Here is a 288,358-nt window from a genome sequence, read left to right as displayed (position 1 = left end):
GAGAGATATATTAGCTCCAGGCTAAATGAATCCCTGGTACCAGGTTAAGTGACATGGCAGCTGCTCCAGGTCAATTAAGACACCTGGGGCCAATTAAGAACTTTCCAGAAGGCAGGGAGAATGCTAGGTTGATTGGGACACCTGAAGCCAATCAGGGGCTGGCTGAAACTAGTTAAAAGCCCCCCAGTCAGCCAGGTGGGGGTGCATGTCATGAGCTGTGGAAGGAAGTTGTGCTGTTGGAGAGGCTGAGTAGTACACACCATATCAGGCACAAGGAAGGAGGCCCTGAGGTAAGGGTGAAGTGGAGCTTGAGGAAGTGAAGGCTGCTGTGGGGGAAGTAGCCCAGGGAATTGTACATGTCATGTTTCTAAAAGGTCAGCTAGCATAGCTGATACTATTAGGGTCCCTGGGCTGGAGCCTGGAGCAGAGGGCGGGCCTGCCCCCCCACCTTTGCCCCCTTATTAATCACTGAGACTGGGAAACAACAGAGACTGTGCAAGGAAGGATAACTTCTCCTCACCTCCCTTGCTGGCTTATGATGAAAATGGCTCAGTAGACTGTGATCCTTGTTTCTAGAGAAAGAAGGGTTACGTGGAGGGTCACAGTGAGCCTCTGAGGCTAGCGAAATCCGTCAGGAAACGTGGGACCCATGGAGGCAAGGACAGAGCTTTGTCACAATAGGTTGTAGATCCTTAATGATGCATTGGAGAGGTTTTAGTTGGGGGCTGAAGGTGATGGCTAGTGGAGTTCTGTTATTTTCTTTGTTAGGCCTGTCCTGTAGTAGGTAACTTCTGGGTACTCTTCTGGCTCTGTCAATCTGTTTCTTCACTTCAGCAGGTGGGTATTGTAGTTGTAAGAATGCTTGATAGAGATCTTGTAGGTGTTTGTCTCTGCCTGAGGGATTGGAGCAAATGCTGTTGTATCGTAGAGCTTGGCTGTAGACAATGGATCGTGTGATCTGGTCTGGATGAAAGCTGGAGGCATGTAGGTAGGCATAGCGGTCAGTAGGTTTCCAGTATAGAGTGGTGTTTATGTGACCATTGCTTATTAGCACTGTAGTGTCCAGGAAGTGGATCTCTTGTGTGGACTGGTCCACAAAAACCAGTTGGAGAACACTTCAATCTCTTTGGTCACTCGATTACAGACCTAAAAGTGGCAATTCTTCAACAAAAAACCTTCAAAAACAGACTCCAATGAGAGACTGCTGAATTGGAATTAATTTGCAAACTGGATACAATTAACTTAGGCTTGAATAGAGACTGGGAGTAGATGGGTCATCACACAAAGTAAAACTATTTCCACATCCCCCCCCCCAACTGTTCCTCAGACATTCTTGTCAACTGTTGGAAATGGCCCACCTTGATTATCACTAGAAAAGGTTTTTTTTCCCCCTGCTCTCCTGCTGGTAATAGTTCACCTTATCTGATCACTCTCGTTATAGTGTGTATGGTAACACCCATTGTTTCATGTTCTCTGTGTATATAAATCTTCCCATTGTATTTTCCACTGAATGCATCTGATGAAGTGAGCTGTAGCTCAGGAAAGCTTATGCTCAAATAAATGTGTTAGTCTCTAAGGTGCCACAAGTACTCCTTTTCTTTTAACAAGAATTGAGTGTGAAATGCAACAAACTCTTCTCATGTCCTACTTTATACAACCAAACCATATCTCATTATGCTTTCACATTGCAGCTACTAGCACAAGACCTCATTTTTCATCTCCAGAGAGACGACATATTATCTTTACATAAAGAATGACAAAGGAAGTCTATCACTTTAATGACTTGTTGAAAAATAGCTATACATGCCCTTGACTACCCAACGGATGAATTATGCAAGTTGTCTACCAGTTTGAGCATTACTTTTATCTGTGAACTTATTAAAGTGCTCTCTTATCTCCTCCGCTCCAGATTGTTTTTAATTCCACTTCAGTAATATTGCTGAAAAAGTTTGCATGAAGAGAAAGCTTATCAAGGGCTTTTCCAAGACACTATACAGTGTGAGCTTTATTTCCAGTAATGTTCATCCATTTAAGTAAGAAATTAGGTTGCAGCTAATCTGTGGTGTGACCTGCAGTACTCTTGCTGTATCTCCATAGGACTAAATCTTTCCGGGTGAAATCCAGCACTCCACAGAAGGCCAACACAGTGCCTCTGTACCATTTAAATCTCACTTAAAGCCTTACAATTTTGAGGACGAGGGCAGAACACTCAGATTGAACCTCCCCACAGGGGAGAATTTGCCCCTACAGTCCATATTCAGACAAGGTAAGGATTCATCCGATTGTGATCTTGCTAAGTAGTAATTTAAAAGATTTAATTATTCATTTTGTCAGTAATTTTCTGTGCTTCACAACCTCTGTGGTCACAAAAATCCCTTTGTTGTTGTTGTGGCAGCTGTCCTTTTGGCTGCCTAGTGCAGGACTACATCATGTTAAGGGTACAAATACTATAGGAAGGAAATCTCAAGAGACATGCATGTCACGATTCTTCGTAGAAAGCCAGTAGCACAGTAACACTGACAGGAAGACAGCATACAAGAGTAAGGTGGTGACCCTTTGGAACTTTTTCAAGTAACGTGCTATGGAAACATGTGATCACGAGTGGTGATGAACTGGGATGCATGCCCAAAGCAACAGATAGTCAGGATATGACTGGAGTGTCTCAGTACCTCACAGTTCAATGCATCTGTCCTCACCAAACCCCTGTGGTGTACGGAAGTGCCTTATCCCCATCTTGCAGATGGGGAAATGAGGGATAGAGAGACTTGCCAACAGTAGACCCAGATTCAATCCCCTGCTCCACTAGAGGCTTCCTAAGAACCAGTTTAGTCCCCTAACCATTGGAACAACCTTCCTCTCAAGTCTTCTCCGAATAACTAATCATTAGGCATCTCTGTAGGTGAAGAAAGCAGCTGAGCAACAGGTGTAGAGCAGCTCTGCAGACACTGCCATGCTAACAGCTGAAGCAGCAGTTTATGGTCTTTCAGCTCCCACCCCCTCTACATGTGGGAGGACTCAACCAATTGGGGGAGTCACATGGAGGCAGATCCCCAGTGAAGAAGCGGTGACAGAGAAATTGATGACAATGTAAGTCTGACCTATTGACCAGCAACCTTGATTTGAGTACATGCACCCCGTATTTCAATCCATTGGTTTAACCGTGCATCAGGAGTGGAGGTTTGTACACTAGGACGAAGTCAGTGATTGATCCAGATATACCTTGTTTTTATTTGTTTATGATCTACGAGCAGCACACACTCAAAACATTCATAGGCAGTGTATTTAACAGCAAGTAAATATGATTAACTCATCTATACAGCAAGAGTTATGGTTTCCAATACTTGGAATTATTTGTATATATCATGTGATTGAAATGTCCAGTCAAGACTACTCTAGAAAAAGAGTTCAGCTCATGCATTCAGGAAACAAAGCTTAATATGTCAAGCTGCTAAACTCACATTTGCAAATTCATAGTTTATTGCCCACAAATATTCCTTAGTATGTGCTTAAAGATTTGCCATTTCTGCAGATGGACATGGCTGGCAGTAAACTCATTTGCAACAACAATGACATAAACAATGATTTATTTTATTTGCATGTAACTCTTCTGCCAGGTGGAGCCAGCAGCAACCAGGGCCAGGTTCAATATCTAGGGGTTGTTTTTCAACAACAGAACAGGCTCGAGCCCCTGCCGAGTAACCTGGGAAAATTACACACCACCCCTGGGTGGCACTGAGAGGCAATACCTTCCTATTCTCAAGCACAGAGTCTGAGTGTAGAAAAGAAACTTCATGAAAGGAGAGAAGTCACCCGACATTAATTAGGGAAAGTGTTGCAAGCAGGATTCATAAACATAAAACTTTGAACAGGACAGAGTCCGTGGGGCAGAGTCTTCTGCCTCATGTTTTTGAGTTCTACAACCAAAAGTTCCTTTACTGTGCCCCTCTCTGCTCCCTCACCATACCCCACTCACAATGGTTGTCCTTGGCCAGTGAGGACCCAGGGTTCACCTCCCACCCAGAGAAGAAGGCACCTTGCTTGCTCCTCCATCTTCACCACCTGGCTGCCCCCCGCCACCAGCCGATTACTTGCCACTTTTGCTGGCCACCCATCAGTTACCTTCTGCTGCCACCCGCCTCTCTGCTGTGACCTCTGTAGGTCAGTCCCTTAGTGATTTTTAGCTCTCAGCAGGCTGAGAAGCTTAAAACCCTCATCATGAGTGATTTAAGCTCTCTTTGAGTACTTGAAATAACAAAAGACTCTTAATGAAGCCTATTTAGCTCTATCTTTGAGCAGTGGAGAGGAACAGGTTAAACCAGACCAGGGACCCCCAGGGAGAGTCCACACCTCCTAGCTGAGACACATGTTCGCACTCCTCTTCTTTTATGGGGGTCTGGCATTCGAGCCCCTGGCTTAATAAGGTCCTTTCAGCTGAGGGTGGCCCCCTCATTTGGGATAAGTTAAGCGTGGTTCTGCTCCCCTTTATTCATACAATAAAGACAACAATATTAATAATATTTCACTACCCCTACATTCAGTACTAAAGTGATTTGTAACCCAACACCAGCCAAAGTCGATCACTTTGAGCAACAGTGCTCTATCTGCTGGATATCTTGGCAGAGTAGGTATGTCCATGTAAATACAGTTTGCTCCTGAAGTCTCTCCCCCTCCCCAACTAGCTGTCAGAGGAGCATTCATTTAGACCCTGCTTACATCAGCAAGTATTCATGGTGGGGGAGGGAAGAGGTGAATAGGGGTTCCAGGACACTCTTTCAGTTCTGATAAGCTAGCTACTTCAAATTGTGGCTAGTTTGGATAGTGCTTAATTTAGGAGGAAAGGTTCCCTTACGTTTATTGGTATCTGGACAATTGCGGGCATGAACAACATTAGTAGGACAGAGCCTCTGTCAGAAGGTGATCTGTCACTGAGTCTGAGGTGCCAGCTTTCACAGACTAATTAGCACATCTCTTGGACTACTGAAACGACTTAACATGCACAGAGCTCAGTTCCTTATTAATCATAGTGTCCCCCCACCAATGGTTCCAGTAACTACCTACCATTAGAGTCTTACACAAATCTCTTCCATTTAAAGCCTTCAGGCAATCTGAGAGCACGTGTCTTTTAACAGGCTGAAATAGTTTATATCAGAGGGTAAACAGAGGGGAGGAGGGAAGCTGATGTGGGTAAAGGGAGTTGAAACAGGCAAAGACGCTGATGGTGAAAGGAGGTAGCAAGCCCTTGCTCTGCCCTAATGCCCTTCTGCCTCAAGTTGTAGCTCCCCATCCAAACCCGTTAAGTGAATTGATAAAAAAGTTTGCCCAATCACAATAAGCAGAAGCTTTGCTAGAATACAAGTGTACCAAATGAGTTTGGTGGGACAGGCCCCAGTAGCTATCTCCAAATGAGTTTTCCTGTTATTCTGTCTGTTGTAGGCACCCTTAGTACCCACCCCACCCCAAGGAATGCTGTTTATCAGCACAGTGGGTTCTTGAATCATGACAAGTAGGTACCACTTTCATTCTTAAATCTACCACCTCCTCCAGTGTAGAAACACCATGAGGGAAAAGCAAGTTCCCTTATCACTACAGTCTGTTTTTATATTAGGAGTACTTGACTAACACATTTATTTGAGCATAAGCTTTCGTGAGCTATAGCTCACTTCATGGGATGCATTCAGTGGAAAATACAGTGGGGAGATTTATATACATAGAGAACATCAGTGGAAAATACAGTATTTTCCACTGCATGCATCCCATGAAGAGAGCTGTCGCTCACGAAAGCTCATGCTCAAATAAATTGGTTAGTCTCTAAGGTGCCACAAGTCCTCCTTTTCTTTTTGCGAATACCGACTAACATGGCTGCTCCTCTGAAACCTGTTTTTATATTGCAACTTGAATTCAACTCTGGCAGGAGCAGGTGAAACTGCGCCATTACCCCAGGACTGAAGTTGGTCCCATAACTCTTTCCTCACCCAGGCAGTGTTCACTTTATGTAACATATGCTGTAATTCTCCACCAGGGCATGACTGCTGTTTATCCTCCCTGCTGTGGAGTTTTATGGGGCCATTGCTTTGAGCTGTAGCAGTGTAAATCAAACAAGTTTAGCTAGCACAGATCTCAACCGGGAGAGTTCCTTAGGGTAGTTCAACTGATCTTCCAGTCCTTTGTTTTAACCTTCATATTTAATTAAAAGCAATTAGCATTAGTGCAATGTTAATTTTTCACAGATCAGCACTTGTAGCTCATGTAAAATCCACATCCTTGAGAGATGTAGCTAGGCTGAACTAACCCCTGGAGCAGACAGTGCTAAATTGATGGAAGAATTCTTCCATCAAATGAGCTACCACCTCTCAGGGAGTGGATGATCTACACTGACAGGAGAACCCCTCCCACTGGCATAGCTACACTACAATGCTACAGTAGCACAGCTGCAATGCTGTCGTAATGTAAGTGTAAACATACCCTAAGCAATTTCTCAGTTTTTTCCCCCACATCTATCAGACTCAAGATTGCCATTTGAATTATGCTAGTCCAAAATCAAAATTAGGCAAGATTTAATTTTGTACCAGTGGAGGCCTTTCTAGAACAGCAGAGTCTAGTCTCTTGTAACCCTGCAGGCCTGGAAGTAGGAGCTTTATTCCAATGGATGAAAAAGAGATTCCCAAATTCCTAAGGGTACAAGAAACATTTGGTTCTAGTACGGTAACATCCAGAGATTTCTGTATAACTGGCATTTACAAGGCACATGGTTTGCTGTGTATCTATTTGAGATACCCTGCATAACTCATTTTAATTGCTCTGGGGTTAGATTGTTAGAATTCTCCATTGAGCTCCCTGTGCCTGTACAATGTTAGGTGTCAGATTTAGGACTTGATTTTTGCAGACAGCCCATTTCAAAGAGGCCCTGCTAACTCAAATTCAATTACTCTGAACCAGGCAGTGCCCATCACCTGGAGGATGAAATCAGCAAAGGTTTAAAGTAAGGGGGATTAGAAATTTCTAAGATTTATCAGGAAGCCCCATTAAGCTCATTATTTACTGTCAAAGTCTTCAGTCAGCTTGCAGCCCATTCTAATTATAGAGTCACTTAATGCTTTTCTAAAATCCAAGGAATTCAGAACGGGAAATGAAAATGACACAGACCTACAGTAGTGATGAAGGACTTCATCAAGGCTATTTTAAAACTAAGCCTCTGCACCTGAATGCACAAAGAATAGCCAAGATTCCACAGGGAAGGGATAGTTAATCAATGGAGAGCAAGGGCTACAGCAGGGGTAATCTATTTTTTGTCAAGGTCCAAATTCCTTGGTCAAGGTATAATCAAGGTCCAGACTCCAGAGAAAATACAAAAACAACAACAATGACAATAGTAAGTAAATAAAAAGATTTCACGGTCCATTCAAAAGTGTCTGGCAGTACGGATTTGGCCTTTGGTCCCCCTAGTGACTACCCTGGGCTACACTATTGTACTGCAAGAACATTCAATATTGCAACAAGATCAGCAATTCTTCTGTTTGACTCTGGAAGACACCTGACAAGATGTGTTCTCAGGAGGATCCCACATTTGTTAGCTGTTATCAGGAATGTCAATATGACTTATGCCCCAAATACAACATGAGTTTCTGAAGTTTCTAAATTCCCTATCAAGGTCACCAGTGATTTGATTGTCTCAAGGAGATGCAGCAGCTCTCCACCTTTGATAACCAAAGATGGGTGTGGCCTGATGTTTGTTTAGGATGTCAATAGATGATATTTCACCTTTTATGACAGCGGGCAAGCACAGTGCAGTCTCTAGTAGCTATATACTTGCCTTTCCCTTGACTCCCAATATCCAGTACTGAAAAGGCCTTTAGCTGTATCTGTTAGTACTTAATCAGTTAGTTACCATTAGAGACTTGGTAGGATCTTATATAGTACAGATTCATAGAAACAATGATATTGAATCAGACCAACTGTTCATCTAGGCTAGAGTCCTGTCACTAACAAAGACCTGTACAAGATATTTCAGACAAAGGAGCCAGAAGCCTTGCAGTAGAGTTCTATGGAATTCTTTGCCCCTCCTAAGCCCCTATAGCTATGCGACTTAAGTCCCACACATGTAGGTTTACATCCCTTCCAAAACCCCAATTTTTAATATTTACTATAATGGGATATTCTTGTTATTCACAAAGCTAATCCCTTTCTGAATCCTGCTAAGATCTTGCTGTCAAAGATATCTTGTAGCAATAAATTCACCCTGCTAGTTATGTTGTGTGATAAAAAAAAAATCTCATCAGTATTGAATTTACCACCTTTTCAATTTCATTTCATGTCTCCTTATTCTTGCAGTACGAGAAAAGGTCATCAGAAACTCCTATTCACCCTTTCTATCCCTTCATTATTCTATAGGCTTCTATAATGTCTCCTTTTTTCACCTGTCTAAGGTAAATAATCCCACTCTTTGATTAGAGGCATGGAAAAGCTCACAATAAATTCACTGGCTGATCTAAAAAAATCTGTGGAAAAAAATGTTTCATGTCAAACAAATGATCCCCCCTCTCCCCCCGGTTTCTTGCTGAAAAAAAATCATTTCAGGTCAAACAAAGCACTGCATTTGATCCAAAATCAATTTTGGTGGGGGCTGTTTTGTTTTTTAGGGGGTCATTTCAAAAACAACAAGTTGAAACATTTTATTTAGACTCTCAAAAACTTTTTTTTTTTTTTGGCCAAAGCTATTTGCTGAATGCATTAATTGTTTCAGTCAACCAGAAACTGCATAATTTGGCAAAGAAACCATTTCTCCAAAATTTTGCCCAGCTCTACTCTCATTATAGCATTCTTACCATGCTTGTTTGAACTCTGCTGTAACCTTCTGAGACTGGGTGACCAGAGTTTACAAGGACTCCATGCAAGGGTAAGAGGATTGATTTATTTAACAGAATTATAATATTCTCTGCATTATTCTCCATTCCACTCTTTAATGCAGTGGTACTCAAACTAGGGCCGCAGCTTGTTCAGGGAAAGCCACTGGCAGGCCGGGCCGGTTTGTTCACCTGCCGCGTCCCCAGGTTCGGCCAATCGCGGCTCCCACTGGCAGCAGTTTGCCACTCCAGGCCAATGGGGGCTGCGGGAAGCTGTGCTTGCCGCCCTTCCTGCAGACCCCATTCACCTGGAGCAGCGAACAGTGGCCTATGGGAGCCGCGATTGGCTGAACCTGCAGATGCGGCAGGTAAACAAACCAGCCCTGCCCGCCAGGGGCTTTCCCTGGACAAGCGGCGGTCCTACTTTGAGAACCACTGCTTTAATATATCCTAAGGGCTTGTTTACACAGAGAAATTGACCAGAATAGTTATTGCAGAATGAATTGTTCCCGAATAGCTCCCCATATGGGCACACTAGTCTCCTATAATAAGCGATTTTATTCCACAATACTTACTGGACTTTAGAAGTAAATTTAGCAAAACCAAATTAATCATAGAATCACAGAATCAAAGAATATCAGGGTTGGAAGGGACCTCAGGAGGTCATCTAGTCCAACCCTGTCAAGGTTCCTCCCCCACTCTGAACTCTAGGGTACAGATGTGGGGATCTGCATGAAAACCTCCTAAGCTTACTTTCACCAGATTAGGTTAAAACTTCCCCAAGGTACAAATTAATTTTATCCTTTGTCCCTGGATCTCCACTGCCACCACCAAACTCTAATTGGGTTTACTGGGAAATGTAGTTTGGACACGTCTTTCCCCCCAAAATCCTCCCAACCCTTGCACCCCACTTCCTGGGGAAGGTTTGGTAAAAATCCTCACCAATTTGCATAGGTGACCACAGACCCAAACCCTTGGATCTGAGAACAATGAAAAAGCCTTCAGTTTTCTTACAAGAAGACTTTTAATAGAAGTAAAGAAATCACCTCTGTAAAATCAGGATGGTAGATACCTTACAGGGTAATTAGATTCAAAACATAGAGAATCCCTCTAGGCAAAACCTTAAGTTACAAAAAGGACACACAGACAGGAATAGTCATTCTATTCAGCACAGTTCTTTTCTCAGCCATTTAAAGAAATCATAATCTAACACATACCTAGCTAGATTACTTACTAAAGTTCTAAGACTCCATTCCTGGTCTATCCCCGGCAAAAGCAGCATACAGACAGACACAGACCCTTTGTTTCTCTCCCTCCTCCCAGCTTTTGAAAGTATCTTCATTTTGGTCAGGTGCCAGCGAGGTTACCTTTAGCTTCTTAACCCTTTACAGGTGAGAGGATTTTTCCTCTGGCCAGGAGGGATTTTAAGGGGGTTTATCCTTTTATATTTATGACAAACCCCCTGCTCAAAGCAGGACCAATCTCCAACTTAATCATCCCAGCCAGGGCTTTGTCAAGCCTGATCTTAAAAATTCCTAAGGAAGGAGATTCCACCACCTCCCTAGGACGCATTCCAGTGTTTCACCACCCTTCTAGTGAAAAAGTTTTTCCTAGTATCCAACCTAAATCTCCCCCACTGCAACTTGAGACCATTACTCCTTGTTCTGTCGTCAGCTACCACTGAGAACAGCCTAGATCTATCCTCTTTGGAACCCCCTTTCAGGTAGTTGAAAGCAGCTATGAAATCCCACCTCATTCTTCTCTTCCACAGACTAAACAATCCCAGTTCCCTCAGCCTCTCCTCATAACACATGTGTTCCAGTCCCCTAATCATTTTTGTTGCCCTCTGCTGGACTCTTTCCAATTTTTCCACATCCTTCTTGTAGTGTGGGGCCCAAAACTGGACACAGTACTCCAGATGAGGCCTCACCAATGTCGAATAGAGGGGGACGATCACGTCCCTCGATCTGCTGGCAATGCCCCTACTTATACATCCCAAAATGCCATTGGCCTTCTTGGCAACAAGGGCACACTGTTGACTCATATCCAGCTTGTCGTCCACCATAACCGCTAGGTCCTTTTCTGCAGAACTGCTGCCTAGCCATTCGGTCCCTAGTCTGTAGCGGTGCATGGGATTCTTCCATCCTAAGTGCAGGACTCTGTACTTGTCCTTGTTGAACCTCATCAGATTTCTTTTGGCCCAATCCTCCAATTTGTCTAGGTCCCTCTGTATCCTATCCCTACCCTCTAGCATGTCTACCACTCCTCCCAGTTTAGTGTCATCTGCAAACTTGCTGAGGGTGCAATCCACACCATCCTCCAGATCGTTAATGAATATATTGAACAAAACTGGCCCCAGGACCAACCCTTGGGGCACTCCACTTGATACCGGCTGCCAATTAGACATGGAGCCATTGATCACGACCCGTTGAGCCTGACAATCTAGCCAACTTTCTATCCACCTTTATAGTCCATTCATCCAGCCCATACTTCTTTAATTTGCTGGCAAGAATACCGTGGAAGACTGTGTCAAAAGCTTTGCTAAAGTCAAGGAACAACACGTCCACTGCTTTCCCCTCATCCACAGAGCCAGTTATCTCATCATAGAAGGCAATTAGATTAGTCAGGCATGACTTGCCCTTGGTGAATCCATGCTGACTGTTCCTGATCACTTTCCTCTCCTCTAAGTGCTTCAGAATTGATTCCTTGAGGACCTGCTCTATGATTTTTCCAGGGACTGAGGTGAGGCTGACTGGCCTGTAGTTCCCAGGATCCTCCTTCTTCCCTTTTTTAAAGATGGGCACTACATTAGCCTTTTTCCAGTCATCCGGGACTTCCCCGGATCACCATGAGTTTTCAAAGATAAATTAAGGCCACATTTATTCCAGATAGTGCCCTCGCAAGGGCTTAATCCAGTTTAACTAAACTGGTTTGAATTCACACCATTAGTTAATCTGGATTAATTTTCCTGAGCAGACAAGGCCTAATATTCTTGACTCACTGTGTAGCAGTGGTTAAGAAGCAGAGGCCTTCATTGAGCTGCTAACAGTGATTCCCAGGTTTTTTTCCTGTCTTGATATAGGCCATTTAGAGCCCATTGACGTGCATGAGTAATTCAAATTAATCCCTCCTGTGGACATTATATTTGCTCTCACTGAATTCCATCTGTCATCATGTTACCCATTCACCTAGTTTACTGTAAAACTGGATCCTTGGGTATGTCTTGAATGTGGTAAGGCTGAGAAAATATACAATTTTGCTGCATGCAATTTATTTTCCAATTTCAAAAAACATGTTCCTCTTATTAAAAAGGAACTGGTTTGAGAGGGAAGGGGTTTGGTGGAAGAGGATTGATAATTAAACACTTGGACTGTCTGCAGGTTCAGCACTGAGAGTTCTATTCCAAATGCAAGCTGAGAAAGTGGCAGTTAATTTTACCAACGAACAGCAGCTCAGGAATCAACTGTGCAACCCTTACACCTCTAGGTTATGATTTGCCACAAAGTTAGCTCCATTAAAGCTAGAAAGTCTATCTGGGTGAGTAAGTGCTCCTCAACTCCTGCCCCAGACAGGAGTGTGAAAATAACAAAGTTCCCAAAAAAGACAGAAGAACATTCACTAGCCTAAAAAACAAAACAAAAAAAAAAAACAGCTACCAAATTAGAAACCAGGCCCATCTAAAGAGACATAGGAGTTGGTTTAGAAGGCAAGAGTCAATGACTGTGGTATTAAAATTAGAGGTTAGCAAAAGACAACTCCAGTTCAGCCTCAGGTAGCTGCTAGGGAAAAATTCCTTTTGATTTCTTTCATATGAAAAGGATCAAAAAAGCCTTGAATGGTCTTTGCGTATGCATACAGCTTACTACACAAACCAAAACAAAGAGGCCCTCCCACTGAAAGAGGCCCTCCCAGTTTTGTGCAAGCAAAATAAAACCACAGGATCAAAATCATAAAGCTTGGTACCATAGCACTGACAAAGGAAGTCACAGCCTCTCTGGAAGTCAGCTGGGTTGCAGCCATGCAGACACGGATAAACCAGAAATACTGCAATTTCTATAATACTTATACATTTAAAGAGGAGACTCATAACCTGCTGGAACAGCTTCTCCACCCATCAGAACAGCTCCTGCTGTCAAGTTATAAGCAATGCCCTTTCATCATTTCCCCATCAAAGCAGCACATCATACCCTACCTATTTCCAAATTCAGCATAAATCAAGAAGATCGTTTAAATGATCTCTAAAAGTGTGTCTATAGTCCCAGAGGAGAAACCGCAGAAAGCAACCCCAGGTGTAATCAAAGTTAGCTAGCTTGGGACTTACAAGCTATTTCCTCCTGAAGGCCTGAGGTTCCTATTAAAACATTGCCTTGTGGCCCCTTCTCAACAATTAAGCAGGCTCATGTGGAGTGAAGCATGTGCAAACCCCACTGTGGGGGAATTCCCCCAGTTCAAAGAGCCTCTGTGCCCAGCCCAGAGCTGTCATCACCAGTTTTGTTCCTGTTCCTGTTCCAGTTCAGGGGGAGGGCTTGGTGGAGGGTGTGTTGTGGGCAGCACTGCCCTACAGAAGTTCTGTACCTCAGCTGTAGTCTACTGCACGGGTGTGTGCGTCTCACTCTGTCCATCATGTAGTGTAGTCAGTACCTTAGCCCTGGTCTACACGAGGAGTTGAGGTCGAATTTAGCTGCGTTAAATCGATTTAACTCTGCACCCATCCACATGACGAAGCCCTTTTTTTTTACTTAAAGGCTCTTAAAATCGATTTCCTTACTCCATCCCCGACAAGGGTATTAGCGCTGAAATTGGCCTTGCTGGGTCGAATTTGGGGTACTATGGACGCAATTAGAAGGTATTGGCCCCCGGGAACTATCCCAGAGTGCTCCATTGTGACCCCTCTGGACAGCACTCTCAACTCAGATGCACTAGCCAGGTAGACAGGAAAAGGCCAGCTAACTTCTGAATTTCAATTTCCTGTTTGGCCAGCGTGGCAAGCTGCAGGTGACCATGCAGAGCTCATCAGCAGAGGTGACCATGATGGAGTCCCAGAATCGCAAAAGAGCTCCAGCATGGACCGAACGGGAGGTACAGGATCTGATTGCTGTATGGGGAGAGGAATCCGTGCTATCAGAACTCCGTTCCAGTTTTTGAAATGCCAAAACATTTGTCAAAATCTCCTGAGGCATGAAGGACAGAGGCGATAACAGGGACCCAAAGCAGTGCTGCGTGAAACTTAAGGAGCTGAGGCAAGCCTACCAAAAAACCAGAGAGGCGAACGGCTGCTCTGGGTCAGAGCCCAAAACATGCCACTTCTATGATGAGCTGCATGCCATTTTAGGGGGTTCAGCCACCACTACCCCAGCCGTGTTGTTTGACTCCTTCAATGGAGATGGAGGCAACACGGAAGCAGGTTTTGGGGACGAGGAAGATAGCTCACAGTAAGCAAGCGGAGAAACCGGTTTTCCCAACAGCCAGGAACTGTTTCTCACTCTGGACCTGGAGCCAGTACCCCCCGAACCCACCCAAAGCTGCCTCCCGGACAGGTGAGTGTACCTTTTAAAATACTATACATGGTTTAAAAGCAAGCATGTTTAATGATTAATTTGCCCTGGCATTTGTGGCTCTCCTGGATATACTCCCAAAGCCTTTGCAAAAGGTTTCTGAGATTCCATCCACCATGGTAGGACACTTTACCACTCCAGGCCAGTAGCACGTACTCAGGAATCATTGTAGAACAAAGCATTGCAGTGTACGTTTGCTGGCGTTCAAACAACATCCGTTCTTTATCTCTCTGTGTTATCTTCAGGAGAGTGATATCATTCATGGTCACCTGGTTGAAATAGGGTGCTTTTCTTAAGGGGACATTCAGAGGTGCCCATTCCTGCTGGGCTGTTTGCCTGTGGCTGAACAGAAATGTTCCCTGCTGTTAGCCACGAAGAGGGGGGAGGGGCTAGCCACGCGCTGGGAGGAGGCAAAATGCGACCTTGTAACGAAAGCACATGTGCTATGTATGTAATGTTAACAGCAAGGTTTACCAAGAAAGAGTGTACCCATTGTTCTATAAAATGTGTCTTTTTAAATACCACTGTCCCTTTTTTTTCCTCGACCAGCTGCATGTGTTTCAAGGATCACAGGATCTTCTCCTTCCCAGAGGCTAGTGAAGATTATAAGGCAAAAAAACCACACTCGCGATGAAATGTTCTCTGAGCTCATGCTGTCCTCCCACACTGACAGAGCACAGACGAATGCATGGAGGCAGACAATGTCAGAGTACAGGAAAGCACAAAATGACTGGGAGGAGAGGTGGCGGGCTGAAGAGAGGGCTGAAACTGAAAGGTGGCAGCTGCGTGATGAGAGGAGGCAGGATTAAATGCTGAGGCTGCTGGAAGATCAAACTCATATGCTCCAGCGTATGGCTGAGCTGCAGGAAAGACAGCAGGAGCACAGACCGCCGCTACAGCCCCTGTGTAACCAACCGCCCTCCTCCCCAAGTTCCATAGCCTCCTCACCCAGGTGGCCACGAACGCGCTGGGGGGGCCTCCGACCACCCAGCCACTCCACCGCAGAGGATTGCCCAAGCAACAGAAGGCTGGCATTCAATAAGTTTTCAAGTTTTAAACTTTTAAAGTGCTGTGTGGCCTTGTCCTTCCCTCCTCCCCTCTTCCACCACCCCTCCTGGGCTACCTTGGTAGTTATCCCCCTATTTGTGTGATGAATTAATAAAGAATGTATGAATGTGAAGCAACAATGACTTTATTGCCTCTGCAATAAAGGGAGGAGGAGAGGGTGGTTAGCTTCCAGGGAAGGAGAGTGAACCAAGGGGTTGGGGGTTTCATCAAGAAGAAACAAACAGAACTTTCACACCGTAGCCTGGCCAGTCATGAAACTAGTTTTCAAAGCTTCTCTGATGCGTACCGCGCCCTCCTGTGCTCTTCTAACCGCCCTGGTGTCTGGCTGTGTGTAACCAGCAGCCAGGTGATTTGCCTCAACCTCCCACCCCACCATAAACGTCTCCCCCTTACTCTCACAGATATTGTGGAGCACACAGCAAGCAGTAATAACAGTGGGAATATTGATTTCACTGAGGTCTAACCGAGCCAGTAAACTGCACCAGCGCGCCTTTAAACGTCCAAATGCACATTCTACCACCATTCTGCACTTGCTCAGCCTGTAGTTGAACAGCTCCTGACTATTGTCCAGGCTGCCTGTGTACGGCTTCATGAGCCATGGCATTAAGGGGTAGGCTGGTTCCCCAAGGATACATATAGGCATTTCAACATCCCCAATGGTTATTTTCTGGTCTGGGAATAAAGTCCCTTCGTGCAGCTTTTGAAACAGACCAGAGTTCCTGAAGATGTGAGCGTCATGTACCTTTCCCGGCCATCCCATGCTGATGTTGGTGAAACGTCCCTTATGATCCACCAGTGCTTGTAGCACTATTGAAAAGTACCCCTTGCGGTTTATGTACTCGCTGGCTTGGTGCTCCGGTGCCAGGGATAGGGATATGGGTTCCGTCTATAGCCCCACCACAGTTAGGGAATCCCATTGCAGCAAAGCCATCCACTATGACCTGCACATTTCCCAGGGTCACTACCCTTGATAGCAGCAGATCTTTGATTGCGTGGGCTACTTGCATCACAGCAGCCCTCACAGTAGATTTGCCCACTCCAAATTGTTTCCCGACTGACCAGTAGCTGTCTGGCGTTGCAAGCTTCCACAGGGCTATTGCCACTTGCTTGTGAACTGTGAGGGCTGCTCTCATCTTGGTATTCTTGCGCTTCAGGGCAGGGGAAAGCAAGTCACAAAGTTCCATGAAAGTGCCCTTACGCTTGCGAAAGTTTTGCAGCCACTGGGAATCGTTCCAGACCTGCAACACTATGCGGTCCCACCAGTCTGTGCTTGTTTCCCGGGCCCAGAATCGGCGTTCCGCCACATGAGCCTGTCCCATTAGCACCAGGATGCCCATATTGCCAGGGCCCGTGCTTTCAGCGAAGTCTGTGTCCATGTCCTCATCACTCTCATCACTGCACTGATGTCACCTACTTGCCCGGTTTCACTTTGCCAGGTTCTGGTGCTGCATATACTACTGGATAATGCGTGCGGTGTTTAATGTGCTCCTAATTGCCAAAGTGATCTGAGCGGGCTCCATGCTTGCTGTGGTATGGCGTCTGCACAGAAAAAAGACGCGGAACGACTGTCTGCCGTTGCCCTGACGGAGGGAGGGGTGACTGACAACATGGCTTACAGGGTTGGCTTACAGGGAGTTAAAATCAACAAAGGGGGTGGCTTTGTTGGAAACAGAATGGCGCCCTCAAGGATAGAACTCAAAACTGGGTTTAGCGGGCCGTTGATTTCACGGAGGGAGGGAGGGAGGAGAAAATGAATACAAAACAAATCTGGTCTATTTCTTGTTTTGAGCCACTTCATCTATCTTTATACATCTTGCTGGTAGCAGACTGTGCAGTACGACCGCTAGCCATTGTCAACACTTGGGTGCTCGGCAGAAGACGGTGCAGTATGACTACTGGCCATCGTCTTCTGCTAGCTGCAGATTAAAAGACAGTGCACTGCCGGTAGGACTCAATCGCCGTGAGACGAAACAAGGGAAATGACCTGGCTGAGTCACTCCCATGTTTGCCCAGGCGCCCAGATAAAAGAGCACCCAGGACTACGTCGATGACAGCTACCAGTCATACTGCATTGTCTGCTGCCAAAAGGCAATAAACTGCTGCTGTGTAGCAATGTAGTACCATGTCTGTCAGCACCCAGGAGACATATGGTGACGGTGAGCTGAACGGGCTCCATGCTTGCCGTGGTATGGCGTCTGCACAGGTAACTCAAGAAAAAAGGCGCAAAACGATTGTCTGCCCTTGCATTTACGGAGGGAAGGAGGGAACGGGGGCCTGACGATATGTACCCAGAACCACCCGCGGCAATGTTTTAGCCCCATCAGGTGCTGGGATTTCTACCCAGAATTCAAATGGGCAGCAGAGACTGCGGGAACTGTGGGATAGCTACCCACAGTGCAACGCTCCGGAAGTTGACGGTTGCCTCGGTACGGTGGACACACTCCGCCGACTACGTGCACTTAGAGCATTTGTGTGGGGACACACAAAATCGACTGTATAAAAACGCTTTCTACAAAACCGACTTCTATAAATTCGACTGAATTTCGTAGTGTAGACATACCCTTAGTGACCCCTCTCACAAACAGGGTGGTTTCATCTTCTGGCTAAGCCCATATACTCCTCGCCTTCCAGGGCCACAGGAGTCCACAGGAACAAGTCCAGACTGGACTGGGCAGTTCACTTGCATTCTGTTTTCCTGGGTCCTGTAGCAAGAGCAATAGAAGCAAATGAAATGCAGAGTAAATGACCACCACCCCTGGGGTTACAAGCCCTTTCCCTGCATGCTGGTGGTAGAGTCTCAAAGCCAGCCCCCCTTGCTCCCTGATTCCTGAGGGAACCCCAGGAGGTTTTCAGGACTGGATAGGTCCTCTGCTGAGGGACTCAGAAGCCGCTTCTGCTCCTTCAGTGCAGAGACCCCTAACAAGTCTTGCCTTTCCCTTGGTCTCTCAAATCCTTGCTGGAGAGACCCCTCTAGCAGCTCTCTTGCCAGGTCTGCCCCTCACCAGAGAGCACCATTGCCCATCTTACTCCTCCAGGAGTCTGTTGGTTATGAAGACAGAGCCTTTTTTACATTCCTGCACCCTTTCCCACCTTTCATTGCTGTCATCTACAAGTCCCATGGTTCTTCTAGTCCAAAAGAGAGTCAGATCAGGCTGGGCCAGATGCCAAATGCTGTTAACGGACCACACCACAATTTGCTTGAGGGTGTTTTGGAAGAAGAGAACCTCAAGATACCAGAAGCCCATTTCACCCTCTCTTTGGAAGAAGCGGGCATGTTCCTGGGGATCAGAGGGTGAAAAGGACTTCTGCTGCTCTGTTTATTGGGCTGGCCAAGTTACCTTGTTATCAATGCATGATTATTTAATGAGGCTACACAGCTAAGTGAAATTGTTACTTTGTGATTATTGCTGCTCTGTGGACACCTTCAGGACCATAATTTTAATTACTTTTTAGGATGCCTAGAGCTTTGAGTGCTCACTGTTTCAATCTAAAGAAATAAAACACACCAAGCAAATAACTCCTTTAACATATTGCAGGCCACCATGTTCTGAAGTCAGTTGGCCAGTGAGGAAAGGGTCTACATCCTATTGGGCAGGCACTGTGCCCTATGTGATACAATTGGCGGAACATAAGCTGCTTGTCTTCACTTTCAAAGTCCATAACGGTCTACTCCACTGGGACCGAATGCACCCCGTATTCACACCCTAGACACTGTTGTAATAATCTTAGTATAAAATATGTCTTGTGAGGTATCGTTTAAAAATGAATAATTCGCTGCTCAATAACGTCACAGTGAAACATGTGTAACATTATATGTAAAGTTATGAACATACGTTGAAATGATGACTGAAACATGTTTACCAGACAAGTCTGAGGCAGGGGTAAACCTGTTTCTCAAAGACAAAGGACAAGCTGATGCCTCTAGCTAAGTGTCAAAGTTAATGGCCAATTGCCTGTCAAGCAGCCATTCTTTGGCAAGGAAGGAGGTTAGGGATCTGTATTTTAGCAAACAATCTGGAACCTCTTTCACCACAAGTCTCCATGTCTCCATCCTCATAATGGGAAGGAACTTTATCTAGTGGTAACCCTCAAGAAAATGCCTTTAAAGCGTGACTGGACTATAAAGTGAGGGGCAAAACCATCCCCAGGTTCTCTATTTTTTCACCTTCTCTCTCTCCCCAAAGATGACAAAGGAACCAGGCTTTTGACTTTGGGAGTGATCCTGACATGAAAATTTGGTTAGCCCCATTGCTGGGAACATGTGATAAGGATTTTACCTTGAACCAAGTCTAGTTTGTCACGTTTTAGCTACTAGAAAGTATTTCACCTTTATTTCTCTTGTAGCCATTTCTGTCTTTAATGCTGTCACTTAAAACCTCTTCTTGTAGCTAAATACACTTATTTTGTTATTTTTTTAAAATCAAAACTAATCCAGTGTTGTGTTTAAAGTGACCTGTTTGGTAACTCCAGTTAGAAAGCAAAGTGTTGTATATTAACCACTTACAATGGCAACGGACCCCTAATATCTGAGCTGCTCAGGAGAGAGCTGGACAGTGCAGGACACATGTTTTTGGGAAAATTCGGGACTGGGAGTGTGCAGGCAGTAACCAAGGCTGCTAGGAGCCAGAGCATGGCTGGAGTGTTGCTGACTGGCTGCTGGGGTCAGAATTGCTGACCAGGGCTGCAGTTGCACACAGAGACTCTGGATATGACATGCATGCTGTCTGTGAGCAGCCTACTTGGGAGCTACAACAGCAAAGCATTGTGAGGCACCCAAGGCTGCAGGGTGGGTGGTGACCCAGCCCCTCAGTGGTCTAGATTGCACCCCACAATATGACATCCACCCTACAAGTCATCTCTCATTTGCTATTGAGATGTCAACTCCCACACCCGCTTGGCCCATGTCATTAGCTTCCACCACCCTTTTGTTATATTTTCAAATCAGCACCTTTATGTTTTCTGTCATGCGGCCCCACATAGTTGGGAGGAACTTCCCATACCCATCTTCATCCTTCAAACTCTCCCTTGCCCTAAAGCCTGCACAAAAATTGACAACAGTTAGGCTGCTGATATGCTGAAACCACTTTGATATTAGTGGCTCTTTGCTTTCTTGCACACCTTCATCAGTCTACATCCATGCGTTGTCTCTTGTCCTCCATTTCAAGCTCTTTGGGTGGCAGGGACCATCTCTTAGTACTGTGTTTGCGCCTAGCACAATGACATCCCAAGGAGCCCCATGGCAGCTATGAGCACAGTAATTCACTAAGGTGGCATGCATATACCTACAGACAACTCCTTAAGTATAGATATGCAATAGCGAAAAATTATGTTCTTAAGATCTTGGAGGTAAGGCAGATAGCAAGGTGCCTCAGCCCCCTGGATTCCCCTGGGAAGCATCACAGCCAGGACCCCTGGATGATGCAGATTTGTTCCTCAGTGCAGTACTCCTAATCCTGCCTCTTATTTCATCAGGAGGCTCTTTTAGGGTCAGGTTTCCCCATGTGAGCTCAATTACCCATATATATTGTTTTACTTCCACAACACTCTCAAGAGCCAATCGAGAGTTTCACAGCAGTTATTTGGAAAATAGTTTAAATAAACGACTACACGTGATTGGCTTGGGGAGAGTTAGCTCCTGAAGGGGAAATTCTAATGTTTTTGCTCTGAACTAATCACCCAGCTACCCCCCGCTCCTATTACCATTAAAAGCCTAGGGACTGTAATTATACACTTGCACCTTGGAAACAAATTATTCAGCATAAATTACAGTTGACGTTAAGAGAAAAGTTAGAAGCATTAAAATGGAGAACAAAGAGCTAGAGATGCAAAAACATCAACAAAAGATGAAGCGTATCAGACGCCTGAAAAATAATTGGTGGGTTCTCTGGATCACCAAGGCTTGAAGGGAGCACTTAAGGAGGTCATTGATGAGAAGCTGAATGATTTATTTTCACCAGTCTTCACCCTTGAGAACATTGGGAAAATTCCTACCCCAGATGTGATCTTTTCTATTTGCAAAGATGAAGTACTCTCCGAGACAGAGGTGACAGAAGGAAAGTTGCTGGAGCAATAACAATAATATCCAGAGCTTTCAAACTGACAATACAATTTTGTGGAACGGACATTAAAACTCTTGCTACCAGCCTTAATCGAATCTCTATTAAAGATCCAGATGAGTCCAATGTGGGGGCCAATTATCCCAAGTCTGCTACTGCAAGGTTCTTACACATTCCTGCAAAGCAGGTGGTGCTGTCAGAGATGAGACACTGGGAAATGTGGGCCTCCACTCTAATCCAGTCTGGCCTTTTTGCATGATGTATTTACTTGTGTAGTTACTTTTAATACCATCCCTGTAAGCCCTTGGCACTAGAGTGCAGTATGCAAGATTTGTGGGTTTACAGTTTTTTGGAAGTGTCCAGCAGTTACTGGGAGTTAAGTGTTTACCTAAATAGAATCTGTCAGCCAATCAGATTTCTAAATGGATGTCCCTTCAATAAGAGTGTAAGAAGAAATAAATCAGGCTTCAACTAGCCAAAAATATAAAAAATATGTTTTGTGTGTTTTTTTGGCAAGAAAGATTGGCAGCAACACAGGAGCTCTAGAGACTGAGCCAGTCAATGCAAAGATTCAGCAGGGATGGATGGCAGAACTTTGTGTCACTCTTGAGAGAGGGACACAGGGTGCTGGCCAGCAGCTGTGTAGAATTCCCAATTCTGTCAGCCAGCACCTTAAATTCTCACTTTGGCAGGAACGTTTTGAAAGCTTCACTATGGCCCTGTCACACTATATCAAGGCTTCATGCAGGGCCCAAAGTAGTATCATGACTGATGTAGTAAGTCCAGAAGCACTGGAGATGGGGTTCAACTGATACACATGCTCTGTTAAGCATCACATCAGAATACTACTGAATTGGAGAGAGTTGAAATCAGGATTTGAACTTTCCCTAAAGTTCAGGGATAGTAATTGGACCCATTAGGGTTTGTGTTGCATAATTCTGGATTAAATCCCAGTGCTATGGACTTCAGTGGGACTGCGATTTCACCCTTTGGATCCAAATCCACATATGGAGTTTGTATCCAGGGCATTTTTTGTGCTTCTATCAAAGGAGAGTCATCAGTCTCTCAGCTCCAGATCTATTTACTGTTCTAGCTTCAACTGAGATTTTGGGAGCTCAGAGCTAACATGATGTCAAAAAATAACACAGCTCTGCTGCTTCAGTGCAAACCAGTCAATTCAAGTGGGGGGGCCTATGACCACCAAGTTTCACTGTGCCCAAAATTCAGAAGGATGTTGATACACTGGAGAGTGTTCAGAGAAGAGCCACAAGAATGATTAAAGGATAGAAAACCTGCCTTACAGTGATAAGCTAAATGGATTGAGTTCTTTGAGCCTAACAAAGAGAAGGTGAAGGGGTGACTTGATTAGTCTGTAACTGGGTTCTCATAGTGAGAGTCCCTGAACTATGAAAAAAAATGAGTGCACCCCCCACTAGCGGGCTGGGGCTCCCACTGTCTCATTTATCCCCTCTCCCCACCTTCTGTGTGCGCACAGCCCTTCTGCATGAGCCCCAGCCACTCAGGGCTGACAGCCCCAGCTCAGGGTGGGAGGGGGAGGGAAATAGCAGCACACTGCACACACCTCCTTCAACACATTCCTGTGCCTCCCTTGGGAGGTGTGCCCCACAGCTTTAGAAGTGCTAGTCTATAAGCATCTACACGGGGAACAAGTATTTAACACCATTACATTAGGCTTGAATAGAGACTGGGAGTGGATGGGTCATTACACAAAGTAAAACTATTTCTCCATGTTTATTTCCCCCCCCCCCCACAGTTCCTCACACGTTCTTGTAAACTGCTCGAAATGGCCCACCATGATTATCACTACAAAAGGCTTTTTTTTTTCTCCTCTCCTGCTGGTAATAGCTCACCTTACCTGTCACTCTCATTACAGTGTGTATGGTAACAGCCATTGTTTCATGTTCTCTGTGTGTATAAAATCTCCCCACTATAGTTTCCGCTGCATGCATCTGGTGAAGTGAGCTGTAGCTCACGAAAGCTTATGCTCAAATAAATTTGTTAGTCTCTAAGGTGCCACAAGTACTCCTGTTCTTTTTGTGGATACAGACTAACAGCTGCTACTCTGAAACCAAGTATTTAATAGTGGGCTCTTTAATCTAGCAGAGAAAGGTATAACATGATCCAATGGTTGGAAGTTGAAGCGAGACAAATTCAGATGGAAAATCAGAAACATGATGCACGTTTTTAAATGGTGAAAGTATTCAGCCATTGGAACAAGTTACCAAGGGTTGCAATGGATTCTCCATCACTGACCTATTTTAAATCAAAAGTGGATGTTTTTTCTAAAAGATCCGCCCAAGGAATGTTTTTGGGAAGTTCTCTGACCTGTGTAATACAAGAGGTCAGACTAGATGATCACAATGGTCCCCTCTGCCCTTGGAATGTATACACTTACGACTAGGATTGTTGATGGGAGTCCTTCCTGTGCACGAGATTAGTTCTCTCTGTAGGGTACTTCCACTGAAACACTGGAATCATTCCCCCAGTGCATTAACAGCAGGTCAGGAAGAATCACTTGTTTCTTCTTTAGCACCTACCATCAAGAGGTTCACATTAGCAGGCAGTTCCCACTTAAAGGTCACATCCATTTCACACAACTGCAAAATGGGTACCTAATCCACCTGGTTAGGGCTGTTAAAGGCAGTCAGATGTGATGCTGGCCACACCACACCCTTGGTCTACCATTGGCTATGAAACTGACATGTCTTAATCATGTCAGTCGACCCTGTGGGCTGCCCCTTTGCTGCTATATTTAGGGAACTTAATATCAACACAAAGACAAATCCATTTTCCTCCAATGTTAATGCAGGATTGCACTTACTTGAAGGTTGCTGCCTGCATTCTGAATTTCAGTAACTGGGTTAGTTGGGATTGTGTGTCTGGAGAGCTTTTGTTCCCTGGATCATCCTTGATCAGCCTCAATCAGCCTTGTGATCACCCTCCGCTGTGTGATTAACAAGGGGGTAGGGCTCATGTAGGTGAGAAGGCCTTAAAATCCAGAAGCTAAGTGACCAAGGGACCGCAAACAGGAGAGCTTGTAAGAGGGAATCATAATATAACCGCTATGGTTAGGAATGGCCACATCACCAGTGCCAACGCTGCTCCTGTCTCCCTCACCTGCATCTAGACGGACAACTTAACCATGGATGCCTCTACCCAGATCCTGGTGTGGAGTTGCAAAGACTGTGGCCGGCATTTCCCACTCACAGAAAACCAGGCTGGGGGGAACTATCCAGTGTGAGAGGTGCCTGCTGGTGGAATCTCTCAGGAAACAGGTGGGAGAGCTACAGGAGGAGGTGGCTAGGCTAAGGAGCATCCGTGCCCAGAGGAATTCCTTGAGAGTATTCATATGGTGACATCCAAGGCTGAGGAAGCTATCCAGCTAGAGAGGACTGCTGTCACAGGACTAGGGGAGGAGGATATGGCTCTGTCACAGGGAGAACACTGGCTACTGGTTACTTCTGGCAGCAGGTAGTGCTCCACCCCTACTCCAAATCCACCCACTATGGTGATGGAAAACAGATATACTGCCTGGCAACAAGTGATGAGGAATCAACCGCAAAAGGTGAAGGAGGAGAAGCCATGTACCCTCAAGGCTGGGAGGATTGCAGCCACCAATCCTAGGAGGAAACAGAGTCAGAGAAGGCACTTTTTGCCCTCACTACTTCCTCTGCCCCTCTGAGTGGCCCAAGGTCATAAATCGCTTGTCGGGAGCATGCAAGCCCTGGGCTAATATTGCAAGGCCGCCTCTATGATCTGTGCTTACATTTTTAGTGGACTCCAGCCCACTGCCGCCAGATTGATGGTTTTGGGGGCTCTGATCCTGTAAGGACACATCCTTTATAGATACTTGTTCTTTATACCCCTTACATGAAAAAAAATTAATGCCTTCTAGCCTTCGACAGTTAGAAAAGCTATCCATGTCTGTTTTTCCCAAAGTAGGATCCACCTAGTACTGAACTCCACCTAGAAAGTAAAGACAGGGAAAATTATTTGCACTGTGCCTGCCAACACTACAAAGGTATGTCAGTGTAACTACATCGTTCGGGGGTGTGTACCCCTGAATGACACAGTTATACTGACCGAACTCCAGTGTGGATGGCACTATGTCAATGGGAGGGCTTCTCCTGTCGACACAGCTACCGCCTCTCGGGGAGATGGAGTACCTAGATCAACAGGACAAGCTCTCCTGTCCATGCAAGTAGCATCTTCACAAGCGCTGTAGCTGTGCAGCTGCAGTGCTGTGACTGTAGACAAGTCCTGTGTGAGACGCTTTGCCTAAAGACCCACTGTCATAAAGATAAAGGGAAGGGTAAACACCTTTAAAATCCCTCCTGGCCAGAGGAAAAACCCTTTCACCTGTAAAGGGTTAAGCAGCTAGGATAACCTCACTGGCACCTGACCAAAATGACCAATGAGGAGACAAGATACTTTCAAAAGCTGGAGGGAGGGAGAAACAAAGTCTCTCTCTGTCTGTGTGTGTGATGCATTTGCCGGGAACAGAAAGGAATGGAGTCTTAGAACTTAGTAAGTAACCTAGCTAGATATGCATTAGATTCTGTGTGTTTAAATGGCTGAGAAAATAAGCTGTGCTGAATGGAATAGATATTCCTGTTTTTGTGTTTTTTTGTAACTAAAGTTTTGCCTAGAGGGATTCTCTATGTTTTGAATCTGATTACCCTGTAAGGTATTTACCATCCTGATTTTACTGAGGTGATTCTTTTACTTTTTCTTCTATTAAAATTCTTCTTTTAAGAACCCTGATTGCTTTTTCATTGTTCTTAAGATCCAAGGGTTTGGGTCTGTGTTCACCTATGCAAATTGGTTAGGATTTTTATCAAACCTTCCCCAGGAAAGGGGGTATAGGGTTTGGGGAGGATTTTGGGGGGAAAGATGTTTCCAAGTGGGCTCTTTCCTGGATATATATCTGTTAGACGCTTGGTGGTGGCAGCAATAAAGTTCAAGGGAAAAAGGAAAATAGTTTGTACCTTGGGGAAGTTTTAACCCAAGCTGGTAAAAATAAGCTTAGGAGGTTTTCATACAGGTCCCCACATCTGTACCCTAGAGTTCAGAGTGGGGAAGGAACCTTGACACCCACAGATGAGCTAAGGTTAGGAGCTCCACTCTTAGAATAGAAACTAAGATGGCTAAATGAGAGTATTGTTAATCACTTAGGCAATGATCTCAAGTTACTTATGGATAAACCTCTTTCTCCCTCCCAGCCTAGCTAAAAGGAAACCCAAAAGGTTACGAAGTAGGTCAACATCCTACTTTCCTATGCAAGTGGCCCATTGCACACTGAATCAATCAAGAGATGGGTGGGGAAACTGCGAAGTAACCCAACCAGAGCTCAAAAGGGTGAAGTTGGTTCCTTATCCCCAGTTCCTTATTTGGGGTAACCAACTTCAGCCTAGTCTAGAAAGAGCTTGATGGGAGACTCAGAATACTGAAGGTCAAATAGGACAAAGCTGCCTGTTACCCCATAAAGTCCAGTTTACATGTCTTCTCCCCAAATTATAACCAGTATATGTGTTAGCCTTATGAAACCAATATGCCATTGATAATCTTTGTCCCATCGGTAGATCTTTCAACCCAAATTAGAAGCTGCACATTTGTCTGCCCTGTGACTCAGATAGGCTGCCTCTCTATATGTGGATAATGTCTCTTGTTCTTTTGTAAGGCCTAAATGAAGTGAAATGCATATATACTGTCAAAAAATTTATGGAGCATGCCCCTTAGATTTGGAAGATAAGGGATTTTGCTGGTTTTCATTGTGTTCAGGTGGCACAAATTGCTTAAAAATGGGGAAATTCCAAGCATTAATTAGGGATAATACTGAAATACAATCCTTGAAATGAAACCAAAAGCCCCTGATAAGAATAAGCTTGAAGAAGTGTGTTATACACTGACTTCCTCTACTGGATACCATTAGATGCAGCAGAGAAACAGAGCTGAAATCCGAGCACTCAGTTGACAAGCATACAATAGAAGTCAGAGTGTGGCCCCTCTCCAACAAGCCCTGGAATCAAGATATATAAAACTGAGGTCAACATGTGGGACCCCAGAGTTGACTGAACCCATGGAGAAGCTGCAGATTCCAGAAGTGTGAATGACACCCAAACCAGCTGTGTGGAAGAGACTCTTCCACATCCCAGGGTTAACAAGATAAGAAGTGGGGAGATTTCATTTCAAAGATTGTATTTTTCTGTCTGTTCTTTAAAAATTGAAGGTTAGGTTGTTGATTCTACACTCCTTAGTGAGACCTCAAGAAACAATGTTTTACAGCAAAATAACGCTTTGTGCATGCTCTCCTTTATAAGTCCAAACAAATTGGCCTGAGAGAAATTTAAAACAATTTCTTTTGATAAATAATTTGGTATGAAAGGGACAAATTTTAACTAACAGTAGGGATCACACTCAAGTGCCTTTAAGACAGTGCATCCTTGATAAAGCAACAGAAGTGTAATAAACATGTTAGAGATACTAGAGAGTTGCTAACTGATGGTTATAAGTAAATGTAGTAAACCTAGGGAATTTGTATTGTTATGTGGTATAATTGCACTGCCTCAACCCTAGTCTATGACACTTACTTGGGAGACTGTGTTCAGAACTTGCCTAGAACCTAGGGGGGGAGGGATAGCTCAGTGGTTTGAGCACTGGCCTGCTAAACCCAGCGTTGTGAGTTCAATCCTTGAGGGGGCCATTTAGGGATCTGGGGCAAAAATTGGGGATTGGTCCTGCTTTGAGCAGGAGGTTGGACTAGATGACTCCTGAGGTCCCTTCCAACCCTGATATTCTATGATTCTTGGTGGCTTTTACACTTGATCGATGAACTGTGGATTATATACTGGTGTGGTTATGCGTGAATTAATAAATTGTTGATTCATTAACAATAATCAAGTGTCCTGATTTGAGAAATACTGTTCAAGGTAAAAACTGACCTGAAAAGAACCTAGCATTACATTCGTAAGCTAGCACTCTCTGGACTCAATACAAGGGATTATCCTATTAGATTACATTCTAATATTTGCCAATTGGATAAGCATTATTGCCATCTAGTTTGTTAGATTTCAGCTTTAAATCTAACTGGCACCTCAGCCAATTCATAACATTGGGTCTTTCACGCTAACACTCAACACTGCTAGCAGTGGCCACTCCAGCGCACTTACAGCTTGGTTGTTGTCTCCCCTGAAGCAACGAGGGAACCTTTGGGTGCTGACACATGAAGGACCATGCACCAAGCTGCTGGCAGTAGCTGCCCAGGCATCTTGCTGACCAGGCCTGCACTAGCCCAGATCAGAGAGCAAGATATCCTTAAGCGATCAGTAAAACCATTGCCAGTGAAAGGGAATGTGAAGAACAAACTTTACATAAAGAGTGAAGGGGACAAGTTAATCAGATCTCTGGCTTGCTATGAGTGTTGGAAAGGCTGGGTATCTGGGTAGAGCAGGGAAAGCCCTACATTTAATCCTATCCTTCATCTGGAACAAGCCAAGGCTGATCTGAAGCATAAGAATCTGTGTACCCCCTTGGTTTCCCATGGAATGCTCCAGTACAAAACCTAGGCTACAGTATTGCAGTCAGCCCTGCTCAGGTAGACCATGCATGCCTCAGAGCTCAGGCAACTTCAGTGGGACCTATGCAGGTTTAGTTCCTTCCCCCTCATCCCCCCTCAAACACACATGGTTGAAGTATGGTTCTGGTTAGAAGCTCGTGTGGCCTAGCAGATAGAGCATTGGACGGGGGTCAGGAGACCTGGCTTCAGTTCCTGGTTCAGCACTGCTTTGCTGAGTACTTCAGTTTCCCCATCTGCAAAACAGGGATAGTGATAATGATATAGCAGGTCCTCAAGGAATCAATTCTGAAGCACTTAGAGGAGAGGAAAGTGATCAGGAACAGTCAGCATGGATTCACCAAGGGCAAGTCATGCCTGACTAATCTAATTGCCTTCTATGACGAGATAACTGTTTCTGTGGATGAAGGGAAAGCAGTGAATGTGGTGTTCCTTGACTTTACCAAAGCTTTGGACACCGTCTCCCACAGTATTCTTGTCAGCAAGTTAAAGAAGTATGGGCTGGATGAATGCACTATAAGGTGGGTAGAAAATTGGCTAGATTGTCGGGCTCAATGGGTAGTGATCAATGGCTCCATGTCTAGTTGGCAGCCAGTATCAAGCGGAGTGCCCCAAGGGTCGGTCCTGGGGCCGGTTTTGTTCAATATCTTCATTAATGATCTGGAGGATGGTGTGGATTGCACCCTCAGCAAGTTTGCAGATGACACTAAACTGGGAGGACAGGTAGATACGTTGGAGGGTAGGGATAGGATACAGAGGGACCTAGACAAATTGGAGGACTGGGCCAAAAGAAATCTGATGAGGTTCAACAAGGACAAGTGCAGAGTCCTGCACTTAGGATGGAAGAATCCAATGCACCGATACACACTAGGGACCGAATGGCTAGGCAGCAGTTCTGCGGAAAAGGACCTAGGGGTGACAGTGGACAAGAAGCTGGATATGAGTCAACAGTGTGCCCTTGTAGCCAAGAAGGCCAATGGTATTTTGGGATGTATAAGTAGGGGCATTGCCAGCAGATCGAGGGACGTGATCGTTCCCCTCTATTCGACATTGGTGACGCCTCATCTGGAGTACTGTGTCCAGTTTTGGGCCCCATACAACAAGAAGAATGTGGAAAAATTGGAGAGAGTCTAGAGGAGGGCAACAAAAATGATTAGGGGACCGGAACACATGACTTACGAGGAGAGGCTGAGGGAATTGGGATTGTTTAGTCTACAGAAGAGAAGAATGAGGGGGGATTTTATAGCTGCTTTCAACTACCTAAAAGAGGGTTCCAAAGAGGATGGATCTAGACTATTCTCAGTGGTAGCGGATGACAGGACAAGGAGTAATGGTCTCAAGTTGCAGTGGGGGAGATTTAGGTTGGATACTAGGAAAAACATTTTCACTAGGAGGGTGGTGAAACACTGGAATGCGTTACCTAGGGAGGTGGTGGAATCTACTTCCTTAGAAGTGTTTAAGGTCAGGCTTGACAAAGCCCTGGCTGGGATGATTTAATTGGGGATCAGTCCTGCTTTGAGCAGGGGGTTGGACTAGATGACCTCCTGAGGTCCCTTCCAACCCTGATATTCTATGATTCTATGACACTCTTTTGTGAAGCACTTTGAGAACAAAATGCTTGCTAGCTAGCTCTCAGTCATCACAGCCTAATCATGCTCCTACTGAGCTCTATGGCAAGATACCCACTGACTTCTTGTAGGTCTCACTACTTCAACCATGGAATCTACTTCCACTATGTAGCGCAAATCCATCCTAGCTTCTTTGTGCAAGAACTGCACCTCCTAGACAGGAAGCACTTGATAAAGTGCTAGATGGCAGACAAGGAATTCACACTGTACTGGATCTAAACAGCTGCTCCTTCTCCTGTCCTTTGCTCACCGTGCACACCATCCCTGAAAGGCATGCTACCATCTCACATGGATAACTGCTAGTACACTACAGATCTTCCCATTCACCCCATGCGATGTATGATGTCCTAACTTCACTCTTAAATGACAGGATTCCTTACTATCCAATCACATGGGCATTCATGAACGGAAAACTGCAAACTGACCAAGCTAGAAAAATAATAGTATGCATTTGTCATGTGTTTTGCATATAGTGTATATTCAAAACTAAGTTTTGGAAAATAGCAGCTCACACTGAGAACCCTGAATCACCACCAGCCATTTCTGAATATTAAAAAAAGCCACAGTTCAACTGCATTAACTTTGATATTTCACTCAAGGGACCAAATACAGCCCTGGTATACATGTTTAACACTGAAAAATCACGACGCCCCATTTTGTAACATATTAGAGTATTTATATCTTACACACAATAAAATGTATGAAACTGATAGCAGAGGCCATATAGCTTCATTTAGAATCATGGCTTTTGACTGTTATTAAATTTAATTGCTTCCCCTGCAGCTTTAAATCAAGGGCAGATTCTATTAAAAGTAATTACTTTTTCCTGCACCTGGCATGGTGAAGTTACATGATAAAGGTTAATCTATTAAATGTCAGCAGCTACTAAATGAGGTTAGATTTTATTAATAACTGCCTAGTGAAGGTGAGCCTACAATTTATGCATAAAATGTATATGGCACCTGTCACCACAGCCCCTGGGTGCCCTACAGCCTGTTATACAGAGAAGGAATTTTCTCAAGTGATCAGGGTGCAGGAATGCATTAAATAGGCACCAGCCAAAGGGCACTGATTTCCATCTTGTACAGTTGTTTCTTGGTCACCTGACGGTACATGAATCCCTGTGCTCCAATTGTATCCTCCATTACTAGCCAGTCAGCACAGGAACTGGCAGAATCATTTGGGTTATAATGTATGTTTAACTGTACTGTCAGAGTGCAAGTCTTCCCCATCCGACGGGCTCTGTACTCGGAGTCTTTAAGCTCTTTTCTTTTTGGTTGCTTTTCCTCATTCAGTATCTAGCGAAGGGAGGGAGAAGCAGAGGCAACTGTCTCATGATAGAAGAAAGAAGCATATCAAACAGCAGAACGTGAATTTAGGTTTTAAATATTTAATCTCCTATTCCAGTTCCCTTCCCTGTAGGTCAGCAGCCCTTTAGTCCCTGCTTTAACCGTTTTTCTTGTGACAGCCTTGTCAACATAGTGACCATCTCAGCCACCTTCAAATTCAATGCGGAAATACAACGTAAACACCAGGCATGCTCATCTGGAGGCTACATATATTAAACAGCCACACACCTCTAATTGAAGGAAGTTCCACACATGTGCCGTGTATGGAGCAGGATTTTTTTCCCCCCAAAGGGAGGGGAGGAGCTTAAATTACACTAACAGATCAATGTGTTAAGTGCAGGTTAGCCCCTCCATTTCTGTGAGGGGAGGGAGCCTGTATGGGGAAGCCCTGGGCCAAGGGGCACATAAGGTGAAGTGCCAGCTCTGTGGTTTATCCCCCTCCCTTGACCTGACTTTTGTTCTTCTGAAGGCACTGTGAGCTCAGTCAATTGGAAAGGAGCAGAACCAGGGGCAGAGGAGAGCTATCACTTTCCCCTCCCAACTCCCTGCAGAGAGGCCCCATACAAAATAATGCAAATGTTAGCATGCGTCACTGACAGTCCTGCACCCCACAGTAACACTCCTTTCCGTGATGCAGAGCTTTGGGAAGGAGTGTGCTGCTCCGGATGCTGTAGTAAGCCATGCAAAGGTACAGGGCTCGTGCTGGTATCAGGGGATGCCAAGAGGATGGAAAAGATGTGAACAGATCATGCAGTGTTCTTGGCACACAAAACTATTTCATACAGTAGTAAGTGACAATATACTTGTTTAATCAAGGTAAATTCTCGGCCTTCCTGCCCCCACAGAAAATCTTGGGCAGCACTTTTGGGAGAATTCCAGGAAGGACTGTCTGTTTTCTGACACACCCGGTCATCCAAGTTAATCGCATAACCCAGACAAACTGTTGAGTCTAGACAGTGACGATCGTTACCCTCTGAAGTCAGAGCTGTACCATGATTGTGCTGAAATCGTGTAGATCTAGGAGTTGAGAGTTGCAGGGTAAGAAAAGCAAGAGCTGCAAAGTAAAGCCTAAGAGCAGGAAGAGGTTTTTGCATAAAACCAAATGCTCTGCTGAATAATTCACAAGCTATTAGCCGTGTATGAGAACTGGGTGTTGCTTTGGGCATCTTTTGGGACAAAGCCATTCAGCAATTCCTATACCCTCTTAAGATATTAGAGCAGAAGATGTGCACATATGTAATATAGGAAGAGATGATCATCTCCTCCGTGTCAGACAGATGTAGTAAGATCAAAACATGATGCAGACAGGATCCTTGCCACATAGGTATTTGAAAAGCACATAGCACACTTTAGGTGCTCAATAAATTATACAGGGGCAGTCCCTTTAATTGGGCTAATAATGAAAGCGGTGAGCTTTTGAGAATCACACTCTGCACTCATGAGGCTCTGGGAATAGAGCAAGGTAGAATGAGATGCGGCAGAGCTATGCTAATTCAGACCTCATGATTAAATTCATGGATACACCAGATTTAAAGGGGATTGCAGAAAGATAACTGAGTATAGAGTGAGGATTAGAGCTTCTTTCTGGAACGGTGCTGTAATCCAAAAAGAGCTATTAAAAAACCCTCTCATCTACACCCTGTGCTTAGTTCTGTTCAGAGCACCCCTTGATATGGGTTGTTGTTTTTTTGCAGAGGGGGCGGGTGGAGAAAAAAAATCAGAACTAAATACCTTGCTACTCTATATAACTGTTTTTAGGACATGACAAACTAAAATAGTCAAGCTGAATAAAAAAAATCATTTCAACATTGCACAGTAATGACTCCAACATTAAAGTTATCTATCATTTTTCAAGATAAGCTCCCCACCTCCCACCCCTTCTTTAAAAAAAGGAAGATACAGTTCTCATGCATAGTTTGCATCCAGAAGAGAAACTTGAGGTTCATCTTACACACAGACTCAGGATTTGTAATAACATTGACAGTCATATCAAACTATTTTTGCTTAACTCCACATGGAGAGGTTATGGGTGTTTAAGGGATTTAAAATCTCTGCAAAGTGCTTATGAACTCCATCCAAAGTGCTTATGAACTCCATGAGCCAAAAAGCTATTTTTAGAGCACAATCTGCACAGGAGTTTGTATGCTGAAGTCCACAGAGAAATTATGCACTTGAGATATCTGCAGAGGAGAATTTAGTTGCAACATCGCAATTCAAAGTTGGTATGCAGAGAAGCTTATTGTTAAAGTTCTCCACATTCCAACTGTCCTTAGACTATAGGCCAGAAATCCCCATCTATCTATCCATGTTATCAGCATGAGCTGCAGGCCTCCAGTAGCCCCCCTATATTCTGCCCCCAACTCCTGCAGTCACCACAAACAAGCTAGACCAGTCCCCTCTTTTTAATCTTCTCGCCTTCCATGAGCTGCAGATACAGTATCTTGACCTTCAATCTATAAACAGTTGTGAGATTCAGCCTGTCATAAATATAAAGGGAAGAGTAACCACCTTTCTGTATACAGTGCTATAAAATCCCTCCCGGCCAGAGGCAAAGTCCTTTTACCTGTAAAGGGTTAAGAAGCTCGGGTAACCTGGCTGGCACCTGACCCAAAATGACCAATGGGGGGACAAGATACTTTCAAATCTGGAGGGGGGAAAAGGCTTTTGTCTGTCTGTGTGATACCTTTGCCGGGAACAGATCAAGGGTGCAAGCCCTCCAACTCCTGTAAAGATAGTAAGTAATCTAGCTAAAAAATGCATTAGGTTTTCTTTGTTTTGGCTTGTGAAATTCGCTGTGCTGGAGGAAATGTGTATTCCTGTTTTTGTGTCTTTTTGTAACTTAAGGTTTTGCCTAGAGGGATTCGCTATGTTTTGAATCTGACTGCCCATAAGATTATCTTCCATTCTGATCTTACAGAGTTGTTCTCTTATCTTGTTTTGTTCTCCTAATAAAGTTCTGTTTTTTAAGAATCTGATTGGGTTTTTTGGGTGTTAAAAATCCAAGGCTGGTCTGTGCTCATCTTGTTTATTCTCAAGCCTCCCCAGGAAAGGGGGTGTAAGGGCTTGGGGGGGATATTTTGGGGAAATAGGAACTCCAAATGGTCCTTTCCCTGATTGGTTGTTAAATCACTTCGTGGTGGCAGCATTTAACTAATCCAAGGGCAAAAACTTTGTGCCTTGGGGAAGTTTTAACCAAAGCTGGTAGAAATAAGCTTAGGGGGTCTTTCATGCGGGTCCCCACATCTGTACCCTAGAGTTCACAGTGGGGAAGGAACCCTGACACAGCCCTCCCACTGTGCTACAGAGACACTCATCTTACCTTCCAAATTGGCTTGCAGCACAAGGGAAATGATCCAGTGGTTAGGGCAGTGACCTGGGACTTGGAAGCCTGGGGCTCAATTCCCTGCTGTGCCACAAACTTCTTGTGACACCTTGGACAAGCCACCATAAAAAGGTAGTTTGTGTGTCTCAATTCCCATTAGCATTCATGAACTCTGTCACTGAAGCACCTAGCAGCCCCAGTCATGGCCCAGGTCCCCCGTGCGCTAGGGGTGGTATGAACACAGAACAAAGACAGTCCCTGCCCCAAGAAGTCCAAGTGTAAAACAAGAGTCAGCTGCACACAGAGACAGGGGACTACAATGAGGCAGCATGGATCAGCGTGACAGGCTGTGGTCACTTCCCTTGCTCACAGGGTGTTAAGAGGAAGTTACACTGAAGATAGTTAAGAAGTTGCATCCAATGAAGTGAGCTGTAGCTCACGAAAGCTTATGCTCAAATAAATTGGCTAGTCTCTAAGGTGCCACAAGTACTCGTTTTCTTTTTGCGGATACAGACTAACACGGCTGCTACTCTGAAACCTGAAGATGGTGAGGTGTTCACATACTATGCTGATGGAGACCATGTCTCTACCCACAGTAGACAGAGACCCACAGTGAGCTGGAGAACCCAGGCTACCCCAGCCACCATTTACATACAGGTTGGGAACCCTGCTGCACCTCCCAGTCTGGCTACAGAAGCCTGGTCTCCATATACAGGCCAAGCCCTTGATGGCCCACATGCAGAGACTCTAAAATAGCATCCAACTCTAACCTCCTGCCATCGACCCCAGCAGCTCAGAGATGCCAGCTCCTCCCCACAGCTGTTGTCCTCTCACTCCATGACATACCGTCGATATGCAGCTGTATTTCCACCTCCCAGTCCAGCCAGCACAAGTTCAGCTGCTAAGCATGCTAGGCAGCCAGACAAACATGAAGGTCGTCTCGCCCAACTCTTGGGGCTGCTTCTTGCATGCCTGGCTGCTGCTCGTTAACTACCCGTCTCCCCTCCCTCAGAAAACCACACTCATTGCTCAAGTAGTGCTTGTCACTGTTCTTCCCCCATTCTACCTCCAGCTTCCACTTATATGCAACTCCCTTCCCCAACCACAAGTGAACATGGCTCCCAAATATGAGCAGTGATGGGAAATACAGGAGTAGATTGGAAATGTGATATATCTGGGAACAAAAGATTATTTGTAACACATTCTGGGGGACGGGTGTGTCTGTGAGAAGTTTGTCTACGTAATTATCACTTCAGTTTGAAGAAGATGCTGCCTCCCTTGGGCCAAATACAATAAGTAATAAAATGACATGTTCCTACCCGGCTACAATTATCTACAGCCAGCTCCTACTGTAAGGTCAGTGGAAGATTAGATATTCCCAGTCCCTGTAAGAAAAGGCACTTAATTAGTTATTTCTGCAGTTAAGTCAAGCAAGAGCTGGAAAGGTGTTCTATTACTGTCAGCTTATCCACAGGTTCAAAAATAAATTCTTTCCCCTTGCTGGATAGAGTCACTAGAGAAAATGAAATTGGAATGGAAAGCTGGGGAGGCAGACACATTCATTCAGACCAAGGCTGTCTGTCAAGGAAGGTCTGTACCTATTAAGTGTTGCTCAGCTCCTTATGGACAACTCAGAAAAGTGACTAGTCTTATCTGCAGATAGCAAGAGCATTTAGAGTACAGGCAGACAGCAGGTCTTGGGTTGCATATAAAGGTTTGCAAAGGTAAAAACATGCATAGAATTGATAGCGCTCTTACACCCCAGACAATCTTTCACAGCCAAACAAATTGCAGTTGCTTGCATGATGGATCAGTCCTCAGAAACTGTTCTCTAGCAACCTCAGCAACAAAAGAGGTTACATGTGGGGCTTTGGATGAGCAAAACTACACGTAATTACACTGAAGAAAGACTAGTAATTTCTTTTCAGTCCTCTATTGAGTTTAATCAGACATTCAGTAAACATAGGAATCAGTCTTAACAGTTCCAAACTAACTCCAGTATCATTCTGATGTTATTGTTCCTGATATTGACCGGGGTACTTGTCACGCTCAGGACGGGATGTGGAGATAAAGTTTCTAGACACCTTTCATGATTGCTTCTTGGAGCAGCCAGTCCTGGAACCCCCAAGAGGAGAGGCAATTTTTGATTTAGTCCTAAGTGGAGCACAGGTTCTGGTCCAAGAGGTGAATATAGCTGAACCACTTGGTAATGGCGACCATGATATAATAAAAATTTAACATCCTTTTGGGGGGGGAAATACAAAAGAAACACACCACAGTAGCATTTAATGTCAAAAAGGGGAACTACATAAATACGAGGAAGCTAGTTAAATGGAATTTAAAAAAAAAAGCCACCATGCTAAACAGAGTAAAGGGAGCAGTTAGAGGCAAAAAAACATCTTTTGAAAATTGGAAGTCAAATCCTACTGAGGAAAATAGAAAGGAGCATAACTCTGGCAAGTGTAAGTATGTATAATTAGGCAGGCCAAAAAAGAATTTGAACAGCAACTAGCAAAAGACTCAAAAAAGCAGCAAAACATTTTTAAGTAGGTCAGAAGCAGGAAACCTGCCACACAATCAGTGGGGCCACTGGACAATCGAGGTGCTAAAGGATCACTCAAGGAACAGAAGTTCATTGTGAAGAAGCTAAATAAATTCTTTGCACCAGTCTTAATTGCAGAGGATGTGAGGGAGATTCCCACACCTGAGCCATTCTTTAGGTGACAAACCTGAGGAACTGTCCCAGATTGAGGTATAAATAGAGGAGGTTTTTGAATAAACTGTTTAGTTTAACTGTTTAATAAGCCACCAGGCCCACATAGCATTCTCCCAAGAATTCTGAAGAAACTCAAATATGAAATGGTAGAACAGCTAACTGTGGTATGTAACCTATTACTTAAATCAGCTTCTGTACCAGATGACTGGAGGATAGCTAATGTGACACCCATTTTTAAAAAAGGCTCAAGAGGCTATCCTGGCAATTAGACCAGTAGTCTAACTTCAGTATCAAGCAAATTGGATGAAACTATAATAAGGAACAAAATGATCAGACCCATACACGGACAAGATTTGTTGGGGAAGAGTCAACACAGCTCCTGTAAAGGGAAATCATGCCTCACCAGTCTATTAGAACTCTTCGGGGTGGGGTCAAAACAAACATGTAGACAAGGGTGATTCAGTAGATATAGTGTACTTGGACTTTCAGAAAGTTTTTGACAAGGTCTCTCAACAAAGGCTCTTAAGCAAAGTAAGCTGCCATGGAATAAGAAGGAAGGTCCTAACTGGTTAAAGGACAGGAAACAAAAGGTAGGAATAAATGGTCAGTTTTCACAATGAGAGAGGTAAAGAGCCGTGTTCCAGGATCTGTACTAAGACTAGTGCTGTTCAACATATTCATAAATGAGCAGGAAAACAAGGAAGCAGAAATGCTGCTTGTTTACAGCTGTAGCAGACTTTTAAAAGAGAAACTGATGCAACCTTTTCAAATGCATGAACACATGCTTTTGTTTGAGCCCATCTGTAAAACTAGTGTTCTAATAGGGTTTTTTAAATGTACTTCATTGCTTTCTATGGCATTTATCACTATAGCAAGTACCTGCTTTGAATTACAAAAGTTGAAAGCCACAAGTCATGCACTACCCATAAGCGATGGGCTGAAAACCAGAACTAGCACGAGCATAATTGTTACTGGCTAAACAGACCAACAGTTAAGCAAGATAAAGAGCAACAAGGTAGGGTAGTTACAAGGTAGTAACAAAAAGGGTTTCTTCAGGTATGTTAGCAACAAGAAGAAAGTCAAGGAAAGTGTGGGCCCCTTACTGAATGAGGGAGGCAACCTAGTGACAGAGGATGTGGAAAAAGCTAATGTACTCAATGCTTTTTTTGCCTTGGTCTTCACAGACAAGGTCAGCTCCCAGGCTGCTGCACTGGGCAGCACAGCATGGGGAGGAAGTGACCAGCCCTCTGTGAAGAAAGAAGTGGTTTGGAACTATTTAGAAAAGCTGGACGAGCACAAGTCCATGGGGCCGGATGCGCTGCATCCGAGAGTGCTAAAGGAGTTGGCGGATGTGATTGCAGAGCCATTGGCCATTATCTTTGAAAACTCATGGTGATCAGGGGAAGTCTCGGATGACTGGAAAAAGGCTATTGTAGTGCCCATCTTTAAAAAAGGGAAGAAGGAGGATCCTGGGAACTACAGGCCAGTCAGCCTCACCTCAGTCCCTGGAAAAATCATGGAGCAGGTCCTCAAGGAAACCATTCTGAAGCACTTAGAGGAAAGGAAAGTGATCAGGAACAGTCAGCATGGATTCACCAAGGGCAAGTCATGCCTGACTAATCTAATTGCCTTCTATGAAAAGATAACTGGCTCATGCACCGCTACAGACTAGAGACCAAGTGGCTAGGCAGCAGTTCTGCAGAAAAGGACCTAGGGGTTACAGTGGATGAGAAGCTGGATATGAGTCAGCAGTGTGCCCTTGTTGCCAAGAAGGCCAATGGCATTTTGGGATGTATAAGTAGGGGCATTGCCAGCAGATCGAGGGACGTGATCGTTCTCCTCTATTCGACATTGGTGAGGCCTCATCTGGAGTTCTGTGTCCAGTTTCGGGCCCCACACAACAAGAAGGATGTGGAAAAATTGGAAAACGTCCAGCAGAGGGCAACAAAAATGATTAGAGGACTGGAACACATGACTTATGAGGAGAGGCTGAAGGAACTTGGATTGTTTAGTCTGGGGAAGAGAAGAATGAGGGGGGATTTAATAGCTGCTTTCAACTACCTGAAAAGGGGTTCCAAAGAGGATGGATCTAGGCTGTTCTCAGTGGTAGCAGATGACAGAACAAGGAGTAATGGTCTCAAGTTGCAGTGGGGGAGGTTTAGGTTGGCTATTAGGAAAAACTTTTTCACTAGGAGGGTGGTGAAACACTGGAATGCGTTACTTAGGGGGCGGGTGTGGAATCTCCTTCCACAGAAGTTTTTAAGGTCAGGTTTGACAAAGCCCTGGCTGGGATGATTTAGTTGGGAATTGGTCCTGCTTTGAGCAGAGAGTTGGACTAGATGACCTCCTGAAGTCCCTTCCAACCCTTATATTCTATGATTCTAAGGTACAGAGCAGGCCATATCTTTGTAGTTTCTAGCTCACTGCTGCAGTATATTGAAGATTGTGTGTGTAGCCAAAGGCAGCCAATGAAGCAAACATATTGCTTGTTTACGGCTGTAGAAGATTTGTAAAGGAGAAACTGATGTAACTTTTTCAAATGCATGAACGGTGCACTTGAGATTCAAGAATACAGTTTTCTTAGATGTCCACTATCTTTTTGGAAGTTTTACCCTGAATTTCAAACTTGCACTCTCAAAAGAAAGCAAATGTGCACCAAGCTGAACTGGCTAAGTAAACATGTGAGAATGCAGGGACACTTGTGTTTTTACAGTGAATCATACTTAGATTTTAATTGCAATGTTATTGAAAGCTGCCTGAAAGAAAGACTATGGAGGCAATAGCCTAGGGACAGCTTTTCCCACAAGGCACTAAAGTTTTCTGGCACAACTCTTACATGCTTACTATAGTATGATTGCAACTGAAGACTGGAAAAGCAAACAGCTATTGAAGCACCAGTTCTGCAGCACTTAATTAAAGTTACTCTTGCAAGGTGGAAGAAAACAGCTAATATCTGTTTCAGTTAATACCAAGCATAGCCATCGTTTGGAATGCCCACAGGTAAGCTTACATGCCAGAAACTAGAATGCCTTAAGGCTTGGAATCTCTGATCTGCTGTTTATTGCAAACAGCAATTAAATTCTGTGAAAAGAGCTCTGGAGCGCATGGCATCTCATCCCTCTATGGCTGGGTGGAGAAAGTGCAGCCTATGGACAAAGCCATGTTGGAGTTCAGTTCCTCCAGGTTAGTGTGTAATTGCATTAGAAAGCGAGATGCACATGAGCTGATTGCAATTGAGAAAAATGTAGATGAACCCCAGAAGAACAGTAAAATTAATTTATGAGTAGCCTGGAGCAGAAAGCAGAGGTCTAGTAGAATTTTTCATAGAACTGCATTGCATTCTCATTCCCTGATTCTGAGTGCTTTGTATAGCAGTACCATTCCACCTTTGAGTAGGAGTATATAGGACAAAAACTATCTCTGTAATATTACTTTAACATCTTAAACACGTCCACTCATCCTTCAGATAGCGGTTAGGGGAAGTTAAGTGAGACAACAAGCATTGCTTTCACTATTGATTTAGGAAGGCAGCAGCCTCAGTGTTCAGTCCACTTACCCAGCTCAGAAAGTGTCAGGACTTGAGCTTGACTCCATCTCCTCCAGGGTTTTGGAGCTGTTCTCTTGACTAACTGAAGCCTTGCACCTTCCATGGATCAGGGAACCTACATTTGAAGAGAGAAAAGCCTGTGTCAAGATTTATGGTAAACTGATCCTGATGTCTCAGGCTTTAAGAGATGTTCCATTTTAAGGGAATCAAGTGTAAAAAAGCTTCATGCCTCTCAAAGGGAAGAGCAGGTTCCAGGACACTGTTTCATCTCTTGTTTTTAGGAGCACTTTTAGGCTTTTGGAAGGGCTGGTCTGTTAGCCAGCCCAATAAACTCCTCAAGGACTCTGCCAGCCCTTACTCTACCTTGCCGGTCATACCTGGCATGCATCAGTTCCCAACCCCCTATTCGACATTGGTGAGGCCTCATCTGGAGTACTGTGTCCAGTTTTGGGCCCCACACTACAAGAAGGATGTGGATAAATTGGAGAGAGTCCAGCGAAGGGCAACAAAAATGATTAGGGGTCTGGAACACATGACTTATGAGGAGAGGCTGAGGGGGCTGGGATTGTTTAGCCTGCAGAAGAGAAGAATGAGGGGGGATTTGATAGCTGCTTTCAACTACCTGAAAGGGGGTTCCAAAGAGGATGGCTCTAAACTGTTCTCAATGGTAGCAGATGACAGAATGAGGAGTAATGGTCTCAAGTTGCAGTGGGGGAGGTTTAGATTGGCTATTAGGAAAAACTTTTTCACTAAGAGGGTGGTGAAACACTGGAATGCATTACCTAGGGAGGTGGTAGAATTTCCTTCCTTAGAGGTTTTTAAGGTCAGGCTTGACAAAGCCCTGGCTGGGATGATTTAACTGGGAATTGGTCCTGCTTCGAGCAGGGGGTTGGACTAGATGACCTTCTGGGGTCCCTTCCAACCCTGATATTCTATGATTCTGTGATTCTAAGAATGTTCTCCTTCAGCCCCTATCACTGGACACTCAGAAATTACCAACTCCACTGTACACACCAGTCTGTGAGCTCAGCTGAGGATTCACACTTCAATATTTTGCACAGTGATGAACTTATTCTGGGTTTTACTGTTAGTTTATTAATAAAGAATAGAGATTCAAGTGATACTAAGCAAGCAAAACAGAAAATGATTATAATTAATAACACAAGCACATTGTCTCCTGAGTAAAATTTGTTAACAGGCTATACCCTTGTCTAAGGCAATTTCTCACCAAAAGCCTCCTCTCAGCATCACAGTGCAACTGGGCCAAGATCCAGTTTTCATGGATACAGAAAAGTGCTGCTCTTTTTGCTCCCTCAGTGACAGATAACCTCTTCCTATATGTAAGGGGACTGTTGCCCCCTTACTAACATTCAGTGGGGGTGTTTTAGTTGCTAGCTCCCAGTACTAAAAAGGGGAAGGGTCAATGGGAAATCAGGACCCTGAGACTGACAGTCCCCAGGAACAATGGGGAGAGGCCAATGCTCCAGGTCAGCGTTAATGACAGGGTGAGCACGCTAATCAGGGAGTCAGGAGGCCAGGGAGGTCCCGTCCTCTGTGTGAGCTGGATTTGCCTGGGTCAAACAAAGTGGGGCCAAGCTAAGGAGAAAGCGGGGGCCCGAGCTGAGCTGGGGAGCAGAGCTGAGCCAGATCCAGAGGGACCAGAAAAGCAGCCCAGAGAGAGCAGACCCTGTCCTGGGAGCAGAGCTGCAGCCCCAAAGCCAGAGGCACAGCCCATAGAGAGCAGACCTGCCCTGGGAGCAGAGCTGCAGCAACCAGAGCCAGAGGGGCCAGAGAAGCAGCCCAGGAAGCAGGTAAGTGCTGGGAGCAGAGTCACAGAAGCAGCCTGCAGAGCAGACCTGTCCTGGGACCAGAGCTGTAGCAACGAGAACCAGAGGGGCCAGAGAAGCAGCCCAGGGAGCTGGAGGCAGAGCAGCAGCCGTGCTGAGACAGAGTGGGGCTGGAGCTAACAGAGTGGTGGAGTTGGGGCTAGAGCAGTCCAGAGCCGGGTGTCATGAGCAGCTGGGGAGACCGAGGGGGACCCTGGGCAGTGGGCCCAGCACAGGGAGACTCCTCAGCCAGGAGGCTCTGCAGGCCAGACTTGAAGGGGGATTGGTAACCCTGATGGGGGCGAGGGCAACGCTGGGAAGAAGGGCGCTGCCACCTAGAGCCTGCGGCCACCACCAGAGCAAGTGTCCAACCCACAGCATCCCTGCAGCACAGCCAGGGCCTGAGAAGGAGGCCTGGGACTTACAAGGAACAGACTGTGAACTGCCCTGACGTTCCAGAGACACTGTCTGTGACGTTCCCTGCCACAGAGCAGGTTGATGTGTTTCCTTTAACCTTTCCCATTTCCCCTTATTCTTTTTTAAATTAATTGTTTATTAAATAACTTGCATTTGCTTCAAATTGTATGTAATAATCAGTGGGTCAGAGAAGTGCCCAGTGCAGAGAGTACCCCAGAGTGGGGCATCCTAGACCGTGTCCTGGGTGACCACAGCAGGATTGGGGGTCGAGCCCCCCAAGAATCCTGGGCTCAGACTTGTTGGGGTTACGAGAACTCTGCCAGACAGGAGAGTGGAAGGGGAGTCCTCAAGGGCAGGGAGGACACTGGGTAAAGGGAGTGGGAGCGAGGACTCAGCTCCTTTCGCTAGCCCACTTCACCGGGGTAGTGCAGAAGCCAGGAAAGTTCCTCACAATAGCAGGACTATTCCCCGCTTACATATAGTCTCTAGTCAACCTTGGAAACGTCCCCTCTGAAGTACAGCCCCCGACAAAATACCTCTCCCCTGCTGTTTGTTCGTTAGGTGCAGATGCCATGGTGTTCTTCTAACCCTTCCGTTAACTTGCTTTCCCTGTTGACTCAATGTGGAAATAGAATTCCCATTGTGTCCGGCTAACACTGCTCCATTTACAGTCCAGACCTGGGCAGACAGGTCCGTCAACATCCCATTATCCAGGACACATTTGTGCCTGATTTCCAGTATGAACATACATCACACAGTGATCTTGATAACCAGCATGATAGAAATTCTCGTTGGATACCTTAAATGACGTTCTGTGTAGATAAATACCATGACAGTAATGTGTTAGGTATAGTGAGTTGGTCAGTTGCTGTTATGACAGGGATCCCTTTGCCAGTAGGCACTAAGGTGCTCTTAGGTCACCGTACGATATATTTACTATCTTACAAGGCTTTTTTTGAGCAGAGGCTTATGGCCTCGCTGAAAGCGCAAAGGAATTCCAAGCAGAACTGGCCAAAGTACTCTGAAAACTCAACTCACAAGTTCAGTCACTACAACTGTAACATGGCATTGAAAGCAAATGAAAAGCCTCCTAGCTTATGTACCTGAGAAAATTTAAGAATGAAATACACCCTTGTACTCTAACACCAAGCCCCCACAAGTGTCTGTCTGCATCAGCAAGGTACAAGCAGATATGAGGCTGGATCCATCCTAAGAACACAACTGACACCACAGCACTGTCTGCTAGATGACATCCTCAAATGGTCCAGAGTTAGCACTAGAAACCTGGGCAGAGTATTAGAGCCCTCTCTTTCTCAGTTACTGTCTGTGCCAAATACCCAGATGAGTGACATACTTCTGACTGTTATTTAATCTGAGCCCAGGCGTGCTAGTACTTTACACTACTTTACACTAGGAAAGTGATCAGGAACAGCCAGCATGGATTCACCAAGGGAAGGTCATGCCTGACTAATCTAATCGCCTTTTATGATGAGATTACTGGTTCTGTGGATGAAGGGAAAGCAGTGGATGTATTATTTCTTGACTTTAGCAAAGCTTTTGACACGGTCTCCCACAGTATTCTTGTCAGCAAGTTAAGGAAGTATGGGTTGGATGAATGCACTATAAGGTGGGTAGAAAGCTGGCTAGATTGTCGGGCTCAATGGGTAGTGATCAATGGCTCCATGTCTAGTTGGCAGCCGGTATCAAGTGGAGTGCCCCTAGGGTTGGTCCTGGGGCCGGTTTTGTTCAATATCTTCATAAATGATCTGGAGGATGGTGTGGATTGCACTCTCAGCAAATTTGTGGATGATACTAAACTGGGAGGAGTGGTAGATACGCTGGAGGGGAGGGATAGGATACAGAAGGACCTAGACAAATTGGAGGATTGGGCCAAAAGAAATCTGATGAGGTTCAATAAGGATAAGTGCAGGGTCCTGCACTTAGGATGGAAGAATCCAATGCACCGCTACAGACTAGGGACCGAATGGCTAGGCAGCAGTTCTGCGGAAAAGGACCTAGGGGTGACAGTGGACGAGAAGCTGGATATGAGTCAGCAGTGTGCCCTTTTTGCCAAGAAGGCCAATGGCATTTTGGGCTGTATAAGTAGGGGCATAGCGAGCAGATCGAGGGATGTGATCGTTCCCCTCTATTCGACATTGGTGAGGCCTCATCTGGAGTACTGTGTCCAGTTTTGGGCCCCACACTACAAGAAGGATGTGGATAAATTGGAGAGAGTCCAGCGAAGGGCAACAAAAATGATTAGGGGTCTAGAACACATGAGTTATGAGGAGAGGCTGAGGGAGCTGGGATTGTTTAGCCTGCAGAAGAGAAGAATGAGGGGGGATTTGATAGCTGCTTTCAACTACCTGAAAGGGGGTTCCAAAGAGGATGGCTCTAGACTGTTCTCAATGGTAGCAGATGACAGAACGAGGAGTAATGGTCTCAAGTTGCAGTGGGGGAGGTTTAGATTGGCTATTAGGAAAAACTTTTTCACTAAGAGGGTGGTGAAACACTGGAATGCGTTACCTAGGGACGTGGTAGAATCTCCTTCCTTAGAGGTTTTTAAGGTCAGGCTTGACAAAGCCCTGGCTGGGATGATTTAACTGGGAATTGGTCCTGCTTCGAGCAGGGGGTTGGACTAGATGACCTTCTGGGGTCCCTTCCAACCCTGATATTCTATGATTCTATGATTCTATGATACACACTAAATGAGTGTAGTATCATCCCATAGTTAATGGCAAGGTAAGGCTAGAACATCCTCGCCATCTTCAGATGCAGATCTTCTAAGCCACGTGGGGCAGGGTGGAGGCCCCCTCCACAGCCACATAAGCTCCAGCTAACAGAGCTGTTCAGCATTTGTCAAGCTGTGAAGGAAGTTGTGACAGCAAACTTCACATTAGAGTTGGTCAAAAAATGAGAATAGAAGAGAACTAGAGGGTCTCTGCTGGATGTATTATGGGAAAGGGGGCTTTTGCTGAGAAATTTACGGTGGGAGATTGCCTAGACTAGGGGATAAGGAAGTATAGATATACTACATAGAGGAATTCTAGGAGCTAGACAGACACAGTTAGGCCCTGATCCTGCTAACACTTATCCGTGGAGGAACTATGAGTAGGTTGACCAGATAGCAAGTGTGAAAAATCAGGACACCTTTCAGTAGGGTGACCAGCTGTCCCGATTTTATAGGGACAGTCATGATTTTTGGGTCTTTTTCTTATATAGGCTTCTATTACCCCCCACCATGTCCCAATTTTTCATACTTGCTGTCTGGTCACTCTCCTTTTCAGGGGAGTGGCGGGTATATAAGACAAAGCTCCTAAATTTGGGATGATCCCAATAATATCGGGAGGTCTGGTCACCCTATGAGAGTCATGCTAGGCACATGACTATCAAAGACTGTTCCTGTGTGCCAAATTGTACACGTGTGTAAGTATTTGCAGGATTGGGGCCGGCTTTTTCTCATGCAAAACCCAGAAAAGTTTTTCCTCTGGTTCACACCACTGCTGGCTTCTAAGCCATGCAAAGCAGCAGAGTGCATGCTTGTGCACACGCCTTTTCTTCACTGTGTGCTCCAAGTTAACATGCTGAAAGGCTTGCCCCACTTTTAGCCTCCAGACCTTACTGTGTGTGAGATCACAAGTCACTAAAGATAAAGGCTTCATATTGGAGCGCTGCAGATACTGGCAGGGCAGTTGTGCAAAACTCTCTGATACTCCTGAATTTATAATAGCCTAAGAAAAGCAGCTTTGATAAAACAGCAGCTTTGAGTTTTCTACAGCAGCAATAAAATAAGTGAAGGGTCTGGAGTACAGACCCACTGAATGCATGGAAAGCCTGGAGAGATGCGCTTGGGAGTTACGGGGTTAAAACTCTTGACTGACTTTTTTTATTTTTTCACTTAGTATACTAAAAAAAAAATACATTTGGATTTGAAAGAAAATCCAAATGATTTTTTTTCCATTTCGAAAAATGTCAAAATGGGATATTTTAACTTGAATTAAAATCAAACAGGAAGTTTGTCAAAAGAGACCCATACCCAAGAACAGTTTCAGTTTTGACAAAACTGGTGAGTTGAAAGATTTCCAAACAGCAGGACTAACAAAAGCTATTTATAGGCATTATACATAGCCCCACATAATGAATTCATTGTCATGATTTAGTTGGGGATTAGTCCTGCTTTGAGCAGGGGGTTGGACTAGATGACCTCCTGAGGTCCCTTCCAACCCTGATATTCTATGGTTCTATGATAAGCTACACACTGAAAGCAATACACAATCCCCGATATACAAGTGACGCCCCAGCTCCACTGCCACTCTGCTCCCCTGGCCCTTAGAGAGCTCCAGGACATGCTGATTGTATGGTAGCTTAACGATGTGGACAACAGAGTGCGGCTGCATTTGGTGTATGCATGTAGAATGTGCCCCATAATATCTGTACACATTCAACTGCTGTTGCAGTAATTAGAAATTGCATGCAGGAAACTAGCCCTGCATGCTTGCAATAGGCTGAATAAAAACATTTCCACTACATGCAGTGGGGTGCAGTTTTCATGAGAAAATTAAAGCTTCCTTAGACATGTAAATGTTTTTGGAGTAAAAACATATGGGGGGGTGAAGTGTGCTTTCCCTTATCAAATCTCATGGTGATGCACTCTTCCTACATGTTGTCTAAATATGGCGAACACTCAATTGGACTACTATTAACTTAAAAATAAAATATCTTTGAAAGGGCACAGCTAATCTGAAGACTGTGTTGAAGATTAAAAATCCTGTTCTTGCTTGACATATCATGACCCTTCCTCTGCACCAGTGAAAGTCTGAGTCCCCTTTTCTCCTTTTTACTGCTTCATTAACATTCTACTAGTTATCCCAGGAGCCAGAGTTAATGATTTAGAACTGTTAGTCGTTCTCTTACATGTTACTCATTATTATGAGTTTAGACACAAAGCCCCTCACTGTTATGCTCAGTGGCTTATTCACACAGGTGAACATTCCTGCAGCAGTCTATGGGACAATAAATTACTAGTGCCATGGAGCATTCTTGAAGCCCACTCAGTCACTTGGATCACTGAACCTGCCAGCAATGAGAGAACCCTTCCCCCAAAACACTTGTCTTTCTAATAACTGCCTTGACAAGTTTCCCTTGTGACAGCCTTAGATATTCCAAGGCTATAGGTTTTCCTAGTTATCTCAGATATTTCAGTGATCTGACATGCCATAGTTCAAACCCTAGTACTCATAAGAAACACAGCTGAGCTACTGATGTTTTACAGAGCTGAGCGAGAGTAATGCGCTCTTCTTTTATGAATTCTCTTGCTAGTCCATTTCTATAAGAAAGGTCCCTCTTTCACCTTCCTTCTACCATCTCATTTCCCTAAGCCTCCAGCCCTACAATCCAACTTTCCATCTCCAGCCCACCGCCTTCCATCTCTATGTTTTTGTGGTCTTCCCCATCATACCATAGGACACTAGTATCTCAGGGGGCATTCTTTCCCAGATAGACAAAATTCTCTCCAACTTGACAGTTAGATAGAAGTTATTTTGGTGCTAATTAGCTTAGTGCAATGATTTTCAGTCTTTTTCCATTTGCAGACCCCTAAAACTTTAAAATGGACGTGCAGACTGCTTTGGAAATCTTAGACATAGTCCGTGGACCTCTGTGAGTCCATGGACTACAGGTTGAAGACACTAAGCCAGTGGTTTGCGGTTCAGTCTCCACAGGGAACTGATTCACATCACAGATCTTAACTCCTCTGTTTGACTTCAGTATAGTCCAAACTGGTCTCAGTGTACCTCTGCAAATATCAGTATAACTGTCCTATCAACTTCCTCTTATACAGATTGTTTGCATCCTGACCAAGAGGTTGACAATCTCAAAGATGCTCTAGAGAGCTTCTATCACAAGGCAGCTGCCTTTGGGCTACAGATTTCTTATGAAAACACAAAAATCCAGAGTGTCAGTGCAGAAGTTATGATACAAGTCATCTGTGCTTCTGGACAAGCCCTGGCAGTGGTGGATGACTTTATCTATTTAGGCAGCAAACTGTCAAATGGGCACACCCAGTCAGACAGCCTAAGAAGAATTGGTTTAGCAGCCTCAGCTGTGAAGGACCTGCATAGGGTCTAGAGCCAAAAAAGGTGAAATTATATACAAGAATATGGATTTCTCAAGCCTGTGTACTTCCAATCCTCTTATATGGAACTGAAACATGGACACTGCTTAAACAAGACATCAGGAGACTGGAAGCATTTCTTATGCCTTTCCAGCCACAATTACTGGTTTGGCTTTTTTAGGAATAGCGATGTATCATTGATAACTGCCCTTGAGAGGACTGAAGTCATCCTTGGCCACCACCAGCTGGCCCTTTTTGGTCATGCTGCCCATCTAGGAGACAGTCTCCTCACACCGAGCCCTGAAGGTTAGACCTGAGGTCAGGAGGGGACACTATCAGCTGTGAGACTGGCAGTGGTCATACGTTTGCCAACAATTAATCTAGTTGCATCAGATCACTCGTAATGCTGTGGAGCTCTTAGACACCTGGAATAAAGCCATGCACTGTCGACATGGACGCTCAATACTACAGACCTTCACTGTCTATGTGTATTGTTATTGGTCTTGACTGTCCATAGTACTGCTATCTTTCTGTTCTGTGTTTGTACAGTGCCTAGTGTGCTGAGGTCCTCTTGTGAGACTGGAGCTGCAATGATATACATCTACCACCACATTATACTGTTAAAGTTGTAGATTTCCTATTCACATTTCAAAGTCCAGCCCTTGTTTTAGTTGTATTGCTCTCAAAAACCAGATTCTGTGGCTGGCAAAACTGTTTCATAATCTTATGTTAACAGCTCTGTGGGACTGATTCACAGCCCCTGATTCAGGCTCAGAAGTAGCGCAGAGCTTGGGATAGCATGGGGGAGATTTTTAGTATAGCAAACTGTTCCTGAGAATGCAGGATTTGAGCCAGACAACTCATTGACAAAGCCCAGTTTCTGGGCAAGTGGTGGATAGAGCAACAAGGCTGAAGTCACTATATTTCAGCTTATCCATCCAAAAACAACCCCAAAATTCTTATTGACATAACTTATTCAGCCTTCTAAGCCACTGACCCTCTTCTGCCTCTTTCACAGTCTTGTTTTCTCTGTGCTATTTGTGGGTATGAAGAAAGCAAGCTTTATGGTGGCTGTGAGCAAAAGTATTATGTAAGTCTGCAACAAATCAGTGCTACAGTGCTAGGTGTGTGTCATGACTATTTCATTGGGACAGCTGAGGGAGGAGAGAGGAGAGACAGCCACTGCTTTATCCTAGAATTCCCATGGACCTGCACCCACATAAATTGGATTGGAGGATCAGGGCCCCATATTAAGCAGTTCTGAGCAAAGACTGGGTTTACCCCCAGGTCCACACAGTGGATGCCACAATGGAGTCCTGATCCTGACTGGGACCTGTGGTCACTGCCACAGTTCAAGATTAGGTGCCCCTTTGACCCTTCTCAGGGATGTCTACACAGAAAAAAAGGGGGGAGGGGAATTCTTAATATGAGTTGGGTAACTCTGGTTAAAATAGCAGTGAAGATGTGGCAACCAGGCTTAGCGGCATGAATTCAAACCTATGCTCCCCTATAGGCTTTAACTTCAACTGCTAAGCTGGGATGCCATGTCCTCACCAGTATTTTAACCCAAGGTAAGAACACACCTTTTTTGGCATGTAGATCTACCCTCAGGCTCTCATAGAGCAACCGCTCCAGGTGGCACATCTACATCCCTCAGTCCCTGCGTCTGTCCCCTACCAAAGCTCAGAGCTCAGGTTTCTATCTACTTCCAAGGTCTTTCTTTGCCCGTGCCTGGCACCTGATCAAACTGGTTTACATGCCCCACCAGAGGTAACACAGCAGAGTGAGTAATGCTGAGCTGCTGAGGACCTCTTATTGGGGATGCTATCCCTTTCCTGGCTGGAATTATCCCCTTGTGACCATGTAACAAACATAACAGTAAGGCTAACAGATATGAATATTATGTTCTAAGATACTACAGACAACATCTTGCTTTATATCAGCCGGTTAGTTTACACTGCCAACCACCATCGCCCCAGTGGCATGTGCATTCCATTGTAGTACTTTAGCATACATTCATAGGGTTTGCCAGAAGGGACAATCACATCTAGTCTGACCCCCTGCCTTTCACCAGCCACTAGCACCCCCCAGCCTCCTCCACACCAAGGCCGACTCCCAGAGCCAGGCTAGGAGACTAGATTATTCGGTGCCACAGGAAGAAAACAGGAGGGACCAAAGTGCCCCAACGCCCAAGGCACATGCAACGGGAGGGAATTGATAAAGTGAGAGACACCCAGACAGTCCTGGTACATGACTTGCTAATGAAGCAGTAGCCACATCCACTGCCATAGCTATTCATAAACATAAGGCCGGGGGCCCATTCTGAACTCCTTACTAGAACTGGTTGAAAGGTAGTAATTTGTTACATTTATCATACTTCTGAACTTATTTGTTAGAAGCTGGAACGGGATGGATCACTCTGCTCTGTTCTGCTTATTCCTCAAGCAACTGGCATCAGCCACTGCCAGAAGACCGGCTACTGGACTAGATGGATCATGGGTCTCACCCAATATGGCCATTCTTATGAACGCTGAGGAGTTTGGCCAACTGCATTTCCTAACCAGCTCTTAATGAGAGATTTGCCCAAGTGAGGAGTGCAGAAGAGAGCCCATACATAAATGTCTATCTCAGACAATACTGAACTTTTAAAGAACTAGCTTCGAAGTTTCACAGGAGAGTTGGCTCTTGCAGGGCTGGTTGGTTTTGAATATGGGTATTAGAAATTTAGAGACATACTACTGAATTCACAGGCGTCTTTGTTTTGCTCATTCCCACTCCATATTTTATGGCTATTAACCCTAAAACCAAAAAAAGGAGTCTTAAATTCTGTACCACCCTCTGACTTGTGTGAAACTGAAAGAACCTATTCAATACAGTGGCCTCAGGTGAGTGCACGACTTATTTTGATATCAGGTGCCTGGCTATACCTCGCTTTTGTCCTTCCCGCCTAGCAGAGCAATTCAGCCCCCCCCCAGCCAACCCAAGAGTCCTCCCCTTCTAGGGATATTCAAGCACAGTCAAGCCTTCTCCTGACTGTACAGGAAAGCTGCAGATAGTTCTTTACCCCTTGGTGGCAGGGGTGTTTGCACACCCCTTGCCAAACATACAGGGGAATCTGTGCCCTTCCTTTACTACAGGCTCTAGCAAAAGAACCTCCAGCAGAGAACACAGCTATTTAGGCTGACTTGCCTGACTCCTCGGCCTGCCTCTTGACCTTTCCACACCCTTCTTCCTCAGCTTCTCCCCAGAAAGCCCCCTGTAACAGAGCTCCCTCACTGCTAGGTGCCCATGCATGGCAAGGCACAGCATAGCTGCTCTCTCACTGAGCTAACATCCCCTGCCAACAATCACTCCAATGGTTTTTCTTCCAGTGACTTAGCTCTCCAGCCAGGGCACCAAGGACAAATTTGTCCAAACTGAAAGGCCCAAAAATGTCTTTAACACAAACAAAAATCCTTCCCCCTCTCTGAGGTTCTTCCTCAGGGCTGTCTTCAGCTCAGCCTGTAACCCCCTTGCTAATCTTAACTGCTTGTTCACCCCCTTCTCTGGGGCCAGTAGGGAACCCTGTCCTGCCCTCTACTGCATATCTCGCTCTACTCCTTTACTTATGTTGCAGTTTTCCGTAGGCCACTTCCTACCCAGCTTCTCCAGTTCTCCTAAACCTCTTAGCTTGCCTCCCAGCTGGGCTTTATCACAGCTTAAGGGTAGCTCTTATGGAGAATTTGCCTGACTCTCCTCAGGTGAGGCTTATTTTATAATCAGGCTGGTTTAAGTCCAGGCTCTCGAGCCCCTGGGGCAAGCCAGTCCATTGTACTCAGGGATACTGCAACAATTTGTATAGTTGGGGTGCTGAGAGCCATTGAATCAAACTGTAAATCCTGTATATAATGGAAACCACTTCAAGCCAGGGGGTGCAGCAATGCCCCTAGTTCCAGTACCTATGATTATATGCCATCAGGCGTCTATTTCTCCCTCTCGTTTTCCTAAGATTTCCTCAGGCAAATCTCTCATGAGCTCTACTCCTTTCCCCTACTCCACAGGGAGCCTTCCTGCCCCCCAGCCTACTGCTGTCTTTCCCCAGGACTCCCACAACTGGGTAGAAGGGTGCTATTTTTAATAGTCCTGCCCCGTTCCCCAACAGACCTTACCTGGGAGGAAGATCATGCACCGGTGAGCACCTGAGCTAAGTCAAAGCCCTCTTCATGCCCCACTCACTCTGTGATGCCCCTGCACTGTTCTATGCTTTTTATACTCAAGTCTAACTTCTTCCAGACAGCTCTTTAGGTAAGTGTAGATGGGGACTGACATAGACTCTTATTCCTGTTCTGTGCCCAAACGGCCATAAATACCCATCCTACACAACCCAGAAATACACAAGAAATCTGAGCCAGGTACCAAGCACCAGTGTGTCTCAAGGTTACCTGGGTCCTGAAAGCAATTCTGAACATATTTTCTACATGCTAATGAGTCTATTTGTGTGAAACCTGGGCTCATTTTTAGTAGAATCAGTGTCTTGGTAGCATAAGCTCATTAATTATGAATTTTAGTGACTGTTCATTGAAATTTGTTTTGATTGGACAGGGAAATTGGTTGCAAAAGTACTTCCTTTGTATGAAGCTGAGTGGCGAACAGCAGAGAGGCTAACAGAGGGAGTTTGCCTCAGAGTTCGCCCAGGGAGAGCCCACTGAGGCTTACATCTTGCCGGCTTCTCTGAGTAGTTACTACAACTCCTGAGGAAGTTCGTAGAAGGAAGGTAATATGGATGGGGAGTGTTCAGCTGTTGTGACCTGCACTGGATGTGCCATGTTTGTCTTTCTTCCACAGGACAGAAGCGACTTTGTCTGTACAAAGTGCAAGCTGGTCTCCATATTGGAAGAGAAGGTTCAAGGTCGGGAGAAACAAGTATCAACCCTGCGTTGCATAAGAGAAACTGAAGATTTCCTGGACGGACATCAGGTTATGCTTCTATGGGCACAATGTTCTGAAGATTCAGAGCAGGCTGCGCAGTGGGGATAGGAGAACGGTGAAGAAATTTGGCAGCATGTGACCTCCAGAAGAAGAAAGGGGAGCGTCCATGTACCAGCAAAGAAGATACAGGTAAGCAACCATTTTCATGTTCTCTCCATAGGTACTAATGCGGAGAGTGGACTAGATGATACATTTGAGGGAAGGGAACAGAAGGAGACTCTGCCAATTGGAAGGCATGAGATGCAGTGTCCTAGGGATGGGGGTTCCACGACCACCACTCCCAAGGGAAGGAGGCGGGTGGTGGTGGTTGGGGACTCTCTCCTCGGGGACTGAGTCATCAATCTGCTGCCCTGACCGGGAAAACCGAGAAGTCTGCTGCTTGCCAAGAGCTAGGATTCACAATGTGACGGAGAGACTGCCAAGACCTATCAAGCCCTCGGATCACTACCCCTTCCTGCTTCTCCATGTGGGCACCAATGATACTGCTAAGAATGACCCTGAGCAGATCACTGCAGACTACGTGGCTCTGGGAAGAAGGATAAAGGAGTTTGAGGCCCAAGTCATGTTCTCATCCGTCCTCCCCGTGGAAGCAAAAGGCCTGGGTAGAGACCATTGAATTGTGGAAGTCAACGAATGGCGATGCAGGTGGTACTGGAGAGAAGGCTTTGGATTCTTTGACCATGGGATGGTGTTCCAAGAAGGAGGAGTGCTAGGCAGAAACAGGCTCCACCTAACAAAGAGAGGGAAGAGCATCTTCGCAAGCAGGCTGGCTAACCTAGTGAGGAGGGCTTTAAACTAGGTTCATCAGGGGAAGGAGACCAAAGACCTGAGGTAAGTGGGGACGTGGGAGGAAGCACGAGCAGGAGAGCGCGAAAGGGGAGAGCTCCTGCCTCATACTAAGAAAGCAGGACAAACAGCAAGTTATCTCAAGTGCCTATACACAAATGCAAGAAGCCTGGGAAACAAGCAGGGAGAACTGGAAGTCCTGGCACAGTCAGGGAATTATGATGTGATTGGAATAACAGAGACTTGGTGGGATAACTCACATGACTGGAGTACTGTCATGGATGGATATAAACTGTTCAGGAAGGACAGGCAGGGCAGAAAAGGTGGGGGAGTTGCATTGTATGTAAGAGAGCAGAATGACTGCTCAGAGCTCTGGTATGAAACTGCAGAAAAACCTGAGTGTCTCTGGATTAAGTTTAGAAGCGTGAGCAACAAGGGTGATGTCGTGGTGGGAGTCTGCTATAGACCACCGGACTAGGGGGATGAGGTGGACGATGCTTTCTTCCAGCAACTCACGGAAGTTACTAGATTGCAGGCTCTGGTTCTCATAGGAGACTTCAATCACCCTGATATCTGCTGGGAGAGCACAGACAATCCAAGAAGTTTTTGGAAAGTGTAGGGGACAATTTCCTGGTGCAAGTGCTGGAGGAACCAACTAGGGGCAGAGCTCTTCTTGACCTGCTGCTCACAAACTGGGAAAAATTAGTAGGGGAAGCAAAAGTGGATGGGCACCTGGGAGGCAGTGACCATGAGATGGCCGAGTTCAGGATCCTGACACAGGGAAGAAAGGAGAGCAGCAGAATATGGACCCTGGACTTCAGAAAAGCAGACTTTGACTCCCTCAGGGAACTGATGGGCAAGATCCCCTGAGAGAATAACATAAGGGGGGAAAGGAGTCCAGGAGAGCTGGCTGTATTTTAAAGAATCTAAAATTTGCGGATGATACTAAACTGGGAGGAGTGGTAGATATGCTGGAGGGCAGGGATAGGATACAGAGGGACCTAGACAAATTGGAGGATTGGGCCAAAAGAAATCTGATGAGGTTCAATAAGGATAAGTGCAGGGTCCTGCACTTAGGACGGAAGAACCCAATGCACAGCTACAGACTAGGGACCGAATGGCTAGGCAGCAGTTCTGCGGAAAAGAACCTAGGGGTGACAGTGGATGAGAAGCAGGATATGAGTCAGCAGTGTGCCCTTGTTGTCAAGAAGGCCAATGGCATTTTGGGATGTATAAGTAGGGGCATAGCCAGCAGATTGAGGGACATGATCGTTCCCCTCTATTTGACATTGGTGAGGCCTCATCTGGAGTACTGTGTCCAGTTTTGGGCCCCGCACTACAAAAAGGATGTGGATAAATTGGAGAGAGTCCGGCAAAGGGCAACAAAAATGATTAGGGAACTGGAACACATGACTTATGAGGAGAGGCTGAGGGAACTGGGATTGTTTAGTCTGCAGAAGAGAAGAATGAGGGGGGATTTGATAGCTGCTTTCAACTACCTGAGAGGTGGTTCCAGAGAGGATGGTTCTAGACTATTCTCAGTGGTAGAAGAGGACAGGACAAGGAGTAATGGTCTCAAGTTGCAGTGGAGGAGGTTTAGGTTGGCTATTAGGAAAAACTTTTTCACTAGGAGGGTGGTGAAACACTGGAATGCGTTACCTAGGGAGGTGGTGGAATCTTCTTCCACAGGTTTCAGAGTAGCAGCGGTGTTAGTCTGTATTCGCAAAAAGAAAAGGAGTACTTGTGGCACCTTAGAGACTAACCAATTTATTTGAGCATAGGCTTTTGTGAGCTATAGCTCACTTCATCGGATGCTCAAATAAATCGGTTAGTCTCTAAGGTGCCACAAGTACTCCTTTTCTCCTTCCATAGAAGTTTTTAAAGTCAGGCTTGACAAAGCCCTGACTGGGATGATTTAGTTAGGGATTGGTTCTGCTTTGAGCAGGGGGTTGGACTAGATGACTTCCTGAGGTCCCTTCCAACCCTGATATTCTATGATTCTAAAAATAGTGCTCACAAAAATAGATCATTGTTTTTTCATCATTCCTGTTCCAATAGTTATTTTTGTTTGATTCAGAACATTTATGTGGCTGCAACTGTCCTTGAAGTTATTTAATCATCTCATTGGAGAAGTCATTGCAGAGAAAGAACTGAAGGGGGTAATTTGGTAAAATGTGAATACGAAGACCTGGCATTAGCTTCATACTGTTGCACAGTAATTGGAGCATAGATGTACTGTGTACAGACTCTGAGTGCCTCTAGCCCCAGATAATCTGCTTTGGAATTCAAATGTGACCCAATTACAATGGAAACCTTCACCATGAACCTCTGTTTGTCTTGTATGCAGTGTTGTAACCATGCTGGTCACAGGATATTAGAGAGGCAAGGTGGGTACGGTAATATTTTATTGGACCAACTTCTGTCATGGAGAGAGGCAAGCTTTCCAGGTTAAAGCTTGTGTCTCTCACCAGCGGAAGTTGATAACGGGCTGGTGGTGTTTGGGAGCTGACACCCAGCTAAGCACCAGCAAGACTCCCTCACACAGGAGGCAGGGGGACAAGGTGACTCACAGCCACAGGCATTGACTCCATGGGTGCTCTAGCCCTGGAGCACCCACGGAAAAAAGTAGTGGGTATTTAGCACCCACAGCCATCTTCCCTCCTGCCTCCCAGGACTTCCCATTTGCTGGCGGCACTGCTGATCAACTCCTCTCCCTCCCTCCCAGTGCTGCCTTCCTGCTGCGATCAGCTGTTCCGCAGTGTGCAGGAGGTGCTGGGGATGAGGGGGAGGATCGGGGATGGGGGATGCTTAGGGGAGGGGGCAGAACTGGGCGGGAAGAAGCAGGGCAGGTGTGGAGGCTTGAGAGAAGGGGTGGGATGGTGGCAGGGTCTTAAGAGAAGGGGTGAGATGGGAACATGGCTTGGGGAGGAGCAGGGGTGGAAAGAGGGAGGGCGAGGGTGAGGGCTTGGGGGAAGGGGTCGGGTGGGGGCAGGGCATGAGGTGGAGTCGGGGGTTTCAATACCCCCGGGGCCCAGAGGAAGCCGGTGCCTGTGCTCACAGCCCTGGTTACCCTGAGAACCGTCACACATACTGCTGTGTAGGATGAATCTGCTTGGCCATTCCTGGATGCGATTTGGATACTAGATTGAGCTTTTTTCTCCCCACTAAAACACTGAAATAGGACTTCTCTTTCCCTTAGCCATGTTTATAGTAGCAGGAAGAAATGAGAAGCTGTAGTTACTGTCACCACATATCATTCAGCTGAAGTGACCCAGCCCAAAGTCAGGCCTGAGCATTGTACCTTGATGTGCCCACTACAGCCCTCTCCACATCCTGTAGTTTTATTGCTTGCCACCTAGTGCAGAATGCAAGGGTGGAGGTTGCATGAACGTGCGTTCCTTACTCATTGACGAGGGGTTCCGTCTTCTTTTGAGAAGTCTGTTATCTAATGCAACCAGCATCTAGGGGTTCTGGGTGAAGGAAGGCTGCTTTTCTAGTAGTTGGGTGTTTTCCTTTCACAGCCTGCCACCATGAGCTCCCACTTACAAGAAATTTTATTTCTGTTAGGAGAATGAAAGAAGAAATAAGGGCAGGGTCTCCACAAGCACATATATAATGTGCCTGATCCTCCTCGCCCTTTGTTATTGGTGTTACACTGGTGAAATGCCATTCGCTTCAACAGCATTGCTCTTAATTTGCATTAGTGTAAATCAGGGACATCAGGCTTCTGTGTGTTTATCTTCTCTGCTGCCTTGGTGGCTGCCTTGCACACAATAGGCCCACCCCAACAGTAAGCAGAATGACCACAGAGTAGACTTCCCAGGCCAGTCCTGTCTTGAAGGGGACAATTCTTGAACCTGTCTGTGGTCATGGAAGGTTCCACTCTGTGCAGAAACAATGTAGTTCCACTGAATTTCACTGGGGAGTGACTGATTTGAAGGTCCTACACAGGGTGTTTGTAACCCAACTCTCCCTTGTGTCCAGTTCCTAGGGTGTATGTCCATAAACAGATTTGGAGGTAGAGTCAGGGTGAGTAAAAGGAGCAACAGGGATGGTAGATCAACCAATGAACCTGCCTGCATGGAGCAGGATGAAGGGACCACTTCACCCTCAGGGCTTAGTAAAGTTCCTGTATTCCAATCAGCATGTTCTTCTGTGGCTCCTTTTAAAAACAGATTTTAATATGTAATTTGTGAAGGATTTGGGCCCTTTGGGGTGTCACCTGATGTGCTGGGGTGCCACTGAATAAGCCTATTCTGCCAGCCTGGGTCCCCTTTACCTGGCCTTGCTGAATTAGGCTCACAAGCCCCTTCCAGCCAAGCGTACAGGCAGGGCCACACCTAGCTGCACAGAAAGACAGAGATCCACTCTGGAAAGATTCAGCCTTAGGGGCTCTCATAGAATCATAGAATAACAGAGTTGGAAGGGACCTCTGGAGGCCATCTAGTCCAACCCCCTGCCCAGAGCAGGACCAATCCCAACTAAATCATCCCAGCCAGGGCTTTGTCAAGCCTGACCGTAAAAACTTCTAAGGGGTTCCACCACCTCCCTAGGTAACGCATTCCAGTGTTTCACCACCCTCCTAGTGAAAAAGTTTTTCCTAATATCCAACCTAAACCTCCCCCACTGCAACTTGAGACCATTACTCCTTGTCCTGTCATCTGCTATCACTGAGAATAGTCTAGATCCATCCTCTTTGGATCCACCTTTCAGGTAGTTAAAAGCAGCTATCAAATCACCCCTCATTCTTCTCTTCCGTAGACTAAACAATCCCAGTTCCCTCAGCCTCTCCTCATAACTCATGTGTTCCAGTCCCCTAATCATTTTTGTTGCCCTTCGCTGGACTCTCTCCAGTTTCTCCACATCCTTCTTGTAGTGTGGGGCCCAAAACTGGATACAGTACTCCAGCTGAGGCCTCACCAATGTCGAATAGAGGGGAACGATCACGTCCCTCGATCTGCTGGCAATGCCCCTACTTATACAGCCCAAAATGCCATTATCCTTCTTGGCAACAAGGGCACACTGTTGACTCATATCCAGCTTCTCATCCACTGTCACCCCTAGGTCCTTCTCTGCAGAACTGCTGCCTAGCCATTCGGTCCCTAGTCTGCAGCGGTGCAATGGATTTTTTTTCCAATCTTCCAGGAAATCCCCCGATTGCCATGAGTTTTCAAAGATAATGGCCAATGGCTCTGCAATCACATCCACCAATTCCTTTAGCACTCTCGGATGCAACGCATCCGGCCCCATGGACTTGTGCACATTCAGTTTTTTAAATAGTCCCGAACCATTTCTTCCTTCACAGAGGGCTGGCACCTCCTCCCCATGCTGTGCTGCCCAGTGCAGTAGTCTGGGAGCTGACCTTGTTCGTGAAGACAGAGGCAAAAAAAGCATTGAGTACGTTAGCTTTTTCCACATCCTCTGTCACTAGGTTGCCTCCCTCATTTAGTAAGGGGCCCACACTTTCCTTGGCTTTCTTCTTATTGCCAACATACCTGAAGAAACCCTTCTTGTTACTCTTAACATCCCTCGCTAGCTGCAACTCCAGTTGTTATTTAGCCTTCCTGATTCCATTCCTACATGCCTGAGCAATATTTATATACTCTTCCCTGGTCATTTGTCCAATCTTCCACTTCCTGTAAGCTTCTTTTTTGTGTTTAAGATCAGCAAGGATTTCACTGTTAAGCCAAGCTGGTCGCCTGCCATATTTACTATTCTTTCTACACATCGGGATGGTTTGTCCCTGTAACCTCAATAAGGATTCTTTAAAATACAGCCAGCTCTCCTGGACTTCTTTTCCCCTCATGTTATTCTCTCAGGGGATCTTGCCCATCAGTTCCCTGAGGAAGTCAAAGTTTGCTTTTCTGAAGTCCAGGGTCCGTATTCTGCTGCTTTCCTTTCTTCCTTGTGTCAGGATCCTGAACTCGACCACCTCATGGTCACTGCCTCCCAGATTCCCATCCACTTTTGCTTCCCCTACTAATTCTTCCCAGTTTGTGAGCAGCAGGTCAAGAAGAGCTCCACCCCTAGTTGGTTCCTCCAGCACTTGCACCAGGAAATTGTCCCCTACAGTTTCCAAAAACTTCCTGGATTGTCTGTGCACCGCTGTATTGCTCTCCCAGCAGATATCAGGATGATTGAAGTCGCCCATGAGAACCAGGGTGTGCAATCTAGTAGCTTCTGCGACTTGCCAGAAGAAAGGCTTGTCCATCTCATCCCGCTGGTCCGGTGGTCTATAGCAGACTCCCACCACGACATCACCCTTGTTGCTCAGGCTTCTAAACTTAATCCAGAGACACTCAGGTTTTTCTGCAGTTTCATACTTGAGCTCTGAGCAGTCATACTGCTCCCTTACATACAGTGCAACTCCCCCACCTTTTCTGCCCTGCCTGTCCTTCCTGAACAGTTTATACCCATCCATGACAGTACTCCAGTCATGCGAGTTATCTCCCCAACACTCTGTTGCCCACTCCATTTAAGGATTACAAACCCAAAGGTTTTTTTGAAATTTGCCCCCTCCCTCAATGTGGAGGGAGATATGCACAACTTCTCCCCCCCCATTAGATATTACATAAACTGGGTTATATTATAAACAAGCAATAAGTTTATTAACTACAATAGGTGAATTTTAAGTGCATATAAGAGATAGAACAAAGCGGATTAGTGACCAAATAAAGCAAAATACGCAAGCTAAGCTCAATATACTTAAGAAACAGATAACAGAATGTAATTTCTTACTCTAAATGTTATTTTAGGCAGGTTGCAAAGTTCCTATGGTTCAGAGTTCCAGTTATATTGCTTTTCAGACAGGACTCCTGTCTCAGTCTGGACTCCTCCCCCGTCTTTCCTTCAGGTGGCTTTAGCAGTCTTTCTTCTTGGGCAGACTTCCTCTTTGCCTTCCTCCCCACCTTTAAATAGGATTTACATAAGGCTGGAATCCTTTGTTTCCCAAACTTGACATCCCCCCTTCCCTTCCAGTGGAAAGTTACAAGAGTCCCAGGTAATGTTTAGTATCAGGTGACAAGACCACCTGACTCTGAAGTATCACAGCATCCATGAGTTAGTGGCAGTATGGAGCGTCCGGAAGAAGGCCAAGCCTTTTCATAGTCCATTGTCCTTGCTGATGGGTCATCAGCCCTGTCTGGCTTTTCCATTGTTGTACCTGAAATGTTAGCAGTGGGTGTCACCCAAAGTAGCATGGTTGAAATACAGATACATAGTCAATATTCCTAATTTCAGATACAGAAAAGATACAGGCATACACATTGGATAATCACATTCAGTAAATTATAACCCTTCCAATGATATCTTACAAGACTCATCTTGCATAAAGTACATCTCAGTTATGTCATATTCATATCATAAGCATATTTTCATAAAGAATATGGAGTGAAACATCACACAATCAACTTCGAAAATATTAAGAGAACATGAGTTTATTTTTCTTAAAAATTTATTCCAGGTTGAGTTATAATCAGTTCAGAAGCTCCGCCACCAAAAGCGTATCACCCCTAAAAACCACTAAGCAGTACAGCAGTTTTGCTACATGGCTGTTATGGGTCAAGAATCTTTGATGGCACAGAGCACTTCAAAACAGATGTGTAAAAATGGTTCTAAAATTAGCCACACCAGTTCTAGGATCCAGTGAAACATCTCATTACTATTATTTTCCTCTACAGTAGTTCATTACTCTGAGCAGACTTCCCCCACCCTGCTCCAAGTGCAGTCTAGAATTGTAGTGGGTCAAAACTTGCCCCTTTCCTGGAGTTTTGTTTCATGCCTCAAAGAAATTTGAGACAGAGCAAAATCCAGCTCAAGCTATCAGTGTCTTCCAAAAATTGTGGTTCAGCTCAGTACACTGAAGAGGGGGTAGAGCAAACTGTATACTATTGCACATATCCAGAATAAAAATACTGGACTACTCCATCATCTTCAGCTTGTACAGGAAGCATCAGGCAGTAGCTGTAAATATTGTGGATGGGGATAGAGAAGGTAGTTGATACAGGTGCAAGTGGCCAATTCATTCTGCACACGCACAGCTCAATCATCACAGGTATTGCATTGATTGCTGGCATCGAATTGGACACTCCATGTACCTAGGACACAACCCCACACACCTCTTTCCCCAGGGAAGGATCTGGCTTGAGCAATTTTCTCCTAACCCATGGTTTTCCTATAGGAGGGGAAGAGTAGCCCTTAGACTGTGAAACATCAGCACTCTTACTAACATTCTACTTTGGCTCATTGTCACTTCCCTGTCTATTATATAAACAAATAAATGATGTAAAGAACATTAAGGTTGCAAAGTCAAGCACTCAAAAGTTAGGTGATGCCAGAATTAAAGTTGCCCATGTAACCTTTATTCAGCCCCCATGTGCATGTGTTATGATTCAGGGCTAGTAACAATGATAATTAAAGGCAAGATGAACTGGAGGCCTGGGTTTGAATCCCACTTCCAGATTAGCCCTTTTAAAGCCCCAGTTGTATCTATTATTGTTGGCTCTTTGCCCATAATTAATGTACTCTGTGCATTGGTCCCTAAGCCACCACCAGCTTCCAGTCCAGCGATCAGAGTGACAGACAAGATGCTTTGGAAACATGGAATATTCAAAGACTATTCTACTGAGATTTGACAGATGCTATGGACATATGGAATATTCAAAAGCCATTGAATCAATTTTAGAAATGTTGTTTAAGGGCTGGCTAGTGATCATGTTCCTGGCTCAATCGGTGAACTCAACAAGGCTTCCAACAGGAACTAAAATCAAGGGGGTCAGGGGATAGTTAATGCAAATCCCTAATACAAATAACAAGTCTGTGAATTGTCATCCCCTGGGGAATAGTATAATTGGTTTGAGCTGGTTCAAGAAGACTGTAAAACGTAACTGCCCTGACCTGGGCCAGGGTCACTCTCACTCAATTCAAGAACCAGTGAGAAACTATGACCGAGAGAGACAGGCCCTGCAGAATGGGTCTGAATTACTTTAGTCCTATCAGGGTCTCCATGTGGAAGATGGGTGACTGCCCAGTATAAACACTACTTTGCTCTATGAAAACTGGCTGGTCACTGGTTAACCCAGTCATGCTTCTCAGAGAACAGGAGTGCAGGTGCAGAACTAAATTCAGCCCTGCTGAGGCAATCATAGTGAATTGCAGGATGCTGCAGCCTGAGACCCCTGTCTGGAGGGAAAGGATCATGGGATCCTGCTCCAAGAAAAGTGACAGCTGAGCCCTAAGCGGGGTGTCCTCAAGGAGGCCACAAAGAGGTCAGAGGTGCAGTGCATGGTGCTGGCTTATCCCCTGCCCATGAAGGATCCACACCCAGAGTCTCTTTCCAGGCACAGTATAATTTTCCAAATATAGGCCAAACACAGTTCCTCAGCCCATCCTGGGCTAAAGCTCCCAGGGCATATTCCTCTTTGGGCATGGCTTACACTTGCAGATGTAGAGCACTTTGAGTTAAACCTGCCTTCAGAGAGCGCAGTAGGGAAAGCGCTGCAGTCTGTCCACACTGGCAGCTGCAAGCGCACTGGTGTGGCCACATTTGCGGCACTTGCAGCGGCATTGGGAGCAGTGCATTATGGGCAGCTATCCCACAGAGCACCTCTTCCCATTCTGGCGCTATGGCTTGTGGGAAGGGGGCGGGGGGTGCAGGGCATTCTGGGTCCTATCCAAAAGCCCTGTGATGCATCAGTTCTCATCCCAGCAATCCTTGTGCTTCCGTCCACATTTGGCGCCATCTTTCAACGTTTTTTGTACTGCGCGCTGTGTCTTCCCTTTCGGTCTGTGGGAATGGAGTCCAAACTGCTGAGGAGTCTGCTGACGAGTCTCGCCAGCATGTCATGTTTGGCAGTCGAGTTATTCCTTATGATCCAAAGTAACAGCTAGTGCGCCCGGGGCTCCTCTAATGTGCTCTAACTCGCAAATGTAGCCAAGCCCTTTGCCTCTCTCACTCTCTCCTGCTTCTGGGCCTACTGCAGGATTCTTCCTTGCTCTCTCTGCTTGGGTCTTTTACCCCAGCAGCATCTCCCTGCCTCCCCTCCCAGGGGACTCCTGTTTCTCCCTCTCCCTGCTGACTCCAGTAGCTCTCCCCTGCTACTTCTTGTCTCCTCTTAGGCAGCTTTTTATACAAGCACTGAGTGGTGGGATCACCTGATCAATGGGAATAGCCGCACCTGATCAATGAACAGGGCTGGGTACTCCAGGCTTCTGGCCCTTAAAGTTTCAAGGAGCTACCCCAGAAACTGTGATATACTGGGTGGCAGCCTGTGTTGGATCTGTGATGTATTCCAACAGGAGGGGAAGCAAATAGCATAGAAGGGAAAAGCACAGAGAGAGTCTCATAGACTGTTTGGGGGAAAAAACACTAAGAAGACACAAACAGAAGAGATGAGTTATGAGCAGCTGAAGAAGAGTCAGCTGGTGGAACTATGCAGAGAGAGACGCTGACGAAGGCACAGATAGCCAATCTACTAAGAAGTGATAGTCCAGGGCTGCAAGGGGCACCCAGCTCACTGGCAGAGACACCAGTGGTTGAGGGAGATCTTGGAGGCCGCTTCCTAGAGGGAAGGCAGAAAAAGACTGACAGGAGCTATGAGGAAGCTTTAGGATCTGGATCAGAATTCTCCGCCTCCTCAGGATATACAGGTTTGGAGGCATGTCCACAAAAACCTGCAGTGCTTCCCAGGGAGGGCAGCATAAAAAGGCAACCCTGTATGGTGACTCTCATGCATCTATTCCTTGCCCACATAGATCGTATCCCTCGCTGGTGGCTGATCCTTACGATAAGAACTTACTGCTGCTGCCATCCGAGGGGCTCACATGGTAGAAGTATGAGCTTGGGAACTGAATCTGAGGCTTTAAGCTCCTAAAGTGACTAACCACATTTATAGACCCATCTATCTTTCTGCTGTTCGGCTACGAGGAAAGAACATTGTAGAGATACAGCAAATGCATCAGATGATGCTCCCGCCAGGAACACCCTGGGCATCTACTACAACAATAGAAGGGCTTTTCAGTATGTCACTGTTACCCTGACAACCAGGTGAAGCATGCAGTGTTGGTGCAGCTGTGCTGCTCCTAGGATATTATAGAGGCATGAGATGAGTGAGGAAATAGCTTTTATTGGACCAACTTTTGCTGGTCAGAGAGACAAGTTTCTCAGCTTACACAGAGCTCTTCTTCAGGTCTGAAATTGAAGAAATAGACATCAAGTTATTCCTAATAAGGCACTCAGAAACAGCTAGCATGCAAAGATTTAAGGGGGAAGGGGGAAGATAGTAAAGGGATAACTGTGGAGAAGGAGTTGTATAAATCCCAGGGCAAAGCTGGTCTGGCCCCTATTTCTTGGGGATCAGTGGGCAGCCTGTTCTTGTAGCTGCCAGTGCAGACCTGTCTGGTCCAGGTGTCCATCCCTAAGCAGCTGTCCTCTACGTTACCCACTCAGCCAGCCCAGAGTGTTCTTGAGACAATGGGGCTCTCAATACAGCGAATTTAAATAAAGGAATGAATGAGGCACAAGGCTGAGTTCGGAGTCGAGCACAGTGGACAGGGCAGCTATATCAGTGGGGTTTGCGGATTAAAAAGTTCAAATTATATCCTAATTTGAATCCTTCTGTGCTCTTTTTGCTGCAAATAAATAGTTCTAGGAGAGCACAGCAGTGATCTATACTGGTGTAATTCTACATTAGTGTGTGTGATTGGGGGCTGCACATGTAAATTACACTCATTTATTTTCCCTCTCTGCCCTCTTGGAGTGACTTCTTTGCAGAAGAGGTAGCAACAGTCTGTTCTTATTGTCACCAGGGAGAACACAGGAGTAACTCCAATATAAGTGGATTTACACCCATGTAAGTGAGACCAGAGTCAGGCTCTTAAGTGTGAGTCTAAGGGAGTATTGGGGCCCGACTGATCTCAAAATCAGATCATTCTAAAATCCTGGTGCTGTAGCTTATTCCGCTGTCTTCACTGAGGGCTGTGGCTTTGGAATATAGTTTTAAGAAGCTGGAGTGGCTAACTTCTAAGCTATTCATTGAGGTACCTTTTCACCCCAACTTAATAAATCCACATTCTAGAGCACATACACACACAGATAGGGACCTGGGACTAGAACATTTCGGTCCCTTAGTTCCAACACCTGTAGGTTTGTAAGTAGCTGTAAGAAAGAGCTCTTTGAGTTTAATCAGTGCAGCAAGCCAACTTCTGGCCTTCCTGGGAGCCATCCACCACAAGGCTTAGTGTTCACAAATGGAAACAGCCAGGTGCACACCTTAGTGGGCAGGGCTGGGGGTGGTACAGCCACGCCGGAGGAGTTGCCTGGGCTGGGCACGGCTCCTGCGAGAGGTGGCCCGGCATGCTGCTGTTTTTGTCGCTGCGGTTCCTGGTGGAGGCCCTGCAGCTCTGTGGATAGCCACATTGTATTCATGGACATCCACATCCGTGCATTTAGTATTCAGTTGAGGCATGGAGACTTTGTCATGAGCTGGCACCTGACCTGCCAGCATCACACCCCTTATGCCCTTTTACAGTTGGTATCAAGAGGTCTCTGGATCACAGTAACAAATCTGCTGTGGGGTCGCTAGGAAAGCTGAAGCAGGAGGCTCAGAGTTCTATCCTTGGTACTGCTGCAAATACAGACCTCGGGCTTGCCGAGAATCTCCACTAGCTATTAGCAGCGTATGGTCTCCTGCAGTCCCAGTCCATCTAAGAGAAGGCAGTGGTAACACCACCTAATTCTTTACAACAAGTGCTAAAGAGAGCCATCCCACCCTTCTGTCCATGTGTTCAGAGATCAAGGCGCGGCGGGTTATAGATGGGAATAAGTAAAATGCTGAGGGACCCTTTTGTTTCTCTTTTTTTATTCCCTACTTTCCCTGCTCCTGTCTGACTCATTCTGTCCATCTGCCTCTCCCACTAGGGCTTCTCTGAACTTTAGCTTCCAGCATAATAGATTTGTGATGGTACTTTTTTCTTTTTTTTTTTTGCTGACATAGGCCAGTAAAAGCCCCAGTGTAGGTTCAGTTATGCTGGCATAATGGTGCCCTATATTGGGATGGCTTATTTTGGATCCCTCAGTAGTATAAGCACTTTTATAGTGGGGTATAATTGCATCCAAATGAGGGGGATTTTGCCAGCTCTTGAGCTGGCAAAGAATAAGTGCAAGTTAGGCCTGGGTGTCTGTCTCTTCAAAACACAGAATCTTCTTTATCCCTGCTTCTTTCTTGCTTTGGTAATGCCCCATTCTAGCTGATTTGCCTCCCTGCTGCTGATTACTTCTCTGCATTACAAATAGCAAGCAGAGGCTCCATGGTGCTAGTTTCTGTACAGAGAGCCAGACCACACATGGTCCCTGCCCCAAAGAGCCAAGAAGCATACACTCTTAAGTAGGTGTACAACATATAGAGGCCTGGGAAGAGGGAGGCAACTGCACGTACAAAATGTTTCCATAGAGAGATCCATCTATGCCTCTCACCACCCATAGCTCTCCCCAGATCTGGCCCTGCCCCCCTCCCAGGTTCATTTAATCTGCTCCCCACTCACAAGACATACAGGTTCATTACCCCCCCTCCCCCCCACACTGTCCTTCAAGGAGGGAACCTCACCCCACCCCATTTCTGGTTATGTGCAAATAGTGATGTGCAGGGGCTGCCAAGCAGGGCCACACCCCTGATGCCTCAAGGCTCTTTGGTAGGAGGAATTGGCAGCCTACTCCCACTTCCACCCCTACACCCATCTTGCTGCAGTGAAGAGCCTCACAGACCCCCTCCCTGGCTCCAGCATCAGCATTGAGCTCTGCCTGGCTGCTAACCAGCCCCATCAACATGGTTTGTTGGAGGCCAGGACTTGTCAAATACAGTTTTGGTGTCTGCATTTTAAAAAGGATGTTGAAAAAATTGGAGAAGGTACAGAAAGAGCCACAGAAATTATCTGAGGGCTAGAGAAAATGCCTTACAGTGAGCAACTTAGAAAGCTCAAGCTGTTTAGCTAATCAAAAATATGATCAAGGAGTGACTTGATTACAGTGTCACAGTATCTTCCCAAGGGGAAAACCGTGGGGTACTCATGAGCTCTCTCACCTAGAGGAGAGGGGCAGCTGAAAATTAGAAATAAGGCACACATTTTTAACAGTGAGAGTGTGGTTAACCATTGGAACAAACAGCTAAGAGAAGTGGTGGGCTCTCCATCTCCTGATATCCTCAAATCAAGTCTGGGTGGCCTTTTGCCTTAGCCATGTACAAGCTACTGGATTCAATATGGGTGAAATTCTCTGGCCTCTGATCTACAGAGGTCAGACTAGATGATCTAATAGTTCCTCTGGCCTTCATCAATAAAATCCCCTCAAACTGTGCTCCCTCTCCTCTCCCAAGCCTGTCTGCCAGTAGCATGGAGGTAGGGACGACAGAGCACAGTTCCATAGTATGCCTGGTGGTACAACCCCTGTGCTGGCTCCTAGCATCTTGCCCCCTTCCACTCAGCAGAATTATGTTTGTTCCCCTGCAGCGCAGAGCCTCCATAGCTGCAAGGGATAAGGTAGGGTTTGGTTTTTAAGTAACATGGATTTCTAGTTATTACATTAATTTTCTTGTCCTTGTAACTGGTCCCATCCCACAGGGGACAGACTTTGTAACCTGGTGAAATGAAATAGTTTGCAAAGGCTGCTGAGCTACAAGCAACAGCAAGTCCATACTAAAAAGAAAGAGCTACACTACAGGACAACCATCTGTGTTGAGCTTCATATGTGCAGTCTGCCAGGGAGTATAATTAACACTGCCCTGACAGCTCCTCTTCTGTCTGCTGTCATCAGTCTTTTATATGTTGCAAAGTCTGCCAGTGGCACTAAGAACAGATGTCTCTAGCCTGTGCAAACGCTTGCAGGAGACTTCAAGATGATATTTTCACTTTCATACCCTAAGTGCAACAAAGGAAGGACTCTTTGTAAAACCATTTTATAAATTCCCTTCCATGTGTTTTCATAATAAAAAATTCCCACATTGCAGTCCCCTTATACTAAACCAGACCAAGACCTAGGGTATTACTACCCTAATAGCAAATAGCCTACAGATCTAGCAGCGCAGATGCCAACTTGACGCAAAGATCTCTCTGACCTAAGTTGCAGCATTCTCCCATTTCTTTGAGCTAATTTAGATTTGGTTTCAACAGAACTGGTTCTGCAGAAGTTGAAATGGGTCTGACTTAGCTCCTTGGGACTGGGACCTTGTTATATTTTGTTCCTGGAAAGCACCATGCATGCCTATGGCACTCTCTCCCACCTCCGCTGTTCCATACATTACCAGTAGTCTCAGGGACATTGACATGTTACATGGAGTTGCCATTCCAGAAGCATGGCATATGGAAAGCAATATATTTCTTGGACACAGCTTCAGCTACTCAGGAGTTTGCAGTTGAATCATCATTCTTTCGAAATTACATTTGTGAGGGGCAGTTATTCCAGGAATAACAGACGGAGTGGCAAATAGAAAAATGCCTTCCTCACAAAAGTTCCTACTGATAACCCTGTTTTTCTGGGTTATCAGTAGAGGCCTGAGTCTTTCTTCAACAGACTCAGACAATGTTGCAAGGATAAAACAGAGCACACAGATCAGTCCTGAGCCCCAGTAACCCAGCACTTGCTGCTAAGAAGTGTCTGAGTATCCACTCAAATAGCAAGGTGCTGTTTGGTACCACTGTGTTGTATAAAGACTGTTCTCTTCACAAGTACTTTATTTGCACATAACCAGAAATTTTTGTTCATGGACAAGATTATTGGTTCATTATTTCCTATTTGCCATTCCTTTTTCTCCCCCTTCATTTCAGTCATCCAATAAGTAAAGCAGGAACAATACCATGTACCATCCATAGATGCTAAGCATAAGTATTAATGCTTTGCCACCTTTGTGAAGAGACTAGTATAATATCCCCATTTGAAGATGGGTAAACTGAGGCACAAATTAAAATAACTTGCCCAAGATCATACAGCAAGCTAGTGGCACCGCCAGGATTAGAATTCAGCTATCCTCTCCATTTACTTATTTCTATTTTACTATTGGGAATTGCACACCAAAGAGCAGTGAGTTAAGTGAGCTTTACCTTACCAGTATTTGCTGCAGAGCTTCTGCCTATATGTGACAATAGAAATAATGAATAAGCCCTGATGCGAAGCAAAGGCTAAATCCCCTGGACATTTTTTTTGCCAGTCATATTCACACATCACCTATGCATGCCCGCAGAGGTGTCTCCATACCCATACCCCCTGGAACTGTCACAGTCTGAAGGAAGAAATCTAATACAACTGAATATAAATCTGAGTTAAAAGTTTAATGTCTGAAGTTTTAGCATTAGTCTGAGTGTATTTTGTTACCAAGCAAAACAATTAGCTCAAGCGTGTAATTGCTTATTGCTGCCAGTAGTTAATTAGTATCAAATTAGTGATGTGTGTTTAATGTTATGTATAGATCTAATTTCAAGCAGCAAGTCAAAGAACAGCACTAAACACGCTTCTTTGATGTAAGTGGAAAAATGTATATTCCCAATATGGACTTACGAGGTTTCTATTCACTGGCATTTGTTTATTCTCATGCTCAGAGGAAACACTCTGGAAGCAGAGTTTTGGTGCCAAACTGCTCCCCCTATATCTGAGAGCTAGAATTCCCTCGCAGTCTCAGTCTGCTGCACATGGAGACATATCAAGTACCTTCTCTCAGCAGTCCTATAGTGATGCTTGTTAAACCGGGTACCTTTGGGTCCTACCAAGAGTCCTCTCTTCCCTTCTTCCTCTGCGTCTCTCTCCGCAGCCCTGGTACTCCGGACTCAGACTGTGATGGGGGCTATTGTCTAGGGCCACAGAAGGTTGCCCGCCAGACAGCGGGGGATAAAACAAACAAACAGTCTGGAGCCCTGCAGCCTCCTGGCTGGGGTGACCAGTAGCACTTGGGGTGTGGTAGGTAAACCCAGTCCCGCCCTGTCCACTAGGTTCCAACACAGGGTCCTATGAAGCTGGAGAACTTCCCATCAGGGTCTCAGGTATCCGCTTCTCCTAACTCCCCCGGGTCACTTCCCACCACTAAGTTCATCCTGGGCGCCTCCTCAGCTGGCAGTGTCTCAGCTTTCCCGTCAGTCTCTGCAGTCAGCAAGTTGTCCACAGCACGGTCTCGGTCTACTGCCTCTGCCGCCTGAAGCATCGCAGGTACTTCTGCAGGGACCTGCAGAATACGTCCTGCTCCCTCCACTGACCACCCCGCCTGAGCTCGGCTGCCTCCTTTTGTCTGGTTCTTCCACCTGGAGCATGTGCAGCACGGGAAGGTGGGCATGGACTCCTGGGCCAACAGTGATTGGTCTTCCCCCCTTGGCCCAGGGTGTAGTCGGTACGCCCCATCACACTTCCAACAAAGGGCTCTTCTGTTATGAAAAAATATTAGCAATATGTTTGGACTAACCAGTTCAAAACGAAGAATAGGAACTGTAGTAATTTGCTACAGCTGGGGTCAATATCTCCATTTCTTCTAATTGTTTCTGCCTATACACATTGTCTGTCTTCTCTGGCATGAACTTCAGAGAAGAAACCAACGTCCAAACCTTCATCTTTGGGTATGTCACTGAGGCCCAGCTGTCAAAATCCTCCACAAGCTATGGTGGTGATATCAGTATTCTAAAACCAGAGCGTCATATCCTCACTAACCCTCCTTGGAGCCTCAGATATTGAGCAGGAATGGTAACAAAATAGAACTCTGCAGCACAGCACATGAGAACCTTCATTACAGGCAAGTTATCTCTCAGCATAGCCCTTTGGCACCTTGCAGAAAGAGAGACAGACAGTCCAAAGCAACTTCAGCAGTGCTTGTTAGGTACTACAGGTATATCACTAAAACCTCCTGGTGATAAAGGCAACTAACAGACTTAGACATTTCAGCATGGACACCATTTTTTATCCATCATCAGCTGTCAGTTTCTTTATATACCTCATTACTGAATGGAAACTGACTAGGGTCAAGGAAGTTAGCAAAGAATCCTAGATATTGCCAGAATTGTATTGTCACACCTTTCCTAAAAAGGTTGGAAGCAGGCCTGTAACTGAGAGAGACCTCTATTCAAGAAGGTTTTTCCTGAGACACAGACAATTGTCTCTTAAGATGGAGAGGATCAGACCCTGAACCATTCAAGTTGGGTGAGGTAATATGTTTTATTGGATCAACTTCTGTTGGTGAGAGACAAGCTTTCAAACCTCTTCAGGTATGGGAAAGTTACTCCCGGTGTCATGGCAAAATACAAGGTGGAACAGATTGTTTAGCATAAGTAGTTAGCACATATTGTAAGGCACCAGTCAAGGTAGAGTGGCCCATTAACACCTCTGCAGTCATAGGACAACAGAAGTTGGTCCGATAAAAGATCTAACTTCTTCCACCTAGCTTGTTTAATATCCTGGGACCAATACGGCCACAACTGAACTGCATTCATGTATTAATATGTCCAGCCAAGGTGGTGAGAACAGCTACTGCCTGCTGATTTCCTCAACACTGATTGAATTCTGCATTGCTTTAAGATAGTTACCTGCAGAACAGCAGCCTTGTTAAGCAAGTCATAATTAAAGATTTTAGTCTAAAAATATAAACGTCAATGTTTAAATAGTGGCTATAGCTTAATAAGATTGACTCCAACTTTCCTTTCTATCCCACAGAAGAGACTCTATAGATTCATCTTGGATTATTTCAAGAGTTGTCAAAAATGTAGCCTATTTGGAGGTAGCCTGCCTTGCATTCAGCATCTGCAGAATCAGACCTTTCATTTAGAAGTAAATTTCTAATCTCCATGGCGGTAAAGAAAGCAGTATGAGTGTATTCGTGCAGCTGTGTTTCCAAGTCTGCTTTGCTGAAGAGAACATGGGCACAATCTGACCCTTCTGTTGTATGGAATAATAGCGTGCTTGTTTAAAAATTGTAATAAGCTCTACAATTATGACTTGCTGACAGACCTGTCAGTCAGTAATTATTTTAACTCAGAGCATAGTTTAGCTGTGACACATACAATGATCACAGTTAATTTAGCACTAGTTTGTTTTAGGAATGATGAACCGTAAATGGGTTTGTAACTGGAGTTGACAGATCTCTCTGACCCCCACCCGCGAACACTGCTTTCCAAATAAGTCACTTGAGGCATTATGATCTGTTAGACAAAGCCTGACCTGACTCACATTTCTCAGAATAAGAAGAGATACCCTCATATGTGGAAGTTTTGTTGTATCCGTCTCTTCATGGGAACCAGTAGGTCTGTTACACCACCGATTGCACTATTTTACAGAAGTCTTAGCATTTGTTAACACAGTGATAGCCGAGTGTCTTCCCGTACTTAAAAAAGGAAATAACTGACTTTCACTCACTTATTTAAATAGAAACCACTGTCCTAGGCATCTGCTCCTGTATTTTGTAAAAAAACGAGGAGTACTTGTGGCACCTTAGAGACTAACAAATTTATTTGGGCATAAGCTTTCGTGGGCTAAAACCCACTTTATCGGATGCATGCAGTGGAAAATACAGTAGGAAGATATATATATATATATATACACACAGAGAACGTGAAAAAATGGGTGTTGCTATACCAACTGTAACGAGTAATTAATTAAGGTGCGCTATTATCAGCAAGTGGGATCCCACAAGTATTCCTTTTTTTTTTTTTTTTTTTTTTTGTTGATACAGACTAACACGGCTACCACTCTGAAACCTGTATTCTTTGTGTGACCCACTGGGAGTTAGAATCATAGAATCATAGAATCATAGAATATCAGGGTTGGAAGGGACCCCAGAAGGTCATCTAGTCCAACCCCCTGCTCAAAGCAGGACCAATTCCTAGTTAAATCATCCCAGCCAGGGCTTTGTCAAGCCTGACCTTAAAAACCTCTAAGGAAGGAGATTCTACCACCTCCCTAGGTAACGCATTCCAGTGTTTCACCACCCTCTTAGTGAAAAAGTTTTTCCTAATATCCAATCTAAACCTCCCCCACTGCAACTTGAGACCATTACTCCTCGTTCTGTCATCTGCTACCATTGAGAACAGTCTAGAGCCATCCTCTTTGGAACCCCCTTTCAGGTAGTTGAAAGCAGCTATCAAATCCCCCCTCATTCTTCTCTTCTGCAGGCTAAACAATCCCAGCTCCCTCAGCCTCTCCTCATAACTCATGTGTTCCAGTCCCCTAATCATTTTTGTTGCCCTTCGCTGGACTCTCTCCAATTTATCCACATCCTTCTTGAAGTGTGGGGCCCAAAACTGGACACAGTACTCCAGATGAGGCCTCACCAATGTCGAATAGAGGGGAACGATCACGTCCCTCGATCTGCTCGCTATGCCCCTACTTATACATCCCAAAATGCCATTGGCCTTCTTGGCAACAAGGGCACACTGCTGACTCATATCCAGCTTCTCGTCCACTGTCACCCCTAGGTCCTTTTCTGCAGAACTGCTGCCTAGCCATTCGGTCCCTAGTCTGTAGCTGTGCATTGGGTTCTTCCGTCCTAAGTGCAGGACCCTGCACTTATCCTTATTGAACCTCATCAGATTCCTTTTGGCCCAATCTTCCAATTGGTCTAGGTCCTTCTGTATCCTATCCCTCCCCTCCAGCGTATCTACCACTCCTCCCAGTTTAGTATCATCCGCAAATTTGCTGAGAGTGCAATCCACACCATCCTCCAGATCATTTATGAAGATATTGAATAAAACCGGCCCCAGGACCGACCCTTGGGGCACTCCACTTGATACCGGCTGCCAACTAGACATGGAGCCATTGATCACTACCCGTTGAGCCCGACAATTTAGCCAGCTTTCTACCCACCTTATAGTGCATTCATCCAGCCCATACTTCCTTAACTTGCTGACAAGAATACTATGGGAGACCGTGTCAAAAGCTTTGCTAAAGTCAAGAAACAATACATCCACTGCTTTCCCTTCATCCACAGAACCAGTAATCTCATCATAAAAGGCGATTAGATTAGTCAGGCATGACCTTCCCTTGGTGAATCCATGCTGGCTGTTCCTGATCACTTTCCTCTCATGCAAGTGCTTCAGGATTGATTCTTTGAGGACCTGCTCCATGATTTTTCCAGGGACTGAGGTGAGGCTGACTGGCCTGTAGTTCTGGGTGCACAAGTGTTTTAAAAAAATGTTTAAATACGGCAGGTCAGCAAAATAAATATTGAGAACTGAAAAAACCCTTTACCTGTTTCTAGCCAACAACCACCAACCTCCTCTACCTCCGCAAATGAAAAATGCTGTCAGACACTTCACTGCTAAATGATTAAACCAATTAATAGGCATGTTGTGCTACCTTGAAGCTTCATATCCCAACTGGGGGGCCTCCAGAATCAGTTTATATGCAGGGAGACAAGTTTGTATCTGCAGAGGTAGTTCTACTTTGATGCCAATGGGTGGGGATAAACAGGAAATTAATATATATTAGCTACAGGCAGCTTGTGGTTAAGGTTAATGACTCACTTCTAACTAGTATTAGACATGATCATCTGGGTCATCACATGGCTCTTAAATTAATATGCTTTTCCAAACATATGGTTGTTTGCACTGGTTAAGCAAGGTTGCGAAGCCAAGGTTCCAAAAAGGGTCAGATAGGTACAATAATCACTTTTCCTACCTACACAAAACCTCTTCCCCAACAAAATTGTAGCATAATAAGTTGTCAGTTCGCTCAATATGAAGAATTTAAAGACAAGGGGGAAAATAGGGCAGTAACATACATACCAAAGACAGGACACAATCCAATCAATCTCTAACAGTGATTTTCTCAGCTCTCCCCTTGAAGTTGGAGAGCATCCCTGGAGGGCCAGGGATAAGGGGTTGAGGAGGTGCTGTTTCTAAAGCTCTTAACCAGTTGACGAATTCCTAATGCATACTGTGACCTGCCTTTGTACTGTGCACCAACCTGTCTCAGAAAGATGGGTGCTCTTGAGTAAAATGAGTACAGGTTAGCTGCAATCAGCTGGAAATTCTGCGGCAGCTTCAGATTAAGTGTCAAAATCTTGAATTTTATTAACTATGCAAATATTAGTATGATACCCTCTGCCACTTTATTCATTTCAGTGTTCTGTTGCCCTTAATTTTCAGTGCTCTGCAGGAGATTCTATTAATATTAATTGCATCGTATGAATGGATATGGGAAACTGGGCATTTAAGCAGCTGGGGAGAGGACAGTTGTTGTTTTTGGCACCCAGGAAGGCATGTGAGGAAGAGTTTGTTGTTGTACAATAAGCACATTGCCTTTATGTTTCTGCTGAAAGTGATCAGCAGTGAACTAGTTAGCACTGACACTGCAGCTGTCATCATTCAGCTTTAGAGTTAACAGACCCGAGAGGTGAGTGGGATAGTTCACATCAGAGCTATTATTTCAGCCTTTGGAAGACAATGCATCAATTTACATTCACACAGTCTCTCTGTAACCTTAAGAGCTAGAAACAATGTTTTTTTAAAGAAAGATTAAATTCTGGAGAAATGTGTAAATTCTGCGAACGATCCCATATTATCAGTGCATAGGGTATTCTGTGTACACTTACAAACACCGTTTGCTTAAAGAGCTCCAAGAAACAGAATTAAGTAATAGTTCACAGCAATTCTGTAAAAGGTAACACAGTATTATCCATCAGCAACACCTGAATAACCTGAAGTACAGAGTGGATTAGTGACTTGCTGTAGGTCACATAGCATGGCAATGGTAGAATGGAAAAGAATCTGTATGTTTTGACTCTCCTCCTGCCCTATTCAGCTACTAGGGAACAGCTTCTAATGCTGCTCTGTGCTTCTGCATCCAACATTATTCATTTCATTTTGACATCTTTGGCTTCTTCCCCTTTAGAGAAAAGGGGTACTTGTGGCACCTTAGAGACTAACAGATTTATTTGAGCATAAACTTTTGTGAGCTACAGCTGTAGCTCACGAAAGCTTATGCTCAAATAAATTGGTTAGTCTCTAAGGTGCCACAAGTACTCCTTTTCTTTTTGTGAATACAGACTAACACGGCTGCTACTCTGAAACCTTCCCCTTTAGAGTTACAAATGCACTTGAACATCAGAAACGCTTTGGCCTGATCCTATACTCGAAAAGGGCAACAAAAATGATTAGGGGTATGGAAAGGCTTCCATATGAAGAGAGATTAATAAGACTGGGACTTTTCATCTTGGAAAAGAGATGGCTAAGGGGAGATAAGATTGAGGTCTATAAAATCATGACTGGTATAGAGAAAGTAGATAAGGAAGCGTTGTTTACTACTTCTCATAACACAAGACCTAGGGGTCACCAAATAAAATTAATAGTCAACAGGTTTAAAAAAAATAAAAGGAAGTATTTCTTCACACAACGCACAGTCAACCTGTGGAACTCCTTGCCAGAGGATGTTGTGAAGGCCAAGACCAAAACAGAGTTCAAAAAAGAACTAGATAAATTAATGGAGGATAGGTCCATCAAAGGCTATTAGCCAGGATGGGCAGGAATGGTGTCCCTACCCTCTGTTTGCCAGAAGCTGGGAATGAGCGATAGGGGATGGATCAGTTGATGATTACCTGTGCTGTTCATTCCCTCTGGGGCACTGGCACTGGCCACTGCCGGAAGACAGGATACTGGGCTAGATGGACCCTTGGTCTAACCTGGTAGGGCCATTCTTATGTTCTTATGTTGCTTGCTCAGCCACATCTCCCATTGTGGGGAGAATCTTCAGAGCCTAATCCAGACACGGATGCAGGATTCCTACTGGACTGAAACATGACAGCCAGAATGCAAGGGGACAGGAGAGAGACAAGGTCATGGAAGAGGCAATGGCAGCTCCCTTGCCTGCTGCCACATTCCCTGAGATCCCACTTACCACTCCACGGGGGATCTGCAAGAATGGACCTTTGTCACAGCTTTGGGGTGGAACCAAAGAGAGAAGGAGAGAAGATGGAGAGCTAACATTGCTTCACGCAGCATGAAGTCTCACCCCTGGCACTTACTGCAGTCATGTAAGGAGGCATGCACGGACAGCTTTGGGAAAAGACAAGGGAGCCAGCTGTGGCACAGTCTGTCTAGGTGACATGGTCTAAGGGGGACCCATTTAAACTCAGGGAACATTACTTAATAATTGTATAGCACTTTTTGTCCATAGCTGTCCCAGTACTAGAAATCTACAAGGAGGTCTGCCATCAGGAAGTTTCCAGCCTGCTAAGCAGTTATAAGCAGCTGTGTATAGTCACCCACACTTCAGAGTATCACTCCTATGGCTTCCACTAGTTTCTCTTCTGTGCATTGCATCTTTTAATTTTAAAGACCTCTGCTTATCCATTAACCTCCCAGAATGGAGGCCTTCACAGCAGAAGGGATACAGCACACTACACTGTGGTCTATTGGAAACTTCACATTTGGTTTCCTGTTTTTAATTCTCTCCTTTTAAATAATGTAGAAGATTCAGACTTGAAGCCTATGGTTATGATCTTTGTATGGAAAATCTTGACATCTGGATATGAGCCTTTTGACATTCCCCCAAAATGAGCTTTAGCCACTCCTCCTCACCTGTGGTTAACCATAATGTAACATAATTGTATTGCAAGGGTTACAGCTGAAGTCCAATCAAGTATCATTATGTTGTGGTTGTTCATAGAAGACCAATATTGTGGCTCCATTGCCTAGCACTAGCAGCTTGGTTAATTTCAATGGAGTGAGACTGGAAGGGTGGTGTGCAGAAGTGCAGCAGCATGCTTAATGATCTTAGAAGAGCTTCTGAAAAGCGTGGGGATGTCACTGCTTTTATAAGAGGTCAGCCTTATTCATTGTTTACAGTCTTCTTTCATATTTACTAAAATTATCCATGCTGAAGTTGTTTGGCAGCACTTAACTGTGGCGTGACTTGTTTTAAATGCTGCCTAGACTAGGCTTAGAAAATGTCCACACTTGTTCAACCGTTATCCCAGGAGAGAGTCATCTCAAACATATTTGTGCTAAGTTGTTAAATGTGTATGTTCCAGATATCACCAAAGTAGACACTTACAAGTAGTATAATTTTGCCATGTGGAGGGTGGAGTTGGCTTGTGATATTTAGCTACCTTGGACATAATTTGTGTATGCTCCAGACAGGAGACAGTTAAGTCTCAAGGGATTTACTCCATAGGGATGCCATACTGCATCAGATCAGTGATCCAGAAAATCAAGCATCCTATCTCCAACATTGGCTAATACCAGCTCTTTCAGAGGAAGATGCAAGAAATCCCTTCTGGATGAAGCTACAGAATAACCTCCCTTAGTTAGAGGTAAGGGTTCATGTAAACACTCAGAACAAGTTTATCCTCTCAAAGAGGAGAGGATAGAAGTTGATAAAGTATAGGAAGGAATTGGAGAAACAGTCAAATAAAAAGAGTCCCTTTCAGTTACATCACACAAAGGCAGACAATTAAATATTGACCAAATTTTATAAATGTTTGTATACAAGTGCTAGAAGTCTAAATACTAAGATGTGTGAGCTTGAGTGCCTGGTATTAAATGGGGATGTTGATATCATAGGCATCACAGAAACTTGGTGGAAGGATGATAATCAATGGGACACAACAATACCAGAGAACAAAATATATCAGAGTGACAGAATAGGTTGTATTGGTGGGAGAATGGAACTTTATGGGAAAGAGAGCATAGAGTCAAATATAGTAAAAATCTTAAATGAATCAAACTGTACCATAGAATCTCTATGGATAGAAATTCCATGCTTGAATAATAAGAGCAGTAGGAATATACTACTGATCACCTGACCAGGATGGCGATGACTGTGAACTGCTCAGGGACATTGGAGATACTACAAAAATAGAAAAAACTCAATAATGGGGGATCTCAACTATCCCCATATTGACTGGGTACCTGCCACCTCAGAACAGGATGCAGAGATAAAGTTTCTAGACACCGTTTATGACTGCTTCTTTGAGCAGCTGGTCCTGGATCCCACAAGGGGAGAGACAATTCTTGATTTAGTCCTAAGTGGAGCACAGGATCTGGTCCAAGAGGTGAATATAGCTCAACCACTTGGTAATAATGACCATAATATAACTAAAATTTAACATCCTTGTGTGGGGGAAATACCAAGGAAGCCCACCACAGAAGCATTTAACTTCAAAAAGGAGAACGACACAAAAATGATGAAGCTAATTAAATGTAAATTAAAAGGAACAGTCACAAGAGTGAAATGCCTGCAAGCTGCATGGAAACATTTTAAAAACACCATAATAGAGGTTCAAATTAAATGTATACCTCAAATAAAAGATAGTAAGAGGACCATAAAAATGCAGCCATGGCTAAACAGAGTAAAGGAAGCAGTTAGACGCAAAAAGGCATCCTTTACAAATTGGAAGTCAAATCGTACTGGGGGACAGAAAACATTCTGGGAAGTCAAATGTAAAAGTACAATTAGGAAGGCCAAAAAAGAACTTGAAGAGCAACTAGCAAAAGACTCAAACTAATAGCAAAAAAAGTTTTAAGTGTATCAGAAGCCTGCCAAACAATCAGTGGGACCACTGGAAAATCAAGGTGGTAAAGGAGCACTCCAGGAAGACAAGGCCATTGCAGAGAAGCTAAAATGAATTATTTGCCTTGGTCTTCACTGTAAAGGACAAAAAGGAAATTCCCACACCTGAGCCATTCTTTTGAGGTGCCAAATCTGAGGAACTGTCCCAGATAGAGGTGTCAGTAAAGGAGGTTTTGGAACAAATTGATAAATTAAAAACAGTAATAAGTCACCAGGACAAGATAGCATTACCCATGAGTTCTGAAGGAACTCAAATGTGAAATTGCAGAACTACTCACTGTGGTATGTAACCTATCACCAATCTATTAGAATTCTTTAAGTGGGGGTCAACAAACATGTGGACAATGGTGATCCAATGGATATAGGGTACTTGGACTTTCAGAAAGGCTTTGACAAGGTCCCTCACCAAAGGCTCTTATGCAAAGTAAGCTGTCGTGGAATCAGAGGGAAGGTCCTAACTGGTTAAAGGACGGGAAACAAAAGGTAGGAATAAATGGTCAGTTTTCACAATGGAGAGAGGTAAAGGGTGGGGTCCCCCAGGAATCTGTACTGAGACCAGCGCTGTTCAACATATTCATAAATGATCCGGAAAACAACGAAGCAAAAATGTTGCTTGTCTACAGCTGTAGCAGACTTTTATGGATCAATAACTGGTTAAAAGACAGGAAACAAAGGGTAGGAATAAATGGTCAGTTCTCACAATGGAGAAAGGTAAATGGCCATGTTCCCCAAGGATCTGTATTAGCACCAGTGCTGCTCAATATATTCATATGTGATCTGGAACAAGGGTAAACAGTGAGGTGACAAAGTTTGTAGACGGTAATAAATTACTCAAGATAGTTAATTCCAAAGCAGACCGCAAAGAGTTACAAAAGGATCTTACAATGTGATTGGGCAACAAAATGGCAGATGAAATTCAGTGTTGATAAATGCAAAGTAATGCACATTGGAAAAGTAATCCCAACTATATCTACAAAATTAAGGGGGTCTAAATGAGCTGTTACCACTCAAGAAAGATCTTGAAGTAATTGTGGATAAAAAGAAAAGGAGTACTTGTGGCACCTTAGAGACTAACCAATTTATTTGAGCATGAGCTTTCATGAGCTACAGCTCACTTCATCAGATGCATACCGTGGAAACTGCAGCAGACATTATATACACACAGAGATCATGAAACAATACCTCCTCCCAGCCCACTGTCCTGCTGGTAATAGCTTATCTAAAGTGATCATCAAGTACACTCTCACAAATCTTGGGAGACAGGCCAGTCCTTGCCTACAGACAGCCCCGCAACCTGAAGCAAATACTCACCAGCAACCACACAACAAAAACACTAACCCAGGAACCTATCCTTGCAACAAAGCCCGTTGCCAACTGTGCCCACATATCTATTCAGGGGACACCATCACAGGGCCTAATAACATCAGCCACACTATCAGAGGCTCGTTCACCTGCACATCCACCAATGTGATATATGACATCATGTCCCAGCAATGCCCCTCTGCCATTTACATTGGTCAAACTGGACAGTCTCTACGTAAAAGAATAAATGGACACAAATCAGATGTCAAGAATTATAACATTCATAAACCAGTCGGAGAACACTTCAATCTCTCTGATCACGCAATCACAGACATGAAGGTCGCTATCTCAAAACAAAAAAACTTCAAATCCAGACTCCAGCGAGAAACTGCTGAATTGGAATTCATTTGCAAATTGGATACTATTAATTTAGGCTTAAATAGAGACTGGGAGTGGCTAAGTCATTATGCAAGGTAGCCTATTTCCCCTTGTTTTTTCCTACCCCCCCCCCCACAGACGTTCTGGTTAAACTTGGAGAGTGGTCACTTTGGATGAGCTATTACCAGCAGGAGAGTGAGTTTGTGTGTGTATGGGGGTAGGGGGGTGAGAAAACCTGGATTTGTGCTGGAAATGGCCCACCTTGATTATCATGCACATTGTAGGGAGAGTGGTCACTTTGGATGAGCTATTAGAGGGGGGCGCTTTTCTTGACCTGCTGCTCACAAACCAGGTAGAATTAGTGGGGGAAGCAAAAGTGGATGGGAATCTGGGAGGCAGTGACCATGAGTTGGTTGAGTTCAGGATCCTGACGCAGGGAAGAAAGGTAAGCAGCAGGATACGGACCCTGGACTTCAGGAAAGCAGACTTCGACTCCCTCAGGGAACGGATGGCCAGGATCCCCTGGGGGACTAACATGAAGGGGAAAGGAGTCCAGGAGAGCTGGCTGTATTTCAAAGAATCCCTGTTGAGGTTACAGGGACAAACCATCCCAATGAGTCGAAAGAATAGTAAATATGGCAGGTGACCAGCTTGGCTTAATGGTGAAATCCTAGCGGATCTTAAACATAAAAAAGAAGCTTACAAGAAGTGGAAGGTTGGACATATGACCAGGGAAGAGTATAAAAATATTGCTCGGGCATGTAGGAATGATATCAGGAGGGCCAAATCGCACCTGGAGCTGCAGCTAGCCAGAGATGTTAAGAGTAACAAGAAGGGTTTCTTCAGGTATGTTGGCAACAAGAAGAAAGCCAAGGAAAGTGTGGGCCCCTTACTGAATGAAGAAGGCAACCTAGTGACAGAGGATGTGGAAAAAGCTAATGTACTCAATGCTTTTTTTGCCTCTGTTTTCACTAACAAGGTCAGCTCCCAGACTGCTGTCCTGGGCATCACAAAATGGGGAAGAGATGGCCAGCCCTCTGTGGAGATAGAGGTGGTTAGGGACTATTTAGAAAAGCTGGACGTGCACAAGTCCATGGGGCCGGACGAGTTGCATCCGAGAGTGCTGAAGGAATTGGCGGCTGTGATTGCAGAGCCATTGGCCATTATCTTTGAAAACTCGTGGCGAACCGGGGAAGTCCCGGATGACTGGAAAAAGGCTAATGTAGTGCCAAACTTTAAAAAAGGGAAGGAGGAGGATCCTGGGAACTACAGGCCAGTCAGCCTCACCTCAGTCCCCGGAAAAATCATGGAGCAGGTCCTCAAAGAATCAATCCTGAAGCACTTGCATGAGAGGAAAGTGATCAGGAACAGCCAGCATGGATTCACCAAGGGAAGGTCATGCCTGACTACTCTAATTGCCTTTTATGATAAGATTACTGGTTCTGTGGATGAAGGGAAAGCAGTGGATGTATTGTTTCTTGACTTTAGCAAAGCTTTTGACACGGTCTCCCACAGTATTCTTGTCAGCAAGTTAAGGAAGTATGGGCTGGATGAATGCACTATAAGGTGGGTAGAAAGCTGGCTAGATTGTCGGGCTCAACGGGTAGTGATCAATGGCTCCATGTCTAGTTGGCAGCCGGTATCAAGTGGAGTGCCCCAAGAGTCGGTCCTGGGGCCGGTTTTGTTCAATATCTTCATAAATGATCTGGAGGATGGTGTGGATTGCACTCTCAGCAAATTTGCGGATGATACTAAACTGGGAGGAGTGGTAGATACTCTGGAGGGGAGGGATAGGATACAGAAGGACCTAGACAAATTGGAGGATTGGGCCAAAAGAAATCTGATGAGGTTCAATAAGGATAAGTGCAGGGTCCTGCACTTAGGATGGAAGAACCCAGTGCACAGCTACAGACTAGGGACTGAATGGCTAGGCAGCAGTTCTGCGGAAAAGGACCTAGGGGTGACAGTGGACGAGAAGCTGGATATGAGTCAGCAGTGTGCCCTTGTTGCCAAGAAGGCCAATGGCATTTTGGGATGTATAAGTAGGGGCATAGCGAGCAGATCGAGGGACGTGATCATTCCCCTCTATTCGACATTGGTGAGGCCTCATCTGGAGTACTGTGTCCAGTTTTGGGCCCCACACTACAAGAAGGATGTGGATAAATTGGAGAGAGTCCAGCGAAGGGCAACAAAAATGATTAGGGGTCTAGAACACATGAGTTATGAGGAGAGGCTGAGGGAGCTGGGATTGTTTAGCCTGCAGAAGAGAAGAATGAGGCGGGATTTGATAGCTGCTTTCAACTACCTGAAAGGGGGTTCCAAAGAGGATGGCTCTAGACTGTTCTCAATGGTAGCAGATGACAGAACGAGGAGTAATGGTCTCAAGTTGCAGTGGGGGAGGTTTAGATTGGATATTAGGAAAAACTTTTTCACCAAGAGGGTGGTGAAACACTGGAATGCGTTACCTAGGGAGGTGGTAGAATCTCCTTCCTTAGAGGTTTTTAAGGTCAGGCTTGACAAAGCCCTGGCTGGGATGATTTAACTGGGAATTGGTCCTGCTTCGAGCAGGGGGTTGGACTAGATGACCTTCTGGGGTCCCTTCCAACCCTGATATTCTATGATTCTATGATTCTATGATTCTATCACATGCTAGTGGTCCTGGGTAACGAAAGGATTAGGAATATAAGGCTCACTTGCTCTGCTGGCTTACAACAGTCTCTCCAAGTTTTAGCGGGGGCATTAATTCTTGTTCAGCAATGACTACGACCTTTGTAGAGCAACTCCACCTTAGTCGTCATGCTTGTCAAAGAATATGGCTAGATCTTCCAATCGGGATACTAGCTGATTGACATAGGGCTCAGTAAGGAATATTTCCTCTCATGCACCACACAGCACAATGGAACAGTCTTTGTTAGGGGCTAGTAAAGCATTGGGTGTAAGGCACTGCCAGGAGCAGGATATGAGACATGATGGTCTGATAGGTGATCCTAACAAATTGTAAAACATCAACCTGTCTTCATCCTGGATACTTGGACTTTCATCTCTGAAGGCATCTGACTATGGTGTTTGGTTTGGGATTTTCTTTAGCTATTTAGACTTCCAACTGAGTGCTTTTAAGTGATGGATGCCTGGGTGGTGATGCACTGCTTCTTTAATGTTTAATCAGGCACAGATAGTCCAAAAATAACCCACCCTTCATACCATCCTTCCCAGAGAAAAGGCAATGATCAAAGTGGATTAGGTGCTCTCCAGAACATTATAATTATAAGGGTAGAAACAGTAGTGTGAACAGCTGGTGAGTTCTGAAAGGGTCTGGAGTAGCAGATTTGAACTCCCGCGTTCCTCTCCACAAAACACTGTATGAAGCCTCTTCTCAAGCAAAGCATAAATTGCTGGATTTACATATTTGTATTGAGCCGGTGTAGGTATGTGAAAGACAGTGGGTATGTCAGTGGAACCCTTTGAAGCTAGCTATACACCCTGTCTGTCAAGCAGAGCCAAAGGGCAGAAAAGAAGCAGCTGTTGTCTGTTTTCTATTTATCACTTTGGGGACAGGCAGAGATAACACGTTAACAAGTTTAAGCATAAAGGAGGAGAGTAACTGCAGCATTTCAAGAGCTAATCTGCAGGGCAAAGTTGAATAAAGAAAAAAACAATTTTTTTTTGTGTGCATCCTACCAAGTGAGAAGTGCACACAGACAAGGATTTCTGGCTCCATGTGGTTAGTCTGAGATATTAAGAGACTGATCAGAGGAAGTGATGGTGTTTCAGGTTGTTCTCAATGAGGCAATGTTATTGCTGAGAGGAGTGTGGGACTTCACTAAAAAAAAAGTCTTCCTGTGTAAGCTACATGCTGGTTTCCCACTGGGCCCTGCTTGGGTGAATAGCTCAAAGGTAGACTTGCCCTCCACAGAAGAATGTTAATGGAGCTGATCCTGCCAAGTGTTAAGTGTCTCATGAGAAACAGGAAGTTCTCACTTCCCACTGACTCATGCTTGGTGCCTATAGCAGGAATTATGTCCTCATCCTTCAGGGATGCTCAGGAGAAAGCTATGCCCAAGGGGCTGGTGTGTATGTGTACATGACATGTCCTTTCTGCAGGCTATCTTGAGGCATTTTGCTTCTCTGTTTACACACAACATAGAAATGGGCCTACGTTGCAAAATTTACGTCTGGGCTTTAAATATCCCCAAATTCAGGGGTGCTTGGCTTCGGGGTTCCAGTTCATTCACTGATAAAGAAAGGAGCTTTGCAAAACCTAAAGCTACATTAACCCCCTCCCCCCCATCCCAGAGTGGAAACTTTCTCAGGTTACCCGTTGTCTTTATTCCTTTCAAACTATCAGTCTGGGTGGCGGGGGGGACACTAGGTGGAGTGAGGATTTGGGGCTAAGTTTGGGAAGGAGACTGGGAGATGCAGGATCCGCTGCGAGCTGTTTGACTAAGGTGGCGGCTTTTTCTTTGGATTATAACTTCTGGTCTGTTTCTGGAGTGGGGAACTCACTGGAAGAAGATTGCTATCTGCACTGGAGAAGGCAGCTAGCCTCTTCACTGCATCCCATTAGTTGGCATCATGGTGACTATGATGTGGTTATGGAGGATTTACTAGTTGGGGGAATTCTCCAGGTGTGAAAGACTTATCATTAAAGGATTTTTTTTATACCAGTGACCAAAGTGCTCAGCAAGGGCAGGATAACCATAGGAGTGAACAAAAGCCTCAAATCTTTCCATTCACTCTCCCATTTACTCACCATCCTGCCCTCTACTCTGAGTTCTAGTCCAGGGGCCTTATCTCCAGCAGCCAAGGTCTATACTATCCCAAACCTTCCTGCCTCTCCCCTGGACTACTTCCTACTTTGCCTATCCCAGGTTTGCATTCTCCACCCTAGCTACATCCCTATCTCCTGGGTCTGCTGGACAAACCCTTCCTCTTCAGTCCAAAAGCCCTTTCTCTCTGTTATCCCAGGGAGAGTGAGTGCAGCCCTCTGTCTGCTACCATGCCAACAAAGGCCACACTGTTACTACTGTACATTGGGGCCTCTGAAAGAACAAAGGTTCCCCACTCCCAGACTTAAACATGTGGAAGCATCTTGCTACTACTCATGATTAAATTTGTGGACGTTGTTGTGAATGACTGAGCCTAAAGTGCATTGGTGCTCATTGCCAATTCCTGTGTGATGGGTCCTATGTAAAACCAGGACATACTGTTTCATGTTTTGTTTCATACAATGATCAAATGCCTGCTAATTACTAGAGACCCATAGATAATGGTTAGCATGGAGTTTTGCCCAGTTTGTGGATTCTTGCTCTTCCAAGACTTTGAATTAAGCAACTGAAACATCTTATTTCAAGATTCTAGGCTTAGTAAAAACAGCAATAATTAGTCTGGATCACCCCCTTCTACTGGCAGGGTCAGCAGAATGAATTTGTGTGAATAAAATGCAAGATGAAAACATGAAAGGCAGTGAGACAAGGCAGCTCTGAAACTAGGTTAGAGATGAAACAAGCTGTAGGGAAGGCTGAGTGGCCCCCAGGGAATGATTGAAGAAATGAATGATTAATGAAATGGAGTGATTAGTCTATTGCATGAGTGCATTACTGTTCAGATCCCAAAGACAAACTAAAATGAACTGTGGGTAGATGTGAACGCATGGTGCTTGAGACAAGAACTTGGGCAAAACAGCATTTCCCAGGTTACAAGAGATTCCCTAGGACAGCAGAACTTTGCAGTATTGCACCTCTCAGAGTCTTTCCAAACGGGAGAGGCAATGGAACAGTTGCTTGGTGACTGGTCTCTGACATATACTCAGAGCATCACAGCTCTTGGCTCTCCCCATTCATCCTCTTTTTCTGGACTGTCTAATGGTTTTCTGTTTACACCTTGGTGCTGGCTACTAACAATGTGCCCCTGTACTTCCATCCCATCCCATCTCTAAGCTAAGTAGGGTTTTGGTGCATCCATAACTAAATAGGAGATATATGAGAGATTCGTAGTAAGCCATGTTAGTGAGCCCCTGGCTCAGTGCCACTTTTACTTTCTGCTAGATGTCTCTTCACTTCCTGTCCTAAGCTATAGGGAGAGGGTTACCAAAACAGTGGGTGCTGGTAGCTGCATTTGGTAAGTGAGGTGACCCCTTCTAGTTGCCTGGAAGAGGTGTAAGTTGTCAATGTTTAGAGAGTGGCTTGAGGTAACTTGTACTTTAGCATCTTTCTGACTAATGGCCCTAGAGTTAGTTATCAAATGACTATCCCCTAAAGTCTTTTCTCTCTGTTGTGACAAATAATTCTATCGGCTCTGCTTAGACCCAAATCGTAGGTCCTTGTAATAGAGCTAAGCAAAATACAACAGGAGGTAATCCCAAGCAAAGCTGTTTGTTTAAGGTCTTTAAAAAATGGTTCATCTACCAGAAGTGTAAACATATTCACTGACTCCCAGAGTCATGCTCCCAGACTGCTGCACTGGGCAGCACAGTATGGGGAGGAGATGAACAGCCCTCAGTGGTGAAAGAACAGGTTAAGGACTATTTAGAAAAGCTGGACATGTACAAGTCCATGGGGCCAGATGCAATGGATCCCGAGGGTGCTGAGGGAGTTGGCTGATGTGATTGCAGAGCCATTGGCCATTATCTTTGAAAACTTGTGGCAATCAGGGGAGGTCCCGGATGATTGGGGAAAGGCAAATATAGTGTAAATCTTTTAAAAAGGAAGAAGAACCCAGGGAACTACAGCCTCACATCAGTCCCTGGAAAAATCATGAAGCAGGTCCTCAATGAATACATTTTGAAGCATTTGGAGTAGAGGAAGGTGATCAGGAACAGTCAACATGGATTCACCAAGGGCGAGTCATGCCTGACCAACTTGATTGCTTTCTGTGATGAGATAACTGGCTCTGTGGATATGGAGGAAGCAGTGGAAATGATATACCCTGACTTTAGCAAAGCTTTTGATACAGTCTCACACAGTATTCTTGCCAGCAAGTTAAAGAAGTATGGGCTGGATGAATGGACTATAAGGTGGATAGAAAACTGGCTAGATCGTCAGGCTCAATGGGTAGGGATCAACGGCTCAATGTCTAGTTGGCAGCTGATATCAAGCAGAGTTCCCCAGGGGTCAGTCCTGGGGCCAGTTTTGTTCAACGTCTTCATTAAGGATCTGGATGATGGGATGGATTACACCCTCAGCAAGTTCGCAGATGACGCGAAGCTGAGGGGGAGAAGTAGATATGCTGGAGGGTAGGGATAGGGTCCAGAGTGACCTACACAAATTGGAGGATTGGGCCCAAAGAAATCTGATGAGGTTCAACAAGGACAAGTGCAGAGTCCTGCACTTAGGATGGAAGAATCCTGTGCACTGCTACAGGCTAGGGACCAACTGGCTAAGCAGCAGTTCTGCAGAAAAGGACCTGGGAATTTCAGTGGATGAGAAGCTGGATATGAGTCAGCAGTGTGCCCTTGTTGCCAAGAAGACTAATGGCATATTGGGCTGCATTAGTAGGAGCACTGTCAGCAGATCGAGGGAAGTGATTAATCTCTGGATTAAATTTAGAAGTGTGAGCAACAAGGGTGATGTTGTGGTGGGAGTCTGCTATAGACCACCGGACCAGGGGAATGAGATGGACGAGGCTTTCTTCCGGCAACTCATGGAAGTTACTAGATCGCAGGCCCTGGTATTCATGGGAGACTTCAATCACCCTGATATCTGCTGGGAGAGCAATACAGCAGTGCACAGAAAATTCAGGAAGTTTTGGAAAGTGTAGGGGACAATTTCCTGGTGCAAGTGCTGGAGGAACCAACTAGGGGCAGAGCTCTTCTTGACCTGCTGCTCACAAATTGGGAAGAATTAGTAGGAGAAGCAAAAGTGGATGGGCACCTGGGAGGCAGTGACCATGAGATGGTCGAGTTCAGGATCCTGACACAGGAAAGAAAGGAGAGCAGCAGAATACGGACCCTGGACTTCAGAAAAGCAGACTTTGACTCCCTCAGGGAACTGATGGGCAAGATCCCCTGAGAGAATAACATAAGGGGGGAAAGGAGTCCAGGAGAGCTGGCTGTATTTTAAAGAATCCTTATTGAGGTTACAGGGACAAACCATCCCGATGTGTAGAAAGAATAGTAAATATGGCAGGCGACCAGCTTGGCTTAACAGTGAAATCCTTGCTGATCTTAAACACAAAAAAGAAGCTTACAGGAAGTGGAAGATTGGACAAATGACCCGGGAAGAGTATAAAAATATTGCTTGGGTATGCAGGAGTGAAATCAGAAAGGCCAAATCACACCTGGAGTTGCAGCTAGCAAGAGATGTTAAGAGTAACAAGTAGGGTTTCTTCAGGTATGTTAGCAACAAGAAGCAAGTCAAGGAAAGTGTGGGCCCCTTACTGAATGAGGGAGGTAAACTAGTGACAGAGGATGTAGAAAAAGCTAATGTACTCAAAACTTTTTTTGCCTCTGTCTTCACGAACAAGGTCAGCTCCCAGACTACTGCACTGGGCAGCACAGCATGGGGAGGAGGTGACCAGCCCTCTGCGGAAAAAGAAGTGGTTCGGGACTATTTAGAAAAGCTGGATGAGCACAAGTCCATGGGGCCGGATGCACTGCATCCGAGAGTGCTAAAGGAGTTGGCGGATGTGATTGCAGAGCCATTGGCCATTATCTTTGAAAATTCATGGCGATCGGGGGAAGTCCCGGATGACTGGAAAAAGGCTAATGTAGTGCCCATCTTTAAAAAAGGGAAGAAGGAGGATCCTGGGAACTACAGGCCAGTCAGCCTCACCTCAGTCCCTGGAAAAATCATGGAGCAGGTCCTCAAGGAATCAATTCTGAAGCACTTAGAGGAGAGGAAAGTGATCAGGAACAGTCAGCATGGATTCTCCAAGGGCAAGTCATGCCTGACTAATCTAATTGCCTTCTATGACGAGATAACTGGCTCTGTGGATGAGGGGAAAGCAGTGGACGTGTTGTTCCTTGACTTTAGCAAAGCTTTTGACACGGTCTCCCACAGATGGGCTGGATGAATGGACTATAAGGTGGATAGAAAGTTGGCTAGATTGTCAGGCTCAACGGGTCGTGATCAATGGCTCCATGTCTAGTTGGCAGCCAGTATCAAGTGGAGTGCCCCTAGGGTTGGTCCTCGGGCTGGTTTCGTTCAATATCTTCATAAATGATCTGGAGGATGGTGTGGATTGCACCCTCAGCAAGTTTGCAGATGACACTAAACTGGGAGGAGAGATAGATATGCTGGAGGGTAGGGATAGGATACAGAGGGACCTAGACAAATTGGAGGATTGGGCGAAAAGAAATTTGATGAGGTTCAACAAGGACAGGTGCAGAGTCCTGCACTTAGGATGGAAGAATCCCATGCACCGCTACAGACTAGGGACCGAATAGCTAGGCAGCAGTTCTGCAGAAAAGGACCTGGGGTTACAGTGGACGAGAAACTGGATATGAGTCAGCAGTGTGCCCTTGTTGCCAAGAAGGCCAATGGCATTTTGGGATGTATAAGTAGGGGCATTGCCAGCAGATCGAGGAACGTAATCGTCCCCCTCTATTCGGTGGGGCCTCATCTGGAGTACTGTGTCCAGTTTGGGGCCCCACACTACAAGAAGGATGTGGATAAATTGGAGAGAGTCCAGCGGAGGGCAACAATGATTAGGGGACTGGAACACATGACTTATGAGGAGAGGCTGAGAGAACTGGGATTGTTTAATCTACGGAAGAGAAGAATGAGCAGGATTTGATAGCTGCTTTCAACTATTTGAAAGGGGGTTCCAAAGAGAATCATAGAATATCAGGGTTGGAAGGGACCTCAGGAGGTCATCTAGTCCAACCCCCTGCTCAAAGCAGGACCGATCCCCAATTAAATCATCCCAGCCAGGGCTTTGTCAAGCCTGACCTTAAAAACTTCTAAGGAAGGAGATTCCACCACCACTTCCCTAGGTAACGCATTCCAGTGTTTCACCACCCTCCTAGTGAAAAAGTTTTTCCTAATATCCAACCTAAATCTCCCCCACTGCGACTTGAGACCATTACTCCTCGTTCTGTCATCTGCTACCACTGAGAACAGTCTAGATCCATCCTAGATCCTTGCACACAATGTGTGACACCAGGCCCTAAATCAACGAGAACAGAACGTGTTGAGGGCTCCTTTCCTCATGAAGGATGGTCTTGTGGTTAAGGCCGTGAACTGGGAAACAAGAGATCTGGTTCTGTTCCTGCCTCTACCAGTGACGTGATGTGTGACCTCAAGCAGATGACTTTCCCCCAGCACTGTGCCTCTTTCCCTTCACATCCTTTGTTCATACCGTAAACCCTTCAAGGCAATGGCAGCTTCTCACTGGGTTTGTGCAGCGTCCAGCACAGTGAGGCCCTAATCTCTGCTGGGGCCTTTAGGTGCTGCCGCAATCTGAATTATTATCTCAGTTCTATCACCTCAGTTCCATGGTTCTTTGTGATGTACATAATGCTCCAGAGTGTAAGTGAAAAGGCCCTGAACATATACAGATGCTAATAAAGATGAGCTGAACATTAAATAGCCAATGAGAAAGTAGAAAATATTTAATTATGGTAAAAAGGTGGATTTAACGCTCATTAATTAAGGGGCACTCTTATAATTGACTATAAAAGGGTATCAAATTAATCTGCGATTAGGCATCGATAGAGAAAGGATTATACCTGTTCTTCTCAGTTCAGGGCTGATTAGCCCCAAATGCATCATTTCATCTCTGAATGTGAGTATCAAGGCAGGGTGTGGCAATAGTATGAAGCCTGTTTGCTTAACTCACTATTTTACATTAAATAAAGTCTTTAATTTTATCACTCCTGGTGTCACTGTCCTCCACTACATTTAATTATCTGTGACCAGCCTGGAGCCTTGAACCTTAAAGAATTCAGTTTGGTTTTTTTCCTTCTCTTTAAACTACTTATTGGGAACACATAAATCAGAGATTATAATGGCCAGAAAGCTCAATAAGCTACTGTGCGTGTGTGTGTGGGGGGGGGGTATATGGGAGGGGCTTTGCATCCATTGCTATCGGTTGCCAGAGAAAAGCTTCAAGAATCAAGCAGCTACGATCAGCCACATGGGGATGATAATCCATAAATCCAAGGCGGAGAGGATGGAAGACTCCCTCCACATCTGGCTTTAGCAAGCCCTTGCCAAAGGAGAAACCAGATGTAAAATGAAACCTAAGAGCCAGCTATGCGGGTGTGAGCGAAATGGTTTGAACTGCAGATGGTGGGACTCAAAATATTGATATTTTTATTACAGTAGTGACTAGATGGTCAGTCAGGAATCATGGCTCCACTGTGCACCTACATATCAAAAAGGACAGTCCCTGCTCCAGGGAACTACAGTTAGACGTCTGTAATGAGCCAACAGGTGTACACAACAGATATGACAGAACAAGATAAGTGAGGTAATCATGATCAGTGTGAAAGACAGTGATCACAAGACACTAGCTGTCTAATCACTGTTTGGTAGATATCATGGTAGAGGTGAGTTTTGAGGACAACTTAGTGGCTTTGCAAATTTTGATGGGGCACTCTTTCCATGCTTAAGGAATGGCATGGGAGAAAGCATTAAAGTGTTGGGTTGTGGGGGATGGATGAATTGCACTGATGTGTAATAAAAAAAGGCACCATTGGCAGAGCGAAGGCAAAGAGTCAATAGCTTTTAAAGGAGGGGCATTTGACTGTGAAGACAAAGTAGTTTATGCTTGATGTAGTAGGAAAGGGTGGGGGGAGGGGCTTGTCAAATGGAGGGACGCAAGAGTTGGGAGTGGGTATAGCATGGTCAAAGTGAGGAGCCAAGAAGGGGTGGTGGGTGTGAGTGTGTCTGTAAGCAGTTGTGAATGGGTTTAAGGAAATAACATGACATTAAGGACCAGAAAGGAAGCCGAAGTAGTCTATACCCTTATCTCATGCCATGACAAGAATTTTAGCTGTGTGGAGGGGAAAGAAAGACCTCATCTTGGAGATGTTGTGCATGAAGAAGTGGCAAGATTTAGATATAGCCAGGATGTGTGGGTCTAGAGAGAACATAAGTGTGTTTTAAAAGGTGGCATCTTGCTATGCTGATTTGATTGCTGCACATCTGGACAAGGGATGTGTTATCTACTATGACAGCAGATTGTAATCCAAACCTACTCACTGTAGAGGAAGTAGACTCCTTCTGTTAGTGGGAGCCTGATCAAAGTAATGCACCAGAACACCAACTATTGGGTAGCAAAACTGCAAAGAGCATCTGTATTGGACTGAACAGATCTGTCTGGATGAAAGAACATAGCTGCAGGAAATAAGCCAATTTGTGATGAGAACATGGAGCATCCTCCATTAAATTGCTCTCAACACATATGTGGGTGGTGGCTCTAAAACACCTTCACTAAATTTACCTAAAAAGAGCCAGAAGCTCTTGGGCAGGAACAATGGTCTTGTGGCTAAAGCATTATACTGGGAACTGGGGCAGACCCAGGAATAGAACCCAGATCTCCCAAGAACATAAGAATGGCCATACTGGGTCAGACCAATGGTCCATCCAGCCCAATATCCTGTCTCTGACAATGACCAATGCCACATGCTTCAGGGGGAATGAATAAAACAGGGCAATTATCAAGTGATCCATCCCCTGTTGTCCAGTCCCAGCATCTGGAAGTCAGAGACTATGGGACACCCAGAGTGTTGGATTGCATCCCTGACCATCTTGACTAATAGACATTGATGAACCTATCCGCCATGGACTTATCTAATTGTTTTTTGAACCCAGTTATACTTTTGGCCTTCACAGCATCCCCTGTCAATGAATTCCACAGGTTGACTGTGCATTGTGTGAAGAAGTACTTTCTTATGTTTGTTTTAAACCTGCTGTTTAGTAATTTCACTGGGTGGCCCCTGGTTCTTGTGTTATGTGAAGGGGTAAATAAACTTTTTCTTCATATCAATCATGATTTTATAAACCTCTATCATATCGCCCCTTAGTTGTTTCTTTTCCAAGCTGAATAGTCCTGGTGTTCTTACTCTCCTCATATGGAAGCTGTTCCATATCATCATTGTTGTTGTCCTTCTCTGTACCTTTTCCAATTCTCATATATCTTTTCTGAGATGGAGTGATCAGAACTGCACCCAGACGTGGGTGTACCACAAATTTATACAGTGGCATTATGATATTTACTGTCTGTAACAAATGGCTTGGAGAGCCAGGAGCCTAGTGGTTAGAGCATGGGGCTCTCAGCCCCCTGCTTGGTTGAGGAGCCTAAGTCTTTAAGGCCAGAGGGGTAGGGGGACCCAGGCCCTCCCTCTCTACTGGCTCACAACCCGGGGCCCTGTGTATGTCAACCTCTGAAAGGGGGTAGGGAGGACTTCTCAGCAGGGAGTCTAAATCCGCAGCCCTGGGCTACTTCCTACCAGTGTCTGTTCAGTTTGGGGCATGGCCCCTCTAATCCAATTTGCTTGGAAGCTTGCTTCCCATAGCACCTGGTCATGGATCTGGGGTGGCACCCTGCCACGGTCCCAGGCTTCTTCGAGTAGGGCATCCACCAGTTGGTGAGGTCAAGCTCCATAATGTCTCTGAGCTTCGCTCACTCAGGTGCCGGAAGCTTCTAGGTCTCCTCCACAGTCTCCCTTGGATGGGGAGACACTGCTCACTCCCAGGTGGCTGCTTTGGCTGGCAGGTTCATGATCCTTCCGTTCTGGTAAGGAGGCAGATAGCTCTTGCCTCTTTGCCAGTCAAGTCCTCTCCTTTTCTCCCTGCTCCAGACCGGCATTGGCTTTAGGTATAACAGGGTGGGGCTAGCTGGGCCCAAAGCCTCTGCTTAATCCCTGCTGTGCTGCTTGTCAGTTTCTCTACTGCATCACACTGTCTTATCTATCCCTCTCCGAACGGTTTCTAACACTATTCGTTTTTTTGACTGCTGCTGCACATTGAGCAGATGTTTTCAGAGAACTATCCACAATTACAGGTTTCAGAGTAACAGCCGTGTTAGTCTGTATTCGCAAAAAGAAAAGGAGTACTTGTGGCACCTTAGAGACTAACCAATTTATTTGAGCATGAGCTTTCGTGAGCTACAGCTCACTTCATCGGATGCATACCGTGGAAACTGCAGCAGACATTCTATACACACAGAGATCATGAAACAATACCTCCTCCCACCCCACTGTCCTACTGGTAATAGCTTATCTAAAGTGATCATCAAGTTGGGCCATTTCCAGCACAAATCCAGGTTTTCTCACCCTCCACCTCCCCACACACAAACTCACTCTCCTGCTGGTAATAGCCCATCCAAAGTGACAACTCTCTTCACAATGTGCATGATAATCAAGGTGGGCCATTTCCTGCACAAATCCAGGTTCTCTCAACCCCCGTCCAAAAACCACACACACAAACTCACTATCCTGCTGGTAATAGAATCATCATAGAATCATCATAGACTGCACCTTCAGTTAAAGTGTGCAACAAGCATCATTTTGGAGTTAAAACCCAGAAGGACACTTGTGTTGAATTACAATTAACCATGGCAGGACTAGCAAGGGGTTTATGGCATGAGACACTGCTCTGGCTCTCCCTTGAACCCTGCGGGATCCAGTAGACCTACCAGTTCTTTTACAGATGTCCTGCTTTTTATATATTCACAGAATCTCTTGGTGGGTGTTTTTTTTTGTTTTTTTACACCTTTAATATTTGCTTTCTGAATTCCATTTTGGCCCTTCTAATTTCCCTCTTACAGACTGCCATCTGTGATTTATGCTCCTGTTTATTGGCTTCTCTAAGCTCAGATTTCCAAGCCTGGAAGATTTCTGTGTGTCATGAATACCCTCTCAAACCTGCTGTTTACTCCATGCCTCAGTGGTTTCCTATTTGTTCATCAGCAAGCATCTTCCAGGACTGGTTCTTAAGTAGCATCCATGCCACCTCCCAGGATTTTGCTTCCTTTACTTTTAAAGTTAAGGCCTTTTTGTCTATGCATCTCATTTTGCTGGAGACTCCCTTTCTATAATTTGTTCGCTTTAGACTGTTGCTATCCAGAACTCCACAGTAGTAGCAGAGAGAGAACCTAAATCCTCCTGGTCTGAAAGCCCAAGCCCCCACCATCCGAGCACAAGGAGAATCACCATTAGTCATGAAGTATAGGGCCTGTGACACACAGAAGTCAGACATTGAGGCTGTTTTAGAGAGCCAGTTGCACCCTGCCCAATGAAGACTGCATATGTACACCTTTCAGGATCAGGGCCCAATGACAAAGGACTGTCTAGGCACTGTGGTAGAGGGATACATTCCAGTTGCATGCAGTTTTTATATCCAGATCTTTAAAAAAAAAAAGAAAAAAGATATTCACACCAGCTTATACTATTACAAGAGACTAATTGTTCTCATACTCAGGGCCCAGTTCCTCTGAAAGGAAGATGTGTAAGAGGTCTGAACAGTTCTTCTAACCCTGCTGGCCTCTCTTCTTAATGCCACAAGTGACTCTGACTCCCTGGGCCAATGGAGCGATTGTGCCTCTCATCTCCTACTTCAGTTACACTCCTTTAAGTCTGGAAATGGAGAGAAAGCTAGGATGACCCTGCTAGCTCATTTCTGTGCAGCTCTCCCCTCACCCCAGCAGAGCTGGAGGGAAAGGATCAAGCCAGTGGAAAACCCCTTATCAGCCAGCCAGTACAGGGCTCCAGGATGTCTGGTGTGTAGGCAAAGGAAGAAACACTCTGGAGATCAGAGAGGGGAGGGTGCAGGGGATAGCAGAGGGAAGGCTGGGCAGCAGGCAGCCCGAGAGCTAGGACTAAGAGCTCTCCAGCCTTCAAAATGCCTCCTCCTGGCCTGTGTCTTGCCTGCCACTGGCCCACTGTCCCTCCTGGACCCCGGTGCCCTTTTCCTCAGGGTTCTGTTCCAGAAGTACCCCCACACTCTGGGTCTCCCCTCCCAGGGGAACCCCCAACCCTCTAAACCCACCTTGCCTCAGTGGCTACTGCCAGGTATCATCTAACCCATGCTCACTTTGCCCTTCCCCAGCACTGCTCCAGCTCTAGTTACCTTGCTCCTAGGCAGCTAGCCCTTCCCACTCCAGGGCTAGAGTGAGACTCCTCCAGCTTCTGGCCCACAGCCCTCTTATAAGGGCCAGCTGTGGCCTGATTGAGGCGTGGCCCCAGCTGTGGCTGCTTCCCCCCAATCAGCCTAGCTGTTCCCAGCCACAGCCCTCTCCAGGCCGGCTTTAACCTGTTCAGGGCCGGAGCAGGATGACCACCCCGCCACAAGGACTCACAGCACCCCCTAGCAGCAGGGGCGGGGACAATACCACAGCACAGCAAGGAGGAATGTGTGCAGTGAACACAGTTCCAGCAAAGACGAAGCTGGAATTTGGTCCAAAAACTAGTCAGACAGTGTGGGATAAAAAAATTGTAATAAAATCAGGCTGCTCAGGTGGAAATCAGGCCTGTCAAAAACGCAGAGAATTATGAGTTTGTCAGCTCAGCTCCTGATCGACGTGAGGTGATCATGTGCTAGCTGAGACCAGTGCCCCATTGAGCCAGGAGCTGTCTGGTCACATAGCAAGAAAATCCCTGGCCCAAACAACTTCCAGTCCAAAACAGATCTGATAGACGGAGGGTGGGAGGGGAGACAGGAACAGAGGGGAAGTCTGTTGTTTGAGGTCAGTGATTAAGTTGGGTACAGAACACAGGTGTCTCAAAACTCTGTCCACTGGGCCATATTGTCTCTCAGCCAAGAGGTGTGCTCATCCTCTTTAACAAGAAACATCCTGTTTGCAGCTTTGTTAGCCCAGTATCTGAGCCCCTTCAGACTGAACAAAAGACATTATGAAAACAGTTGGAGAAATGTTCATAAGAGATTTAAAAAAACTAATGAAAAGATCCATCAATACCTGAGTCAGGTCCAGTGAACAATGCACAAAGCAGGTCGGCCATGTGCTCTCCTCGCTTACAGGCCTCTCTCTGGGAAAGGAACTTACAATGGAAAAGATAGATCTGGGAAATGTGATTTCTTTGCAAGTCCGATTTGAGGTAAATAGGGATATGACCCTAACAGCATCCCAATGCAAGAGGGCCAGGGGCTCACTGGTATCTGGTAGCAAGTTTCAGCCAGCCTGACCAATTCAGTTTACCCCAGCTCACTGTCATCATGACCTGTATCTAGAAGGTATCAGGTAAGACAACAGTAGACAGCTAATAACATACTGATCAGTGCAGGGCTGACAGCCAACAGGCAATGTAAGTAACGCAGCCTCTACACAGACACTGCATCGCCCAAACTACATGAACCTAAGCAGAGGTGGAGTTGTTAGGTCGGTGTAGTGGGTGACTTACACTGGCGGGAGGGCTGTAGTAGTGTGGACACTTATGTAGTTAGGTCAACAGGAGCTGCCTTACATCAACCGAACTCTGTAGCATCGACCAGGCCTCAGGAAGGCCCAATGCAGAGAAGGCAGAAAGAAGCCGCAATGTAGGGTTTGATTCCTGAGTAAATTAACCCCTTTAATGGAGAGCACAGTGCTTAGCAGAAGTGCAGTAAGGTGCCACTGGACCTGCCACTGTTCAGAGGATATAGCTAGGAGATCCAAACAGGTCATTGGCTAAAAACTGATCGTCCTTCATCCAGCTCCCCTGGTATTTTACAATAAACCCCTCACAGCCTCAAGACTTGCAGTTATTCAAGCCTACCACCTACTGGCCCCTCAATCACGAGCCAGTGCAGAAGTGGGAAAGGAAACTAGATAGCGCTTTCAGAACTAGCATTAGTCCCTGTATCAGTTTTTGGCCAACCCTATACTGCCACCAGAGGTTTCATGCAAGTCTTAGAAGAACTGTGTAATTATGATGAATTCTGTCTGCAATATGCTTTTATAAGTGCATCTTTATGTTACATTGGAACTGGGAAAAGCGCTAATGTCAAATGTGAATCAGCTGATCAGACTGAGGTTTTGCAGTGCAGGTCCATCCATCATCAAAGGTCCCTCTTTTTCATTACCCACCTGAGATTAAGCTGATGGCAGAAAAGGATATTCCTGAACTCACTGTATTCCCTTCGAGTGACTAAAAGCCTTCCTTTCTAACGAGCCTTCAGCTCTGTGCAGTGAACTCACTCAAGAACGTTCCTTCTACATTGAAATCAAGTTGGTTCCAAACTAGTCTCAAGGAACTTTGAGCTATTTCTTAGTTGATTTAGTGCTGAACAACATATCTAGCAAATATGCTTCCCTCGCTGCTACCAGAAATACAGTACATGGCACAGCACACACCGAGGGTAGCATCAAGCAAGTCAACAGTTAGTGGGAATCTCCTATCAGAACACAAGCATTTCATGGTAGCTGGTATTATTGAAGCTTTATATTACAGTAGCACCAAAAGCCCACAATCAGGTTGGGGCCCATTGTGCTAGGTGCTGCGCAACCCTAGAGCCCCAGTCATGCAGTGAGTGCTGCGCACATAGACACACAGAGCCCACCGAAAGCAGGCACATCGATCCTCCAGCATGTAGGTCATTGTAGGATCAGGGACTAGGGCAGTGTTTGCTTAATCAGGCGTGAAGGGGAATTGTCCAGGTTTAGGGATTCTTCTTGAATATTCAGAAGAAATGCCCTTGCCCCTCTTGGCGATGGTGGTGATGCCCACTGCTCTCAGCCCCTGCCACACCCTGGGCTCTAAGTGGTTTCCAGGGTAACCCATTGCAGAATGTCACACTGACAGGAAAATGGAGTTTGAATAATGAGGGACACATTATCATTGCCTCTGGACTTTCCCCCTCGATTTTCTAGATGAGCAAGATGTGCTCTAAGTGGGATTGTCTCCCACTTCCACCTGGGGCAAACATGTTTCCCTTAGATCTGGTGAGGGATTTTGTCACTGTTCTAGACAATTTGATCGAGAAGAGCAATGCTTCCACCCAAGCCCTCACACACGCTGCAGTCTCCTATCTTGTGCTACAAGACAGCCGTCCTCAGTTCTCTCTTCACCTAGATGGCCTTTGTTATTGCTTTAGGTTCAACACTCCAGGCAGATTAAAAACCCACTTCTCCTCAGGGAATAGGAGTCCAAACCAACAGCCCAGACTTTCTTCACCCAGTGTGTGGTACACAGGCTCTACAGCAGAGGGCTGTGCAGATTTCTACCCTGGATGCAGTGGGGCTCAGTAGAACTTCCACTCACCCGCTACATGAAGCAAATGCCCAGTCTGAACATCAGGCTTGCTATGTTGCCTTGCCTGATGCCACCTCTGTCATATCTTTCCCTTTCCAAGATCCTCCAAAGAAGCACTTCCTCTCCCCAAGTGCCTTCTGCTATCTGGTTCTTCAGAAAACCATGCAATAACAAGGACTATCCATAGCACCTCCCAGGAGTAAGGAATAAGAGCTGCATATATAAAGCCTGACTCCTTCTTAGGATGCATTTCTCCAGAGGTAGCAACTCTCATCAGCCCTTGGAATTACAAATCCCAGTATTCCTTTGATCTGGACTGAACCCCAAAGCCTATCTTAAAGAGTCCACATACTCTATTACACAGAGAATATTTTTCCACAGGTCAGGTCCTTTCAAAAGCCCCCAAAGTTCAAATGCAATAGTTCCTTGGTGTGCTGCTACCTGCCTATATGAAGTTACTGTAACTACTACTCACTAGGGAGTTACATGACCTGACTTCAGCATAAACCACTTTTTGACTATATTTGTTTTAATAGAATTTGATGCTGAACTCTTCCATTTGCAGCCTCTTCCTCCTAAGCATAGAATGGACCAGAACCATCACTAGGTGAGGAAGGAATTTTGCATTGAGGGCACATGCAGGTGAAATACATTATGCCACTGGTAAATTTTGGAGGTTAAGTTCTGACTGCAAGGAAATCCATTAGGAAAAGGCAGCACATCCTCTCCTAGGATGCTAACAGTGCTAACAGTGGACAGTGGACAGTGGGGTGGGAGGAGGTATTGTTTCATGATCTCTGTGTGTATATAATGTCTGCTGCAGTTTCCACGGTATGCATCTGATGAAGTGAGCTGTAGCTCATGAAAGCTTATGCTCAAATAAATTTGTTAGTCTCTAAGGTGCCACAAGTCCTCCTTTTCTTTTTGCGGATACAGACTAACATGGCTGCTACTCTGAAACCATTCTAAATACGGTATTTTCATTGATTCTGGCATGTTCCAGCCGCTCCCACCTGCAAAAAGATTTTTTTAAAATGCTACAGTATTTCCCCCCAAAAAATGGAGTGAAGGAAATCCCAGTCTCTCCATAGCTGGTGTTTTTCTTAAAGGCCCAGCTCCTGGAGTTATGTGAAGATCCCAGCTTTTATTTTAAACACCATCTCTGGTTCTCTGGTGTGTAGCAAAAAGCTTGAAAACATGGCCCTGTAAAGGCTCAAACAAAAGAAGGGAAAAGAACCCCGAATGCATTAGTTTTATAATCTCATGAGTTTGAAGCCAGTCTCATCATTTCTTGGGACCTGTTTTGAGATTTTTTTAAAAAAATTTTTTAACACTTGGTTGCCCAACCTTCCACCTTATCAGGACCTGATTTTCAAGGGCGGGTGCACACCTGTTTTGGAAGCCCCATTAGCCGTCTCAGTTTGCACCCCCAAAATCACTGGTTACTTTGGCCAACAGCGATGCTATTGCGAAAAAGGCTAATATCATTATGGAGAGTATTAATGGGAGTGTCATGTATAAGAAACGGTAGATAATTGGCCTGCTCTACTCAGCACTGCTTAGGCCTCAGTTGCCAAGAAGGCTAACGGCATATTGGGCTGCATTAGTAGGAGCATTGCCAGCAGATCGAGCGATGTGATTATTCCCCTCTATTCAGCACTGGTGAGGCCACATCTGGAGTATTGCGTCCAGTTTTGGGCCCCACACTACAGAAGGGATGTGGACAAATTGGAGAGAGGCCAGCGGAGGGCAATGAAAATGATCAGGTGGCAGGGGCACATGACTTATGAGGAGAGACTGAGGGAACTGGGCTTATTTGGTCTCCAGAAGAGAAGAGTGAGGGGGGGATTTGATAGTATCTTTCAATTACCTGGAGGGGGCTTTCAAAGGGGATGGAGCTCGGCTGTTCTCAGTGGTGGCAGATGACAGAACAAGGAGCAATGGTCTCAAGTTGCAGTGGGGAGTCTTGATTGGATATTAGGAAAAACTATTTCAGTAGGAAGGTGGTGAAGCACTGGAATGGGTTACCTAGGGAGGTGGTGGAATCTCCCTCTGTCAGGGTTCCTCCCCACTCTGAACACTGGGGTACAGATGTGGGGACCAGCATGAAAGACCCCCAAGCTTATTTCTACCAGCTTAGCTTAAAAACTTCCTCAAGGCACAAATCTCTGTTTGTCCTTGGACTGAGGCATGCTGCCACCACCAAGTGATTTTGACAAAGAATCAGGGAAAGGAGCACTTGGAGTTCCTATTCCCACAAAATATCCTCCCAAGCCTACACCTCCTTTCCTGGGGAGGCTTGAAAAATAAACAAGGTGATCACAAACCAGACCCTTGGGTTTGTAGGACATTAAAACCCAATCAGATTCTTAAAAAACAGAATTTTATTATAAAGAAAAAAAAAGTAAAAGAAGCACCTCTGTAAAATCAGGATGGAAGGTAACTTTACAGGACAATCAGATTCAAAACACAGAGGATTTCCCTCTAGGCAAAACTTAAAAGTTACAAAAAACTAGGGATAAACCTCCCTCTAGCACAGGGAAAATTCACAAGCTAAAACAAAAGATAAACTAACGTATTTCCTTGCTTTACTTACAGTTTTTGTAATCCAGATGCTTAGTTCAAGTAGGGCTTTGGGAGATGTATTTTCCCTGTCCTGATTCCTCACTAACCTGGAGAGAACCAACAAAGAGAACAAAGCAAAAACCTTCCCCCACAGATTTGAAAGTATCTTCTCCCCTTATTTGTCCTTTTGGTCAGGTGCCAACCAGGTTACCTGAGCTTCTTAACCCTTTACAGGTAAGGAGGGATTTTATGATACCCTTAGCTGTATGTTTATGACACCATCCTTAGAGGTTTTTAAGGCCTAGCTTGACAAAGCCCTGGCTGGGATGATCTAGTTGGGGTTGGTCCTGCTTTGAGCAGGGGGTTTTACTGGATGACCTCCTGAGGTCTCTGCCAACCCTAATCTTCTGTGATTCAGGTTAGATATTAGGAAAAACTTTCTAGCTATAAGAGTAGCTAAGATCGTTCCCGTCTATTCGACATTGGTGAGGCCTCATCTGGAGTACTGTGTCCAGTTTTGGGCCCCACACTACAAGAAGGATGTGGATAAATTGGAGAGAGTCCAGCGAAGGGCAACAAAAATGATTAGGGGTCTAGAACACATGACTTATGAGGAGAGGCTGAGGGAGCTGGGATTGTTTAGTCTGCAGAAGAGAAGAATGAGGGGGGATTTGATAGCTGCTTTCAACTACCTGAAAGGGGGTTCCAAAGAGGATGGCTCTAGACTGTTCTCAATGGTAGCAGATGACAGAACGAGGAGTAATGGTCTCAAGTTGCAGCGGGGGAGGTTTAGATTGGATATTAGGAAAAACTTTTTCACTAAGAGGGTGGTGAAACACTGGAATGCGTTACCTAGGGAGGTGGTAGAATCTCCTTCCTTAGAGGTTTTTAAGGTCAGGCTTGACAAAGCCCTGGCTGGGATAATTTAACTGGGAATTGGTCCTGCTTCGAGCAGGGGGTTGGACTAGATGACCTTCTGGGGTCCCTTCCAACCCTGATATTCTATGATTCTATGATTCTATGATTTGGAACAGGCTTCCAAGGGAGGTTGTGGAATCCCTGTCAGTGGAATCATAGAATCATAGAATATCAGAGTTGGAAGGGACCTCTGGAGGTCATCTAGTCCAACCCCCTGCCCAGAGCAGGACCAATCTCCAACTAAATCATCCCTGCCAGGGCTTTGTCAAGCCTGACCTTAAAAACTTCTAAGGAAGGGGATTCCACCACCTCCCTAGGTAACGCATTCCAGTGTTTCACCACCCTCCTAGTGAAAAAGTTTTTCCTAATAGCCAACCTAAACCTAATCTCCCCCACTGCAACTTGAGACCATTACTCCTTGTCCTGTCATCTGCTATCACTGAGAATAGTCTAGATCCATCCTCTTTGGATCCACCTTTCAGGTAGTTAAAAGCAGCTTTAAATCCCCCCTCATTCTTCTCTTCTGTAGACTAAACAATCCCAGTTCCCTCAGCCTCTCCTCATAAATCATGTGTTCCATGGAGATTTTAAAGAACAGGTTGGACAAACTCCTGGTTGGGATGATCTAAAATTTACTTTGTCCTGCCTCAGCTCGACTTGATGGGAGTTGGACTTGATGACTTCTTGAGGTCCCTTCCAGCCCAACATTGCTGTGATTCTGTGATAAAGTGTCACATATAGAAGATGCTGTTTTGCAAAACTGATGTGCCTGTAGTGAAGTATCAGTCTTTGGCAATCAGATGCAAACCCAAAGCCATATATTGTAAATGAAGGCATGGCTGATGGTTTCTGCTCCATTTCCACAGACAAAGGACACCTAAGCCCCTAGGAGGGCAGATGTTCCTTTGCTCGCCTGCACCCCTATGTCTCTTCAACACCTTTTTTATCCTGCAGCTAGTACCCTGTAAACTTGGAGAGCTCTGATTCCATGTTGTTGCATTTAAAGGACAGAAACCCATATGAAATTGGGCTATTTTGCTGCAGTCTGGAAAGCGAATTAGCAGAGAGGGAAACAGCATGAAAAAGTCGCCCTACAGAAAAAAAATCAGCAGGCTTCCAAACTGGGAAGGTCCCATAGGGGCTAAAATGCTAAGCATCCACCTTTTGTACAATGGCCCATATCCCAAGAGACAGGCTAGCGGCTGAGTCTGTCGGGTTGGCTGCAGATCAAACTGATGCTGCACATGCTTGGTTTAAACAATGACAGTGGGAAGGATTTAAACTCTGCTTGATGCTTTCTTTAATTTGCCCCGAGAGAAAAATTTTATTGTAGGTTTGCCTATTCTGATGAGCTTGTCATGTGACAAGGTCACTCCTGTCCATGGCTACGCAATAAGCCTTTGATTTTGCCATCTCAGCAGACTGACCCTGGCTGAACTGTTCCAGATCAGTCCAAAGGTACAAGCAGTTAATGGCAGAGGTAAGTGCACCCATCTGTGTATTTCAGTGGCATGACACTTGCTTTTATTGTACAATGCTTTACACTTCTGTCCATCTCTGCTTAATTTCACCCAAAGCTCAGAACCACATACATTCTAGCAGTGAGGTTTCAACCTTTTTCCTACTGTGATGCCCTATATTACAACAGAGAAAAGTTCTGAGATTGCACTCACATCAGGGACACTTGGGTGGAAAGACAGGGGGATAAAGCGGATGGGGCTTTGGGCCAGCATGGTAGATATTTACTGAAAAGTGCTTGTATCCCTCTGGACCAGCTACGATGGTGCAGCGGGGTGAGTTCCACACTTGGCTAATAAAGAATCCTTATGATATATATATATATGGGTGGAGAGAGAGAGAGACATGCACAAGGAAGACTCAGACTAATACAAGACATTGCCTAATTCAGATACCTGTTATTGAAATTATAATCCTTACCCTGTGCACTATCAGCTGTGAATTACATTGTGCTGCTGATATGGCGAACAAAGACCCGTTCATTTTGATCCAGTCCGTTCCTTATTTGTATCACCGTCAATGAAATAAGACAACATGGGAATGGCATGTCACTTTCCATTGGAATTTATTAAATAGGCAGGATTGAGTGAGTAATCTGATTAGCTAGCTAAACTACCAGCCTCAATTATAGATTAATTATGGGTATGCAGTTGACAGCTACTGTGTCAACATTTCTGTCAACGTAAGGGAGCCCACTGTAAAAGCCTCCTCTTTCTTCTGAGCCATGTTCTCTCATGTGCGCGTGCCATCTCATGTCATTTTTGAGCTCAGACTCTCTACTACAGTACAGATGTTTCTATTACAACTGTGCGTAAAGGCCTCAGGTAGGATACAGACCCCTGTAGGCCCTGTACAGAAGTACAGTAAGACAGTTCCTTCATTGAGGAGCTTACAGTCTAAAAGCACCAAATAGGAGTGGGAGGACAACTAGTGAAATGACATGCACAAAGGCACAGAGCAGGTCAGTGGCACAGCTAGGAATAGAACTAGTTAGTCTGCTCAGTTTCATGGCTGCTATTCAGTGGCCCTGCATGAAACTGACAAGATCATATCAGTTGCACTGAGCAGCTGGGGAGGATCCCATGGTCTGTTGCTCCAGGGAAGCCCTGCTGTATGAACTGCCCAGGTGAGCCCAGAGCTATCAAACTCCCAGCTGTCCTCAGGACAGGGATAGCCAGGAGAGGCTTCCATACTCCGGGTGCTGTGACAGGGAGGCTGGATCCCTGTAAGCCCTAGCTTAAACTGGGGCTCATTGGAGCTAGGATCCTGGCACCTAGACCCTGCTGCAAAGCCAGGACTTTCAGGCTCCCAGCTCCAAAGCAAGTAGAAGATGGAACCCTAGCTTAGCTTGCAGGGAGCCAGGCAGGTTTTCTGGAAGGGAGAGGTCTGGGAAGACCCTACCTGCCATTTGAGAAAACTGAACTGGTTTTGTGAAACATTTTGGGTTCAACAAATCAGCATATTTTGATGGAACTCTTGTCAGAAAAGTTTCCAACCACCTCTAAATAGAACCTAGGACTCCTACTTTTTATGTTGGGTTATTTTTTATATTTCTAACTACTCATTCCTGCAGTCCTCACTGCCACTCCACAGATGGAGGGATCAGGTAGGGTGACCAGATGTCCTGGTTTTATAGGGATGGTCCCGATACTCAGGGCTTTGTCTCTTATAGGTGCCTATTACCTCCCTCCCCCATCCTGATTTTTCACACTTGCTATCTGGTCACCTAGGACCAGGACACTAGAAGCCCAGGGAGGGGGTCTGCCCTCATTCTGTGCCATGCTGCCCTGCTCTGTCAAGGTGTCCTTTGCAGACTCACACAGCATGATTTCAAAGGCAAGGACCAGGATCTATCACTACCATGGAGCTTCTGCTCCTTCTCTCTTCCATTCCAGCTTCTATGGAGAAAGGGTACAAGGACTATAATGTTACTCCACCTCTTAGGAGGTAGTAGCAGACAGTGTCACTGTTGCTCTATGGAATATTCTGGGACACTAGACCCCCTTCCTGTTTTGTGCGTGGAAAGAATAGCCTAGAGGGCAAAAATTGTTTTTATTGTGTTTTAAATTGAACAAGAATTAGTAACGAGCACAACAGAAAGTGATGAGTGTCGCCGGCGAGTGAGCCACCCAACACATGGAGACGATATAATGATCCTTTAATAGCACCATTATGAGATGATACACCGCACATTGGAGACAGTTATGCTAGGTGCATGAGACAGCTCTCCAAATGAGCCCCAATATACAGCAATGCAATAGAATGCCCATTTCCACACATTTGTGTGCATACTTCAATGGACATTTGCCATTAAATGGAAAGTGGTCGGGGGAGGGGGTGCTGGGAGTCAATATGTTACAAAATGGCTTTTGCTGATGAAATAAAGTTAATTGCTGTCGAGTTCCTCCTTCATGTGCTGGTTCTTTGGCTTCTGGTCCTGTTGGACCTTCAATTTACTTTAAAAAAAAAGAAAAGAAAACAAATCATAGTTAAAGCATTCAGTGTCTCATCCTTAACAAAACCTAATCAGACACAGCTTAAGGAAGGAAACCGTGTATAAACCTGTATTCATATCAGCTACTAATTATTTTCTTTAGCATCAATATCAGTTCACACCCTGCATTGCCATCTCACATTTCTGGTGTTCAGTAAAGAGGGTCCATAATATTCCATGGCTATTGCTCACACAGGTATGTTGAAATGTCATTCCTACAAGGTCACTCTCCCCAGCAGAAGTTGGTCCAATAAAAGATACCACCTCACTCACCTTGTCTCTCTCATATGCCTACAAAGTAGTCCCTCAGACTTTTGCAAATAGTAAGACCATATAACTGGCTCCGTGGATGAGGGGAAAGCGGTGGACATGTTGTTCCTTGGCTTTAGCAAAGCTTTTGACATGGTCTCCCACAGTATTCTTGCCAGCAAGTTAAAGAAGTATGGGCTGGATGAATGGACTATAAGGTGGATAGAAAGTTGGCTAGATTGTCGGGCTCAACGGGTAGTGATCAATGGCTCGATGTCTAGTTGGCAGCCTATATCAAGTGGAGTGCCCCAAGGGTCGGTCCTGGGGCTGGTTTTGTTCAATATCTTCATAAATGATCTGGAGGATGGTGTGGATTGCACCCTCAGCAAGTTTGAGATGACACTAAACTGGGAGGAGAGGTAGATATGCTGGAGGGTAGGGATAGGATACAGAGGGCCCTAGACAAATTAGAGGATTGGGCCCAAAGAAATCTGATGAGGTTCAACAAGGACAGATGCAGAGTCCTGCACTGAGGACAGAAGAATCCCATGCACCGCTACAGACTAGGGACCGAATGGCTAGGCAGCAGTTCTGCAGAAAAGGACCTAGGGGTTACAGTGAACAAGAAGCTGGATATGAGTCAACAGTGTGCCCTTGTTGCCAAGAAGGCCAATGGCATTTTGGGATGTATAAGTAGGGGCATTGCCAGCAGATCGAGGGACGTGATCGTTCCCCTCTATTCAACATTGGTGAGGCCTCATCTGGAGTACAGTGTCCAGTTTTGGGCCCCACACTACAAGAAAGATGTGGAAAAATTGGAGAGAGAGTCCAGCTCTCACCAACAATAATGATTAGGGGACTGGAACACATGACTTATGAGGAGAGGCTGAGGGAACTGGGATTGTTTAGTCTGGGGAAGAGAAGAATGAGGGGGGATTTGATAGCTGCTTTCAACTATCTGAAAGGGGGTTCCAAAGAGGATGGATCTAGACTGTTCTAAGTGGTACCAGATAACAGAACAAGGAGTAATGGTCTCAAGTTGCAGTGGGGGAGGTTTAGGTTGGCTATTAGGAAAAACTTTTTCACTAGGAGGGTGGTGAAACACTGGAATGCGTTACCTAGGGAGGTGGTGGAATCTCCTTCCTTAGAAGTTTTTAAGGTCGGGCTTGACAAAGCCCTGGCTGGGATGATTTAGTTGGGGACTGGTCCTGCTTTGAGCAGGGGGTTGGACTAGATGACCTCCTGAGGACCCTTCCATCCCTGATATTCTATGATTCTATGTTTGGCTAACCCAGACAAAACTGAAGAGATCACAGTACAAAATGTACAAAGTGACCTAAAACAGCTTTAGAGAACTAAAATTAGCACTACAATGGACAGTCTAAAACAGAGGTGGGCAAACTACAGGCCGCAGGCCACAACCGGCCCGTGGGACCATTCTGCCCAGTCCTTGAGCTCCCGGCCAGGGAGGCTAGCTCCCGGCCCCTCCTCTGCTGTCCCCGCTACCCCGCAGTCATGCTGCTGTGCGGGCAGCGCAGCTGGCTCTGGCCGGGCAGTGGGGCTGCTAGTCCTGCTGCTCTGAGCTGCATGGTAAGGGGGCTGGGGGGGTTGGATAAGGGGAAGTGGGGTTCTGGGGGGCAGTCAGGGGACAGGGAGCAGGGGCAGGTTGGACGGGGCAAAGGTTCTGGGGAGTGTGGTCAGGGGACGGGGAATGGAGGGGGTCAGGTTGGATAGGCGTGGGAGTCCCAGGGGGCCTGTCAGGGGCAGGGGTGTGGATAGGAGTTGGGGCAGTCAAGGGACAGGGAGCAGGGGGGTTGGATGGGTTGGCGGTTCGGGGGGGGCGATCAGGGGATGGGGAACAGGGTGGGTTGGATAGGCGTGGGAGTCCCGGGGGGCCTGTCAGGGGCTGGGGTTTGGATAGGGGTTGGATCAGTCAGGAGACAGGAAGCGGGGGGGTGGATATGGGGTGGGGTCCCAGGGGAGGGCAGTTAGGGGTGGGGGGTCCCAGAAGAGGGTGGCCAGGGGGATTGGATGGGTTGGGAGTTCTGAGGGGGGCAGTCAGGGGGCAGGAAGTGGGAGGGGGCTGATAGGGGGTGGGGGCCAGGCTGTTTGGGGAGGCACAGCCTTCCCTACCCAGCCCTCCATACAGTTTCATGACCTTGATGTTGCCCTTGGGCCAAAAAGTTTGCCCACCCCCAGTCTAAAAGGAGGAGCCATTGCTCATCATAACATAGTGCCAGGTTTTATGGGAAATGCAGTTAAATCAAAGGTTCCCATGAGCCCTGTACTCTTGGGTTACATGTGTTTCTGGAAGAACACATGAGCATGTCTCCAGCATGCTCCGCCAGATTTTCATGGGGTAATCGTAGCCAGAAATCTCATTTCTAAGCATTTCCCTGCACACTACCATTCTATAAATTAGTGAAAACAACTGAGGCACAGACTTCTCCCAGGAAGAAAAGCCTAGATGAGCTGCAGTAAGCTACCAGCTAACAGCCACTCGCTGGCTTGTGTGAACAAGTTTGTGGCCTCAGCTCAGTTCCTCACTAATAGGTGTCCAGGTCAGAGAACTAGCACTGTAAGCAGCACTCAGTCTCAGAAGGACGGCAGGATCATGGACAAAGAGCTATTCTCTGGGCTAGGCATGGAACCCGGTGTGTAAATCCCCACCTATGTGAGGAAGTGGACATCATAGAATCATAGAATATCAGGGTTGGAAGGGACCCCAGAAGGTCATCTAGTCCAACCCCCTGCTCGAAGCACATCACCACTCCCTGGGCTATGTATTAGTTGTGGGGGTAAACACGGACTTAACCTTTGGTGCTTATGAAAGATGCCATCTTGACAGTACAGGAGAAAACTATAGGGCTTCCATCAGTCTGCCTTTGCCTGGGAATAAATCAACAACTTTGGATCAGGCCCCCCTAACTGCAGAGTCAAAAGGAGTCTTGCCTTTGGCTTCAATAGGCTTTGAACCAAGTTTGGAGTCTCCTGGGAGCAGTAGCAATTCCTAGACATCAACAAGAGCAAATACCTATAGACTCCGGGTCCAAGAGGGAAAGGCACACTCTGGAAAATCATAGTAGACAGTTTCCTCGACTGCTAAATGGCAGAGAAAGTGACAAGTCTTCAGAACAGCTGGAGTGGACTATTGTAGCCACTCTCCTATTTGTCAGGACACCTGGGCTTTGTTCTCCTGCAGAAAGCAGCCTGTGGCATTCTGATTTATAAGCAGGGTGGGGGTATCAGATACAGAGTGCAGAGATAGCAATAGCAGATTCTGCAGGGGAAGGGGCAACAGCTGCAGGGAACTAGGATCTTTGCCGCTGCCTGCCACCTTACCCAAGTTGCATAATGGTGAAATCAAGGGCCCTTGCTCTGGCTCTGTGCCAGGATGAACACTCACTCCGAGCTCATCAATTATGCAGCAGCTCCCAGCTTGCAGGGATTTTTTCTTTCCACCAAACAGAGATAAACCTCCTGCAGAGGATGAGGGGAGGTGGGGGGAAGTGAGTGACAACCCAGGGCTGGGCACTAAGTTCTGGAGAATGCAATGCTGTGCCTAAAGAGGTGGTCTCCTAATGAGTACACCAGGGATGATGTATTTTCCTCCCACACCCTGGAAACATGATGCATCCTACATTGGGACCGTCCTTTACCTAGAAGGACCAGGGCAGCTCTCAGATCCTCCCTGTATTTTTCATCCAGGATTCCTATTAGGTACGTACATACGATTAAGTCCAAGGTTAGCTAGGCTTTCATTGCTGGAAAATCCCAATATTCTATGCTGTCACACTCTTATCCATTCTGTTCGATCCCTCCTCAGCTTCTCAATTGCCTCTTGTATTCAGAGTCTACTATAATGTGAGTCAGATGCCCAGCTCCATTGCAGTCAATCGCAATTTATCCCAGCTGAAGATATAGCCTTGTCTAAGACTATATTTCAAAACCCCCATTACTTTGCATTGGACCGGATCTGCTTTGAGGAGACACTGCCCTGGTGTGATTAAGACAGAGAAAACACATTAGTAACAGTGATGACCCACAGGTTACTTGAAGTAGAATCAGGGGCTTGTTGCTTTGTTTGTTTGACCTCAAACTTCAGGGAAATACACCCAACCCTGGACATGAGAGGGATTCAGAAAATAAACCCAGCTGCAGATTTCATAGCTGACTTCAGCAAAGAGAGATTTCCAGAGGCACAAAGGGGAAGCAGGTGCTCCACAGCCCTTTGTGGCTTTGACAATCTCCTCCTAAAACTTCCAATCCACACACCTGACCTTTGGAACATCCAAAGCCTAGCCCTCAGCTGGGGGGGGGGGGGTCTCTGGCCTATATTTACCATTGGCAGCTTAACGTTTTCAGTTCATCCTAAGAAAGAAAGCAGGTAAGATTTTAAGAGTCATATGTTCCTCTCCATTTGCTTTATTTTCCTTTAAAAGGATGTTTTCCTGCTTATTTGTTTTTAGGTGTGGTTGGTTTTATTGGGGGCACGCGGGGGGGCATATACACTTTATACCTTAGGGAACACAAAATATTGGTGATATTACTGTTTTACCTGGATGACTTCTTGGGGGACTAAAGAACTGGTTTGGGAGACCTTGCACTCTTTAGATTAAAAGGAGAAGGGCCATGAATTTATTCAAAGAGAATCCCTCACCTCCCTCCCAAGTTTTATTAGAAGTTGGTTTAGAGAGATATTAAAAATGAACACAGATTTTTAGGCAGTCTGACAGACTCCATCCCCCTCTCAGTATCACTTCTTACAGTCTCTTGACCCTTCTGGGGTCATTTCACTAGCTTGCCAGCAAAACCAAAGAAAACCCAGTATTTCTGATGCAAGATCTGAGCAAAAGAAGTTTTTAAATAAATATTATACATAAAATTAACACACACACACACCCCCACCATAGGTCTATAGATGAAAGAGTTACAGTCATCCTTGGTGCCACTCTACTGAGCTCATTGGAATGAATTCACAATCTAACCACAGCCAATTATTTAATTTATTTTAATCTTTGTTTTAGAACATTGAGGGAGATCAAACCTTTTATTTACTCTTGATTTAGCTTTAGTTTTGTCATCTTGAGCCTCCTAATGGGAAAAAAGCCAGCTAGAAGAAAATAACTTGCATGCTGGAACAACACTGCAGCCTGACCATGGAAGTCGGAAGAAATTAGAAAGGTCAAAGATTACATAAAAAGGAAAAGCACTAATTAAAATGGTGTGTCAGCTTGACATGACTTGTGACTAGCATAAAAGAGGACAGACTTAGGGAAAGCATTATTTTTTAAATAGCATGATGAAATAAAACGAGCCCTGATCTAGCAGAGTACTGGGTTTTCTCTTTTTAATTTTGACCTCTCGTTTGAAAGAAAAAGTACTCTCCCCTATCGTGTAATTTTAAACAAGAATCTGGCTCAGGATCGAACAGCTGCTTGGGGTTTGTCAGTGACTCACTGACATTAAACTTTGTCTAAAACTATCATTTTTCCAAACCGGAGAAGTTAGTTCAGCCTCCTCACATATGGTATGGTATCCTAGCTCTTTCTGCCCGGGCTGTGAGCAACGGTGCCAATCGTGCTGTGGTTACATGGTGAATAGGAACTGCACACAGGCCATCTCTTATCCTGTAGAAAGATTCTTCTGCTTAAAGAACAGCTTTCCTTTTCCTCAGCAGACTTTGTAAGTGTTTAAAATGCTAACCAGCTATCTTCATGGTGTGCACATTAATCTCATTTAAAGTCACTTTCCTTTAGATTAACTTCTCTGTCGCATGATATGGTGGGTGACATAGCAGCAGCAATTAGAACGACTCCCACGCAGCCTCTCAGAAGTAGGTTAGCAAAGACAGTTTGTGCAATGCAAGACTTACTGAAGCCAATGAATTGCTTGTGCCTTCACTATTATTTGCATTAATTAGACTCTAAATTACCCTTGCAGCCAGACTGCAGGTGGAGGAGTAATGAACAGCTGCTGCAGTTACATTGCTTCTTTGTTCTTTTAGATACTGTAATACAGAGGTAATGGTTTGTATGACAGTAGGGCCCTGAGGCTCCATTGTGATAGTCAAAGAGACTGCTCCAGAGACCTTAGACTCTAAATAAACATGACAGACACAGGGGAAGTGGATGTGCCCAAGGTCACAGAGCAAGTCTGTGGTGGAGCTGTGAACAGAGGAGAAGCCAACAGAGGGAGTTTGCCTGGGAACGGTCCGAGAGGAGCTACGGTGAGTGCTGCATTAGGGGGACTGTGTTCTGAGCTGGTGGGGTGAATATCTGAGTGTCTATCTGCTGTGACCATTTGTTGGACTCGAGCTACTTTGACCCTGTGGTTCTTTGTTTGAAAAGTGTGAATTGGGAGTGCTTTGTTTCAGATGGGCCTTGAGTGGTTGATTGGAGGGAAGGCTTTGAGCTGGGGCAACTGCTTCGAACCAGCAGCCTTATAAAAAAGCAGCCAGTTGCAAACCGAGTGAGTGGCCAACAGAGGAGAAGCCAACAGAGGGAGTTTGCCTGGGGTTGGGAGAGTTCCCATAGAGTTTTAGCCTTTCAGGCTTCTATTAGCAGTAAATACAACATCTGAAGAGGCTCTTAGGAGGAAGACAATATGGATAGTGAGTCTGTTGTGACCTGCACAGGATGTGCCATGTTTGTCTTTCTCCCAGAGGATAGAAGCGACTTCATCTGTACAAAGTGAAAGCTGGTCTCCATATCAGAAGAGAAGGTTAAAGGACTAGAGACCCAAGTATCAACCCTGCGTTGCATCAGAGAAAATGAAGATTTTCTGGATAGAAATCAGTGTTTGGTACTGCAGCACAGCATGCTGAAGAATCTGAGTGGGCAGTGCAGAATGGGAAGAAAATTGGCAGCATGTGACCTCCAGAAGAAGAAAGAGGAGAACCCATGTATCCCCAATGCAGATAGAGGTAAGAAAGCATTTTCAGGCTTTCTGCACAGGTACTATGGCAGAGAATGATTTGGAAGAGTCATCTGAGGGACGGGATCAGAAGGAGACCCCATCAACCGGAAGGCATGGGATGCATTGTTCTAGGGCTCAAGAAGAGGAGATGGGTGGTGGTGGTCAGGAACTCCCTCCTAAGGGGGATGGAGTCATCCATCTGCTGTCCAGACCAGGAAACTCGAGAAGTGTGCTGCTTGCCTGGAGCTAGAATTCAGGATGTGACGGAGTGTCTGCCGAGACTGATCAAGCCCTCAGACCACTCCCCTTCCTACTTCTCCATGTGGGCACCAATGATACTGCCAAGAATGACCTTGAGCAGGTCACTGCAGACTACATGGCTCTGGGAAAAGGATAAAGAAGTTTGAGGTGCATGTCATGTTCTCATCCATCTTCCCTGTTGAAGGAAAAGGCCAGGTAGGACCATTGAATTGTGTAGGTAAATGTGTGGTTACGCAGATGGTGTCGGAGAGGGGGCTTTGGTTTATTGGGCCATGGGATGTTGTTCCAGGAAGAAGGACTACTAGGAAGAGATGGGATCCACTTAATGAAGAGAGGGAAGAGCATTTTCGCAGGCAGGCTTGCTAACCTAGCGAGGAGGGCTATAAACTAAGTTCACCGGGAGATGGAGGCCTAAGCCTTGAGGTAAGTGGGAAAGTGGGACACTGGGAGGAAACACAAGGAGGAGGATGCAACAGGGAAGGCCTCCTGATTCATACTGAGAAAGTAGGGCAATCGGCTAGTTATCTTAGGTACCTGTACACGAATGCAAGAAGCCTGGGAAACAACCAGGAAAAATTGAAAGTCCTGGCACAGTCAAGGAACTATGATGTGACTGGAATAACAGAGATTTGGTGGGGTACCTCACATGACTGAAGCACTGTCATGGATGGGTATAAACTGTTCAGGAAGGACAGGTGGGGGAGAAAAGGTGGAGGAGTTGCACTGTATGTAAGAGAGCGGTATGATTGCTCAGAGCACCAGTATGAAACTGGAGAAAAGCCTGTTGAGAATCTTTGGGTTAAGTTTAGAGGCAGGAGCAAGAAGGGTGGGCGTCTGCTATAAACCACCAGACCAGGAGGATGAGGTAGATGAGGCTTTCTTTGGACAACTAACAGAAGTTTCCAGATCACAGGCCCTGGTTCTCATGGGGAACTTCAAATCACCCTGACATCTGCTGGAAGAGCAATACAGCAGTGTACAGACAATCCAGGAAGTTTTTGGAGAGTGTTGGGGACAACTTCCTAGTGCAAGTGCTGGAGGAAGAACTAGGGGCCATGCTCCTCTTAACCTGATGGTCACAAACAGGGAAGAATTGGTAGGGGAAGTAGAAGTGGGTAGGCAGGGTCCTGGGCAGCAGTGACCATGAGATGGTCGAGTTCAGGATCCTGACAAAAGTAAGAAAGGAAAGCAGCAGAATATGGACCATGGTCATCAGAAAAAGCAGACTTTGACTTCCTTCATGAACTGATGGGCAGGATCCCCTGAGAGGCTAATATGAGGGGGAAAGGAGTCCAGGAGAGCTGGCTGTATTTTAAAGAAACCTTATTGAGGATGCAGGAACAAACCATCCCAATGTGCAGAAAGAATAGCAAATATGGCAGGCGACCAGCTAGGCTTAACAGAGAAATCTTTGGGGAGCTTAAACACAAAAAGGAAGCTTACAAGAAGTGGAAACTTGGACAGATGACTAGGGAAGAGTATAAAAATATAGCTTGAGCATGCAGGGGTGTAATCAGGAAGGCCAAAGCACAATTGGAGTTGCAGCTAGCAAAGGATTTGAAGGGTAACAAGAAGGGTTTCTACGGGTATGTTAGCAACAAGAAAGTGGTCAGGGAAAGTGTGGGACCCTTACAGAATGAGGAAGGCAACCTAGTGGCAGATGATGTGGAGAAAGCTGAAGTACTCAATGCTTCTTTTGCCTCTGTCTTCACAGAGAAGGTCAGCTCCCAGACTGCTGCACTGGGCAGCACAGTATGGGGAGGAGGTGAGCAGCCCTCAGTGGTGAAAGAACAGATTAAGGACTATTTAGAAAAGCTGGACATACACAAGTCCATGGGGCCGAATGCACTGCATCCAAGGGTGCTAAGGGATTTGGCTGATGTGTTTGCAGAGCCCATTGGCCATTATCTTTGAAAACTTGTGGCGATCGGGGGAGGTCCCAGATTGGAAAGGGGGAAATATAGCGTGAATCTTTAAAAAATGGAAGGAGAACCCAGGGAACTACAGACTGGTCAAACTCACCTCAGTCCCTTGAGAAATCACGGAGCAGGTCCTCAAGGAATCCATTTGGAAGCACTTAGAGGAGAGGAAAGGGATCAGGAACAGTCAGCATGGATTCACCAAGGGCAAGTCATGCCTGACCAACCTGCTTGCCTTCTAGGACGAGATAACTGGCTCTATGGATATGGGGAAAACGGTGGACATGCTATACCTAAACTTTAGCAAAGCTTGTGATACGGTCTCCCACAGTATTCTTGCCAGCAAGTTAAAGAAGTATGGGCTGGATGAATGGACTATGAGGTGGATAGAAAGCTGGCTAGATCGTTGGGCTCAATGGGTAGTGATCAACGGTTCAATGTCTAGTTGGCAGCCGATATCAAGTGGAGTTCCCCGGGGGTCAGTCCTGGGCCCAGTTGTGTTCAACATCTTCATTAAGGATCTGGATGATGGGATGGATTGCATCTTCAGCAAGTTCGCAGATGACACTAAGCTGTGGGGAGAGGTGGATATGCTGGAGGGTAGGGATAGGGTCCAGAGTGACCTAGACACGTTGGAGGGTTGGGCCAAAAGAAATCTGATGAGGTTCAAGAAGGACAAGTGCAGAGTGTTGCACTTAGGACAGAAGAATCCCATGCACTGCTACAGCCTGGGGATCAACGGGCTAAGCGACAGTTCTGCAGAAAAGAACCTGAGGATTACGGTGGATGAGAAGCTGGATACGAGTCAGCAGTGTGCCCCTGTTGCCAAGAAGGCTAACGGCATAATGGGCTGCATTAGGAGGAGCTCTGCCAGCAGATCGAGGGACATGATCGTTCCCCTCTATTCGGCACTGGTGAGCCCACATCTGGAGTACTGTGTCCAGTTTTAGTCCCCCCACTACAGAAGGGATATGGACAAATTGGAGAGAGTGCAGCAGAGGGCAACACAAATGATTAGGGAGCTGGGGCACATGACTTATTAGGAGAGGCTGAGGGAACTGGGCTTATTTAGTCTGCAGAAGAGAAGAGTGAGGGGAGATTTGATAGCAGCCTTCAACTACCTGAAGGGAGGTTCCAAAGAGGAGGGAGCGAGGCTGTTCTCAGCGGTGGCAGATGACAGAACAAGGAGCAATGGTCTCACGTTGCAGTGAGGGAGGTCTAGGTTGAATATTAGGAAACACTATTTCAGTAGGAGGGTGCTGAAGCACTGGAATGGGTTCCCTAGGGAGGTGGTGGAATCTCCATCTGTAGAGGTTTTTAAGGCCCGGCTTGACAAAGCTCTGGCTGGGATGACTTCACTGGGGTTGGTCCTGCTTTGAGCAGGGGCTTGGACTAGATGACCTCCTGAGGTCCCTTCCAACCCTAATCTTCTATGATTCTATGGTTTCCATTCCAGTGCTCAAGCCACTAGACCACTCTTTTCCCCCACCACCCTGCAGCTCTAGATTAAGCTTTACATTAATCATTATTCCTACAACAGTCTGAATGGCTGCCAAGTTGTACCTGTGTGTGTATTTGAATCAAATATGGCTACACAGCAGGAACACAGTCAGGACTCACCAAGAGATTTATAACATTTCAAGATGTGCCCTCACATCAGACACCTCAACAAGGGCATGATCCGGAGTCAAAGTCAATTGGAAAGGCCCTAACTACACATGATGTGCTTTATTGCTGACAGAAATTTCCTCTGTATCAACCAGGACAGGTCGAGAAAAGTGGTAGAGATGAAAGAGTGTAGGCCTGTGAACACCAGAGTTCATTCTAGGCTACTGAATCAAGGATTTATTTGTGGGGACGGTTTTTGGGATGTGGAATGGGATTAAACCCATAAATATATCACAGTCTCCCCAAAAGCTATCTGATGGCAGTAACCTCCAGTCACTACCTGTCCATGGAGCTATCCAGTCCTGAATGCCTGCCAGGCTCACAGAATATGAGGGGGGACGAGAGAGGGGGGCGGTTAAAGAGACTGCCAAATTATTACATTTGGATGAGAGAGCAGATTGGATGGGCTACAAACTCCATCTTTTCAAACAGTTTCTGTGCTTGTTGTGACATGTCAGTTTAGTGTTCATTAGTTATTAGTTCATTTCCACGGTGACTACACAGCACATTATACAAAAGTGTTCCCTTAATTTGGCCATTGCATTGTAGAACTGCGAGCATTTCTTTTTACCTGAGTAACACAGTGCTACTGCTGTTTCCATTCTTGCTTGTCTCATTGGCATTGCCACCAGTAAAATCTGTATGACAAGCAACAGCAAGTCTCGGAGCTTGGGTCCACAGACTGGGGCTCACACTATAGTGCTAAAAACAGTTGCAGATGTTCAAGCTCAGGCAGCAGCTCAGACCCCAGAGAGGGCTTCAGAGCCTGAGCCCAATCATCTACACAGCTATGTTCAGTGCCATAGCATGAGCTCAAGTCTGTAGCCCCTGGCTCTGTGCCTCATTGCCGTGAGCTACTGCTTGTTGTGTAAACATACACTAAATTCCCAGGACAGGCTGGCTTCCAGCACACTAGTAGCCAAGTCACAGTTTATGGATTCCTATATTCTCAGGAGGTCATTTATTCTAAGCAATCAGATTCCGAAGTTCCAGGATATACCTTGATAGAAGGCACATTCAAGAAAGTGTATTTACCTGAGTGGGGTTATTCCAATGCATAGGAGTTTGTTTTACTGGATTTGCGCTGAGCTTTATAGCTCTGGCGTCTTCTCCCTGCAGAGAAGGCCTCAGGAGCAAGTTTAGCTTTTGGAAAAGAATATGAAATGTTAGTGGGTCCCTTCAGCATTCTCATGAACGGTTTGAACAGGACATTCTCCCAAAGCATCGGAGTAAGGGTTAGGACAGTCAGGGTCCAACCCCATACTGAAAAAGCACATACTGACTTCTGATGAGGTGAACATCATGATGTACAGACTTGAGGTAAATACTGAATGAGGCCAAGCAGAAGTCGGGATTTCCTTTATGGGAAAATCATGATGTTCACCAACATGAGCCATCGGTCTATGCTGGGGTATATATGTTCTGAACATAGCCATGAGTATGCGTAATCTCTCCATGGTGGCTCTGAATTGCTGGAGCATCACTGTATTTCCATTTTACACTGATGTTCCAAAAAGAGTATCAGCTCCCAGCTGTGGAGCGGGGATCCAAACTTTGAAGATGATGAGGAAGAACTGTTACCACCTCAAAAGGTCTCCATCAAGGAAATCTGGGACAAGCATCCCATTTTGTCATGGGGCTGCTTTGAGCCAAAGGGCTGTGTTCTGTTCAAGATTAAATCTTGTGCAACTAAAGAATTTCAGCCCTCTACTAAACATTCTCTCTTCTAAGGACTGACTTTACTGACACACGTATTTAAACATGGAGCTGGAATCTGGCCCTTTATACAGCACAACTATTCCCTGAACACAGAAGAGCAACAAAAGCCTGCTGTAAGCCACAGCCTGCCACTGCCTGATCTGCCTCCTGCAGTCTAGAGCCCCATCTTCCTAAAAATAGAGATCTCTGCAGCTGCATCCAAAGCCTTATGAAACAATGACAGCTGCTGTATATGAACTTGTGTCAAGGTTCTTTCCCCACTCTGAACTCTAGGGTACAGATGTGGGGAACTGCGTGTTAAAGAACAGGGAAAGAGCCCACTTGGAGACATCTTCCCCCCAAAATATCCCCCAAGCCCTACACCCCCTTTCCTGGGGAAGGCTTGATAAAAATCCTCACCAATTTGCATAGGTGAACACCGACCCAAACTCTTGAATTTTAAGAACAATGAAAAAGCAATCAGGTTCTTAAAAGAAGAATTTTAATTAAGGAAAAAGTAAAAAGAATCACGTCTGTAAAATCAGGATAGTAAATACCTTACAGGGTAATCAGATTCAAAACATAGCGAATCCCTCTAGTCAAAACCTTAAGTTACAAAAAGACACAAAAACAGGAATATCCATTCCATTCAGCACAGCTATTTTACCAGCCATTTAACAAAAGGAAATCTAATGCATTTCTAGCTAGATTACTTACTAACTTAACAGAAGTTCTGAAGAGCATTCCTGACCTGGTCCCGGCAAAAGCATCACACACACAGACAGACCCTTTGTCTCTCCCCCACCCCAGCTTTGAAAGTATCTTGTCTCCTCATTGGTCATTTTGGTCAGGTGCCAGCGAGGTTATCTTAGCTTCTTAACCCTTTACAGGTGAAAGGGTTTTGCCTCTGGCCAGGAGGGATTTTATAGTTCTGTATACAGAAAGGTGGTTACCCTTCCCTTTATATTTATGACAACTTGTATGGCTATGAAGGGTGGGGTGGGAGGTATGGAGTCCTTTCCTAATCCCCCACTATACACACTTTTGCAAGGAACAGCTAGAGTCCCTGCTTGAACCCTGAGCACAAAGGAAGAGTTTCCATGATGCCAAGAGCACTAATTAGATGTTCAAATGGAGCAGTGGGGATGTGCTAATGGCCCGGCCCTCTCTGCATAGGCTCTTGGACAAGCAGCAGAGCTGGGAGCACATGTCTCTCTTGCCAGGTGCAGCTGCTGTTCCAATGCACCTAGAGGTTCTGCCTCAACATATCCTCCACATGCAGCATGCCTCCAGCTGTGGTGCTGATTGCCTCCTGCACTAGCTCTAGCATTGGCAGGAAGAGCTACAGGATAGGTCTGTGGGACATCCTGGGCCAGGTCAATGGTCCCTCCAGCCCAGTAGCCTGTCTCTGACAGTGGCCAGTGCCAGGTGCTTCAGAGGGAATGAACAGAACAGGACAATTATCAGCTGATCCATCCCCTGTCGTCCAGTCACAGCTTCTGGCAGTCTGAGGTTTAGGGACACCCAGGGCATGGGGTTGCTTCCCTGACTATCTTGGATAATAGCCATTGATGACCTATCCTCCATGAACTTATCTAATTCTATTTTGAACCCATTTATATTTTTGGCTGTCACAGGTTTGACTGTGTGTTGTGTGAGGAAGTATTTTCTTTTGTTTGTTTTAGCCTGCTGCCTGTTAATGTCATTAGGTGACCCCTAGTTCTTGTGTTATGTGACCGGGTAAATAACACATCTCTCTTCACTTTCTCTACACCAGTCAAGACTTCATAGACCTCTATCATAACCCCCCTTAGTCGTCTCTTTTCTAAGCTGAACAGTGCCAGTCTTTTTAATGTCTCCTCATATGGAGAGATCTATACACCATGCTATTAAACATTGGCCTAGCAATGTTTTGGGCAAAGAGTAAATTCACCCAAAAATGCTATTCATGAATTCAGCTCAAATTGGGCAAATAGTTTCAGCCCAAAACCAATTTTGAAAATGTTAAATCGACATTCTATTCCAGAATTGTCAAGCTGAATCAACATTCAAACTGTGTCATTCGACCAGAAGGAAGTTTTCTGTTGTTTTTATTTTGTCAAGAAAACCCTGAAAAAAATTCAGCTTCAGTTTGAAAGCAAGCTTTCCCGCCCCAACCCGTTCAGCCAATGAACCAAAAAAAAAAAAAAATCCATTCCTTGCTCAATTCCAGGGTAACGGAAGACCTGCCCAGGGGAAGCTTGGAAAAAGATTGTGCTGGTGGGCACAGGAAGAATGCAAGTGTCACCACTGCTTGAGATTGCAGACTGCTCCTCTCATAAATATAAAGGGAAGGGTCACCACCTTTCTGTATACAGTGCTATAAAATCCCTCCTGGCCAGAGACAAAGTCCTTTCACCTGTAAAGGGTTCAGAAGCTAAGATAACCTCACTGGCACCTGACCCAAAATGACCAATGAGGAGACAAGTTACTTTCAAAGCTGGAGGGGGGGGGCAACAAAGGCTCTGTCTGTGTGTTGCTTTTGCCAGGACCAGAGCAGGAATGCAGGTCAGAACTCCTGTAAAGCGTTAGTAAGCAATCTAGTTAGATATGCATTAGATTCTGTTTTGTTTAAATGGCTGATAAAATAAGCTGTGCTGAATGGAATGTACATTCCTGTTTTTGTGTCTTTTTGTAACTTAAGGTTTTGCCTAGAGGAATTCTCTATGTTTTGAATCTAATTACCCTGTAAGGTATTTACCGTCCTGATTTTACAGAGGTGATTCTTTTACTTTTTCTTTAATTAATATTCTTCTTTTAAGAACCTGATTGCTTTTTCATTGTTTTTAAGATTCAAGGGTTTGGGTCTGTGTTCACCTATGCAAATTGGTGAGGATTTTTATCAAGCCTTCGCCAGGAAAGGGGGTGTAGTGCTTGGGGGGATATTTTGGAGGGGAGACGTTTCCAAGTGGGCACTTCCCCTGTTCTTTGTGTAACACTTTGGTGGTGGCAGCTTTTAACCTAAGCTGGTAAGAATAAGCTTCGGCCGTCTTTCATTCAGGTCCCCACATTTGTACCCTAGAGTTCAGAGTGGGGAAGGAACCTTGACAGCTCTCCTCTCCACGCTCTCAGAATTACATGTCCTCCCATTCCTGTGAAAACTAGTGATAGTCTGGTCCTTCGCCTGGTTGCATCGCTATCATTCCACATTGGCCACTCCCTCAAGTTATGCTTCCCTGTCTCACCCTCACCTTGGATCAGTAAGTCAGGGTTTTTTTACCCCATTCCAATCAGAGCATTCACCCAAGCCTCACTACCTCAAGAATATATCGAGAATTCAAAGCACCTACGCTAAGGTTAGGGTGGCTATATGGTAGTTGAGAGGGTAAGAGAAACCATGATTTGAGGACTTCAATAGCTCAGACATAGGTGAGAGGTTTATTACAGGAGAGGGTGGGTGAGATTCTGTGGCCTGCATTGTGCAGGAGGTTAGACTAAATGATCATAATGGTCCCTTCTGACCTTAATATCTATGAAAATCTTGTCTGTTAGGCTGCCAACGATATGCATCAAAGCTCTGAGTGACAAAGAGTCAATCACCCAGATTACTTACCTTCATTGCGACTGTCACCCCTTCTATCTGGGGCCATCATTTCCATGAACATCATCTAAAAATAAAGAAATCTTTCAAAGGCATATATACCAAGCTGTCAGAGTAAGCCACAGTCAAAGGCAGCCTTTTGGATTTGCAATGATTTTATCTTTTTTAAAGTTACTCTGTTTGGGAAAAACACCACTGAACCAGCCTAGGGAAATATAAGTACCAGAAAGGGGACAGCCAGTCCAAGAGGAAACTGGCTTGCTAGCCCTGACTGGCATGCAGGGAAATCACCTTTAAAATAGGACCCTGGAAATAGATGCTCCCCCCGCTCCCCAAATCAAGAGGAGCTTTTCAAAGGTATCCCCTTGTTAATTAGAGCCTCTGAAACGAATGAGATTAGGGACTTTGGCTTGGAGCCTTTGGGGTTTTCTAGAAGCCTTTAGTGTTTATACCAAAGTCACTCTGTCCCTGCCTGCCAGTAGCATCACATGGCCACGAGCCTGATCTTGCCCCCCTGAAGTCAATGGGAATTTTGTTGGAAGATGACTGGTCCCCAGGCCATTTATGGTAACAAACGTATGACCATAGAAATTCTCCGTTCCAGCAAGCCAGCTTCTCTGATGCTCTGCGACACTTCCAATCAACCCCACCCACAAGCAAGCAGGAATTCTCCCCTCTCGTGTTGCTGCAGAGACAAGTGCTTTGTGGTTCTAACTGAATTCACTGGTGCCAGGACTGGCCCTTCAGTCAATCCATGGCAAGGCTGCCTCAGCCTTGTTTGTCTAAGCTAGCTTTTGTACTGTGACAGGGAAGGGAAGGGCGGATGTGCCCCCTCATCCCACTCCCAACACCTAATCACAACATGCCGGGCTGGGAACTCCTGATCTAAACCATAACCTCCAAAGGCAGATTTACAGGGCACCTTTTGCAGAAAGAAACTTATTTCCTTTTTCTGTGGCATCACTTCCCTTTGGCTTTTATGCTCCATAAATACTATAGCAACTGTTTCCTGACAGAAATAATGGCAGCAATCAGCAATTTTAAATGACTGTTAAAGAGTATTCACCAAAATGACTCTACTCCAAAAAGTGAGTATTTCCACTGAAACCCCACTGTAGGAGTCATGTTAGTCAGGAAACAGAATCAATGCTCCAAATATACCCACATAGCTTGAATTTTAAACACTCAAACTGCACTGCTTCCGTGCTACAGATCATGAATTCCTAGAAAGTATTCTCTGAACGGTTTGGAATAGGGACTAAACACAAGAAAGTCACAAGCTACTCTGACAAATCAAAGATGCTGAAGTTTGAATCTTGCTACAAGTTATTCATTGAGCTCTAGCATTTAACCAATGGCACAAGTTGTCCCCATACTCTGGCACTATAAGCTTTTGCCTGAAATGAAAACTTCATTTCTGAACATAATTATTGGGCACAACCTTAAACACCATGGCAATTAACAAGAAACAGAGTGGTGCAAAATGTTCAAACACCAAATGTAACAAAATCAGGTACAAAATCAGAAAAGCAAGTTGCAGAATGAGTTATACCCGGAAAGGGACATAAAAGATAATAAGGGCTTGTCTACACTTAAAGTGCTGCAGCAGCACAGCTAGGAAATCTCCCGTCAACCTAACTCTGTCTACACTGGGGATTAGATCATTTTAACTGCATCACTACGGGGTGTGGATTTTTCACATCCTTGAGCCACGTAATTGTACCAACTTAATATCCTCGTCTAGACCAGCCCTAAGAAAAGGTTCTATAAATACACAGGAACAAGAGAAAGACAAAGGAGAATGTAGGTCTGCTACTAAGTGGGCAAGGACAGCAAATAATAGAGGACATCAAGAGGCCTTAGGTGTTACATGCCTATTTTGCTTCAGTCTTCACTAAAAAGGCTTAATTGTGACCAGATGCTTAACAATTAATATTAACAAGATGGAAGGAACACAAGCCAGAATAGGGAAAGAACAGGTTACAGAATATTTAGGTAAATTAGATTTTTTTCCAGTCAGCACAGCCTGACACAATCCACTGTAAGGTACTTCTGGAACTAGCTAATGCAATCTGAACCATTAGTGATTATCTTTGTGAATTCACAAAGGATGGGTGAGATCCCAGAGAACTGGAGAGGAGCAAACATAGTACCGATCTTTAAAAGGGGGAATAAAGATGATCCAATCAGCCTGACTTTGATACCTGGAAGGTTATTTGAACAAAGATTAATTTAACAATCAATTTGTGAGCACCTAGGGGCTGATAGAGTACTAAGGAATAGCCATCATGAATTTGTCAAGAACAAATCATGCCAACCTAATTTCCTTTGGCCTAGTAGATGGCCAGGAAGCAGTAGACATGATATATCTTGATTTTAATAAAGCTTTTGACAAAGTCCCACATGACATTCTCATAAACAAGCAGGGATAGCGTGGCCTAGATGAAATTACTGCCAGGTGGGTGCCACAACTGGTTGAAGAACAGAACTTAAAGAGTAGTTATCTATGGTTCACTGTCAAACTGGGAGGATGCCTCAAGTGGAGTCTCACAGAGGTCCATCCTAGGTCTAGTACTGTTCAATATTTTTATTAAAGACTAGGATAATGGAGTGGAGAGTATCTTATAACATTTGTGGGGGACACAAACCTGTAAGGGGTTGTGAGCACATTGGAGGACAGGATTAGAATTCAAAATGACCTAGACAAATTGGAGAATTGATCTGAAATCAACAGGATGAAATTCAATAAAGACTAGTGCAAAGTACTACATTGGGGGGGGGGGAATCAAATGTACAACTACAGAATGGGGAATGACTGGGTAGGTGGTTGTACTACTGAAAATGATCTGGGGGTTATAGTGGGTCACAAATTGCATATGAGTCAGTATGATGCAGTCGCCGAAAAAGCTAATTTTCTAGGGTGTATTAACAGGAGTGCTGTAAGACACAGGAGGTAACGGTGCTGCTCTATTCAGCACTGGTGAGGCCTCAGCTGGAGTGTTGTGTCCAGTTTTGGGCACCACAATTTAGAAAAGATGTGGAGAAAATGGAGAGAGTCCAAAAAACAACAAAAGTGATAAGAGGTTTGGAAAACCTGGCCTATGAGTAGGCTTGGCAGAGTTTGAAATTAAAAAAACTATGGATAATCTGAATGTTTATTTTTAAGCATTTTTTCTATTTTTATTTTTTAAAATTTTCACAGTTCCGGGAAATTATGGGGGAATCAGACTATACCTGGTTAAAGACAGTAGACAGATATAAGAAGTTAAAGTTTTGCAATAGTTTAAACACAAATCGCCAATATCTCATGTCAAAATATACATCTAAGAAATTCTGAAGCAGCATTTTTCTTACTTTGCCTATCTGTACATTTTGATTATTATTGATGGAAATATTTTTTTGTCGGTTTGTGTGTAGCCAATGAAATTGACATTTACCAACAAAAATCGAATCCTTCCAAGTCTACCTATGAAGAAAGGTTAAAAAAACTGGTCATGTTTAGTACTGAGAAAGAGAGACGGGGGTGGGGAGTGGAGGACCTGAGAATAGCCTTCAAATATGCTAAGGGCTGTTATAAAGAAGATGGTGACCAATTGCTTTCTGTCTTCACTGAAGGTAGGACAAGATATAATGAGTTTAATCTGCAGCAAGGAAGATTTCTATTAGATTTTAGGAAAATTTTAGGGATGGACTAGATGACCTCTCAAGGTCCCTTCCACCCATACATTTCGATGATTCTATGACGCCATCCAGAACTCAGCTGCTTCCGTGCTTTGTTACAATCTGGAAATGCAGGAATATGTTTGTCCATCAGTGGGAAAACTGACACCCAGGTGAACCTGGTTTTGCATCAAAGTCTTTCAAAATGTGCATATTTGCATGGTTTTGAAACAGAGCCAGGTGGAGCTCAGCTATTTTGATCAACCTTTACCCAAATCCAGGAATCGAGTGAAGCGGATCAAAACCAAAGAAGAATGTGGAACAGTTCCCAAAGTGAAAGTGCTTTAGTTATAATATGAAGTGCTTGGACTAGTGATGACATGATCACCAAAACAGAAGTGTAGGTGAATAAATTATATTTGTTTCTGACTATTAGAGCTGCATATCTGCATCTTTATGATCATGCAAACAAATACTATGCTGGACAATGTAAAATTAGTGTCAAAGTCTGCAACTCAAGTTCTACCAAGGTATCCATCAGGGAAGATCAAAGATCCCAGCTGATCTGGGGTGATGCCTGAGACAAAATAGCCAAGTTCCAGACCAGGAGAGGGGAACAGAACACTGTTGGGAGAGGCAGTTCTTGTTCTTTGTTGGCGGTGTGCTGAAGGGCTGTTTCCCCCCCTAAAGCGATCACCACATTTGTCTCAGTCATTCACTGTTTCAGTGGAGCAATCTATGAAGTCAGGGTGTCTTCTGATATGCATATGCAACTCCTATTCAGGTTAATGGAAGCCAAGCCTATGTGCACCAGAGGCAGAATTTTCCTTAAGACAAAGCTGCATGGCAAAAGCAAATTTTCTGCTTGCTTACCTCCTCACTGCTTGAGGATTCTGAGCTGGACCCATCCTGGCTGCAGTAAACTGTCAAGTTCTGTATCTGCTCTTCAGAGACCCACACTGTACTTCTGCAGAAGGCCGTTTGCTGTAATAGATCAAAATAGAGTTCACCCATTCAGGTATGGAGGCTATGGCATAAGCCTACTGGCACTGCCCGGAGAACAAGTTTCAATCACAAGTCATCAGCCTTTTGATAGCCAGCTACCAAAAGCAGGGACCTGAGAGAGCACACTTTTCACAACCATGGATTAGCCTTTGGTTCTGGTCTTCCAGCAAAACTTATTTGTGGCAGTTCAGTGTAGTCACCAGTCTCTGGAGTCTTTCCATTTTTGAACTGGGTGTGTATGGCTTTTGTGCTCCTGAAATACATCACCTCCACACCCTGGAGACTGTTGCCTTCTGCCCAACCACAAATAGGGGCATAATGGATAGTGCTAAGGTGAGGTACCTCACACTTGCTTCCCCAATGTTCCTCAGCCCCCTACAGAAGGAACCCCTCCAGGGTGGGGAGAACATCGGTCCCTTCTGATCCACCCAATAGTTTTGTCTTCTGAAGGCTGTAGTGTTTTGGTCTAATTCTGGTTGCTGGGCTGGGAGGTGTTTAGTGGCCTGTCATACAGGCGGTCAGACTCGATGCCCATCTCCATGTCAGAGGCCCTTTTCATCCCCTTGGCTCTCTGAGGTTGCAGACGGGGAGCTATACAGTGCTGAGCTGGTAGTAGCCCCATTTTTTTAAATTACTTCTTTAATCACCAGACTGGAGGCGGTAATGATTAAGCGGCAGTTTCATCCAAACTGAAGTACAACCAACAGCTATTTTAGGTGATGGAGTACTCCAGGGTTGCCCTTAGCTCCATCCTGGTGATATTTTGATACTGTATTTTCATACTTTTGCATGTTTATTAGGATTGCCTGTAAGTGACACAAAGCGGAGAAGACAGTTTGAAATTTCTATTCCCTCATTTGGGGAACTTTCCTGTACTTCACCTGACCGAGCTGAGTAAGGACACAATTGCAGACATAGTAGTATGTTCAATACACACAGGCATCAAATTCAGCCACTGGATAGGGACTCCCCTAAATGATAAAATCCACTGACTAGTTGCCAATGGACTTGGGTGTGGCCCTGTGATAGACTTCAGTTAGCCTGTTAACTAGTGTTGCCTGATAGAGGATTCAGGGAGTCCTTCAGACTGCTCTACTCTATGCCAGGAAACAGGCCAGCATATAGCACAGCTCAGGAGTGGGAGACTGTGCGCAGAGGTGGCTTTAAGCCACATTTCCTTCCGCTCCCATCCTGGGGCTAGCTGGCTGAGTGACTATCAGATAAGCATTAGTTTTTAATGAATCCTAAATATCCTCAAACAGCTTGGTTTTCATATTATGCTCATCCTGGTAGCAGACCAGCTACATGGGGGACTACCCTGGGAAGCAAAAAGGACTTCAACATCATGGTGGATAGTCAGCTGAACTTGAGCTCCCAGTGTGACAGCATGGCGAAAAGGGTTGATGTGATCCTTGGGATGTATAAACAGGGGAATCTCGAGTAGGAGTAGAGAGGTTATATTCTCTCTGTATTTGGCACTGGTATGACTGCTACTGGAATCCTGTGTCCAGTTCTGTTGTCTCCAATTTCTCAATACCCTTCTGGAATTGTTGAGGGTTCAGAAAAGAGCCACCAGAGTGATTAAAGGATTGGAAAATTCAAGGAGCTCAATCAGAAGGTTAAGGGTGACTTGTTGAGCATTGAAGTACCTACACAGGGCATGGACATTTGATAATAGAAGGCTCCTCAATCTAGCTGACAAAAGATACAACAACATCCAATGCCTGGAAGTTGAAACTACATCAATTCAGACAAGAAAAAAAAAGTGTCTCTTAAGCGTGAGAAGAATTAACCATTGGAACAATTTACCAAGGGTCGTGCTGGGTTCTCCATCACTGGTCATTTTTAAATCAAGACTGGCTGCTTTTCTAAAAGACCTGCTGTAGTTCAAACAGAAATTCACTCAGAAAAGTTCTCTGGCCTGGGTTCTACCCACGAGGGGTCATTCTCGATTATCACAATGGTCCCTTCTGGCCTTGGAATTTATGAATATGCTGGAGAGGAAGATGTAGGAGCAATTTTTCAGTCGGGTATTTTTTGCTGTGAAAAAAACATCTTAACTACACCTGTGTTGTTAAGTGAGGCAATATAAAATAATGAAGATGGGCTTGGTCTGGTCCTTTCTAACATGGCATAGAATACACTTCTTTCTCCCACCCTGTGCATGTTGAGCAGGGAGGAGTCTACAGCAGCTTATGTATAGTGGCCAGTCCTCAAATGTCATTTACTTAATGCTTCAAGCCAGGTATTTGCTTAGCAAAGGGCTTGAATGATCAGCACAAAAGCTGACAGAATCCCAGGCCATGTTCAATTACAGAGAGGGTGTTTTCCATGCTAGGAGACCCGGCACGCTTACCACATAGTGTCCCACTCTGAAGTTACACGAGGACGGGTCCTTCTCTGAATCTTTAGTGCAGGTGGTTTCTCGAACAATGAAGTCCAGCATTATACTGTAGTCATTGTTATCCAACAGGTCAACCTGTATACGAAGGAAGGGCCAATAGCATGTGTGATTGCTGCTTGAGTTGCTTTTCTCTGTGTACACTACACGGTACTACTGCCTCTTTGCCAAACTGTGACAGAAATCAAGGCCTTGGGAGTAAGTATCCCGTCTGGAGCAGAATGCCAGGGACAGGGTAAGGGTATTTTCTTGTGGACATTTTGTAAATAAACCAGTTACACCACGTCTTATTTCCTTCAACAGAGTTGGTAAAAGCTGCACACAACTCCTCCTGCAGAAGCCTCAGGTAAGGTGCGATGGCCCCAAGCAGCACCTGCCATGAGTGACTCTCTAGGGTCTCTCGCCAGTGCAAATTGCTTAATTAAACAGTTCCCTTCCTGCCCCAGTCCTGGGGTTTTACACCTGGTGCTCCCCTGTAGCTCACAGATTTCCTCTGGGAGTATATGGGCTCTGAAAGAGTCCGAGCATCAGCTCTCCTGTGTGGTTGCTTTGCCATCCAAAAGGAACCTCAGAGCTCTAAGGGCTAACAGTGAGACTGCTGCTTTAACTCACATGCTCTCCCTAATCACACACACACACACACATGTCATTAGCACCTTTCAACCCAACAGCAAGGCTACTGTTGAATCACAGCTCCGCCTTGTGTGCTGTAAACAGTACCAACAATGAGCTGTCAAGGCTAGAGAATCAGAGATCAGTTACAGTTAACCTGCATCCGACGAAGTGGGTATTCATCCACGAAAGCTTATGCTCCAATATGTCTCTTAGTCTATAAGGTGCCACTGGACTCTTTGCCGCTTTTACTGTGTCTACTGTTAACTACCTTATTTATAAGGTATCTGTTACACCAAAAAAACCCAAGGATGATTGCTTTAGAAAAAAAACTCCCTATTGAGCTAAAAGGAAATCTTTCCCGGGTTTTCTCTTTCAATCATTACCCCTGCAATTGCAACTTACCATTCACCCTATGGTTTATTCATGCCTGGCTAGGGTATAGGTCTGTCATCTCATTATTTTAGCTTATAAATGTCACAGAAGCTGTATAACAATCCATTTCCAAAGTGAGACCCTTAAAAAGAGTGTCTGTACAGTGCCTAGTACCATGGGACCAAATCTGGTTGTTGCCTTTAGGCACTATTCACAATATAAGTGTTCAATAATACCGAACAATAATACTATTACCAGAACCGGTGCTGAGTAGTACCATCCAGCAGGAAACATGATAAACTTTAAAGACTGGCGGGTACATTTGCAGTTATATGTATTAAGGACTTCTCTCCTCTTCCTCTCATTCTTATTGACTTTTCAGACCCAGTGAATCTCCCTTTCACTTTCAGCACCTTATTTTCCAACCTTGCTACCTGCAATATTTCCAAACTAGATTTATTCCAGCAGGACCATGGGACACTCATCATGCAGGAGTAGGTACATTCCAAGTTTAAAGTTTAGAAACAGTGGGGCTTTGGGTTTGTCTGGGAATGCAAGCCTCTTAATTTTATATCAAAATGCAGTAGTTACAGCATATGTCACTGGGGCTAGAGGTGTGACAGTCACATTTGGTTTTTTGCTTTTCAAAAAGTCCCTTGTGGAATAACAATTGAGCATAAGAAACTTGAACCTGTTAAAGCAATTTTCTAAGGAAGCTGTAGGCACTGAAGGCAGCGAGGACCAGCAACACATGACCAGTAGAATTGCTGCCATGATACTACATACAGATTGAAAATGTTTAGACTGCATGAATGGTGAACGTAAGTGATAAGGACAAGTGCATCTACTAAATATTATAAACACTGGCCAAGAAATGTTCAACTGAGCCACATTACAACGCACCCAAAAATGGAAAGCACTTTTCTAGAGCTGATTGAAAATGCCAATTATTTTTCCATGGAAGATTATGAAAAAATTGTTTTTCCTTGAAGTGTCCCTCAAAAAACCCCCAAAACCCACGGTTTTTAAGGCAAATGAAAAGCTGAAAACTGACAATATTTTGGTTTTCCAAAAAACATGATTTTAGTTTTTGAAAACCAAGAATTTTGATTGAATGACAAGGAAAAAATCATCTTTTTTTTTTTGGAAGAAAATTAGCACATTCCAAACCAAAAGAAAATTGGTTGACATTTCCTGGTTTTTCCCCACCACAAACATGTTTCAGTGACATTTTTTTGACTAGCTCCACACTCACCCCTCTAACGTAGCTCTTGACGACGCCAAACAGGGCTGGCCATTGTGATCTAGAATTCACTCTTCCAATGGAGGCATGCAGAGCTTCTTCCGTGATGGACAGTTCATAGTCGTACACTGGCAACGCTGACACAAACATATCACAGGCCCATTAAAACAAGCATTAGTCATTCATCCAGTAAGAATGGATGCTCTTCCTATTTAGAGGAACTTACCAGAACAAGACCAAACACTCATCACAAGGACAAAAATGAATAAGGTCTTCATGGTTTCTCTTCTGGAAAACCTAACTTTCCTCCTCTAAGCAGCAAAGTCTTCCCTTCAGGTTTCCAGCATATATTTCTCTGCCTTTATATAATGCAACCTTGATACTCCGCCTGACCTTCCTGTGTCAGAGCTTAGCTATAAACATTGCACTTTAAACAGAAAGGATTGATCTAACAGCAAATATTTGTTAGGCTTTCTACTGCTTGTGGGAATTCTCCATCACAGGGATACTGCAATACTTCTCCACAGGTCTGTGACCAAATCAGAGAAGTCAGGGAGCATCAGAAATACAGCTCCTAACAAGCTCCACGTCCAGTTATAACAGTTTGCTTCTAGCCTTTGCTCTTCAGTTTAAAGCCACTGGATCAGACCTAATCCAGCCCCTTTGCACCACTCCAGAGACAAAGGGTCCATATTCTGGTCCCATTTGGGCAGCAGAGAATTCCCCTGGCATGGGGATTTTTTTGTCCATGTAAAGCTGGTCTGGCCAATTCTTAAGCCACCCCTGCACCTGGCCCAGGTGTAAGGGATGTGCTGCTGGTGGCAGGGGCATGACCAGGGCACTGCTGCACTCTGGCTATCATCAGCTGCAGACAGTCCTGCCAAGGACCACTGCCAGCTGGTGCAGACTAGAGAAGCCCCTATGCTGCTCTAACTTTTACCAAGTCTAGAACCAAGCTAAGCAAAGAAAATATGGCCCAAACCAGCTCCCTGATACCCTCTGATGCTGCAGTAAGCAGATCTCAGTTGCAGCAGAGTAATTATGGATATTTAGTCTACTTTTAGAGTTAGAGATCTTTGGTCAAGCTCTAAGAGTTTACAGGGTGGAATTGGAGACAACAGGAGTTGGATACATGACAGCTCAGTTTACAAATGATTTAAAGCCTTCGTGCTTCTATTTTGCCAGAAGGCAGCTAATCAAGAGGTTCATGGGATGTGATCTCAAACATGCCAAAAGCGAAGTGATTAAGCGCCAGTCAGTCCTTCAGTTCAGATGATCAGATGTCCAAGGCAGCTCTGGTGCCTGTACCACAGCAAAGCCACCCAACAAGTCTGGGTAAAGTTTTCTAAAGTGCCTAAGTAATGTAGGTGCTTAAGTCTCACTAACTTTCAGTGAGAGCTAGAGGGTAAAAGTTTCAAGGGCGCTCAAGTGATTTACAAGCCTATCTGCAGTAACGGGTCTGTCATGAATGTTATTTTGTGCATTAAGCTAGTGCCCGATACACAATAAGTTTGCAGATCTGACGGCTAAGATTTCTGACATGGTCTTGAAAACGGCAGGGTTATTCTTACAATTGTCGGCGGCTGAGTCTTCGTTTAACCTTCCTGAACATAGAGGACACAAGGGAACTTGATAGACAGCTGCATGTCAAATACCGACTGGTCAGAAGCCCAGATTTAATAAGTACTGCAAAAATGAGGGGGGAGAAACATTACATTAGATTGCTGGGGGCTGGGACAAACAAGGCTTGGTGGATTCTATCAGCCCTCAGTACCACTGGTCTTGTGTTGCCTGGATAATCCTTCTAGCTGCCTCACATACACCTTAAGCAGGTAAGGTGATGAGACAGAACCTTACGTAACAGAGCCTTCAGAAGCAGCCTCTGGGAACTTGAAAGAAAGGGCCAGAAACACTCTAGGGGGACTCCATCTGCCATATGCGACACTGTAGACCCACCACCAACACCTCACGGTCAGCATGATCAAAGGCATTTAACCAATCAGCAAAGACTTCCTTAACCGCATTGCTCAGAGTACCTTCTAGCAGAGCAAATGCTCATGACAATTGTCAGAACCCACAAAATGGGTAGCAGGAATGACAAATATGGACAAGGGGCCAGGACTTCATTAAATATGGTCTCGGAAATAGGTGGGGATAAGGATTAGGTGCATAAAAGGGAATCAGTGTTCATGCTTAATCTCATTTTAAAGGGAACCACAGCCCCTCAGATTCGTGAATATAAGGGATACCATCTCTGCTGTTATTCTCATATTGTTTGTCTACTTTTGTAATTTTGCTTCCATTGATTGTGGTATTAATAAAACTCAGTCTCTGCATGTCACCAGTAATCTTCTTCACTAATCTCTATGTAGCCACCAAAGAACAAACCTGTTATTAGCAACAAGTGCATTTTGCAACCCAAATTAATAATAAAGCTACACTTGGGAGATCTGGGTATGAGTCCCTGCTCCACCGCAGACCATATGACCTTGGGTGAGTCACTTTGCATCTCTGTGCCTTAGTTCCCCATCTGTACAGTGGGGATAATAGAGCTGCCCAGCCTCACTGGGGGGTCATGAAGATACCCATACTAAGGATTGTGAAGCACTTTGAAATCTACTGATGAAAAGTGCTATGGAAGAGCTAGGTATTATTGTTACAGAATGCCATACAGGAGTGGCACACAGCAATGCTGTTAAGAGTTTGAACTCCCCCCAGCTCTTGCTACCCAGTAAAAAGGTTAGTACTCCCCTCATGTAACAGAGGTCAGAAGCACTAACTCCAGTACCCGGGACACTGCAGGCAGGCAGTTTTGAACTTCCCCCTGTGACGTTATGAGTGTAATATAATATCTCATTGAAAGGTGACACAGGGCCAGAAAGAGTTAATTAACTCAGACTGACCTGACCTAGGGCCGAACTTTAAAGACTGGTTGGGAAGATATGTAAATGAAAAGAGCTTGAAATGCAAGCCTTCATGGTTAGAGATAGAAGGGTAGCTGTTTGCTCGGGTCTTGTGATGTAAGCAAACAATTCTTGTCTATTATTATGGCTTTGATTCAAAGATCGAAAAAGGAGTATTAGAATTTAGGAAGATATTTGAGTAAAATAGTATTAGGGTTTGTCTGTATGTCTTTTTGAAGGTTGTGGTAACCTGTATCTGAACTGTTCAATGGATAAATTACCCTGTGCTAATTGCCATGACGTTTGGGAGATAGAAAGTTAAGTGGATTGTTTTCTCAGGCCAAGAGGCTACTGGAAAATGTATAAAAATCCTGGGACACCATCCTCAGATCTGCTTGGGGATTCAAGAGAGGGAAACCTTAAGCCACAAGAATTGAAATCCCCAGTCATTCCCCAGACTGGAGTCACCCTGAATATGGACATTGGACTATAACCTAAGTTCTAAAAGGACTTTTGGCAACTACAAACTCATCCCTGCTATGTATTTAAACCTCAAGAATTGAATTCAAGTCTGTATGTATATTGACCTTTTAACCAACGCTCTAGCTCTTTTCTTTTTTAATAAATTTTAGTTTAGTTAACAAGAATGGACTAATAGCGTGTATTTGGGGGTAAGATCTAAGTTATCATTGGACCTGGGTCTGTGGCTGATCCTTTGGGGTTGGAAGAACCTTTTCTGTTATATGATGAGATAAGATTTTCAGTCATCAGCATCGTTTCTGACATGTGTGTCTGGAGGGAGGCCTGAGGCTGGGCACTTTAAGACTGTGTTAATTGGACTTCTGAGTAACCAGGGAGGTGCTATAGAAGCTGTTTTGGGCTGGCTGGGTAAATCTAAGTGTTGGAATATCCACCAGCCTTTGGGGTTTGTCTGCCCCATTCTGTTTGCAGTTCACCCTAATTGAGTGACCTCAGCTGGCTCCCACGGACAGCATCATCACACCCACCCCCAACTGGATGTCACACTGTAATCCAGATTTTTACCCTGAACTACCGCAAACAGAGGTATGTCTAAAACAAGGCCATGCTGCGTTCTGTCCAACTGGAGTCTGGCTTTGCTGTGCCACAGAGATACAGTACATTGCCTAGGTTCTAGAGGGAACTCCTCAGAAGCCTGATTTGGATACCAGCTGTTTAATTTTCTCCAAAATCAGTGAATGCGCCATCTACAGGGTAGCTCCCAAAAGCCATAAGAGAACCAGCGAAATGCAACACACAGGAAAATTAGAGTTCTGACCATGCGCTCTGGAGTACCAAGCTCAGGATAAGGAGTTTGCATGCCCTGGGGATCATTTAACAATGACTCACTGCGAGACCATGGCAAGTTACGTCCCCCATCTCAGAGTCACATCATCTCAGTTTCTCCAGCTGAGAAATAGCAACATTTACCCATCTACCTCAGACAGGTTGAACACGTACTGTTCGTCCAGGGGGTTGAACAGGTAGAATGCCATAGAAATGCCAAGCACCATCATAAAATAAATAGTAATTGCAACAAAGGAATTGATAGAGTGTTTTGAAGATTCCAGTCTTATCCTAGCTACAGTGAGACAGTCCCTGCACGGCGATAGGAGAGGTGCCAATTGGTGCTCAGAAATAATTGCTTGCTGAAATAAAAACTTCCTCTGCCTGGTTCTGGCTTGCCTAGTAAACGTGGACACTATGCATTTCATCTACCTGAAGTTCAGCTCATTAAGTCTGTAATGAGCTCAGTAAATATTTCCCCTGTGTCTCGGTTGATACATTATACACTCCAGTAGTTTTTGAAGTTTAGCAAAACTGGTTTTGCTCAAGATATTAGTAACTGGTAAATTTAAGGATGAGGCAAGTTTGCGTTCAGTTTAGATATCCAACCACGGATTGACTCTTGGGTCCAGAGGTATTATTGTAAGCAGGGGGATGGGTGAAATTACCCCTCTCCCCACCCTGATATTTCCCCAGCTTTTGGCTTGCTTAAGAAGGAAGGGGTGGGGTGTGCAGTAGAGGTGGCTGCTTTGAGCCTTAGGCTCTCCTCCCTCTGGCTAGCTGGCCAACAGCGGTTCACTTCCTGGCCAGAGCAGGAAGCTCACTGAAGCATCCTGCCAGCAAGGGCCGTTCCACCCCGCTCCTGGTTAGGCAGAAGGTCAGCAGAGAGCTTCTCTGCAGCTAGCCCAGCTCTTTTCCTGCCCTTCCAGAGGAGTCAAGAGCTAGTGAGGCCGAGGTAGCCTGCTGTCTGGCCCTTCAGGAGGGAGCTGAGCCAGTCAAGAAGTCAGCCACCACCAGCAGCTTCTCTACCCTTTAGGAGACAGGTAGCTGTAGGGTGGGTGGGAAGAAAGGACTCCTAGAAGGAAAGGAACTTTTGGGGGGCACCAGTAGAACTCGTGGGGTGTTGATCTTTAGTGGGGATGGGACGGACCAGGAGTACAGGACAGAAAGGATCTGTAGTGGGGAAGGGAGATGGAACCAGTTGAAGGCAGGTACAGGAGCACTGGGAGAGGATACAGGAGGTAGCTTGTGGAAAGAAACACCCCAAGAGGACAGAAGTAAAAGGAGTGGGCCCCAGGCATGGGGGAGTCTGATGAAGCAAGGGCAGGAACCTTGGGAGAGATAAGGGATGGGTACAGGGAGACCTGGGGGAAGACTCCTCCCTTTACTTTAGGTTGGATATTAGGAAAAACTTTTTCACTAGGAGGGTGGTGAAACACTGGAATACGTTACCTAGGGAGGTGGTAGAATCTCCTTCCTTAGAAGTTTTTAAGGTCAGGCTTGACAAAGCCCTGGCTGGGATGATTTAATTGGGGATTGGTCCTGCTTTGAGCAGGGGGTTGGACTAGATGACCTCCTGAGGTCCCTTCCAACCCTGATATTCTAAGATTCTATGACTCTCAGAAATCTGGAGCTGTGGAAGAGGAATCTTGTGTACAACTAGAAGAATGGAAAGAAACAGTGGACACCTAGGGGAGGGAAAAGGAAGTCTGCGGCAGGGCTGGGAAGCTAACCTCATTCTCCCAAGTCACAGACCAGACACTTATCCATTGAAGAAGTAGAAAGGAAGATCTGAAGGGTTCTGCTCAGATCTGTTGCAGAAGTCGAGCCAGTTCAGCCATCACGCTTATGAGCTCTGCCTTTCAAAGTGAAGAAGGTCTGATAGCCCCCAGCATACTGCCTATGAACTAGAGACTGCCCAAAACTAGACTCATGATTTAAACATACCTGAATTTAGGATGGTGGTTGTAATTTGAACTTAGATCTAACACCTCAGAGCGTTCAACATCCAGACCCAAGGTTGTTTTTCAACTGTATTAAAAACAAATACATTTATTACTGTCACCCCCACCTTAACGAGTTATGTCTTTGTAGTGGTTTTGTCTTGTCTGCTCCTGCAGCTTTGATGAGTTGTAAAATTGTACAGTTCTATTGGAGATCCCAGGTAGCGTGCTGTTTTGGAAACATACACTATCTGGAAGCCATTCACCTTGTTCTATTTTTCACTGTTTCTTTACAAAATCAGTTGAAAAAAAGTAAAAACCCAAAGCAATTACATAAAACATTTCACATGACTTTGGACAGCACATATGTTTCTGAAGCGGATTTGCATTATGGCCTACCTGGATTATGTACCTCAATTCAGAAGTTCGCCTACAAGTATCTACATGGTATACAAGTATCTTTGGGAAAAGACTCTACTATTAGCTATTTAATGCTATGAACTAATCATAAGGCAGGTATATAGTTGTGTCCATCAGATTTGGCAAATAGAACCAAAACCAGACTCTAGGGCATTGAGGGAGATGTGGAAAGATCAAAAAGTTAAACCATTTGATTTTTTTCAAAAGTACTCCATTGTTGATCTAACTCTGCTCTCACTTAAGCCAATGGGAGTTACATTGACTTCAAGGAAACAGAGCTAGGCCAATATGGAGCACTTGGAATATAGCCTTAACTTTTTGGTTTTCTCTCTCTATCAGGGCCAGAGAGAGAAAACTCATGGCATTTCTGTACTATCTGGATAGTATTTCCAACTTAATCAGATTTGGGAAGGTCTAGGAGACTTTCAAAGAGAGCCTGAACTTGCACAACTGATAGAAAATCTTATGGACACAAACAAACATGTCTTCAGAAACAGAACTGAGTCTGTCTTTCAGGATATCCTTAAATCTTCTGAAACTTAAGGGGGAAAAGAGATACTTTAAGGCAATTTAACTGTTGTGCATTAGCTCCCCTACCAGCAAATTCCAGATGCCAAGATTTCTGGGGAGCTTTTTGTATCCAATTTCATTTCTGCAATGAAGAGATATGCACCCTTTATGAAAAGAGAAAATTAAGGAACTTAATAGCCCTCAGTTAGGCAACAATTTGCAGGCCAGTTTCACTCCCTGCAATCAAGACTACTCCTTTCCTAGACAATTGAGAGAACAATAATTTCCCTTTAGGAGAGAAGTTTAGATAATTAACATACATTGTCATCTAAAAGGGTAAATCATGAAGCATTACTGCATGTTTACACTTCTGAGAACATGCCCAGTTGCATCATCTCAGGCATTTAGAACTATCATTCTCCCTGCATAGCTTCCTAAGAAGATACTGTTGGTTTTGCCGACAACCTTCTGCCTCTTTATTGTTCCTCCATGGTAGATTTCCTCCTTAGAGCCTCTGAAGAGTGGCACAGTAATTCTATGACTCAACTGGTTAAACCAAAGTCAGCCACAAAGGTTATAAAGCCTGATTCAAAGCCCATTGGAGAGACTCCCATTGACTTCAATAGGCTTTGGATAAGGCTCATGTTCCCTTTAAGAAACTGGCTAAAAGTCTGCTCTGACCAGCCCACAGTCACTCCCTGCAAACACGTCGGAACATTGTTGCCCTACATGTCCCTATGATGGAGTATGCGGTGGAAGAGAGCTGGATCGACTATGCTTGTTCTTCTGGCTTCTCCGTGATTGTTCTCTCTCTCTCCCCTCAGATTCAGTCCCGTGATGTGACACGTGCCCTCACCATCAACAAGAGCAGAGGGTGAGCCCTTTGTTTTAAAGATTAGCAAGGAGCAAAGCAGCTGAAGGCTTGGAGCTTCACGTGGGCAAGAACAGCGAAAAACCAGAAATGCCAGAAACAGCAGGCAAACTCAGACAGTCACGTGCCACCAGATGAGAGCGTATTCTCCCATAGCTATCAAATTGAGGGTATGCCTCTCATAAGAGTTACAGCCTAAATCAGTTCTATATTTCATAAGCCTTATAGAAGCACCCAACAAAGTTACTGCCTGTTCTTTTATGGCCTTTCTGTTGCCTTCACTAGGATTTAGTTTAGCCCCTTGAACAAGTATTTATATGTAAGACCTGGCTTCCTGTGTGTGAAAAGGTTTAGGTTGGTACAGAGAAGGCACTCACAATTTCCATTCGTGTTCCTGGAAGTGGACTTTGAATGTGGAGCATTGGAAACATTTTATAACCTCAAACAAAACCTTGATAACACCGTACAATTCTTATGAAACATCAGAGAGTGCATGAGAATCCCACAGCTTTCAGTTCTTATTTCTTTGAACCTAGCTGCCTTTGAAACTTAAATATTTGTGTTTGCTGTTTCTGCATGCTCAGCAGTTATCAGCTCTGATATGGAGTGATGGGGACACATTTTAGTTTTGTTGCTGAGTCAAACTTTAACCTAGAGATCTAAAGAATTGGCAAGTATGAAGCAAGGGACAGATTTTTTAAATACTATATTTATTAATTTTCACAAAGTTCTGTAGTCCAATATGCAGGGCATATACACTCTTCTAGGTATGTTGTTTTCTGTATGTTTCAGTTTACGTAGTTAAGGCTGTTAACAGCAAATAAGCAAATCAATGCTCATAAGAGCCTGGAAATTTAGACTAAAACCCACACCCTCTCCCACACATATCTTCCCTATGCCAAAAAAATCAACAGTAGCCAACCAGTGTTTTCAAGGTGACACCCAGTCAACCCTCACTCTGCCCTCTGTTGAGAGCCTTCTGTCATTGGTACAATCTGGACAGCCTTCCTGTTGCTAAATTAAGTTATTGGCACATTACAATAGTTTCTCTGTCATTGCCCTATTGCTACTGCAGCAATTTATAAGTAATGTGCATTCCTTGCTGTGTGTGAGCATTGTGAGTAGCATGATGGTCATAAATTTCAGTCTGTTTGCAAGTGGTACAAAAGACAACTTCCCCAGACTGTCACGGGGTCCACACACCACAGGTCGAGCCTCCTCCTGTCCGCTCTGGGGATTAGCTCTTTCCAGGTTCTAGGTCCCCTTCTGCTACTCACTGCATGCCGTGCTGCCGGTCTCTCACTCTCTGGGGGGTATCAAAGTCTTTCCTCAGCAGCAGTCTTAGGCAGTCTTCCCATTCACTGCCCCTAGGCTAATAGGGGACCCTGGGCCTACCCTTTTCTTGGGTTCCAGCTCAGGGACCCTGTAATCCACAGCCAAGGTCCGCACCATCGTGAATCTTGCTGCCTTTTCCCTGAGCCCCAAACACCCCTCCCTCAGGAGTGAGTGCAGACTACTGCCCTGCAGCCCCTATCTGCTATCAGCTCCCTGGCTTTATAGAAGCCCCACCTTTTCTGGCATAGGTGAGCATCCCCTAATTAAGGCCTTCCTCTCAGCTTTAATTCCCTCAGCTTGCAACCTAATAGGTTAATTGGCGCCTCTGGCCTACATTAACCCCTTCAGGGTGAGTATGGGGAACACAGCTTATCACACAGGATAGCTACATATTTTTCCAAACAAAAAGATACTTTACTAATTTAATTTGCAACCCCCGCTCTTGTCTCTTCTACCAAGTGTGAAGCAGCTAGCAGTCAGCATGGTAGGTTCTCTTGCTAGTGCTGGACATTTGGAAACTGTCAACAGGTCTCAGTGTCAGAAGTAGCCCCAGCTGGCATGACTTATCTGTCTGATCACTGCAGGCATTCACACTGGGTACATTTCTCAGCACGATGGTTAAGTGAAGCATAGCAAGCCATCCAAGCAGTCAGCCATCTGACAGCCCCAGAGGGCAAGTTTTCGGGCATTTGAGCAAAGCAGTAAGTAAAGAGATCCTGGGTCACAGCTGTCCAAGACCTGCTGCTATGTCTTTCCAACTCATTGCTTTAGACTCCGAACTACTGAGTACCCACAATGCCCAGTGAAGTCAAAGGGCGCCGTAGATTCCCCGCACCTCAGGATCAGGCCCAGGTTCTGGCACAGCATAGTTCTGGTGCTTCTGCTGAATACGCAGCATATTCCCTTATGTCCACAGTCTAGCCTTTATGGTATCAGGATTCTGTTCTGACAGCCAGTAAGAGGCCAAATGAAATCTGATAGAGCCCAGCTCACTACCAGAAAACATGTCCCCTTTGCCAAACCATGTCTTTAGTGCCCCAGATACAAAGCTGTTCATGCCAAATACACATGTGTAATATAACAGAAAAGCAAAGGGGAAATTAACCAAGTAATTCCTGCGAACAGTTGCCGTGGTTTAGACAGCAGCTGCATGGCCATCCTGCTGCCATGCACTACAAAAATCTTCCCTTAGCACTGCAAACAAACAGTAATCTGTCCTCACCCCTCCCCGGAGAGACATTTCATTTGTAGCCACATGGTAGAGATGGAGAAGCTCAATGGTGCAGCAACTTGTGTCAGGCTGCAGAGGGAATTCAGGGAAAGCACCCGGAATAGAATTCAGCAGTTCCTGGCTCTCAGGCCAGTGTTCTAGCAACCAGCTCCCACCACATTCTAAAGGACATTTTATAGATTAAACTTGGAAAATGGACACATTGCTCAATACCCCTACTAGCTGAAATTTTACGAGCCAGTTTTAAATGCTGTAATTACTTTAGAAGGTACATTTTGCACAGAGCTCTCCAGCCTCAGGAGAGGACAAAGGAAATGGCTGATAGAGGGTGCTGGTCAAGAAGAAAGCAGGATGTGTGTTGTCTCATTGTTTCCTTGTATCCCCATCTGCCTCCAGCCCTCTGTCATCTCTTGTCTTATGCTTAGCTTGTCAGGTCTTTGGGGCAAGGCCCATCCTTTTCCCTGTGTTTGCACAGCGCCCAGCACTATGGGGGCCTGGCCCATGACCGGGGCTGTGGTTATACCCATAACAAGTGCTCATGGTGGAAGCAATAAAGTTGTGGATAGGAGAGATGAGGCTATTGGCTGGATGAGCTCAGTGTTGATGGTCATAGCAGGAGACATGGGGGCAGGAGATGGGCTGGTCTGTTGCGCAGAGGTGAGGGAGCAGAGCAATGGGGCTGCAGTAAGAAGAGTGGGAAGAAGGTGTGAGCAAGGCAGGGTAAGGAAAATTTAGGAGTATGTGCAGAGACTATGAGCCCATCCTTGTCCACCTCGCAGACCTGTAACAGCTCCCTCAGAAGCAGCTTCCCACCCTGGCAAGCCGTAAACATGCTGAAGGCTGAGCATGCAAACATTGGCTCGCACCTACTCTGCAAGCAACCCTCTGCCCACCTGCAACCTGCTGTGCCAACCAACAAAGGGTGGGGGTCCCTTACAGCTCCCAGCTAGAGCCTGGCTCTCGTGCCTAAGCAGCAGGAATAGCTCATGCTTTTCCCTCTGGAGGACCCTGGTGTGTAGGACGAGCTGACAGCCACCACACACGAAAGCCAGGCAGCTGGGCACCCAAGCCCAGATCCTCAAAGGCATTTAGGCTCTTCACTTCCATTCAATGGAAGTCAGGAGTCTTCTGACCCCCAGCCAGCCAGTGTGCATGCCCACTGGCACAATTTGTGCCAAATGACTGAGTGCTCACTCTGGGGGCACAGCCAGTTGTGCATGCCAAAGTGGGTAGAACTGGAGGCCAGCTTGAAGCTGGTGCTGAATGCAGCCCTTGGGGTCCGAGCTTTGAAAAACACCTACCAGCTATTCTCACACCTGTCTGGCTCTTCCCCCCTGTTAGTGGGTCCATCTGCAAGAGTCATTTTCCCATGCTCCGAGAACTGTCCTTGCTTCAACGTCCCTATCTGCTCTATTGACAAAAGGCATCATAGAAGTGTGTTTGCTTAATTGTGACTCATTGAAAGACCAGAGTTCAAGTCACTCCCTCTGCCACAGACTTGACAGGGTGTGTTATGCAGCTAAGTGCATTCAGAGCTGTGAGGTGCTCGGATACTGTGGTCGTGGGAGCCATATAAGTTCCTGAGTACAGTGAACCAAGCGTGAGACATCCTTCCAATTTCTAGTACCTCCAATCTGCAGTGACTAGTTTTGTGAGAACTGTACCTTTGCCAGGGTATGTGGGGGAAGGGTTCTGAACAGCTACAGCCCATTTGGGACCTCGGATCAGAGCCTCTGCTCCCAGCCAGTCATCTCTTCTGTGGGAAAGTCTTTGTAGTGAGTGTGATCAGCTCCCATGTGCTTCCTAGGCCCTGCACCAATCCTTTCCTTCCCTCTTGGGTGCATGAGCATATAAATCCCCGCTCGGCTGTGGCTTCTGATCCTTGCTTTAGCGCAGAGAAGGTGCATCACATGCTCAGAAAATCTGTGGCAGTTACCCCCATCTGGAAAGAGGGGACCGTGAATTCTTTCCTACTTCACAGGGGGCTGTGAAGGTTAGTCCATTAGCATTTGCAAAGTGCTTTGAGATCCTTGGCTGGAAGGTGCAATAGAATTGTTAAGTTTTATCAATGGACTTCTGACTGCCAACAAATCACTCAGGAGTAAATAATTCAAAGCAATCTTTTTTGAATTTGCCTCCTCTTATGGAATGTCCATGGACAGATCATTATTTTCTCAAGTGTATACAAACACTTACAAACACAAACACTAGAATTTGAAATTCGAGCTATGTTTGATTGCAACTAGTCACATGCATCATGTGGTACTGGTTCTGTTCCCTGACTTGATTAATTTAGCCATTGCAATCAGATTTCCAGTGCTAAGTGACAAAGTGATTCAAATTCATTTTCTGTATGTATCAAGCCTGCAAACTTGAATATCCCAAGAGCATTTATATTAGTAAAATGCAATTACACTGAATTGGCAGACAGTGAATGAAATAGGTACATGCACATGACTGAATTGAATCAATTTAGAAATTCGCGGTATTCTTGAAATACTTGCTGCTTTAGTCTCCCCTCTCTACTCATTAAGATAATCAAACAATTAATTTCTTTGTTGCAAAATTTCTGCCTATCCCATAAGCTCTAAGTGCCCTTAATGTAACTTTGTGACAGAATATACCCATGTTCACACCCTACACACTATTGCAATAATGTTTGTATGAGGTATGCCTTGTAAGGTATCGTTTGAAAACTTGTAATTTGCTGGTCAATATTGTATGTGGCAACGTTGTATGTGAATTTATAAGATTCACCTGTATGATGTTATTAACCAAACCTTACAGACCTGCCCAAACAGAAGTTAGACTAAGGAATGTGCATGCTGCTTAATTTGCATTTAAGCAGTAAACAGAGTCATCAACTGGGAAGGGAAGACAAAGGGCACTCAACCAGGTGAAAAAACCCAGCAACCAGCAGGGAATATCCTTCTATGTAGACTCTGGCTCTTGGTTTTCAGCTGGAAGTGTTTTTCAAGATTGGGACAGAAACTATAAAAAGGAGGAACAAACACCCCAAGGTCCCCCCCCCAACCCCTGCCACCTTCTCTGCACCCGAAGAGACAAAGGAAGCAATGGTTGGCTTCTGGGGGAGGGGTCCTGACCTGAGCGTTTGGTCAGTAATCGGCTGGAACATATGGTGACAAAGTTTGCTTTGCAGCTAAGATAGTTTCTTAAGTAGATACCAGTAAGCATTTTATCTTTATTTATCTTGTAACCATTTCTGACTTTTATGCCTCATTACTTGTACCCCCCCTTAAAAACTATTTATTTGTAGTTAATACACTTGTTTCATCTGATCCAGTGTGTTCAAGTTGAAGAGTCTGGATAACTCCATTTGGGGTAACAAGGAATAACAGACTCAATGTACAGTATTTGTACTGTCCAGGAGAGGGCTGAGTGGAACAGGACATACATTTCTTGGGATGGGGAGGGGGCAGGAATCAGATAGTGGGAGTGTGGTGGGGTCACCCTGGAGTAAGCTTTAAGGATGGTAAGAGCCAAGGTGTGTCTGCCTGTCTTCAGCACACACACACACATAGCTGGGAGTGACTTGCATGCTGGAGGCTGTTTGTGAGCAGTCCAGGCTGGAGGCACTAGCAGCAAGCCATTGTAAAGGGCACCCCAAGTTACAAGGTGGGGTGACTGTCACTCCTTAGTCTGGATTCTACCATGGTATGTCACAAACTTGAAGTCCACAATTGTAGCAGTACCGTATTACCAATTCCAACCACTCAAACATGTATCAGGCTCCAAAACATCATGAGAATTTTTTTAAATTAAGAAATAGGCAATGTTGGGATTTTATTGGCCTTCCTGGGTTTGAGTCTCCAGGGTTTGTATTTTCAAGCTTCTCTGAACCCATGAGCGCTAGAAATGTACTTTAAAAACTGGAAGATGATTCCCATATACAGTAAAAGCTTTTTTATCCAGGATGTTGGGAGAATGGGGGGTGCTCGTAAGTGAAAAATTCCAGTTAACTAAGAGGGAGAGTGTTTGGGTGCAGGGCTGGGGTGCAGGAAGGGGTTCAGGGCGCAGGATCTGGGAGGGAGTTTGGGTGGGGAGGGGGCTCAGGGCAGGGGGTTGTGGCATGGAATGGGTTTCAGGGTGCCGGATCCGGGGGGCGCTCACCTTGGGTGGCTCCCCACAAGCCGTGACCTGTCCCTGCTTCTCTAAGTGGAGGTGTGGCTAGGCAGCTCTGTGTGCCGCCCCCAACCCACCCTCTCCTAAGTGCTGGGTCCGCAGCTCCCATTGGCTGGGAACCACAGCCAATGGGAGCTGTGAGGGCGGTGCCTGCAGGCGGAGGCAGCACGCAGAGCCACCTAGCCATGCCTCCACCTAGGAGCATCAGAGACTGGTCGCCACTTCTGGGGAGCCACACTGAGCCAGGTAGGGAGCCTGCCTGCCCCACTCCAACCTGACTATACACCGGATTGTCTATGAAGATTAGAAATGCTGGTTTATAGAGGTCTCTGGTTGGTACAGGGCCAGATAACACAGCTTTTACTGTAGTAACATGATTGAAGAAGCTAAGGCATAGACAAGCCTTTGGTAAAGGGAGCACTCAGTATTGAGCTAATTTAGTGATTTCTGCCCAGTCCATGAAATCATGATTGTCCCACAGCCCTAATTATAAACAAAACAATGATGAGCAAGACAAGTTGAACCTGAGATGGTATTAGGAGTCACCAGCACTTTCCCCATAATAAAGACTTTTCCCCACAGTATTCTTTCCAGCAAGTTAAAGAAGTATGGGCTGGATGAATGGACTATAAGGTGGATAGAAAGCTGGCTAGATTGTCGGGCTCAACGGGTAGTGATCAATGGCTCCATGTCTAGTTGGCAGCTGATATCAAGTGGAGTGCCCCAGGGGTCAGTCCTGGGGCCAGTTTTGTTCAATATATTCATAAATGATCTGGAGGATGGTGTGGATTGCACCCTCAGCAAGTTTGCAGATGACACTAAACTGGGAGGAGAGGTAAATACGCTGGAGGGTAGGGATAGGATACAGAGGGACCTAGACAAATTGGAGGATTGAGCCAAAAGAAATCTGATGAGGTTCAACAAGGACAAGTGCAGAGTCCTGCACTTAGGACGGAAGAATCCCATGCACCGCTACAGACTAGGGACCGAATGGCTAGGCAGCAGTTCTGCAGAAAAGGACCTAGGGGTTACAGTGGATGAGAAGCTGGATATGAGTCAACAGTGTGCCCTTGTTGCCAAGAAGGCCAATGGCATTTTGGGATGTATAAGTAGGAGCATTGCCAGCAGATCGAGGGACGTGATCGTTCCCCTCTAATTGACACTGGTGAGGCCTCATCTGGCGTACTGTGTCCAGTTTTGGGCCCCACACTACAAAGAAGGATGTGGAAAAATTGGAAAGAGTCCAGCAGAGGGCAACAAAAATGATTAGGGGACTGGAACACATGAGTTATGAGGAGAGGCTGAGGGAACTGGGGATGTTTTGTCTACGGAAGAGAAGAATGAGGGGTGATTTAATAGCTGCTTTCAACTACCTGAAAGGGGGTTCTAAAAAGGATGGCTCTAGACTGTTCTCAGTGGTAGCAGATGACAGAACAAGGAGTAATGGTCTCAAGTTGCAGTGGGGGAGGTTTACGTTGGATATTAGGAAAAACTTTTTCACTAGGAGGGTGGTGAAGCACTGGAATGTATTACCTAGGGAGGTGGTGGAATCTCCTTCCTTAGAAGTGTTTAAGGTCAGGCTTGACAAAGCCCTGGGTGGGATGATTTAATTGAGGATCGGTCCTGCTTTGAGCAGGGGCTTGGACTAGATGACCTCCTGAGGTCCCTTCCAACCCTGATATTCTATGATTCTATGAAAAATTACAGCATGTGTCAATACAAACCTCTCACTGCCCACAGCCGAGTCAAGCTGAACCAGAAGAACAGCAGGGTCTTAGAAACTACGGCGCTAGTCCTCAGACAGTTCACCCCACAGACGAGCAGTCCCCAAAATCTTTTCCAGTATACAGAGAACAGCTTGCTCAAGCAGCAAATCCCTCACCTGTAGAGTGCCACAGGAATACTCTACTAACATCCTTTTCAGTGCCCCTTTCTCTGGTTCTCTTTCCCCAAATATTATGCAAGAGCTAAAAGCGCCTGTCTTATAAAGGCTCCAGACTCCTCCCCTTCCCAGCATGCTTTGCTTTAAGGAGCTTGACAGGTAGCCCGGTCTTTCCCACTTTTCTCAGTAGAACCAGCCCGCTTTCCACCAACATCTGGAATCCATCTCCCAGGTGAGGACAAAGGTATCACAGGCCATTTCCCCTGAAACCAAACTACCAATGAATGTTAAAAATGGGAGGAAACCGGGCTCCACGCTCCTTTCTCTCCAGGCCTCCCAGACAAACAAGGAGGAAAAGCTCTTCTTGTTAAAAAGAAATGTCTGCTTCCCCCGGGCTCATCTTTAATCCTCAGCGCCTGCTCATTCCATCACAAAACCCTGCTTTTCATCCCCTAGCTATACATATGGGCCAATGGGGTTGGAAATTGGCCTCTGGGGCTAAGGTCGCATTTTTCCATCAAATTTCACAAAGAGTGAGCAGGTGGTCCTGGAGCTGAGCCCCTGCCCACCTTCCCCTCTTCCCAAATCCAGTAGGAGCTCAAGGTTTTGTTTGTTTGTTCCTGGAGTCAAGGGGTGGAATGAAGAAGCAGCAAAACAAACCAACCACATGAGCACAGCAAGCCGCACACCCAAGAAGAACGTAGTAGCAAACGCCCAGGCTGTGTGCACCTAGGCCTTCTGGAGGCATGCTGAGCTAGTGCTCTGTCCAGAGGTGGGTGGCTCTCCATTAACATTATACAACGGGCTGTGTCCAGTCGGTACAATCTAGCCCAAAAGTTCTTCCTGATTGCTGGGGGTTTCCTTCAGATGCCTTTGCACTGAATAAAGTGTGTGATAAAAATGGATGTCTTTCAAGAAAACTGATGTGTCTAAATAGGATCTGAGCACTTGGAAGATTAGGGCTCCCAGTTTAAGTTTATCCTCTCTCAGAGGATTAAGGCACATCTATGTGTACACATGTGCGCACACACACACACATATTCTGGGATCTTCAAACCATCCAGGCGGTGGAAAGAGGCTAGAAAACAGCTGGGTCGGGGCTGTTAAGAATTCCCCACCCCGGCATTGGTCTCAGCTCATATCAAACTAACCTACCTGGCACCTATGGAAACTGCACCACTGTGCTGTAGTGTAGGGGGCATGTCAAAGGCCAAGGGACCTTTGTCTCCTGCATAATTTAAAGGCGCCATAGGCAGTTCTGCTTTAAGCAGCAGCGGGTACTCCCTGAAAACTCAGAGCTGGAGCCAGCTCTCAGCTGCTCCCAAATCTGTCCTGCGTGGTTCTCAGCAGAGGAGAGAGTCTGGGCCTTTATGTTTTACCCTACTTCTTTTATGACAAACTCAGTAAGACATTTAACATAAAACCAGGTTCTTCCTGCTGAAGAATTGGCTTCTTTCCTGATATAACCCATTGGCCCTCCCTTCAGTCAGCTGGCCGGACAAAGGGGCCTCCTGTAAAGCTCCCATGAGGCTGCCAGGAAAAGGTGTGTGGCACTGAAGTAGCAGTCACCTCCTTCTGGAAGTTCTGGGAAGGAAATGCTTTATTCTGGTAGCTGGGTTTGCTTGAGCACAGTGTTCATTGCTGCTGCTAACCCAGTGGCTCATGCCTCACCAGTGCATTTTGCATGGGGCTGTTCCTTGGTGCCCTTTCAAGTTGATCACTCAGGTCACGGTGCATGCAACTTTGATTCTATTCACTGCGCTCCGCCACTTTAAATGTAAGAATTCTGCCTTCTAACGAGGGGCCAAGGCTGCAGCAAGGTTCAAGCTATGGAAGCTTAAAGGGAAAACATGTTAGTTTGCATTTCATAGGGTGAAATTCACTGTGGTGCTGAGGGCCAGAAGGAGGGTTATGCACCACAGCAGCCTTGTACTGGCTCTGAGCCAGAGTGGATTTCACCTAGGGAGATGCTGGACCTACCTCGCCACCTTGCTTCAGTCATTTACAGCCATGCTAACTCACACTGGACAGACATAAGTGTGGACACAAGATAGAGATTCAGATGCTTGAGCACTGGAGTCCTAAATCTTAAGGTGGTCAGCTAACTTGTGCGCACATCCTTTGCCCTGTGCCTGGAAAATATAATTGCTTTGGGATGGTAATGTCTAGCAATTTTATATACAGGTCTTAATCCATAGTTCGTGGTAAAGCACAAGCTGGCACAGCTGTGAATGTCAGTAAAACTTTCCCTTTGAGTATGCAGAGCCATGTGAGGCAGCCTGTAAATGTATCTGGTGTTAGAATGATGTCTTGGGACAGGGCCATGCCGATACTAATTGCACATTTGGATGCTGGCAGGAAGCCTGGGAGCAGAGGGAAAGAATGGGGATGACCGCATAGGAACGAAGGAGGAGCTGGCATACCAAGGCACTTCGTACTACCAATAGTGTGGCAGAGCTGGTCACTTTAATAAAACCTCTGCACCCATCTCAATGTCATTACGTGGCATAAAGCTAGAGGAAGGACTCAGACTCCCTCTTGCTACCTTTAATGTTCAAGTTAACTCATCTCGCCTCACCCACTTTGAATCCATGACACAGCTCTGCCCCGCCACTGGGATCCAGATGGAGGGGGATGATTCCAAGTGCCAGGGTCTGTTAGACTGAAACCTGACAGTGCTGGCACGAGTCCCATAGACCAAGCTCAGAGTCGGCATTCCCGTCTGCAGCAACACTGACACTGGATTCCAAGACTCGTTTCCATGCGAGTGGCAGCTGTGTAACGATTGCAGAGATCAGCGTTGGCTGGTGCTTTTCCTCGTCAGCCTCTCTGAGGTGCAGTGAACCAGGGTAAATGGGCTGCAGGGAGAACGAAGGTGAATTCAGAGCAGCATTTGCATGTGTCAGACAAACCCCTAGGACGTGTCTCGCTGGAAAACTATTTAGCTGCAGTTCCGGGTCACTGGGAAACATGGCTCCAGCCACTGGCATCAACCCAAACACCTGAGCCATCTGAAACAGCCTAGCAGGGTGTGAAATGAAATCCAGTTGCATCACTGCCCCAGTTTTACAGCATTCAGTCCTTTGTTTTAGCTGAAAGGAAGAGAGGAATATCCCTCTGCACCCAAGCAGAGTGCTCAGCTTAGAGCCCTGAGCAGAACAAGTCAGCTGGGGACTGCTGCACTGGAGAGGAGTAATGGACTCCCGTGCTGGGAAGCTTCACACTACTGAAACATGAGTGCTAGGACCAATTCTCCTTGTTATTTGGGTGCTCCCTGCTGGATTTTTCCATACCAGAGCCCCCGTCCTATTTAGCAGGACAGGAAGGGCAGGCGGGACATAAACCCCCGGCACATCTTTACAACCCCTAGCTTAGGGCTATTGTTTCAGGTTATGTTCAGACTCCGGCAGGCAGCACTGGCCTCAGTTTATATTCCCGAGGTTCGCCCTGCAACTAGAAATACAGCTTTTAAATGAAATGAAGGTGGTCTAAAACCTTAGTGCCACAGGGCCTTCCCCCAGGCCGCCCCTTGCTGCACTGCAGCACTCTCTGTGCTCATGCTGAATAGGTTGGCAGAGAGGGGTGTCCTGTGGGGCACAGGCTATGTTCTAGATGACAGATTGGAGTAAGAGCCATGCAGCTGCAGGGTCTATCCCTCTAACCTTAACCTGGTTTCCTCCACCAAGGCCATGGACTTGGGCTTTGTGTAGTGGGTCTTTCCACTGACCCTCATACTAGCGCAGCTGCATCAGCAGTGAATAATGGGCTCCCATTTGGGACAAGAAAGACAAGGCTATGGACAGCAAGAGTACACGTAACTGATGCTCCTCTTCCCCACCCTGCAGAGACGGCAGTGAGGGAGGTTTCCCTTCCTCTTACCTTCTATGACATTCTCCTCACTTTCTTGCATTGGTGAGCAGCTTCCTGAAATCAAAACACTTCAGTTTAGGGCTACACTGCAACTGGAGGTGACACTCAGCACTTGTAGACTTACCCAAGCCAGCTTTGACCTAGCCAGCTCAAACAATAGCAGGGAGGCTGCACAAGCCCTGCAGGACCCTGAGAATGCACTCAAGTGGCAAGCCCATGCTGTCACGGCTTCACTGCCACGATTATTTGGTCTAGGTAGATCAATGCTAGCTCAGGTACGTCTACATGTGCTGCAGTCACACCTCAGGTACGTCTAGATATGCTGCAGTTCCACCTTACAGTGCAGGCGTACCCTGAGTTAGGGAAAATGTGCAGCTGTGGAGCAAACCAGTTGGTTGACCCTTCCCAGGAGTTTTATAGCATGGAAACACATTTCTCCGATGATCTCCCAAGAGCAATATGAAAGCTTGGAAAGGATCTCAGCATGGGGCAGCAACAAAAGGATATTGACAAGAGGATTCCATCTCTTTCATAAGGATCTGAATTGTACCCTGGGGCCTGATGCTGAAGTTAACATCAGTGGGAGACGTGGGTGCTGGACCCCTTGGGAAGTGAGGCTCCCTCACTGCAGAGAATAGCATGCTCTATTGGTCAGGAGGAAAGGCCAAAATTCAGCAATTTCCAAATGGACACCTCAGAACCAGTCATCGGGGCAGTGGATTTTTTTTTTATTTTCAGTGTTGGTATTTAACAATCCCCTTTTACTTTCACTAAAGAGGTGTCAAATTACTTCAAGAGGTGACACTTACAGGACGTACATGACATTTAACCTGGCACAGCACAAAAAGCAGTGTGCTCGTGATGTGCGTTGTACCGCTGGAGCATTGGGTGCTAATCAACTCCTGACACAAGGTACATTCAGAATGAACAACACTCCCATTCTCATTTACTAGAAACTAAGCCAGGACTTTTACAATATAATAGGATGCTGTGGGGGAAATTGCAGTTAACCTTGCTGTTGAAACTGACCCCATCCCATTCTATGGCAAAATCTATGCATTATATGCAACATATGCAAGAGGCTTACAGGCCTGTATCCTGTAAGACTTGGCTTAAGCTAAAGCATTTACGTATGCTAGGCTGTGGCACTTGACCCAGATAATGGACTAGGCCAATCTCTAACTAGAAAAGAACCAAAGGGTCTCCAGAAAAGTCCCTAGCTGTCCATTATATGCACCCTCCACCCTGCAAAAGTCCCTAGTCAAAACGCTGCCACAGTGAACCGTAGATCTTGATAAGATCTTGATAATAACACGGTGCATCAGCACTGTGCTAATTATGAAATTGCCCTTCCATTAATTCCTTATAAGGCTTTATAAATAATGCTTGAGTGGTAAGGAAATGTATCATTTGACTTGAATTTGGACCTATATAAGTCTGATATTATAGGGGCAGGGAAGAGAGAGACCAGGGTGACATCTCTGTGTGACCAACTTTATGTCCCTCTCCCTGCATGCTTGTATTCAATAAAAGATCTCAGGCTGTTTGAACCAAACAGATGGTGTGACTTGTTTTCAACAACAATGCTTATGAAGTTGCCAATTGTTGTCTGGTCTTTGCAGATTAGTAATTCCATGGTATATTCTTGAATTGATCATTCTGTTTTGGTCCACAACATTACACTTTTTTTAAAAAAATCTTGATCACTAAAGAGTAATCCAATTTCATTAAATTTTGGCTCTATCCCCTGTGATACAGCATGGCCAGAGAGCAGCAGGAGAGTGATAAGAGGGGAGATATGCAAGCCCCAGGATGATGAGAGCCATTCCCTGTAGAAGGAAGAAAGGTTGCTATAGATCAATTAGAGCACCTGAAACCAATTAGAGCATCTGAAGCCAGTCTCCTGATAAAACCCCCCTGCTTCAAGCAGATAGTTGGGAGGAGTTGAAGCAGAGTGGTTTGGTGTTGGAGCAGAGAGCAGTTTGGAGAAGTGCTGTGGCAGGCCAGAAGACCAAGACTCCAGGTAAAGGGAAACCCGGCTTGTGCAGAGCAGAGGGACTCCACAGACAAGGGGTTGGGAGAAACCTGTCCCAAGCAGAGAGAGGGAAGATACAAGCTGAAGGGCCGGAGAGGGAAGTAGCCCAGGGAAAGGAATCACTAGTCCAAGTGGTTTGCCGCTATCCCTAGGGCCCCTGGGCGGGGACCCGGAGTAGAGGGCGGGCCTGGATCCCTCCCTCTCCACTCCCTTTCTCTGGACTACCAGTGGGACAGCTGATACCCCAGACTAGGGGTGAGAAACAGCGTCCTGAACCCCGCACAAGAAGAGAAAGCATGGGACCCATCATAGTAGTGCTGGCAAATTTGCCACACCCCCTAGAGAAATCCCACTGGCGTTGACCATCAGAATGTCTTTCCTCTCATTGGAGAATCCTTTTCAAACAGAGATGGGTGCCTAGTGCGATTGTTTCCCTAATTATTCCCAAAGTCGTCTCAGTTGTGTTGCAATTCCTAGAGTAAGGCAATGGGTGATATGTAGCTGGCAATAACACAGAACACTTGCCTGTAGAAATGAGATTAGACAAAGAAATACAGAAAGTGTCACAGGGGTAGCAAGGTAGCAGAACCTACTTGGCTTAGGAAAATACCTTGTTTATCTCTTCCCACCCTGAAATAAGGCAAGAAGCCAGAGTTAACTTACTATTTAATGTGTATGTTCATAAAGGTACATTTGATTCTTTGTTACACTACTCATAGCTACATCCAGCATAATATGCAGGGGAACAACACTGTTACAGGTACCATAGAGTACGGCACGGCAGACAATAAAAATGGAAGGAAGACACATTAGCCACAGTAAAGGCAGACACAAGTGACAAATGAAAATCCATTTATATAAAGTAGATTTCTCTTAGTCATTTAGGACCCAATCCAACTTCCACTGAAGTCAGTGGGAGTCTGAGTATGTCCTGACAAGCTTTCCCAATTTCCGACGACTGAAATCTTATGTTGCACTGCTGAACAGATATCCCCCTTAGTATTGGTGTTGTAATCAACACTGAACTTGACCTGTTTCAGTGCATTTGGTAAGTTTTGATAGCAGATCAAACAGCAAAGATGTGAACAGCAAGATGCTAAAAAGTTTTACTGTAACAGGCAATTAATAATGCTTCCCCTGGAAAATATATTCAGTTGTTTTCTTATGCAGAGACAACACAGCAGTCATTTGAGTTAATGGCTTGCTAGGGCTTGGCTCTCCGGAAGACTTTCAGCATGTAACACAAAGGCAGAGCCATTCTGGTTGAGCCAAGCTGTCATCCAGCGGATCTTGCTACAGGCAGCATTGCATTTAGAAGCCCCTTTCCCTTCCAGGAAAGAACACTTAGCTGGGGACACTTGCTTTCTAAACTACTGTGATACCAGGAGCTAGCCCTGCTGTTGCATCAAATGAGCGGTGAATCATATACCACCTCTTGTTTGTTAATGAATCAGAACACGAACAGGCCATACAGAAACTTGAACAAGTGAAACCAAATGCAATATCAGGGCCTTGCAAAACATCACTGAGGCAGCAAGTAGTGATCCTATTAGACTTATTTGTGAATTGCCTGCCTTCAGCCCTGTGGTGTGGGCACTCAGAGTCTGGGCTACAAAACAGTATCTCAGCCTAATCTGAAGAAGTCTTTATTGTTCACCAGGAATCCAGGGGGTAGGTTAGTTTTGGATGCTGAGTGCAATATTTCCTATTAGGGAAGGCAGGAGTGCCTTTTATCTTCATACACCAGCGTGTAAAAATTTAGTCAGGGTTTGGAAATACACTATGTGGGTAGCAAGGGAGGCAGGGGAGGAGACCATTGGGGGTCATTAAAAGAAACAATGAGGCCCAAATCCTCAAGAATTTAGGCTCCTAACTTTCTTTGAGCTAGGAGCCTAAACACCTCTGAGGATCTGCACTTGAGTGTCTAGTTGATGCCTGGGTGAAGATCCGTTCACGAGACTCAAACCAGAGTGGTTTGGCAGCAGAATTCTTGGAGTTAGGAAAGTGATCTCTGAGCAGCTGATGAGAGCTACCTGCTTACAGCCAGTAACGAAGGACTGAGAAGAAAAGCAACAGATCAGCTTTTGGAATTTGGAGCTCAACTAGGAGGATAATTTTTTATCATCATCATGTAAGATGACCATGGAAATAAAAGAGACCAGAGCCCACAGCTCTGAGACGTGAAGAGCAGAAATGTCATTTTAAAAGCACCATGCATCCTCCTCACTCCTTCCCAGGTGCTACCATTTGTCGCAGGATACATTTCACTTTGAGACATCTCCTAGAAATTAGTGTGAACAAGTCAGTACCTGCGTGAGCAAAGAAAATAAAAAGAGAATTTTAGAATAAATCTCCCACTGCAGTCAGTTGACACATTTTGTTTTCGTTCCAGTACCTGTCAACATGGAATCCAGGGGTCTAATCCTAACAAATTACCAGGGATAAAATGGGCTTGCTGCTGTGCTAAGAAATGAGGAAGAGTGGCAGCTCTGATGTGTATTAGATTAAGTAAGAGCAGAGGCAGAATTGGGAAGTTTTGGGGCTGTCAATTCAGCATCTTCTGCAGGTGCTGGGCCTGATTCTCCGATGCACTGCATTGTATGCAGTGATCTCCCCCTGTACCAGACGAGCGCAGCGTGGATGTAAACATTATCATTCTGATTGGCCAAAGTACTACAAAGATACAGCTTCAGCTTCTTGGGAGGCATTGGCTTGTCTGCCCTTCACATGAATCTAGATTAGTTAGTACATTGGGTCATTTTTTGTGGGAGCCCAGCTTCAGAACCTGGACAGCTCATACGCAAGAGAGCATTCACAGCACCAGGAAGATTTCACTGAGCTGCCAGCAAGCAGTAAACCATTTTTCAGGTGGACCCGGCATCCTCAACTTCCATTATACTTCATCACTTAGGAACCAGAGTAGTCCCCAAGCTACCAGACTAGAGTTTAGACCTTTTACCTGACTTGAGCTAACTTACAAGCTGAACGACTTCAGATTTACTACATCTAAGGATGTGGCTAAGGACTAGAGAGACTAAGCCCTTTCCTGGAACTGTGCAGTTTACCCCCATGGGTCTCTCTGGCATTGCGCCTTATATAATCATTTACTTCTGTGCAAAGTGGGTATAAAATCATACCCCCACTGTGAGCGAGTAGAGAATTGAGTTGGTAGTGTTTAAGGTTCATTTTGCACTTGCCAAAATGATTCTCTACAAGGAACAAATCTCTTCAATCCCTGAAAGAGAGCCCTGTGCCTTTAAGGCAGGGGTGGGCAAACTTTTTGGCCTGAGGGCCACATCTGTGTATGGAAATTGTATGGCGGGCCATGAATGCTCATGAAATTGGGGTTGGGGTGAAGGAGGGGGTGAGGACTCTGGCTGGGGGTGCAGGCTCTGGGGTGGGACCAGAAATGAGGGGTTCGGAGGGCAGGAGGGGAAACAGGGTTGGGGTAGGGGGTTGGGGTGTGAGGGGGTGAGGTCTCCGGCTGGAGGTGCGAGCACTGGGGTGGAGCTGGGGGATGAGGGATTTGGGGTGTAGGAGGGTGCTCCAGACTGGGACCAAGGGGTTTGGAGGGCAGGAGGGGGATCAGGGCTGGGGCAGGGTTTTAGGGCACGGGGAAGGGAGGGGTCAGGGCTTTGGCTAGGGGTGCAGGCTCTGGGATGGGGCCAGAAATGAGGAGTTCAGTGTGCAGGAGGGTGCTCCAGGCTGGGACAGGGGGTTGCGGTGCAGGGGGGTGAGGGCTTCGGCTGGGGGTGAAGGCTCTGGGGTGGGGCTGCGGATGAGGGGTTGGGGCGCAGGAGGGGCTCAGGGGTGCAGGCTCCAGGCGGCACTGACCTGAAGCAGCTCTCGGAAGTAGTGGCATGTCCCAGCTCTAGATTCTAAATGGAGGTGCGGCCAGGTGGCTCTGTACGCTGCCCCGTCCGCAGGCACTGCCCCTGCAGCTCCCACTGTCTGCAGTTCCTGGCGAATTGGAGCTGTGGGGGCAGTGTGCAGAGCCCCCTGGCCGTGTCTCCACGTAGGAGCCAGAGTGGGGACATGCCGCTGTTTCTGGGAGCCACACGGATCCACGGTACACATGTGCAGAGCAGCCCCTGACCCTGCTCTCCGGCAGGAGCGTGGGAGCGGGGCAAGCCCCAGACCCCACTCCCCAGCAGGAGCTTGAGGGCCGAAATAAATGGGATGTGGCCCGCGGGCCATAGTTTGCCCACCCCTGCTTTAAAGTTTAGTTTGACATAGTAATTCCAGATAGTCCTCACTTCCACACAACCACATTTCTTATTCCGTTTTCTCTGCAAAGGAAGATGCCAGTCATTGCTAGTTTTGATGTTGTTCTACATCACTCTAGTCTTTTTGTCAGGCATCTTAAATTCCTTTTGCTATCCCAAGGGCTCTGAATCCCTCACACCATTCAGTAACACCAGACAATCACAAACTGGAGAAGAATAAGGAAATCTATCAAAGGAAGTTAATAACTTGCTGAGAGAGAAAGGATAGCCTTGTTGGTGAGCGTACTAGCTTAGGACTTGGGAAATTTTGGTTCAGTTCCTAGCTCTGCTATAAACTTCCTATGTCATTTTGGGTAAGTTACATTCTATGCCATAGTCCCAGGGAATAATAATCCATGCTCTCTCATCCCCTTGGGTCTGTCTTTTTGATTTAGCTGATCAGGACAAGAACTTTCATTGTGTTTGTACAGCACCTACCACAATGGGACCCCTGATCTCAGTTGGGGCCTCTAGCATAAATAATACATAAATTGGTTCAGCTTGGAGCTTTTCAGCAAACCCGGGGTCAAAACAAGACAATTCTTATGGGGTTTAATAGGTTGGTTTTTTTTTTTAAATTACTGTCTGGAAATTAAAGATGGTGACAGCATATCCTTGGATTTAATCCAGAATGACCAAGTGAGAAAGAAATCCAGGGCCTAGTGTTCCCTTTTTAATGCTGAAGATATAAATAGAAGCATCAGTAACCAATGTCAGATAGAACCCTTCCTCTCTATTAGACAGATGCATTTAAGCACCGGAGATGCTCTTGTATGTTAGTCAATAAAGTGAGCTTACATTGCTGAGGTTTGCCTCCTCTGCTTTCAAGCTGCTTTTATTTTATTTTGTTAGCAATCTCTTTCAGAAGGCCTTTCAGATCATTAAGCTAAAAACAAAAACAAATCAAGATTCATGTTAGTTTGAAGCCAGCCTAGCTTATTCCAAGGCATTTTTGCAGCTTGGATAACAGGCAGAGAGATGTATGAGGCAAATAAGCAGTAAGTCGTTTAAAATGCCCGGGAATGGTTGTAAAACAGTAACAATAACTCCCATGGCACCTCCAAGTTAAGCTCCTGTTTCTTTGGTTACCCTCTGAATGCCGGCTGTTAGTGACTGAGCATTAGCCAACTGCTATTTGCATTTACTAGATAAACTCAGCTGTGCTGATAAACAATGCAGTGCTTATATTTATTTTTCACAGGGAAATAGCCCTAATGAGCAATAGAAGTGCCTCTTCAAACATTGCCCCAGTACAGTCCATTTGGAAGGACAACAACAATTACAATTTTCATCAGTCAATAAATGTAGTGAGTCCTAATGCATACATATTTCATGCATTTAACAAGCAGGTATCATGAAACCAACTGACTCCAAATTACTCTGAATCTGCATTTACTCCTGAGATGGGATCTGGTCATTGGAGTTTTGTGGAAACCAGTCTACTGTAAAGATTGTTATGTTTTTACATTGGTTTCCTCCAATGCTTCTTTCACTCAGATGCACACAGAGCAAACTCTGGGGGCAACCTGATACCCTTACCCGCACTGAGACATAACTTACTTCCTGGGAAGTCTGTGGGACTTCTCATGGATAAGGTGCTGTAAGGGGATCAGAATCTTGCTTGATGGAATTAACTGGACAAGCGACAGCGCACGCTGCCCTATGAAGTTTCTGCCTTCAAAGTGTATTTACAATGGGGAAGACACCTTGCTCAGTACTATGCAACCCTGACATCCCCTTCTGCTTTAGAACTCTCCAGTGGTTTTCTAGTAATCAAGCAACAGGTCTGACAAGTACATTGCTTTGAGGCAGTTCATTTAAGACATGTTTAAGGCACTATTTTGAAATTAAATCCTACCTAATAAAGCTCTTAGAAGCAGCAGCACAGCGTGGCCTCTCTCCACCTTTGCAGAGCTTAGAAAATATCTGCTCCTTCATTCTTCAGCACAACTAGATGCTTTTTAGCATCTAAGCGACCTCATGTGGATGTTATAACCTTATCAGAGGTCTGTGCCACACACACAGTTTTCTGCTTGAGGCACAGTGCCTCCTAGCATGCACATCTGGGCAGCGTACCTCCACGCTGCCCCCAACACAGGACAATACCTTGAAAGTACAGCCCTAAGAAAATAATATCTGACTACAGTTAAGTGTAAACAGTGCATAAATACGGGGGTCCAGTTTCTATATATGCCACTAGCTGTCATATCAGATAGCCACATATTCCCCAGACCAATCAAAAACAAAGTACCTTCATATCCAGTTGTCTAAATCGATGTGCCATCCTGTGAAAAGATGACAAATACCAAAATGAGCCATGTGGGACTAAAAATTAAACTAGCAATTGGCATCTACTCCTTGATTCGGTGCCAAACTGGGCAGCAGAACATTACATACAATTAATTTAAGGCAGGACATCTAGTCACATAGGAACACCTAAAATGTGGACCAAAGAAAACTATGGGCTCTTGGATCCTAGAATGATCTTCTACTCTGAATGCACATAGTTGAAGGTTAATGACAAGGCTGATATGGACTGCAGGTGTTATTGCCTGGGAACTCAAATAGTTCCCATTCATCTTTCCAGGATGAGACAAGTCATTATGGCTGTGTGCACCTGGTTTTGATTACAACTCTATGTATAAATTACTGTCAGTGCTGCTCTTGGCAAGTTACTTACACAACCTCTTTTGGCTCAAAATTTGGCCACTCCAATTTGAATACATCTAGCTTGTAACTTAATGCTGAGCAGCATATGGAAAATCTTACTTATGCCTTTAAGGATGGAATGTCCGTAACAGGAAAGCTGCATGCCCTAGCACTAGTGAAACCCTTCACCCAAAGTTACCAGCTTTTCAATGCCAAAAATGGAAATGAAGAACACCTAGACACTATTGGAGGGTTGCTACAAAATAAAGCCTTTTATATTCAGTAGCACGTTGAATACAGTTGCATGCTTGTTCTCCACGGGAATTAGGTACCTAAATACCTCTAAAAATCTGGTCCTATGCCTTTTGACAACTTTGTTCTCTGATTCTGGTCTGTATACATTTCTTTTTTTCTTGGCAGTTTGTCAGACTTAGTTGTTGCTCTAAAAATGCTGAGGTGATTCCTGAAGGAACTCTGAGGCTGATCAGCCAAGTGTCAGGATTTGACAAAGGATTTCTGAAGGTACCCATAGCCTTAGGACATAATTAATCTTTCAAGTCCCAACTAAAAATTGGAGACCCCATCTACTACTAGTATTAAGTAAAGATTTCTGGTCAGCTTGGAATCCCCGCAACCTATGTATAACCTTATTTCTCATGGTTACATGGCTGGTATTCTCCATTAATCTATGTAAAAATACTACCTAGCTCTTATATAGCACTTTCAATCAATGAATTTCAAAGCACTTTGAAAAAGGAGGAAAGCATGAATTTTTGGGTTAAGTTTAGAGGTGAGAGCAACAAGGGTGATGTCGTGGTGGGCGTCTGCTATAGACCACCAGACCAGGAGGATGAGGTAGATGAGGCTTTCTTTGGACAACTAACAGAAGTTTCCAGATCATAGGCCCTGGTTCTCATGGGGGACTTCAATCACCCTGATATCTGCTGGGAGAGCAATACAGAAGTGTACAGACAATCCAGGAAATTTTTTGAGTGTTGGGGACAACGTCCTGGTGCAAGTGCTGGAGGAACCAACTAGGGATCATGCTCCTCTTGACCTGCTGCTCCCGAACAGGGAAGAATTGGTAGGAGAAGTAGAAGTGGGTGGCAACCTGGGCAGCAGTGACCATGAAATGGTTGAGTTCAGGATCCTGACAAAAGCAAGAAAGGACAGCAGCAGAATATGGACCATGGACTTCAGAAAAGCAGACTTTGACTCCCTCAGGGAACTGATGGGCAGGATCCCTTGGGAGGCTAATATGAGGGGGAAAGGAGTTCAGGAGAGCTGGCTGTGTTTTAAAGAAGCCTAATTGTGGGCACAGGAACAAGCCATCCCGATGTGCAGAAAGAATAGCAAATATGGCAGGCGACCAGCTTGGCTCAACAGAGAAATTTTCAGTGAACTTAAACACAAAAAGGAAGCTTACAAGAAGTGGAAACTTGGACAGATGACTAGGGGGGAGCATAAAAATATTGCTTGAGCATGCAGGGGTGTAATCAGGAAGGCCAAAGCACAATTGGAGTTGCAGCTAGCAAGGGATGTGAAGGGTAACAAGAAGGGTTTCTACAGGTAAGTTAGCAACAAGAAGGTGGTCAGGGAAACTGTGGGATCTTTACTGAATGGGGGAGGCAACCTAGGTAAAGTTCTCAATGCTTTGTCTCGGTGTTCACGAACAAGGTCAGCTCCCACACTGCTGCACTGGGCAGCACAGTATGGGGAAGAGGTGAGGAGCCCTCAGTGGTGAAAGAACAGGTTAAGGACTACTCAGAAAAGCTGGACATGCACAAGTCCATGGGGCTGGATGCAATGCATCCGAGGGTGCTGAGGGAGTTGGCTGATGTGATTGAACAGCCATTGGCCATTATCTGTGAAAACTCATGGCGATTGGGGGAAGTTCCAGACAATTGGAAAAAGGCTAATATAGAGCCCATCTTTTAAAAAGGGAAGAAGGAGAATCCGGGGAACTACAGGCTGGTCAGCTTCACCTCAGTCCCTAGAAAAATCATGTGATCAGAAACAGTCAACATGGATTCACCAAGGACAAGTAATGTCTGATCAACCTGATTGCCTTCTATGATGAGATAACTGGCTCTGTGGAGATGGGGAAAGCGGCGGATGTGTTATACCTTGACTTTAGCAAAGATTTTGATATAGTCTCCCACAGTACTCTTGCTAGCAAGTCAAAATAGTATGGATTGGATGAATGGACTATCAGGTGGATAAAAAGCTGGCTAGATCATTGGGCTTAACGGGTAGTGATCAATGGCTCGATGTCTAGTTGGCCGCCAGTATCAAGCGGAGTGCCCCAGGGGTTGGTCCTGGGGCTGGTTTTGTTCAACATCTTCATTAATGATCTGGATGATGGGATGGATTGAACCCTCAGCAAGTTCGCGGATGACACTAAGTTGGCAGGTGAGGTAGATATGCTGGAGAGTAGGGACAGGGTCCAGAGTGACCTAGACACATTGGAGGATTAGGCCAAAAGAAATCTGATGAGGTTCAACAAGGACAAGTGCAGAGTCCTGCACTTAGGACAGAAGAATTCCATGCACTGCTATAGGCTGGGGACCGATTGGCTAAGAGCAAGTTCTGCAGAAAAGGACCTGGCGCTTACAGTGAACGAGAAGCTGGATATGAGTCAGCAGTGTGCCCCTGTTGCCAAGAAGGCTAACGGCATAATGGGCTGCATTAGGAGGAGCTCTGGCAGCAGATCGAGGGACGTGATCGTTCCCCTCTATTCGGCACTGGTGAGGCCACATCTGGAGTACTGCATCCAGTTTTAGTCCCCCCACTACAGAAGGGATATGGACAAATTGGAGAGAGTGCAGCAGAGGGCAACACAAATGATTAGGGAGCTGGGGCACATGACTTATTAGGAGAGGCTGAGGGAACTGGGCTTATTTAGTCTGCAGAAGAGAAGAATGAGGGGAGATTTGATAGCAGCCTTCAACTATCTGAAGGGGGGTTCCAAAGAGGATGGAGCTAGGCTGTTCTCGGTGGTGGCAGATGACAGAACAAGGAGCAATGGTCTTAAGTTGCAGTGGGTAGGTCTAGGTTGGATATTAGGAAAAACTATTTCAGTAGGAGGGTGCTGAAGCACTGGAATGGGTTACCTAGGTGGTCAAATCTCCATCCTTAGAGGTTTTTAAGGCCCAGCTTGACAAAGCCCCGGCTGGGATGATTTAGTTGGGGTTGGTCCTGCTTTGAGGTCTCTTCCAACCCTAATCTTCTATGATTCTATGATTATCCCCACATGACAGATGGGAACATTGAGGCACAGAGAAGTGATTTGCCCAAGTCTGCCCTAGCAAGCTAATGGAAGACATTTTTGGTATGTAATTGTACATAAATAAATTTATTTAGCCAGGGCTGGTGTAACCACTAGGCAAACTAGGCGGCCGCCTAGGGCGCCAAGATTTGGGGGTGCCAAAAAGTGAGCCCAGTGGCAGAGGGGCTTGGCAAGGAAATGGGCGTCTGCCTTGGCTCAGCCTCCATGCTCAGCCCCAGCAGGGGGCACGGAGAGTGCATTCACACTCCCCTCCCCCCGGAGAACAAAAGAGCCTCGCACAGCGGCCCACCGGAGGAAGAGGATGCTGGTGCATTGGCCAAGATAAGCGCTTCCCCACAGCTTGGGTACCTGCTGGTCTGTGCTCCCCTCGTGTGCGGGCAGCTGGAGAGGACGGCAGCCCACAGAGCTGAGCTGCCCCAGTGCCCCTCTCCCTGCCCCAGCCTCTGTCAGCAGGGGAATGGTCGGAGCTGCCCTGGGCTGGGGCTTTCTGCAAACTGGGACCCAGGTGGGGAGAGAGGGACAAAGCCAGAGAGACACTGTGCCCCAAAGAGAGATCAGGGCTAAAGGGAAATGTAGAGTTGCACTAATGGCTTCAAATGCAAATAGCGATTGATTGGCTCCAACTATGCGGTACTGGAGAGGGAGAGGAGTGTAGGGCAAGCAGGGACCTGCAGTACTTCCTAGCTGAGTCTCTCCATCCATCCCAGGATGGTCCTGCCAAGACTGACAGTGCGAATACAGACACATCGAATTTGGTTGTTAATGATGCTGCAAAATGTTGCTTGGAGGCAACTGCCTTCTTTGATTTAGTTCAGTGTGTTTATGTGTATTTCTCAGCTTCTACACATGGCTGGGAAGTTCTAGCACACCACAAATCTAATCTCACAGGTAAGCTATGGAGTGAAACAAGATGGGAAAGTCGAATCGATGCCTTGAAACCTCTTCGCTATCAGCTTGGTGACATCTATGATGCTCTGATAGAGATCTCTGATGACACTACTCTAGCAGGATCACCTGGCAATACATCACGAGTTGATGTAAAGGATCTTGCAAAAGCCATTTCTAGTTTCAAGTTTCTTCTTTCTCTTGTTGTGTGGTATGACATATTGTTTGAGATCAACATGACTAGCAAACAACTTCAAGTGAAAGAATTCGACATACGTGACACCATTAATCAACTTGGAGAAACCAAGAAGTTTCACTCCAAGAAGTGACGCAGATTTGGAGAAAACATTGGTAGATGCAGGTGAACTTGCGGAGGAGTTGGATATACTGGCACTTTTTGAACCAGATCCAATCCGTATTAGAAAAAAGAGAAAGCAGTTCACATATGAGGCAGATGATGAACCTATTTATAATCTGAAAGAAAAATTTAAAGTGAACTTTTACCTTGCAGTCATCGACACAGCAATACATTTGGCTGAAGAAAGATTCACATTGATGCAGCAAATTAGTTCAGTATTTGGCTTCCTATATGATGTTTATAGTTTGCAAAAACAACACCAAAGCAAATTATGGAACATTGCTTGAATCTGAAGCAAGCTTTGCAACATGGTGAATCCAAAGATGTTGATGCCTTTGACTTGTGTAATGAATTGCAAGCTATTTCAAGATGAGTCCAAAAAGTGCATCACCGCAAGATGTATTGAACTTCATATGGAAAAATAAGATGACAGATAGTGTCCCCAACACAGTTATTGTTCTTTGCATCCTCTTGACTCTGCCAGTTTCTGTGGCCAGTGGTGAGCGAAGCTTCTCAAAGCTCAAGTTGATAAAAACATAAATGCAAACATCAGTGTTGCAACAAAGACTTGTTGGACTATCTACCTTGCTAATAGAACATGACATTGCTCGCAGCATTGACTTGGAGGAACTTGTTTCTAAATTTGCTAAACTGAAAGCATGGAAAAATAAATTCTAAATTATAACGTGTTACTCTGTGACAGTGTATTGTGTATAATGTATGGGATTTATTTTAAGATCCATGCTATGTTGTGCAAAGTGAAAACAATAACAATATCAACACTGTCAGGTTATTCATTTATTTTCATTAAATATGTAGACTAAATAATGAAATTAATAAATTTTCAAGCCGAACGTGTATTAATTCTAATGAACAATGCCACATTATGCAGTATTCATTTTTGAAAATTTATAATAAGCGATGCTCCGGGGAGAGGGGAAGGGAAGGGGGGGTGCAAGGTGGAAGTTTCGCCTAGGGTGCAAAATAGCCTTGCACCGGCCCTGTATTCAGCACATATTGTGTGAATAATGTGTCATGTCAAATTTGCAAAATTGTAATGAAAATTTAACAGCCTAGGCAACCAATGTATTGTAAAATCTCCAATATTTTACTTGAGGCAGAATGGTGAGCTGTTTTAGGCTGCTTTTATTAATATATAGTGTATAAGCAGACTTTCTAAATGTAAAAAAAGGTTTTATTTTTCTTATTAAAAAAAAGTTTGCAGAAGTGAAGTTTAGTCTAAGAGTATAGCAGAGAGAAAAAACCGACATACTCTTCTGATGAGTCGTTTGCTTTGGAATTGATTTTGACAAGGTAATTTTCTTTCATGACAGCTTCCCATGCGAGCGTTTCATTGTCCTCATATTTTGAACCTGAGAAATACAAAAAGGCATTAGACTAACTTAATTTGCCTCTACCATTTTGAAATGTGAAAAAGCCTGCCAGTGATTCTGTTCACCAGAGCTAATGGAATTCATTTCTCTGCATACGGAAAATTAGCAGCGATAATGTAAATAGAACATAAATGTATTTTATTGCATGGTCATGGGACAGGACAAGCTAACCGGGTTTGTATTAAAAAGAGGAATTGACCCACATTTCCACTCCAACCTCCGAATGGACACTATTTGAGGTTTAGAAGCATTCAGCTTTGAGGAGGTTTTAAATGAAGTGTGAATTTTCTGGCTTCAGGCAAACATCAAACATGCGAGTGACACTGTGTGACAACTTGGGGAACCTCACAATTTAGTCATTCTGTGTGTAATTATGAACTCTGTATGTACCTGTGTCAGACTGCAAACTCCATTTTGATTGTAAGGCTCGCCTTCCCCTTCTTACTGCCTTTTGACCTCCATAGCTCAGTGGTTTGAGCATTGGCCTGCTAAACCCAGGCTTGTGAGTTCAATCCTTGAGGGGGCCATTTAGGGATCTGGGGCAAAAATTGGGGATTGGTCCTGCTTTGAGCAGGGGGTTGGACTAGATGACCTCCTGAGGTCCCTTCCAACCCTGAGCTTCTATGATTCTATGGTCTTGAACTAGAATCCCAGAGGGGTGCTAGCATAGAGCTAACAATAGAGGGTCATTAAACTTTGATGATCAACTAACCAAATGACAAAGAGATGGTTGCTGCTCAGGGCAACCCAGTTTTTAAAGTATCACATTTGCTCATGGGGAGGGAGGTCACCTTGGTAACAAAGTCACCTGGGAGGAGTCTCTGGTCACCTGAGGGTGCCACCTGACAGAGAAGACCGGAAGGTTATAAAAATAGAGGAGCTGATCTACGGGGGGCCATTTTTCCCAAGATCAAGAGGAGGGAGAAGCAATCCGGAATGTAGATGCCTTATGAAGCTGGGAACCCTGCCTGCTTACCTGAAACCAGACGGTCCCCTAGGAGGGGCAACTGCGGTTAGGATTTATGTTATGTTCTAAAGGAGCCCTACTCCCTTATGCTTTATGTAAAGTAGAAGAAGAGCAATAGTGAGACTGGCAAGGTGTCTATACGGGTTATATACCTCACGACTACTACGTGCCTTCTGAGAGAGTTCAATAGTGACCTAGAAAGCTCACACCTTGTGGGGGAGTTCTGGGAAGGGTGTGTTTAAGCTATAGAGGCGTCTAAAGGCACTGAGCCCAAGGACTAGGCAGTTGGACAGCAGATCCCAGCAGTCTAGTGAGTGGCCAATGTGGGGTGCTCGACCGGGAACTGTGACATGCTGAATGGACACTCCTGCAACCTAACCAGGCTTCTGCCTCAGTCAGGGCTGCCACATGACTTAAACCCTGATTTTGCAAGCTGCTGCGTATGAGCAGTCCCCTGTGCCCACATTGAATCCCGCTGATGGCAATGGGAGCCCACCCCACACAAGAGTGAGTTCTTAGCCATCTTTCCCCACTCCTCGCGCTGGAGCTAGAGCCTTATGGCTGCCTGCTGCACAGGGATTAAGCAGCCCCCAGTGCTCTTTACCAGTAGCACAACCCTGCTGGAACAGCCACAAATTGGCTCTAATTAAGTCCTCCCACTGGTTCTAGAAGTACAAGATAAATTATAGATCAGCTCAGCAGGAGTTTCTACAGTTAGATCATCATCTGTCTGGTAGAACAGAATCATAGAATATTAGATTTGGAAGGGACCTCAGGAGGTCATCTAGTCCAACCCCCTGCTCAAAGCAGGACCAACACCAACTAAATCATCCCAGCCAGGGCTTTGTCAAGCTGGGCCTTAAAAACCTCTAAGGATGCAGATTTGACCACCTCCCTAGGTAATCCATCCCAGTGCTTTACCACCCTCCTAGTGAAAAAGTTTTTCCTAATATCCAACCTAGACCTTCCCCACTGCAACTTGAGACCATTGGTTCTTGTTCTGTCATCTGCCAGAGATGTCATTCTGCCACTGAGAACAGTCTAGATCCATCCTCTTTGGAACCCCCCTTCGGGTAGTTGAAGGCTGCTATCATTGTGTGGAAGCTAAACACCATTTGCAACGCTGATTTGGACAACTAAACCCACGAACAGTGCAGAGGACCTGCACATTCTACAAGTAACTTTTTCCTAAACTAAATAAAGTTTCAATCAATGCTGCAGGGCAAGAGCCATGCTGCTGATGTATAGGAACAAGCCTCTCAGTTATCTGAAGCTCTCATCTCTCTCATCTCTTATGAACAGCACTTTAACAAAAAGCTGGGAGAAAAACCAGAGACAAGAGCCAATTTATTTGAAAAGTTTGTTAAAGCAATTCATATCTGTGCTCTCTGACTGAATAAATGCAGGGAGAACAGTTAGAGGCCGTACCCAAAGCCAGGCATGGATTTCTATATATATATGTATTCCTGATATAGCGCATTTAGCAGCAGCAGCAGCCATGTGGTCAGGAGAGTATTAGTTTTCTTTTACAATCAATCTCCAGAGGCCAGAAGAGCCGCTGGAGAAGTTAGCACTGGTAACAGGCTGTCCTTAAATAATGTATTATAGTGCCCATTCAAGTGTCATTAGCTGAAGGAGCATAAATAAAGGGCAAGGATAAATATCAGCGGGTCAGACTGGGGTGAGGAGTTGGCCTACACCTCTTATATTTTAAGCCATTAAAACACCAATCCTCTAAGATCTAATAGTTTTGCCACCCTCTTTGTGTTGTGACATGAAGGCCAAGACTATAACAGGGTTCAAAAAAGAGCTAGATAAGTTCATGGAGGACAGGTCCATCAATGGCTATTAGCCAGGATGCGCAGGGATGGTGTCCCTAGCCACTGTTTGCCAGAAGCTGGGACTGGGCAACAGGGGATGGATCACTTGATGATTACCTGTGCTATTCATTCCCTCTGGGGCACCTGGCACTGGCCACTGTCGGAAGACAGAATACTGGGCTAGATGGACCTTTGGTCTGACCCAGTATGGCTGTTCTTATGTAAGTGTCCAAATCAACAAGTCAGGGGAAGGGAGAGGGGGAAGGGGAAGAAAACTATGAAAAGGTAAGTACTGATTGGAAAAAAAGGGGAAGTGATCTTGTATTTAAATCTTGTTGAAGACTTTAGTGTGAGAGCTGCTGGCTCAGACTCAATTCACTCCCAAGCCTCATCCGAGACTGTGCAGGAGCGCACCACTGCCAGTTCTGATGTTGACAGGAAATGGATTAAGATGATTTACTCCTTTCACATACAGGCCAGGCTGCCCAGCCATCAAATAATGATTTTCAGCCACTGCCGGCCTTGGCTAGAACTGAACCAGTGCCCTAATGGAGAAAGTCTCTGAAATCTATTAAGCACCATATGCACCTTAAAGGTGCAAATTTCATTATTTTAAAAGTTCTTTACAAATATCAACTAATTATACCTCAATACCTCCAGGATAAATAATGTACAGGGATCATGCAGCCCACCACTGAACTGCTTTAGCCTTTGGGGTGGAATGCAGGAGCTGCTTACCTCAGCAAAAATCTGAGCAATTTAGAGCAGAAAATGAAAAAACTTACACTATGTCCAATTGCAAATTTAAAAGGCAGTTGTAGGTAGGTAGAAGTATGGTGTTAGCCCCAAGTTCCTGGACAAGTTTTAACTTAGATTTTAAGCACAGTGGGAAGTTTATTCATCACAAGAAATCAGGGACTCCATTTTACATCTACTCTAAAACATGGTACCTTCAGCAGTACACAGTGACAACCTACTGAATTACCACAGTTACTTCCTACATCATTTAGTTTCCCCTGGAAGGTCTCCCATCTAAATACCAACCCCATCCAGTTGTTGCTTACCTTGGGAGATCCAACAGGATCACAGCACACAGTAGTGTGGTTGCAGGCTATTTACCACAGCACTGGCTCCATTAGGAGAGTGAAGAATGTGGGAGATATATGTAATGTTTTTATGAATCTTGTGTGTTTGAGCACTGCAGTATGGCTGGCTCTGTGGAACACTAAGGGTAATGCCAGCTGCAACTCTCAGCACACACCCCAGTAATCGGGCAATGACACGTTCAATTAACACTGCTCAAATGAACAATATGACAACTCCACTACTACAAGTTTGCCTCCGTCCCACCTGGGGAGATGCATAAACCAGACTCACCAGGTTCAGGTGTTCCAGAACAAAGAAAGGGACTTTGAAATAGGTAAGAGACTGCCTATCGATTCAGGATGGAGACAGACTGGGGCTGACTAAGTGAGAGGGTGCTGACTGCCTGGGACAAGATACATTTGCAAGGTAAGGTTTATGTTGGAGGACATAAGTATAGGCCTTTTGTTGTTTTGACCGTCTTCCTCTGTTTGTTGTGTTCCGATGAATAAATACATACTTTGTATTGAACAAAGTGTTCTGCCATTGGACTTTCACACTGACTCCGGGCTCCTGGAAAGAAATCCAGGGCCACCTGGGCCAGAAAAACTCAGTGGGACCTGCTGAGGACACTAGTGGTCAACAGGGGTGCTGTAACCTGGTGACCCATTCTAGGAGTGGGATTCTACCCTGAGAGAAGTACAAGCACTGGGAAGGGGTACCTACAAAGGGAATGAGTGCGGGGACAAAGGAACAGCTCATCCTGGAACCCTAACAAGGGGTAGAAACAACACACAATGCTACTTACAACAGATGGATGGCTCTTTGCATTCCTTTTTACAGCAGCATTTAAAGCATTTCTTCATCACCATGTAGATGTAGGCAAAGATGACGAAAGGAAATGGAATAGTCAAACGGCTGCCATACTCCTGAACCAAGAAATAGCGCTGGAACTTCCACACCTGGTCGTTGTTTTCTTGTACTGATCCAACCGTGTAACTAAGGGGAAGATTAAAAGATAAACTTCTGTTTGTCTAAGAGTACCACTAGTAATTTATTATCCAGTGAAGATTTTCATTAGATCCAAATAACAGAAATTTTCCTATTAGCAAGGGTGGGGAATTGGTGTTGCATAGTTTCAGTCACATGAACATCCTGGATTTAAAAGTTGGACTCTGATTTGGACAGACTGAAAAACGAAGAAAGAAGTGGAGCAGAGGAAAGTGAAAATACAAACTGATTGTGAAAAAAGGCACCCTGAGTAAAGACTAATGAAAGATTAAATGTTGTATGGAGCTCTACCTACCTCATAGAATCATAGAAGATTAGGGTCGAAAGAGACCTCAGGAGGTCACCTAGTCCAATCCTCTGCTCAAAGCTAAATCAACTAACTAAATCATCCCAGCCAGGGCTTTGTCAGTCTGGCTTTAGGGGATGTTCTTCTAGCTTTGCCATACAACACAGGCTGCCCTAGAGCTAGACAATGTGTTGCATGAATAATATATGCCAACTCTTACAATTTTGTGCAAAACTAGAAAACAGGCTGTTTGCAAAGCCTGCAACTCCTCCAAGTTTATTATTAGGAGTAGTATTATAGGAGCCCAAGTCATGGACCAGAACTAGGTGTTGCACAAACAAAACAAAACGATGGTACCTGCCCCAAACCTTTCCTTGCTATTATTAAAGGACAAATGAGATATTTCAAAATGTCTCTTTCAAGAGCTCTTAATAGGATCTTCAGAAGGTTAAGATACACTTGAACATTTCTATAATCTAGTGTGAAATACCCTTCAGTTTCCAGTTCTCTATAAAAATTAATTAAATCCTTAATTTTGCAGACAAAATGTTTATATTACTTGAAAAGAGGAAACCAATATTGATACATTTTGACTGAGTTGTAGCTCTTATATGGTATGCCAGATGGTGGTTGGCATCTCCATGGTATTTACTTATATTTTAATATCAATTTTAAAGACAGACAGGATACGATCTACATTATTCTTGCTCTATTGCTGCAGAACCAGAGTCCGCCAGCAGCATTATTACAAACTGACAGATGATCAGAGAAGATGGGGACCCTGGGAGAAGGAATCATAGATGGAAATATGCTTTGTTTGGTTTTTCAGCAGGTAATCACATCACAGAGAGGCTGCTATTTGCCCGACACACCTGAACTCAAAGTACAACACAACCCACTCCTCTCACCTGGCTCAGTCTCCCCTTCAGAATACTAGCATTTAGATTTGCTCCCTACAGCCTACTCTAAACTAGGGAAGCTTAGAAAGGTCAGCTGGTACAGCTGTAACAGCAAAGTGGGGACACAGCTCCCACAGGCAAATTGTACCTATACCTAAATTGTACCTATAGTTTGCCAAATGAAAGCTATTCCAGCAAAAGTAATTTTTAGCTGGTACAACTGCATTTATACTAGGGCTTTTATTGGTATAAACATGCTGTAAAAAATAAAATCATACTCCTAAGTGACCTTGCTACAGCTGCAAAAGTTTTTGGTCCAGACTCAGTCCCATTCTGATTTGATTGTAAAGTGAAAGCAAACAAATCCAGTCAGTCACACACACACATTACATTAATAGGTGTGACTACGCTCTGCTTGTGGGTTCCTCAACATGTTTTACATACATAGGTCTACACCCAGACTGCTCCAGGAGCCCCAGTTGGCCACAATACAGACCATAAGCCAGCAGCCAGAACCACACTTCCCACCAACCAGAGTCCTCCCTGGCCTCCACAGACCGTGCGGACAAACAGGCTTTGCAACATGAATTGAGGATCGACAAGCTAGGACAAATGTCAGACCAGGTTTCACACAGACTTTTATTTTCTGACTAGCTCCAGTCCATTCTGATTTTACCAAATCAGTTCATCTGTTACTAAAATAGTAGATCTTTTTAACTCTGTTTATCTGAAAGACCCACTACCCTAAGGATTTGTGATAAGGTGAAAAATGACTGATAGCACATTTCAGATGTCAGACTTACCTGCCGGGTCAGTCTAGCCTCCTCAATGCTAAACACATGGGAAACTCCCATCTAAAATAAAAAGCCATTAATATCTCCCTAGAGGAAGTCTCTTGAGTTCTTCCATTCATCCACAGATGATACAGCATGGTGCTTGTGCTATTTATCAGATTGATAAATAGCAGGAACATTAAGGCACTAATGCACTGAATATTTGCTACAAATCATGCACCAAAGCAGCAATTCTGGTTATTATTGAGTCATAAAGAGAACGTATTAAATAAGAACTTATCCGGTGTATTGTACGAACTGCAAGATCAACTGATGGAAAGCGCCAGCTCATGGTTAATAAAATGTTGATCTAGATTTCTAGCCCCTCCTAAGCTGCAGGGCTTGAGTCCAGCACAGAGAGATGGAGAGGAGCTACAATTGTTGGATCCAAATCTGAGTTGGGATTCAGAACCCCACACAAAGGTGGGGGACTCTCTCTAGTTTTGGAAGTTTAACTCCGCTGAGGTCAAATATTTTAATTGTGGGAAGGGACTAAAGGCAAACTTTTTCAACAGCACCTTAGGAGCTTACATACCTATAGCACTCAAATGCCCAAAGTCGCTTTTGAAAGTGGTAACAGGGTGCAAATTCCAGCAACCAGCAGCAATAATCTTGGATGATTAATGTTCTAGGGTCCAGTTTTCAAAAGCACCTCCCTGATATAGAAGCCCAACTTTTCCCAGGTATGGAGAGTCATTTAAAGTTGTTAATGCAGTAAGGCAAGTTAATCATCCACAATTACTGCATCTAGCTCCTGGAACAGACACTCAGTACCCACCCCACAGCTAACTTCCATTTATCGCTTCAGGCTCTGTTTGTAAGCAGCTGGCTTGTGCATGTCTATATTCATTTCCCTCTGCAGCCAGGTAACCCCATGGCTTGAGCACTGGAACTGGATTTATTCCAACCGGTTATTCCAGGGTCAGCGTTCACCTCCAAAATGGGAGTAAGAGAAACCTCTACCTGATGGGCACAGTCTGAAATCATTTGGCACGTTTTGGAGTCAGTTCTGCCAGACATAGGGAGGCCTGTGGGAAAGTTGGTTAGTGCCATGTTTTAAGTCATTCTCATTCAGTAACTACTGCATTTTAAGCATAATGAAGGGCCAGTTGGGTGTTTAGGAAGTGGCTTTAACCTTATTCTTGCCAGAGAATCAGTGAGGCCCTTTACCTCCATCAGAAGGAGATGTAAAGGAGTCTGAGGGTTCAGAGGCTGCAGAAAGACACCTGACCAGCCTTTGCATATTTTCCAGACATCCCGTATCGATTTTACAGACATTGCAATGGCCACTGCGTCCCATCAGAAAAATACAAGGAGCTATAAAACCAAGAGGTGAATTAACTTCATTTACAATGTGAAAGAAAATTTGTAAAAGGAGTGTCAGGGAATGTGGTAGCAACAGGAAACTGAGTGCCTGCTGGGAAAAAGTTAAATCATTGGATGGGAGGACGCCACCAATGCGGAAAGATTACCTGGCAAAGAGCAAAAATTGATGATCGAAAGAACTGGGCTTGAACAAACAACATTAAGGCATGGCAGCTCCCAGAGTGCATGGAAGGGATAAGCCTGAAGGAGCTGATGGCACACTGTTCAGCCCTGAATGTGAAACCTGTGAGCTGAAAGCATTGTTCTTCCAAGTGAACCACAGGGTTGTGTGATGAATGCCCCAAGTGGCAAGGAGAAGAGAAGCTTTGCGCACACACATTGTGACTATAACATGATTGCTCTTTAACTCCTCTAAAAGTTGCCCTCTCCTATACCACTGTAATACCCAGGGGTGCTGAAAACTAAGACATCGCAGCCAGCATCCAACCCTGCTGGACAATGAACAGCCAGCCTATGCAGGGATGAGGAAGAGGGTGTGACGGTGGATCCACGGGCATGTGACTATGGCATAGTTTGCCAAGACTCTTTTATTTTAAAGCTAAAGTACCAGTTGATTTTGACTTGTTAGTAATCTTTGCACCAGATGCAAGAAATAATCCATTGACTTTGAAGTGTCAAATTGCAGAACTTCTGGTCACAAGATGTGAACTTTCTATCAATATCAATTAAGTCCGACTTTGTCATGCTATCCAATATGGATGTGCAAATCCCCTTAAAGTCACTGGCACATACTTCTCTCAGGGGAGTCTGTGGGCCTTCTGATGTATACTTAGAGGCTTTCAATTTCAAATGAAAAACGTTTGTGAGCAGTGATATTGAACAGCAACAAATGTGCATGTTCTTTTGGAAAGGAAAGGGCCTCCCTGATAGATATTGACTTATGCTGCATGTGTGTGTCTGAGCATGAGAAGCAGTAAGAACTTCCTCAGACCCCTCTCCAGCCCTTGAGTTTGGATGCACTTGGGTAACAGTTTGGTGCTGTTATAGCACAGTACCAATTACAAACCCACCTCCAGGAGCAAATAGAGGAACAGGGAAGGAATTGCGAATATAGTTCTTTTCCCTGGGAAGCTCTTAGGATAAAGCAGCCACAAGTCGTCCCCTTACAATGGGCTGTGTCATTTGGACACACACTAGACCAAAGGATGGTTAGCTACTCCATGAAATGCCAATTGTGCCGAAAGCTGTACCTCATCAGGGTCCAGTTCGTAACTCTTGTCTTGAATTGCTGCAGGTAGAGGATGCTGCTGAAGACTATGGTTGATGTATTTTGCTTATGGTCATGGCTTCTACTATCTTTAGATGTCTGTGCCTTCTAATTTATTTTATTGCCCTTGTCCATGTAGCTGCAGTGTATGGTGTGGTAATAGATGCTAGGTGGTTTTCTAGTTTGTAATTTTGGAGCAATATAAATAAATATGAAGGAACTGAAATGACAAGCACACACGTAAACAGAACCTAGCTCCTGCATGTGGCCAATTCTACCCCTCCCCCACCATTCTCCACTTATCGTAACCCACTGCCTGGGAAAGAGATTCTGGATTCTACTCCAACCGCTGCTACCTCCCCCATGGCCCCCAGTCGCAAGGAATGGGGGGATACTTAACTCCCCCATCTCCTGAGCAGCCATGTTGGGACTCAGGAGAATCTTAGCCCTTAGTTTGGACTGAATCATTTATTTGAATGAGTGGACATTTGGGGGAAGTTTGACAACTCTCCTACAGATCTGAGTATTGTATGTTTAGTCCCCACCGAGTGTTATCTCGGACCATAAGCGTGTGTTAAATTCAACCCATGGAGCCCGCTATCCATTATGGGGCAGTCTGGGCATGTCAGCATTTAAAGGGTTATTAGGACAGTAATTACACAGGTGTAGAATGTTACACAAATACCAGATTATCATCCACAAAGAGGATAATTTAACAGTCCTGAAACAGACAGAATCAAAACCTCTCAGCAGATCCCTTTGTTAATTCAGACCTGATCCAGCATCTGCTCTCCTACTCCCAAACTCTCCCTGAGCTCTACAGACATGCCGTAAAGGAAGGCACTGCAGGGCTGGATCCCAAGCTTGTAATAAACTATCAGGGGTAGCTGAAGAGTAAGGACAGTCTGTACTTAAGGCACTGAACTGGGAGTCAGCCTTGGTTCTTCTGCCACGGACGCCCTGGGGGACCTTTAGGACAGTCACGTGGTCTCTTTGTCGGTTTCCCCATTCATAAAAGGGGACAATAATACTCTCCTCCTCCCATCCTGACTTGCTAATTAGACTTAAGCTCTGTGGGATAGGGACTGTCATAGTATAGTGTGCACAGCCCCCAGTATAATGGGGCCCTGGTTTTGGTTTCGGGCTCCAGGCACTACTGGAATGTAATAATTATTTAACAGAGAGTTGGTCGATCTACAGCACCATGTTTAGCGCTTTTGATTGAAAAGCATCATGGGCCCGAGCGCTCAAATTAATCAAGGAGTGGCAGACTGAACTCCATATCCCCCCTCCTAAAATACAGTGACAACATCCCTTTAAAATGCTTTCATTCTCTGTACTAGGGCTAAACCCTCCACCCTCCACCCTAAAGGCTAAACTTTCTCAACAATGCAGGACAGTAAGCCGCCCCAGCCCCAACGCAATCAGTGACGACCTACCCAGATCTAGGGTCTATGTCCAGTGCAGAGCGCAGCCCCTGCTTTTCCCACCCCAGCTGCAAACACATGGATAAGGAAAGGGTGGAGAGGAAAGCGGGAGGGGCCACAGCATTGGGTAAACCCTCCTGTATTCCGCTGTCAGTGGAAATAGGCTGACATGAAGGAGTGAGAAAGCTGCAGTGAGTAACATGCCCAGAGGAACGAGTTCCTTCCCAGGGCTCCTCCCAGGACAGCATAGCTACACAATGCTCCTCGTACAGGGCTGAATGTAAACTTGCCATTCTGTCCTCAGTTCCCTACAATCAGGAAAAGAACCAAGCTGTCTCCCGAAAGAGGAGCACCAGACATGTGCAGGTCAGTTTGTAAAGATCTGCTCCTCCGGGAGGAGAGGTGCCACAGAAATATGAGTTCTAAGTACAAAGAGATGGTCAGTGTATCTAGTAAACCTGAATCTGTGGCTCCTGCAAATGCTGCCTGCACATCATGCTGCCCCTCTGCTGACTTCCCTCATGAGCCAGCAAGTGACTTAAGTCATCAAGAACATTGCTCTTCATTCCCTTGAAACAGCAGGGTTCTTATCAGCTCCATGTCCTACCAGCTCACAGAAAGAGAGGGACTCCTGTGCATGTCATGTCACACCATTGCACATGCTTCTCATTCACATGTGCACTTGCACCACATCTAGTGCTTTAGATTTATTGATGGCGAGTCACCTGAAGGAGCTGGGATTTCAGCAGAGCTGCCATTTTTATTTTGGCAAGGTTGGGAGGTTCTTTCCAGTAACAAGGCAGATATTTAACTTATGAGTGAGGCTTTCTTTTAGGCTGGAAAACCTTGGAGCTGTCCCTCTAAACAGCACACTCACACACCCTGGTCTCTGACCTTCTTCGGTGAGTGTTAAACCTGTGGAGTCTAACACAGGGCTTTCTCCAGCGTTTCCACTCCTTAGTAGACTTTCTAAGAGGGAAGTTCCCTCATGAACCCATTTCCCCCCTGTCTGGCCATTCTGCAGACTGCGAGGGCCACCATCAGAGAACCGCTCATCTAATACGTACCCAAACATGGCAACCAGCAGGTTAACCAGGAGGATGTTGGTGGAGAGCATGTAGATGCACACCAGGGGAATGGTGATCCACTCCGGGAAGCGGGGATGGTTGTTAGCATCCAGTTCTACACACAAAGGTTTAGACTCATTCCCAGAGAAGGTGCAGCGATCAAAATTGTATGTGGTACCTAGAGCAAGAGGAGGAGAGAGTGAGACTGTGGGGGCTGTGGAAAGGAAGCCTTTCGGTCTCTGGTGTGTCTGTAACATCGGGGATTTACCCCAAGACCACCCACTGATGCTACCATTTAGTGTAAACGGATGAAATGCAATTTGCCTGGGAGGGGACTACCGCTGCTTGAAACCAGTGTTAGTGCCATCAGCAGCAGCTCTGCCTGTCTGCACTAGGCACTTACAGCAGTGCTCTGGGCTGCAGTCATTGCTGGTCGGATGTCAGTGCAGCTGCACTAGGGCGGTCACTGCAATGCACAGGGGAGGGCAGACTGTGGCCCTGCGGTTTACATGGAGATGGCGGTTGCAAAGGGCAGCTTGTGAACTAGAGAAATGAATGTGGCAATGATATTCCATTATCACCAAACACATCAGACACATATGTACGAGAGAAAGAGTGCGCCAAAAAGATCTGGCATTAGCCATTTAACGTTAGACAAGTCAGAGAAAGACTGTAACCACCAACGCTCTGATACTGGAATGGATTGCATGGGATGAAGTCTCATGTGAAAACCCACCTTCCTGCTGTTTGGAAGGAAGGCGTCAGGAAAGTTGGAGCAGGAGCCTGTTAGGGGGTTTGATTGGAGTGAGTATGCCTGGACGGAAGGGCAGTAGGAACCGGAGGGGCATGCTGGAGCTGGGCCGGGTCTGGCGAAGTGCTGGGTGCCAGATGGAAGGGGAGTGAGGTCTCATGTAAGAGGGCCCAATTTTCAGAGGGCTGATGAACCACATCCCTTTAAGGTCTCCAATCACACCCCCACTGTCATCCGATGCCTTGGCCCCAGTCACTAATATTCTATCCTGCTTTAACACTGGCTTGGCCCTGGTCTACACTTGGACTTTAGGTCGAATTTAGCAGCGTTAAATTGATTTAAACCTGCACCCGTCCACACAATGAAGCCCTTAATTTTGACTTAAAGGGCTCTTAAAATCGATTTCCTTACTCCACCCCTGACAAGTGGATTAGCGCTTAAATCGACGTTGCTGGCTCGAATTTGGGGTACTGTGGACACAATTTGATGGTATTGGCCTCCGGGAGCTATCCCAGAGTGCTCCATTCTGACCGCTCTGGACAGCACTCTCAACTCAGATGCACTGGCCAGATAGACAGGAAAAGAACCGCGAATCTCATTTCCTGTTTGGCCAGCGTGGCAAGCTGCAGGTGACCATGCAGAGCTCATCAGCACAGGTGACCATGATGGAGTCCCAGAATCGCAAAAGAGCTCCAGCATGGACCGAACGGGAGGTACGGGATCTGATCGCTGTATGGGGAGAGGAATCCGTGCTATCAGAACTACGTTCCAGTTTTCGAAATGCCAAAACCTTTGTCAAAATCTCCCAGGGCATGAAGGACAGAGGCCATAACAGGGACCCGAAGCAGTGCCGCGTGAAACTGAAGGAGCTGAGGCAAGCCTACCAGAAAACCAGAGAGGCGAACAGCCGCTCTGGGTCAGAGCCCCAAACATGCCGCTTCTATGATGAGCTGCATGCCATTTTAGGGGGTTCAGCCACCACTACCCCAGCCATGTGGTTTGACTCCTTCAATGGAGATGGAGGCAATATGGAAGTAGGTTTTGGGGACGAAGAAGATGATGAGGAGGAGGAGGTTGTAGATAGCTCACAGCAAGCAAGCGGAGAAACCGGTTTTCCCGACAGCCAGGAACTGTTTCTCACCCTAGACCTGGAGCCAGTACCCCCCGAACCCACCCAAGGCTGCCTCCTGGACCCAGCAGGCGGAGAAGGGACCTCTGGTGAGTGTACCTTTTAAAATGCTATACATGGTTTAAAAGCAAGCATGTGAAAGGATTACTTTGCCCTGGCATTTGTGGTTCTCCTAGATGTAGTCCTAAAGCCTTTGCAAAAGGTTTCTGGGGAGGGCAGCCTTATTTTGTCCTTCATGGTAGGACACTTTACCACTCCAGGCCAGTAACACGTACTCGGGAATCACTGTAGAACAAAGCATTGCAGTGTATGTTTGCTGGCATTCAACCAAAATCCGTTCTTTATCTCTCTGTGTTATCCTCAGGAGAGTGAGATATAATTCATGGTCACCTGGTTGAAATAGAGTGCTTTTCTTCAGGGGACACTCAGAGGAGCCCATTCCTGCTGGGCTGTTTGCCTGTGGCTAAACAGAAATGTTCCCCGCTGTTAGCCACAGGGAGGGGGGAAGGTTGAGGGGGTAGTCACGCGGTGGGAGGAGGCAAAATGCGACCTTGTAACGAAAGCACATGTGCTATGTATGTAATGTTAACAGCAAGGTTTACCCTGAAAGAGTGTAGCCACTGTTTTATAAAATGTGTCTTTTTAAATACCGCTGTCCCTTTTTTTTTCTCCACCAGCTGCATGTGTTTCAATGATCACAGGATCTTCTCCTTCCCAGAGGCTAGTGAAGCTTAGAAAGAAAAAAAAATGCACTCGCGATGAAATGTTCTCCGAGCGCATGCTGTCCTCCCACACAGACAGAGCACAGACGAATGCGTGGAGGCAAATAATGTCAGAGTGCAGGAAAGCACAAAATGACCGGGAGGAGAGGTGGTGGGCTGAAGAGAGTAAGTGGCAGGCTGAAGACAGGGCTGAAGCTCAAATGTGGCGGCAGCGTGATGAGAGGAGGCAGGATTCAATGCTGAGGCTGCTGCAGGACCAAACCAGTATGCTCCAGTGTATGGTTGAGCTGCAGCAAAGGCAGCTGGAGCACAGACTGCCACTGCTGCCCCTCTGTAACCAACCGCCCTCCTCCCCAAGTTCCATAGCCTCCACACCCAGACGCCCAAGAACGCGGTGGGGGGGCCTCCGGCCAACCAGCCACTCCACCACAGAGGATTGCCCAAAGAAAAGAAGGCTGTCATTCAATAAATTTTAAAGTTGTAAACTTTTAAAGTGCTGTGCTTAAAGTGCTGTGTGGCATTTTCCTTCCCTCCTCCACCACCCCTCCTGGGATACCTTGGTAGTCGTCTCCCTATTTGTGTGATGAATGAATAACGAATGCATGACTGTGAAGCAGCAATGACTTTATTGCCTCTGCAAGCAATGATTAAAGGGAGGAGGGGAGGGTGGTTAGCTTACAGGGAAGTAGAGTGAACCAAGGGGTGGGGGGTTTCATCAAGGAGAAACAAACAGAACTTTCACACCGTAGCCTGGCCAGTCATGAAACTGGTTTTCAAAGCTTCTCTGATGCGTACTGCACCCTCCTGTGCTCTTCTAACCGCCCTGGTGTCTGGCTGCGCGTAACCAGCAGCTAGGCGATTTGCCTCAACCTCCCACCCCGCCATAAACGTCTCCCCCTTACTCTCACAGATATTGTGGAGCACACAGCAAGCAGTAATAACAGTGGGAATATTGGTTTCGCTGAGGTCTAAGCGAGTCAGTAAACTGCGCCAGCGCGCCTTTAAACGTCCAAATGCACATTCTACCACCATTCTGCACTTGCTCAGCCTGTAGTTGAACAGCTCCTGACTACTGTCCAGGCTGCCTGTGTACGGCTTCATGAGCCATGGCATTAAGGGGTAGGCTGGGTCCCCAAGGATACATATAGGCATTTCAACATCCCCAATGGTTATTTTCTGGTCTGGGAATAAAGTCCCTTCCTGCAGCTTTTGAAACAGACCAGAGTTCCTGAAGATGCGAGCATCATGCACCTTTCCCGGCCATCCCACGTTGATGTTGGTGAAACGTCCCTTGTGATCCACCAGAGCTTGCAGCACTATCGAAAAGTACCCCTTGCGGTTTATGTACTCGCCGGCTTGGTGCTCCGGTGCCAAGATAGGGATATGGGTTCCGTCTATAGCCCCACCACAGTTAGGGAATCCCATTGCAGCAAAGCCATCCACTATGACCTGCACATTTCCCAGGGTCACTACCCTTGATATCAGCAGATCTTTGATTGCGTGGGCTACTTGCATCACAGCAGCCCCCACAGTAGATTTGCCCACTCCAAATTGATTCCCAACTGACCAGTAGCTGTCTGGCGTTGCAAGCTTCCACAGGGCTATCGCCACTCGCTTCTCAACTGTGAGGGCTGCTCTCATCTTGGTATTCATGCGCTTCAGGGCAGGGGAAAGCAAGTCACAAAGTTCCATGAAAGTGCCCCTACGCATGCAAAAGTTTCGCAGCCACTGGGAATCGTCCCAGACCTGCAACACTATGCGGTCCCACCAGTCTGTGCTTGTTTCCCGAGCCCAGAATCGGCGTTCCACAGCATGAACCTGCCCCATTAGCACCATGATGCATGCATTGTCAGGGCCCATGCTTTCAGAGAAATCTGTGTCCATGTCCTGATCACTCACGGGACCGCGCTGACGTCGCCTCCTCGCCCGGTATCGCGTTGCCATGTTCTGGTGCTGCATATACTGCTGGATAATGCGTGTGGTGGTTAATGTGCTCCTAATTGCCAAAGTGAGCTGAGCGGCCTCCATGCTTGCCTTGGTATGGCGTCCGCACAGAAAAAAGGCGCGGAACGATTGTCTGCCGTTGCTCTGACGGAGGGAGGGGCGACTGACGACACGGCTTACAGGGTTGGCTTCAGGGAGCTAAAATCAACAAAGGGTGTGCCTGTACATCAAGGAGTATTTCAGGCAGGACTGCACGGAGGGTTCCAATAAGAAATGGTGCACCTAAGTTATCGTTGTTATTGGAACAAGGAGGTTAGCCTGGCCTCTGATTGATACATGGCTAGATTTACCTCGCTGCACCTTCTCTGTGAGTGACTGCAGTGTGATCTAGACAGGGGAGGAGGCAAATGAGTACAAAACAAATCTGGTCTATTTCTTGTTCTGACCCACTCCATCTATCTTTTACATCTTTGGCTGGCAGCAGATGGTGCAGAAGGACTGCATGCCATCCACATCCCATGGCTGCTCGGCAGAAGATGGTACAGTACGACTGCTAGCCATCTTCATCTCTTGCCTGCCTGGCATAAGATGGTACAATACGACTGCTAGCAATCCTCATCTCTTGCCTGCCTGGCAGAAGATGGTACAGTACGACTGCTAGCAGTCCGTATCGCCTGCCCGCTCACCATAAGACGGTTCAATAGGTCTGCAGGACTAAAGAGAATGACCTGGTCAAGTCACTCCAAATTTAGTCCCTGTGCCCATGTCTGCCCAGGCGCTCCCAGCTGACGTGGCCAGGAGCACCTTGGACACGACGAGGACGACTACCAATCGTATTGCACCGTCTGCTGCCAGAAGGCAATGGGTTGCTGCTACTGTGCAGCAAAGCCGTACCGCGTCTGCCAGCACCCAGGAGACATAGGGTGACGGTTACCTGAGCGGGCTCCATGCTTGCCATGGTATGGCGTCTGCACAGGTAACTCAGGAAAAAAGGCGCGAAATGATTGTCTGCCCTTGCTTTCACGGGGGGAGGGAGGGAACGGGGGCCTGACGATATGTACCCAGAACCACCCGTGACAATGTTTTAGCCCCATCAGGCATTGGGATCTCAACCCAGAATTCCAATGGGCAGCGGAGACTGCGGGAACTGTGGGATAGCTACCCACAGTGCAACGCTCCGGAAGTTGACGCTTGCCTCGGTACTGTGGAAGCGCTCCGCCGAGTTAATGCACTTAATGCACTTAGAGCATTTTCTGTGGGGACACACACACTCGAATATATAAAACCGATTTCTAAAAAACCGACTTCTATAAATTCGACCTAATTTCGTAGTGTAGACATACCCTTGGATAGTCATTAAGGGTAAAATCCTGCAAGCAGCTGTCCATGGGCAGACCCGAGTCCCTGCAGAGCCCCACTCAAGTCAGTACGGCTCAGTATAGACACAGGTCCAATGCAGAATCTGGCCCTACGAGAGTTTAGGCTCCCTAGCTGAGCCAAACGAGTGCAGCCCCTCCCCTGCCCAAGGGAGGTACATACAGAAGATGGCTACCATCAATGTCATCAGGGTACTGGCCAAACATGGCCAGGTAAGGCTCGTAGATAACTGATCGGAAGATCCATTCCCAGCGGTACTCATTCTTCCTCAGGATGCCCTGCCTGGCCACACCAAAAGCCACCATCCACACACCGAAGAGGAACAAGAAGAAGAAGACATCAATCATCTAGAAAAGGAGGGTATAAAAAACAGATCAGTGCATCCTCCACATTCCTGCAGCAAGTCACACTGCAGGAGGCCAGGAGTTTGTTCCCCATGAGTTAAATAGCAGGTTGGGAATGGATGTGAAAATCTGGTCACTCAGCAATACAGTATAGCCACATTTTCAGGCGGCCTCCATCCAGTCTCAGACGTTATGCTCGATCTTAAGTGGTTATAAGATCAGGGCCTGATCCAAAGCCTATTGAGATCAATGGGAAAATCCCAATGACTTTCACGGGGTTCAGATCAGACCCCAAAATCTACACACGCAAGTTCTGTATACAGGTCCAAAATGAATAAATGACCTGATTCACAGACAAACGTAGGTCTGATGTATGCAATATTTAAAATAAGCAAAACTGGTAACCACTTCTGACAATTTGGTCCTGGGCACCTTGAAAAAGACATGGTCATTTTCTAGATGCCCACAGGTGATGGATTGCTGAATTCTTTCCCCTTGCTGTTCCTGCAGAGACTATCAACAGTGCGTATTCCAGGAAGCAACTTTCCATTTGATTCACCCACAAACGACAGGCATTCTCTTGTCTCCTCTATCCTCTCCCACCTCCTCAAAATATTACCTCTTTCCTCCAAATACTGGGAATCTGCCATTTGAGAGACTGACAGAGAAAAAGAAAAAAATCACACTAAAGAATAGCCCCTACATTGAGGAAGCAGGAACAGCATCCTCCTATCTCCTGCCGCCCCACCCCTTCCACGCTGTAGGCCAAGAGGCCGGCCTTTGTCTGCTGTCTGCCCGAGTTAAGAATCCAGATCTTTGTTTGCTCTGCCCCATGTGAGGGTCACAGCGTGCTAGACTTGTACTTGTTGTCAGCCCCAGCCAGAGGCCTGTGGGCTAAAGCCTGTTCCCTGCTCTGCCCCGCCCAAAGAACCAGAGCCTAGATTGAGTGTTTGCTGGCTGCCTTAGCCAGGGGGTTTAGGCTAAAGCCTGCTCCCTGCTCTATCCCGCCCAAAGGGAGAGAGAGTCAGACTGTGAATTACTGCCCCCTCCAGCCCGGGGGCTGCAGGTTACAGACTGCTCACCGCTTCGCCCCGCCCATGGGGGCAGTAGCACCAGATTGTTCCTACTGGTTTGCCTCTGCTAGGAGGCTTCAGAACTATAGACTTTGTATGGCTTGGGTCCACCAGCAAGGCCTGAGTCTGGGGGTTGTTGCCTGATACAGCAAGGTGGAGCGGCCTCCCTCCCCTCTTGAGAGTGAGAGACCACTACAAATCCCTTATTTAGTAAGAGCCCAGTTCTGTGATCCTTTGTCACCAATAGCAACTGGGGGGCCAGGATGACCTGACCACCACAGAAGTGGCAGAAAAATGGGAAGCCAGCAATGTAGCAATTGTTTAAAAACCTCAGTGTTCATTTCACCTGCATGTACATTCAATTGCTCTCAGTGCCATTTCTTCATAAGTTCCCCAGGTTCAGTGCAGCCCAGGTATGATCAAAGCCTCTTTTCCTTTCCTGGGAAGTCCAGAATCTTTATGGGGTAGACAGGCCCAGCCTGTGTGCACAATCCAGTACCTTTTTCGGCTCACCGTCCGTACTCTGACTGAGACCTCTCTCCAGAGGCCCCTTCTCTGGAGCTGTTCCTTCAGCGGCATGCCTCTCCTCCTGCCACCACTGAAGTAAGCCAAGCCACGCTCCAGTGTCTCCCACTCCCAGCAGGCTTTGCCAATGATTAGTAGTCAGGGCTCCCCTTCCCCACTCTAAAAGGGAGTGAAGTCAGCAAGACCACTCTCTAGTCCAATTCCTGAAGTAGGCGAAGTCCCAACAGCTGCTAAGTCTAGCTTCTCAGAGGAATTGAGATTTTCCTTCCTCAGCCATACCCTTACTTGTGTTGAGTAAGGAATCTTCATATGAGTAATGAGTTGGGCTGCAAAATCCAGTTCTGAAGCATTTAATATGCCCTGAGGCTGAAAGGTGCTGTGAAACCAAGCTTGTTGTCTTTCCAATGTTAACTGTTCATTCAGAGTGAACCCCCCCACCCCACACAGAAAGCCAATACACAGCCCTGTCCTAGTTATGTCCCTCTTCAATCTCAATTAAACCCTATTCTGAGGATGTACGAGGGGCTTGGGCCTTGTGCTGGCCCTCTGTACAGGGCAGAATTTCACTCTCTAAGAAGAAAAGCTTGTCACATCGTTTATTTAGAATGTTATGAACAATTGCCCATGTCTTACCATCCTCTGAAGCATAATAATTTTTGGTCCTAGATTCCTGCTAACTGTGAAAATGTGGATCAGCCTTAGAGTAAAAATGATGTAGTCCAGGCAAAAAATGACTCGCCCAGAGTACCAGGAGCTTTCATTGGAGGAGTGGAGCCTGGGGAAGAAAAATAAGTGTAGTGAAACACTGGCTAAAGTTATGACAAATATATGTTGAAACAGCCTAGTCCCATAAAGTAGAACCTGATTAATCCATGTGTACTTATTTGCTCACTTTATAGTTTTTGCAAAAGTTGGTGGTCTCTTCTATCCTCTTAGCAAAAATGTAACAGCAGATGCTGTACAGGTCTCATTCCTTTCATTTCTTCCCCCAAAACTATACCACAAACTTTTTACTAGTGTATGACAACAGAGTAGCATCAATAACTGGAACTACAATTGACAAAACAAGTGAACAAGGTATCTTGCAGGATGTATGTATCCGTGCCTGTTTATTTACTTGCCCAGTCATAGAATCCAGTCTGTACACAGGAGTGAAGTTCTATTGTATAGTGTATGTAAATTACAGCTGTCCTCTTAAACCACACTAAAAGGCTAGATTCATTCTATTAAGTGAGATTAGGTGTCAGACAATCCAGAAGAAAAATCACTTCCCGCACAACCCTTTCATGACCAAGGACATCTGAATTCTGCTAGAGAACAGGAGTCTCCATTCCCATTCTATCCTCTTGGCCCCTTTTTTTGAGGCTGTCAAAAGGTACAATTAAGTTGTAATTATGAATCTTTTAACTGACAGGGATATCTGTCCATTAGAAACCAAACTAACAGCACTAAGGGCCCAGTCCAAAGCCCATTGAAGTCAATGGCAATCTTTTCCACTGACTTCAGTGGAAGCTGGCTCAGGCCTCAAGTTGCTTCACACACTGTATGTCACTATCAGCTGATAAACAGCTTTCAGCCACTAATAAGCAGGGGCAAAATCTCAGTGGCAAATCCAGAAAGCTTCATGCCCCATTACCAATCAGCAGAGTCATCCAGTTCATCTCAAATGTTAATTGGGTATCCGGATCTTTAAACAAGGTCAAAGCTGATGAAGCAGCAGTACAGTATGGAACTAGACAAGGCTGCTAAGGCCAGGTCTTGATTTTGCAAAACTAAATCTAAACCAGAGATGGTTCAAACTGAAGGGTGCCTTACTCTGAGCCACCTACCTTTGTGGAGGGGAGTGTGGGAGGTTTGAGCTTTTGCAAAAACTCAAGGAAGTTGGTTCAGAGCCAAGTTCCATTTTACTCCAACTAATGGTTTGAGGATAGAGAATCAGATGGAAAATTCTGGTTCTGTCCCCACAAGAAGCCACAGATCCTAATCAAACAGGCCTCCTTAAAGGAAACCTACAAGACAGTAGCACATAAGCATCAGTCGTGCATCCAGCCAAAGAGCAGAGATCCTCAGGATCACCCATCAGTGCTACTGCAGTCAGGAGAACAGAGGTATTTCCACTGAGCATACTTCAGGCCTCATTGGTCGCAATTCTGACCTCAGCTACACCAGCATCAATCCAGAGTCACTGCACGGATTCAGTAGAGTGACACCAGATTCATTCACACTGTGGTAGCGGAAAAGACAGCAGGCCTCATGAAGGTTCTTAAAGAGAAAGACTGGCACCCAAAGGAAGGCTGGGGAGCTCATCCTCAGAAACATAATGCCAGGTGTGTGGCAGGGGAGGGAGCTGAAGCTGGGGACCTCTGCCCACTTGGCTTTTGATGGATGCACATCAGAGAAGTCTGAAGTAGCAAGGCAACCCTCTCTTACCAGGAGCTACAATAGATACTTGGTGAATCAGGAATAGACACTAGGGCCAGACAAATGGCTTGAGTCAACATCTAAACCCCTCAACTAGCTCTGTGTGATTCTGCTAAACCATACCCTGTATTCCCTATAACTCTGGATCATACTGTGCTGCTGGCCTAGAAGGGCCCTGAAATCCAGGAAAACATCCTCTGAGTCCAGAGAATCCTCTGACTGTAGCAGCACCCAAACCAAACTTCTCTCAAATAAAATTGTTAGTCTCTAAGGTGCTACAAGTATAGAATCATGGAATCACAGAATATCAGGGTTGGATGGGACCTCGGGAGGTCATCTAGTCCAACCCCCTGCTCAAAGCAGGACCGATCCCCAATTAAATCATCCCACCCAGGACTTTGTCAAGCCTGACTGTAAACACTTCTAAGGAAGGAGATTCCACCACCTCCCTAGGTAGTGCATTCCAGTGTTTCACCACCCTCCTAGTGAAAAAGTTTTTCCTAATATCCAACCTAAATCTCCCCCATTGCAACTTGAGACCATTACTCCTTGTTCTGTCATTTGCTACCACTGAGAACAGTATAGAGCCATCCGCTTTGGAACCTCCCTTCAGGTAGTTGAAAGCAGCTATCAAATTCCCCCTCATTCTTCTCTTCCGTAGACTAAACATCCCCAGTTCCCTCAGCCTCTCCTCATAAGTCATGTGTTCCAGTCTCCTAATCATTTTTGTTGTCCTCCGCTGGACTCTTTCCAATTTTTCCACATCCTTCTTGTAGTGTGGGGCCCAAAACTGGACACAGTACTCCAGATGAGGCCTCACCAGTGTCGAATAGAGGGGGACGATCATGTCCCTTGATCTGCTGGCAATGCCCCTACTTATACATCCCAAAATGCCATTGGCCTTCTTGGCAACAAGGGCACACTGTTGACTCATATCCAGCTTCTCGTACACTGTAACCCCTAGGTCCTCTTCTGCAGAACTGCTGCCTAGCCATTTGGTCCCTAGTCTGTAGCGGAGCATGGGATTCTTCCATCCTAAGTGCAGGACTCTGCACTTGTCCTTGTTGAACCTCATCAGATTTCTTTTGGCCCAATCCTCCAATTTGTCTAGGTCCCTCTGTATCCTATCCCTACCCTCCAGAGTATCTACCTCTCCTCCCAGTTTAGTGTCATCTGCAAACTTGCTGAGGGTGCAATCCAAAGTACTCCTTTTCTTTCTCTGGGTTAGTTAATCATTATCTGAGCAGGAGAAAAGTTCCTCAGCACAAGTTCTCCTCAGCCCACAAGATGTTCTGCAGAACCAGTCTTTGTGCCTTGGAACCAAAATCTACAACCTTTTTTGACTTTAGGGAACACAAAGAGTTTGCTACTAAGTTCAAGTGACTTTGTTCATCATCTTCTCACAGCCAGACACACACCGTAACAGTACCTGGCATGGTAACACGCCTTTAAACCGAACACTACTCACCTGAATATAATCCCTGTTATGAAGTAAAAGATTCCAAGCGTATCCATGATGTTCCACAGATCTGAGAAATATTTATTCCCATTCATGTACCACTGGAAAGGGAAAAGAGCAGAAAATCACCACAACAGCACACGTCAGCACTGATTACTCCCATCGTGGGCCTAATTCCACCACCATTACTCACCTTTGGTACCTTAGTCTGCGAGTGCCCTCATGGATTTCACTGAAGCCGCACATGCGGTAAGGCACTATTCACAGTAAGTGTGGTCAAACTCGGCCCTTTACAACCATAGAACTGGCTCTTATTTTTCCATCTCCTTGTTGAAGACATTTATTGGCTGCAGCATAGTTCAAATCACTGACATTTTAGGGAAAACATCATTCTCAATATTGGTGTGTTTCATCGGTCACCTCTATCAGGGAGACACAAGTCAGGGTTTTCTAGCCCTAAAGGTTCATTTGAAAATGCTTTTGCTATGGCAGTCTGAATGCTAGACTAATTTTCTTGAGCTGCAACTGATCACTCATGTGAGTAGCATCATTGGCTTCAGTTGGAATACACAGCTGAGTACAGCCCACCAGTGGAAATAAGGAGTACCCAATCTGGCCTTGAAAGCTAAGCCTGCAAAATGATGGATACACAGGAGGGGTACACAGGTAGGAGGTGTCATTGCCAGTGTATGAAGAAATACACATACTAGCTATGATCAAGCTAGTGCATAAATAGCAACATGGCCATTGCAGCATAGGTGATGGCTGGGGTTACCTAGTACAATCCCAGAGGACCTAGGTATGTAATCCAGCAGCTAGCCTGAGCCACCATCAATAGTGGCCACACTGCTATTGTTAGTGCACTTGCACAACCAGAGCTAGTGTGTATGTCTATCCAAATCGGGAATTACACCTCCCAGCCGCTGTGTAGACAAACCCTAAGGTAGGTTGAACAAATTTGTGGAGTGTTTCATCTGATGGCTGGGTTTGCTATGTCTCATCAGCAAGAACTAAACCTTGGACCTTTTAACCTAAAACCATGCCCCTCTACTGCTTAAACTATAGGATGACAGCCATTAACTGGAGTCAACACAAATCTCCTAGTGAGCCAGCCTCAAGAGAAGAACAGAGTCCCACAGTGTGTTAACATGCAGCCTACGCATTACCTCAGCTGAGACATTAATTGGGATACTTGTGGAACACAGGCAGCAGCTCTATCAGATGGGCCAAAAGAAAGTCCTGCTTTGGACAGTTAAAAGTGATCACCATTATGACTTTGGCCCTAACCTTTGCACTTCAGTTTCTCCCCCCTGTAAGATGGATGTAGTAGAACTTTCCTACCACAGAGGGAGCTGTGAAGTTTAACTAACAGTTGCACAGTGCTTCAAAGATAAGTGGCTCGTGGACCAGCAGCGGTCCATGGACCACAACTGGAGAGCCACTGAGGTAACACAGTATTCTTTGACTGTGTCCCCTCACGTCTTGTCCAGCAAAGACACAGCTCACTGCTGGAATCCCATGGAAAGTAACTGCTAACTCACTATTAAATATTTTTGGATCAAGTGTGTTTTTTTCCTAAAACTCTCCAAATGAACGCTATTTACCTGTATGTATTTTCAACCAACGATGGCTCTGAAACGCAGTCTCAAATTTAACCCTCACCCCCCACCTCTGCATTTCATGGACGGGGTCAGATTCTAACCTCCAGACCAGAGCCTCCATTCAATGCTTTGGGGTCCACATTGGGCCTGAAATGGGGAAGGATTCTGAATCCTGGCCACATCTGACAGAAGTACCGTGTGATCAATCAATAAAGAGATTTCTGCATTTTGACCCATTCTCCTCAAAACAGCTCAACAGCACCCAGCACAACAAATCTTATCCCAAACCTTAGTTCTGATTCCTCTTTGAACTCTACCCTAAGGGTATCACAGATCCAAATATCACCTCCTTCAGTTAATTCTAGACTCCTTTTGTATCAATCAAAAAGGAAATGATATAAAAGTATCAGATCATTTCAAACAGCACACAGAGATCTGGTCCAAATGCATATTCAATCATAATAAAGAATTGTCATGTACTGAGAGTTAATCACAGATTTAACAATCCTTTAAACATGTTTTACAACCAGTCTGTTTAGGACCAAGAATCCTTCTTATGGTACAAGTACTTGGCTGTGTTTATGAAGTGGAATGGTGGCATCTAGTGGCTGGTTGAATTAATTTCAGGGTTGTTTTTTCCTCTAGGTATCCCATTCTGGAGTAATATCTTCCATGTATAGGCTCATTTTTCCCTTTGTAATTAAGTATCATTAGTTCAAATAATTCTGAATCTTTGGAATAGGATCAATTACTGTCAGCCCAGTTGCATCTCAGCCACTGGAGAGCAGTGAATACCTATTCAATCCTCCCTGCATTTGAAAGAAAACCCGTGTACTGGACATTTTCACCTTTTACACCATGACATAGCGTAGCAGAGTGCCCGGTGTATATGACTTGTTACTGATGCTACTCAAATCCATCTAAGGTCGCTGTCATTTTCCATAGTATGGGAAGAATGGTTAATAATGCACCTTGGTAACACAAATGTTCAGATTAGAAGCTGCACTGTTACTGTAGCCAGGTTGGTCCCAGGATACCAGAAAGGCAAGGTGGGTGAGGGAATATCTTTTATTGGACCAGCTTCTGCTGGTGAGAGACAAGGTTTCAAGCTACACAAAGCTAAAGAGTAGCAACTCTATGTTGCTTGAAAGTTTGTCTCTCTCACCAACAGAAGCTGGTCCAATAAAAGATATTCCCTCACCCACCTTATCTCTCTACATTAGAACTTGTCAAATTCAAGATATTTCTATTTCTGCACATGTTCAGCTCATACCTCGCTTTGAACATTGGGTGTTGGGAAAGGCAGACGCTCAAGGGAGAGAGAATGCAGGTCAACCAGACTATCACAGTTATCCTCTCATTAGGGCTTTGTAAATGAAATTAAAAATCCCTTGCTTTTTATGAACCAAAGATGGCCAGAACTGACCTGGATTAAACATTTTATTGTAGCAATTGAAGATCTAGAAGCCAAGTCCAGGGCTAGACTCCCTTTGAGTCACTGGAGCGATACAAGTTTACACCAGCTAAGGATCCAACCCTAGAAATATACTCTCCTCTAGCACTGGTGCCTATTCATATCAGAATGAACTATGAATAGGGAGGAGCACATCGCTTCAAACCAACCAGAACCCTGGCTCAACCCTCAAAGCAAACCCAAATCCAATCACTGAGGTTCAGTGAAGTGTTAACTCTTTACATTATCATTCGCTTCTGCTGTTTCTGGATCCATACATGCCCTACCCTCCAGCGTATCTACCTCTCCTCCCAGCTTAGTGTTATCCAAGAATTTGCTGAGAGTGCAATCCATCCCATCATCCAGATCATTAATGAAGATGCTGAACAAAACCAGCCCCAGGACCAACCCCTGGGGCACTCCGCTTGATACCAGCTGCCAATTAGACATCGAGCCATTTATCACTATCCGTTGAGCCCGATGATATAGCCAGCTTTCTATCCACCTTATAGTCCATTCATCCAATCTGTACTTTTTTAACTTGCTAGCAAGGATACCGTGGGAGACCGTACCAAACGCTTTGCTAAAGTCAAGGTATATCACATCCGCCGCTTTCCCCATCTCCATAGAGCCAGTTATCTCATCATAGAAGGCAAGCAGGTTGGTCAGGCATGACTTGCCCTTGGTGAATCCATATTGACTGTTCCTGATCACCTTCCTCTCCTCCAAGTGTTTCAGAATGGATTCCTTGAGGACCAGCTCCATGATTTTTCTAGGGACTGAGGTGAGGCTGACCCAGTCTGTAGTCCCCCAGATTCTCCTTCTTCTCTTTTTTAAAGATGGGCTCTATATTAGCCTTTTTCCAATTACTGGAACTTCTTCCAATCACCATGAGTTTTCACAGATAATGGCCAATGGCTCTGCAATCACATCAGCCAACGCCCTCAGCACCCTCGGATGTATTGCATACAGCCCCATGGATTTGTGCATGTCCAGCTTTTCTAAATAGTCCTTAACCTGTTCTTTCACCACTGAGGGCTGCTCACCTCCTCCCCATACTGTGCTGCCCAGTGCAGCAGTCTGGGAGCTGACCTTCTCTGTGAAGACCGAGACAAAGCATTGAGTACGTCAGCCTTTTCCACATCCTCTGTCACTAGGTTGCCTCCCCAATTCAGTAAGGATCCCACACTTTCCCTGACCTTCTTCTTGTTGCTAACATACCTGTAGAAACCCTTCCTGTTACCCTTCACATCCCTTGCTAGCTGCAACTCCAATTGTGCTTTGGCCTTCCTGATTACACCGCTGCATGCTTGAGCAATATTTTTATACTTCTCCCTAGTCATCTGTCCAAGTTTCCACTTCTTGTAAGCTTCCTTTTTGTGTTTAAGCTCACCAAAGATTTCTCTGTTAAGCCAAGCTGTTGCCTGCCATATTTGCTATTCTTTCCGCACATCGGGATGGTTTGTTCCTGCATCCTCAATAAGGCTTCTTTAAAATACTGCCAACTCTCCTGGACTCCTTTCCCCCTCATATTAGCCTCTCAGGGGATCCTGCCCATCAGTTCCCTGAGGGAGTCACTCTCTATGCTCAACAGAACCAAGTTAGTTGCTATGAGAATTTCCACTTGGAATTTTATAGGTCACGTTTTCCTTGCCCATACATTTTGTTCAAACCACCACCACCTGTGCCCCCCAAATCTAGTCAGAACTTGGTCCCCCTTTGTTCTGTGCACATGCAATTCCAACCATTACATTGCATTAACACTTTGATAGTTTGTACTAAATACACAGCAGACATCTTCATCATTTCTGTAGACTGACATACAAACGTGGGACCAGAACCTGAAATCGTCTCTCACACAGTTGGCTGCAATAGGCATGTTGCCTGACAAAGGACTGCCAAATCAAAACCTTTCTCACTCAGTGACCTTTCAGAAGTTCAGCACAGATTTCTGCTGTACATTTAAAAAATTGTAAGCACTGTACTTTTTACTATTAAACATCTATATAACCCTCCTTCCAGACCTTAGTGTTATACACTCACCAGTAAGGACAGAGCTGATCAAACGAAGCCCATTCAACTACTGAGCCCAGCAAGCAAACTGCCTCTGATCCCAACAGGTAACTCTATGTCAGACCACTGGGAACTGTGGTGCTTGGATGTGGACATTTAAAACACGGAGCATGACTGGTTATTCATCTGCAGACATCCAGCTCAATCCACCTTTCTAAGATGATTTGACCTTGAATTCAGAACAAAAACTGAGAGTAGCTTGGAGGGGTGGGAATTATCATTTCCTTCTGCTGATAGTGGTGAATATTGCTAATAGCGCCAAGAAGCTCTCCAGGTGCAGGAGTCCCATTGAAGTCAAATACAGTTCCACACATGTAGGTATTGAAGAAGTGGGCCATGAGAAAACAAAGATCAGCATTGAAAGATGAACTGGCACCCATACCGATCCCATCCAGCCACTCCTCAGAGGTGAATCAGGCTCTTAAGTTCTCCTTTTATTTAGCTATGTCAATCGAAAAAAAGCCCCCAGTTTGAGGCTAATTCTGCCCTTAGTCAGAACATTCATTTCTGATGAATGAGAGGATGGCTTTTAATTGGTTTAAAATGATCTATGTGTCTCAAAAGTGAAGATAGGCTGAAGCCAAAGAGTCTGGCTCTAGATCAAAACCTTCCCAAAGATGTGCAGTTTAGGTTTGGCCCATTAGGGTGGTAAGGGCTGGCTATTGGTTGGGGGCACACTCTAGTCAAAAGCTTACTCTGCAGAGCCAACAGAGTTCCCTTGAGTACACTGGTTCAACTCATTTCTCAGCTGCGTGCTTTTAAACAATCTGGATTGTCTTCAGTGGAGCCCAGGCAACACTAATCTCCCTTAGCATCTGAAGTGAAATTGGAGCGTCAGACATGCCCACTTTCCTCGAAAAGCCGGTAAGCATAGCAGCCGGTAGGAACATCACCTGCATTTTTCTTTGATATTTGCCTGCTATGCTCCTAGACAGTCCAAATTAAAGAGAAACCAAGTGTTGGGATTTCTCAAAGAACCTAAGGGAGTTGGACACTTCATTGACTGCCTGGGATTTTCAAACTTTTCTTCTGCAGCCAGGCCACACAATACAACAGTGCACTGCCGGAGTCAGCCTGACTCTGGGTCTCAACATCCATCAACGCAAATAAATGAAATGCCTGGTAAGTGCCTATCCTGCCAACCTTTACTCAAATGTAGAGACCTTGGGCATGTAAACCTCATCAAAATAATCAGGAGTGAGACTATTTGCTTCGTGCCTGCTCATATGAGTAAGAATATGCAGGGTTGGAGCCCTAGATCTGAAGCAGTTCCGGCTGCCCCAACTGCTGGTGGGTGGTACTGTAAGAGGAGGGGAAGAAAGGTTTCCCTTATGGCCAGCTGCTTTTTCAGCTGGGTTTTATGATCATCCAAACCCTTCAGTATTCATTTTCTGAACTGAGAGCTGCTTAACACTCTTAACTCAGCTGCTGCAACTAAAAATGGCTGGAAGGCTATGTCATGCTGCTCAAGTGGTGCCTGGGCCTACACGGGAGGTGTAAGGAGGGGTCCAGAGAGACCAGGAAACCTAATCAATCAGACAAGAATAATATCAAGGTAGCAGACCCTTATAATCTTTCCCCTTCATCCCCTAGATAGTACATCTGTCTTACCAAAGGTACCCTCCTATTTATTTGGTAATGGATATATTTTTTCCTGAAGAAAAAAAGATTAAATAGCAGGGTTATGGCCACTCTGGTCATGGTGATCTTTATGCATGTGATCTTTATGCATGCAGACCTTGTGCTGGCACTTGTCCTCTGGCTGCATGCCTAACACGGTACTCAAGACTGCACTGAACAACTAATACATCACACACAATCTTCTCAATGACAGATTGTAAGTTTCCATGACCTCTGCGCCAGCCACACTCTAATCCCCCAGCATTCTGAAGGACTCCTATTACTAGAGGCATTCTCTCCTCAGAAGAAAGCCATTTCCCCCCACACACAGATAGTCAAACAACTCTGCAAAAAAAATAAATTAGTGTGTTTCATCCAGAGTACCTTGGTAGTGCATAGACATGTTCCCTCTTTGTGGTGTGAGTGCTGGGCCTCCATCAGCCACAGTTCACTCACTCATGAAATGACAAATAACAGTGATAGCTGCATAGGTTTGTCAAAGAATTCTAGAGCATTATGACACATTTGCCATTAAAAAATTAATCTAAATGACCTAGATTGCTTTGACAATTTATACCACATGATTTTGAGAGCTCTCTCTAATGGCAAAATCCTCAAAGATATTTAGGTGCCTCAATCCCATTGAAAGACACCTAAATATCTTTGAGGATCTGGGCCATGGACTAGTACATACAGCACTGGATCAGTGTGTTTCCTTCAACACACACACACAAACACACACACACAGCTTCTACCAGCATTAGCAGGAGTTGTGTGTGTCAGTTGTGAACACAACCACTTCCTTTGGACTCTGAATTACTTTTGCATCACATTTTGCACCTAGCCGTAAGAAGGTCTCCATTTCTTTCTGCATCTAGGAGAAATAAAAAAGTGTCTGCCTGGAAACAGGCCATTTTGGTTTGCAAGCATTGCCTACTTGTCTCACTTCATCACAAAGCAGGATGAAGACCAGAACATAGAGGATGAGCTCCAGCATGGTGGGTTCTTTCTGGAAATCCATGAGCAGCACGTAGGCGAACAGCAGCAGGAAAACAATGTAGAAGATGACGTTCCAGGAGAAGACCACGAATGGGGAGGTGAAGAATGAGGCATAATACAACAAGAGCTTCTTGCTCCTCTCCACAGGCTTTTTCCTAGATAAATAAAGGATGATTTCAAACACACATCCCTCACGCCTTTAAAAAAATCTTCCTTGTGAAATTAAAATAGTGACCCTGCAAACGTGCCTGGTTTTTTAATAGAAAAAATCACTCTGAAGTGCTACCAAATAATTATAGTCTGAGCAGCATCAGTTAAATGTCCTGACTCACGGTACGTTGGCAGGGTGGCCTATCTTGTCCCTGAAGGACCAGATTAGTTCTGTCTCTGGCTCATTCAGCCACTCGACATCTTGTTAGCAATCCCAGCCAAATTAGCATTGATGTGATCACTTGTCAACCAGGAATTTTGCCGAGGCCATGCCTCTCCTTTCATATAGGCCACCAAACTGCGGCCAGATGGGAACAACTTGTGTTCACTCTTTTCAGATTTCAGAGTAACAGCCGTGTTAGTCTGTATTCGCAAAAAGAAAAGGAGTACTTGTGGCACCTTAGAGACTAACCAATTTATTTGAGCATGAGCTTTCGTGAGCTACAGCTCACTTCATCGATTGCATACTGTGGAAACTGCAGAAGACATTATATGCACAGAGACCATGAAACAATACCTCCTCCCACCCCACTCTCCTGCTGGTAATAGCTTATCTAAAGTGTTCATCAAGTTGGGCCATTTCCAGCACAAATCCAGGTTTTCTCACCCTCCGCCCCCGCACACACAAACTCACTCTCCTGCTGGTAATAGCCCATCCAAAGTGACCACTCTCTTTAAAATGTGTATGATAATCAAGGTGGGCCATTTCCAGCACAAATCCAGGTTCTCTCACCCCCTCACCCCCCTCCAAAAACCACACACACAAACTCACTCTCCTGCTGGTAATAGCTCATCCAAAGTGACCAATCTCCCTACAATGTGCATGATAATCAAGGTGGGCCATTTCCAGCACAAATCCAGGTTTTCTCCCCCCCCCCCCACTCCCATACACACACTAACTCACTCTCCTGCTGGGAATAGCTCATCCAAAGTGACCACTCTCCCTACAATGTGCATAATAATCAAGGTGGGCCATTTCCAGCACAAATCCAGGTTTTCTCACCCCCCCACCCCCATACACACACAAACTCACTTGATAATCAAGGTGGGCCATTTCCAGCACAAATCCAGGTTTTCTCACACACACACCCCACTCCCATACACACACAAACTCACTCTCCTGCTGGTAATAGCTCATCCAAAGTGACCACTCTCCCTACAATGTGCATGATAATCAAGGTGGGCCATTTCCAGCATAAATCCAAGTTTAACCAGAACATCGGGGGGGGGGGTAGAAAAAAACAAGGGGAAATAGGCTACCTTGCATAATGACTTAGCCGCTCCCAGTCTCTATTTAAGCCTAAATTAATAGTATCCAATTTGCAAATGAATTCCAATTCAGCAGTTTCTCGCTGGAGTCTGGATTTGAAGTTTTTTTGTTGTAAGATAGCGACCTTCATGTCTGTGATTGCGTGACCAGAGAGATTGAAGTGTTCTCTGACTGGGTTATGAATGTTATAATTCTTGACATCTGATTTGTGTCCATTTATTCTTTTACGTAGAGATTGTCCAGTTTGACCAATGTACATGGCAGAGGGGCATTGCTGGCACATGATGGCATATATCACATTGGTGGCTGTGCAGGTAAATGAGCCTCTAATAGTGTGGCTGATGTTATTAGGCCCTTTGATGGTGTCCCCCGAATAGATATGTGGGCACAGTTGGCAACGGGCTTTGTTGCAAGGATAGGTTCCTGGGTTAGTGGTTCTGTTGTGTGGTATGTGGTTGTTGGTGAGTATTTGCTTCAGGTTGGGGGGCTGTCTGTAGGCAAGGACTGGCCTGTCTCCAACTCCAAAGATTTGTGAGAGTGTTGGGTCATCCTTCAGGATAGGTTGTAGATCCTTAGGGAGAGTGGTCACTTTGGATGAGCTATTCCCAGCAGGAGAGTGAGTTTGTGTGTGTATGGGAGTGGGGGGGGGGTGAGAGAAAACCTGGATTTGTGCTGGAAATGGCCCACCTTGATTATCATACACATTGTAAAGAGAGTGGTCACTTTGGATGGGCTATTACCAGCAGGAGAGTGAGTTTGTGTGTGCGGGGGCGGAGGGTGAGAAAACCTGGATTTGTGCTGGAAATGGCCCAACTTGATGAACACTTTAGATAAGCTATTACCAGCAGGAGAGTGGGGTGGGAGGAGGTATTGTTTCATGGTCTCTGTGCATATAATGTCTTCTGCAGTTTCCACAGTATGCAATCGATGAAGTGAGCTGTAGCTCACGAAAGCTCATGCTCAAATAAATTGGTTAGTCTCTAAGGTGCCACAAGTACTCCTTTTCTTTTTACTCTTTTCAGACTTTGTCAGCCTTGCTATCATGCTCAGATTAACCTCCATAGCAGATGGAATCTATCAGAGTAAAGATGGATTTGCATCTAAGATACTGGAGTGGGACTCAAGAAACATGGGTCCAATTCCCAGTTCTGCCACAAAGTCCCTGCATCACTTTGGGCAAATCATTTCATCTATCCTGTGCTGTGTTTTTTCATCTGTAAAACAGGAACGACACTTCCTGCTTAAAAAGGCTCTTTGGGATACATTCATTGTTTGGGGCACTCAGATACTACAAGGAGGTGAGCCAGACATTAGCACCTAAATAGGTTATATAGACATGCTTCCCTTCTGTTTTTCTACCAATGAGAGTGTTGTTACCTGAAGGAGATGAAACCACAGCCAATTAAAGGGAAAAGGAACAGACACAATATAATCTTCCAGTTCTTAGTGTCCCTCGAGATCTCTCCATACCACTGTTTGGAAAGGAAATTCTATAGCAAAGAGGAGAAAGATTCATCCAGGTTTTACTGAAGCAGGGTAGAGAAAGCAGAACTGTAAAATATGTTTGATGTTTAATGCAGAAAGCCCAACGATGATTTCTACTGAAACATATTAAGTTGTTGGATTTCTGTAGTATTGGAGGCCTTGGGAGCTGCAGAAATATTGAGCTACTCAGGTCAACAGAAAGGAAAGGCTACTGCATAAGCCCACTGCTCCATCTTGTGCTATAGGCTAGCATCTCCAGGATGTTCCAAGAGCTTTCGAGATAGGAGAAGCAGTTAGTTTCATTTAGCTGAGGGAGTCTTAGGTAAGGACACTACTCCACCAGATGCTATGCCCAAGAACACGAACAGAGGGAGGAGAGGCACCGTGAGTAAAAATCTCAGGCAGTCTCCATCAATAGACCCTCTAGGAACCCCAGCTGTAAATTAAAACTTCTCTCTCCTAGCATAACACCTAGGGGTGAATCACCACTCCTCTCCCTGCGTACTCTGCATCATTCAATGCTTACTTTGCACATGCAGGTTTCAAACGCACCCCTCCACGTGGGCCAAGGGCATCAGAGAACCAGTTATACAGCATGTTCCTCTCAGCAGTGCAACCACCACTTTATCTGATCACGCATGGGAGGAAGTAATTCACAATTGCAAAAGGACATCGTTCACGTTGCTGTGGGATCCTTCTCTGAAACTCCCGACTTCCAAACAAATGAGAGCCTCAGCCATTGTATTTCTTTAAGATGGGTTTTTTCAAACAATTCATCTATATAACCTTTAAAAAGGAAGTGAGCACAATATTTACATAGCAAGTGAGCAGCCTTTTCTTTTTCTTTTTGGGGGGGGCATGGAGGGGGAAGAATCACTGCTTTTTAGTTTGTGTTACCTGCACTCCCGGCTGTGCAATGAACTGCTGATCTTTAGCTTCCACAGCAAGTTCCAGGCAATTGCTCCCACCCCAGGCTTCACAGGAATAGGTCAGCAGCTGTTCAGCCAGCTCTTCATCACTGCTATAGCACTCAGAGAACAGCTCTAAAGGAGAGACAGTCCCACAAGGACAGAAGGGAAAAAAGAAAACCTGTGTCAGACACGCACCTCTTCACTCTACCCAGATCCCTGGCCCCATTTCACTCATGCTTGCAGAGATCAAGAGGCTGGAAATCTTGAGACTAAGGTTCATACAGCAACATTGACTCAGCCATTTTGCACATCCTGTATATTTTACAATATAATCGGTGACACGCTAAGCTATACATTTAATAGGAATAGGGGATACTATGTTTGTACAACATGACTGAGCTAATGTAGCTGTAGGAGTCAACCCATTTTTTTTCTGACTGCCATATTTGCTCGTATAATCTTCAATTTGCATTAGTAAAGTTTTTGGCAATTAATGTACAATACAAGAGCTCCTTCCCCATTTTCACAACTGTAGATTAGAATAGTGGACTGTCCAAATTTAATATCTGCATGGAAAAGTGTATGGTGAAACTCAAACTGATTTGATGATTACATATGGATATCAAAACTAGGTTGTGATTCAGGTCTGAGAAGTGGTCCAGTAAAAATGGCACCTTCTTACTTAACACATCTGCTCTGTGTGCGTGTCTAGCTACTGGTTGCAGTGATCGAAGTGAGTCTTTGTAGCATTTGACTCCCATTACCCCTGCAGAACCAACACAGCTAAAAGTGAGCAAGCTGACAAAGTTCCTTCCGTGCTGGCAAACCGAATGCAGACAGCAGAGCTGCAGCAGCAGTGTCACTGAAGGCATAGGTCTTACTTGCTGAAGCTTTACTTCTGGTGATGTGCAAGAAGTGAAGAACCCAATATGACTTGTGAATGCCAGGGGGATTTTGTAGAGATGGCAGTTAGAAAAATACCCACTTTTAACCAGCACATTGGACAGAGCGTTTGAGACTGTACGCAGACACCTCACAACTCCAATCTTCAAAAGGCCTATGAGAGCTCAGCAAGTCAATAGCAGTTTTGCCATTAATTTCAATAGGATCAGGACTGAGCCCCAAATTCTGCTGGCCTTATTTCCATGAATAACCCCATTATTTTCAACAGGGTTACCCAAATGAGGACGGTTGACAGCATTCTGGCCTTAATATTTTTTATTTTTTTTAAAAAATAAGGGCGAGGAGAACTATGGCAAGATTTTTTAATGGTATTTAGGTTCCCAAAGGTGCAAATAGGTGTCCTGTAGAATTTCGAAAAGCACTTAGGCACCTAGCACCCATTGATTTCAAAAGGAGTGTTTGAAAATCGCAGTAGGCAACTAAATCCTTTTAAAAATCTGACCCTATAAAATTAGGCAATTTTTACAAACGCTGCACATGAAATAAAATGTTCTGACAACACCTATTAAGGATTTCAGAATAATTCGTGTGTTACAACCAACTCCTCAAGAGAAAAGTCAAATTCATTTGAGAATTGGGTATGTTCTTTCTGCACAAGCGTGTAGCTTTGATTTCCCTGCTTGTGTGCTGAAAAAAAGTTTCCCCATTTCACTTTATGGGTACGTCTACACTGCAAAAAAAAAAAAAAAAAAAGACCCATGGCACTGAGCCTCGGAGCCCAGTTCAACTGACTTGGGCTCACAGGGCTTGCTCTATGGGGCTAAAAGTAGCAATGCAGATATTCTTCCTTGGGCTCTGAGATTCACCCCCCTGGCTGGGTTTCAGAGCTTGAGTAGGAACTCTACACTGCTATTTTTAGCCCCATAGCATGAACCCGAGTCAGTTGACTCAGGCTCTGAGACTCATTGCGAGGAGGTTGTTTTGTTTTCTTGCAGTGTAGTGTATTGTAGTGTGCCCTCAGTGTCTATCGTTCTTCACTGTCGAATGACCTTTTTTGGGAAGATGATACAGACAAATTACTGGGAAGCTGAAATGCAACTTCAAAATCACCAACCTCTAAGTGCAGAAAGGGACTTGTCCTTTTGTCTTTGCTTAATCTGTAGTGAATCACCATGAGCTGCCCTGTGCCATCTTTCCCTTTAGATCATGAATCAGTGCTCTGCATTGAGTGGCTTTTGAGTTATGGGTATTATACCGATTAATAAAAACAAAATATTAATCCCTGTGCTGCTAGCTACCACACACATTGATTTTGTTTTTCATATATCAATGCCACATTCATTTGGAAATTATTCCGGGAAGGTGTAATTAATAGCATCAGGACTCGTCCAGGTTTCAGATAAAGCCAGAAAATGAACTTTATTAATGACAGAAGAGGTAGCAGGCCATGAATTACCATGTTACCAGGAGGGCTGCCAATCATCCTAGCACCATGAGCTCTATACCACATGGACTGGATACCAGAGGATTTAGAAAGGCATAACAAGAGAGCAGAGCATAAAGGATAAGAATGTCTGGCTAAGAAGTCCAGCTTCAGATAACAGACTGTAGCCCAGCTGACTCATCCTTGCCACAATACTGCTTCTCCTCCTTGGAAGTTGTTTCATCCCTACGTTCTTGGCATGAATTGGACTGATGGGACTGAAGTTAAGGCATGGCACTGGGACTCAGAGCTGGGCTCAGCTCCCAGCCTTGACGTTCATCACACACTTCCTGTAGGTGTCCAGGCAAGTTTTAAAGACACAGGCCTCATTAGCCACCACAGGCTTTTTTTCTTCTTCTTTTTTTTTTTTTTTTTTTTGAGTGTTTTACCTATCCAGGGCCAGGAGCTAGCAAAGAATTTTCTGTCTAACTGTGTTCTCTGCTCCAGTCCACAGACACCCCTTCTTCTCTCCTTCCCCTGGAGGCTCTTGCCAGCCCAGCCACAGGCTGTCCCTACAACATGACATCCCATAAAGCTTCAGTGAAAAATCTCGCAGCTGTGCAGCCGTCATTACAAGCTGCTGATCACCATCTGAACACAGCTCATCTTTCCCAGTCTGTTAACACAGGCGCTTACCTGCTGCTCTCGTCTCGTATTCATTTGCCAGCTCCTCAGACTCCCCAGCAGCATTAATGTCATTCTTCACTTTTGCCAGGCTTTTTAATAGTTTACTGGCCCCAAGTGCTGCCAGAGTGCAGCCCCTGGTCTGCAAAAAGACAGAGAATCAGGAATTACATGGAGTTCTTTGCAAAGCGTGGCCATCACCATTTTTCTCCACTGTTGGCTCAGAGCACTAACAGTTCTTCCATGCAATGAGAGGATGTGTTCCATTGCTTAATGACCCACAGGCTTCTTCCACCACCCCCTTTTACATGACTGCTTTGTCTTTCTTGCCTTGTTTGCTTGTTCTGGAAGTTCATTAAAGGCTGGTGAATAGTGCCACGTTGTCAGCAATAGAAAATGAAGATCCAGATCCACAAAACAAGCATAATCCAACCACTCAATGTAACACCATCACACCAGGCTGTAATTGAACAATTCTAGGCACAAGGTGACTCGTTTTGTCTCTGTGGTTAAAATCACCTTAAAACCCTCTCCAAGGTGTCCGGAATTTAGACACGAGTCAGACGTTTAGAATGCCCTCTACAGTCCTACACTGCAGCTCACTCACCTGGATACCTCCTGATCCCTGCTGAACTTGCCATGGCTTGGCATGGGCACAGGGACCTGTATTAGCAGATTGGGTGCTCAGCTTAAGACACACAAGCCAAAAGGATCAGGAGTGTCCACAAAATTTCAGGTGCCTCCATTTTTGAGTGTCCAGTTATTTAACCAAGAATTAAGGAACCCCTTAACTAGGGAAAATTTTAGCCTTTCAGTCTTTGGGAATGGATCACTTGATGATTAACTGTTCTGTTCATTCCCTCTGGGGCACCTGGCATTGGCCACTGTTGGAAGACAGGATACTGGGCTAGATGGACCTTTGATCTGACCCAGGATGGCTGTTCTTATATTCTTACATTCTTATGTATGTTCTTATGTCTTTCAGGGTATGCCTATGATGCAACAAAAGATGCATGGCCTCCACGCAGCTAACCTGTTTCAACTGACTTAGGTTCGCCAGACTTGGGCCCCAGGGCTAAAAATCGCAGCATAGACATTTGGACTCAGGCAGAAGCCCAAGCCCTGAAATCCCATGATGGGGGTGGATCTCAGAGCCCGGTTCCAGCACAAGCCTCTACACTGCCACTTTAACCCTGCAAGCCTGAGTCTCTAAGACTCAGTGCAGCAAGGTCTTCTATTGCAGTGTAGACGTACCCTCAGTCAAGTCTGCCAACAAAGAGGTTAAGTAGTGCTAACAGGTATAGACAGAGGGTAAGTCTACACTGCAGTCACGGGACGAGGGGCCCGCAGCCCAGTCCACACAGGGAGTGACTTCAGTATGTGTATACGGACCCAAGCTACCTTTAATCTCGATAGCTCAGGCACCACAGCAGTGAAGATGTGGCAACACAGGCTAGTCGCTGGGCCAATTCTGCAGGGTGCCACGGGCCCCGTACAGCCCGCACCACACAGCTTCACCACTTCCGATTAATGCTAGCTCAGGTAGGTCCACATGAGCCACAATTACAAACTACAGGAACAACGGGGAGTCCTTGTGGCACCTTAGAGACTAACAAATGTATTTGGGCATAAGCTTTTGTGGGCTAGAACCCACTTCATCAGATGCATGGAGTGGAAAATACAGAGCAGGTATAAATAAATGAAAAGATGTGTCCTACCAGACACTAGAGATTACCACTGTATTTTCCATAGGCTGCCAGTGTGCTATGAGGTCATCAAATCACTTTCAGTCACTGTCTATTATCAGCCAAGCTCTCAATCGGAGATAAGAGGCCTGAAGCCAATATACAGTTGTGGTTTCCTTAAAAAATATACCTCTCTCTTTTTCATTGGAAGTAGAAACTGTATCAAACCATATGCCTGGATCACATGATCTTCATACTGTGAAGATGTTCATAATTCAAACCTGAGTCCAGCTATGAATTTCACAGCTAGCACCTTTCAAAGGCTGAATCAACCCCTCCCTCAAACTTTAGGTGAAGAGAGTGTCTTGAAATCCATATATGGATCCAGATCCAGATCCAAATTTAGTAGTTCAGGCCCATTTAGTTAGAAGATTGCAGTGGGGGAGGTTTAGATTGGATATTAGGAAAAACTTTTTCACTAAGAGGGTGGTGAAACACTGGAATGCGTTACCTAGGGAGGTGGTAGAATCTCCTTCCTTAGAGGTTTTTAAGGTCAGGCTTGACAAAGCCCTGGCTGGGATGATTTAACTGGGAATTGGTCCTGCTTTGAGCAGGGGGTTGGACTAGATGACCTTCTGGGGTCCCTTCCAACCCTGATATTCTATGATTCTAAGATAGAGAGAGGAAAAATTGTAAAACATTTTAAATCGGTAGCTTATCTATCATGCATTTGAGTTCCAAGGTGGTTACTCTGGGGAGGACAGAGGGCAAATGCTTGCAAAGGCTTAAAGTGCCAAAATAAATACAACAGTGCTGGGGGAGAGGGTGGTATACCCTACCTGTTCCCAAATGACTTTGGATAACTCCTTCTTGTTCTGAAGAACCGACCAGATAAAGAGAGCTTGCAAGGGATGCCTTGTAATAGAAGATTCATCCTGGCAGGAAGTAAAGGCACTATCTGTTCAATGACCTTGGCTTTATTTTTTAAATCAAGTATATGTTAGGTTACTAAACCTCTTAAACTTGGCTCCCTACTTTGTCCTCTCTGCACTGCTGCCCAGCAACGTTAAGGCTGCTTTAAGTTGTGCTGGAGAATGAACTGGCTCTCAGCTGCTCCCAAAATGGAAAACAATGGAAAGGCAGCAGAAAATCATCTTTGTTCCCATGCTGCTCATATGCAGAGCGTGGCTCAGTCAGCCTCGAGGATATACACATGGATTCATAGGTAAATGCCATTTTTACAAGGAGATGAATGATAGGTGGAAACACCTCCATTCTATACATTTTAGTTAAGCCCTTAGTGTTGAACCAGACCTCTTACCATAAACTTGAAAATATTCTGATAATAACACCTTCCATTATTTTATTTCATTTTAATATAGCATGCATCCATTTATGACACTCAAAACGTATAGCCCTCCAATAAAATTATTACTGGACATTAACTGCCATGCACCAAGTGTAACTCAGCAGAAAATGGGGAACAAAGAGTCGGTTGAAGATTTCAAAGCCAACTAGGGGATTTAAATAGACAACCCGTATTAATTTTAATGGGAGTTGTGTGTCTGAATTCCCTAGCTCAGCATTGGGGTTTATACTTTCACAGAGCGTAAGGCCAGAAGGGACCATTAGATCATCTCTCTGTGATTAAGTTTCACCCCATTTCCCCTACATTTAACTCAATAACTCAGGTTTAAAGAAAGAAAATCAGTCCCCAGGAGACTAAGCATCTGGTGTGCCACAGGCAGAGAAGAGGAGGGACCAAGATACCACCAATGTCTCGGGCCCGCAGCAAAGACAGGCAATTGTTTAGGTGAGATATGTCCAGATGATCCCAGCAGGCAATCCACAGAGGAAAGCAAAAACACCCAAAGTCCCTGCCATTAATTCCTTGCCAAGTCCAAGTCTGGTGATCAGTTTGACCCTCAGCATGTGGGCAAGACCCACCAGCCAAGCATCTGAGGGTATGTCTACACTGCAAAAAAAAAACCCTAACCCATGACAGTGAGTCTCAGAACCTGTGTCAACTGACTTGGGCTTGCAGTAGAGAGCTAAAAATAGCAGTGTAGACATTCCCGCTTGGGCTGGAGCCCGGACTCAGACCCGGTGATGAGAGTGGGAACGTGGGCATGAGCCTCACAAGCCCAAGTCAGTTGACCTACGCTCTGAGATTCGCTGCCACAGTGTGGTGAAGAGGGTTTGCAGTGTAGACATACCTTGAAAAAGAGAATTCTCTATACCACCCCACCTGGCGTTTGTATCCAGCTGCAGCCAATCCCTGTTGCTTTCAGAGTAAGGTGACCAAAACCCAGCTGGCCAAATGTGCATCAGAGAAAAAAATTCCTTCCTGATCCATGCAGGTGGCCGGCTAAAGCCCTGAAGCATGAGATTTGACTATAGTCATTGTCTTAATGCAGAGCAGCAGGGCAATGGAGAGGTTCTTGTTCTCTCCATGGCTCAGGAAGGAAGATAATGTACAGGGAATCAGATTCACAAATTCTAATGCCAGAAGGGGACCATCCAGTCCAATTATCCTTCATGCACAGGCCTTAGAAATTTGGAAGTTCCAGTTCTGTAATTCAGATGTGGATTAAAGGCCTGATCCTACCCTATTGAAAGCAATGAAGAGTTTGGTGGTACATAGCAATAGAAGTAGGAGTAGGCAGACCCAAAAGTAGCATGGGACCCAAGGGGCTAGAAAGATGCTCTTGAAGTATTGAGTTAAGTTGTCTGGACAAGCTGGTCTCTTGTGAAATGTCATGTTTTCTAACTTTTTCTTCCCAGTAACATAAAAAACAATTTCCGTTTCCTTCACTGAGCCATTTTCAATTGAAAGTTCTATCATCCACAATGATATGGATTGGGGTTCTTTATAGGCCTTAATTAGAACATATTTTCAAACTGCTCTGAGATAATCACAATATGGAACCATGACCCTCACACAAAAGACTCACTTATTCTTCTAGCACTTGAGCAATGCAAAGATCCACGCCGTAGATTAACATGTGAAATGCATCAGTAGGTTAAAGGCCATTGTACCCCGCACAATTTGTAGCACTTCTTAAACAACTGAAATGCAAATTCATTACTGCTATAATGGCAATAGGGAAGACAATTCTTTTCCTAATAAGGAACACATGGTCACTTACCACCAGCCGTATTTCTGTCTCATCCTTGCCGTTCTTATCCTCTTTTTTAAAGCCTCTTCGGAAGTCCTCAACCATCTTCCACACAAATGTGAGGAGTGCATCATTGTAGGAGTTCTTAGCAATCTGCAGGTTCTTAAACACCAGGCTGCTAAAGTTGTTGGAAAAGAGCTCTGTAAGGACCTCCTTGCTGAGAAACTTCCTCAGGTTTAAGCCATTCTCCAGAAAGAGGCGAACAAATTTGGGCCGGTCCTTGATAAGAGCTATAAACATGACATCCTGAAGGTCTGCAGACTACGGAGAAAATGAGGGAAAGCCCAGGTTTATCATAAGGCCAGCTGTGGATGGCTGAGCAGAGTTCATTGTCCCCTACCCATCTGCTGTTGCTCACATGTTTTGTTACAGATAAATATTGGTCATATTTTGCCTTTGCTCTACATTTCCTTCAGAATCCAGCCATAGCTGTAGTTTGGGAAGTGAGTGAAATAAGCATACTTAGCTATTCCATGTAGAGGCTTCAGCAAGAATTTCCAGATTAAAATGTGTTAACATTGTAAAAACGAACACACGTTGCCACCCCCAGCAAGGTTCTACTTTAAGCATCACTCCCACCCCATAAACACTGGCAAGGCAGAGCAGAACAAGGCTTCTTATTCCACAGTCTTAACGATGTTTCAGATTAACAGTTGACTAACAACCACGTGTAAGCTCTGGATATTTTTCTTCTTTCTTATACATGCATTGAAGCCCATGAAAGCTGTGGGACTGACACACGCTGAATATAAAGCGTGGTATTTGGCCACAGAATAGGTTTTGACAACACTGCCAGCGGCAGAGCTACCCTCTGCACTCTGCCCCCAAAACGCCCAAATCTGACTCTAGAGGGCCCACTTCTAGAAAAGGTGGTTCACTCTCTGGATTCTTTCAAGCCTTGACCTCTACCCACAGAGCAAAAAATAACATTACTCATCAGCTAACATAACCACCACCATTGTGGCTGACAAGGAACTGGAGTGTGACCATCAGTTTCCAAGCCATCGAGTAACCTACCGGAAGTAATGGTAAATTTCAAAGCCAGGTAAGCTGTGACTTTGCAGTGCCACCATAGCACTTGCTTTGCCATGTTAGAATACCTGATAGGTTAGTGTGTTTTAAGCCCATACCTTCTGCTCACATCAGAATGAGCTGGAATTGAATTGTTATTTACAAATATCAGAATAGCGGTGTCTACATAAATGGTGCATGTAAGAATTTCACTCCTGGTCTCCCCCAACCCCACTAGTTGTGCCAAGGTGCAATATTTGACTACCTCCCAGCGTCGGTCATTAGTGAAGATCTCATCGCTGGCCAGGTCCAATTGGTTCCACTCCAGCAGCAGCTTCAGCTGCCCATTCCAGTTATCTTTGTCCTGTTCATTGGTACTGAAAGCTGGAGGAGGAAGAGGCAGCTAAGTAAGGACTAGAAATTGGAGAGCGCCTTGGCTTATATTCTACCATCCCCAACTCTCTCCCCATCCCAGCCACAAAAGAAGCCTCCATTGTCTTTTTGTAATGCTCGCTTATAGCTTTAACAGGGCTTCAGAGGTTGTGCACATTTTAAAACACACGTACCTATGTGGGATGTATGGACTGAACTGCACTTAAAATAAACACAGATTGCATTACCTGAAGGCAGATTGTCTATGTAACTCCCCAGAGGGAGCCTGTGACCCTAAGAGCATCCCAATGCCAGAGGCTCACTAATATCAGGTAGTGAGTTTCAGAGGGCCTGACCAGTTCAGTGTGCCCCAATTCACTTATGTCAATCTGTATCTAATAAGTGTCATGTAAAATAGCATTGGAAAACCAATGATACACACTGACCATTAATATTCTTGTGTTGTCTATGTAGGGTAAATTCTCAAAGGACTGAACAAATGTCAAGGAAATATGGGACTAAATGTGTTTGAACCAGAAAAGTCTGGTGAGTGGGCAAACTGGGGTTTTTTTCCAGACAAAGGAAAGGATTGCACCTCTATCCAGGTGCAATCACAGACAACTGGTAATCACAGTCAAGTGGCCATTCACTGGCATATCAGCACATGCAGGACATATCAATCTGCATTACAGAAAGCATCAGCAGGGAAGAAACCAGCACAGAACCTTCTCCATTGACTCCATGGCACCTTTCCTCACTGCGGGGGCACTGGACTTTGAGAAGGGCACATTTCAAAAGTTCAATTGACTATGGAAGAGAGGGGCAAAGAACCCCAAGTTATCTTACATCTAATACATAAAAGGAACCAAGCACCTTGCAGGAGATCCTGACTATGGGGGTGGTCAGATCATCTTGATGATAGGAAGCGAGGTAAGAATCTTACCTGGAAGCAAGGCTGTTGTTTTGTTAAGTCTTAGTCACTAGAAAATATTTTTCATTTTTAATCATTTCTGACTTTAGCGCTTATACTTGACCTCACTTAAAATTCCCCTTTTTTGATTAAATAAACTTGTTTTGTTGTTATTTTAAATCAACCCAGGACTATGTTTGACCTGAAGTGACAATTAGCTCCAAGTAAAGCAACAAGCTGCTGTGCTTTTGTCTCTTGAGAGCAGCAATGGACCTCAGTACTCCGAGTGTTTTAGGAGAGGGAACATTTCAGGGCAGATGGTTTTGGGGAAATTCGGGGCCAGGAGTGTATTGGGGGTCACAAAGTTGTAACCGGGGCTAGTGGAGACCAGGGAGGGGCCGTTGTAGGCAGGCTGCTGGGATCAGTACTGAACCAGGGCTGCACTGCAGGCAGACACACGCTCAGGGAACTGCATGCTTGTCTGCTGGCTGTTGGTATCTGGGCTCTGAACAATAGCAGCAGGGCATTTAAGAGTTACAGGGCAGGCAGCGACACAACCTCTCACTGATCTGGACTGCATCCCAGAATGTGTCCCCTGCCTGCCCACATGTAATGGGGGAGTGCTGCCTCTCTGGCACAGTCCCTCACCCAGTAACCCAAGCAAATTCCTCCATGGGTGCTCCATGCAGAAAGAGCTGCCCAGAGTTTGGGAGGGGAAGTAGGAAGGGAGAAGGGGAGCAACCATACCTTGGGGCACCGACCTACCAGATGAGTTAATATCTCTGGTTCCCCTCTCTGGTTGCTACTAAGCAGTGAGTGACCACAGTCCGCTCAGTGGAGTCAAAACCTTTCCAGAGCCACCCTGATGGGACTGGTAGCAGGAAGCATGGGGGGAAACTCGATATGGGGCCCCATTCTCCATTCACAGGTGTAAAATCAATAGAATTTAACTTATACACTAGTGGGACTGTGAGGAGAATCTGGCCCCGGCACATCTCACTGCAGTGATTAAATGGAATTTGCAAGTAAGAAGGATCAGGTAGCATTAGTGAGATGAACTATTAATTGGCCATCACCTCATTGCTGACTGTCAATCAAAGTTCTCTCTCACCCAGTGCTCTCAAGCCTTTTTATTGTGAGTTTTACACCACAAGCTGCTGAGTAATCCATCTACTACAGTATAATTGGAGAAACCCCTTTTGTATTGGTTTTCAGCCATTTCCTAATCTGTAGAAAATACTCCATATTACGTCAAAGTCAACATTTTAGAGGGTCTAATTGCTTAGTATTTGCAGTGGGCTTCCCTCTCCACACTGGAATTACCAGTCCTGAGTTACTCCAATACTTTGACTTGCTTCAGTAAGAGTATGGAACCACATTCTCTTCTTCTACAGCCATACAACTGCCAGGAGAGGGTACCAATGTAGGATGGGGCAAGAGGGCCTGACTCTCAGTCTCCTGTTCTCAGTGCTTGTTTCTCATATGCAGGGTGCACTTGCCATCTCCCCATGAATTTAACTCCCATTAACATCAATGGCAGTCCAAACTGGGACTTCCTTTAGGTGCCTTTGAAAATTCCACCCTCCACGGAGATGGTCCAGCAGATAAGAATCATGACAGGATGGGGAGACAGACTTGTCCAGGGAATTGAACCCAAATAGCCAGCTTCCTAGGCTAGTGCCCTAGCCATGGGGCCATCCTTGTACCTAAGAGCAAAATGAATTGAAAGCCAATGGGCGAGAGCTCAGTGCTCACCTTTATACAGAGCAAACGAAATGGCATTGCTCACGATTTCATCTCCAGCTTCTTCTATTTTAATAACAGTTAGCAGATGAGGGTTTTCCAGGATTTCTTTGATCTACAAAAAAAGAACAGTACAATGCTAAAGCTCTCTCAGTACTTTGTGGTTTATCTGGTCATGTCCCTTTGGGGAATGTCCCATCATACAGTATTATTCACAGAGCTGTTTATCATAAGTCCTCTCCCTAAACATAGTTAAAACAAACTATAAAATGAGAATTCCAGTGATTAAGTTCTAATAAACTCACAGTAGTACAAATTAAAAACAGTAAGATTAATGATCCTTTAACGTATGGCAATTTCTTGTCATTCCCTTCCGCCCCCGCCCCCAACACAGAAAATGATGACCAATTAGGCAATTCTCACTAAATTAAAAACTAACAAGGAATAAATCTCAGATACCGTGGTCGTGCCAATTCCCAAACATCTAGAAGTTTATATGTTAAGGAAAAGTTTATTCTGGCCACTTTGCCTAGTCTAAAAACAGAGCTTATGTTCTCATAGCAACACACTTTATGAAATTTCCTTCTTTCTGGCAAGTTAGAAATCTGAGAGACTGTAAGGAATTTGTGTTTACACTTTCAGCCTCTGAATGAACCAAGAGAAGCAGAGTCATGTGAAATAAAGTAGAAATGAACCAAAACCACAAAACGCGGATCCAGAACTTGATTGCAAATGTCTTCCAATTCAGTTTGGATTCCAGGCTTTGGTTCATCCAACTATAAATATACAGGGCCAGATGTGAAATAAAGATCCATATCTAGATTGAACTTTCAGGCAACCCCAATGTTCAGTTCTATTTGAGAGTTTTGAATCATGGATCATGCTTTTTAGATATATGAAGTAAGCTTCATGTTTGGTTTTAGGCCAACGGTGCAGTTTTGTTTCTGACCTGTGGGGTGGATACCACATCACTGTTAAAAGACTGTAATTTCACTCCAGCTATTAAGAATCCAGCAGCCTATCAGTTGTTTCACTTCTCAGCATAGCCATGAGCTGGGTTCAAGAATAAATACCTACCTCTGCCATCTCTGGGATGGTATTTCATAATTTGGTGCATTATAAAAGGTTTAAACCTTCCTTTAATAGCAACCAATATATGATGTTTCAAAGACGATACTGCACAAGACGGGCAGTTGGTTTGCTCCATCATCTTGTGATATGCATAAGCCATGCAGAACAACCACCTTGTGCTGTAGTCTAGATAGAGAGATTTATTCCCCCCATCATGGCATTCCCAGAAGGGCACAGAGAAGGGCACAAATGATACACAGTAGTCATTGCAAGAGTTCAATGGAGAAGTTTGGTTGCTTGACTCTGACACCTAGATTTGTAAAGATTATGTTAAAGGACATTCATTAAAAAAAATAAAATAAAATCATGATGAAAATGAAGCTAAGAAGAAAAAAATAATCAAAAAGAGTACAGAAAGTAATGGCACATTTTCCATAAACTTAAAATTAGGAATTTTAACAGATGTTCTAATGAGCAATCATTCCCCCAGAGATGATCACAGCCATAAAATAATTGACCAAATGAAAGATAAGGAGACCCTAGGATGAAGCACTGGGAAAAGAAATTGAGAAAGCCAATTACCACATGATAATGGGTCCTTGAGTGAGTGCTATTATGCACTGCATTTCTAAAAATAACTAAACATTAAGGCTTTCATCAACTCAGTTTTTCCTACCACTATTAAAAAGGGTAGAAACACAGCTGAAACAGCTCAGCCTGCTGGTTAGGTGGCAAGGGAATCAGATTTTTATCCTGAGCATGCCAACATCTCCAAGCTGGCAGCACTGCAGACACAGCACTTTCAGGCATCATGGCAGGAAGGCATAAGCCACGTAAACCACCCATAGTGATGTCTAGTGTCCTGAGGCCTCTCTCTTGTGTTAAAGTAGTAAGGGAAAAGCAAATCTGCTGGGAAAAGACAACGTTAATTTTTTATCTGCACCCAGTGTACAGTAGTAGTGAGCTTATACGTCACTGCAGGAGATGTCTGTGGTGTACTGCTGTGATGAAAGAGTGGCCAGTGTGCGTACAAACTTAGTATTGCTAGCTTCAGCCCAGTCTAGAAGGGGAAGGGGGAACTTGTCCATGGCATTGTTAAGCCTGAAAGGAGGGGGAAATAAGTGAAGAAACTTGAGCAATGTTATACATTTAACATAGTAAGCTTGTTGCCATAAGAAAACTATGGAAAAAGAACAGAATGATACTGTGTCAGCTCGGAGACATTCAGTAGTTATAATGCTTGTTTAGTGAATGGTTGTGTCAGTCAACCCAGACCCCAGCATTTTTCTTCTTTACAAAGCTTACATAGGAGCTGCCCTGCTCATCAGATCAAAGGTTCCAAGGCCAGAAGGAACCATTGTGATCATCTAGTCTGACCTCCTGTATAATACAGGCCAGAGACCTGCCCCACAATCATTCCTAGAGCAGAACTTTCAGAAAAAAAATCTAATCCTGATTTAAAAGTGGTCAGTGATGGAGAATCCACCATGGCCCTTGGTAAGTTGTTCTGATGGTTAATTATTCTCATTGTTAAAAATGCATGCCTTATTTCCAGTCTGAATTTGTCCAGCTTCAAATTCCTTTCTCTGCTAGATTGGAGAACCCACTGTTAAATGTTTGTTCCCCATATAGGTACTTCTAGACTGTGACTGAGTCACCCCTTAACCTTCACTTTGTTAAACTAAACAGATTGAGCTCTTTGAGTCTATCACTATAAGGCTGTTTTCTCATCCTTTAATCATTCCCGTGTCTCTTCTCTGAATTTTCTTCAATTTAACAACATCCTTCTTGAATTGTGGGCACCAGAACTGGACACAGGATTCCAGGAACGGTCACACTAGTGCCAAATACAAGAAGTAAAATAACCTCTCTGCTCCTACTCAAGATTCCCATCTTGATACATCCCAGGATCATAGCATCATATTGGGAGTACATGTTCAGCTGATTATCCACCCCTCTCCCAAATCTCACTGCTTCCCAGGATAGAGTCTCCTATCGTCTAAGGATGGCCTACATTCTTTGTTTCTAGATCTCTATATTTACATTTAGCTGTGTTAAAACGTGATTGCTTGCTTGTGCCCAGTTCACCAAGCAATCCAGGTCACTCTGAACCACTGACCTGTCCAGTTCATTTTCATTCCCCCAATTTGTGTCATCTGTAAACTTTATCAGTGATGATGTTATGTTTTCCACCATGTCGTTAATAAAAATTTTAAATAGCGCAGGGCCAAGAACCAATCCCTGTGGAACTGTACTGGAAACAAACCCGCTTGATGACGATTCCCTGTGTACAGTTACATTTTTAGACCTATCAGTTAGCCTATTAGTGGTTCCTTTAGTCCAGTATCCTACCAAGAAAAGCAGCTAGTAGCTGACACTTTAGATGAAGGTGTAAGGAATCATGTAGTAAGTAGTTATGGGATAACCTGCCCTTAGTTGAAGTTTCTTCCTCACATCCATTGATTAGAATTTGGCTTGAGCCCTGAAGCATGGGGGTTTACATCCTTCTTTAAGCACCTTGGTATTTTACATTTTAATCCTCATTATAGTAACCCTTGGTGTTCTTGTTATCCAGGTAAACATCCCATCTTTTTAAAACCCCTGCTAAGCCCTTGGCCTCAAAGGTATCTTGTGGCAAGGAGTTGCACAGGCTAAATGTGCACTGTGAGAGAAAGTGTTTTCGTATTTGTTATAGGAAAGCTCTTTAAATGTTTAAAATACTTTAGTGCTTAACTGTAGCCCTTTCCCCACTGGTCCCCCTTGTGACAGGTTCGGTCACAGAGACTCCCCTCGAGACTGTCACTCGATGATCTGGAATACCACTGAGAACAACCCTCCTGCCAGTACAGGTGCCTCTCCACTCCTGTCTTGCTGAGTTAGACTCTCCAGTCAGCTCCAGCACAGACCAACAGGTTGGGACATACCTCTCTGCAGTTCACTGAAACTGAGATTCACTCAGCCCAGGGGCTTCTCAGTTAACAGGGACTTTCCCAGCTCAGTGTTCAGCCTTTCTGGGAGTCTGAACTCCAAATAAATCCGTTTTACTGTGTATAAAGCTTATACAGGGTAAATTTGTAAATTGTTCGCCCTCTATATCACTGATAGAGAGATATGCACAGCTGTTTTCTCCCACAGGTATTAATCAAAAAGTGATTTTATTAAGTATAAAAAGTAGGATTTAAGTGGTTTCAAGTAATAACAGCCAGAACAAAGTAAGTCACAAAGCAAAATAAAACAAAACACGCAAGTCTAAGCCGAATACATTACGAAACTGATTACAGGGAATATCTCACCCTCAAAGAGGTTCCAATAAGCTTCTTTCACATACTAGACTCCTTCCAGTATGGGCCCAATCCTTTCCCCTGGTAGAGTCCTTGTTAGTTCCAGCAGACATCTCAGCTGGTAAGCAGGGGTTTTCTCATGACTGGCAGCCCCCTTTGTCCTGCTCCACCCGCTTTTATGGCTGTGGCACAAGGCGGGAATCTTTTGTCTCTCTGGGTCCCCACCCCTCCTTCTAAATGGAAAAGTACCAGATTTAAGATGGGTTTCATTACCTGGTGACATGGTCCCATGTCACTGTAGGACCCCTAGTCTCCATTCTTCCTGGGTTGGCCCATGTACACAGGAAGGCTGGCAGGTAAATAAACCATGTACAACCAATTGTCCAAGTCAATGGGAGCCATCAAGACTCTAAATCACCATTAATGGCCCACACTTTGCATAATTACAATAGGACCTCAGAGTTATACTTCATATTTCTAGCTTCAGATACAAGAATGATACACGCATACAGATAGGAGGAACATATTCAGTAGTTTATAACCTTTGTTATGATACCTTACAAGAGACCTTTTGCATGAAGCATATTCCAGTTACACCACATTCATAAGCCTGCTTCCATACAGCATGTGGAGTGCACCGTCACACCCCGCTCCTTTCTGTCTCATCAACACTATGGCAAAGCACCTACCCATCTGATCCAGCTTTCAGTCTCCTCTTCCGTGAGTCTCGAAACAGTGTGAGGCAGGTATCGGAGCAGCCTCTCCTTGACAGAGGAAGAGGCTAAAGTGCCTTCTGCCTCCACTAAGCTCGCTATTACATCAGCAATCTGGCCTGAGCCCTCCACTGCTATGCAGGGAATTTTACTCTTGATGGCAACATTGATAGCCTAGGAAAATACAGCAGAGAGGAAGAGAGATAACAGTCATTAATAAAGGTGCAGGCTATTTGGAGTCTACTGTTCAGTAACCAAGTGAACAATTTTTAGTATGGCTTGTGTGGCTCTATTCTGTAGGCACTGAAGAATTCCCCACCTCCAGCCAATATTTTCACTATTACCAGCGAAGGACATTACAATGCCAGTTCTTTTCAATGGCCTCTAATTCAGTGGTTCTCAAACTTTCACACAGCAAGCCTATGAGTGCAACCCCCCTTATAAATTAAAAACACTTTTTTATATATTTAACACCATTATAAATGCTGGATGCAAAGCAGAGTTTGGGGTGGAGGCTGACAGCTTGCAACTCCCCCGCCCCCCTGCATGTAATAAACTCGCAACCCCCTGAGGGGTCCCAACCCCCAGTTTGAGAACCCCTGCTCTAATTCAATAAGAGCAGAGGGCCATGGAGAGTTGCATGGGTGCTCAGGGACAAAAAGCATAGTGGGGCGAATGTCAGAGTAAATAAAGAAAGCAGGAAAAGAAGGAGGAAATTGCACAAAAGAGAAGGCATTTCCAAGATTGGACAACGCTGCCTCCTGAGAAATGACCTGAAAGTTCTCCTTGCCAGCTTTATGGGTATCACTCTTGTTCAAGAGAAGCACCAGTAGCATAGCGGGCTCTGGTCTATTTGCTGAAGGTGTGGGAACCAGACCCTTACATCCACACAGGATTACTGTAAATATCAGGTTATATTATTAAGATTGTATTTTTATTAATTGCACACAATGCACCTAATAATTTTTGTTAAATATCACAGAAGATAAATATCACTATTTACTCAGTAAATATCACTATTTACTCAGATAGTTGCTCAATTGAGTTAGAAAAATTACCCTTTTATTTAACCAGACATTAGAATGAGGACATGTCAGCCCTATGTCGTAAAGAGCATATACAGGTCTATTAGTTAATACTCAGCAGGTGGCTTTAATTTAGTTTGCCATTAGCAACAGAAGTTTATCCAGTGGAACCCCATTCTTACTGAATGTTAATGAGACAGGAGAAATAAAGGCACGTGACCACAGAGCAGAGAGAACGTACACTAATGATCTGAAAATACTTGGGGGAAAAGGCAGATTTATTGAACAAAAACTACTCTTGAGCAGTCAAACACAAGCACATAGTATGCCTTCCAATTGGACAATGGATATATGACATAAGCAGCTTGCTTTCCATGCCAGTTGGACCAAGGATCTTTTCCTGTGTGGGGCATAGCGAACGTTAAAATAAGGAAGGAGCCTGAAAGATTTCCACTTCTATTCTGCTTAAACTGAAGCCAACAATCAGAAAAGAAACACACAAGCCTTGTGTATGGCCCCCTCTCAGATTCTGCCAATTGCTGACATCAGTAAGACCTATCAAGCATGACTATTCAGTTGGGGTCTCTTTTAGCAGGAGAAGTTGACAGGTTGGAAACTACTGCTATACCTTCTTGGACTAAAACAAAGTTTTATCTGCTTCTGGAGATGATCACTCCAGCCATGAGCTGTAACAACTGAGACATGAACATCTGAACAATATTTAGAAAAGCTGGACGTGCACAAGTCCATGGGGCTGGACGAGTTGCATCCGAGAGTGCTGAAGGAATTGGTGGCTGTGATTGCAGAGCCATTGGCCATTATCTTTGAAAACTCGTGGTGAACCGGGGAAGTCCCGGATGACTGGAAAAAGGCTAATGTAGTGCCAATCTTTAAAAAAGGGAAGAAGGAGGATCCTGGGAACTACAGGCCAGTCAGCCTCACCTCAGTCCCTGGAAAAATCATGGAGCAGGTCCTCAAAGAATCAATCCTGAAGCACTTGCATGAGAGGAAAGTGATCAGGAACAGCCAGCATGGATTCACCAAGGGAAGGTCATGCCTGACTAATCTAATCGCCTTTTATGATGAGATTACTGGTTCTGTGGATGAAGGGAAAGCAGTGGATGTATTGTTTCTTGACTTTAGCAAAGCTTTTGACACGGTCTCCCACAGTATTCTTGTCAGCAAGTTAAGGAAGTATGGGCTGGAATGCACTATAAGGTGGGTAGAAAGCTGGCTAGATTGTCGGGCTCAACGGGTAGTGATCAATGGCTCCATGTCTAGTTGGCAGCCGGTATCAAGTGGAGTGCCCCAAGGGTCGGTCCTGGGGCCGGTTTTATTCAATATCTTCATAAATGATCTGGAGGATGGTGTGGATTGCACTCTCAGCAAATTTGCGGATGATACTAAACTGGGAGGAGTGGTAGATACGCTGGAGGGGAGGGATAGGATACAGAAGGACCTAGACAAATTGGAGGATTGGGCCAAAAGAAATCTGATGAGGTTCAATAAGGATAAGTGCAGGGTCCTGCACTTAGGACGGAAGAACCCAATGCACAGCTACAGACTAGGGACCGAATGGCTAGGCAGCAGTTCTGCGGAAAAGGACCTAGGGGTGACAGTGGATGAGAAGCTGGATATGAGTCAGCAGTGTGCCCTTGTTGCCAAGAAGGCCAATGGCATTTTGGGATGTATAAGTAGGGGCATAGCGAGCAGATCGAGGGACGTGATCATTCCCCTCTATTCGACATTGGTGAGGCCTCATCTGGAGTACTGTGTCCAGTTTTGGGCTCCACACTACAAGAAGGATGTGGATAAATTGGAGAGAGTCCAGCGAAGGGCAACAAAAATGATTAGGGGTCTAGAACACATGACTTATGAGGAGAGGCTGAGGGAGCTGGGATTGTTTAGCCTGCAGAAGAGAAGAATGAGGGGGGATTTGATAGCTGCTTTCAACTACCTGAAAGGGGGTTCCAAAGAGGATGGCTCTAGACTGTTCTCAATGGTAGCAGATGACAGAACGAGGAGTAATGGTCTCAAGTTGCTGTGGGGGAGGTTTAGATTGGATATTAGGAAAAACTTTTTCACTAAGAGGGTGGTGAAACACTGGAATGCGTTACCTAGGGAGGTGGTAACCTCCTTCCTTAGAGGTTTTTAAGGTCAGGCTTGACAAAGCCCTGGCTGGGATGATTTAACTGGGAATTGGTCCTGCTTCGGGCAGGGGGTTGGACTAGATGACCTTCTGGGGTCCCTTCCAACCCTGATATTCTATGATTCTATGATTGATTCTATGATTCCAGTGTCACTGACAAGTAATTGGTCAGACTGTCACAGACCCTTGTCTGGATTATGAGACAGTTATTCTTCAAAGTTATTAAACACTTCAAGAACCGTCCATCTGATTTTAAGTTTGAATGCCTTATGCACTAGTTACTTGGGTTTCGGATTAATATTTACAGTATCATAGAATCATAGAATATCAGAGTTGGAAGGGACCTCAGGAGGTCATCTAGTCCAACCCCCTGCTCAAAGCAGGACCAATCCCCAACTAAATCATCCCAGCCAGGGCTTTGTCAAGCCTGACCTTAAAAATATCTAAGGAAGGAGATTCCACCACCTCCCTAGGTAACGCATTCCAGTGTTTCACCACCCTCCTAGTGAAAAAGTTTTTCCTAATAGCCAACCTAAACCACCTGGCCCTAACTGGGGAAGCAGGGACAGCTGCTGCCTAATTAGGTTGGGGCTGTATAAAAGCCTCAGGGGAAGGAAGCCAGGGGTGAGCAGGCAGAAAGGGAAAAGGCAGGGATTGGAAGCAGGGAGGTAGCTCCCCCACAGAGGGTAAAGGTGGTGGGAGCACAACCTGTAAATAAACTGCCCCAGTGGTTACTGAATCCAGGGTCTCCGTGTGACTTTATCAGCCCAACGGGGCAAGAGCCAAGATAGCCCTGCAGCACCTTGTTACACCTGGGAAGTGTGATGAACTTCAAAGGACTGTACTGAGCGTGTCAGATAAGAATGGGATTTCAGATAATCTGTCAAGTGGTTTGCCTGGAAAATCTCTAGGGGAAATTTGCATGCACTTCCCCATCTCCAGTTATGCAAATTCCCAGCCTTTTGAAGTTATGCCTGAGAAGAGATCCACACTCTACTGATAACCTGTTCAAAATCAAAAGCCAAGCTGTATACAGGAAAGACTAAGTTATTATAGGGGTACTAGTCCTGAGCTGAACTAGTAACCACAGAAGAACCCCTTGGTGAGGTGTTCAAGGACTGACTCCCACCACAGCCCTGGCGGAGGTTAGGGGTGGGGGGAGAGGGGTTGATCTCTAGTAAACGTATTAACACATGTGTAGGTTCTTTTATTGTTTTTCATATGTTTTCTCTGTAATGCTTTCACCTTAAGAATAACCCTGTTTGCTTAGAAAGAGCTGTGTGGTAACTTGTTAACTGCTGGCCATTACAGCTGTTCATAGGCTCTGGAGGGAAAGCCAAGTGCTGACGTTGGCCTGATCAAGCAGTCTGGGTTGCTGGGAATATCACAGCAGAGGCAGGGAACTGTGCAGCCTGAAAAAAACCCAGTCGAGAGAGAGAGACCTGCATCTCCGCCCAAGAGAGGTGACTGCTGAGGGGCATAGAGTGGGTGCCCTTGTGGACCATGATGGGGAAATACAGATGCAACTGCTCTGAATTGTGACAACTGGTATAGCCCAGAGCTGCAATTGCAGGGAATGTCCTGAATCGGATTGAGATGGAGTATGCTCAGTGCAGATAGAATCTTCACAGAATTTTGCTGTTAAACTCTAGACAGTCTCTACTGATAATGTGTGAACTAAGATTTTTCAAATTTCAGTGGATATTCACAGGAACAGCAAAAGGCACATCTAACACAAGTCCCTGCTCCGAAGCATAGGGCAGTACAGATTCTCAAATTAAAGGTCACCAGAGTTTGGTCTGGTTTTTTCTTCAGCCTCTTTCTCAGAAACAGCTTATCCATGTTGGCTGAAACTTCCTAAAACATTTCAGCCTGAGGCAGACATGTGGCATGGAAAATTTCAGCCCAAACTTGGAAAAGTTAAACACAATTGAAAATAGGGTCTAATAACTGGAAGTGTCAGGCAACCTTAATACTTTGCTACCAGCCTCACCTAGAATACAGTTAAAATTGGGACAAGACACACTTAATTTTTTCTGTCTTATTTTCAGACTTACCTTCAAAGTTTCTTTCCCTCCTCCTTGGGTGAAACACACAATTGGAATCTTCCCACCATAATTAGAATCTGAAATACACCAAAGAAAAGGGAGAGGGTCTCACTTTGCAGTGTTGATGTATTTGAACAATTTTTATACTTCACAATAACCACTTATGCAGTGGTTTATTGGATTTAGCTTTGATAATATTTTAAACACAAATACTCGTATTCCTGGCTTTCAGCTGATTTAACCAAACTCTTTTAAAAGTCATCTACTCCATTGTTACATGACCTTTAGTTATTCTCACTAACCCATTTTGCCTAATCTAGTGTCAGACATCAACACTGAGATGGAGTCTTCCCAGAAGTAACAAAGCAAGGCTAAAGTCTTAAGTAATTAGTATTACCAATGTACAGTGCTTAAAAAAAATGACATGATTTTGATGGCGGGGGAGCTTATTTGCATGTTGGTTTCTGACCCTTTAGTATTCAGGTATATTGCCTAGAACCCAACAGGAGCAGAGAAGGAATTGTACTTCAGAGGCCCAACACTACTCATGAGTCAGGTCAGTTCGCTCCTTGGTCAGGGCTGTGCACAGAGGCACAATTGTGCTTTTACGATAGGTAGGGTTTGAGCTGTAAATTTAGATCTACAATTTTCACACACACAGGTTTGGGACTGCTTGAGTTCAAGGTTTTGAATTACTCTGGTATAGAGTGGGGGATACCTGAAACATTCGTATGTTAGCTCAGATTACAATCCCGACCGGAAATTGGGAGTGTCAGACTGTTTAGGCCTATGTCAAAGTCTGAGATTCTTTTCTAAATCTACCTACCGCAATCCTGTGTTTGTACTATCTATACACAAAAATATATACCCGCACACACACATAGGATCATGGTAGGTAGATTTATACATTAGTAATTATTAAAGGAATAAATTAATCGAGAAGTTAGGCTGAAGGACCATTAACATGAATGTAAAATTTAATCATTAGAAAATCAAAATATAGCACCTACAATTACATCTAAAGGGTTTAATGTAATAGGAGTTTCATATGTTAAACACTAGTTGATAACAAACAGCATATTTATTGAAATTAAAGCCATGTGATATGTTTGTGCAGTTTTATTGCCTGAGTGAATATAAACTTAATAACACTAATGTATAATACTGATTTTATTTATTACAAAATGATTCATGTAGTGGCTAATAATCAGCATCAGTTATTATTATTTATTTTAACATAGTGGCTAGGAGCCCCAGTCATGGTTTCCACCGTGCCATGTGCTGTACAAAGTACCACACAATAAAGACCATAAACATCATAATAAACAAGAAGCAACAGTCGGCCTAAAACATACAGCTAGTTGAGTCCAGAGGTGTGACACAAGGGCAAATCCCAGATTCCTCAGGCAACCCTTCCCCCATCACACCAGCATCTGTCAAAAGGGATGAATTCCCAACACACAGATAGTAAGAATGGAAAGCAACCTGGGCCCATCAGGTGATCTCCTCTGACACAGCAAGTGAAATTGCTTTGATTCCTGAACTGAAAGGAATGTTTATCCCATATAGTACTTGAAACCCACCTTACCCAGTAAATTGTGCTCTGTGGTGAACCTCAGATAGATTATTGCATGAGTATGTAAGCTCTTCTTATTTGTACCTTTAAGAAGCATGTTCTCCTTGAAATACGCACAAATCACCATGGGTCACATTGACGGTATACCGTCAGAAGCCTTCTTTGTTATTAGGCACATGAGCAAAAACACTTGTCATCCATAGCATGGCAACATGAGAAAACTTGTTTCCTCCCACAGTATGTTCTGTAGCATCAAGCCCTGTAGCACCTGAGCAGAATGATCTGAAGTTAGAGAACTGCACCAACCTGGGATAACACGTTCCGAAATGTATTTTTCTAACTGTGTCCGTAGCTTAGCCTCTATTGCTGGATGTCCATGGGTGCCGTTATCGACCAGCAATAGGTGGGTGTGGTTATTGTCCAGGCAATACAATGGGTCTCTCTTAACGTCATCCATTATGTAGTGGGCTGAATAGTACCCCTAGAAACATCAGCAGAGGGTTTCCATTGAGATCAGAAGGGCATGGTGCATGCAGTACTTGAAATGGGGTCACAGAAGGTCAGTGGGCATGACTATTGTTCTCTTATTTTCCAGATTTTAGCAGCATAAAAATTTCCAGACCAAGTCAGACCAAAGGTCCATCGAGCCCATGGCCAGCACCAGCTGCTTCAGAGAAAGTTGCAAGAGCACTCATAACTCAGTTATGGAATAACCTGTCCATGGAAGACATTCTTTCCTTCCCCCCATGCGATGGGTTTGTGCCCAGGAGAGTGAGGGTTTACACCTCCTATAATTTCATTTTATATAACGGAACTGTGGATGTTCTCATCACTCATATAGATGTCTAGTGATTTTTGAATCCTGCTAGGCCATGTTGAAAATTAACAATTCATTTCTCCTCTGTTTTAACCACTTTCTAATTTATGACCAACCTTTACCCCTCACCCCAAGACTTAATGCTACTTAGTGAGGGTTTTTGTCAATGGGTTTTCAAAAAAAACCCAAACAATCTATTGTCTCCTTTGTCTGCTATTTTGCTGTTATGCTCTAAGAAATCTAGCAGAGTGGACGTAGGATAAGACAAGCTGGTTTGTTCCTCCTCCTCTTCAGTTGAAATTTCTGCCTTTTACCGACATATGCAATAATACTGTTGCATTACAGATATTTCTGGTAGATACCCCAGTTCAATCCAAGCACTACTGAGTGCCTCTTTGCATTCCCCCAGCCTCTAATGCTGCCACAACTTTATATTCTTATGCCACAGTAACCAGTGGCTGCTGGAATAACCTCTTAAGATCACTAGCAGACGAATGAGTTAGAGCAGCCTAGCTTACCCAGGCACATGGCCAGCACCAGAAATGGGACAACACAAACGTGAACAAAGACACTTTTGGACCACCCACCTTGTTCCTGTGCGGAAGTGCAGCTCAGCTGGATGAGAGACTATATTGCCCCCTTCTCCTTTTTTGAATCCACCTGGCTGAGTCTAAGTGGCACATCTTTTCCAAAATCCAATGCACAATTTGTGAGTGCCATACATCTCATTTGTTGTTTAACCATTATCTTTAATAGGCAATGACTATTTTACAACACAGTGCAGCACAAGTTCTGTAGCAGGAAGAGTTTCTAATAGGATCTCACATCCAAATCAGCCACAGGCCAACGGCATCAGGCTCCATGCAGATAATGGTGTGGATGGAGAGCAGTGAGGCATTTACCGAGAGTAGACTGCGTTTAGTCAGAATATAACTCAGTTTTGCAGGGTTTTCACTGGCTTCCCATGACCCCATTGACAGCACTACATGTTCCTCACCTCAGTATCACTGCTTCTGATCAAACTATCCCGGTTGGAAATCATGCCCCAGGCTGCTATGCCGATAGCCACCACGTTCTCCTCTGAGCTCCTACTGATGGTGTTGTCTCTCACCACCTCTCCAATGTATTTCATCAGTCCATAGTGAGTGCCTCCTGTGAAAATCCAGGCCCCTGCAGATGGTAGGTACCAAATGAAATTTAGCCACAGACCTACCACTGTGCACAAAAATTGTTTTCTCTTTGTAAATATGTGCGTGTGTCATCCCCAATTCTCCTCTGCCCTGCATCTCGTGTAGTCATGAAGGCCTGTGTTACGTGGATGCAAGAAGCTGATATGGTAGTACTGCGCACCAATGCAAGTGATAACACAAAAGGGCAAGGCAGTGGGGATTTTGGCCCTCGGGGTTGTTTACCTTCAAGACACTAAGCCAACACATTTATCCTCACTAGATCACAGGAGATATGCTAATTTCCATATGATACAGGAAGAAGAGATGTTAGGAGATTTACCCAAAGCTACAAAGGACACCCTTGTCAAAGCCAAGAATGGCTCTCCACCCAGTTCCCAGGTCATTAGGCCATACTTGTCTGAAGTGGACTAAACAGGCAACAACTAATAGAAAGCTCTGCCTCTCTGCTGAGTATTCACAGCTTCTTCTTCTCCGCCAGACTTATTTGGCAGAAGGCTAATATACCAGCTGACTGAAATATTCACCTCTCACTTCAGCTAAATCACAACTGCACTCGCTGAACCAAGTTCTTCACTTGCTTGAACAATTCTGACTTCAAAAAGGGGTTACACTAGATGTGAATTTGTAGTAAAAAAAACTTAGCCCAGGTTTTTTAATACAAATTATTATGATTTCTATTATCCTGCTCTATGTGCCAATGGCTACAACTGAATTCACAGGTATTAATTGCATAAATGATTGTAAAAGGCATGGGAACACTCAAAGTGGCATCAGAAAAGATAGACTTGTCCCAAGATATATGCCTAGTTTTTTCGCCAAATTAAGCCCACATTCATTTAACTAAAAGACTCTCATGGACTTCAGTGGGACCAGGATTTGTGTCTTGATCCATATTCCCTGATAATCTATTTTCCTTTCCCTATATTAGTGTCTAACATCACAGTTTATCCACTATACTGACAAACCAAGAGATACCAGGCTAGCCCAATGGCGGAAAACATAAAAACTAGTAGCTTCAAGGCAGCCCAGATACCCCTTTTACCTTTGGACTGGGCAATGTAGATCAGCCTGCTGAATATCTTGCGCATCCGTGGCTTTAGGGCAAAGTTTTTTGCTCCCCCTGTGACTGAGATGACAAGGTTGGGATTTTTCAGGTGCCAGTGTTGAGTCATCAGATCATAGAGCATTTCAGAGTCTGTGTCGTAGGATAACCGGATGTACTTCAATGAGAGAGGACACAATACAGGGTTAGCAGCAATAAATGGCAACAGAGTAATTCTATTTGGTCTCAAAGCGATGGCCTGGTTCCCCACTCCCTTGCCCTCCATGCAGTCATTTATATCTAGACAAAATACAAAGCAGGTGTCAGAATGACACAGGCAAACACCCAGGAGTTTGCCTGGGACTGGTAAGTATCCGAGTCTGTGTTTGTTTGCTTGCTGAGGAAGTATCCGAGCGTGTGTTTGCTGGGGGGGCAGTGTGAGAGCCTGAGTGAGTGTCTGATTGGCTGCTAGCCTGCAGGGGGCGGGCAGTAGGGTGTCTGTTTGTTTGCGACAGGGAAGCCTGGCTGTTTAAAAATAGCCAGAGCTTCGCGAACCAGCTGAGCGGCGGAGAACCAGCTGAGCAGCACACAGCAGGAGTTTGCCTGGGAGTTCGCCTGGAGGGAGCCCAGTGAGGCTTACGTCTTGCAAACTGCTCTGAGGAAGCTCATAGTAGGAAGGTGATATGGAAGGGGGGGGTTCAGCTGTTGTGACCTGCACTGGATGTGCCATGTTTGTCTTTCTTCCACAGGACAGAAGCGACTTTGTCTGTACAAAGTGCAAGCTGGTCTCCATATTGGAAGAGAAGATTGAAGGTCTGGAGCAACAGATAACAACCCTGCGTTGCATACGGGAAACTGAGGATTTCCTGGACGAAACTCAGGATAGGCTTCTAGGGGCACAAAGCTCTACAGATATAGAGCAGGTTGCACAGAGGAGCCAAGAGGCTAGTGAAGAAGCTTGGCAACATGTGACCTCCAGAAGAGGTAAGCGGAATGTCCGGGTTCCAGTAACACAGACACAGGTAACTAACCGCTTTCATGTTCTCTCCACAGGTATCGTTGCGGAGAGTGGACCAGATGATATGTCTGGGGCGAGAAAGCAGAAGGAGACTCTGCTGGTTGGAAGGCATGAGATGCGCTGTCCTGAGGTTGGGGGTTCCACGACCACCACCCCCAAGAGGAGAAGGCGGGTGGTGGTGGTCGGGGACTCTCTCCTCCGGGGGACTGAGTCATCTATCTGCCGCCCTGACCGGGAAAACCGAGAAGTCTGCTGCTTGCCAGGGGCTAAGATTCGTGATGTGACGGAGAGACTGCCGAGACTCATCAAGCCCTCGGATCGCTACCCCTTCCTGCTTCTCCACGTGGGCACCAATGATACTGCCAAGAATGACCTTGAGCGGATCACTGCGGACTATGTGGCTCTAGGAAGAAGAATAAAGGAGTTGGAGGCGCAAGTGGTGTTCTCGTCCATCCTCCCCGTGGAAGGAAAAGGCCTAGGTAGGGAGCGTCGAATCGTGGAAGTCAACGAATGGCTACGCAGATGGTGTCGGAGAGAAGGCTTTGGTTTCTTTGACCATGGGATGGTGTTCCATGAAGGAGGAGTGCTGGGTAGAGACGGGCTCCATCTTACGAAGAGAGGGAAGAGCATCTTTGCCAGCAGGCTGGCTAACCTAGTGAGGAGGGCTTTAAACTAGGTTCACCGGGGGAAGGAGACCAAAGCCCTGAGGTAAGTGGGAAAGCGGGATACCGGGAGGAAGCACAGGCAGGAATGTCTGTGAGGGGAGGGCTCCTGCCTCATACTGGCAATGAGGGGTGATCAACAGGTTATCTCAAGTGCTTATATACAAATGCACAAAGCCTTGGAAACAAGCAGGGAGAACTGGAGGTCCTGGTGATGTCAAGGAACTATGACGTGATCGGAATAACAGAGACTTGGTGGGATAACTCATATGACTGGAGTACTGTCATGGATGGTTATAAACTGTTCAGGAAGGACAGGCAGGGCAGAAAAGGTGGGGGAGTAGCACTGTATGTAAGGGAGCAGTATGACTGCTCAGAGCTCCGGTACGAAACTGCAGAAAAACCTGAGTGTCTCTGGATTAAGTTTAGAAGTGTGTGCAACAAGAGTGATGTAGTGGTGGGAGTCTGCTATAGACCACCGGACCAGGGGGATGAGGTGGATGAGGCTTTCTTCCGGCAGCTCACGGAAGCTACTAGATCGCATGCCCTGATTCTCATGGGTGACTTTAATTTTCCTGATATCTGCTGGGAGAGCAATACAGCGGTGCATAGACAATCCAGGAAGTTTTTGGAAAGCGTAGGGGACAATTTCCTGGCACAAGTGCTAGAGGAGCCAACTAGGGGGGGTGCTTTTCTTGACCTGCTGCTCACAAACCGGGTAGAATTAGTGGGGGAAGCAAAAGTGGATGGGAATCTGGGAGGCAGTGACCATGAGTTGGTTGAGTTCAGGATCCTGATGCAGGGAACAAAGGTAAGCAGCAGGATACGGACCCTGGACTTCAGGAAAGCAGACTTCGACTCCCTCAGGGAACGGATGGCCAGGATCCCCTGGGGGACTAACTTGAAGGGGAAAGGAGTCCAGGAGAGCTGGCTGTATTTCAAGGAATCCCTGTTGAGGTTACAGGGACAAACCATCCCGATGAGTCGAAAGAATAGTAAATATGGCAGGCGACCAACTTGGCTTAATGGTGAAATCCTAGCGGATCTTAAACATAAAAAAGAAGCTTACAAGAAGTGGAAGGTTGGACATATGACCAGGGAAGAGTATAAAAATATTGCTCGGGCATGTAGGAATGTTATCAGGAGGGCCAAATCGCACCTGGAGCTGCAGCTAGCCAGAGATGTCAAGAGTAACAAGAAGGGTTTCTTCAGGTATGTTGGCAACAAGAAGAAAGCCAAGGAATGTGTGGGCCCCTTACTGAATGAGGGAGGCAACCTAGTGACAGAGGATGTGGAAAAAGCTAATGTACTCAATGCTTTTTTTGCCTCTGTTTTCACTAACAAGGTCAGCTCCCAGACTGCTGCACTGGGCATCACAAAATGCGGAAGAGATGGCCAGCCCTCTGTGGAGATAGAGGCGGTTAGGGACTATTTAGAAAAGCTGGACGTGCACAAGTCCATGGGGCCGGACGAGTTGCATCCGAGAGTGCTGAAGGAATTGGCGGCTGTGATTGCAGAGCCACTGGCCATTATCTTTGAAAACTCGTGGCGAACCGGGGAAGTCCCGGATGACTGGAAAAAGGCTAATGTAGTGCCAATCTTTAAAAAAGGGAAGAAGGAAGATCCTGGGAACTACAGGCCAGTCAGCCTCACCTCAGTCCCTGGAAAAATCATGGAGCAGGTCCTCAAAGAATCAATCCTGAAGCACTTGCATGAGAGGAAAGTGATCAGGAACAGCCAGCATGGATTCACCAAGGGAAGGTCATGCCTGACTAATCTAATCGCCTTTTATGATGAGATTACTGGTTCTGTGGATGAAGGGAAAGCAGTGGATGTATTGTTTCTTGACTTTAGCAAAGCTTTTGACACGGTCTCCCATAGTATTCTTGTCAGCAAGTTAAGGAAGTATGGGCTGGATGAATGCACCATAAGGTGGGTAGAAAGCTGGCTAAATTGTCGGGCTCAACGGGTAGTGATCAATGGCTCCATGTCTAGTTGGCAGCCGGTATCAAGTGGAGTGCCCCAGGGGTCGGTCCTGGGGCCGGTTTTATTCAATATCTTCATAAATGATCTGGAGGATGGTGTGGATTGCACTCTCAGCAAATTTGCGGATGATACTAAACTAGGAGGAGTGGTAGATACGCTGGAGGGGAGGGATAGGATACAGAAGGACCTAGACCAATTGGAAGATTGGGCCAAAAGGAATCTGATGAGGTTCAATAAGGATAAGTGCAGGGTCCTGCACTTAGGACGGAAGAACCCAATGCACAGCTACAGACTAGGGACCGAATGGCTAGGCAGCAGTTCTGCAGAAAAGGACCTAGGGGTGACAGTGGACGAGAAGCTGGATATGAGTCAGCAGTGTGCCCTTGTTGCCAAGAAGGCCAATGGCATTTTGGGATGTATAAGTAGGGGCATAGCGAGCAGATCGAGGGACGTGATCGTTCCCCTCTATTCGACATTGGTGAGGCCTCATCTGGAGTACTGTGTCCAGTTTTGGGCCCCACACTTCAAGAAGGATGTGGATAAATTGGAGAGAGTCCAGCGAAGGGCAACAAAAATGATTAGGGGACTGGAACACATGAGTTATGAGGAGAGGCTGAGGGAGCTGGGATTGTTTAGCCTGCAGAAGAGAAGAATGAGGGGGGATTTGATAGCTGCTTTCAACTACCTGAAAGGGGGTTCCAAAGAGGATGGCTCTAGACTGTTCTCAATGGTAGCAGATGACAGAACGAGGAGTAATGGTCTCAAGTTGCAGTGGGGGAGGTTTAGATTGGATATTAGGAAAAACTTTTTCACTAAGAGGGTGGTGAAACACTGGAATGCGTTACCTAGGGAGGTGGTAGAATCTCCTTCCTTAGAGGTTTTTAAGGTCAGGCTTGACAAAGCCCTGGCTGGGATGATTTAACTGGGAATTGGTCCTGCTTTGAGCAGGGGGTTGGACTAGATGACCTTCTGGGGTCCCTTCCAACCCTGAGATTCTATGATTCTATGATTCTATGATTCTATGATTCCATTAGGTGACATTTGTCACCCGCATTGCACAGTAGTAAATGACCAAAGTGCAAAGCAATGGAGAATCAGGCCCAGTGTGTGTTTTCTAAACACTAATTTTATGGCCTGTATTTTCCCCACTCCTAGGACACCTGAATAGAGATGGGCTAAGTTTTTCAAACAAATTTATTCAAAAAATGCAGTTTCAGCCAACCTGAAACTATTGGTGAATTTGATCCAATTAGTTTTGGTTGGGAAAAAAAGTTATTTTAAGGTCAGCTTCAGAAAAAGGATGTGTTCCCCTTTCTCTGCCCTTATAACCTTTAGCCCAGTGGTTAGGGCACTTGCCTAGGATATGAGACCCAGGTTTGAGTCCCCACTCTGGATCAGGGACTTGAACTCACATCACATCCCTGCCAGGTGAACATCCTAATCACCAGGCTGTAGGCTAGCCCAGGGTAGGTGGCTCCCAATCTCTCCTACCGAAGCTGTTCCACTTGTATCAATTCTTAAATATTTATTGGGCCAGAGAGAGAGAGAGAGAGAGAGAGAGCGAGCACGGCTCTCTGCATGGTGATTAAGGCTCTCACCTGGGAGGTAGGAGATGGGGATTCAGATCTTCTCTCTGCTTGTGATTTACCTGTGCATGAAGTCATCAGCTCTGAGGAAACTCCAACAGCATGTCTCCCCAGCAACATGGGCTACCACAAGCACAATCCTGTTCTCTGCACTGGCTTTCCAAGGAAAACTCAGGCCTTGTCTACACTAAAGGTAAAAGTCGATCTAAGCTACGCTATTTGAGTTACTTGAATAGTGTAACTCAAATCGACATAGCTTAGATCTACTGACCTCAAGGTCCACGCTATGCGACATCGACAGGAGACGCTCTCCCATCAACTCACCTTATTCTTCTTGAACAGGTGGAGTACAGGAGTCTACGGGAGAGTGATCGGTGGTCAATTTAGTGGGTCTTCACTAGACACACTAAATTGACTGCCGATGCATCGATCGCCAGAGTGTCGATCCTCCAGTAAGTATAGACAAGCCCTAAGTCACCTGCATGGTCCCGGCGAGGCATTTAATGGCTTGGGCCCATGATGTTTAAGAGATGGCCTAATGCTTCAAGGTGGAGACTGTGTTCAACGAATCCACCCCTCAGGCACCATGGAACTTCCTATTAGAAGGGTAAAGCTTATCACAGAATCATAGAATATCAGGGTTGGAAGGGACCTCAGGAAGTCATCTAGTCCAACCCCCTGCTCAAAGCAGGACCAATCCCCAATTAAATCACCCCAGCCAGGGCTTTGTCAAGCCTGACCTTAAAAACTTCTAAGGAAGGAGATTCTACCACCTCCCTAGGTAAAAAGAAAAGGAGTACTTGTGGCACCTTAGAGACCAACCAATTTATTTGAGCATAAGCTTTCGTGAGCTACAGCTCACTTCATCGGATGCATACCGTGGAAACTGCAGTAGACATTATATACACAAAGAAACCATGAAACAATACCCCCTCCCACCCCACTGTCCTGCTGGTGATAGCTTATCTAAAGTGATCATCAAGTTGGGCCATTTCCAGCACAAGTCCAGGTTTTCTCACCCTCCGCCCCCCCACACACAAACTCACTCTCCTGCTGGTAATAGCTTATCTAAAGTGATCATTAAGTTGGCCCAACTTAATGATCACTTTAGATAAGCTATTACCAGCAGGAGAGTGAGTTTGTGTGTGTATGGGGGTGGGGGAGTGAGAAGGCCCACCTTGATTATCATGCACATTGTAGGGAGAGTGGTCACTTTTGATAAGCTATTACCAGCAGGAGAGTGAGTTTGTGTGTGTGTGTTTTTGGAGGGGGGTGAGGGAGTGAGAGAACCTGGATTTGTGCTGGAAATGACCCACCTTGATTATCATACACATTGTGAAGAGAGTGGTCACTTTGGATGGGCTATTACCAGCAGGAGAGTGAGTTTGTGTGAGGGGGTGCTGGAAATGGCCCAACTTGATGATCACTTTAGATAAGCTATCACCAGCAGGACAGTGGGGTGGGAGGGGGTATTGTTTCATGGTCTCTGTGTGTGTATATAATGTCTACTGCAGTTTCCATGGTATGCATCCGACGAAGTGAGCTGTAGCTCATGAAAGCTCATGCTCAAATAAATTGGTTAGTCTCTAAGGTGCCACAAGTACTCCTTTTCTTTTTGCAAAGACAGACTAACACGGCTGTTACTCTGAAACCTCCCTAGGTAACGCATTCCAGTGTTTCACCACCCTCCTAGTGAAAAAGTTTTTCCTAATATCCAACCTAAACCTCCCCCACTGCAACTTGAGACCATTACTCCTTGTCCTGTCCTCTTCTACCACTGAGAATAGCCTAGAACCATCCTCTTTGGAACCACTTCTCAGGTAGTTGAAAGCAGCTATCAAATCCCCCATTCTTCTCTTCTGCAGACTAAACAATCCCAGTTCCCTCAGCATCTCCTCATAAGTCATGTGTTCCAGACCCCTAATCATTTTTGTTGCCCTCCGCTGGACTCTCTCCAATTTTTCCACATCCTTCTTGTAGTGTGGGGCCCAAAACTGGACACAGTACTCCAGATGAGGCCTCACCAATGTCAAATAGAGGGGAACGATCACGTCCCTCGATCTGCTGGCTATGCCCCTACTTATACATCCCCAAATGCCATTGGCCTTCTTGGCAACAAGGGCACACTCTTGACTCATATCCAGCTTCTCGTCCACTGTCACCCCAGGTCCTTTTCTGCAGAACTGCTGTCTAGCCATTCGATCCCTAGTCTGTAGCGGTGCATTGGGTTCTTCCGTCCTAAGTGCAGGACCCTGCACTTATCCTTGTTGAACCTCATCAGATTTCTTTTGGCCCAATCCTCCAATTTGTCTAGGTCCCTCTGTATCCTATCCCTGCCCTCCAGCGTATCTACCACTCCTCCTAGTTTAGTATCATCCGCAAATTTGCTGAGAGTGCAATCCACACCATCCTCCAGATCATTTATGAAGATATTGAACAAAAAGCTTGTCTGGGCAGAAGACCAAGCTTCCTTGCGGGCTGATCCCAGACTGTGGAATGAGCTAAGACTCTTACAAACCTCACCACGTTCCACTCCAAGTGCAAGGCATACTGCTCCAACATGCCTTCTCCGCACACACAGGCTGCACATATTTTAGGGAAAAAAATATAAGAACCCCATCACAAAACGGCTGCATTGCACATACACACCCCTCTGGGGACAGCGAGAGAGACAGAACAAACCCCCGTCGTGAATATTAGTCCTGTCGCTTAATGCACTATTTATTATTTGGATATAGCACAGTCATGGACCAGGACCCCACTGTGCTAGGCATGGTACAAACAGACCAGGGACAGTCCCTGTTCCAACCAACTTATAGGTGTAGAACTCATATCCCAGACAATTGCACTACTTTGTTAATTCTGTTTGGAGTACTACAAAGCAAGGAAATAGATTTTCAAAAGCACAAATGGCACTGAATTCCATTAACTCCCAAGGGGCACTTAGGCCCCTAAATCTACTTGTGCATTTCAAAAAAAATCTAGCCCAACATCAACTGATCCCCACAGGAACACACCCCTGGAGACTTTAATGTCATCATTTTATCACACATAGAATAGGCCATGGAACCAGCCTCCAAACTCCAAGAAATATGGAGGATTAGTAGGAGGCCAGGACCATCCACAAACCTCCCTGCATACCCTGAGGATACTGGAGAGACTGATGTCTTCTGCAGCTGGTGGCCACCCTGGGAACCTCCTTAAAGGGGAACCACAGTGCACAAGGGACCAATGCCACTGAGGGATGTATTATTGTCCTGCCCTGATCTCTGCCTGATATATGAAAGGATGATGTGCATCTCTTCTCAGCCCTAGCCTGACCCACCTTTTCTCCCCAAGCCACTTCAGCCACTGCTCACCCTTTACCCCACTACATAGCACCCACCTCTGGACAACACAAGCGCTGAACGTGTAATGGGGGAAGCTGTCAGAAGGCAGGTGCCAACTCACACACAGATCTGCACGCTAAGGGTCCCCTTCACAGGTACACCAGGGATCAGGCCCATTATTGATTAGCAAGAGAACCAGAACTTGAAGACTTGAATGTATGCACCTTGCTTTACAAGTGTTGGATCACATTTATATAACAGATCATAGGAAGGTGTGGAGAACAAGCAGAACCTGCTCCCCTCCAGCTGCCCTGCAGTTCAGATAACATGCTTAAGACAATCAATTTTATGTGCCCATAGCTCCATTTTAACAGTGACCATGGTGGGCACTTCCATTTTTTCATATAGCCCCCTTTAAACACTTATTCTAAGTACCATAATCTGGTTCTTTACAATATGGCATCTCCAGCTATCACTTAAAACAGACTTCCTCTCTTCACTTACAATTCTTTTGTTCCTTTTTCAGTTGTGCATAAAGCTAGGACTGATTGTATTATATGCCAGGATGTTAATGACCTCAGTGAACAAACCAAGCAATGTTCCTGAACATCTCAGAGCAAAAATACGTTTTTCTTTTTTTTTTATTAAGATGCTACGGGGTCTTCAAATATGGCCATCTGAACATTTAAAACTGGGCATAAGATCATCCAAAAGTCTTCTAAATCCATATTGAGCTGTGTGAAAAATGAGAATTTTCCCTGCAAGAAATTTTGCAAGAAAAAAATCCCAGTTGAAATTTTTCAACCCAACTTTTTTCAGTATTCCACAGAATTTTTGCATTTGAAATTGGATGAAAACAATTTCATTTCAAAACCATTTTGTTTCTAAATGAAATTTTTCATTTCGATTTTTGAATTTTTTTGGTTTCTTTTAAGGTTTTTACCCACTTGAAAATGTGTGCATGTGGTGGGGAGTGGTTAAAAATGTGGTAAAGTGGGGGAAAATTCATTTGTGACTGTTTCCCCAACTTTCTCCAGTTGGAAAAAACAAGAATTTCAAAACCAGTGGTTTTTTTCCAAAAATAGTTTCAGTTCATATAATTTCAGAAAAACAATTTTTTCTCCAAAAAGCACATTTAACCCTATTTTCCAACATTAAAACAGGTCAATTTTAACACCTCTGTTAAACTTTAAATAAGTTGCCATTTTCCAAATTGCTCAGCACCCAGCAGTTCTCACTGACTTCAGTGGAAGATATTGCGGGCTTAGAATGCTTGGAAAAATCAGATTGCTTATTTAGGTACCTAAATTTAAGTTCCTTGTGTTTGAAAAATCTAAGCCTTTTTTCCCCTTTTGATTGTTTTGGCTTCTTTTTAATTATTCTGAATTTATTTCATAAAGGCTAATGCAAAAAGCCACAGGACAGAAGCCATTTATGGATAGGCTGGAGTTAAAATACCCAGTGGCAGCTCAGCAGTTACTCACCTTCCCTCTTTTCCCAAGATTTTCAAACTGAATGTCACCAAAAGCATCAGTGGGAAGTTCCTTTGTGTGTTTCCTATAACTCCATTTCTCAGTGTTATTTACCTGCGTCCCCTCTATATGTTGGCTTTTGGAATACCCACACTTACACAAGTTGTCCCTGCCAAGAAAAGTGAATAGAAAAAAGAAACAGATTAATATATTTTGCCCAGAAAACTAATATTCTTCTCTTTCAGTGACTGATAGCATAATGACAACTAAGACTGGTGAGCAGTTTTTCCACATGTATTTGGCAAGTAGGTTGGCTGGACATCATTCAACTATAATGTTACAACTTATGCTTGAATAAATAGGATACTTCTAAATGGGAATTTAAAGTTTTATTCTTGAACAAGTTATGGTGCTTGGACAGAAAGATGCACAAGGCCCAAGGTGAAATGTAACATCTATAGCTGAGGTCTAAGCAAGTGGGGAAGACTGAAGAAAACTAAAACTCAAGTGCTAACACATATTTTCAAGTATTCGTGTCATGGGCCTATCCAACAAACAAAAAGTATATTTTGTGTTCTAACTCTGTAACATTGCAGAAAGACCTCAGCTTGTGTATGTACAAAATCAAACACGTGTCAACACCTACTCTGCTCCATATTAGAGGGGCTCTGACCTGTTTCTTGTTTAGACAATGAGGGATTTTCAAATCCCTCTCCCTTTTACTCTGCTTTAGCCAGATTGAAGCTCAGTTTATTAGTGCCTTTCGGATGGTTTCCATCTTCATGTGCTAACACCATAACATTTGCTTCTAGACTAAATCCTGCCATGAGTCAGATGATGCCAACTTGAACTTAACTATCTTAACTTCACTATCTGAAGCCTATGACTTGGGGACTCCCAATGACTACATCCCAGGATCATCTCAACATGTCTTGGTATCCACCACCCAGATGGATTGAAAGAACATATAAAAGTTACAGTATGTGACTTCTCTTGAGATAAGCCCTATACACAGGCACCAGGTGTTCCACCACCACCCAATTTACATCATGCCACAGAACTGCGCTCCAGAATCTCAGCTTTGCTTTTAATAAAAGAAAAATGTTCCTTGTTCTTATGCTTGTGAAGATAACCTTGAAAACATAGAACAGGAAATCAATTCAATGTAGTAAATCAATGCAATGCACGTGGCACCCACCTGAGTCTGCAGAAAGCTTTAAACAGTAACTCCAAAGGGTGTGACCAGCTCCATTCATTTTACTCGAGGCTTCATGAACTCTGGTGTTTTCTAAGATGTATGGGATTCAGCAATTCTGCCACAGATTTGGCCATTTTGCTGCAGCTGCAGCCAAGAGCCCAGCATTTTGTTACAGACAGAGCACAGCCCAATATCTGCCTCTTGCTCTCCAACTTTCCTCACAAGGCAGTGTTATTGGATTACACTGCGGGAGGGATAGCTCAGTGGTTTGAGCATTGGCCTGCTAAACCTAGGGTTTTGAGTTCAATCCTTGAGGGGGTCATTTAGGGATCTGGGGCAAAAATTGGGGATTGGTCCTGCTTTGAGCAGGGGTTGGACTAGATGACCTCCTGAGGTCCCTTCTAATCCTGATATTCTATGATACACTGCAGGCTTCTTGCACGGGTTCATGGTACCAAGCAATAGGGTTTATGGAGCTAAAGTTGGAGTCCGGCTTGCAGCCAAAGGAGCTGGAAGTGAAGGCTACTGAGATGAGGTACCTGAGCCATTGAAGCTAACTACAAGGTCCCCTTTCTCTGGATGAGGATGCGGGTTCTGAGCTGGGTTACCTGGACAATATTGCAGAGAGTGAAAATGGGCTGCTTACAGTATAGAGGGAAAACCCATCCTTAGAAATAGTCACTGTCAAAAATCATCAGAAATTTTTGGCCCATAAATATTTTCAACAATGGGTTGAATAGGTGGTTGGATAGCGATGTGTGGGTGGTGGGAGGGGAGACAGAGCTGGGAATGAAGCACTTTTCTTGGTAACAGAATATATTCACATTGCCTTGAAATTTAGGGGTGGATGATGCAGAAATTGGTCCCAAGGTGTTATGGGGTACACAAAGGCTGTTAATAAGTGTGGAACTGACTGGCTAAAACCTTTTTTCTCTGAAGTAAGATATATGAATTGCTGTGGTGGGGGTGCAGGCTGTGAACTCTATTCATAATGCTAAACAGCATGACACAGGTGCTCATCTGGTGCTAATTATATCTTTGAAAAATCAAAAAGTAAATGCCAGATCATGTAATAGTGGCATCCCACCATATATCATTGTGAAGTACAAAGGCAACAGACCAAACAGACTTTAAAGTGAAGACATGAACAATTGCCCAGGTCTTTAGGTTTGACCCGTAATCTGAGACAGGAACGGCAAACCGCAGCCAATGGGAGCTGCGGGGGAGCCGTGCCTGCAGACAGTCAGTGTCAGCAAAATGTCTCATGGCCCTCAATCAGATTATCCTGATCGGCCGCTTGCAGCCCACGGGCTGCCCACCACTGCTTTAGAGGATATAGCTCAGAGCAAGTCTCTTTAATGAGAGGATTCTAATATGCTTCTCAGCAACACTGCAGTTCATGAATATTAATTAGTTCTCTTACTCAAGAAATTTAAGTGTACTCCAGACAGATAAGCTGGTAAGGTTTCGATGTTGTCCTGCATAAGCCAAAGATTTGGAAGAGACACTTGATCCAACACCATCCAAACAGAACGGTTTTGGACTGTTGGAAGTAGCCCTTAGGGTGAGTCGGTATGGGCATGAAGCTAATGGAATGCAACCCAGCTGGACTCCAACCTCCATTTTTGTGCTGTACTCAAGAAGATACCTACAGTGGTCTGGCCATCTATAGCTGTAAGTTTATAAGAGTGTTAACATCCCTGATTATCTGCAAGGTCTCTGAGAAGTTCTCTCAGGAGATGATTATGGACAAGAATATGTCATATATTCCTTTCCCTTCTGACCCTATCAGAACACGGCACTGACTGCCTTCAGAAGAGCAGCTCAGTGCAAATAGGAAAGTTGAAATAAAGAAGGGGAAAAGGCTTTATGAACCCAGGTTTTCCAACACTCTAAAAGAATGCTTCATAAATTCTCTAGGAATATAAAGTGCTGATGTGTTAATTGGGAACTCTGATGAAAGACAACAATATATGATGTGTTCTCTCACCAAACAGGCACAGCCCTCTCTGGGATTGAACATGGCAGCTAACCAAACCTATCCCTCCTAAAAGGAGAGGATGGTGGTGGGCTCTACAGAATGGAAATGCTGCGGCAATGTCTGATATTTTCCTCCTGGATTTGTGGGGGGAGAATCTGATGAGAATCAGCTCACTGTCCTTTTTCCACCCTTCCTCAAAGCTGGATCCCTACAGAACTCCAACAAAGGGCTTCTCTGAGGTTGTGGGAAGCATGCCGCAGTTTATATGTGAGAGGAGAGGCGCCTGTGCCGAAAAGGAGCGTGCAGTCCTCAGACATGCAACAGTTGGGTTTTGTTGCGGTATCAGTTATTAACCAGTTTCCTTCATTTCTAGTTTGCCTTTAGGTGAGATGTAAAGCCAAAATCCTGACAAAGTCACGGTGCTTAAAAACATCCAGCAGGCCTTGACAAGTTTAGTTTTTATGCACATAAGGTATTAATTTTCCCTGGAGTCCTGTCCAAATATCAGCCTGGGCAAATAGATCCTGACCTAAATTTCTTACCTACTCTCATGTTTGTGCTGCTTTAATTATACTGATTTAGATACTGGCATAGCTAAAGCATTACTACCCTCTAGGGTGGGCACAATTATACCAGTATGCAGATGCTTATATTGTTATGGCTCACTCTTGTAAATGTGTGGGAATAAACTACACCAATATGAGCACCTTTATACTGGTGTGACTGGATCCACGCCAGGGGGATTATCGATTTAACCATTTCAGCATTAAAAAAGTCCACAGCCCTAACAAAGAGTTAAACTGGTACAAAGAACTGTGTAGGCCAGGCCCCATGCTTTCATGAAGTGATGCAGCTACATTCTATGCACCTACCCATAATGTGGGGGGTGGGGGAAAGCTGTGTTATCATGGGGGCTTCAATTCAATACGCTGTAGATCTCGTGTTGCCGGTATTAAAATATCCTTGCAATTTCTAAATATTAGAAGTGACAACTACCTAACTCAAAAAGTATTGCAACCACCATGGCAGAATTCTATATTAGATGTTGCTTTGACAGATAAAGAGGAATTGATCACAGAGCTAAACAAATCAACTGTAGCTGAGGTACCACTTTCACCAAGCTGAAAACAATTATAAGCCAGCTCAGCTGGGAGGAAAAATGTAATCAGAAGAATGTGAATGATAGGTGGGAATTGATTAAGAACACTTTACTAGATGCCCGAAAAGCCATAACCAAGGAAGGCAGCCATATTGGTTAAAAAAAACTACCTGGTATAGAGGGAAAATAAAGGCAGCTATAAAAATGTAACATATGGAAGAAAGGATAAATTAATAGTAATGAATATAAATCAGAAGCTAGCAATTGTAGAAAAAGGGAACCAAAGGGACACAAGGAGAATTCTATGGCCAGCACAGTAAAGGACAATAAAAAGGAGATTTTAAAGTATATTAGGAACAAGAAGTTTCCTGAGAGTAGTTTTGATCCATTACTAGATGGAAATAACCGAATTATCATTACAAATGCAGCAAAGGCAGACGTGTTCAAGTCTGTGTTTGAGAGGAAAAAACAGATGATGGAGTCATATCATGATGAGGGTGATGATAACACTCTTTCCATTCCACTAGTATCTCAGGAGGAGGTTAAGCAGAAACTCCTAAAGTCTAGGGTGACCAGATGTCCTGATTTTATAGGGATAGTCCCGATATTTGGGGCTTTGTCTTACATAGGCACCTATCACCCCCAACTCCCATCCCAATTTTTCACACTTGCTATCTGGTCACCCTACTAACGTCTGACATTTTAAAATCAGTAGGTCTGGATACCTTGCACCCAAGAGTTTTAAAAGAGTTGGCTGATGAGCTTGCTAGACTGTTAAGATTGATTTTCAATTAGCCTTGGAATACCAGGGAAGTTTCAGAAGACTGAAAGAAAGCTAATGTTGTGGCAATATTTAACTAGTGTAAATGGGATGGCCAGGTAATTATAGGCCTCTCAGTTTGACATTGATTCCAGGCAAGATAGTAGAGCAGCTGATGCAGGATTAGATTAATAATCAATTAAAGGATGGTAACACCAATCAATCAACATGGGTTTATGCAAAATAGATCCTGTCAAACTAATTCGATATCCTTTTTCATGTGATTACAAGTGTAGTTGATAAAGGTAATAAAGTTGATGTGATATACTTAGACTTCTGTCAGGCACTTGACTTGCTACCGCATGACATTTTGATTAAAAAGTTAAAATGATATAGAATTCATATGGCACCAATTACATGGGTTAAAAGCAGCCTTACTGATAGGTCTGAAAATGTAATTGTAAATGGGGAATCATGATCCTATGGGTGTGTTTCTTGTGGGGTCCTACAGAGATCGATTCTTGGCCCTATGCTATTTAACGTTTTTATCAATGACCTAGAAGAGAACATAAAATCATCACTTATGAAGTTGGCAAATGACACTAAAATTCAGAGAGTGGTAGATAATGATGGTGACAGGTCACTGACAGAGTAATCTGGATTGCTTGGCGAACTGGACACAAGCAAACAATGGTGTATTTTAATATGGCTAAATATAAATGTAAACATCTCAGAACAAAGAACATAGGCCACATTTAGAGGATAGGGGACTCTACCCTGACAAGCAGTGACTCTGAAAAAGATTTGAGGTGGAACATGATGGAAAATCTGCTGAACACGAGCTCCCAACACAACACTGTGGCCCAAAGGGCTAATAAGAATCTCAGATGCTTAAACAGAGGAATCACTAGTAGGAGCAGAGAGGTTATTTTAACTCTGTATTTAGTACTGGTGACCTCGCTGCTGTAATGCTGTACCCAGTTCTGGTGTCCACAATTCAAAAAGGAGGTTGATAAATTGAAGAAGGTTCAGAGAAGAGCCATGAGAGTGATTAAAGGATTCGAAAACATGCCTTTTAGTGACAGATGCAAGGAGTTCAATCTATTTAGCACTTAACAAAAAAAGAAGGTTTAAGGGGTAACTTGATTACAGTCTATAAGTATCTACTTGAGGAACAAATATTTGATAATGGGCTCTTCAATCTAACAGAGAACAGTATAACACAATCTAATGGCTGGAAGATGAAGATAGACAAATTCAGACTGGAAACAAGGTGTACATTTTTAACAATGAGAGTGATTAACCATTGGAACAAATTTACCAGGGGTCATGGTGGATTCTCTCTCACTGACAATCTTTAAATCAAGATTAGATGTTTTTCTACATGATGTGCTCTAGGAATTATTTTGGGAAATTCTCTGGCCTGTGTTATACAGGATGCCAGACTAGATCATCATAATAGTCCCTTCTGGTCTTGGAACCTATGAAATTCCTGAGAGTTGTTGAATTTCTCTAGTAACTTAGTTCCCTCTAAACATACAGTGTAAAGAGTGCCCGAATGCTACTGGGGATGAAAGATTCTTTTATTGAGGCTCTTTTCAGCTCATGTCTCAATTACTGCAACCATCTTCTCTTTGGCCTTGACAAATGCAGTCTTGCCCCATTCATATCCATTCAGAATCCTGCTGCCAAGATCATTTTCCTAGCCTGTCGCTTTGACCATATCACCCCTCTCTTTGCATCCCTCCACTGGCTCCCTCTTCACTATCACATTGAACAGTAGCTCACCCTCACTTTCAAGGCCCATCCCCACCCTCTCTCTTATCTCTCATCCACTATCGAGATGTTGACCACCATCTCTGATTGGCCCATGATACCAGCCTTCACCACCTGCTTGTTGAGTTTTCAAACAAGCACCTTCATGCTTTCCCCCATGCTGCCCCTCTTGGGGAGCTCCTCCCAAGCATCAACACCCACAAAGCTATCTCATTATCCGCCTTCAAAACCCTCTTAAACTCTCCATTTCTGTGATACCTACAAAAACTTTAGAACAGCTAGGCCACAGGTGTGCTGAGACCACTGCCTATCATACTGACCAATACTGTCTCAGCGTTTCCTTGTACTCCCCTTTCTGTCTGTATCCATCTGTTGTCTCTTGTTTTAGACTTTGAGTGTCAGCTCTTTGAGGCAAGGACCGTCTTTTTGTTCTGGATTTATACAGCACCCAGCACAGTGCTATGGTAATACAAATAATAATAAAAATAATATGCCACCTCACATCAATCCCACTAGACCCCATTCACTTCAGTGGGATGCTTGCCAGTAAAATAATGGTACATCTGACCCAGACAACATGACAACTGAATGTATTATTTCCCATGCACTTGATGTTGGGACATTCAGCAACACCCAGCCAATCATTAGGGCTCTGGATATGCCTTGTCCCTTGATCCCTGTTTCTTCATACTTGTTGCATCAGTTTAAATTCGGAATACCAAGGAGAAGCTTCTGTGCTAGCCATGAGCACTTCTGTCCCCATGTCTATGCTATCCAGCTAGTTGTATGCAAAACTGGCATTTGGGAGCCATGGAATCTGCTGATGGGGAGGGAAGATGCCTGCTGGCAGGGTGCGCCCCCCATTTGCATGACCATCCCAACTTTAAAGTGGGATTGTGTGGCTTACTCTTTGAGTGCATTTATCAGACTCACTTCCCAGAGTAGACTAGACTGGAGGCCTGCTCTCTCTTCCCAGCCAGAGTGTTGGAGGGTGGAGTAAAATCTGCTATTCCAACCTCTTAAGCATAACCAGAGCTGTATCAGGCCTCCCCCGGACCATGACCAGAACACAGGGAGGAGGACTAGAGAAGGGGAGAAAAGAAAAAGATTGAAGGCATTTGTGGAAGGCAAAAGTGAGACTTAGAAGACGAGGGTGCGCAAGGAAGAAGTGCACTGACAGTTCCCCAAAACCTTAACACTGGCATTGACTGTTACTTCATTACGTTGCTCTCAACCAGCACTACCTCCCGCTCCCGTAAAAAGCAAAGCTCAGAGTATTTGCTGATGTAAGCAGTGTCAGGATGAGCTCCACCCTGACATCTGGTGGTGAGGTGTGGCAAGTTGTGGAAAAGAACTTCAGGGGCTGATCTCATTTGCATAGGCACACCCACCCCACCTAGAATGAGGCCATAGCTGCCCAAATCGTCACTTTGGCTGCTGTGGGATCCCCAGTGTCTCTGTTATTGGGGCACGAAGAATAAATTGTTATTACCCTGATTATGGGAACTGTGCTTGGAACTGTACTTGGCCTTTTGTTATGATGGAGGGACTCACCATCAACTAAGTAGCACTCGCTAGGCAAGGGTCATGGGTTCCAAAACTCTGTGAATTGAAAGAGGCTGGGGATAAATATTAATACTTGGTGGCATGTGCCCCTTGGTGAGGGCCTTACATGCTAATTGCATTTCCTCCTCTCTCCACTGTGGAATATCAGAGCTAATTTTGATTCCATTAGGAGTCTAGTTACAGGCTGCTGAGCTCACTTTGGGCTAAGGGTGCACCAGCACTGAGGCTCCCCTACTACAAGCTGAATTCACCTAAGAGCTGACATCACTGAGCGTTGTGTTAAGTAGTGGGGGAGCCTGAAGAGATAGTGTGGAGCAGTTTGCGGGAGGGCTGGAGTGCCTTGTGGACAGGCTGGTGGAGCAGTTCATAGGACGGCAGGAGCTGCTTGTGGGCTGCAGAGTGGAGCCGAGCGAAGCAGTTCGTGGGGCGGCTGGCGGAGCAGAGTGAAGGCCTATGGAGCTGTGGGGCGGTCAGCTTCAGATCATGCTACCCCGGAAGCCGCCGCTCCCGCCGCCTTACACAGTTTCCTGCTCCCGGGGACTCGCAGGACAGAGGAGCAGCATGTGGGCGCTGAGTGTAGGCGGGGGAACTTGCCCTGTGGCTGGCCCCAGGGAGGCGCCTCTGCTGCTGCAGTTTCGGGGACAAAATGCAGGACCCTAATGCAGATAGAGTGGAATGACATTTTGTGTAAGAAGGGCATCCTCCCTTCCAAGGAAAAGCCAAAAGAGCTTTCATGAGGGGAGCAGTGACGGCTGAGCAGATGGATCGGACTAGACTGGCTCAAATTGTAAGAGGAACTCAGTATCAGAATCCGATTCTACTTCATCTCCAGCTAAGAGAACGACAGGAACATCCCCCAAGTTACTCCCAGCTGATAAAAGAGGTCAGAGAGGAGGAAGAAAGGCAGGCTCCAGTGAATTTTGGGAAGCCCAAACATTGGATCCAGCCAGCACAACACCACTGCAAACGGCCAGTGTACTGATGGTGAGCACCAGAGAGGAACTTGACCAACAAATGCAGGTCCTGACGGAATGGATAGCTGAGCTGCAAAGTACCGTTGACCGAGTTAAGACTTCCAGGAATAAGAAGCCTCAAACTGTGGCGATTGAGAAGCCCGCACTTAGAGCAACCATCCCACCCAGGCAAAGGGGGAAGGGTCAGTTCTTCTGTTACTGATGTGGTCAGGATGGACACAGTGCTGCAAAGTGCTGTAATGAAGAAAACCCCTCCTTAGTGTATGGAAAGCTGAGGATCAGTTGGGAGAGATCCGGTAGCTGCCAGAGGGTCTGGGGACGGGGACCCCCCAGGTCTGCAGGATTTGAAGATTCTCCCAGAAAAGACTGTCCAGCTGGGATCCCCGCAGGACTGATAGGGCCTCGAGCAGAGGTCACGGTGAGGATTGAAGGGGTGGAGTGTAAAGCAGTGCTTGACACTGGATCTCAAGTGACTATTATATTTCAGTCATTCTACCAACAGATGCTTAGGCACCTGCCTATACAGCCATTGACTGGCCTTGGCCTGTGTGGTCTCAGCATGGATGAGTACCCCTACCAAGGGTATGCCATAGTGCACCTGGAATTCCCAGAGGAGGTTGCTGGGTTAAGAGAAGAGGTAGACACAGCTGCTTTAATATACCCTGACCCTAAAGGGACTTCTGATGTGTCTGTGCTGATAGGGACCAACTCCAGTCTCTTCAAGTTACTCGCAGATTACTGCAGAAGGCGGGCCGGGGACCAGTACCTGAATACCCTGATGATCCATACGCTTTGTGCTGAAGCCTATAGAAAAATTGAGAGCACTAAAAGGGACACATCTGAGCTACCGCTTGGGGCACTGAAGTACGCGGGCATGACCCCCTTAGTAGTCCCTGCAAGGACAGAGCAAGAAGTGCTTGTCATGAGTACCTGGCTGAAAGGCAGTAAACGGACGTTAGCAATGATAGAGCAGCCGATGGGAGGAGAGCTCCCTGAAGGAGTCATAACCCTACCTGCTGAAGCCCAGGAAAGGGTGACTATACTGATTGCTAATGAAACGAGTCGTGATGTTGTTGTGAAGCAAGGACAAAAGATAGCAGACCTCTTTGAGCCTGAGTCGATTGTAAAACCCCAGTGTGAAACTAAGTTCCGACAATAGACCCAGCAAAGTTTGACTTTGGAGATTCACCAGTGTCCGAGGACTGGAAAGATCGCCTGATGAAGAATCTTTGTGAAAGATCCAAGGTGTTCTCACTGCATGAGGGGGATGTGGGATGTGCAAAAGGAGTAGAGCACAATATCAGACTACATGACTCTCGACCTTTCAAGGAGAGATCTAGGAAGATTGCTCTCTCTGAGATGGAAGATGTGCGACATCATCTTCAGGAGCTGGCTGCGAATGGCATCATTACAGAGTCCTGCAGTTCGTACGCCTCACCCATTGTGGTAGTCCATAAAAAGAATGGGAAAATCCGGATGTGTATTGACTACCGCACCCTAAACAGCTGTACTGTGGTTGACCAGTACACTATGCCTCGAGTGCAAGATGCCTTAGACTGTTTGCTGGGAAGCCAGTGGTTCTTTGAAGTGGATACTACCAGATCCCTCTGGGAGAAGAAGATAAGGAGAAGACAGCCTTCATCTGCCCATTAGGGTTTTATCAGTTCGAACGCATGCCCCAAGGGATTTCTGGAGCACCTGCCACCTTTCAACGTCTCATGGAGAAAGTTGTGGGAGACGTGAATTTACTGCAAGTGTTAGTTTATTTGGATGACCTGATTGTGTTTGGAAGAACCTTAGAGGACCATGGAGAAAGACTTCTTAAAGTGCTTGATAGTTTGGAGGATTATGGTCTGAAGCTTTCAATTGACAAATGCCAGTTCTGCAGAACCTCAGTGAAGTATGTGGGTCACATCGTGTCCCAAGAGGGTGTGAGTACTGATCCTGATAAAATAGAAGCACTCACTACATGGCCACATCCAAGTAACTACAGAGAACTCAAGACCTTTCTTGGATTTAGTGGCTACTACCGCAGATTTGTGAAAAACTATGCTATGATTGTAAAGCCTCTGAACGATCTTACCAGGGGACATCAGTCCAGCAAGAACAAATCTAAGACCAAGAATAAGGAGAGGTCCCCAAAGCCTCCTGTGCAGAGACACTATGGCCCCTTTGAACCATTTGGGCCACGGTGGGATGAGAGATGTGAAAGGGCTTTTCGAGAAATCATAACTTGCCTAACTCATGCTCCAGTCCTAGTTTTTGCTGACCCAAGCAAACCATTTATCCTGCATACTGATGCCAGTTTGGAGGGTCTGGGAGCAGTCGTATACCAGGAAGTGGAAGGCAAACGTAAACCTATAGCCTTTGCCAGCCTAGGATTGTCTGATAGTGAAACTCACTATCCCACCCACAAGCTGGAATTCTTGGCCCTGAAATGGGCCATCACTGAGAAATTTCGAGACTACTTGTATGATGCTCAGTTCCAGGTGTGGACAGACAACAATCCACTGATTTATGTGTTAACAAGTGCTAAGCTGGATGCTACAGGGCAGAGATGGGTGGCCGCCTTGGCTAGCTATGAGTTCAGCATTCAGTACCGATCAGGGAGAATCAATGTAGATGCAGATGCATTGCCCAGGCGTCCGCAGGCTCCAGAAGTTGCTGTGATACCCACAGATGGAGTGAGAGCTATTTGCAGTGTGAGTCGCCGAGAGCCAGAGGCCCGTGAGAGCCTTCAGGGATGTGTTGCAGAAGCTTTGGGCCTGCCCCCTGAATGCATGCCTTCTGCTTCAGTGAACGATATTGCATTGGACCAATCTCCTTTGCCCATGCTCAATGCAGCTGACTGGCAAGAAGCCCAGTGGCAAGATATTGACATTCGTGATACACTACTTGCCAAAAGGGAGGGGCGAAGCCCAGCTGCGGTTGTTCCACCTAACCCAGAGGGTAAACTACTATTGAGAGAATGGACCAAACTAAAACTGATTCAGGGAGTGCTACATCAAATGACCACCGACCCTTTACAAAAAACAACGAGCACAACCAGTACTGCCAAAAAAGTACAGAGCCCTGGCCATGAGGGCCCTGCATGATTACTTTGGGCATTTAGGGATGGAGAGGACCCTGGAACTTATTCGTAGTAGGTTCTATTGGCCCCGAATGGCTGAAGATGTTCGCAGGAAATGTGAGACTTGCGCTTGATGTGTTCAAAGGAAAACTCTGCCCACGAGGGCTGCATATCTCAAGAACATCACCAGCAACAAACCTTTGGAATTGGTATGCATTGATTTCTTGTCTGTAGAGGTAGACAAGAGGAATGTTGGGAACATTCTAGTAGTGACTGACCCTTTTACACGGTATGCACAGGCATATCCCACACGTGATCAGAGGGACACCACCGTCGCTCAAGTATTGTGGGACAAATATTTCTCAGTCTATGGATTCCCAGCTCGGATACACTCTGATCAGGGGCGGGATTTTGAGAGTCACCTTCTGAAGGAGGTGCTGAAGATAGCAGGAATTAAAAAGTCTAGGACAACGCCTTATCACCCCCAAGGTGATCCTCAGCCAGAGAGGTTCAACCGAACCCTATTAGATATGTTGGGAACTTTGCGACCAGAGCAGAAGGCAACCTGGAGCCAGCATGTCGCATTTCTGGTGCATGCTTACAATGCCACAAAGAACGATGCTACGGGAGTCACCCCATATCTCTTGATGTTTGGGCGAGAACCAAGATTACCCATAGACTTGTGCTTTAGTGTATCAGAGGATGGAGATAGCTATGAAACTCATCAGCAATATGTATCCCGACTAAGAGAAAAGCTGCGGGATGCTTATCACTTCGCTACCGCTGTGGCTCGGAAGAACGCAGACCGCAACAAACATCGATATGATGCTAGAGTTCGTTCGCAGGAGCTCCAGCCACGGGACAGAGTTCTGCTGCGAAATTTGGGTATTGCTGGCAAACACAAGATAGCTGACAGACGGAAGGTAATACCTTACCTGGTGATGGAAAAGCTGGGAGATCTGCCGGTCTGCAAGATCAAACCTGAAGACGGTCCAGGGCAAATAAAGACAGTGCATAGAAACCTTTTGCTCTCTGTGGGAGAACTGGTAAGCACCCCTTATGAGATGGGCCACGACAGGCAGCTGGGCAGAACAGAAGTGCTAGACCAAAGTTGCCATCCAACACAGACAGCGGGCCCCGTGCAGCTAACTTACCCCTATTCTGCACATTTGAGAATGAGTCTGAGGAGGATGACACAACCCTGGTGTATCCTGGGATGGAGACAAGATTTCAGTCTCGATCAGCTGAACCAAACAAGAGTTTTCCCTCTTCCGCCCTAAACCCCATGGCGGAATTATTTAGGCCCATTTCTGACACCTCTGTGCCGCTGATGAGACCCCCGTGTGATGACACACACAGATTATTGGACAATGGGGACAGACAGGTAGAGGATGTCCTGGGCACCTTGGACCCTCTAGCGTTAGAACTAGGAGTGCAGGGGCCTACGCCAGTAGCCAAGAGACCCTCAAAGGAAGCCTCTCCTTCCGTCACTCAAGAGGATGTTCCCCCTACCTCAGCAACAGAGATTCTCAATAGACGAGACAGGGTGATAAGACCAGTAAAACGGTTAACTTATGATGCACCTGGGGTGACTAGTGAGGAGCCAATACATTTAGCACACAGGCTTGTGGAAGCTAAAGTGGGCTTCCTGAGGCCCTTTGGAGGAAACCAATGAGTTGGTATAAAGGGAGTGTGATTTGTCGAGACGACAAATTCTTGGCTGGGGGGAGGATGTAAGCAGTGTCAGGATGAGCTCCACCCTGACATCTGGTGGTGAGGTGTGGCAAGTTGTGGAAAAGAACTTCAGGGGCCGATCTCATTTGCATAGGCACACCCACCCCGCCTAGAATGAGGCCATAGCTGCCCAAATGGTCACTTTGGCTGCTGTGGGATCCCCAGTGTCCCTGTTATTGGGGCACGAAGAATAAATTGTTATTACCCTGATTATGGGAACTGTGCTTGGAACTGTACGTGGCCTTTTGTTATGATGGAGGGACTCACCATCAACTAAGTAGCACTCACTAGGCAAGGGTCATGGGTTCCAAAACTCTGTGAATGGAGAGAGGCTGGGGATAAGTATTAATACTTGGTGGCATGTGCCCCTTGGTGAAGGTCTTATATGCTAATTGCACGTCCTCCTCTCTCCACTGTGGAATATCAGAGCTAATTTTGATTCCATTAGGAGTCTAGTTACAGGCTGCTGAGCTCACTTTGGGCTAATGGGGCACCAGCACTGAGGCTCCCCTACTACAAGCTGAACTGACTAAGAGCTGACATCGCTGAGCATTGTGTTAAGTAGTGGGGGAGCCTGAAGATATAGTGTGGAGCAGTTTGCGGGAGGGCTGGAGCGCCTTGTGGACAGGCTGGTGGAACAGTTCATAGGACGGCAGGAGCCGCTTGTGGGATGCAGAGCGGAGCCGAGCGAAGCAGTTCATGGGGCGGCTGGCAGAGCGGAGTGAAGGCCTATGGAGCTGTGGGGCGGTCAGCTTCAGATCATGTAAGGTGCCCCTTACCTCTCTCTTCCCCCTCCCCATCTCCACCCAGGTTGGGAGGTAAAGCTCTGCAGATAAACTTTCGAACTCTGGGGCTGCCCTGACCAGGGACAGAGACTTTTGGGTCACTGGACTTTTGGGATTTTGGGTGATTGGGGGTTGCAGAACTCAAGAACCAAAGGGAAAGGGCATGCCCCAATTTGCTTGGGGTGGGTTTTTTGCTCATGGGTTGTGTTATGAATCCTGTTGGTGGTGTTTCCCCAACATAATGCCACATTGTTTCTCTCTGTTATTAAAAGGCTTTTTGCTACACTCAGACTATGTGCTTGCGAGAGGGGAAGTATTGCCTCTTGGAGGCGCCCAGCAGGGCTAGTATATATTTGTCCCAGGTCACTGGGTGGGGATTCGAGCCAGTTTGCATTGTGTTATTGGAATGGATCCCCTAGATATTGAACCCGGCCCTTGTTGCTGCCAACTCTGACGGGCAGAAGGGTTACACTTACATTGACTTGGCATCTCTCGTGAAGAAGACACATTCTCTCTTCTTAAAATGTTCTTGAATGAAGGTGACCAAATCCTTTGGGGGAAGATTAAAGGGGAAAGTTTTATCTCAGTGACTCCCAGCACTGCAAACGCTTTAAAGGTAGTACAGGTGCCTTACACTGGCATTTAAAGGAAAACTGCAGTGATTCACTGTAATTCATTTGTTCGCAACGCAGCATCAGGGCCTGTGTGGACGCAGCTGTTCAGGAGCACGGCATGCGATAGCTAAATCCTTTAACTACAATTGAAATACTAAAACAGGAACTTTAAAAAAAAATTAATGAATAACTATCAGCATGTCCTAGTAGGCCTTGTTTAGATCAGGAAAAAGGTGTTTTTAACAACATGATGAGCACCAAAGCAAACAGTTCTTGCATTGTCCCTCAAGCGCATGTTGGGGACAGGTGTAATGCCGACAGACTCCGGTCGTCATCGGGTGGGATTAAACTGGGGACCTCTGGAGCTTAGTGCATGAGCCTCTACCGCATGAGCTAATAGCTAACTGGCTGTTAGCTACGGCTATAGAGCAGATTCATTAATTGCTCTCTAAGTGGTCTCTGTGCCACTAGATGGGACAGAACGCCACACCCAGGAGGTGTGTGGGTTACACAGGCTCACATTTAGAAACATGGCTTCATCTTCCTCTTTGCTCTATAAGAGCTCTATTGGTTTAACCCAGCATGTTCATACAACAAACATCCCAATAACTAGGTCAATATCCAGAAGTTACAAAGTAGCCCCCACTTCCACCACAATTTTGAACACCACTCAGCACCTAATGTAGACCTGGTTTAACACCTTTAGAAATGTTATGGGATCACAGGTAACCATACCTGCTAAATGGTGTTGAAAATCGTATCACCAATATTCCAAACAAACCCTTTTTCCCCTTAGCCCCTACCAAAAGCGATGCCAGCTCCACTTGCTATTTTAATATAACCCAGCATGCCCCAGTAGGTGATTAAGTCTCTCGAGTCAAACCCCAGTGGAATTCAGAGACTCCAGAGTGTTTTAAGGTAACTTCCAATTCTAATTTAATAATTAAACTCTGCTAAATTAAACACACCAAGTGTTTAACACTACAATATACCTTGCCTTAGAATGATTGGAAGCTGTCTGATATGCAGCTGTTTCTATGGAGATGTTAATTCTTTTGCACCTAATTTGCCTCCAGAGACTAACAAAGTGGGAGCTTCCTATCTGATCATGAAATGCTTTTATTTGTCTTTTATTTACTCTTATTTGTTTAGGGCTAGAACGTGGCGTGGACTGTGCTGGCTCCAGACGTGGAAGGAGAGACTGATTGCACCCCTGCCTCATATGCTGCTGCACAGCCTCCCCTGGCCATATACCTGCTACTAACCCCATGAGCAAGTGTGCAGAGAGTTGGCAGAACTGGCAGAAAATGGCCCACGCCCACACGTCAGCCAGGATGAGGGATGTAGTAGGTTGCTACCATTATGGACGAGTAGCAAAGTTACTCCCCACCTGGAACAAGAGGAAGGGAGTCACGTCCCTCTGAAGTACAGTTTCTTTCCTTGGTGCACATGGCCCCACACACAAGGCCTGCAGCCCATAGCAGTTTACTCCCTTTTGCGACTAGTTCTATGGCCATCTGAATCTTTTCAGTACAGTGGAATTCTCCTTTAACCATACGAGAGTTCTTAAAGGCACAGCCCGTTTGGGGCCTTGTTGTGCAGCTGCTGCTAACTGGGGAGTTTAATCTAGACCAGGAAAGAAGCCTGGATAAAAATTCTACTGGAAATAAAAATTTCCATTGCTAAGCACTTGGAAAGACCTCAAGTCTGACGTGCATTTCAAACCAAGAGAACCATATGTATGAAAATCGACTTTGCATTAAACTTCAAGTGTTTATTCAAAAGTGGGCCTAAACCAAACCCACCCAGTCCTGAACATCCCTAGACTATGAGAGAAGGAGGTGGGACAGAATCCAAACACAGACCCCATGTCACATTTTGCAGCTGCCCCCTGCCTATGAGCCAGACCAAAACCCTGGACCTGAACATGTTTCAATTTGGGGTGTTCTGAATCCAGACTTGGATCCAACTGAAATAGATGGGCCCATCTTGAAAGTTACTTCTTTTGCACTGTTCCATTTCAGACGCCTGCCCATTTTATGAGACAAGTTCATTCTCTTGGTTTTATATGCTCCCAGCATAGGAACCTAAAGGACATCTGAAATATATGGGAGATCTAATACTTATACTTCAAAGTATACTGCCCTTTCAGAGATGATACTATTCACCAAAGCACAAAGCTAATATGATTTTACATTAATAATTCATCATTTTGGCAGTATGAAAAATAATTTATGGGAGACCCCCAACCTCACACTAGTTAGGAGCCCATCTGCAGCCACTCACAGCATCCAGGCTCCATCACCTTGCAAGGATTTTTTACAGCTACTCTGATCTGGTAACTCCACAAAGTGCAAGGCAGCAGAGGGTCAGAGCCAATGAGTCTTGATTGGCATGAAGGAAAAATCCCTGGAATCCAGGATGTGCGGAGGAGGGGGAGGATGTAGTGCTTTAAATTCTCATTTCTGGACATCTAGTTTCACGTGGTAAATTAGACCATGACTCATTCTAATTTAACTTTGTCCATAATGGAAACCTACCCACACAATTTGGCAGTATTCTATTGCTGCTCAGGGAAGGTCCAGAACTGTGATAAAGTCCTTCAAAAAAATGTTCTAGCATTCTGTGACACTGACCTATCTACTACATCTTACAGTAGCTTTAGAGGCCATTGGCTACAGAATAAAATAGTATTTTTCTTTAAGGAAAAAGTGCTGCAAGACCATTATACATCTTCCTCCTTGTGTATGAGACTAATTCATAATTGTCACTGTGGCAGAGTTCCAAGTGAGACTACATCCACGCACTTACCATGGAAATGCATTGCACCAGTTACTTACACTGTCATTGTACGACACATCTGTGCTGCGAGATATACTGGAGTAAAGAACTTTTGAACCTTCCAAAGTGCCATTTCGTCTGTTTCTCATGGTTCCCATGCAAACTTAAAGTAGTCACCACCAGCCTGTGGGGGAAGAGAAGGATTTTGGGGATCAACATTAGTGTTAGCCTTTCCCCCGCCCCAAAGTAGACCAAAAAAAATTGCGATTACACCTGGTGCTTTGGGTTCCATTCAAATCCTGTATTAGTGGATTTGTTATTCTAGTTGGTTTTTCGAATGTGAAATGCAATATCTAAAACCTCAAAAATCCCTCATGCCGGAGTATGAAAGAAATAGGTTTTCCTCCCAGGACTGACTTAACACCTTTCGGCAAAGGAAGTGTGTAATATATTCCAAAATGTATAGATGTAGAGATGCTGAAATTTCAGCATCTTGTACAGTCCTGTAGTAATTCACATACTGTGGTGTCTAGGGGTCCCATCAGAGATTAAAGCCTTGTTGTGTCACTAGGCACCGTATGTACAAACAGAAAAAGAACAGTTGCTGCACCAAAGAGTGTTCTGTCTAACCAGACAAAAGGAATTATTCCTACAGAAAGTACTCTAAGGCACAGAGAGATCAAAGAGTTTGCTCAACATCACAGAGGAAGTACATGGAGGCAGAAACTGAAATCAGATCTCTTCAATCCTACTCCAGCTATTTAACAAGAATATCCTTCCTCACCTGGGTTTCTGACAATCTTCTCTGATCTCTATAGTGAAAAGATATTTAATGGTTTCATTCTAGTCTCTCTTCATTATAAAAATTATTGTATTAATATGCCACGTCTAAGCATAATTCACAATCTGGTCAGAAGGACCTTGAACTGCAATAGCAAGCGGCTTTGAAGTTAGAATCAAGGCATAGGGGCACACTGCTGGATTGAGAAAGTTGAAATGGATGGATGGGTATGTACTCCAGGTTCCCCAGAACAGAGCTTTAACTATGACTTCACTAAGCCACTTTCAGGAATAAGAACTTGGTCCCAATGGCAGTGAGCATATTTGAACCAGATTCAGAAGCTCAGAAAATAAAAACACTAATATAAATTTTAGTTGCAAGTATCTAAGCTATTTCCAAGGCACCTAGCACCTTGCAATGAAACAAGCTATTTCTCCCTTCTAAAAGGGAACTAGTCTTGTAGTTAAGGCACTGGGTTGGAGCTCAGGAGATCTAGTTCAATTCCCAGTTCAGACGCAAATTTCAAGTGTGACCTTAAGTGCCTCTATCTTTCTGCTCCTCAGTCCCCATCCATAAAATGAGGCCAATATTACTTCCCTTTTCCATCCTGGGACTATTTAGAGTGTAAGATGTTCGGGGCAGGGACCACAGACTCCTCTGTGTGTGGAGAGAACCACGGTGTCACTTAGCACCTCTATATAGTAAATAATAAATACTCATTTCTGTGTGATAAGGCACATGACTTCTGGTGACTGAAAACTGGCGAGTGATTTATTCATGAGTTTGGAGAGAAAAAACAGCAATGAATGCAGTAAGATTGCCTGGAAATACCATTTCAGCACATGATCCAAGCAACCCCAGAAGGCGATAAAACAAGCTAGCTCAAGAGACATACCATCAGGTATTATTTATATTACACTTCTCTAATGAATGTTTAGCAAATATTTAATGTGTGTTCCTAGGCTAGAAAACTGTTCCACTCAAATATTTAATATCATTCTTCACTGTGGGACAGATTCTGATCCCAGTCACATTGGTGGAAATCCAGACTTTCACTCCATAACTTCACCAGTGCAACCAAGATCAGAATCTGGCCCTGCATCTGTAACATGCATTCCTTATTGTCATCCCAAAAGAGTTACATCTCTTGCCATTAGATGTCTTTCAAGTAATCTCAGTTCCCAGAAATTTTCCATCAACCCTCTCACTAGTTATTATCAAAAGTAACGACACCGTTGTGTCCCATCATTGCGAATACACTTCATATGCTCTGTAGCAGCACTGATTTTAAGAAATAAACTCTGTATAATTACTCGTCTCCCTGTCCCATGTGCTCCATAGGTGTTCCATTACAATTCAACATTACTGAGTTAATGGATTCTTAAAGCTGTCCCCAAATATAACACTCCTTCAGTCTTGAAGTCATTTTGCCGCCCAGAGACTTTTGTCATTTCAAGAACTGCTGGAAAGGGATTCTAGTGAGCATTCCCTTAGCAACAGTAGAAGTATTCCAGCAACATTTGAGTATGGCAGAGTTTTTGCCAGTTGGATTACGGTGCACTGGTGGTAGCAAATTGAGTGGCCTCACTTTCGGCATGTGTCATAGAGTAGGAATACTTCAAAGATGACCTGCAGAAGGGGGGAGGACTTGAGACAAAGTCAGGTTAGGCACTTCATGATGTATAAGGAAGGCTGGATTAAAATGTCAAGAACAAGGGTGTTTTCCGCCTTTTCTTTTAAAATAGGAAATATGACAACTCAAGAGTGAAAGCTGAACAATTAAGATGCAATGAGATTTTAAATCAGATTGTTTAAAGCTGCTTGGTTAACGCCTATGTAACTAATGAATGCTTGAGAGAATACCCTCACCCCATGCTTTCACAGAAGCTGTGAGCTCACACCACATATCTGGAGACCTAAGAAAGTCATCCTACAGGAGCAAGAAAGACCTTACTTCCCATTCCGGTTATTTCTAGGGTAAAATCAAAAGCACGGAAAACTATATGAAGCAAAAAAAAGGGGACAAATCCAATTTTAAAAAAATAATTTCAAGTTACCTTTAAGTAACACTAGCACATGGAATCTGCATTCTGTCAGATGACAAAACCAGGATACTCCATGTCTGACAACCTGCCACTTTCAGACCTTACATGTGTACATTACAGGCAGCAAACGTTCCCCCCTGCCTCTTCTTTATGGAAGTCACTCTGGTCCAAATTGTGGCTCAAGCATCAACTCCTCATGCATAACCAGAGACCAAGTTTCCTACATATTTTTCCATAAGGGCTTCAGGATGATGGTATTTTCCTCCTCCACTCTCTCACCTCTGCAGAAACATCAAGCGATTCACCCTCCAGAACCAGGGCCACTGGAGAACCCTCCACATCCCTGACAGCCCAGCTGCAATGAAGCCACATTCTCAAGGATTCTTTCATTGCCATTCACATCCTCTCCTATCCCCACCCAAATAGAAAAAGAAAAAACACTTAGTTGCAAACAGCACAAAATCTCCACTGAAGTGCAATTGTAGGGTGGCTCAGTGACAGAACTGCTTTTGTTTCCCACGAAGATTCTCTCGAGCCAACCAAGATCTTCCTGCAGTATCCTGCTTCTCACTGTGGGTCTGGACATTGCCAATCAAAATGGTGAAGATAATGGCAAAACTTCAGTGGGAGCCACCACAGGTGTCAGGTGCATTTTATTCAATGGACGGAAGTGTGCCATGGAGCAAAGAGTGCCCACGTTTAAAAGTGCATCCACACAATCTTTTCACGGAGAAGCCCTATCATCTCCATACTTTGGAACAGGGGGTTGACATTCGGTGGAGGTTGCTCTGGTATTCGGAATATGTCTTTTGCTATCCCCATGAAAGTAACAGTTCACACCTATTCAGTGGATGCTTGTTCGAGTTTGGCAACTAAATTCTCTGCAGATTCCTTCTGTACTGGACACATTCCTGCCGAGGGATACAGGACGCAATCAGGGTTGAAGTTAACCTATGATTGTTTCTCCTCCTGGCTGCCAAAGGCCACTGTGGCACCAAACACAGGAACTGAGATCAGGGAGGCTGTGTTCTCAATGCTGTCAGTGTTGATGCTCAGGAGGAGCTAAGCAGGGAGCTGACAGCAGATGTGGGGGTACCTGGGGGCAGAAGAGTCTATAACCACTGGAAACCACTCCCTTGCAGAACCCGTATAGAACCAACAAATCCCAAGTCTCAACATTGCTCCACTGTCTAGCGAACAGCTGTGAAACTCCCTGGCAAAGTGTGTCACTAACCTCTAATGGCGGATCCAAACACAGGGTAACAACCAGCTAATGCTATTGATTACTCGGTTAGCTCAACTGATATAAGATTGTGCTGGGGGTTGAACAGTACCTCTAAATGTTGCAGGGATGCTGATGACCTATGTGGGGGTCTGCATAGTTCCACAGGGTGCAATTTTTTGTTTTTTTAAATCTTTGTTTTTTTAAATCTAGGAAATTACATACAAGCATCTACTGCAAACGAATGTTCAGTTTGAAGAGACAAACACTTGGAAGTTTGGAAATGCTAGAATCACACGATCCACTGTCTACAGTCAAGCTCTAAGATACAACTACATTTGCTCCAATCCCTCAGACAGAAACAAACACCTACAGGATCTCTATCAAGGGTTCTTAAAACTACAATACCCACCTGGGGAAGTGAAGAAACTGACTGACAGAGGCAGAAGAGTACCCAGAAGTCACCTACTACAGGACAGGCCCAACAAAGAAAATAACAGAATGCCACTAGCCATCACCTACAGCCCCCAACTAAAACCTCGCCAGCGCAACATCAAGGATCTACAACTTATCCTGGAAAACGATCCCTCACTCTGACAGACCTTGGGAGGCAGTCCAGTCCACGCTTACAGACAGCCCCCCAACCTGAAGCAAATACTCACTAGCAACTACACACCACACAACAAAAACACTAACCCAGGAACGTATCCCTGAAACAAACCTCACTGACAACTCTGTTCACATATCTATTCAAGGGACACCATCATAGGACCTAACCACATCAGCCACACGATCAGGGGCTCATTCACCTGCACATCTACCAATGTGATATTTGCCATCATGTGCCAGCAATGCCCCTCTGCCGTGTACATTGGCTAAACCAGACAGCCTCTATGCAAAAGAATAAATGGACACAAATCAGACGTCAAGAATTATAACATTCAAAAAGGTTTCAGAGTAACAGCCATGTTAGTCTATATTCACAAAAAGAAAAGGAGGACTTGTGGCACCTTAGAGACTAAGTCACGAAAGCTTATGCTCAAATAAATTGGTTAGTCGCTAAGGTGCCACAAGTACTCCTTTTCTTTTTGCGAACATTCAAAAACCAGTCGCAGAACACTTCAACCTCCCTGGACACTCAATAACAGACTTAAAAGTGGCAATTCTTCAACAACAAAACTTCAAAAACAGACTCCAACGAGACACTGCAGAACTGGAATTAATTTGCAAACTGGACACCATCAAATTAGGCCTGAATAAAGACTGGGAGTGGATGGGTCATTACACAAACTGAAACCCAATTTTCCCATGCTAATTTTTCCCCCTACTGTTACTCACACCTTCTTGTCAACTGTTTGAAACGGGCCACAATGATTACCACCACAAAAGTGATTTTTTCTTCTGCTGATAATAGCCCACTTTAATTGAATTGTCTCATTAGAATTGGTAAGGCAACCTCCATCTTTTCATGTAATATGTATATATATCTTCCTACTGTATTTTCCACTCCATGCATCTGATGAAGGGGTTTTAGTCCACAAAAGCTTATGCCCAAATAAATTTGTTAATCTGTAAGGTGCCACAAGTACTCCTCGTTGTTTTTGCTAGAATTAAGGTTGTCTATGTAACCTTCAGTCTGCCCATGTGTGCACGCATTATATTAGTCTTACTTGCATGATCATATACTTTCCCACAAGCCCCTTGTCTTATTCCGTGCACTGGATGGATCTGCTCTGGGGATGAGCTGGGGTGATGTAGGGAATGAGTCTATTGCTTGTAGAACCCTGGCCTCCTCCTGTGTATGGGATGTACCAGGGCTGTGCAATGAAGGAGACTTGCCTGAAGGACTCCTGTCTCATTTACTGCAGACGCTAGAAAATATGTTGTGAACGAGGCAGGGTGCTGCAGGAAGAGAAAGGAAGGGTGCTTGGTTAAGGCAGCTGAAAGCCACCTTAGAGAACTGGATTCTATCCCTCCCTCTTAAATCAAACATTTTCACAGGTGACCACTAATTGTGGGATCCTTATTCTATAGATGCCCAATTTGACACCCAGAGGTGAGATTTGCACAAATTACTGAGCACTCATAACAGCAACAGATTTAATGGGACCTGTAGACTGAAATATGAAGTGCTATAAAATGCTAAATACTCTGAAAAACAGGTTCTAGGCTTCTCAAATCAGACACCCAAAATAGCAGATGATCTAGACAATGCTGTCTCATTTCTCTGTGCCTCAGTATCGATAAAATGGTGATACCTCTCTATCTCAGAGGGGCTTTGTTAAGCACTCGATTATTACAGTGACGAGTGCCGTGGAAACGCCAAGGAGGAAATTAAATAATTCTGGATTCAGTGGAGGGTTTGGTGATGCAGAGTCAATAAGGCAAGAGGCCAACACACTGAAAGATGAGGATAAAAAGAAATATTTAATAGCTACCAATTCAGGAAGCACTAGCCATCCTGTGCACTGAATGCGGAACGGGTCCTGTGGAAAAAATATTATGCTATCATGTAATTAGTGCATATGCGCGTGGGGGCCAAATTACAGTTGCACAGTTGATGAATGCTGACATTTCCTAATTTATGAGTGCTTGACTATGCAACCTGAATGCTGGTTTAATGTATTTTTTTGCACATAATGTACACAAACCTCTTCACATGGCTATGGGTCACACACATTTCACACAGATCCTTCACATTTATGGGTGTTCTGTCCCAGTGAGATAATCTCTTTCCAGCCACAGACACGAACTACAAAGGCCAAAATCTGCTCCTAGTTTAAAATCCAAAGTAACTCTATTGCAGTAACGACTCTGTATTTATGGTGGTAGAACAGGGAACCCAAACCGGACGCCTAGACTACATCAAAATTCAATCCAAAAATACAAAAGCAGAAGAAAAAGGAGGCTACCACAACTCTTTAGGTCCTGCTTTTCAGGCTGGTTCTTCTGGTAGATTAGCCATCATTAATTAGATGGGAGGTACCCATATGCCAAAATCTTTTTTTTAATCTGATAAAATTTCATAGCACATAAGAACTATATAAAAGACATGGCAAAATAACTATTTGGGGCAAGTTTTTCCAAAAATCTTGACTACCAAAGTCTATGTGATCAGCATATAATTACACCAGGGCTGAACTTTTATTTGAGTAAAACTGATAGTATTTGGCCCACTAACTTCCAACTCACAACCCTGTAAAGCAAATGCTTTTAACTTTCAAGAATTTCCCCTCAGGGTAAAGCTTCCTTTAAAGCTACATTTCAAGGTAAAAACTCCACAGGGAGAAATGCATTTTCATCTGTATTTATGCGATAAATTTATTAAGCAACCCAACATTATAAAACGCAGCCAATAAATCTAACACCCAGAGAAGTGACCGTGGACATAACTGCATTTAAAAAAAGAAGTTAAATGGAAATGAAAGCTTCAATTATTCATTCAACACTCGAAAGGATTTCAATTCTCTCGCTGTCTTTGTAAATAATTTAAAAGATTTGCTGTGCTACAGCAGAACTAAACAAAGTCTGAGAGGACACAGAATCAGTGCAAATCCTGTGCCCCACCTTTAATTTAGGTTTCAAAGAGGTCTGATTTCTATCACTGTTAGAGAGCTTGTGAGAAAAATGTAGCAGCTAACTAATTATGGATAGTTCATATAAAGTGCTCAATACGCATAATCATGTTTTGGTTAGAAATAAAGGTATTGCGCACATTTAAATTATATAGAATAGTATGAAATACAGAATTTCAGTCTATGAGAACTGTCCAACTGGCTAAATCAATATGTTTCCTTCTTTTTTTTTATAGAGTGTATTGCAATATGTTTATGGAAAAACACTAGCTTTTTATAGCATGGGCTATTCCATTACAGTTTAGCCTTCTTAACCAGCAAGTTTGAAAGGTATTATACCACCAGCTAAACAACAGAATAATCATCTTAACCATAAGAATGTTACTGTGAATTCCGTAGCAGTTCCAGCAATAAGTACATTCCAGTGAAATCTTTGTACCTGGAGCTAAATGAAGTAACTAGAAATGGTAATTACATTTAAAATGGTATTTTTAAAAAGTCTCCAATACATCACCCCAGCATTTCAAACTATTTTCTAAACTGAGCTGTACTTGGTCCCAACTTAAACAAGGAAAACTTTAATGCACAAAAATGTTTCTCACAGTTCAATGTATGCTTCTAATGCCAATTTGCATCAGTCTAATCATGCCACTTAGCTGAAAAAGCAAAGCTTACAAACAGAAAAGAAAAATGTTACAAAGTACATTAGTTACTAAGTACATTTCCTGAACCACTGCCATCTCTTCTTTGGACTTCAAAAGGCATTTGTTGAAAATCAACCCCAAATGACATACCAGTGTAGACTGCTCAGCCAAAATCTCGTGAATGTTTGTCCCAGCAATCTTGTTGTATACATTACTTTTCAACAGGAAGGGTTTGATATATTTCAGCATTCAAAGCCCCACCTATTTTCATGTGTGTCATACTCCCTTTTAAGGGGGATGGTCGGTGGATGAAAAGGTCAGGACACAGAAATCAAGAGCAAGATTAGTCAGTGATTGATAATGAGCAAGAAATGAATAATTGCAGCAGGATATTTATAAACTCTGTTGAAATAATACTGGTTTCCACTTCACAGTATGGCTATCAATTTCTACCGTACATTGGTAGTAGGCAATTTAATTTCTACAATTATCAGCACTATTAGAAAGCCACAAAACAGAAATGCTCATTATGAAAACCAATAATCTGTGTTAACTAATATCTTTATGTTGATAACACAAAGATTTTATTTTTAGGATAAATCTGATAAGAACCCTGATGAGAATGACACTGAAATTTTATTGCCAAGGATTGAGATCTCAAAAGAGAATTTATTCCACATTTCACAGCTTTTTTTTTTTTAACTGCAAGACTTTTCTGTCTCAAAACATCTCAGACTATTCCACTGAAATGAATGTAACTGCACTGATTTTTGAAGGCTCAACTAACCACCTCGCTAGAAGAAACTGTATTTATAGGGATCGCATTATGTGGAATCCCTGAAAATAGCTACAGACAAACAGCTGGAGTTTTAACCTTCTCGGCCTTGTATCCCGGGAAATTATACAGCACTGAAGTGGATGTAAATGTTGCAGGAAGCAGAGGTATGTGTTGTAGCACTGTTATACAGAAGTAGATATGCCACTACAACACTGGGAGCAATAAAAGTACATATCTGAGGCAATATTGTTTGGAGTGTCTCAGGTACAAGACAAGTGTTTGATTTAACACAATTTTACTTTCAGGTGATCTGCAACACCAGTGCAGTGTGCTGCCAGCCCCTGTTAAAGCCAACGACCATGTAGTGTAGTTTTCTTGCAATCTCTGGTCCTCACTACTGTATTATCGGAGCACCTCACAGTGTTGACTATATATAACCTCACAGCCACCTGGTGAGGTAATGAAGCATTAGTTACCCCCATTTTACAGGTGGGGATGTGAGGCACAGACACACTAAGGTGTGTCTACACTGCAACTGGGAGGCTGTCCCACTGTCTGGCTCACAACCATGAGTGCTGACCTCAGGGCAGACTGTCAAAAACAGGTCAGACGCTCCAAACTGGTGGTGTGTTCTATAATTAGATTTCACCAAGCCAGTAATTAATGTGAACTCCTGGATCACTACAACACTCTTACCGTGAAAACAGCAAGAAGTCTGGTGGTATCTTAAAGACAAACAGATTTATTTGGGCATAAGCTTTCATGGGTAAAAAAAACACTTTTTCAGATGCACGGAATGAAAATTACATATGCAGGCATTATATACTGACACATGAAGAAAAGGGAGTTACCTCACAAGTGGAGAACCAGTGTTGACAGGGCCAATTTGATCAGGGTGGATATAGTCCACTCCCAATAATTGATGAGGAGGTGTCAATTCCAGGAGAGGGAAAGTTGCTTTTGTAGTGAGCCAGCCACTCCCAGTCCCTATTCAAGCCCAAATTAATGGTGTTGAATTTGCAAATGAATTTTAGTTCTGCCGTTTTTCTTTGAAGTCTGTTTCTGACTTTTTTTGTTCAAGTATGGCTACTTTTAAATCGGTTAAGAATGTCCAGGAAGATTGAAGTGTTCTCCTAGTGGCTTTTGTATGTTACCATTCCTGATATCCCATTTGTGTCCATTTATTCTTTTACGTAGAGACTGTCTGGTTTGGCCAACGTACATGGCAGAGGGGCACTGCTGGCACATGATGGCATATATCACATTAGTAGATGTGCAGGTGAATGAGTCCCTGATGGTGTGATTGGGTGCTCTGATGGTGTCACTAGAGTTGGTATGGGGACAGAGTAGGCAACGAGGTTTGTTACAGAGATTGGTTCCTGGGTTAGTGTTTCTGTGGTATGGTGTGTAGTTGCTGGTGAGTATTTGCTTCAGGTTGGGGGGCTGTCTGTAACTGAGGACTGGCCTGTCTCCCAAGATCTGTTTTCCAGGATAGGTTGTAGATCGCTGATGATGTGCTGGAGAGGTTTTAGCTGGGGGCTGTACGTGATGGCCAGTGGTGTTCTGTTATTTTCCTTGTTGGGCCTGTCCTGTAGTAGGTGACTTCTGGGTACCCATCTCGCTCTGTCAATCTGTTTCTTCACTTCCCCAGGTGGGTATTGTAGTTTTAAGAATGCTTGACAAAGATCTTGTAGGTGTTTGACTCTGTCTGAGGGATGTTCCTGGACGCTACAGTGCAAATAAGCTATGGTCACATAAACACCACCCTATACCAGAAACCTATTGACTGCTATACTTACCTACATGCCTCCAGTTTCCATCGAGGACACATCACACAATCCATTGTCTACAGCCAAGCCCTAAGATACAACTGAATTTGCTCTAATCCTTCCAATCCCTGTAACAAACATCGTTGCCTACTCTGTCCCCATATCTACTCAGTCAACACTGGTTCTCCACTTGTGAGATAACTCCCTTCTCTTCATGTGTCAGTATAATAATGCCTGCATCTGTAATTTTCATTCCATACATCTGAAGAAATGGGTTTTTTACCCACAAAAGCTTATGCCCAAATAAATCTGTTCGTCTTTAAGGTGCCACCAGACTCCTTGTTGTTTTTGTGGATACAGACTAACACGGCTACCCCCTGATACTCTTACCGTGGAGTCACAGACAGTCCCCTTAGACTCTCCAGTCTCACTTGTCACCCAGACAAACTGGACTTGGTGATAAATGGTCACTTACACCAAAAATCACACCATAATCAGGTTGCTTCGAGTCCCAAGAGACCAGTCACTTACCCTAGATCTTACATCAAAGATGATGCCTGTAGCCAATCCTGTAACAAGTTATCTAAAGGTTTATTAACTAGGAAAAAGGAATTTACAGGCTAAAGCAAGCAAACACACCCACAGATGAGTTACCATCTAAATCCTAAGAGTGACAAAGTTGTAGTGATCTATCAATTCAAAGTGTGTTTCTGGGAAGATTCAAGGGGCTACCCCTGGGGAATCTCTGGCTTGAGCTTAGTGATTCCAGCCCTTCAGAGTTCAAACAGCCAAAAGATGTGGGGCCTCCTTGTCAAGGATTTTTGTTCCCTTCCCCCCAGAGTTCAAGATGATGGGATGAGTTCACGTGCACGTCTCCTCCTCATGTGGGGTGTGGTCAACAGTCTTTTGTCCTCTGACATTCCACAATGATTTGTCTCATGTCTATTGGTCTTCTTTTGCTGGGCAGGAGATAACACCTCCCGTGGCAAAAAAGTATTTCACACTTGGTAATGTTTCTCTCCTGACTGGGGGGGTGTACAGTTTCAGAGCAAACACTTAAATATTACCTTATAACATGGGTCATAGACATTACACATGAGATTAATGCAGGCAGCAACATACTAGCATTTCACAGGGTCCAAAGACTAAATACATTCTTATAATACTACTACCTATTTTGAGCAAAACTAACATACAGGTGACCTGGTTTGGTCTCCAGCTAGGAGGGTTGTCAGTTCTTAGCTAATGCCTGCAACCTGGGCAAAAGCTGGCATCTGGCCTGCCAGCATCACAGAAGTATTATTGGAGTACATGTAGATGTACCCCACCTAGCTAGCAGCAGAGACTGCCTAGGGCCCTGTGTACATACTCGAGCGGCTGCTGCTCAGTCGAGCAATATGTGTTGCCATCACACCTCCTGACTGCAGCATAGACACACCGTAACTAACTTGCTCCGTGTCCCACAGAGGATCTGCATTAGCACAGGGAATTGAACGTGGGTCTTCAGAGCCCCAGGCTAGCACGCTAACCACTGGACCATCCTTCCATCTCAGTATCAGGTTCCTAATGATCCTTACGGCACAATAGTATATGTACACAGAAAGGTGCCTACAATAGTCTGGCACTTTTACCTTCCATGCCGCATGCTGATAACACCGTCAGCAGGATCTGAACCTTCAACATTGCACAGGCTGCTATCAGATGAACCACAGAACTAACTACATTAGCTGGCAGCAGAATAGGGCTGCTCTCCCAGAGAGGGGGATGGGCTGCTGGCACTGTGAACTGGATACAGAGTGTGGTTGTGGGGAAGCAATGGGGTGGCTCCTGCCCTAAGTGGTGTCCCCAGAAGAGGTGGAGCCCGGGTTGTGTCTCTCCCCCACATCTCAGGAGTTAGGAGAGTTCCTGAACCATGTGGTGTTCTCTCTCTCTCACGTCCACTCCCAGTAGGTGGAGAAGCTCCTATCCCATCTGGTCCCCACAAGACCGCACACTGGTTCAGGAGTGTGGAGCAGACAGTTGCAGCGGCACAGGAGCCAGCAAACAGAGCTGTAACAGGGGAGTTTGAGGGGGAGTTTGTCTTGTGGTGCTTGTTTGGGGTTTGTTTTTGCTGTGGGTGGTGGAGTTTTGGTGTGGTTTGTGTTTCCCAGATTAACAGGATTGAGGTGGGAAGGCTATGACAGATACAGAGGCAGCAGTGGGAGTGACCCATGTCGTGGAAGACACAATGAAGATGACTGGATGTGGAAGCTGTGGTATGTACATGATCCTGGAGGGGGTACCTGGAAAGAGTTTTGTCTGCATGAAATGCCGTCTGATAGATCTGATGGAAGAAAATACCCGAGGATTGGAGATGCAGGTGGAAAGTCTGGTTCAGTTTAGAAGGGGGGTCGAGCAGATTATGGAGCAAAGACATGAGGCAGCTGAAGGGAAAAGCTCAGACTTGCACATGGAAGCAGGACTGAAGAATTCTGAGGGGACACTGCTGGGTGAAGAAAATGGACAGTGGAAGCATGTGACTAAGAGAACCAGGCAGAGGAAAAGACGGGCTAGTGAAGGAGATATACAGCTCAAGAACAGGTTTTCAGAGTTGGAAAATGAAGAAGGGGCTCAGCAGGTGGTCACAAAAGGTGGAAGGGCAAGGAAGAAGAGAAGAGGAGCTAGTCCTATAGGAAAAGGGGAAGAGTCAATGGAGATTACACCAAATATGAGCACCAGGAGGGTACAGGCTGGGTTGAAGAGGATTACAAGGGAAAATGGGAATGGAAAGAAATTGCAGCCAGAGGGAACAGGGGATAGACTGGAGAATTGTACCATCGCCAGAAAAAGGCAGGCCTATGTGGTTGGGGACTTCTTACTGAGAAGAATAGACAGGCCTGTAACAAGAACTGATGCAGAGAACAGAAGGGCGTGCTGTCTGCCGGGTGCTAAAATACGAGAAGTGGACCTGAGGCTGAAGAGGACCCTAATGGGAGCAGGAAAGAATCCACTGATTGTTCTTCATGTGGGAACAAATGATATGGCTAGATTCTCGCTAGATTGTATCAAGGGAGACTGTGCCAGGCTGGGGAATACGCTTAAGGAAATCGAGGCTCAGGTGATCTTCAGTGGGATTCTGCCTGTTTCTAGAGAAGGGCAACAAAGGTGTGACAAGATTATGATGCTCAACAGATGGCTCAGGCACTGGTGCTATAAGGAGGGCTTTGGGATATGTGGCCACTGAGAAGCATTCATGGACAGAGGACAGTTCTCTCGGGATGGACTTCACCTGAGTAAGGAGGGAAATAGACTTCTAGGACGGAGGCTGGCACAACTGATCAAGAGAGCTTAAAACTAGGAATCTGGGGGAGATGGTTGGGAGATGTCCAGGTGATCTCCAGGCCGGATTTTAGCATTGAGAGGGAAGAAAGGAAAGTAAGAAAGGATACAGCCGTGGGTAGGAGAATGGACATAAGGAGGAAGGGCAGTGTGGATACCAGTCCAATAGGTCATACTGGCTGTAGAATGTCTGTGCCTAATCGGGTACAGAATGTGAGCGAGGCCAAACAGCAAAAATGAAGATGTTTGTTCACCAATGCGAGGAGCCTCGGTAACAAAATGGAGGAACTAGAGCTACTGGTGCAGGAAGTGAAACCAGCTATTCTAGGGAGAACAGAACCATGGTGGAATAGTCGTCATGACTGGACTACGGGTATTGAAGGGCATGTGCTGTTTAGGAAAGACAGAAATAAAGGTAAAGGTGGTGGAGCAGCATTGTATATCGAGGATGAGGTAGAATGTAAAGAAATCAGAAGTGATGGAATGGATAAGACAGAGCCCGTCTGGGCAAAAATCACATTGGGGAAGAAAACTACTAGAGCCTCCCCTGGGATAGTGCTTGGGGTGTGCTGTAGACCGCCGGGATCTAATTGGGATATGGATAGAGCCCCCTTTAATGTTTTTAATGAAGTAAATACTAATGGAAACTGCGTGATCATGGGAGACTTTAACTTCCCAGATATAGACTGGAGGACAAGTGCTAGTAATAATAATAGGGCTCAGATTTTCCTAGATGCGATAGCTGATGGATTCCTTCACCAAGTAGCTGCTGAACCAACAAGAGGGGGATGCCATTTTAGATTTTGCTTTGGTGAGCAGTGAGGACCTCATAGAAGAAATGGTTGTAGGGGACAACCTTGGTTCGAGTGTTCATGAGCTAATTCAGTTCAAACTAAATGGAAGGATAAACAAAAATAGATCTGTGACTAGGGTTTTTGATTTCAAAAGAGCTAACTTTAAAAAATTAAGGAAATGAGTTAGGGAAGTGGATTGGGCTGAAGAGCTTATGGATCTAAAGGTGGAGGTGGCCTGGAATTACCTCAAGTCAAAGTTGCAGAAACTATCAGAAGCCTGCATCCCAAGAAAGGGGAAAAAATTCATAGGCAGGAGTTGTAGACCAAGCTGGATGAGCAAGCACTTTAGGGAGGTGATTAAGAAAAAGCAGAAAGCCTACAAGGAGTGGAAGATGGGAGGGATTAGCAAGGACATCTACCTTATTGAGGTCAGAACATGTAGGGATAAAGTGAGAACGGCCAAAAGCCATGTAGAATTGGACCTTGCAAAGGGAATTAAAACCAATAGTAAAAGGTTCTATAGCCATATAAATAAGAAGAAAACAAAGAAAGAAGAAGTGGGACCACTAAACACTGAGGATGGAGTGGAGGTTAAGGATAATCTAGGCATGGCCCACACTTCTTCATCTGTAATCTTTTGTCATTGTTATACTTGTGTGTGGTTTTTTCCCCCAGTGCAGCAGAGAAATGCAGTGTCTGAGCTGGAGACAAGATGAAACACATATATTGTCCCCAGTGGTTATGAAGGGATTGTTTTTCTTCTTCATTGTTACCACACAAGTGGGCAGAAGTCATACAAGTTGTTACCTCTTAAACTGAGTTACAACAGTTTGGATAAAAAGGGAATAAATGGGCCATTATTGCCTACAGCTATAAAAGAGGACACAGGAGACAGGTCATAGATGGCAAATTAGATGGAATGTGAATTTTTTATGAACTAAAGTGGCTGTTTTCTTCCCTGGCTCTGAGCTGAAGTGCTAGCAGACTGGAGCATAAGTGACATAGAAATTTTCACAGTTTGATTTCTATTACAAATAAGGTTCCTACAAAAGGATAAAATTGCTTCTGGAAAAGTCTTTTATATTTGATTTATTTAAATCAGTGTAATAAGCCTTGTATTACAGAGCATCTTGGACACTGATTAGTAGGAGCAGCTTGCCAGAGTTGTGGTGGTGATATGAAGACAGCTGGAGGGCCCCTGCTTCTCTGGGGAGGGGTTCTGAGCCCCTTTCCCTGCCCCCCTTGTGTGTGATCCAAGGAAAGAGGTGCCTATTTTGCTTCAAGAGAGTCTGGATGCCTCGTTTTAGAGACGAGTTCTGTAGGTGGGGGTCATAGCCGTGCATAGGGGTCCTCTTGCCACGAGGATTGTCAGCGGCAAAGTGGGGTGTGGGTGGTCTGTAGGTGTGTGAAAGTAGAGTGTGAGATGGTGTCCTGTTGTTGTGGGAGAAGGCGTGGTGAAGCTGAGTGGCCATGGTGGTTCTGTGGAGTAGGGTGTATGTTTGTCTGAGTCTCAGGCAGGTGTAGGTAGGTCCTGCTCAGTACAGCTCACTGAAACGCAAGGTTTGCCTTAGCAAAGAGGAGGCATTTGACTCTGTCCTATAGTGGCCAAGTGGCCCATCCCCACAGTGTTCTGCTGCAGCTGCAAAGGAAGGGTGAGAGTATGTGTGCCCGGAGTCTATTGGGACATGGCTCAAAGAGGGTAAAGGTAAGGTCGTGTTGTCCCTCAACTCTTTAGCTCCTGGTTTTCAGACGTCTGGGTTTTGCTGGACTCGACAGTGAGAGAGGCCAAACGCCATGTAGAGTTGGACCTTGCAAAGGGAATTAAAACCAGTAGTAAAAGGTTCTATAGCCATATAAATAAGAAGAAAACAAAGAAAGAAGAAGTGGGACCGCTAAACACTGAGGATGGAGTGGAGGTTAAGGATAATCTAGGCATGGCCCAATATCAAAACAAATACTTTGTCTCAGTCTTTAATGAGGCTAATGAGAAACTTAGGGATAATGGTAGGAGAAGCCCGGGGAGGAAGGCTACACACCAACTTCTACAACAAGGCCAGGGTCCTACAAACAGCCTCCTTCACTACCCAACCTAGCAACTGCAGAAAGCAATTTTAACAAGGCAATGATCATCTCAGGACTGCTTTCTGCCTACTTCACTCTAGACCGTCTTGTGCTCACTGGCTGTTTGCTCCAACCTCTCCCATTTCCTCCTTTTGTCTGTCCATCTAGACAGGCTCCTCCTAACACAATCCTCTAAAAAGGTTTAAACAAATCAAAATGAAAGTACAGGTCACAGAACTCACTTGACATTTGCTGCCATTGCATTGTTCACTCTGAAAGTTATAACCCTTTACCCTAGTCTTTGGCTTGTTAATTTTGAAAGCAAGCTCTTCCAGGCAGGAAATATCACTTATTCTTGTTGTATAGTGCCTATCACAATGGTGATCCATTCTCCATTGGCCCCATGTATACCATATAATGACATTGTATACATATATAAAATATATTTCTGTATTTACTACACAGATTACTAACACTCAGTGTCCAAGATGCTCTGTAATACAAGGCTTATTACACTGATTTAAATAAATCAAATATAAAAGACTCTTCCAGAAGCAATTTTATCCTTTTGTAGGAACCTTATTTGTAATAGAAATCAAACTGTGAAAATTTCTATGTCACTTATGCTCTGGCTCCAGTCTGCTAGCACTTCAGCTCAGAACCAGGGAAGAAAACAGCCACTTTAGTTCATAAAAAATTCACATTCCATCTAATTTGCCATCTATGACCTGTATCCTGTGCCCCCTTTTATAGCTGTAGGCAATAACAGCCCATATATTCCCTTTTTATCCAAATTGTTGTAACTTAGTTTAAGAGGTAACAACTTGTATGACTTCTGCCCACTTGTGTGGTAACAATGAAGAAGAAAAACAATCCCTTCATAACCACTGGGGACAATATATGTGTTTCATCTTGTCTCCAGCTCAGACACTGCATTTCTCTGCTGCACTGGGGGAAAAAACCACACACAAGTATAACAATGACAAAAGATTACAGGTGAAGAAGTGTGGGAAAGTACTTAGCACTTATCTAAGCACTTTTCAAGCACAAAGTGCCTTACAGACATTACTGGAGTGATCTTCACAACAGACCTATGAGGTAAGTCATTACTGTTTTTCCCTCCCCACCCCCATTTCAATTCCAACTCATTTCTACCTCTGGCCTTAGCTCACTTCTGAAGTTCTCAGTGTTCTCAGCAATGGTGACAAGATCCATATTTCCAAGTTGTGGCTAAAGGGCATGGTCGAATACATGGTTGAATAGCTGGGGTTGGCCCTGCTTTAAGCAGGGGATTGGACTAGATGACCTCCTGAGGTCTCTTCCAACCCTAATCTTCTATGATTGCATCATATATATATGGGCTCAATTCAGAGATGCACTTTGCAGTAACTCTCAGGAAATTTGTTTAAAATAGGGAAACACACTAATGGTCAAAGCAAAGTTTAGGCCACGTGGAGCCATAATGGAGTGGAAGATGGTGAGTGGCCTGCTGAGACCAACCGGTATATCTCTTGATGTCCTAGGTGAAAGGCAGTCACTCACTGCTCTGAGCATAGATTCCCCCTCAGCTCTACTCTCCAGTTTCTGTGCAGCAAACAGTAGAGCATTTACAATCATTAAATGATGCTCTCAGGCAGGTCTATGTATTGTAATTGCCATGCATATATCAACAACCAGCCAAATAATTAAGTATCATTCTTTAACATCATGCCTAATGGAGATCAAGCAAATATTTCTAGCAATGTTTCTGCATCTGGCATCACACCCACCAGCAATGCTAAGCAAAAATTATATACGGCATTAAGCAATTGTGCTCTAAGTAGTGCATAGGTATTACAAGAAACACACATCTGAGAATATTCCAATGGCTTGTACAATGGTACTAACACCTCCTTATCTCTACTTGAAATACCTCGCCTCATGCATCCCAAGACTGCATTAGCTTTTTTCATGGCCACATCACATTGGCAGCTCATAGTCATCCTGTGATCAACTAACACTCCAAGGTCCTTCTCCTCCTCTGTTACTTCCAAGTGATGCATCCCCAGCTTACAACAAAAATTCTTGTTATGAATCCCTAAATGCATGGCCTTGCACTTTTCATTATTAAATTTCATCCTATTACTATTACTCCAGTTTACAAGGTCATCCAGACCTTCCTGTACTATATCCCGGTCCTTCTCTGTATTGGCAATACCTCCCAGCTTTGTGTCATCCGCAAACTTTATTAGCACATTCCCACTTTTTGTGCTAAGATCAGTAATAAAAAGATTAAATAAGATTGGTCCCAAAACCAATCCCTGAGGAATTCCACTAGTAACCTCCTTCCAGCCTGACAGTCCTCTTTTCAGTATGACCCGTTGCAGTCTCCCCTTTAACCAGTTCCTTATCCACCTTTCAATTTTCATATTGATCTCCATCTTTTCCAATTTAACTAATAATTCCCCATGTGGCACCATATCAGACACCTTACTAAAATCTAGGTAAATTAGATCCACTGCACTTCCTTTGTCTAAAAAAATCTGTTACTTTCTCAAAGAAGGAGATCAGGTTGGTTTGGCACGATCTACCTTTTGTAAAACCATGTTGAATTTTGTCCCATTTACCATTGACCTCAATGTCCTTAACTACTTTCTCCTTCAAATTTTTTTCCAAGACCTTGCAAACTACAGATGTCAAACTAACAGGCCTGTACTTACCAGGATCACTTTTTTTTCCATTTCTTAAAACTAGGAACTATGTTAACAATTCTCCAGTCATATGGTACAACCCCAGAGTTTACAGATTCATCAAAATTTTTTGCTAATGGGCTTGCAATTTCATGTGCAATTTCATTTCCTTTAATATGCTTGGATGAAGACTATCTAGCCCCCCTGATTTAGTCCCATTTACCTGTTCAAGTTTGACTTCTACCTTGGATGTGGCAATATCTACCCCAATATCCTCCTTCCCATTTGTCGTCCTACCATTATCCCTAAGTTTCTCATTAGCCTCATTAAAGACTGAGACAAAGTATTTGTTTCGATATTGGGCCATGCCTAGATTATCCTTAACCTCCACTCCATCCTTAGTGTTTAGCGGTCCCACTTCTTCTTTCTTTGTTTTCTTCTTATTTATATGGCTATAGAACCTTTTACTATTGGTTTTAATTCCCTTTGCAAGGTCCAATTCTACATGGCTTTTGGCCGTTCTCACTTTATCCCTACATGTTCTGACCTCAATAAGGTAGATGTCCTTGCTAATCCCTCCCATCTTCCACTCCTTGTAGGCTTTCTGCTTTTTCTTAATCACCTCCCTAAAGTGCTTGCTCATCCAGCTTGGTCTACAACTCCTGCCTATGAATTTTTTCCCCTTTCTTGGGATGCAGGCTTCTGATAGTTTCTGCAACTTTGACTTGAGGTAATTCCAGGCCACCTCCACCTTTAGATCCATAAGTTCTTCAGCCCAATCCACTTCCCTAACTCATTTCCTTAATTTTTTAAAGTTAGCTCTTTTGAAATCAAAAACCCTAGTCATAGATCTATTTTTGTTTATCCTTCCATTTAGTTTGAACTGAATTAGCTCATGATCACTCGAATCAAGGTTGTCCCCTACAACCATTTCTTCTATGAGGTCCTCACTGCTCACCAAAGCAAAATCTAAAATGGCATCCCCTCTTGTTGGTTCAGCAACTACTTGGTGAAGGAATCCATCAGCTATCGCATCTAGGAAAATCTGAGCCCTATTATTATTACTAGCACTTGTCCTCCAGTCTATATCTGGGAAGTTAAAGTCTCCCATGATCACGCAGTTTCCATTAGTATTTACTTCATTAAAAACATTAAAGAGGGCTCTATCCATATCCAAATTAGATCCCGGCGGTCTATAGCCCACCCCAAGCACTATCCCAGGGGAGGCTCTAGTAGTTTTCTTCCCCAATGTGATTTTTGCCCAGACGGGCTCTGTCTTATCCATTCCATCGCTTCTTATTTCTTTACATTCTACCTCATCCTTGATATACAATGCTGCTCCACCACCTTTACCTTTATTTCTGTCTTTCCTAAACAGCACATGCCCTTCAATACCCGTAGTCCAGTCATGACGACTATTCCACCATGTTTCTGTTCTCCCTAGAATAGCTGGTTTCACTTCCTGCACCAGTAGCTCTAGTTCCTCCATTTTGTTACCGAGGCTCCTCGCGTTGGTGAACAAACATCTTCATTTTTGCTGTTTGGCCTCGCTCACATTCTGTACCCGATTAGGCACGGACATTCTACAGCCAGTATGACCTATTGGACTGTATCCACACTGCCCTTCCTCCTTATGTCCATTCTCCTACCCACGGCTGTATCCTCTCTTACTTCGTTTTCTTCCCTCTCAATGCTAAAATCCGGCCTGGAGATTACCTGGACATCTCCCAACCATCTCCCCAAATTCCTAGTTTTAAGCTCTCTTGATCAGTTGTGCCATCCTCCATCCTAGAAATCTATTTCCCTCCTTACTCAGGTGAAGTCCATCCCGAGAGAACTGTCTTCTGTCCATGAATGCCTCTCAGTGGCCACATATCCCAAAGCCCTCCTTATAGCACCAGTGCCTGAGCCATCTGTTGAGCATCATAATCTTGTCACACCTTTGTTGCCCTTCTCTAGAAACAGGCAGAATCCCACTGAAGATCACCTGAGCCTCGATTTCCTTAAGCGTATTCCCCAGCCTGGCACAGTCTCCCTTGATACAATCTAGCGAGAATCTAGCCATATCATTTGTTCCCACATGAAGAACAATCCGTGGATTCTTTCCTGCTCCCATTAGGGTCCTCTTCAGCCTCAGGTCCACTTCTCGTATTTTAGCACCCGGCAGACAGCACGCCCTTCTGTTCTCTGCATCAGTTCTTGTTACAGGCCTGTCTATTCTTCTCAGTAAGAAGTCCCCAACCACATAGGCCTGCCTTTTCCTGGCGATGGTACAATTCTCCAGTCTATCCCCTGTTCCCTCTGGCTGCAAGTCCTCTCGATTCCTATTGTTCTATTGTCCCTTGCAACCCCCTGCAAGCCATCAGTGGCCTTGTTCCTTATTTACCCTGTGGTATGACAGATCAGAATCATACTCAAAGGCCCAAGTTGAGCTAACCATAAACTAATCCAAAATCAATCCTTCGTCAGACTTATTGGCCCAATTAATGATATGGAATCTGGTTACTGCAACAGTCATTTTATTTTCATAGGTATTAACTCCTATACAACATGCTGTAGACACCCTGACAGTGTGATCTTCACATAGGAATATATAATCCAACATTGGTCTTCTTAACTTGCTGGCCTAGCTTAAAAACTGTCCACTAAGCAAAATGTACCACATCCAACTGCACTGAACTACCCCACAGACCACCTCAGAAACCCTACTAGATATCTAGTTTTTGCAATGCACCCTGAAGGTCAACAAATTAGGATTATTCTGGACAAAAAGGTAGAAGAGAGAAGGTCAGAGAGACAACTGGTCCTTCTGCAGCCTTGTCTCTGCCTACACTGGAGCTGGAAGTATGATTTTCAGCTCAGACAGACACATACATGCTAGTTTTGACCAAAGTAGCATGCCAAGAATAGCAGCATAGCCATGGCTGCATGGGCAGCAGGATGGGCTAAGCACCCTGAGTACATATGTTGGGGCTTCAGAAGAGATTCTATCTGGGGTGGCTAATCTGTCCTGCTGCCCATTTTGCTGTGATGACATTCCTATTTTTAGCGCACTGGCTCGATCAAAGCTAGCACCTGTGGGTCTATCCAAGCTGGCAATGACACCTCCAGCTCCAGTGTAGAGGTACCCTTGGAGCGCATGTAAGTTAGGGGGCAAGGAGATCCCAGCTCAAGAGTCTCCATCGACTACAATTGAAGGAGTATATGGCAAAAGTAGAGAGGCAGCCATCCATATATATCGTCAGGACAAAAACAACCACTGTAATGCCTTCTGGAGACCAAGGGGAGTGCATGTCATGGACTACAGGTTCCATTGCATCCAGCAAGACAATTGCTGTTGCATTCTGCACCAACTTCAGTGGTTCAAAATAAATGTAGGCTGGAGTTTAATGCAGAGCACATTGAAATATCTAACCTGAGGGTACAAAGGTATGGATAAGACAATTAAAGCCCGCATCCACACCAGATGGCTCATCAGCCCAGGAAAATGAGACAACAGCCTTAACCAAGAATTCCAAAATGCTACAAAATACATTTTGTATATTCTTTTTTATTTAATTGATAAATACATACAGATGTACGAACAAATTATGATTTGATTTGAAAAAAGAAAAAGAGTACTTGTGGCACCTTAGAGACTAACAAATTTATTTGAGCATAAGCTTTCGTGAGCTACTGCTCACTTCATCGGACATCTGAACGCATCCGATGAAGTGAGCTGTAGCTCATGAAAGCTTATGCTCAAATAAATTGGTTAGTCTCTAAGGTGCCACAAGTACTCCTTTTCTTTTTGTGAATACAGACTAACATGGCTGCTACTCTGAAACAACAACATAGTGCTGTGAGATGATCAAATCTTGGAATTGTTAATAGCACCTCAAGAGGATGCCTTGTTACCATGGTAATTTACCACACCACTTTACGGGAGCCTTGCTGTGGTTATCACTGCTTGGTGAGGCCACAACAGTATTGTAGCCGTTAAGCCCAGGCTACAGGAAGTTTTCAGATGGTAGAGATTGGGCCTGCACCCTGCACCTCTCCAGTCATGAGTTTTCAAAGATAATGGCCAATGGCTCTGCAATCACAGCCGCCAACTCCTTTAGCATTCTCGGATGCAACGCATCCGGCCCCATGGACTTGTGCACGTCCAGCTTTTCTAAAAAGTCCCTAACCACTTCTTTCTCCACAGAGGGCTGGCCACCTACCCCCCATGCTGTGTTGCCCAGCGCAGCAGTCTGGGAGCTGACCTTGTTCGTGAAGACAGAGGCAAAAAAAGCATTGAGTACATTAGCTTTTTCCACATCCTCTGTCACTAGGTTGCCTCCCTCATTCAGTAAGGGGCCCACACTTTCCTTGGCTTTCTTCTTGTTGCCAACATACCTGAAGAAACCCTTCTTGTTACTCTTAACATCTCTTGCTAGCTGCAGCTCCAGGTGCGATTTGGCCCTCCTGATTTCATTCCTACATGCCCGAGCAACTTTTTTATACTCTTCCCTGGTCATTTGTCCAATCTTCCACTTCTTGTAAGCTTCTTTTTTATGTTTAAGATCCGCAAGGATTTCACTGTTAAGCCAAGCTGGTTGCCTGCCATATTTACTATTCTTTTGACACATCGGGATGGTTTGTCCCTGTAACCTCAATAGGGATTCTTTGAAATACAGCCAGCTCTCCTGGACTCCTTTCCCCCTCATGTTATTCCCCCAGGGGATCCTACCCATCAGTTCCCTGAGGGAGTCGAAGTCTGCTTTCCTGAAGTCCAGGGTCCATATTCTGCTGCTTATCTTTCCTCCCCGTGTCAGGATCCTGAACTCGACCAACTCATGGTCACTGCCCCCCAGATTCCCATCCACTTTTGCTTCCCCTACTAATTCTTCCCGGTTTGTGAGCAGCAGGTCAAGAAAAGCTCTCCCCCTAGTTGGCTCCTCCAGCACTTGCGCCAGGAAATTGTCCCCTACATTTTCCAAAAACTTCCTGGATTGTCTGTGCACCACTGTAGTGCTCTCCCAGCAGACATCAGGATGATTAAAGTCACCCATGAGAACCAGGGCGTGCGATCTAGTAGCTTCTGCGAGTTGCCGGAAGAAAGCCTCATCCATCTCATCCCCCTGGTCCGGTGGCCTATAGCAGACTCCCACCACTACATCACTCTTGTTGCTCACACTTCTAAACTTAATCCGGAGACACTCAGGTTTTACTGCAGTTTCATACCGGAGCTCTGAGCAGTCATACTGCTCCCTTACATACAGTGCTACTCCCCCACCTTTTCTGCCCTGCCTGTCCTTCTTGAACAGTTTATAACCATCCATGACAGTACTCTAGTCATGTGAGTTATCCCACCAAGTCTCTGTTATTCCAATCACGTCATAATTCCTTGCTTTCACCAGGACCTCCAGTTCTCCCTGCTTGTTTCCAAGGCTTTGTGCATTTGTATATAGGCACTTGAGATAACCTGCTGACCCAACCAACCTTTATAACCTTTACCCAAAAGGAACTGTCCCAAAGTCTTATTCAGAGTCTTTCTGGTCACTGTTTTACTATGACCTTATAAAGGCTGCTGTGGCAAAACCATACCCCAGGTGACCAAGAGCAGACAAGTTTCCTCAGAGAGGATGTTATTACCTTAAGGTAGAGATTGTAGTCAGCTGAGTTCCTTAATGTATCCTTGGAGAAAGCGTCCAAAATTAAAATTGTTTCTTCTAACAGAAAGCCGGCATGGTTTGATGTTCTATGAACCAGTTGAGCTTCCCAATAAAGGTTAGGTGCTGAAAGTAATTAACTGTAAAGAAAAGGAACTGGTGAGATGATTATATTCATGGACTACAGTTGACTTCTCTCTGTTCAGTAGCAATGCTCTGCATTGGAAAGATGGCTAAGAGAAACATGATCATTCCCCTCTATTCGACATTGGTGAGGCCTCATCTGGAGTACTGTGTCCAGTTTTGGGCCCCACACTACAAGAAGGATGTGGAAAAATTGGAAAACGTCCAGTGGAGGGCAACAAAAATGATTAGGGGGCTGGAGCACATGACTTGTGAGGAGAGGCTGAGGGAACTGGGATTGTTTAGTTTGCAGAAGAGAAGAATGAGGGGGGATTTGATAGCTTCTTTCAACTACCTGAAAGGGGGTTCCAAAGAGGATGGATCTAGACTGTTCTCAGTGGTAGCAGATGACAGAACGAGGAGTCATGGTCTCAAGTTTCAGTGCGGGAGGTTTAGGTTGGATGTTAGGAAAAACATTTTCACTAGGAGGGTGGTGAAGCACTGGAATGGGTTACCTAGGGAGGTTTTCAAGGTCAGGCTTGACAAAGCCCTGGTTGGGATTATTTAGTTGGGGATTGGTCCTGCTTTGAGCAGGGGGTTGGACTAGATGACCTCCTGAGGTCCCTTCCAACCCTGATATTTTATGATTCTATGAAAGTTCTCTCCATAGAAAAAGAGCTTCCCTATAAACATCTCCTACAACAAGGACTGGTTTTACACCATTCACAGCTGGACTACACATACCACACGAAATGAAGACTGGTATTGTGGTTAAGGCATCAGATTGGATTAAATTCCCAGCTCTGCCACAATCTCTCTGATTTTGGGCAAGACACAGTCTCTGTGCCTCAACTCCCATCCCTACATGAGAATATTACTTGCACCAAG

At 45.1% G+C, this 288,358-nt stretch overlaps 2 protein-coding genes across 2 annotated transcripts; both read right to left on the bottom strand.

The window, feature by feature from the left end:
* Positions 1–122,672: 122,672 nt before the first annotated feature.
* Positions 122,673–136,479, bottom strand: SPP2 (secreted phosphoprotein 2). The gene is made up of 6 exons (XM_073304778.1): positions 136,428–136,479; positions 136,214–136,338; positions 133,927–134,049; positions 131,439–131,549; positions 126,918–126,972; positions 122,673–122,770 (listed from the first exon to the last, which is right to left on the bottom strand). Exons 1-6 carry the CDS (start codon positions 136,477–136,479, stop codon positions 122,673–122,675), a joined length of 564 nt encoding a protein of 187 aa, XP_073160879.1.
* Positions 136,480–159,328: 22,849 nt separating this feature from the next.
* Positions 159,329–287,480, bottom strand: TRPM8 (transient receptor potential cation channel subfamily M member 8). Its single transcript, XM_073304777.2, has 26 exons — positions 287,331–287,480; positions 262,115–262,239; positions 259,137–259,210; positions 243,730–243,886; positions 233,665–233,842; positions 232,430–232,602; positions 230,922–231,096; positions 229,049–229,116; positions 223,794–223,991; positions 218,765–218,867; positions 215,993–216,111; positions 214,687–214,977; positions 212,377–212,472; positions 209,865–209,994; positions 206,829–206,974; positions 205,824–205,936; positions 202,905–203,121; positions 195,230–195,321; positions 191,974–192,115; positions 189,574–189,745; positions 183,476–183,653; positions 176,168–176,358; positions 171,369–171,468; positions 165,166–165,199; positions 163,713–163,800; positions 159,329–160,958 (listed from the first exon to the last, which is right to left on the bottom strand). The coding sequence occupies exons 2-25, from the start codon at positions 262,211–262,213 to the stop codon at positions 163,750–163,752; spliced, it is 3,297 nt and encodes a 1,098-aa protein (XP_073160878.1). The 5' UTR covers positions 262,214–262,239; positions 287,331–287,480; the 3' UTR covers positions 159,329–160,958; positions 163,713–163,749.
* Between the last annotated feature and the right edge of the window lie 878 nt (positions 287,481–288,358).

The sequence above is a fragment of the Lepidochelys kempii genome, chromosome 11 (assembly GCF_965140285.1).
Source record: "Lepidochelys kempii isolate rLepKem1 chromosome 11, rLepKem1.hap1, whole genome shotgun sequence".
In the NCBI taxonomy this organism is placed as follows: domain Eukaryota; kingdom Metazoa; phylum Chordata; order Testudines; family Cheloniidae; genus Lepidochelys; species Lepidochelys kempii.
The sequence above is the reverse complement of the archived record's forward strand: the minus strand, read 5'-3'. Positions and strand labels throughout refer to the sequence as shown.

Bases quoted from the DNA above. Each gene is read 5' to 3' on its own strand.
- SPP2 (XM_073304778.1), bottom strand. From the start codon at position 136,479: ATGAAGACCTTATTCATTTTTGTCCTTGTGATGAGTGTTTGGTCTTGT. The intron at 136,339-136,427 runs GTAAGTTCCTCT...TGTTTGTGTCAG, and splicing joins GAGTGTTTGGTCTTGTTCTG to CGTTGCCAGTGTACGACTAT. The intron at 122,771-126,917 runs GTAAGTAATCTG...CTTTTCCAAAAG, and splicing joins GGGTGACAGTCGCAATGAAG to CTAAACTTGCTCCTGAGGCC.
- TRPM8 (XM_073304777.2), bottom strand. From the start codon at position 262,213: ATGGGAACCATGAGAAACAGACGAAATGGCACTTTGGAAGGTTCAAAA. The intron at 216,112-218,764 runs GTGAGCACTGAG...TTCCTCCTCCAG, and splicing joins TTCGTTTGCTCTGTATAAAG to CTTTCAGTACCAATGAACAG. The intron at 165,200-171,368 runs GTATGTCGGTTT...ATCTTTTCACAG, and splicing joins GCAAACGACTCATCAGAAGA to GATGGCACATCGATTTAGAC.